This window comes from Bemisia tabaci, chromosome 7 (genome assembly GCF_918797505.1).
Source record: "Bemisia tabaci chromosome 7, PGI_BMITA_v3".
NCBI classification, from domain to species: Eukaryota; Metazoa; Arthropoda; class Insecta; order Hemiptera; family Aleyrodidae; genus Bemisia; species Bemisia tabaci.
In genome coordinates this window covers 4,550,213-4,836,573 of record NC_092799.1, presented here as the reverse complement: position 1 = coordinate 4,836,573, position 286,361 = coordinate 4,550,213, and the positions used below count along the sequence as shown (strand labels likewise).

Below are 286,361 nucleotides of genomic sequence, written 5' to 3'. Positions count from 1 at the left end.
TGTAAGCTTCCGCGATTTAGTTGAAAGAGAGGCGATTGAAAGCAACACCAGAAAAACGACTCATACTCTCATACCTGTAAGGATCCACTCGGAACATCGGCTCCTCCACACTTCCCATGGCTTCTTCTTGATTTTCGTTGGCCCTGTGGTTAAATCTTCGTCTCGCTCTCGAATTGATGAAATACTTCTAAATGAGCAAAGAGGATGACAGTTTTAACGGCTGGTAATTAAATAAATCAAAATTAATTGGGCGATCTGCAGTCCGGCCGAGATTGCGCGGAAAAATGCATGGCATGACCGCCATGTTGAATTTCAAACAGCTGGACGAATGTCGATTATCGTATCGCATGCGATTGTTCGAGTATCGCACTATCGATTCTTTACCATAGCTTCTTACGGGGACACAGCTATAGTCGATCGTTCAAGAAGTTTGGCCAGAAAACCGCCTCAACCACTGGACTCCGTTCTTCTCGAACCGGCTCAGGGTGGAGAAGGCCGCGGCTAGAATTCTTACGATCAGCGACCTTTCTCCTCATTTTACTTCTAAACTTTCAATCTTAGAGGAAAATGTCATAGGACCCGAAATAACGACCGTAAAATTTCCTATCGGTTCATTACACAAAATTTTCGAAAAAATAATTTTCGTGACCAAAAATAAGGGTTTTAAAAAGGGCGCAGGCAAAAATTCTTATGATCAGCGACCTTTCTCCTCATTTTACTTTTAAACTTTCAATCTTAGAGGAAAATGTCATAGGACCCGAAATAACGACCGTAAAATTTCCTATCGGTTCATTACACAAAATTTTCGAAAAAATAATTTTCGTGACCAAAAATAAGGGTTTTAAAAAGGGGCGCAGGCAAAAAATCTTATGATCAGCGACCTTTCTCCCTATTTTACTTTTAAACTTTCAGTCTTAGAGGAAAATGTCATAGGACCCGAAATAACGACCGTAAAATTTTCTATCGGTTCATTACACAAAATTTTCGAAAAAATAATTTTCGTGACCAAAAATAAGGGTTTTAAAAAGGGCCCAGGCAAAAATTCTTATGATCAGCGACCTTTCTCCTTCATTTTACTTTTAAACTTTCAATCTTAGAGGAAAATGTCATAGGACCCATAGTGACGACCGTAAAATTTCCTATCGGTCCATTATACGAAAATTTCGAAAAAGTAATTTCACGAAATCAATTCAAGAAATCACCCCTCATCGGCAGTGACACCGTTCTCGCACCGGCTCGGCTCACGATGGAGCGAAGCGTATTATAATTATTGGGGGTGTTCAAACGAATTCTTGCCGGAACTCTTTCGATATCGTCTCTTTTATTGAAACTGGCGGCAGTACCTGCAGTACCGACAGTGGCAATGATATCGACAACATCCGGCCTTATCGGATTTTTGAGAGCTCGCACTCAATGCATTGTTGCCCCGTGTGTCGGTTTATCAGATTGCCTGGCGCGGCGGCGCGGCGCATGAAATAGATGTACAAATGGCAACAGCTTATTTTCGCCAGCTCCGAAAACTCTGATCGCTATCGGCAAGAGCGCTCTTATCAGGGACGGACTGGCCGGGGTGGCGATGGGGCGATCGCCCCACTTTCATCGGCCAAAAGGGCCGTATTTCGCCGTTTCGAAGAAGCGCCCGAGGGCTTTTTCGGTTCGTCTTCGAGAAAGGGCCCCGAGACTCCTGAAGGACAGGACACTTTATTGCCGATTCGGAGAGCGCCCTGAAGGAGCTTTTTTATGCCGTATCTAAGGGCGTTGCATTTTGAGAGCCCTTTTTTTCTGATTCGAATAAGTCCAAAGGGGTCCTTTTTTGTCATTTCGGAAGAGCCCTGAAGGACTCATTTATTGCCGATTCGAAGAAGACTAGATGGAGCCTTTTTTTCCCGCTTCTAAGGACCTTAAAAGAGCCCCTTTATCTGATTCGAAGGAGTCCTTTTTTGCCGTTTCCAAGGGACCATTTTTTTGCCGATTTGAAGAGGCTTGATGCGGTTTTATACCGCCTCTAAGGACCTTCAAGGCCACCGGGCTCTTTATCGCCGATTCGACAAAAGGGTCCTTTTTGCCGGGGCCCTTTGGTACTGATTCAGAGAGGCCTCGAGGGCGCATTTCTATGCAATTTTGAACTTTGGAGGCCCCTAGTAGGGTACCTTTCCTACCTTCCTCAAGGGATTTCGTAGGGGCCTCCGGCGATTTTTCCCCCCTTTAGCGAAATCCATAATGGGGGCTGTCCGTATAATACGTAACGCAGTTTTTCCGATTTTTTTACCCCCATCCCCCCTCCGTAACGCATCGTAACGCAAGCTCGAACCATCCCCCCCCCTCAACAAAAATAAAAATAAATACGTAACACAAGCCTCGCCCCTCCCCCCTATTTTGGTCAGTTTTTGAAATTAACAAGGAAAAAAAGGTCTTACGGCAAAAAAGAGTAAAACCTTACCATGCACCCAAGTTACCTGTGAGCGAGTATTTTCGAAACTAAAACTTATTAAAACGCGGATTCGATCGCAAATTGGGCAAGAACCACTGACTTATTTGATGTTATTGTACGTAGAAAGAGATTTGACCAAATCTATTGATCACGAGATAATAATCAACTTGATCGCGGCAACCTCAACAGAGTTAAAAAGGCTGTTAATGGCGTAAAAGTGTGTTTCTATTTCCAGTTTAATTAACACAATAATTTTCAAAGTGTCAGATTTTTGTCAATTTTTTGTTTGTATTTTTATTTTCATTTTTATTTTTATTTCGATGGCTAAATTCTGTAAACACGTATCTCGGAATCCGCATCATTAACTCATGAACCCTGAGACTCATAAGGATACACGCAAAACATGAGCATCCTTACGAGTCTGAGGGTTCATGATGCGGATTCCGAGTTGCGTGTTTTCAGAATTTAACCATCGATTTATTCATTCATTACGCGTCATTTAACTAGTAAACGGCACTGATTTTTCTATGAGCAGAGCGAAGAAAGGATCCAATAAAACGTTCAAAAAAAATTAAGACAGTTGTCAATTTTGGCGGCTAAAAAGTACATTTAAAAAAAACAAACGAACAAAAAAATCCGAACTGTGTTTTTTCAGAATGTGTTCTTTTTAGACTGTCACTATTACTATTCTACTTGATTCTATGTATCTTCTGTATACTAATTTAGCTTTGGCACAATTTTTCGTTGGAAGAGGAAAATAAAAGTTGAATTCCAAGTATACAACGGATTCTCATTTTTTCATTCATTTAAGAAAATATACTAAGTTTTGCATTTCTGGTCTCTTTTTGGATAATGTTTCAAAAATAATATTAAAGAATAGGGTCTAAAATAGCGTAAAATTCATTCTAAAAGGGCCTAATTTTCAAAATTTTCCGGGGAGGGCCCCGGACCCCCCTTCTACTGGGGGGCCCCCCCAGATCCCCCTAGGGGCCCGCCCCATACTTAATTTAGGGCCAGTCCGCCCCTGGCTCTCGTAACTTTTTCTTAACGGAACTGTTTCGGTAGTATGAAGGGCCGTTTGTAACTAAAGATACGAATGTTGGCAAATATAAGAAATGGTGTAATATATGAAATATTCAAGATATATATGAAATTTTGAAATATATATACGAAATTGTCGCAATATTCAAGAAATGTGTCAATATTTAGGAAATCGACTCCAAAAAATGTGGCGAAAATTGTGCAATATATAAGAAATCGACTTCACAATATATATGGCGAAATTCGTGCGATATATGTACAGGGTAAGGGTACCTAATCCATAAGTCCTTTCCATCCCCTCTAAATTTTTACCTAATTGAGGCAAAGATTTGAAACTTGGGGGATGTTCTTAGGTTAAAGGGAGCTATACTTTCTGGCCCCCTATAAAGTTATCCGGGGAACCCATTGGGGGGAGAAGGGATGGAAACCAATTATTTTTTCACTTGAGAAGACCCTTTTTGTTGTACCTTGTTCGAAAGAGCATCAAAAAAGGAAACTTTTCGGGTAAACCAGCAAGTCAATATCTCAAAACCGTTTCAAAATGGCGTTCGGTTAAAATTCAAGATGGCCGAAAATTGACACCGATTGTTTGTCAATGGATTTGCGCGAAAATCGGCATCGACGGGTATTTTGTCAGGAGTAAAACGAATTTGAAGTTAGATTTCTAAAAAAAAAAAAAAAAATCGGCCTTTTTGGAATTTTTTTTTCTTTAGAAATCTAACTTCAAATTTGTTAATCTCATGCCAAAATAACCCTAACTCCCAAGTTTCTGAATTTTTGGCCATTTTGGAAATTTGTTGTTTTTTTAGAAAATCTAACTTCAAATTCATTCTTCTCCTATCAATATACCCGTGGATACCGATTTTCCCGCAAATCCATTGACAAACAATCGGTGTCAATTTTCGGCCATCTTGAATTTTAACCGAACGCCATTTTGAAACGGTTTGAGATATTGACGTCTGGTTCACCCGAAAAGTTTCCTTTTTTGATGCTCTTTCGAACAAGGTACAACAAAAGGGGTCTTCTCAATTGAAAAAATAATTGGTTTCCATCCCCCCTCCCCCCTAAGGATTCCCCGGAAAATTTTAGGGAGCCAGAAAGTAGCTCCCTTTGACCTAAGAACATCCCTCAAGTTTCAAATATTTGCCTCAATTAGGTAAAAATTTAGAGGGGATGGAAAGGACTTATGGATCACCCTGTGTATCGCACGAATTTCGCCATATATATTGTGAAGTCGATTTCTTATATATTGACACATTTCTTATATATTGCACGATTTTCGCCATTTTTTGGAGTCGATTTACTATATATTGACACATTTCTTATATATTGCGACAGTTTCGTATATATATTTCAAAATTTCAAATATATTTTGAATATTTCATATGTTACATCATTTCTTATGTATTGCCAACATTAGTATCTTTAGTTACAAACGGCCCTTCATATCGGTAGCTTTACCGACAACACCGACAACCGATTGAACAGCCCTAATTATGATAAGAATGCCCGGCCCGGTTATAGGTATAAGTTACTCAAAAATAAATTTTACTCGTTCTTGTGGGTATTTTGTGTTGAAACTCGGGATTCTTAGAGACTTTTGATCGTAGAATTCATTTTTGACCTTATACTTTTGTTGACACAACTAAAAAAAACATTGCTGAAAAAATTGGCTGAGAAGCAAAAGAATGGCTGTACGAATCATTGAAAATTTTCCCTCCGATACTTGAGCAGTTTGAGAGGCAGACCCATGTGTGCATAGAAGTAGCATGCAGAATTGCAGACCGTGAATTCAACAAATAACAAATATCTCATTCATTAGTAATGGCCATAATAGCTAGTATGTATAATACACAAAAATGGTGAACCAGGGCTCAGAATGAAACTCGGTCACTGCGCCTTTGAATGCTTTGTTTTGTCTACCTACTATCAATCCCTGGTCATGGCAGCATTCAATAACTTAAAATTTCAAAGGAAATGATCAAACATTAAAACGAAAGTTATACTCACACTTTACGATTAAGTTTCAGATCAGCTGCTATTTCTTGCGTCCATTGATCGATTCAAGCACATAGGAACAAAAACACATGACTAGACTCAGCGCTCCTTTTACATTATCAAACAAGCAAAGAAGCTTCCATCATTTAAAATTTGAAATTGTAACATTACTCAAGAGCAGGCAAACATGGCGATACTGCCATATTGTGTCGGCTATGTAACCGACACAGCGTTAGCGACACTTGAAAATGTGAGATAAAAAATGATACAAAAGATGAAACTTGGCAATTCTTGAGATATGAGGTGGAATAATTCACGTTCCTGAAAAGTTTTCTAAACTTGGGACTTCCTGTTATCTATACTATATCTCTATACTATAAGCTCCAAAGACCTCCTAATTTTGCGAAACTGGTAACGCTTAGTTCCAGCGTTCTACCGGGCCGATTTTCATGATTTTTGCGGCTATCGACAGGCAATTGTCTCTAGATGAGCCAACTCCTTTTCAAATTTTCAAAATATGGCCCAGGTTTTTTTATATTACGTGGTAAAGTTGCGAATTCTCCCATTTAAACAATGTAAATTTATACTTTTTGTCATAGTTCGTTTGAGCGTTCTACCGGGCCGATTTCCATGATTTTTGCGTAAATCGACAGGTAATAGGCCCTAGATGAGCCCGCTGTAATCAGATTTTGGAAAAAGGACCCAGGTTTTTTTAAAATCACGTTATAAAAGTGAGTGAGTTTACAGAATACTCCGGCACTGCTACCGCTATGCGCGGGAGGATGCGCTGCAGTGGTCGAGGAGGTTGCGCAGTAGCTGTGTAGCCTGCGCATCAGCTCTACACTTATTTATGTACACAAGCTTCGCACCGGGAGTTTCGTAGAGCGGTGGCCGAGTTGACTAAGACGTCTATTGCGTCTTCCCTGAAATCGGTGTGGGTTCGATCTCCGACTTATTATATCTTCATTATTACCTGACTATCAATGTTCATTGTTTTACTGCAATATTTCATCAAGCAGTCATTTCAAAACGCGTTCTTTAATTTTAAAGTAATTTTAAGTAAAGTTTAAATTAAAGTATAAGTACCTCAAATCGTAATTTTTTAGGGGAAAAATAAAACTAACACTGTTAGGAGGGTAAATATAGGGCCGCGGAGCGCCTGCAAGGGTTGGGCCGCGTAGCGGCCAGGGGGCGTACCCTTTAGTAGTTTAATAATATTAAATTAAGGATTTTGTGTAGTGTAAAATTAGTGCTACTGACCTAAAATTCACTGGTTTTCATAAAATTAAAGTTTTCAGTGTAGAAACAGCCGTCTTATGGTTGATTCGGTAATGGTTTGGTCAAGAAGACACTTCAGCGAACAATTTGATAAAAATACGTTGCCAAATGTGGCGACGCACTTTTTCTAATGTCTTTTCTCGCTTAAAAAAAAACATTCAGTTCAACATGACGACAATTTTCTTGAACATTAGAGTCTCTTTTCATTAAATCGTCACCTTCCAGGCAAAGTATCACAAGCGCCATGCGACGTTTAAAAATTTCCGCCGCCATTTTATTTCTTTACTGAGAAATTGTTGGTTGAATCTGTTTGGAAATTTCACTAAATTTTATCGGCAGCACAAAGAAAAAATTCAGTGAAATTTTCGGACAGCTTTGTTGAACAATTTCTCTGTAAAAAAATAAAAAGGCGGCGGAAATTTTTAAACGTCGCATAGCCCTTGTGATACTTTGCCTGACGAAATATTGCCAAAGAATCCATGATCAGCACTGACTTACCTACTAACGCAAATTGCTCTTTTGCTTCAAAATCGGGGTTGGCGACGCGTACCTAACCGACCGGACACTTTCGGCCTTTAAAGTCTTACATTATTATTACAATCATAATACTAATCATAGTGTTTAAGTAGCATGGATAAGTTCAGGGACATCATTCCTATTGATTTATCAACTTGGTTCTCGTTTGGCTTTAAGTCGTTGGTAAACCCACGGCGACACGACTACTCCTTTTATCGAGAAATCACCCTTAGGTGATAGCGTAATTTCGCAACACGCACCTGCGGGAAGAAATGGGAGAATGCAGAACTGAAGAGATGCGGCTCGCCCCGCGCGCCGCCCGCAGGAGCAGGGGGGGGGGGGGGAGCGGAGTACGAATCGGCATGGAAGAAATTCGCCGGTTTGCAGGCACCTGTAGAAACAGCTCATTGTCAGTCTGGACGGATGAGCGGCTCTCCTCTCCCGTTCTCTCCCTGCTCCCTTTTCTCTCGGCTACGTTTACACCGCGCGCGCGGTCCAAACCCCCGCTCAGCTCCCTCAGCTCTGCCCCCCGCGCCGCGCCGGTGCGTCACCACTCCTCTCTCTCTACCCCTTGCCCCTTCATCATTGCTTCGCCCCGCCCGTTCCCCTCTCGCTTTGGTAGCCGGTGCTGGTGCGGTCCCGCTCCCGCGTAAAGGATTTTCTCTCTCTCTCAGCCTCAGCGCCGTATGACGCTGTCGGAAGCCAAGCGTCCGTTAATTATTTGCTGTCTACTATTCTGTATGTATTGTTTCCCACATCCTTAGCCATAATTATCAATGGTTTCAAAATATTTGAGGGTTTTCGGCGAACACAGCGAACCTAAGTCTGGACGCCTCGCCACTGATACAATCAGTTGGATTTTTCATTTTAAAACTTGATACACATACAGTATTCTCATCGTAGAGAAGTCAATTTTCTTACTTTTGCTCGTTTGACCGAAATGTATCATTCGTGGAGTTCATGAGTCGATAGACACGTAGTATTAACTAATACTACGTGTTCTATCAATACTTTTGAATGAAGTGTTCGTTATATTTGTCCGCCCTTTTGCATCGGTTTAAGAGTTACCTTACCCACGAGTTTCCAAAACACTACTTCCTGGGATTGTGCTCCTCTCAGCCGACTCTCATATTGGGTCTAGTAGAATAGGGCTGAAAAAGAGTTGTCCTTGAATAATGAAAGGCATCTACGGGTGGAAAAGGGTAAGTAGAGATGGTATCAAAATGACTCAAAAGGTGGTGGGAGGGGATCAAAAAGTGCAGTTTTAAGGGAGTGAGATGGGCTGAAAAATCGCGTATTGATGTGAATCAATTAACATAAGTAAGGTCAAAAATGGGATTTTCGATGAACATACCATCAAGTAAGTATAGGTATCAACAATAAAACGTGAATTTTCAACCGGAACTATAGTCTGTCCCAGATAGGAGGAGCGCTGGAAAATCAGAATAATTTGCACTATGTAGAAGCAAGGTATCGTTCGTTCTATTGTGTCCGACTAATCACCGAGCAAACCCTGCACCGTACAGAGGGTTGGTTATGAGCTCCGCGGCGCGTCGGCGTCTTACGCCGGGAATCCGCTCCTGGGCCTCGGGGAAAACCATCGCGGAAAGATGCGAGGGGAGTATGCGTTGCCTCGAGGTGGCTTGTGGCCCTCTGTGCGACGCATTTGAGAGGCGACTAGATGACAGGTAACAAGGGTTGAGGTACCTCCAACCCGCCAAATGTGCTAATTACCTATTCTGATTTTCCAGCGCTCTTCCTATCTGGGACAGACTAAACTCTATCTTTGAATAACTTCTTTTCACTCCGATACTAAAAATTTGAAAATAACCTCCCCCCCTCCCCCCCGTGGCGTGCGGTGGGTTTAGTGACAGGGCGACCCTCGCGAACCTCAATTTACTCTATTTTTCGGTTGAAATCTGATGGAACGTCCTGAAAACAATTGTTTTACTTCATTCTCTCTTACTTATGATTTCCATTTGCCACTTATTTGAGGTATATCTAGTCGTTACTCCACAGCGTTTAGAATTTTTTGAGTTATTATACTTCTCAAAAAAACATCTCTCTGCGAATAAACATGCTTGAGAATTGTCTGATTCATCACCAAGTAGATCCATGTGAGCGGCATATTATTGAAATGGAGGACACAATTGCCTCGGAGGGAGCAATCGCAACCGCGACGGGAATACGGGAAGATGCAACAAGACAGCGGACAGCGCATCAGAGGCAAAAGCAGCGAAGCGCTCGAACTAGGAGCGTACCGCACTCCCCGCCCCGCACGCCTCGATTCCGCTGCATTCCGCCGCCGAGCAGTCTGGCGCCCAGATAAGTCGTCTGGCGCCTGGCGCTCCGCTCAGGCTCAGCCCTTCGCAAGCGATTCTTTAGGGCATGAGTTGACCCATGTTCGCTGCGCCATGCGCCACCTCCGTCCGCTCTGCCGCCGCTTTCGGCTTTCCTACTTATGTGGCTGCTGCATACGTAACTTTACCTATCTCTTTCTGTTTTTAATGCAATTTACTTTACTAATACATTTTGTACTTTTCCTCTTCCCTCTGAAATATTTGGGCAAGCGCAGTGCTTGCCTTGCTTATCCGGACCGCTTGTCACCCCCCCCCCCCATTATGTGTCATCATCGTTTGTGTCAACATATATATTGGCATAAGTTTGGTTATAAATGAATTTTTCGATCAATATACCATTAGTTTGCGAAGTTTCAACACGAAATGTCTACCAGGACGAGTGCAATTTATCGGTGAGTACCTTTCTTTGTACCCTCGAGATCATGTGTTATGTGTTTGTGTCAACAAATCAGCAAAAGTAAGGTCAAGAATGAATTCTACGATCTAAAGTCCTCCAGGAAACCGAGTTTCAACACGAAATGCCCACAAGAACGAGTAAAATTTATCTCTGAGTAACTTCTACTTTTACGTTTCTACGGAAAGTTAGTAAGAACGAGTGAAGTTGTGTATTTGCGTCATTTCCTCGAGAAAAGTAAGGTCAAAAATGAATTCTACGATCAAAATAACCTATGAACCCTTTCGTTTAGCACGAAATCCCTAAGAACGAGTGGAATAATAGGCGCAACAAGTTAGGAAGTAAGGCGATGACCGGGCCGGGGATTCTAATAGGATTTCGCTCCACCGTCATATGAGCCGGCAAAACGGGGGTCCAGGTGCCGAGGCGGATTGCTTGCAAAGTTTCGTGAATGATCGAATATAGCTACGTCCCCGTTAGAAGCTATGGTAATGAATCGATAATGCGATAATCGAGAAATCGCATTCGAAACGAGTATTTCGATATTTTCCTCTAAAGATTGAAAGTTTAAATGTAAAATGAGGAGAAAGGTCGCTGATAATAAGAATTTTTGCCTGCGCCCTTTTTAAAACCCTTATTTTTGATCACGAAAATTATTTTTTCGAAAATTTTGTGTAATGAACGGATAGGAAATTTGACGGTCGTTATTTCGGATCATATGACATTTTCCTCTAAGATTGAAAGTTCAAAAGTAAACTGAGGAGAAAGGTCGCTGATCATAAGAATTTTTGCCTGCGCCCTTTTTAAAACCCTTATTTTTGGTCACGAAAATTATTTTTTCGAAAATTTTGTGTAATGAACCGATAGAAAATTTTACGGCCGTTATTTCGGGTCCTATGACATTTTCCTCTAAGATTGAAAGTTTAAAAGTAAAATAGGAGAAAGGTCGCTGATCATAAGAATTTTTGCCTGCGCCCTTTTTAAAACCCTTATTTTGATCACGAAAATTATTTTTTCGAAAATTTTGTGTAATGAACCGATAGGAAATTTTACGGTCGTTATTTCGGGTCCTATGACATTTTCCTCTAAGATTGAAAGTTTAGAAGTAAAATGAGGAGAAAGGTCGCTGATCGTAAGAATTCTAGCCGCGGCCTTACTCCACCCTGAGCCGGTTCGAGAAGAACGGAGTCCAGTGGTTGAGGCGGTTTTCTGGCCAAACTTCTTGAACGATCGACTATAGCTGTGTCCCCGTAAGAAGCTATGGTAAAGAATCGATAGTGCGATACTCGAACAATCGCATGCGATACGATAATCGACATTCGTCCAGCTGTTTGAAATTCAACATGGCGGCCATGCCATGCATTTTTCCGCGCAATCTCGGCCGGACTGCAGATCGCTCAATTAATTTTGATTTATTTAATTACCAGCCGTTAAAACTGTCATCCTCTTTGCTCATTTAGAAGTATTTCATCAATTCGAGACGAAGATTTAACCACAGGGCCAACGAAAATCAAGAAGAAGCCATGGGAAGTGTGGAGAAACCGATGTTCCGAGTGGATCCTTACAGGTATGAGTGTATGAGTCGTTTTTCTGGTGTTGCTTTCAATCGCCTCTCTTTCAACTAAATCGCGGAAGCTCAAATAATTTTGATTTATTTAATTACTATGTACTGATTCCTTCATGAGAACGTAGTGAAGTTCCTATAACTTACGATGTTATAACAGAATTGTCATCAGACTCCTGTGACGGAACATATGTCTTTTTGTCTGTCGCTGGACTTGTCTTGGAGATTCTGCTGTGGACCAAGAGGCATCTCTTTATTTCCTCTTATCTTATCTAGTCAATCAATGAATGCAGACCGGTTCTTGAAACTCTGTTGGCACGCCAGAACAAGATAAGGAATGTGTGAGCTTTGCGCCTGAAAGACCTTGATCCCCTACGCCTGGGCATGCTGATAAGAATTTCAACAATCGATTCCTGTGTGTGAGACTGAAGCTAACTTTTAAGAAGGAACCTCTGAGCACAGTAAAGAGTGTTTTACAGGTTTCATTTCCCAATCCCCTGCAAATAGTAAGAACTGTCAATACTGTTGCCGCATCTGATGATCATCCTAGTTCGGACTCCACTGCCAGGTACCTCCCGCCTAAATTTCCTCCTCAAGAATTGTATCTTCCTCATTCCCTAAATGTCCTCTAACTCTCTTCTTCTTTCAGTTTCATGTCATTTAATCTCTGAAGGAAAAAGTCAGTTTGTCTGCATGTAGTCATGCTGTGATAATGAGGCCAATTTCTTCATTTGGGAGCTCACGTAGACCATCTCTTCTCTGCTAATCGATAGCTTATTCACTGCTTCACCCTCTAATTTCTCTTTCTTTATTCAATGGGCCAGTTGCGCTGGTGACAGAATCATGTTTTGATGCTTGGTTCTAGTAGATCAGCTCTAAATAAATAGATCTGTCCCAACAGCAACTCTCTACCTTGAATATTAACCGAGATATCTTTCCTTGAAAAACTCAATTTATGATGTCATCCACTGCGGTAGGTATCGCAAAACATGATACGTCCTACCACGGTTTATGATGTCATAAATCGAGTTTTTCAAGGCGAGATACCTCGGTTAATATTCAACATAGAAATTTGTGGTTTGGCCAGATCTCATCATTTTTAGTTGATCTGCAAAAATAAAGTATCATAACAGGATTCTGAGACCAGCACAACTGGCCCATTCTCCCACTCCTATGTTTTATTTCCATTGTTTCAAGTCTAAATTTTTTGGAATTGCCTGTTTACTCTGCTATCTAGAGGTGTCATCAGCTTAGTTGGCACTTGTTTACGTTTCTCTTGCGAGCAATTGTGCTGCAATTGTCCAACAGTAATAGGCCATTGACGGCAGCCCGATCGCGAGCTTAGTCAATCCTCGATTCCTGCTCGACGACTACATTATAATTGCTTGCAAATGATATATATTCAAGTGCCAACTTAGCTGATGACACCTCTACCTCAAGTTAGCAGTATTACTTCTGATAGTTTTTGACAAGTGTGTCCTACCTCTCGAAGGCATAAAGTTATTTGAACAATTTTATCTACTCTCCACCGTCAACCTTCTCTGGTTTTGAATCGTGCAACACTCAAGAATATTTATTTTCGGTTTACAGTGTACTCTCAGTTTTTAAGTAGTTAGAGTGGGTATGTTTTCAAAACCATTCATTTCTCTTAGTTCCATGTACAACAATGCTTGCTTGCCAAGTCACATTTTTATGTCTTTGATGGTTTTTTGCACAAAGGAGTCAACTTCTCAAAATGGTGGCAGATAAGGTTACATTAACATTAACTGATGCCTTATGCAATGTTGACGCCTTAGATGAGCTTACGCTACATAATCAACAACTGAGTATCAAAGCTCAGCCATGCTTTATCATTTATCAAGCTAACTTCGATACCAACTTCGAAGACCGAAATTCATCACTGACATAGCAGAGCACATTGAAGAAGCCACCGTTCATGCCAGTTTGGGAAGCTTCACATTCCTGCTGATTGACCGCCGTTAATCCGTTTAATTGAATGGATGATGAATGATATTCAATGATTTTTAGAAAAATCTTGTTTTTCCAAGATAATTTTGAGAAAAATGAGAGGAAATCCTAAGTTTTTAGCAGGGAATGAATAATATCGAGAACTACCGATAACATGCTTAAATCGGATGACCCTTTCACTCTTACCTAAATCATTACAGAACTACGGCAGGATCAGAAACATCGTATTCGAAAAGTTAGTTCCATGCAAGTGTTTTCAACTTAAAGCAGACACTTTGAAAATTGGTAGAGGCATCTATTTTAGAATAAAATCAGAAATTTATGTATTTCGTTGATGGAAGGTCATTTGAACCTTGATTTAAATTTAAAGATTTCAAACTATCCAAGGAATCCATCGCAGATTGACCTTTAAATGTAAATGTATTCATTTTTGAACCTTTATGGTATATGCACTGAAAACAGTCAATAGGTTTTTTCATTGAAATTTGGTTTTGGAACACTGGTTTTGGTCGTTTTAAAAATTCAGAGCTTTGCCATGTTGTGAATTTTAAGTTGTCAATCTACCAATCCTGTAAAATATCTATTTGTAATGTTCTAGAAGGAACTGTTGGAAGATGGCTTGAAACATGCGGTCATGCTGTACACGTAGCGATGTTGCTCTCGAGCCATCCCTCAACGGAAGTCCAATGAGCAGCCGAACTGGGTGGAAATCTATGAAAAGACTGCTGAAGTATTAGCTCCTGAAGTGAAAAAGCTGCTTAATTTCATGTATTTTCAGGTGAGCATTCTAATTTTGTTTGTTTTCGACATTCAGTAGGTAATTGAAGTGGTGTGTTTTAGGTGGAAACTTGCATCACGTTGTCTACCAATGTGTCTAAGAAGTGTAACTGATGTTGCCGGCCCAAAGAAACATGCAAGAAAAAAGGGATATTTGAATGCTTCCAACCACAATTTCCACTAATTGCCACAATGCTAGAACTTATAGTTTAGGTTACCCACCTGACACCTGTAGTCTTAAGTTACATAATTAAAAGACAAATAACTAAACGAAAGTATATCAATTGCACTGATAAAATGATTAAATTAATTATCTTTGTCTTTAAAATTAAACATATTTATTTAATTAACTAAAATTACTTCCCTCTGCTTTTTAGTTCCGTGCAAAAACTGGTGATGGTGCCCATATTGCACAACTGTGTGATCTTTTATTTATTTAGTATGAATTGGTACAATTGAAACAATGAAAATTGTTATAGTACATGCCAAATACCGGTCACCGTGCCTGAAATTACCTGGCGCATTTAGCAAGAAAGGGGTCTTGGCTGTGGACTTGTCAAAGGTCTTAGTCTTTTTGATTTTCATTCAGTTTTTCCGTCTATTGACTTCCATCTTATTTTTGCCAATATCCATCTGAAAATTTCATTTTTTCTAGGATTTATACCATAGGGTTAGATCTCAATTGATTATACAATGATAAATTCTCGCTTGCCAAATGTTAATTACTTTTTTGAACTATTGCCCTGAGGGAAGTTTCATGCTTTCAGAGAGGAAACTACTGTGTGAATCTTCTGAAAATTTTCATCTAGAAAATCATAAAATCATGAAGAATATTCAGTAGGAGTTTCAGCGAATTACATACATTTGCTTGATCATAATTGATGAAAAATTGGTGAAGATTCTGAAACACTGCAACTGAAGAGTGTCCTTTCTGTGCTTTGATTTTCTCAAAAATTGGAATTACTTAATAAATCCTGATAATGAATTTGAAATTCAGTCCATCATTCTCTTCATACTTTACTTTGATTACACAACACAACAAATTTCAGGGTTCATGCAAGCTTGAAAGTGCTTGAAAAGTGCTTGATTTTAAAAAAAAAATTCAAGGCCTTGAAAGTGCTTGATTTTTTGGAAAGTGCTTGAAAACGTGCTTGAATTTCTCAGATCCACTTTTCGGAGGTCAAATGAGAAAGCATTCGACTTTTCAGACGTACGCTGGAAAGTATTAAAACGTTTTGAAATTGAAACGAGAACTACTCTGCTGAGTTGCCTGCTCAGTCTTTCGTCGCTGCAAGGCAAGTGAACGAAAACGACAAGAGGGGACGTAGGCCTACGTGTGCCGTTGTGTCGGGGGCATGGCAACAGAGCGGAGTCAGTTTCGACGATACTCTTTGGAGGGGATGGAGAGGGGTAACCATGTATTAAAAACCATGTATATTGTGGTCTTTGGTATTTACCCCTTTCTTAAACAAAGACTTTCAACTCAAATTAATGAGCTTAATGATCTCTTCGTATTGTGTTTTGACGAAACATTCAATAAAAAACTGAAAAAAAACAAATGGATGTTCATGTCAGAATTTGGTCAAGCAAAAATTTCATTAAAACTTACTATTACAATTCAATATTTATGGGTCATGGCACAGCAGTAGATTTAGTTGACGGATTTTTAACAGCTATATTTCCCCTTAGTCTTGGAAAAGCTCTGCAGATCTCCATGGATGGGCCGACTGTTAATCGGAGTTTTTATGACAAGATCGAAGATAAGTTGTTCACAGACTTTAAAGCAAAATTACTGAACATTGGCTCGTGTGGCCTTCATGTGATGCACAATTCTTTTAAATGTGGAAGTGAAGCAAGCTGTTTTGAAATTCATTTCTTCCTCTCCTCTCTGTACTATTTATTTGAAAGCTCCCCTGCAAGAAGGGAGAATTTTGAACATGCAAGTGGCAAAGACGTTGTACAGTATCCCCTGAAATATGTACAACATAGGTGGCTCGAGAATATTCCATGCGCCGATAGAGCCCTTCAGCTTATTGATCCTCTGAAAGTCTATCTAAAAGGTGTTCAGCAAAAAAAATTTAATAAACCTGACTGTAAGTCTTGGTCAGTGGTTGAGTCACATTTAAAAGATCCATTGCTAATCGTTAAAATTCAAATATTTAGGTCAGTTGCCAATATACTTCACTTGTTTTTAGTAAACTACCAAACTGACAAACCAATGGTGTTCTTTTTATCAGAAGATCTCAGGAAAATCATTAAAAAGTTAATGGAACGATTTGTGAAGCCATCGGTTCTTGCAAAAGCCACCACCACTAAAGAACTCATCGAAATCGATTCTTGCAAGCTAACAATTGCCTCTCCCATTATAAAGTTTATCTAGGCTATGAAGCCTCAAAGCTGTTTAAAATCTCTGAAAGTGTCTGAAAAAAATAACTTTGATCTAATTACTGGCGCTATTAGATTTTACAAGAATGTCTTGTCAAAAATTTTAGAAAAATCTCCAATATCACATGCCTTAGTTCGAAATTTGTCCTGTTTGGATCCGAGAAGTATGATTCACCTAGATGCAGATTCTTCTCCTGTTAGTCGGTCAGCTGTTTGCAAGAAGAAAATGAGGTCTGTCTTAAATACATTGTGTGATTGTAAAATAGTCGTAGCTGGTAAAGTTGATATTATTCTTGATGAATTTGATTCATTTTATCAAAACGTTGTCTAAAGAAAGCTGTCACCTTTGCACACTATGAACTTTATAAAGAGAAGTCAAGAGTTGATGAGTTTTTATATTAACTTTATGGACAAGGATGAATACAAAAATTTATGGAAAGTTGTCGAAATAACTCTACTCTTAAGTCATGGACAAGCATCAGTGGAGAGAGGTTTTAGTGTAAATAAAAACCTAGAAGTAGAAAATTTAAAGGAGCAGTCCTACATAGCACAGCGTTATGTACCTACATGAGTTTACCGATGAAATGGAGAGCTTATCCAGTATGGTAATAACCAAAGAGTTAAGACAAAGTGTATCAGGTGCTCGCAGTAGATATGCTACCTATTTAGAGGAAGAAAAGAAAATCAAGGCTCTCACAGCTATTAAAAATGAAAAGTCAGAAAAAACAAAATCTCTACAAGAGAGAAAAAGACGCTTATGTGAAGATGTAAAGACCTTAGAAAAAGGTGCAGACGACCTGGCAGAACAAGCTGAAAAGAAGCAAGATCTCTCATTAATTGTTAAGTCCAATAGTTTCCGCCAAAGTGCCAAAAGAAAAAAAGAAGAGTTAGCAATCGTTGAAGGAGAAATTTCGAAACTCTCCAAACAGTTGTGAAAAAGAACCATAAGTCTCGGTTAAAATCTATAACTTTTTAAACTGCTTGTAAAAACATTTTTCTTCCATAGTTGGTTGTTGATATCTGTCTCGCTATTAGGAGTTTTTATGTCAAAGGTCCTGTGGAAAAATTTCTTGAATCTTGCGCAAAACTGCTTCCAAAAGGCTCTTGAAAGTGCTTGAAAAGTGCTTGAAAATTCAGAAAAATGTGCTTGAAAAGTGCTTGAATTTTTAGCACTGAGGCTGCATGAACCCTGAATTTCCGGTTCTGGTTTGTCCTTCGAACCAAACCAAGTTTTTTCGTTTCCTAGGTGCTACAGTAGTCTGAAAATGCCCATAGAAACTTCAGGAAAATTGTCTGGTGCTCAGGACGCCGCCATTTTGAATTTTTCAAATTTGAGAAAACCCACGATTAGATTTTTGCAAATATCCCCTCAACGGCTCATCCCACGAAAAAAACAAAAAACCAGCAGAAAGCATATGAAACCTCCTACCGAAATCACTCTCCCCTGTTTCATCTGGCTTACATTTTTTGTCATAAAATTAACGTTTTCTTCAAAAATTAGCTTAAAGAAGGCGCATTTTCGCTGATTTCATGAGAAACTTTGCTTTAAATCTCCAGTCACGATTATCTATGAAAAAAACTGTTACGCTCATTGAAAAGAGCGTAAAATTTACTGCTGGAAAACATATCAATAGTTCCTAATCTTGATTATATTCTGTGAAACAGCAGTTTATTAGCTCGGCCCTTAAATTGTGACCATCTACTTTCAAAACAAGAAAAAAAGAAGGAAAAAACCTAAAACCGAGGCTCAAACTGTGTAACAATGTGGTAAAATCGTTAGAGCGCACAAGTTTTGATTCTGATTGAAATTTTTTCAACTTTAGGGCTTTTGATCTCACTGACTAGTGTGATCTACTGATGATGTGTAAAAAAACCCAAAATTATTGATTTCTTGACGTTACCTCGCCTTAATATTCGAATCCAAACTGCCTGGGCTGAACACTCCCCCATCAGTTTAGTACTGATCCTCATTAGAGCCCAAAATTATTGGCTCTGATAGAAAATGTTAGAACTTTTTGGCACCCCCCCCCCCCCCCTCCATCCATATAGTGTGGGCCCAGCACTATTTTACCACATTGTTACACAGTTTGAGCCTCGGTTTTAGGTTTTTTCCTTCTTTTTCTCTTGTTTTGAAGGGAGATGGTCACAATTTAAGGGCCGAGCTAATAAACTGCTGTCTCACAGAATATAATCAAGATTAGGAACTATCGATATGTTTTCCAGCAGTAAATTTTACGCTTTTTTCAATGAGCGTTACAGTTTTTTTCTCAGATAATTGTGGTTGGAGATTTAAAGCAAAATTTCTCCTAAAATCAGCAAAAAAGCGCCTTCTTTAAGCTAATTTTTTAAGGAATCATTAATTTTATGACCAGAAAAGTAAGCCAGATAAAACAGGGGAGAGTGATTTCGGTAGGAAATTTTATGTTCTTTCTGCTGGTTTTTTTGTTTTTTCGTGGGATGAGCCGTTGAAGAGATATTTGCAAAAATCTAATCGTGGGTTTTCTCAAATTTGAAAACTTTAAAATGGCGGCGTTCTAAGCACCAGACAATTTCCCTGAAGTTTATATGGGCATTTTCGGACTACTGTAGCACCTAGGAAACAAAAAAAGTTGGTTTGGTTGGAAGGACAGAACCCATGTTGAATGATGTTATTCCTCAATTTATTTACCTCTATTAAACTGTACATGACATCTAGGAAAGTCTTACTTTTTACCTACTAAATCATGTTTTACGCTCAGTCCGCATTTCAGCAGCTGCTGTGGTCCCAATCATCAGTTGATTGTCAACGTTGATGGTGGCCAGGAGGGTAGTTACTCCAACGCATACTGAGCATGAAAAACGTAGGTGAAAAAGTTTTCTAAGTTTGGTGCACATTTTGATCACCTAACTTTTACTGTCAATGAATAAATCAATTTAGTGAGATCATTAATCTCTAACTCCAATTATTTCTTTCACAGCGAAAAGCTATTGAAAGATTTTGTGCAGAGGTAAAAAGGCTGTGCCATGCTGAAAAGAGGAAGGATTGCGTCGGAAGCCTACTTGCTCACCCTAGGAAAATTTATCAATATGTTTGCTGTGCTAGATAAGCTGAAAAACATGAAATCAAGTGTGAAAAATGATTATTCTACGCATCGCCGGTAAGTTTATGGCTGTAAAGTAATAAAAACATTTCTCCATTTTGAAGTTTTCTCCTGTGTACCTGAATGAAGATAATTTTTAAAAAATGTGTGTACAGAAGTAATATCGCAAAAGTCTCTACAAGAGCTGTTCAAAAATAAATATTGCAATCTTTTACATTTTAATTAGAGTTTATTAGGACTTGTGAAAGAAAAGAAGAGACGAAAGTCACATCAGTCTGAATGCATCAATCATCAGTTGGCCCATTGGTTAGCATGTAAATATCTGTTGAATGGTGCAATTTTTGGATGTGACATTAGTCTCTTCTTTTCTTTCCCCAGTTCTATGTCTTTCAGCCATCTGACATATCTTCAATTGTCAAGGAATTTTACCCTAATGAGTCAGGAAAATTCCTTTTCTAAACTCTGTGGCAACCCTGTGTCGCATTGTGGAGAGTTAAGTCCTTTGTTCTTGACATCAACCAGTTTTCTCCCTTCCCTCTGATTCATATCAAACCTCTGTTTTAGCTCAAAAGTATTATGACAAGTCTCTACACCATTGCTTCTTTTTTCAGTGTCACCCAGTTCTTGAAAGTTATGGCAGATTCACTCACCCTGCTGGAGTCGCAGAATTTATTCATGTTTCTCTCTACATAGAACAAAATTCGGGACACAGTGAAAGATAATTTGGAAAAAATAATCGGTTACGAAGAGCTTCTGTCCTATATTGTCAATCTGTGAGTGCACTTGTTCGAAACAAAAATGTAGCTTACACCTACCGACAAGCGCATGCTGGTTAAAGTGAGTATCATGTCATCCCATCTTCACGATTCGTTCGACCTTCAAAAGTGATTGGTTTTGACATTTTTTTCAAGTCCTTGAAAGTGCTTGAATTCTTCTCTACTGATAAGAGTCAGCAGTTAATCTTAAGAAATAAAGAAACATGTTTTGATGTTTCGTTGATTGTAAGAAAACATCTTGTTCACAAAAAAATGGCCATCTCTCTGAAACGAGAATCCAAAATTGCGGACTCAAGCTCTTATCATAGGGAAATTACTGTGTTTTGGAAAAAATTCGGGAAAAAAGTGAACTGTTGTTCCAGTCATGAGCCAGTTAAGACTCAGAAGATCTCAAAATTGAGATTTTAACACTACTCTCATAAGAGTGTTTTTTTAAAAATACTCGCTGCCATTAATACTCTTAGATTTTAAACTAAACTTTAAATTCAAGAAATATAACTGAAGTTCAGGCGATTCGTGAACCTTTAATAAGATTTTGTATTTTGGCCATGTGCCTCATTGTCAGTCCTTCTTCTGCGCTGTTCTTGACTTCATAGCAAGACAGCTCTAAGTTAATCAGTATTTTTTTCTCAGGTTTCACAATGATTTGAAATCTGCCAGATGTAAGTATTACCACTTATCTCTACGGTCACTAAATATTTTTTCATGCCCTTTTAAGACTATCGTAGGTGAAGAATCTTATGGTGCAAACCAGGTATGGAAAGCAATGTAACACCAGGGGATTGTAACATTAACTGTCCAAAGGGTAACAGTTGATCTAAGTATATGACCAGGGGCTTGATTCTGTGTTGCTCTCAGGCAATGTCATAGGCATGAGGTACGCACCCATTGCGCAGTTACACATCTTCTCTTTCCATGTGATGGTGAGAGATCGTCAGACTAGAATGTAATTAAAATGCTGCCTCCAATTTTGTTGATTAGAGGTGAGATTGTTTGGCGAAATATTGAGAATTTGTTTTTCACGACCCTCTGGGTGACACCCTCATAATGTTTTGGAATGCGACATGTGAGGCAAAACTTTTGTTGCCTATTTGTTATTAATTTTCTTCACGTCTAAAAATTTTCATCTTGAAGAGTTTTTAGTTTATACCCGAATTGGTGGGCAGTGGCTAACAGCAAGAGCAATTACTACTAGGTAATACTACAAGTCGGGAATGACAAAGAAAAACTCTTAAGATGAGTGAAGAAACTTAAAAATTTATTATCTTAATTTTTAAGCCTTCCTCACCCATCATTCGAATTTTTCATTGACTCCCTTTACCCCATTTCCAGCTATCGAGTCCACCATATGAGTAACTAAATTTCAATGTTAGTACCTCTTTGATACCTGTCTCTAAAATCTCTCACTCCTCTTGAGTGCTTGGAAATTGAGGAACTGACAAAAAGTGTTCTTCGATTCGTCTCTCCATGATGCATCATCTAAATGAAGGAGAAGTGATGATTTTAAATCTAAAGGGGTATCCTCTGGAACTTCAGTAACCAGTGAAAAACTGCAGCATCGAATAGTTGGCGTTGCTTAGATGACAGTAGAAGCTGCAGGATAATTAATGAGCCTCCTGCTTGGTGAATGATGATCATTTTTTTTCTGTCTCCAGCACCATTTGCAATAAATGTCTGCTTTGATTTCTAAAGGAACCTTGATTTGCTCCCTTTCTTCTCTTCTTAGATGAGAGAATACGCAGCACAATGTTCAGACACCTTTATGACGCAGTTCCATGTGAGGGTTACAAGTACTGTCTCATATTTTGTAGTTTTACTAACGGTTTTAATGTTTGTTTTTAGGTTGTCGGAAAATCGGAAGCTACATTTCGTTCGTGCGTTAGTTATTCGCTTGGTGTTTGTCTGTTTTGCTAACTTAATAAATTGGAAGATGCAAAGATCCAGTTGGACACGAATATTAAGTGTGAGTACTGTATTATATATTTTTCAGATGGTTTTTCATATTTTCTTGAGACGGAATTTCTCTAAGTTGTAGCTGAATAAAGTCAACAAGTGAGAATATGAAAATGATAGCATTTTGTGCAACTAAGACTTCTCACACACACACGGCTGCTGATGTGTCGGTTCTTATGACCCTTCAAAAGTTTTTTCCTTCATCATTTTTTTATTTTTTAGTCAATTTTCTGGAATGTTATTTCGGATGATGAAGTAAAAGTTCAGCGGTAAACGCCATTCACTACAATATCAAACTGCCGATCCAACAGTGGCTCAAACAAAAACATTAAGAAATCCAAAACATGTACTGTGCATGAAGTGTGAAGTTAACTTTTAATGTCGGTAGCACTATATATTAAAGTGTTGTTTACTCCCTTTATTATAATTGAATTGATGTTTGATTTTATCACCTGGGAACAAAGTCTTCTCATCTGAGGGGAAAAAGTCCTCCAGGCGAGGACATGTGGGGAGGTTCGTGTGATGGAAATGTGAAAATAATCAGAGCTAGATTATTTCTGAAAATGGAACAACTCTTACAAAGCACACAACACAACATGTGAATAACTTAAAGAACACCATAATTTCTCTGAAGGATGGAAAGCAACCATTGAAGGATGTACAGTCTGATATGATATTGCTTCCAAATCAGTCAATCACAGAAGGAACGATATTGATTGACGTATTAGGGTTCTAAGTGCGGTCACGAAAAAGTTTTTACTTTCTCGCGCCACCATCTCCATCCCTCTCCAACTGACGGAAGTCTCTAAATTTGTAATTCTAAATTTGAGATTTATTGGGATTTCAAATTAATTGATCCTCATTAGGAAATGATTTTTGAAATATGAAATTTTCCAACTTTTTCCTTGAAGAAGGAAGGAGGTTGGATTTAATGAATATCATCAATTAAGGTGAATCCAGGGTTCGATTAGGGATAATTCAAGATTAGAGATAGCGCCACCAGTCCCCACTGAGAATTTCACTTTCCTTCGACGATTACTGAAATAATATTTCTCGAATTACAAAAAGCAGATCCACAAGATATAGATTAGTTTTTGCTTGATTTTTTGAGCCAAAAATATTGGCTACTAGAATTACAAGCGCAGAGAAAGTACGGCTGAAACTTTCAGGTCAGAGGCGGTGGCCGAGCGCGCAACGGAATCTCTCAGGTTCTGTCTCTCTCTCTCCCATTGCCGATGGGAATTACTTTCCGCCGTAGTTAAGACTTTATTTATGGGAATTTTGAGAAGATTTTTCTACTGAGTGTTTCTCACGTATGTTGCCATATCCCCTGGATCTCCAATCTTGAATAAGTATCACGGTTTTTATTATTTTGGCAAATATATGCAGCTATTCGGAGCAGCGCGACGTGGTGGCCAAATCGTGAAGTTCCAAGCCTGGATTCACCTTAATGTTAAGCACTTTAAACAGATCTACCCTCAAATTACTGTAAATTGCAGGAAACCCAAATCGTTCAGAAAAGTAGGAGTAGTTTCGAATTTTTTGCCCATACAGTATCTGAAAATTAAGTTAATCATATCAGAGAAGTTTTGTGAAGTTTTCATTGGATTCTCTAAGCTATTTCGTCATTTTTCTCCTTTTTATTGTCGAAAACTCATCTAGATTAACTTTCAAACCTACACACCCACGGTCTATTCTTCAAATTTCCCAAACTGAGGTGAAGTGGAATCAGTATCTGCAGATATACTCATTTGTTCCTAGAACTTTTGCAAAGTTGGTTGATTCTATCAGCAACGATTTAGCCAGAGGAGAATAGTTAAAAGGGTACAAAATCGACGTTCAGTATCAAAAATAAGATAATGCCTTGTAATAAATTATGGAATTACCAAAGCACCTCGGCAATTTTTAGAGAATATTTCTCAACATTTGTGAATGCAAGGTGCGACACTAACATACAAGCCATGGCAGAGATACAATTTTTTTAATTTTTGCAAGTAGGAGAATTTGACTTCCTCCTGAAGTCTGTAACTATCTGTAGAGGCTGAAATTTTTCCAAAGCACCAGGGACAACAGTTAAGGTAAGATGGGGGAGGGGAGGAGACAAGATGTGATTTTAGGAACAACCTCTTTCTCCAGAATCAACCCCAGTGACTTTCTGTTCTATGTTTTATTTGTTCATTTGTTTTCATCTGTTATTTCTTGATTGTTTCCAGGTCAACCCAAGAATGGGCCGCCATGCCCATGCGATCACACTCATCAGATCTGCAATTGGTCAACGGAGCACCGCCCCGCCAAACTACGTTCTGTCCGCTGCTCTCCATGCTGGTAATATTTTCTATGTCGTTATCATGAAGAATAAGTTGTTTCTACACAGCTTTCTGTTAACATTGAGGAATTTTATTTAGTAGAAGGGCAGCAATCCTTTTCATGAAACTTCAGAGGGTGCAGCTTCTGCAACTTAGCAAAGTACAGTATGAGGAAGTGATCTAACAGATCCTGAATGTCCCCCTTTAGGGAATCGTAATGTAAAGGAATTCTTGCATGTGTCAGGAAGTTCTTATTTAAAGGCTTCCCCTTGTGTTAAATTTTGCGGAGAACAGGGTGGTGTAACTTGCTTTCTCTGAAATAAATTCATAAGCGCACAAAAGCTGTAAAGTTAAGGCTGTAATGGAGGTGATGTCTCATGTTACGATGAGAATCCACCTTTATATCTGGTCAAACTCTCCATGCATGCACAGAGAGGAAGCAATTACATTCGCAGGGTTGCCATTTTGTTCAAAGAGTCCAAGACTGGAGCCATGGCAACCCTGCTAATGTATTTGATCTCTATCTGTGCACGGAGTGTTAGAAAAGATATGGAGGTGGGCTCTCAATGTAGTGTGGGATATTCTCTTCATTACCGCCTGAACTTGAGAGAATTTTCCCACCACACAATGGAGGCTGCAACAGATTTCCCAGTTCAGCATGTTTCGAGTAAGGATATTTATTTAAATTGTAAGAAAATTATTCTCGACATGATAACAGCAGGAAACATGACGAAAACGGTTATTATTATGTGAAGCTCTCATACTCATCGATGGATCTTTTTATTTCATTTTTCCGTTTCTATGCCTTGAGGCATATTATTGGTTGGTTATTGGGATGGTGCATTAGCAATCTTTTGAACTATTGTCTAAAGCAGTATGTAGGAGAATGGAAAATCGGAGATTTAAAGAAAAACATTCAAAATTTATTTTCAAAATCGGTAATTGATAGCCTTACGAAAAAATCAATTTGCCCAAAAATTAATCAAAAACCTTGGTTTGATGAACTAAAATGGAATCGTAGTGAAATAAAAAACTTAATTAGACTTCGAATAGGACATGGAAACTTCCCAGTTCATTTAAAGAAATTAAATCTGAAAGACTCAGAATTATGCGAATGTAGACTATGGTGACCTAAACCACATATAATTTGAATGTCAAAATCTAATAAATCGAGATATGATGATTCAAAATCTAATTGAAAATAACTACTTTCCTCCATTCAACGTCCCATATATACTTCACACCCCAGATCCCAAGATATATTAAATCATTGCTAGTTTTTTAAGAGTCAATAATATAAATCTTTTTAAGAAAAAAAAAATAAAAAATTAAAAAAAAAAAAAAAAAAAAAAATACTTAAGCTATATCCGACTGTATTAGTTACTTTTTAGGAGTAAATACCACCTGGTTCGCTGCGGGTGGTGGTTGCTTTAGGAATGTTTTTAACTATTTACAGGAAGACTTTAACAATTTTTATTTCTTAGTCATATTCCTTAATAAAACCGTCCGATATCCACTTCCAAAGGCTAGTGGTCAATATCCTAATCTTCCAAAATCTTAAAATCCAAAAAAAAGAGAAAGAATATAAATCCTAAATCTTCCGTATGTTCACTTTGAATGTTTTCCATGACCCAGTATATCCCGGTATAGGAAGTCGCCTAGAAGGGTCTCTAGGCGTGAAAATGGTGATGGCTTCAACAAACAAATTACTCTATCTATAAAACATTTCCTTACCCCTACATTTCTTATAATATCAAGTATGAAATTTTGTGTATAGATGGCTGTAGGTTTCACGTAAGGAATATAAGTCAGTAAGCCAATAGAAGAAAAAGATAGCCTTCTGAACGATTATCTTATTCGGGGACAACTGCAGATTTGTATAATGCGTAGCGTTAAGGACATTTCCTGCCTGCGCCTGGGTTTTGCTACACAATTCTCATTTCCAAAGTTATAGGCCCGGGTAGACTGCACGCCAAATATTTCACTGAGCAGAGCCAATAGAAGGAAGCAGCAGTCCCTAAAACCCAATTCTTGGAAAAACACGAATTTATTTTCTTACACTTTTTCGATTATTATCACTCTGTTGAGAGGTGACACGGTTGTATTTTTTGGGACGCTCCATATATTTCCTTTAAAATTAAATGATGTCCAGTGAAATGTGAGGGGTATTTTGGTCCATTGTCGCCATTTTTGGCCAGTTTTTAGGAGATTCTTTCAAATTTTCTCATGTAAAACTTGAGTTAACCTACAAACAGCGTGCATTTTTTAAAAGATGTACTGTAATATTCTCCTCTGTTGCATAATTATCGAGAAAGAGTGACGAGAAAAAATTGTCAAAAACTGCAAAAAATTGAAAAGTTGAATGAGCCCTTTAACCGAACTTTACCACAATCCAGTTAAAATGAAGGTAGTAAATAATTTAACTTTTCCGCCCGTAATTAAAGAATATTTTTTTTCCCAGGAGGATCAGTCGAGCAAGCGATTCAAATCCTAGAATCGTACGCGGACATCATTTCTCCAAGGCAGGGTACGTATCTTTGTCATTATTCTCTTTTATTGTTGAGTGAAGATTAACACTAGAAACTATCCGTAGATGAAGTGTGGAAATGTCATCGTCCAACTATTGAACATGATCAACTGCCCCCTTAAACAGCATACAAGAAAACAGTTTCAGTTGCCTCTCAAAGAAATAACGGCTGTTGTGTACATGAAGTAGGATGTTTCTTATTTTTTTCCTTTTTGAAAATCAAGTGGATGACACCCCCTCCCCCTCCCTTCCATGTGATGCTTCAGTGATGTAAACCCAAAACAAATTTTGGGCAAATCAATGTAAGTGGTGCAGTAGATACCTTGCAATAACCAACAGGGAAATTTAAAAATTGAGAAATTGCATTCTTCCCCCATTGAAAAGTTGCTACAGCTTGGAAATTGTATCTAATTAATTAAATAACTTTTAAGGAATTTAAAGATGAAAAAACATATTTTATCCAATCACTTTCAAAACGGTACTCCCTCCCTGCTTTCTGAAGGCAAAACGATGAGTTTTCAGCGACGTACCATTTTCCCGAAGTTGAGGAATTGGTTTTCTTTTTCTCAATGACAACCACCCTATACTTCCTCCAATTTCTTGGTTTTGCCTAGTCAGCATATGGAACAAATTCTAGAAAGAAATCAGTCTCCAAGATGTGTTGGAGGAAAATAATTACAAAGAGGGTATATTGAATTAGTAAATTATTTATCTTCAAGTTTAAAACTGGGAATCCCTTTTTAGTCGTGCGGCGAAGCCGTATAGACTCTAGGTTTCGCCGGAGGCTAAAAAGTGTCCACACTTTTAGGCTAAGTCCAAGAGGAGAATTTTCGAGGAACCAAGTAACATATGAAGTATTGATATCGGTGCATTTTGGCCCAATGGAGATGTTACATGTGCGAGGCATTTGCAATTTGACTGTTGATTCTTGTATAAAAGTTCACGAGGAACACGATGGTGCCACTGGTTTTCTCTGAAATCATCTCCCAAGCTCAAAAAAAGCTCTCAAGTTGAGGCCAAAATGGAGGGGATATCCCACCCTACCCTGAAAGTCCACGTCTACATGAAGACAAACTCTCCATGCAAAGATAGGGAGCAAATACATTAGCAGGGTTGCCGTGTTTTCAGTTTTGGAGTCCCCAGATAAAATGGTAGCCCTTTCAATGTATTAGCTCCCTATCTTTGCATGGAGGGTTGGTCTTGATCTAGACTTGGACTCTCAGGGTAGGGTGGGATATTCCCTCCATTTTGGCCTCAACTTGAGTCCTTTTTTCTGAGCTTGGGAGATGATTTCAGAGAAAACCAGTGGCACCATCGTGTTGCTCGTGACCTTTTACACAAGATTCTACAGTCAAATCGCAAATTCCTCACACATGCAACATCTCCATTATGCCAAATGGAATTTCTGATCATTTAGCCATGGTTTGGTAGCGTTTAGCAATCAACTGTGACCATAATGTAAAGAACCCACACAGGTGCCTTTCGGCGGAATGTCGCCCTATGGCATTCTTTATCATCAAGTCACTGTTGAACATTTACTGTTAAGTAGCGTTTAGCAACCAAGTATAGCCAAAATTTCCAGAACTCATACCTCAGATGTTCAAAGAGTGTTAACATGTGTCGCCAAATGGAATTTCTGATCATTTAGCCATGGTTTGGTAGCGTTTAGCAATCAACTGTGACCATAATGTAAAGAACCCACACAGGTGCCTTTCGGCGGAATGTCGCCCTATGGCATTCTTTATCATCAAGTCACTGTTGAACATTTACTGTTAAGTAGCGTTTAGCAACCAAGTATAGCCAAAATTTCCAGAACTCATACCTCAGATGTTCAAAGAGTGTTAACATGTGTCGCCAAATGGAATTTCTGATCATTTAGCCATGGTTTGGTAGCGTTTAGCAATCAACTGTGACCATAATGTAAAGAACCCACACAGGTGCCTTTCGGCGGAATGTCGCCCTATGGCATTCTTTATCATCAAGTCACTGTTGAACATTTACTGTTAAGTAGCGTTAGCAACCAAGTATAGCCAAAATTTCCAGAACTCATACCTCAGATGTTCAAAGAGTGTTAACATGTGTCGCCAAATGGAATTTCTGATCATTTAGCCATGGTTTGGTAGCGTTTAGCAATCAACTGTGACCATAATGTAAAGAACCCACACAGGTGCCTTTCGGCGGAATGTCGCCCTATGGCATTCTTTATCATCGAGTCACAGTTTAATAGCGTAAATAAGCAACCAACGGTGGCCAAAATGTCAAGACTCCAAACTGGTGCTTTTTGGCTGAATTTCGCCCAATAGGATCTTTGATGATTTATCAGTAATGGTTGATGTTTATGTTGATTAATTATTACTGTCTGAAAGTGAATCCTGTGGGAGAATATTATAGGGTTGGTTCAAACAAGTTTTAGAATTTTTTTCCTTAGCGCTAATGGACCCTAAGGGACAACTTCAATTCATCGAACGTTTTCAATGTTCATAACCATTTTTTAACTGTCAGAACTCTCTAGACCACATTATATTCATGATGAATTTAAAGAATATCGCTGTCAAAAGTTGAGTTCTCCTTCAATTTAGCACTTTTTGTCATTACCTTAAAGACCATACGGAAAGTGCTAAATCTACGGAAAACTCAACTTTTCACAGCGATATTCTTCAAATTAATCATGAATATAATGTGGTCTAGTGAGTTCTGACTTTTAAAAATGGGTATGAACATTTAAGGCTTTATTTTCCTTGAATTTAAGTGATTTTTCAGGGTCTACGGTAAGAAAAAAAAGTCTAAAACACGTTAAAAGGTACTTGAACCTACCCTATAATGTTGAGCTATGACTTCAACTTTCATGAACCCTTACTTGTGCCTTTCAGCTTGATTTCGCTAAATGGAATTATTTATGATTGAAGTCGTGGTTGAGTTTACTATGCTGATAAAATATCATTGGAAACTTTAGGTTTCACCATCATAGTCTTCTAAAAATAACCATCAGCATTACTGCACCAACCAAAATCTAGCCAAAAAAAAAATAATTCGGCTGAAAAAGTGGGAGAAGTTGGGATGTGCAGTCTCAAAATAAAAATACCTAGCTGTGATTGGACATAGCTTTGCTTTCATTGAGACTTTCAAATTTTATGAATAAATAAAAAACAGTAAGCGTTTAGCAAAAACAGTTAGTTTTGTCCTTACCCGTAGACCATACAAAAAGAGCCAAATTGAAGGAGAACTTAGCTTTTGACAGCGATGCTCTTCAAATTTTTCATATACCTACACAATGTGTTCCAGTGAGTTTGGATGGTAAAAAATGGTCAGGAACATTAAAGCTTCATTTTCCATGAATGTAAGTTGTCGTTCAGGATAGATTCTGACGACTAGATCCTTACTAGAGTAAGGAAAGAAAGTCTAAAATTGTTAAAAGTCACAGAAAAACGCGAAAAAAGAACAAATTCGGAAAAGGAAGTCAAATTTACATAATAATTAAATTAACATAAAAATTTCGGAAAAAGGATTGGAAATTACGAACAAATGTATTTACGTAAGAACTGTATTATAAAGAAAGTTAATTTTAATTAAGAAAAATAATCTTGGTAAATCAATTTCTCACGTAAATTTGACTCAAAATTCATTTAAAAAACAGGGCTGAATTTACCTACTTGCCGCCCATGGGCCGGATTTACCTACTTGCTGCCTATGGGCCACCTGTATTTTGCCGCCCCCTTCTCATTCGTTTCGAAACATCAGTAAAAAACAACTTAATCGGCCCGAAACAGTAACGGAGAAACAACTTAAAACGGGACTAAGGCCGCAATAATAAAAAGAAACACATAAAATATAATAAGAAACCCGGGACATTTCGCAGGGATCACACCCGCATTTTCAACCGGCAAAACAAGAAAAATTAAAAGAAAGGACACTATGCCCCTCACTACTAGCAAAAGTTCGCACGGAACTTTGCGTGAAATTTAAGTTCCGTAAACCTATCTACATATGTGTGAACAAGGCCTTCCATTTGTAAGAAATGAAGGTAAAAATTATGCAAGAACAAACATAAATGTGGTTTAATAATTTTAACTTCCGCCGGCGCGCCGCGCTGACCGCACTGTGTTTGGCGCAATGCGTGAAGTATTCCTACAGTCTTGTAGGCGCATGCGTTTCACGCCGACCGCCGCACAGTGGATTGAGTCAATTAGAGGGGTCGGACATGAAATTTTTGACAAGAATTGCAAATGTTGATGTTTATTTCGTCACATTGTAAAGTTCAAGGGGTGATACTGGAAGAAAATATCACGAGAAAACCAGTGGAACAGCTTGCAGAACATTAGATTCTTGTATAAACGGAGTTATGAGCGTTTTAAGTTCCCAAATTTTTTCCGACCTCTCTCATTGACTCGATTCACCGTGCGCCGCGCTGAGGGCTTCTCCTTTTTATCTCAAGTCCTCATCATCACTGCTGCACCGCTCCATGCCAAATTGCGTGTTTAGTTTCTCTTTTAACTCGACTAATTAAAGGTGTCTCTTGTGTCACCGAAAGACGCTTTCTCGTTTGTAATTTTTTTTTTCTGAATCCGATTTTTTTTAAACCTACATTTTAAAAAAATGCAAAATTTGCCGCCCCCTGCGTTAAGAAATGAGAGATGCCTTACTCCATTACCCAATGCATCTGACGAGTTTTTCAATTCAAAAAGGAACGTATGACACTCCACAAATAAATCACGTTTGAAGCGCAAACCGGAAAAAACACGATTTGTCAAAAGTATTCATTAAGTATTGCACTTTCCACAGAAGCATATTGCACAAAAATGTCACTGTAACGACTTCCGGATATGGTTGCGACCAACTTAAGGCTCAAAATTTTGATTTGTTCGCTCCCTAAAAAAATGGTCCATCTCTGTAACTATGCTCACCAAAACTGACAGGGTCACAGGCTGTCGTGGTCCTGGAGAGAGCAGCACATTTTTCAGGGTTGAAATCCTTCCTCTTATTTAATTGTTTTTTAAATAAACTTAGGCTAGGACACTATCCCTAAATAACAAACAGACCAATTTGGCTCCAATGCCTCGAGCTCTGCACGTGTAAACTTGAGTTTTTTGTTTTTATTACTCTCGCTTTTTATTACTTTCGTCGGTCTGCCCAAGGCCGAAGGGGGCCCTCCCTCCCCCCTTCCTCCTCTTACAGTCACGCTCCGGCGTGGCCGCAGCCGTTGTGCCGCGTCATTTTTGTGGGAACATTGATCAGCGTTTCGAGCCTTAAGGCTCAGTTCGGGTGCGATATTCTATCGTCTACGCGCCCAACCCCCCCTCCCCCCTCCCCTCCCAAAGACGCTCCGCGCCACCAGACTATCGATATTTTAGACCAAAATATTGTATCGATATTTCAACGTTGATATATCGTCCGTATCCATACATTTATCTCCAGAAATATCGAATCGATTTTTCTTTCTTTCTTCTGCTGAGTTGTGTATTTTACACCTCGGAAAATCGGAAATTATGGTCAATTTTTCATAGTTCGAATTTCGGATTTCGCTGGCCAGGTTGTACAGACCTACGTCACAGGGTAAACAAACCTCAAGATGCAAATACCTCCTTTTTTTCTCTATGTAGGTATAGGACTTTTCGCGTGGCTGCTCGACGGTTTGTTAATCTGTGGAGGTTAAGCTACATTCACGCGTCGCAAGCAACCTGGCGCGTCTGCTTCTTGCTACTGCGAGCGCGCCTTCATTTCCTCCTGCACGCAACAAGGACAACCGCGATGATAAAGAATTCCATTCGGCGAAATCGAGCCGAGTGCAGGCACCACGAGTATATACATACAGGGTGTACCAAAAGTCCGTCCCACCCCTGCTAACTTTTGAACGAATTGAGCTAGGGTAATGAAACTTTGGGAATGTTCCTATCTCAAAGGAGACCATTATTTGGGGGGGGGGGTCAAAATTTTGGTCCCCCCTCAGGGGGGGGGCGGGGAGCCCCCCAACTTTTTTTTTTCAAATGGCAACCCCTATCTTGTGATACCTCATTCGAAAGAACATAAGAAACTAAGAATTTTGGCGCAAACCGCAGATCAATATCTTAATTTTTGACCGAGTTATGATAGGTCAAAGGTCAAATTTGACCTATTTTCAAAAAATCATAACTCCGGTTCAAATTATCGTAAGGAAAAAAATAAAACGGGAAAATTTACCAAATTGTGTCCGCTTTTAAGTAAAAATTGCAGAAATCACTTCGATTTAATTTTAAGGGGGGGCTCGGACCCCCATATACGTCAATTCAAAGGTCATTCAATTTTCCCGCGAAATAAGCCAATTTCCCTTAGATTTGCCTCCGCATTATCTCAGTAAGGTCAAAATCAGTTCAACATTACGTTGGCAAGTCCCCAAATTTCGGGAAAAGTTAAAAAAAAAAAAAAACGAAATTTAAACGATCAAATTTAATCACCTTAAATTTCGTTTTTTTTTTTTTTTAACTTTTCCCGAAATTCGGGGACTTGTCAACGTAATGTTGAACTGATTTTGACCTTACTGAGATAATGTGGAGGCAAATCTAGGGGAAATTGGCTTATTTCGCGGGAAAATTGAATGACCTTTGAATTGACGTATTTGGGGGTCCGAGCCCCCCCTTAAAATTAAATCGAAGTGATTTCTGCAATTTTTACTTAAAAGCGGACACAATTTGGTAAATTTTCCCGTTTTATTTTTTTCCTTACGATAATTTGAACCGGAGTTATGATTTTTTGAAAATAGGTCAAATTTGACCTTTGACCTATCATAACTCGGTCAAAAATTAAGATATTGATCTGCGGTTTGCGCCAAAATTCTTAGTTTCTTATGTTCTTTCGAATGAGGTATCACAAGATAGGGGTTGCCATTTGAAAAAAAAAAGTTGGGGGGCTCCCCGCCCCCCCCCTGAGGGGGGACCAAAATTTTGACCCCCCCAAATAATGGTCTCCTTTGAGATAGGAACATTCCCAAAGTTTCATTACCCTAGCTCAATTCGTTCAAAAGTTAGCAGGGGTGGGACGGACTTTTGGTACACCCTGTATGGGTTATTTTAGTGATGGAAGGGATTTTATTTAAAATTCCTATGAATCCTAGGTATAGTATTTACTTTAGTAAACAATTATCATTTATTCCATCACTTCTTCGGATTATTTATTTTTAATCAATCTATATTCATGTGAAGTGTAGCTCATCTGCATTTTTCTTTCCCTGGAACCTAAATGTATATTATGAGTTTGAATCCATCAGAAACTAAGTCAGTCAAAATCAAATTTAACTACATACGAAGTGAAAACGATTTGTATTTCGCAAATCAAAGTGATAGTTAAAGCAACCAAACTGTGTCAGAAATGTTCCCAAATTACTAGGTAAGGCTTTTATCAGCTCATCATCTGATCCAATAATTTTAATTGTGGCATTTCATTCGGCATGTCGCCGCACGACTTCTATGATACTCAAAGTCTCACATATATAATTTGAAAGGGGGGGTCTGGGGGGGCGGCGCCCCCTCAGCAGGTAGCTTTTGCTACTTGTTTTACTAAACTAATTGATACAATCACTTCTGATAATGGGTCAATGATTTATCATTCTTCTGAGGCAGAAAACCCACTGACTCAAAGAGGACAACCAGCGTTTCCTGGTGCCAAGTGCCAAAAGTGGGTTTTAAACTTTGAGACAGTAGCACTAGTAATGTTTTCTCTCCATTTATTGCTCAAGAAAGCAGAAGCAGCCTTAAATTACATAAATTAGCATCTGTTAAGGCCAGAACATACTTCCTATGTATCATTGACAAGATGTCACACTGCAAAGTTTCTATTAATCGCATCTTTTCACAGGATTATTACAGGAGAGTTTATAGATTGACAAGACTGAAAAGCAGTTCCACCTTCAGAACATCATAGATGTCAGTCATTAATGGCTAAGTGACTTCAGTATGGAGAAAAAAATCTGCACAAACTTCTGCCCCATCAGCACTTAAATTAAATTTTAGTTTTCTAGATGATGAATGAGGAAGTAACTGAAAGAAACTCATATTTCCAATCACATGGTGTATTTTGCAGTTTTTTTTTTTTTTTGGCACAAAGGGATGCGCTTCAGTGGAAAGGCAGTAACTAATAGAAAAGCATGAAGGGGGAAATGACATTGACACAACTTGAGACGGAATGCATAGTCACTCCTTCAAAATATTCTCCCTCAAGGAAGTACCCAATTTGTGGTTGACTTTGGGATCGCGATATTTCTGAGGATTTCTTAGAAAAGGAAGGTTGTAAAAAATGCTTGAACTGTACATCCTTCAATTCTGATGAAGAAGAGGATAATTCTGGGTTGTCATCATTAACAATCATCTGATAGTAATTAGTGTCCTAAACAAGTAAATAATTAGTTGAAAGGTTATGTTATTTAAAGCAGATAATTTTCCAGTTGCCTCCAACTTCGTAAAGAACATGAAAGTGTATTAGTTGTTCACTGCAGGAAAAATAGGCAGTATTGGGAAGTTATTTCTGGTCGTCCAAAGTGCTTTTATTGTTTCAAACTATTTATGAAAATTCATCTTTTGATCAACTATTGGATTCTCTCTTTCAGACATTCCAATGCGTGGGAGGAGGACAAGCTGGGGCCGTGGGCATGTAGGACCACCCACCGAAATAATTGCTCCACAACCTGCACAGCAACCTCCACTGCAGCCTCTACCACAACCTCCACTGCAACCAGCACCTGCATCGATTCCTCCACAGGAGCCATGATGTCTGGGTAAGACATCTTATTAATATTATTGTGGAAATTACTCACAGTATTAATATTTCCCATTCCTGAGGGGAAAGCTAGGGTTAGGAATTAAAATTTGCACCGTAGATAGCACATTTCTTATCACAAGGTTGGTTTAGACTTGGTCGGAACAGTGGAACTGTTGCAGGAACAAGTTGATGAAGAAAAATGTTACAACGGTGAATGAAACCTTCAATGTAAATGCTAAGTAAATATGAATGGTATGTGAATCCAAAGTAAATGCTAGAAAGAAAAAAGTTGGATACTTGAGGCTTCTGACGTTGAAAGATTTTCTTACAGTTAAAACATTTTTGTTCATCACCTCTTTCCTGCAACTATCAGGGTCAGTTCTCTGAGTCGGCCAAGGCTCATGGTCAAGAAGGTGAAATAGTAGAACAAACTTGAATGCAAAACCGCTTTACTTCTCCCAGAAGTTTAGGAGTGGTAATTTTAAAAAAATTAAAGAAGGGGCAGATTTTAAATAGAAGAGACTTCCAAAAGTAAGTATCTTTTAGCCGAAACTTCTACACTACTACATAAAATTAAAATCCGTAAGAAACCGCTTATTGGTCATAATGTCAGCTTTTTAACAAGCTATAGTATTTTAAATTTTGTTCAGTAGAATGGCAGAAAAGTTGTTTTTTTGTGAACCCACCTCACCACCAAACGGGTTTAAAATTCCATGTTGGTACATTGGCGCAGCAACTACCCGGTGTCAAAGTGCAATCACGATTTTGTAACATCAGACAGCAACAATTCTTAGCTAAAGGTTCCTTCTTTATAAGATCACCAAAGACGCAACACAATGTGGACATCAGCGTGAAATTTTGGACCCATGTGGTCTGGAGGTGAGTTCACAAAAACAACTTTTTTGACATTCTGCTGAACCAAATTTTAAAGGAAAAATAAAACCTCGCAAGAAAGGGGTCATCATGACCAATGAACAGTTTTTTTCAGACCTTTATTTCATGCAGTAGTAAAGAAGTTACGGCAAAAAGATACTTTTATTTGGAACGACCCTCGTACATAAGTGAAGTTGCAATGGTTACAGTTGAAAAAAAATTACAAGTGGAATAGGATGTGCACTTCATATTCCTATTTTCGTATGTTGGAATGTAGTAGGTCCAATTCATAGCAGTTCAAAAAACAAATTTCAGTTAAAGAGGCTGGCAATTTGTCAACGATTATGATGTACTTGAGGGGAGGTAAGGAAAGACTCAATACATCTAGACTATCCATAGCACAAAGGCTGCCATAACTTGGCTTAGAACCTCATTTTCTCTCCCTTTCTTGATATTTTCTGAAAACCAGACAATGATACATGTTTGAGGGGTATTTAAGAAAGACAGTTTAACGTCTACTTTTTTGATTGGTGGCATTTTCCATCGTGAATTGTCACGATAAGCAATCATAGTTGGCAACAGGGGAAGAACTTTGATAATTCAGGTGCCCTCCTCATCGTCGCCCCTAGGGAATGATGCACGTCTGTTTTCTAAAAGGCAAAAGAGAATGTCTTTAATTTATTCTCTCGTAAGAGGAACTGTAGGATCAACATTCCTATGTCAGAGAATTAACACTATTTAGCAGTTGCAAGGACAACATTTTAACTGTAAAACTACAAGGAGTTTTGCCAGACCATTACCTCAAGAGGAAAATTGACGTGAAGTTTCTTTATGTGAGTTCAATGAAGCAGGACATTTTGGGGTGTAAGCTCCTCCATCTTGTGGCATTTTTGTCGAGGAACCTTTGAGCATTTTCAGAGGGGGTTAAATATTAGTCTCCTTCAGGTGCTTTCAGAGGATTAAAAAAACACTCTGTTCTTTCAGGAAACTGAAAATAGGGTTATATTTGACCTTCAAAATAAATATGTATGGGAGGAACAAAAAAAATAAATGATGCAGTAGATTTGCAGCTGATAATTAAGTTCAATTGTTTGCACAGTCTCCTAAGTCATTGTTATTGGACTGTGTCCAATTGATCTTGTCCATTGTCTTTTGGAAGGAAAAATCACAAGAAAAATTGTAATTTTAAGCAGGCGTTGGTTCCAGAATTAGGTTTGGCAATTGAGACGAAGAATTTTTACTTCCAACAAATCCGTTATCTAAGTTTCCAAACTTATTATCAAAATTTATCAGTATTTTGGGAATCTCGCCCCTTTTTGTTTTTCATCCAATCAAATTTTATCTGAGAAAAGTTGTTCAAAGTAGCGGAAATTCAAAGTTTTTTTCAAAGTTGGTCCAGGAAGAGCTGAGTGCGTTTCGGCATTCCTTATTCATGAGTGTACACTCCCTACCAAATGAGGTTATGTTGTTAAACAGGATTACTGTTTTTAGGGGTTACTGTAATTCTTTTAGTAAAGGTTCCTTCTTTTAATTATACTATTGAAAATTCGTGTTGCAGGAGAAATAACAATCAGTTCCGAAGAGGAGCCGCCATCCGCAGACACATCGAGAACTGGTAAGTAAAAGTATTTACAACATCGGAACTTGGCAACCATAAAAATACAGATTTTATCACTATTTTATCAGATGAATAAAGGAAAGAAGGGCACAGTAATTAATTTCAAGGTGTATTTGTTTGGATCCAAATTGTTGATGGGTTGCAGAAACACAGAATTTTCAGAGGACAGTAGACGAATTGCAAGTCTCTGATAGCGTATCTTCTAGATGAACCAAGCTCAAATTGGTTGTATCAAAAAGAGAAAAAAGTCATCACAAGAAGGAATGTAATTTTCTAGGTGTATTTTTAGGGCTGATCTCGAAAATTACGTTGGGTTTTTTGGATCCTCACGGTATGCCTGGAAAAATAAAATTTTGCATGTACTCAAAAAAAAAATCGCAGTTTACCACAGGAAATTCAGTTGTTTGGGAACTGAGTAAATAATACAGGACAGGGGAAAGGAAAGAAGAGTCAATTATCACATCAACCTGAGTGGATCAGTTATCATTTTGTTACCATCTAAATTTATGTTGAATTGTGTGATTCTCGGATGTGACATATGTGTCTTCTTTTCTTTCCCCAATTGAAAGTAGGTGATTGTCAAATGCACCTTTTCAAAATCATTGCGAAAAGCCCACCTAGAATCAGTGACAAATTTTAGGCGATCCGAAGTGTCTGTCGACCAGTAGCCTGATTATTGATGCTCATGTCACCACAAAAAGACTTAAAAAATCGATCAGTTAAAAGATTATCATGTGTTACCTTGCTGACAAAGCCTGATAAAGCTTTAACAATCAGGCTGTAGTGTCTCATGGTTGCTTGAATGAATTCAGGGGAGAATTACATTTTTGCCGGTAAATGAAGAGCAAAGAGGAGACTTGGATATCGGAAGTGACAACAAATTTATTAAGGATATTTTTGGTAAACAGGCCAGTGCCATTAAGCTCATTTTCAGGAGTTCAAGATTTCTGAATCCTCGTAAGATGGCGTATCCAATAAAATGAATGTAGCTTTTACATGTTTCTGTACAATAGAAATGAACTAAAGATCATAGAGAGAGAATGGAATGCGAATTTTACAAAGTTTTCATGTTTATGAGGGAACATATAACCCTGATCCACTGTATAGTCGTTATCTCTACCCCTGCATCATCCATGCGTTGGCAACTAATGGACAAAGACTTCAGTACTCTAATTTTTCTGTTTAAAATGAGAAAGGCGACATGTTTTTAGTTACAAACCCACCCCTCTCAATTACCATTCATGTTGAAAAAAAAACTTAAAATAATAAGGAACATATCATCTCAGCAGCAGAAAGTCTCTTGCCAATAAAAGAACTTGTGCATGTTTTCAAACAAAAAAAAACAAAGAAAAAAAATATGTTAGAAACCCGCACAGGGTAGCCATCTGCTGTTTTCTATACCCCTTTTCAAAGGTTCAGCAAGTCACAAAGGAATTAGAGTTTAGGCGCAGTTTAAGTAATGGAGGAAGTACACGGTGTTCAATCTTCAATTAGGGATTTTCTCCGAAATAAAATTTTCGGTATACAATCTTTTACTTTCGAATACTCAATGCTGAGGTTCAAAATTAAACAAACTCTACTCATTAGGTGCTCGTTATGTTATCACAAGCCGGAAACATTGACTAGAAAAGCATGATGATAGATATATGTAGTTGTGTCTACAGTGAAATATAATCATTGACTGAAGTTTACGGTTTTTCAAATTTGTGATTTCGAAATCACACTTATGTACTGAACTGTACAAAATTCCCTGGTTAGTTAACTTGGACTTTTTTTTTTTCATTCACAGATGCAGTAGATTATACGGGATGCAGCTCTTGCGACAAGCCTGATAACTAGGTAGTAAATCATTCTTGGAAGTGAAGGGTTTTTCCTTAAGATTTTACTCCTCCTTCAGGTTAGCCATTCAAGATATCAGCTTTTTTACATACAGGGTTATCCAAAAGTCACTGACCACCCCTGTAACTTTTTTCCAAATTGAGATAGAAGTTTGAAACTTTGGGAATGTTCCTCGGTCTAAAGTAGCAACTTTTGGGTCCCCCCAAAATTTTGGGGGGCGGCCCCCCCTAAGGGGGGCGGGGGCCAACTTTTTTTTTTCAAATGGCAACCTCCCCTTTGTGATACCTCATTCGAAAGATAATAAAAAAAGAAAATTTTTGGCGCAAACCGTAGGTCAAAATGTTGATTTTTGACAAAATGGCGGCCGGTCAAAGTTCAAAATGGCGGAAATTTGGCATCTCCGTTTTTTATTGGCGGATTGCTCTGAAACTCAGAATCTTAGGGTTTTTTGGGACGAGAAAAACGATTCTGGCATCGGTTTTCCAGAAAAGTCAGTCCTTTTCAAAATGGCGGCCTAGAGCGAGAAGTGGATATTTAGGCTGCTTATCGTTGGATTTGTATGAAACTTGGTATCCGGGGTATTTCGGCACGAGAAGAACGAATCTTTCATTGGATATCTGAAATTCCGACGAATTTCAAAATGGCGGCGAAAAAGTGGCGAGAAATCAGTTTTACGGCTGTTTACCGATGTATTTGCATGAAATGCGATTTCGATTATTTAGTATTTCAAGAATTAATGAAAGATTTCTTTTTATCCAGCCAAAAAACACCAGGATATCGCATTTCATGCAAATCCATTGGTAAACAGCCGGAAAACTGATTTATCGCCACTTTTTAGCCGCCATTTTGAAATTCGTCGGAATTTCAGATATCCAATGAAAGATTCGTTCTTCTCGTGCCGAAATACTCCCGGATACCAAGTTTCATACAAATCCAACGATAAGCAGCCTAAATATTCACTTCTCGCTCTAGGCCGCCATTTTGACCGCCGCCATTTTGAAAAGGACTGACTTTTCTGGAAAACCGATGCCAGAATCGTTTTTCTCGTCCCAAAAAACCCTAAGATACTGAGTTTCAGACCAATCCGCCAATAAAAAACGGAGATGCCAAATTTCGGCCATTTTGAACCTTGACCGGCCGCCATTTTGTCAAAAATCAACATTTTGACCTGCGGTTTGCGCCAAAAATTTTCTTTTTTTATTATCTTTCGAATGAGGTATCACAAAGGGGGGGTTGCCATTTGAAACAAAAAGTTAGCCCCCACCCCCCTTAGGGGGGCCGCCCCCAAAATTTTGGGGGGACCAAAAAGTTGCTACTTTAGACCGAGGAACATTCCCAAAGTTTCAAACTTCTATCTCAATTTGGAAAAAAGTTTCAGGGGTGGTCAGTGACTTTTGGATAACCCTGTATTTTGTTTTTACCCATCTTTTCAAGTATGGTCTATGAGCACAAGATTTAAAAAGTTCCCCGAGAAAATCTGCTTAAAAAGTTTTTCAATAGTGCAATGACCCAGCCGTTTATTATTTTTGTTGTTTTAAATTTTCTGATACTGAGGACACTTTTCATATTCGTCAACTGAGATATGTTTCGAAATAATGCGGTGAGATGAAACGGATGCTATAGATACAAATTTTCGGAAGTGAGAACTTGTCAATTGGAAATGTGGAGCTTGTGGTGACATAACGGTTGCCAATGAGGATTAGGTACGAAACTTGTGTAAATTTAATTATGATGGTATTAACCTCCAGAAAATTTTGAAGAGAGATTTCATGCATGTTTTTTCCCCCTTCATATCCTTGAAATTGAGATAAGAGAAGCTTTAGAAGGGAAAATGGCAAATTATAATACGAAGACCTCGAATTACTAAAGGTTATAAGCCTTGGCCTGATATAATTAAGTCAAGTTTTCAAAACGTCAATGAAGTCCTAGATTATTTGCATTTCTCTAAGATGATGTTTTGAAGCCAAAGCTGAAGGAGGAATAAAACTAATGGAAGATTATTGAGTTTTTTCAAAGAGCGTACCGGTATGTCAGTTCATTGTCCAGTGGACTTGTGGATGCAGAAAACTTCATCCAACTAGAAATAGGCAGATGACAGTGAATGGCATAAGAGACACGTATGTTCTTTGTAGGAAGAGAAAAAAAAACTTTTGGTGAGGCAGCCATTGGTAAAATAGAATTACTTTTTTGGATCTCAAGGTATGTGGTCCTCTTGACCAGTGATGTTTTTAATCCTTGGCTTATCATGAGTTACACAAATTCCGATCGTTTCATGCAGAGGCCGCTCATGTTCATTCTTCCTGTCTTGAGTTTTTTTGAGTTGATAATACATTCGAGAGTTGAATTTAATGATGAATGTGGCATTATTACTTGTTTTACACTTTGATGGTGGTGTCAAATCTTGAAAATTATTATGAGCACAAGAAAACTAAAAGCTGAAAAATATACATTACAGACTTTCGCACGACATGACTCAATTATGAAATGATAAACGCCAGAAAAGATGAATTTTGAAACTTAGAATTATGGTTTACATAACTTGGCAACACCTTATAAGGGGCAGGGTTGCCACAGTCAGGGAATTTTATAAAGTCAGGGAAAACTGGGAAATGTCAGGGAAAATTTGTTGAATCTTCTTCATTTGCTTTCTATATTGGGTTTGATGTTTCAAACTACACATTTTTGTCAAATTATGTCTTCTCAGCCATTCGCCATATCCTCATTTGTCAGGGAATTTCACCAAAATGTATCAGGGAAATGCCGGGGAATTTCATTTTCTAAATTTTGTGGCAACCCTGTCTGATCGAATGACTATTACTTTAATAACCGTAACTTGCTCTGCTATTCCACTTACTTGACAGTTGATGATTATTTCTTTCCTCATGTTTTCAGATGCTTGAATCAGGCAGCCTAGAACACATGTCTTGAAAGAAAATGCCAACTATTTTCGTTCCTCAATGATTACTTTTAGACGGAATTGACGCTGCTCAAAATTGTTTTACTTCTCTCTTACTGCCTTTTTTAAACAATATATATTTTTTTTAAATTTAATGGTCATTTTGTTTACTTGCTAATTATAATATTCACTTATTAGTGTTTAAATACGTTAGTGAGTTGCTTGTGTAACACTGATTTTTGTTCCTTTTTTTGGAAACTTGAATGAATTACATGCGCTCATGTAAACAAGCTCGTTCTTAGACTAACAGTGCAAATATGGCAAATTTCACCTAAGCCTTTCTTTAGCACGTTCAACCCATATTTTGTACTTGTATCCCCTTGAAATATCATAACGTTAGTGAGTCAACAGAGTAATGCTGATTTTTATTCCTATTTTCGGAAACTTGAATAAATTTAATGCGCTCATGTAAACAAGCTCGTTCTTAGACTAACAGTCTAAATATGGTAAATTTCACCTGAGCCTTCCTTTAGCATGTTCAACCCATATTTTGTACTTGTATCCCCTTGAAATATCATTACGTTAGCAAGTCGACAGGGAATTACTGATTTTTTGTTTTGTTTTCAAGAACTTAAATAAATTTTCTTTTTTCTACTACCTTATGTCTATTTATCAACATCTCTTTTTTCATACACCATTTTTTCTCATGACTAATATTAGTGAGTGAAATATTTTTTCATGTGTGTTTTAAATTCTTCCAGTCATTTATTGACTAATAATAGTCGCATTTTGTTCCTGAAGGCCACAAATTTTTTATTTCTCCCTATTTTCTGAATCTGATCGTCTTGAGATGGCTTTATGGCGAAAGTCTCAAAACACTTTCCACTTTTGGAATGTTTCAAGAAGAGCTGATGGTGTTTCATTTTCATTTAAATTTTTTCCTTACAATGAAAATCAGTGAATTATTCATAATTTTACCAAATATTCTGCACATGATGCAGGATAACCAGCAAAAATTTCAAGAAATAATGTTCCTTAGCTTATCGTAAGTAATACAGGCAATGTGTCAAGAAATCATCAACGTTGCAAAAAGAGACATTCAATTTTCAACAACGACTAACATTGGTTGAAAAATAAGAGTGACCATGAGTGAGAAACTCATTAATTTTAAACCATGAACGTTTTGCAGGATTTAAAATAGATTACTAAAATCTTAACCTCTTTACAAAAGAGAGATGATGTTTCGTAGATTTTGAATCACTAAGGGGCTACGTCCCAGTAAATAATCACTGAAAGAAAAAAAAATCTTAAATTTGCCGCCAAGAAGTATTCTCTCTTGAATCAAGAATTCTGATCATAATCAGCTTATTACAAACTATATACATGCTTAATTCAATATTTTCATTCATGTATCAAGAAAAATTTAGCTTGAATAAAGATAAAAAAAATTCTTGGCGGCCAATTCAAGAATCATCATGCATCATACTGGATACGGCAACACTGCTCGTGATACCCCCCTTTGTTTTTCTCGAAATTTTCTGATGATGATTCTGGGTGTCCATACTCAATATAAAATCTTTCAAATTGGATGAACAAATGAAATTAATGAAACGACAGTCCTGCTCCAAATTTACGCGACTCGCGAATTATGGATGATGCAGCAATTCGGCAACATTGCAGAAAATTGCCCCCTTGGATTTTTTTGAATTTTCCAAAGATGATTCTTGGTGTGCATACTCAATATCTTATGTGTCTAAAGGGGATGCACAAATGAAACTTTGAAACCCTCAGAGCCTGCCCTGAAATTACGCGACTCACGAATTATGGATAATGCAGCAATTCGACAACATTCCTAGAGATTTCCCCCTCGGATGTTCTCAAAATTTTCCAAGGGTGAATCTAGGTGTGCATACTCAATGTCTTATGTGTCAAAGGGGATGAACAAATGAAATTTTGAAAACCTCAGAGCCTGCCCTGAATTTACGCGACTCGCGAATTATGGATGATGGAGCAATTCAGCAACATTGCATGAAATTTCCCCTTTGGATTTTCTCGAAATTTTCAGAGGATGGTCTTCGATGTCCATCCTCCATAAATATAATCCGTCAAATCGGATAAACAAATGAAATTGATGAAACGACAGAGCCTGCTCCGAATTTACGCGACTTGTCTCGTATTGACAATGGATGCGGCAACATTGTTTGAGGTTTCCCCCATGGATTTTATCGAAATTTTCCAAGGATGATTCTGGGTGTGCATATATACTCAATATCTTATGCGTCAAAGGGGATGCACAAATGAAAATTTGAAAACCTCAAAGCCTGCCCTGAATTTACGCGATTTGCGAATTAAGGATGATGGAGCAATTCGACAACATCGCTAGAGATTTCCCCCATGGATTTTCTCGAAATTTTCCAAGGATGAATCTAGGTGTGCATACTCAATATCTCATGTATCAAATGGGATGCACAAATGAAACTTTGAGAACCTCAGAGCCTGCCCTGAATTTACGCGATTCGCGAAATATGAATGATGCGCGCAGCAATGGGACAACATTCCTGGAGATTTTCCCCTTTGATATTCTCGAAATTTTCCAAGGATGATTCTGGGTGTGCATACTCAATATCTTATGCGTCAAAGGGGATGCACAAATGAAAATTTGAAAACCTCAGAGCCTGCCCTAAATTTACGCGATTTACGGATGATGGAGCAATTCAACAACATTGCAATTTATTTCCCCTTTGAATTTTCTCGAAATTTTCGGAGGATGGTCTTCGATATCTATCCTCAATAAATATAATCCGTCAAATCGGATGATTTGATTTTCTTTTTCTCATAAAAATAGAGGACTCCAAAATGGATTAATTAATTAATTTAATTAATTAACGGTAAACATTGATCTCGGAACAAATTCCGCTGGTTTATGAAGGTTCCGGATCTTTTCCGGATCTCTCCGAATACTACCTGTTCCGAGAACATCGGACATCAACTTTGTAGGTAACTCTGTCTCTGTCTGTAGCTCACTTCAGTCAAGTTACTGTTCCTGCAATGTGCCACATTTTCATGTTTGGAGGAAAACATATACGTTAGGAGTTAGTTAGCGAAACAACATATTTGGGAGCTGTAAGGCATCCAAGTGAATCGGATCCGTGTAAATGTTACGCTGCGTGATTATGATTTAATTAATATCCGTACAGTACTTGAGGAAGTTTAATTTCCGTTGTCTATGTGGAATAACTGAATCATCATCGTCGCCTATCAATTTTTCTTTATTGAATTGATTCATTTCTTGCTGAGTGCTCTTCACTTCCCACTTTCAAAATGGTTATCAAAGTGTACATTTCCGGAATTTCAGGAAATAAGGAGGTATGTTATGATTTATTTTTACACTCAAATTTCTATTTAGGTCCGTGTCGCTGACGATTTAGCAGCATCATTTTGATTAGCTTTTCGCCACTAAATTATTGGCTATTGTTGGAATGAAGGTCCTATGGCTCTAAAAGGCAGACAAATTGGTTGAAAATTTTTAACCAAGGTCCTAGTGCCCTTCTGAGTTGTAAACATGGGTCATTGAACATAATTTTAAAATAGCTTTTCAATAAAATGTGTCTTTGGTTGCCAATTAATTAAGCTCACAGTGTCATTAAGCATTCAGCTGCCCTGCATGACTGCTTTCCTCATTGTCAGATGCTTATTGTGGTTCATTTTGTTGCCACAGATCAGTGGGCGTTGACGAGACTGCTAAACTCGTCTAAAGTATACGTAGATGAACATCAGGTTGCGCAAAGTGACAATATATCATGAGTAACAATTTCTCAAGTCTCTAGGCGTGCATTCTAATAATTGAATAAATGCCCTCTGGTTTCTCCTCGATTCACTGAGCTTGTCACATTTGGTGGCATTCTTGTGGAAGGAGCCAGGTGACACCTGTCTAAAATTTGAATTATTTTGGCTAAAAGATGAGTGAACAATCTTTGATCACGATCTATAACAGTGCTTCCTTAGTTGAAAGCAGTATCTTCAGTTGGAGAAGGAAAATCCGAGCGGAGAACTTCTCCTAGTTCCCTTGTAAACAAGAGTTTTGACCATTCAGAAACCACCTTGTGCTCTTATAAAATTAAGTTTGTATGAGTTTATCTTCAATGGTAGGCTCCGAAAAAAGAACCATTTAACTTTCATTTAATATATACAGTGCGCTAACTTTTGCTGCACTCCATTAGTCGTCAGCTAACCTTTGTCATTGGTCTTCCAACAGATTTGATTTTTGTGAAGTCGGGGCTGCATTTTGAAAGAGGCTTTGGGAGCCAAAGCTCCAAGGTGCAAAATCTCTCGGGTAGCTCATAATGAGAGCAAAGTGGCTGATTTTGAATGTGATGCTTTTTTCCTCTTTTTTTTCTTGCTTTTCCATTAAAGTAAAATCAAATTAAATGGTAAAGTAAAGAAATAGTTGAAGAAATTATTGTTACTTTTGAAATCTAGGGGCAGAAAATATTTGTCACCTCCAAAATTGTAGGAGTTGTCATTGTTTCAAAAAGTCAACAAAAGTTTGCTTGATGCATAGGTGAATGTTACATTTTTTCCCTATTGACCTATATGCAATGAAGGCGTAGAAGCAACATTGGATGGAGCTAGTCACGAACTCCTCCACTCACATGCCAGTTACTGTGTTGTTATATTACTCACATTACTGATACATATGCACCCTGAATTCAATAGTAGCGTTTTCATTTCCAGGTGAAAAAAAGACAGCAGCGTGTTGTGATGATTTTAGAAAGCAAAAATATTGAGTATGAAGCAATAGATATTGCGGAGCCTGGCAAAGAAGCAGAAAAAGAATTCATGCAACAAAATAGCAAGGCCAAGGATTCTAAGTATGCTTTACCACCTCAAATATTTAATGAAGAAGAATATTGCGGGGTGAGTATTCTCTGTGTTAGATTATTTGCGTTGACTGTAAAGCTTGAGGAAAAATGTCAGTGCAGTTGAAATAATTCACATTGTCTGGAATAAATCTGCATGTGAATGTATGAGCCGCTTTTACGGCGCGCTAGGGCGCTCTGCGACGCCTATTCTCCACAGGAATCTGTCATGGTAGAGATCCTCCGGAAGCATAAATATACTTATCGCTAATCTAAAAAAATTTGTTGGAAATTGCAGAGAAAGAAAAAAAATGACTTCGTTCTCAAGAATTCATACTGAACAAAACATAACGAATATTAAAAGAAGTAAAATGACTAAAACTTCTTTTACCATCAATTTACTGAAACCCAACCAGCCAACTTAAGTAAACAAATGAAGTAAATTACATTCTTTCATTCTAAAAAATATATATAATTAAAATCACATTTAGCTTATGGCTCATAGCAAATTTAAACCGATAAAAAAGCATGTAGATATTTACTCGAGAATGACAATAAGTAACACAAGGGTTACAGTCCAGCCTCAATTTCAATTTCTGCAAACTAATTTTGAGCAAAGTTCCCATACTTTTCTCTGTCTCTTTGCTGATAGCACATTGCCTTATTTTACAGGATTATGAAGAATTTGATCTTGCCAATGAATTGGATGAACTAGAAAAATTTTTGAAAGTTCCTGCTGGTAGTATTCAAGCGAACGATACGTCGAAAAGTTCTTTCACGAATGGAAATGTCACATCAAGCCGAGAGGTGAGTTATTTTCTCTATTTTTACTACACTCAAGGAAGTCCAAAGCCCAGGAGTTTTGTTAGGACATAGGCCAAGTTGAGTATTGAAGAATTGTTTTCTTTATGCCGAACAGAGAGGTGCGACTCAACGAGAGATTTAAGATGAGAGGGAAGTGCTTATGGAGTCCAGGTGATTTGAAGCCACGCAGATATTTATTTCTATCAGCTTGAAAAGTGTCGCTTGATTGCAGCACAATATCAGTCTCACAATCAGTCGGGCAATTTTCAGCGCATGCTGTTGCTGCTCTCTTTTTTTTGTGCTCTATCCTTTTTCGTACCCCTATTAGTCAAATTACAGATTGAGAGCTACTTAGTTCTCAAAAATAAAAATAATAGATTCAAGAAAGTCAAGGGAAAAACGTAACATATTGAAAAATGAGATATTATTTTGTCCCTGAAACTAAAAAAAACGAGGTCGTGAAGGGTCTAAATTTTAAACAAACTCCATCATACTCCTTTGCTTTGAAAGGAGGAGGGGGTTCCCCGGTTCCCAGACCCCTTGTGCAGTAAAAGCTTGCTCTATCATTAACATCATTGCCGCACAAGTGTTCAAATGTGGTGAGACGGTAAAGATCCATTTATTTATAATAATATTTTTAATCAATTTATACTGCAAAATTAACATAAAGCTTTATATTTTACAGCAATCAACTGAGAAAGATACAGTGGAACGACACACAATTTCAAGGTAACTTTTACAACATTCATTTCATACTGTTCTTCATCTTTAGTTTTCATCTGTCCCTGAAATATTCATACTTTGTTGCTAATCACAGCACCCTTTTGGCACAGGCTTACCAATCATTTTTACTGGCATGGCAACCTCAATAAAAATGCCCACTATTTTACTTTTTCAATTGACTTCAATATTTTGTTGCTAGCTTAATACTTGATCACTCATTCGCAGGCCAAACAGCTAGCATTAAAATATCAATTGGCTCCTGAAAAGACATTACATTTCCACTTACAGGATGTTTCTGTTACATATCCTACTCAGTTAAGTCCTATAAAAATCATGCATAGGCGAGTATTCAGCCAATATCCTATAGCAACATTTTTGAGACTTTAAAAGATATTAAGATTTAAATTTTCTCATGTATTGAAAATGTGCAGCTTGAATAGAAATGCCTCTGGCAGAGCACAAAATATGAATTAGTGTTTTCCATTTTAAGTAGAACTGCAGAGAATCATAGTCACACTGCATAAAATTCCTTTGGAGCTGACCTTTGGTTGAATATCCTTTGAATATTCTACTTTCGAATATTCGTAGGATTTTTTGAGAGTCACAGGAAAGGCCTCATCAGTGTTAAATAACAATATACTCCCTGCTCAGTCATCATGAGCAGTCTTGCAGCGGACACGTTAAGATATTAAAACACACACAAAGACATGGTAATGGATCATTAATTATGATAGTCAGTCTGTTTTGTCCAGCAAGGTTCAGAAGCTAAGCAAAAACTCTCTTGTTTCTGGGATTGAGAAAGTTCCTGGGAAGTCTCAGCTAAAATCTCCTTGCCCAGGAAAATTTAACAGAAAAACACACGAATTGTAGGTACACACTGTAAAGAGTCTGAGTCACTAGGACTCCCTTCCTCTCACTTGCCTCTTTCACTTCACCGTTCAAGTGAAGATTTTGGAAAATTATAAATACAATTACTACCTTACGGTTCTCTTTTTTCTTAACTGCATCAACTGAACCAAAAGCTGAGAAATATGAAGTCAATTTCAATAATGAACGGTAGAAATTGCTCCCTCTGTAGATGCATGGCAGTAAATCCTTGGTCAAAACAGTTAGGTGATTTTCATCGGTTTTATATTTAAAAAAATACCTCAAAGAAGACGAGACATAATTATGTTTCCTAAAGTTTATAGACTTACAGATAATATATTCATGGTGAATGTTATTTTTTCCGTAGTGTCCATCTTCCAATTTCGATCCTCACACCTTTTTTCCAAATTTCTTTTATTGTCTTTAATGAATCGAAAAGAAGAATCATAATTGAATTCAGCAAGAGAGGTCGGAATTCTCCACTCCTGTTACATCGTTTATTATTATTATCATAGATTTGTGAAAGAAGTGAAACCACAAGATAAGACAGTTCTCCGTCCTTGCCGTTGGACACCGTACCAGTACGCGAGAATAGTTCGTAAAAAAGCATTTACGCTGTAATAATGATGCCCTTTCCTATTTGTATCCGAGTAAGCAAAATATGTTCTTTGCATTTTTTGAAGGCTGTTAAGTATGCAACGTTATTCCCTCAACTCAGCTCTTTTCCTTGTACATAGAAGATCCATCCGTTGTGTGTGTTCCTATCATCAATTTTTGTCCATCTTTGCCCTTTATTTTCAAAGGTATCATTTATGTGAACTATTTACCCATGTTTTCCCGGTTTCTAACAGGTCATGAATCTTTTAATTTGAATTTGTCCTCACCAAGTGAATTCCGCGTTTATTTTTCAAACAAAATAGTTATTGAGTCTCAATGTTTCAATCATCCCTCCGAGAATATTTTAAAACCATTTTTACATTTAGCATGCATAATTACTTTAAGTTAAGAGTTACATGCTGATGTTACAATAAAATTTATAAACAAGACGGAACTCCTGAAATGATATTTTTCCTCTTCAAATAAATTCCATTTTCCAAAGAAAGTATTTTCACTCTTTCCCTTCTATTTGTTATTGGCTAAATAAGTCTTATGACACAAGAGTGTCTACAGGACTGATAATCCCGAAAAAGCCTAGGAGCTTTTTAGTCAATGGCAGCGTAATGGAAGTGTTCGAAAAATTTGTAAAAACACTGAAGTTTTCTTGACTGTGTTCGTCAGAAAAAATATTTTAGAAAATTTTAAAGAAAGCTGTTTCAATTATCGTTCTTTTGCTTGAAATGCACCAATCAAAGCAATTAAAAGTAAATTTAGGTAATTTAAATTTAGAATGCACTTATTCTATTTATTTTACAGTAGATCATTGATCCAAACAAGTCAATAAATTCTTGTTTTTTTGACGTAGAAAAGTCTGGAACAGTCAAGGGAATCTTTCCACTAAAGTCTACGAACTTCCCGACTTAATTGCTCCAATCTTTTTCTATAGATAGACAAGGTAATCTAAAAATCATAATCAAGTGATACTGATTGAGTGAAGCAGAATAAAAATTACTTTTACATTTTCATCATTTATTTTTCTTTCTTGTAAAATTCACGGTGATATTTGAGATTTTTTTTTTGCTTGAATGCCTCCTTGAGTTGCAGTCCCAAAAATTCTCTCCTTCATTTCAGTTTTATCTCAAGCGCCTGGTTTTCCGTTTGAGCAAAAATTTCATAGCCTAATTTTTGGCCCCAATTAGTTGACTCCTCCTCAACTATTCAGTTTTGCTTGTCCATTTGTGATTTTGTAATATTATCCCAAATTTCTTCTAATTGAAACGTCGTTTTGTTAGTTTATCTGAAGACAGAATATCAGCAGAAAATCATGAGGAAACGGAGGAAGACGATGAAACCACAGAGGTGAAAATTTTAAAGACGTGTTTGAAATTATCTTTGGATTTTCAAACAAAACTAACCCAACGCGATTTTAACATTTTTTTCTGGCTTAGTGTGAAATTGTTATTTCTTTATCTAGGCTTTAGTGGCTCAATTCGAAAGGATCTCCTCAATTTAAGTTTGTTTTTGTCAAAACATTAACCTAATGTAGAGATTTTTATACAGTTAAGTCAGTTTTGAAATGAAGTCACTCATTGAAGAATAGCAAAAATCCAAGTAAATTTTATAATGATGCGGAATGGGCTATATCTCATTACAGAATAACCGTAAATCATCAGCAGGGCACTTTTACTCCGGTAGTTTTTTTTCTTTCAGTTAACGTTCCTTTAATGTTAACATGCCTCAGGGGTAATGCAAGCTCTCAGTCTTCTCATTTTTTAAACTGGCCCGCTCACTTTAGAGGCCCCCTTTTCCCCAAAATTTTCAGGTCTATGACCTTTTTTTCATCCTTCATTAAAAAGTTACCATGCTTTTGTGAAAAATGCTTACATGAGTTCAAAGCCTTCCCGTCTCTTACTTGTCTTCAGATACTTGCAACCCTGCATGTAAGAGGTAGTAACAGCCCATTCTGATCAGTTATTTTCTCTTCTCAAGGCATTAAACTCAGAGACAAATGGGTTGCACTCCTATATATAAGTCTGTATTGCAGATCTTTGGACCAAGAAGCTGCCTTTTCCCTAGTTCTACCTTGTGATCTATCTATAAGGACAATTATTTTTACAACAAATTAATGAATAATCGGGGTAATAAAATCGCCTTGTCTGTAAAATTAGCAATGTGATTGGCTATTCTCCACGACTAAATACTAACTTTCTAAAACCTGTTGGATTAAGGACAAAAGACAGAGACAGAGAGTAAAGAAAAATCATTGAACAGGCAATTTTGTTTTTTTAATGTCTTGTAACTATGAAGGCCCATGTGAGCCTTTTTCATCTACATATTTTGTTGCTTATTTCTCTCAGAAACAACTTTTTCACTGAGCCACTGGTGTATTTGACAAGCTTGCTAAATGTAACCATGTGTTTAAATTACCTCAAATTAATATCAGTTTAATGGCAGTGTATATTTTAACATCTCTAACACTTTCTTTGTTGGGACAATTTGACGAACTAATCTGCAGGCCCCGCTAGGGTGCGTCAAAAAAAATGAAAGTCTGAAATGTTCCGCTCCCCAGGCGGCAATCGATGACGTTTAGTAAAAAAACATGTTTGCCAAAATTTGGGCCAATTTCAATCATTTTAAATGGTGCCAAAGGTCAATTTTGTGATGAAATTATGATATTTTGGTTTAGACCTCGATTTCGTACAAAAAACTCGATTTTACGCTGAAATCGTGCGTTTACGAGAAAAATGTCAAAGAACTCGACTTGTAGAGGATGAAATTTTACACTAGGAGGACGTCTTTGTAACCGATAAAAATCAAATTGAACTAGAAAAACTCAACTCGGTATTTATTTTTTTGGTCCTCAGAATTTCCGAGGTCTTACTAAGTAGAGGTTTAAAAGACTCATTTTTCACGAAAATAAGTCGAAAGAGGGTATAAATGAACTGTAGGCAAGTGTTGAGGATGCAAATGTCATCAGAACTTCCTCAGTTTCAAAAAAAGTTCCAACTATTTTGCACAATCCTCCAAAAAGTGTACGACTCGAGAAGCAGGATCGTGCTATAAAAGTAGGGGGAAAGTGCGGTTTGACCGGGAAAAATTGCGTAACAAACTTTCCCTATGTAATCGTCATCAGTAGGTCCCCCTGAACAACTTCCTAAAAGTTAAAAATGACCCAACCCCGGAATATCCCTCAAAAAAGTTAAAATTGAAAATGGCGGCCGTAATAAGAGGGTCCGGGAAATCGGTATTTTAAAATGCTCATTCTGTCTCATCATGTGAGGTAGCATTTCCTATGTAATTTTGGTCGTAGATTTCATAAATGAATTCCGCAAGGCCCCTTCTGAGCTCACGTATCTCTTGGTAGTCGTATGTTTCCTTTAATTTCCTTTATTAAATACATTTATAACATCAAATTTAAGTTTCTTGGCCAGAAATGCATGAAAATAAAGACACTTCACTTTCCTTGTTCCTTCGGTGAATATTTAAAAAACTGCAACCTCCTGCCTTTCACATTTGGCCGCCATCTTTGATTAGGAACGCCCCCTTTGGCCGGAGGGCCTTGCGGAATTTATTTATGAAATCTACGACCAAAATTACATAGGAAATGCTACCTCACATGATGAGACAGAATGAGCATTTTAAAATACCGATTTCCCGGACCCTCTTATTACGGCCGCCATTTTCAATTTTAACTTTTTTGAGGGATATTCCGGGGTTGGGTCATTTTTAACTTTTAGGAAGTTGTTCAGGGGGACCTACTGATGACGATTACATAGGGAAAGTTTGTTACGCAATTTTTCCCGGTCAAACCGCACTTTCCCCCTACTTTTATAGCACGATCCTGCTTCTCGAGTCGTACACTTTTTGGAGGATTGTGCAAAATAGTTGGAACTTTTTTTGAAACTGAGGAAGTTCTGATGACATTTGCATCCTCAACACTTGCCTACAGTTCATTTATACCCTCTTTCGACTTATTTTCGTGAAAAATGAGTCTTTTAAACCTCTACTTAGTAAGACCTCGGAAATTCTGAGGACCAAAAAAATAAATACCGAGTTGAGTTTTTCTAGTTCAATTTGATTTTTATCGGTTACAAAGACGTCCTCCTAGTGTAAAATTTCATCCTCTACAAGTCGAGTTCTTTGACATTTTTCTCGTAAACGCACGATTTCAGCGTAAAATCGAGTTTTTTGTACGAAATCGAGGTCTAAACCAAAATATCATAATTTCATCATAAAATTGACCTTTGGCACCATTTAAAATGATTGAAATTGGCCCAAATTTTGGCAAACATGTTTTTTTACTAAACGTCATCGATTGCCGCCTGGGGAGCGGAACATTTCAGACTTTCATTTTTTTTGACGCACCCTAAGGCCCCGCGCTGACATCATAGCCCAATCATTGCCTATCAGATTAGTTTAACTTGCATGATGATCCAAAATAAGAATAATTGCTATTGTAATAATTTAACCACAGCATTTCTGTAATTATCTTATCGAAAACATTTGATGGAAAACTATCTATTATTCATTTAAATGACCTTTAATCAATGACGAACACTCCATTTCAACCATATATTTCAAAACTTCTTCGGATTGTGTCTCTCGCAGCTGTCACAGGGGTGCAACAGTTCCAATATGCAGACTGTTTCTTGTAATCCAACGTTTTTGTCTCCAGGCCAAATTTCAATTTTGTTCCATTGAAAATTGTCCGATTTCAAGACAAAATTTGCGATTAGCTGGAGTTGATTGCCAATCTGCAAGATCAAGCATTGTTTGCCCCCCTCTACCATTGGAGTTAATTAAAAAGCATTGAAATTTTATGTGTTCTAAAAGTCGCAATGAATGCTAATCAGGGAGAAATCCCAAATAACTCTTGCTTGATAACCGAATAATTTGCACTGTAAGATAACTTACCCTTCGATCCCCTCCTTCATGATAAAGAAATGATTTTTGTAAATCACTATGGAATCAGAATCTGTTTACAGCTCTACAAAAGTAGTCACATAGCTACCCTTGGAAATCTCCTTATCAATTATTGGTTGTTGCCACTAAGCTGACGCCGATGAATCCTCTATGTCTAATGATGTCCATCATTATTTATAATTGAACTCCTATCAGATCCAAATGAAGTCAGTGAATGTAGGCTTCCCATCACATTCTAACAGAGAAACTGCAGAAATGCGAACCTCACTCATTTTGTTTCAAAATCTTTGCTCCCATTTTATTTTTTCAGAACAGATTGAAGCTATCGCTTTAAATTTTTATTCATAATATTCTCCACACGAAGAATGAAAATCAAGGAAGTTTTTAAAAAATTATGTATGAGTATTTTTCCACCTACAAAGTATCGTATGACAGGAAATTTGCAATGTTGCATACTGAGATACGCACTCCTGCGTTTCACCAGCGTTATAGTATCCTTTTGTGTGAATTTGTCCGGCATATTTTGTGTCCTAATAGCCTGCTTCAGTAAAATAAATCCCAAAATAACTTGTGGGTTTTAGTGGTGTGAATTTTTTTTCATTGATTTGATCCATATTATTAATTTTTTATTATTTTTCCATGTGTTTTTTTTTCTTATCTCTCTATCCAAAAAAAGAAACAGGGTAATCCTCACAGAACTCCTTTTCACAGGTTTTTCAATGAATGTAGCCTAAAAATTTTGATCTGCAAATAACTTCCCAATGTTCTCCATTTGAATTACTGGGCAACGCCAGAGAATTTAATCACAGTCGAAGTACCTTCTTAATCAAATGATCATGATTTTTCCCCTCGGAAATTTACAATGATTGAAGTTAAGTACGGTAATATTGATGTTGAAGAGAAAGAAAACTTAGCAAAATTTTCAAATTTTACAGAATTCTCACATTTGATTGTAAGTCTTATCTCAAAAATGTGTCTGTTTTGTGTTTTCAGCGTAAAAGCCCAGTAAACCATTCAGAAAGCAAAGATACCGCAGATGTAGAGGCAGAAGAGGAAGAGATGGCCACTGATAAAGAAAAGAGTACCGCAGAAGAAGCGACAAATCACACCGCAGATAATTCAGACGAGAGTGAAGAGGAGGAAGAAGAGGAGGACGAGTGATTGCAACCTCTGAAATTTTTTCACCCTGCGTTCAGCAAAGTCACTTCAGAGAGTACTTATGCATTCAATGATTTCTTGCGTTTAGCCTTCTTTTAAAAAGAGGACAGCTCAATAATGAGATGTAGATTTTAACTAGTTCTGGGCAGGACATCGTATGCAATTATACTGTATAAAAAAGGCTATTCAGGTAGAAATGTATCTTACCTGCAAGAAGCAGAACCAGATATCGACGGCCAAAGGGCGAAACCTCAAAAGAAAGGCAATCCTTTGCTCTGTTTCAAAATTTCTGCTCCTATTTCATTTTCTCTAAGAGCAGCAAGCTAACTTTATAGCATGTACAGAATATTCTTCTAACAGTGAAGAAAATTCAAGGAAGTTTTCAAGAAATTACTTGGCCTAGTTTCCCGAAGAAAAAATGAAGTATGACAGGAAGTCTGCAATGTTCCAAATGGAAATGCGTGGTTTCGCACTTTAGCCTTTGATATAGGTACCTAACAGTTTCCCTTCCCCCACCCTATCATCTCCTTCCACAATGATCATGGTCAATTCAGTCCGTATCACTTCATTTTCTTGTTCAGCTCATGACAGCCCGCATTTAGTTTATTTTGTTTTGCTGTTTATATGTATGTGTTACTCACTTATATGTAAAAGCATTTCAAAAGTTTCCGTCCTCACAGAAATATTTAAACTTACAGGTCAATCTGAGATCAGTTTCCTTTAAACGATGGCCCCCATTTCTGCCGTGCTTTAGAAGACCGCCATATGAGCCTTTGAATGTTGTCTGATGTCCTTTAATGAAGCTTTTATCTTTAAGGAGCCTCGTGAATGTTTCAGCTTTGAATTTTTCAGTGAGTTTAATTCTCAATTTTATCCCAAGTACCTGAAAATTTCAAAGAAAAATATGCGTAACTTTCGTCAAAAATTAATATTTAATCGAGAAAAATGTGGCAACATCCGAATGTTTGCACAGCTTTTTTGGCAGATTTGCTCTGACTGATGTCAGTTTATTTATGGCCTCATTTCTGCTCCTAGTAAGGTTGCCTCTTCCTCCTGAAGCATGTCCCTTAATTTGAATCTTCACTTGTAAGTGTTGCCTTTGTGTTAAAAATTTGGATTCCTATCATTTCGTCACAAAGCTATTTAGAAATCATTGTTTGTATTTTTACAAATCATCATCTATCACACGTATCTTTATATATTTATATATTTTAATTCAATTCATATGTATCATAGGATAAACCTTCATTTAATTTTGAGTTGTTTTTGTTTCATGTGTTTCCATATTCATATGTGCGTTTTCCATTGTGAATGCCGACTTCAATAATTATTCGTCCTGTTTGGATTTGACTCCAGAAAACTAATCAGTGCCAAAGATTTTTGGTTTCTAAAAAAAGATGAAAGTCGAACATTTTTTGCAATATATTTGAAGGATGTTATTTTATTTTTTTAATTTATTTTTTTTTCTAATCATGTTAATTCTGTTGGTTCGGATTTTAAAAGAAAAGTATTAACTTTCTAGAAAAAAGTAATGCCATGTAAATAAACTTTAATTTTTATCAGTCTCTCAAGTACAAGAAAACTGGACGCAATTTAATAGTTGTCAAAAAAATTTTAGTCATGAAATTTACTCTTCTTTTTGAGAAATTTTCTTCCGATTTTTGAATCTCTTTGCTTTGTCAAATATGAGGATGGGTAGCTCAAACATACTAATGATTAGTCGCATATATTTAAGCACAATCTGAAGACTAGTGTCTGAAAATTCAAAGTTTCTACAATCATATTCCTACTGTAGTGTTTCTAATCTAATGCTATCATTTAACGCAACAATTTTTGTCTTTTTATGGTATGATATATCCCATTCCTCCTCTCTTTTATCTTTTTTAGGAATTTATTATTCCAAGTGTAGAAATGAAGCACAGTCGGACTTTATCTCACTCATTCCATGTTTCTTAGAAGCCAGAAAATTTGTGACAAATCGAGGATATTGTTTCCGCTTCCAAGAACTTCACTAGTTGCTTACTATATTCTAGTCCCACCATTCACTGGCCAGTTAAGAACCCCTATGATTATAATCAGTTAAGATGAGTGGGTCTGGGCATTCAAGTGCCCTGGAGCTATTATACATGTCCTAAAATCATCTCTCAGGGTGTCCACAAAGCTCAAAAATTGGAAATAGTCAGAAGATAATATTAACCAGAAATTTTTAGACAAAGACGCAATTGTAGGAATTGAGAACTTTTTTGGTAAAAAGACGTATGAAGCTTGGAATGCTTCTAAGATCGTGCAATTTTTTCTAGCGCTTGCAGCAGTTGAAATTCATTCACAGTTGACTTACCTCTTTACAATAGTGAGTATAAACTCAGAGCAGATTCAGAGAAAAATTCACAGCAGAATCGTCGGATGAGTTACTTACAACTATAGCATTGCGTTGCACGATCTTAGCAGTATTGAAAGTCTCAAACGCCCTTTTACGGAAAAATGCCTCAATTTTTGAGTATTTTTCTCTCTTGTGATTTTTATATCTCTGTCAAGTTTTTTGATCATCTTTTAATATTGACAAATGTCCACAAAAATTCCAACTTAGGAAATGAAAATTTTCTTATAAGCGCCCGTAGGTCATCAATGAGAAAAAGTCCGGAAATTGTTTTCCTGCAAGTCTGTACGCCCCCTGCTGGGATCTCAGGCTTTTGACTAGAATACCTCTAACTGCTCTGTGGCATAACAACCAATGTATTTCGAAGGGTGTGTTTTTACAGGCACTGAAAGGGGACAAACACCCAAAAAACAAGTTGGGCTTGATATAGTACGAATCAAACCATGAACTCAGGGGGAAATGCTTTGGTGATTTGCAGTTCAACTTAGCAGCTTTAGCAGTTTGAAACAGTCGGCAGAACTTAGCATCATCTTCTCAGATGAAACAAGAGTTCAACTTCAATTTGTCGTCTCCTGCAGGAAGGAACGTACCTTGCCTACGCTGTCTCAGTATTTCTAAGAGCATTTTGTTTTTCATGGGGGTTCACCACCCAAATTTGTTTGCAGATTTTAGTCTTTTTTCACCGGTGTAAGAAAAATCACTGTAAATTTCCAAAAAATTTATGCGACACTTCTTCTGAAAAATAATAAAGTTTCAGTCAGAAATACTGAATTAGCACAATTGAGGTACACTTCTTTGTGCGGGAGATAACAAATTTAGGGGTTTGTCCCTTTTAACTTTTTCCGACGTCCCTGCCACTAGATTTTATTTCCGACTGCACAGATTTTTATCTGATAGTTCTGATACAATAAACTAATCTCATATATTTTTTTTCTTTTTGCTTTAATAGCAATGTCTAGCCTAAGAAGATGTTCTTCTGATATCTTGTGCTTAATTTCCTATCGTCCTAATTATATATCCTTCTTTTGCCTTCCATGTTTAACCGCAACTGCAGTTGCACCTCCTATTTCTATCTCTTATTTTTATATGCTTTTTTCTCTCCTTCTTTCTAGTCGATGCTCAAATTGTAAGCTTACTTTTTTGTTGCTTTTTTTGGATAAATTTAATGGTAAATTTCTTTGGAAATTTGTCTCTGAGGGAATTGTATGTCTTCTCTGGAAACATAGTATAAACATATCTGATTCGAATTACTTGTCCAGGTATTTAACTCTATTTTTTGCCATACTTAATTAATGAAAAATTTCATGACTGAAATAATCGTGTGTCAGCTTGTCGTCTGCTAAATAACCTCCATGTTTTCCCTTATACACAAATAAACAGACCAAGTGTTTCCTCCCACTGTCAATCGAATTGCATTTTGACTTGCAGTCATTTTAACCATGGTAGAAGAGTGGGAGTTGAAAAGTTAGTAGCACAATTAGCATCAAGCTTGCCATGCAAGTCAAAATTTATGAATCTGAGAGTATCAGAAGCTCCAATAGATCACTAAACTAAATCAATCAAGTTTAAATTGAATTTATCTTCAAAAAATTCATTCATTAAAACTCGATTTCCCATGTCGCAAAACCCATACCTCTGTAAGTTTTAAAGATCATTATGTGCTAAGGCAAGTCTAACATTTTAGGTGGGGTTTGACCCTCAGCTATAAGTTTTAAAACAACACTGGAGACTCTCTAAACATCTGAAGACTTGATAATAACAGGCTAAGGGCCAAAATATAAAGAAAAGAAAAAATCAAAAATTGAGTTAGACGAGGCTTTTTGTTCCAAGCACCTTGGACAACATGCTGCATTACAGGTTTAGTTCCACCAACAATAGAGCACTGCGTATAACGTCTAAAAGGTAGCGTTAATCCTATGTTCCACAGTAGTTGTCAGAAATGAAAATGTGAATAACTTGAAATCAACTTTTTGGCACCCAGCGCTTCATTAATGTTAATAAGCCTCTATGTGTTGTTACCTACTTTATGCCAAGCAATTTTTTATTATCGTTCATTAGGAATCTCTTTCTGATAAAACAGTAGTACATGTTCTGAACTTAACCTTCTATTCCCTAACTAATAATTAGAATTGATTGCTTATTAATGCAAGCATTATAACAGCATACACTGGACATTTTCCCATCCCACCTCTTCTGTTTAAGTATTTTGTCTCCCTCGATGATTTTTATTTTATATCGAAAGCATGACTTAATAAGTTAATTTGAAATTTTATAGTCTGTTCATCAAGCCAGTAACAATTTTTATTATTTATTCTCTTTTTCTCTTTTTAAATGATTGGTATATGCGTCTATGTAAATTCAGAGACTGAAAAATTTTGCTGACATATTGTCCTTAGATTATTTTAAGATTCATATTACTTCAGTTTTGTGATTTGAAGGAAAATAATGTAAATAAAAACCACTCAAACTGTTTTGTAGTGAATTTTTATTTCTCCATTTTAGTGTTTAATGTATGTGACTGTTCGTGAAAAGAGGGACCTAGCGCTGAAAAACTAATTTTGTGTCAGAAATAGTTTGTAAACGCCGCCATTGTTTTGAGGAGCATTTTACAAATATTATTGCACAAAAAATTCTAATTAATTTCTTTATGTCAATCTACTATCAAAGAATGAAATTTGCAATTATAATAATCTTATCCAAACAACTTTTTTTCTATATGAATAGAAACTGTTTAAAGTTTCAGATATTGCCTTTAAGATGAAAGATGTTCTAGAACGCTGAATAGGGCACACTCAATATGGGTATACCCATCATATATGATGTAGAAAAGTTATTGAATAGTTTTCTAAAGAAATAAATTAGTACAGCAGGAAGTCTGCAACATCGCAAACAGAGTCGCATGGTTTTGTACTTTCACAATCGGTATTTGAATTTTATTCCAGTTAAAAAGGCATTACCTACAATGTCTGTATTTATACTGAAGGTAAAAAATCTCAGTTTTATTGAGGATGAGAAAAGAAGTTATTCAGTAAAATGTTACGAAAAAGGTAAAATACAAAACCTCAAGTAACAGGAGAAAATTTTCAGTAACAAATTTGATCTCTCGTTTTAGTCGAAAACAAATTTCCCATTTTTTCAATGTATACTTAGGCACTATAACAAGTAAAAACAACCTTCTCTTCTTTTCTTTTTTGCATTGAAGATAATTATCAACAGGAAACAACAAAAGCATGCACTTACCTTCAATGCAATATTTTTAAATTTATCCTTTCTCTTATTTCTCCAGACAGTAAGTACTAGTTACTTACCATGATTTTTGTTCAAAATTCTCAAGGTATATTTTGAAAGTTCTCAACTTTTTTCTGAGATTTATTCATTCTCACAAAAATTCTGTGAAATCTCATTCATTCTCATTCAGTGTTATGCTTTAAAATAAAACAACAGTGGTGTTTTTAAAATGTCGAAATCAGCGCATAAATTTTATACATAGTGACGGTGAAACTACAAGATCATGTATCCTGTTTGCGGTGTTTAAAAATCTCTGCTTCTATTTTATTTTCTTAAGGAGAACGAATCAATATCACTCCTTGAAATTTCCACTGAGTTAGTTTCGTATAGGGAAGAGAAATCGCAGAAGTTTTCGAGACTTGACGTTGTGTAATTTTCTATTTAAAAAATAAAGCATGACAGTCTGTCTGCAATGCAACGTCGCAAACATATATGGTCTGGTAGTCTCACCGTCAATAGGTCTTACTTTTAAGTACCATTGTCTCAGGAGTCGCTAATGAGAAGTTTGCTATTGTTCTCTATATCTCCCTGGGAACGACTATGCACTCGCTCATTGTTTTTAAAAAAATTGAGTAGTCCAAATTAATCAGATGAAAAATCAAACCAAAACTGTCACTCGGATCTAAGAGAAATTTCAAAGGAATTTTTTAATTTTCCCAGCTTTTTAAATTTTCCCGCTCGTCTACGCCCTTCCCTCTCCCTTTCGAAATTGAGTCGGTAGCGCCAACTTAATTGAAAGAAAAATAGTTCTTCTACTCAGAACCTAATTCTAATAATCATGAATACTTTTCATCAATCGGTTTAAAATGTTTAAATAAACATAATGAGCCGCCTTTTCAATTTTTTTGGTCTTAAATCTTAATGACCAAGATGTTATGCCTTTGAATGAAAGAGCAGACTATAGTTCGAGATTTTAGCGCTTGTGTGCGTGGTATCTCGTTATCAGTCACATGACTTGTGACAGGTGATCGTCGAAGTGTGTTTTGTTGTTGTGAAGTTTCAATTCGTCTTTAAAATGTCTGGGAAGGATAAACTCCCCGTTTTTCCTTCAAGAGGGTAAGTTTAATTCATCGAAATGATTTCTACAACTCACTCCATGCTTAACACTCTTTGCCCGAGGCACAGTTTTAATCTCGGGTGAAGCTGTTGTTATCAGCCCAACCCTTCTGAGGGCAAGTTTCAGATTAAGTTTTTTGTCATTAATACTTGAATTTGCCCCGAAGATCTTTCACCTCTGACTATTCAAAGTATGGAGGCTATATTTTTACGAATAACATAATTCTTGCGAAGAGGATTTTGGCTCTTTGAAGTTGAGACCAGGTTATGATCGAACATCCTGCAGTAGCTGTAGGGGCGTGAATCTATATTTCAAGTTCCCTCTCTTTCTCTCCCTTCTCTCTCAGTCGCTTCATTTTTTGTTTCTCAACTACTCTTTTCAGTGTGCATTTCAAATTCGCAACCAATAACAAGTAGTCACTTTAGGTGGTGACCTCCAGAAGGGAGTCTTCGTAATTGAGGTTAGGAAGCTCTGAATAGCAGCATTTTGACATTCCGCAGTGAACCTTCCCTTCAAATTGAAGCACATTATGATAGTCCCTTATGATATCCATTACACCTTGGACTAATATATGCCCCCGCAGAGTGACTCAACCTCTCAGATTTTAACGCAACACTAACATTATGTGCTGAAATGGAACATGGCCTGATTGCTTACCATAGCCATACGTATAGCTCAAGTAATGGCATATATTTAGTATCTCTGTGCTTTATCTCAAGCCATGTGTACCAGTATCGTTTGTTTCCGTGACTCATGCAACTTACAAAATATGAAAGTTAGAGATTGTGCTAAAAGAGCCAGAATTCCTATTTAATTGCAACATTATAAGACTGATAGTTAATTCTACGCCTATTGCTGCTCACCTGCCATTTTAATTAATTTCCAAAAGATTTGAAACTTCATCTATTTTATTAATTGTGATTCAGCCAATTACAACCTTCTTTACTGTTACAGATCCCAAACTTTAATGAAGAGTCGTCTGAAAGGAGCACAGAATGGCCACAGTTTACTCAAGAAAAAAGCGGACGCCCTGCAGATGCGATTCAGGATGATTCTAGGAAAAATTATTGAGGTATTTGTCGCCGCAATATCCTTTCAATTATTATACTGAGTGTATGTACAAGTGGTCAAGTTGGCAGAAAATTTGAACTCTAAATAACTGGTTACCATAGCTCCACCAGTTCCAGGATGGACAGCATTGTAAAATCTCCAGTATAACTCTGTGTAAAGCTGTATTTAAAATGTTCACATTTTTTAATGTCAAGAAAGCCTCTGAAAAATAGAAAAAACAGAAGTTACTTAATCTTAAGTTAAAACCTTGCACTTGGCTCATGGATTTTTAGCTATTCATGATTTTGAAATGAAAGCTCTGTCAGCAAATTATATAAGATAACGTTAGATAAGGTTTACTTTAAAAAAATTACAATTAAAAAACTATGCATAAGTTGACACGTCAAAGCTTCATTTAAGGGCCGATCTCATAACAAGACTTCCATCATAACGTGAATCCTGGTTTTCAGTGAAAAATAAAATTCTTTTCTTCAATAATTGATGTTTAATTCAATTTCTCATTCTTTAAAACCTCTCACATTGTTTCAGACGAAAACGCTTATGGGAGAGGTAATGAAAGAAGCTGCCTTCTCCTTAGCAGAAGCCAAATTCACGACTGGAGATTTTAATCAAGTTGTCCTTCAAAACGTCACAAAAGCCCAGATCAAAATCAGAACCAAAAAGGATAATGTCGCAGGTAATTAAATGACGAGTCTCATCGTTTTAATGTTTTCAATTACCACCCTTCAGTGTTGCATAAAAATCTAAGTTATTTGTCAAGTTGTCTCAGATATTTTGCAGCACCCTAAGCTGTAAGCTCTGGAACAAAAATTGTTCAAGAAATTGCTATAAGTAGTAACTAAGCACAGCGTTTAAATTTTTATGTACTTAAGAATGCAGGAATTTCTCATCGCTCCCATGTTTTATATCAGACTTACCATTAAAAAAACCCATTTTCCCCAAAATTTTCAAAGCTATGACATATTTATCTTCTTCATTCACAAATTGCTGTGATCCTCAAAAAACATGGGGTTTGCATGTTGATGTCAGCCAGCTTATGTCTCCTGAGCTTTCTTTTAACTCGCTTCACTGTCTTTCTAGGTGTGACCTTACCAGTATTCGAAAGTTATCAGGATGGATCAGACACCTACGAATTGGCCGGTCTTGCTCGAGGAGGTCAACAATTGGCAAAACTGAAGAAAAATTATCAGAGTGCTATTAAATTATTAGTTGAGCTAGCGTCATTACAAACGTCATTTGTCACTTTAGATGAAGTAATTAAGATTACCAACCGTCGTGTCAATGCTATTGAACACGGTAAGAATAGCCTCAATTTTAGATAACTGATAAGTCAATCATTTCATTATACAATTTTTAAGGTTTTCTTGAAACTAATCAGCAGAGTTGTAAAAGGTAACGGTGTTCTTATGAGCACTCTACATGAAATCACCTAAGATTGAGAAGTAATATTTATCTTTTTCCTGGGCCACGACCAAAATGTAACTCCATGCATTCAACTTGTGCCTCGTCTCACTATATTTTGTTTATCAGCCATGAATTTTTCGGATCTTATACTGTTATATGCACCAAATTATCTAACTGTAATACCGTCCTCAACTATTGCAGGAAGATCTTGTTTCAAAACGATTGTTGGATCTATGTTCAGATTGCTCTTTACCATCTTGTTTGACTGCATATCAATCCTGTGCGAACAACCAGTCAATTATCAGTCAAATTTTCAATGCTGATTTGATCTTGAAGCTTTGCCTTAAAAGTTTTGATTATGTATGTATGAAGTCTCAAGAATCCTAAAATGTGTGACTAAAATTACTGGAAGATATACTAATGCCCTTTTCAGAAAGGCATCAAGAGTCTTAATCAGTTTTTTAGAATACTGTCTCTTGTCTGTTAGCATATAATATTACATATTGCAAATTTAACGTTAATCTTGAAAGAGTTCATCCCTTAATCTATTGCTATTTTAAATTTTCTTTTCAGTTATAATTCCTCGAATCGAACGAACTTTGGCCTATATTATTTCCGAGCTTGACGAACTAGAAAGAGAAGAATTCTATCGGTAAGGCCAAATTTTATGTGTAATTTCTTTGGATTTAATGTGATCTTCTGAGCTGAATTTAAAAGTAAATAGTGGGTGTGGTGTCCAATGAAGAATACAACACTGTCAGTGTGATATTCAATTGCAAGTCTAAACATTATTAGTCTTCAAGGATTTTAAAAGTTTGATCAAACTCTCTTCCAAAACTGATCCCTTATATACCCTCATTGAATTTTGGAATCTAAATTTTTTTAAAAACTTGGTAGGTCCAGCAATAATTAGGGCAATTTTGATTCTGTCTGTCAGAAGTTATGACTGAGTCAGATATATATTACAAGGTCAGGAGTTCTTGAAAAGTCAAGCAATTTCGCCCAAGCTTGACAAGTCAGAGATAAGTCAGTGAATTTCGCTTGAGAGGCTTGAAATTCTTTCTGCAGTCCTAACATTCAATTATTTTAAATTTTAAGAGACTTCCTGCTCTAATATTTTTGTGAAAAGCATTTTCATGAAAACTCATGTCCAAAAAAATATTAACAAGTCCGGAACTTATATGTTCAAAAACACTGGCAAATCATGGGAAAGTTAGGGTATTTCGAAATTCAAGAATAGTTGTTACCCTGAGTGTGTCAGATACATAATAAGAGTAGAAAGATATTTTTAGTCGAGAGTTTTTTGACTAAAGAACATAATAGAATTACATAGAATATTCAGAATTTGCGGCGAAGCCAATTCAAGCATAGTGTTTCATATTTTTAATAGCGAGAAAGCCATTCTAAAGCGTCCGTCCCACTCACAAACTAGGCCCACAAACTGGCTCACTGGTTACCTGAACGAACACTGGGCCCAGCCTAGCGTCGACTCAGTGTTCTTCGAAGGTAACCAGTATTCCAGTTTGCGAGTCTAATTTGTGAGTGGAATGGATGTTTAATAGTGAAAATCTAAAAAGAATCTGGGAGTATTCAAGAAATTTCCAACAAGACTTTGACACAATCTAAGATTTAATCCTCCTGTCTTTCACTATTTCCGTATTAAGTGAATTGATTGTTTCTTGTTTTCACATTTTAGTCTGAAGAAAATTCAAGATAAAAAGCGCATTGCCCGTGCTAAACGTGAAGCTGCCCTCCCGAAAGCAAAGGATGTCGAAGTTGGCAACATGCTGGACGAAGGTGATGAGGATCTTTTGTTCTAGGCTGCTCAGGTATTTCCCGGCAGAAAACCAAAATCAAGTGCATTCTTGCGTTGTTACTTTTTATTTAACCTCCATGATGTTTTATTTTCTTGTTATTGTTGGTTCGTGCGAATATGATCAGGATTCCTTTTTGAAATGAGAAGCACTTGGTTTTTATGAGTGCATGAAGAATTAACCTCCTAATCTGATGATTGTGGGGCTTAGGTAGGTTTGTTTGGTTATGAACTGTTCATTAGAAGGTCAAAACAATTGAAAATTCTAGAGGTTCTCTTACAATATGCTATCCTGTTCATGGCAATATTACTCAACGGGGTAATTTTCTGATAACAGATTTTAGCCAGAGAGAAATTTTTTAAAATTTATTTGTACAAGTAATGCGTAAGTTAAGGAGCGCACTTTAATGTTGCAGGATGCTTTCCTAAAATTTTCCATACCAAAATTTGTATCTCTCTTATCTCAAGTGGCAGGCAGTTACACTTACAAAACAAGGATTTCTATTTGATCTTGTGGATCCTTTCAATCTGTGAGAGTGACAAAAACTCAATGGTCGAAAGTAACTAGCTTTGATTTGCCTCAAAACATCTCAAACTACAGATTTGTAAGACTAACTTTTTTAATAAAATTCCACTATCTTTGCGAGAACTCTTGAAATAAAATTAATGTTTGCCCTCGTTACACAGGATTTATGAGCACAAAAATGTAATTTTTATTTGATGGTTTTGCTTCGGCTCAGATTATGCAAGTATATTCCCACCCCTGTATTCTTTTTCCCAATAATCATTCTGCAAAGTGACTATTTTTATCATTGATATTGATATGGATGTAAAAGGAAAAAACAGTTTATGCGTCGGTAAAAATCAATAGATTCCAGACTGTTTGTTGCTCAAAAAACTGACGTCCATGATGATTGTTACAGTACCAATAACGCTTTCACCAGGCCGTTTGATAAGGAAAGCAAGGCTAAAGTGATGAACTGAGGGTAATTTTCAGCTTCAGTTCACATTCAATTAATAAGCAGCATTGAAAAGTAATGTGAGCACCTTTCTCTCATAAATACGATGTAACGCTGCTTATTGTTTTATTCACTGAAAGAAGATATCAGTGATGAAAACTAGCGAAGCACCAAAAGAAACTGCCATGACCTACCGTAAAACAGCCATGTCTTGATTTTCAATCGTTTATCAAAATCTTTTTTGTGAAAAACTATATCGGTGACCGAAATGTCCAACCTGCTGTGTAATTTAAACATCTTATAAAAACTTTCTTACAAAAGCGGGCTCTTTTACTTCTTAATTTAGCAATAACAATGTTATAATTGATATGGAATCACTTAGGAAAAAATGCCATTGGTGCTGGGAGCAACTCAACTGGTTTCCTCCCATGTCTATATCATTATCCTGTGATACGCAGAGGTTCACAAAATTTTACTCCCTCAAGTTTTCACAGAATTGAGAGGTAAAGTTTCCAAAGCAACAATGCAAAAAATAACCAAAATTCAGAGGAATTGTTAACGATTTTGATAATGCCTGGAATTTCAAAAGAAATGACTGTGGCTTTGCCAGCTTTCAAAGGGCTTCCAACTTTATCCAAGAGCACTGATTCCAAAATTTCTGCATCTGTAGTCAGATTTGGGCAATTTATTAACTTTTGCATTATGATTCTTAGAGTATAAAAGTTTATGATGCTGTACTGGATAGCTCTATCTTAGCTTCCAAAACAAATTTCGAAGTTACCCTCTAGTAGTTCTGAGAGCTGATTTCTCGTCTTTTATGAACATCTCTTGTGTTTGACTGCCGAATCAAAATAATCGCCAGCTACAAAATAACATTTCCATCATTTTTAAAGAAGGAGCGTAATTTAGACTTATTTTTCTCTGTCAGTTTCAAGCCACTAAGGAGTAAGTATACTTTATGTATTTTTTTTTTATTTTTTTTCAATTTGAATGTTTCAAGTAATCCTTATCGGTCGTAGTGTATATTTTTCCCCCCTCAAGCATGAACTCAGCAATTTATTCGCAACCATCATACTTGTATTTTAAACGTAGTATCAATTCCTCAATCGTTTGTTAATCGACTTCGGAAACGAGAAAGGATTACTTGTTTTGCCTCGCCCTGTCAATGGTCTGTTTACTCCTGTTTTCTATTCCCACTCGCAGAGAAATATTCTTTGCCAGATGTCCAAGTTTTAATTAATTAAGGAATTTAAAGTGATGATTAACTTATGAGTTCCTCAATGAGAAGGATTAAAATTTGTATCAAGCCCAAGTTTTTAAAGTTTCTCTTACTGACAGATTTTTATGAGTAGAGTTCCCTCTCGTAACATTGAAGGTGTCCTGAGTAAATGTGTAATTGTTTCTAGTATTAAAGTTCTTTAGCTGTAAGTTCAAGTATCAGTAGTTTTTTCCCCTTTTTTTTAAAGAGAAAAAAGGTAACTATTATAAAATTGTTACGAAGTGAAGAAATATGTCGTGCATTTAGTGAAGAGTAATTTGGGACAATCGTTAAGTTATTACCTATTCTTCCATGTTACTCATTTCAACTCAAACGTTTTAGTGCGTACATCTGTGTCCGCATGTTATCGTATACTTTTCTACAGCAAAATGCACAAACGTGATCAAGTGTAAAAAAAATTGTACAAAAAAGAATCATGTATTATCTTGTTGATCGATTTTGTCGAATATTTTATTCAAAATGTTTTAAAAGAAATAAAAATACTGATGTAAACATTCCAACCCCTAGGTTTTTTCTATTATCATTCGAGGAGATAAAATTTGTTGGGTACGTTTTTGGTCCAATCAGAATTTTTGTTTTATGTGAATATTACCAGTGCCGCTCATTTTCTACTCACTTATATTTAAAAGCTGTATAATGGTTCAAGAGTGGACTGCCTAACTCCTCTACTTACCACGAGATTACATATGACGTAGTGCTGCATTCTACTATTTCCTCAATATCATGACCAGGGAAATAAAAAATTCTCACTTTGGAAAATATACATTTATTTCAGCAACAATAGACTTCAACAACATAATCCACTGCGGGCATATTTTTATTAACATTATTATTTGGAAGTTTTTCAAACTCCGTAACAATTTAAGTAAAAAAGAATAACAAGTTGTCAGTTCAGTGACAGCATCTTAAATGAATCTAACATTGCCCATCTCCATTCTCAAACCTTATCAAAACGTAATATTTACTCGGCCCTTTTACCTAAAATGATCTCGTTTATTTTTATCTTCTCACAGTACTTTCCAATGATTAGAAAGTGAACTCAAGCACAGTAACTCTCTTTTTGGAAAAAAATGACTTTTGTTTGAAGCTGAAGTTATCTGCAAGAATAGATTCAATTAAGTAAACTCACCTCTTGAAATGGCTCAATCATCAGAGGAGAACAGAAAAAGGAGTGGTGAGTCACTTGAGCTTTTCATTTAATTTCACATTAAAGAACTAAGCCTTAAAAAATAACTTATTCCTCCAGCAAACAATTCAAGCGAGAATGAAAATTTACAGTTAAAAATCATTTCAAGGTTTGCCTTACATTATCTTTGAGAAATACCGGAACTTCCACAATGAGTCTGTTGCGCTAGTCACAGAATCGAGTTTTTATAATTTCAATTTATAAATCATACAGCAGAAAATAATAAGATTTGTCTAACCATCGAGTCTCACTGTCCAATATTGACAGAGACATTGTCCTTCAAAAAACACAGCATATGATGTCATGCACTGTGGTGGTGCACACCATGGTTTTTTAAATCTTGGTTTTGATGTCTATGTTGTAAGCGGAGCATCCAAGGAAAATGTGTGTATCACTAACTGATGAATTAAAAATGGACAAGATCATGGTTTGCACCACGTTTAGAGGATGATATCATGCACTGTTTTTCAGAGGGCAATAACACCATTGATACTGAACTTAAGAACTAGGCATTTGGATGGATCTTATTATTTTTTGCTATTCTATAAGCTTAAGTCACCAAAACCAGCGTAACCGAACAGTGTTGACAATCTGTGATTAGATTTTGGTGCTGTCTTCTTTTTCTGTTCCTCTCATTTATTCTAAGTTCTCAAACACGCAGATTACTCGGAAGAAGCAGTAATTCAGAAAATATTTTTATCAAATGTGAGTTGACCATAGAACCATCCAAGAGGAGATAAGGCATCCTATGACCCACAGTCAGCCTCTATGGTATAAAACTAGCAGTTAGCCTTTTTTAAAATTTTTAACCTCATTTTACTCCTATAGTCATAAAATTGAGAAAGATGCTCCTCCTGTTTGAAGGTAACTAAAACCCATGGTCGGCTCATCAAATTCATCTCCATTTTGCATCAAAACAGATTATTCTTAAAATTCACAACCAAAGTCAATCTTATATATCTAATTTACAATCATAAATTTAATTAATTCACAACAAATTTATTGGAAATCTAAAGCATCAGCTGCAAATAAAAAGGTGAGCCATGAAAAGACTGTAACAAAGCGTCATTTCTAGTATGAATTCCTCATTTTTTCACACTTGGTTTACTTTTTTTTTCAGTTTCACTGAGTAAGAACTGAGGGAATAAAAAATAATCAATAAAACTATTTTTCAAAGCAAGTTCACTTGAACCCAAATAAATAGGTAAAATTCTCTTAAGAAACGGCAATAAGAGATGCACTTCTCAACGTAGAAATGTACCATCGTTCAAATAAATTCCTGATAGAATGATTATTCACATTATTGTGCAGTTTCAACAGGAAGACCTCAAAAAATGGTGTCCTGCGCATAAAGGTAAGGATGTGTCCTTTTCAAGCCGAGAAAAGAAAAGCCCCCTAAAAAATTCCTCTATGATGAGTTGAACTACATTTTGCAATTAGGAGCTACAATTTCTAGCCCATCCGTAAAAACACTCATGTTCGTAGAGATACCAATGCATCATTTTTATACTAAGCCTGATATTGTAGTTTCAAATTGCCAAATGCAGTCCAGTTGTTTGACAATAGGTGAAGATGAAAATCAAATGGACTTTATTTTTCAATTAGGAACTACAAACATAAAATAATTTAGAAACGGCATTTGTGCCATAAGTTTCCCTATGCTGGTAGGTGCTTTTATGGATGAGTCTGAAATTGCAGCTCCTAATTGCAAAATGAGATCCAAATACTGTACGGTGTTCACACCTCTACCTTGATAAGCCAGGAATGAAGTTTTATTTTTGGACTAGCTTAAATAGGAAGCAGAAACTGTGTGTGTAGTTTTTGAAATTAAAAAATGAAATGATAAAATAGTGTATTTTCTTCGGAAAATACACCAATAAGATTAATTTATGACAAGAGCAAATTATCAATAGATAGTTACGCGAATAGTCATGAATGTTTTGAACATGAAACTTCACCTTCAATTCTGTAAAATTGAATGAATTCTGGCATTCGGCAATTATCAACGGTTTCTCCTGGTCATAAAAAAATGATATTTTTGTCATTTAACGTCTTTTCGTCTTTTTATTAATTTAAGTTAATATCTACATAAAGATATATTCACAGCATTAAATAAAATTTATCGCAAGAGACAAAACACACACGAGCCAGAAGCAGTTTGTAAAGATAAAGTATGAAAGGCATCTCAAAATTATCTTTTTATGGTACCTATGCAGATAGACTGTTAATATGACGATGACTGAAGTCGAAAAATGCATTTCTTTAATACATCGTTTAAAAATCTCTGATTATGCTTGCCCTCTTTAAGAAAGGACTCACAAAAAGATCTTGAGACTTTCTATGACCATTATTGAAGGAGCGAAGGAAAGATAAAAAATAAATTTTAGTTAGCTTTCTTCACTAAAAATAAGACGGGGGAGAGATTTTCAAGGTCGCAATGGGACTTCTTCGACTTAGTCATCAATGACACATTCCTTTTAAGGCCTTGTATCGTATTCAAAATGATTATCAAGATTCTGTTATTGTTAAGTAAAGGGTACACTTATTGCTGTAGATGGATGTTGGTCATCTAGGGAGTTTCCATCCTGCAGGGGTGATTGAAGAGTTGATTAATTTAAATACTTGACGACTATTTTGAAACTCTTGTGAGGCGGAGGTATGTTGAATAGCGGTTGTCCATTTTCTATCACTTCCGTTTCATACTGCAATTCCAAAACTGTCTCGAAACCGTTGCTTTCGGCGATTCTTTGAGAGTAAATCCCTGTCACGTCCATCTTCCAAATCTAAAAGCCATCAATAATTCCTATGAATTCAAAAGTTGGTAAATAATTTAATAAAACTGTTCCCTTTTCTCTCTCAACTTGTAGTGGTGAGTAGGGGCGTCCTATTGGTTGTAGGTGAGCTACTTAACATTTTTGAAAACTTGTTTGACATTCTGGTGCAGACAAATTGAAGAGATCACATTTTTAGAGTATTTATTCACTGGAACACTCACTTACATGATTTCTGTAAAGTCACTGCACCGCAGTAAGTTACACCAGTAATTCATGACTAAGATTACCTTTTTATTATCACATAAAATCACAAAGCCCAATTAAATAAAAAAAAAAAAAATTGTTCATAACATCACATATTAAGAACGCCTTTTTGGTATTAAAAAGTTGGACTGAAACTATCTGGCGGAACATGTTTCAAAGAACAAACAGCACATTTCCCTTTAGTGCTGGCATTGGAGCTAATCAGTGGCTGCTTAGCAGAAAAGTCTTTTATCCATCTCTCTTTTCTAACTTACTTTCTCTGAACAAAAAGTTTTGGGGTATTCAGATGACAAGAGGAATGCAGGGTGCGGGGGCACCAAAAGGAGACAATAATGACAACCCGTTCTCTTCGACCCATTTTACTCTGAGGATGTCTGTTAGGAAAGTGTGCTTTTGATCTTTCTTTGATATCAACTCATATTTTAATTGTGAAACTACCAAAGCATGAAACTTAATTATTATAAGTGGAAATTTTCGCTAATATTTTAAATTTCAGAAGAATACCGATCCGTATTCTTACGCATAATTTTCAGAGAATATTGTTGGAAGAATGAAGGAAAATCAAACAAAATTTTGAGCAAAAACGATGATTAGGCTTTTTCAAAAACAGTAAAATGTGACAAGAGCCTTGCGACATTGCAAACCGAGTTACAGGGTTTGGCTCTCACTAGCAGTTTAATTTTATACTTCATAGACTTGCACTTACCTTGCAGTTTTCTCTCCGCACTATTTCTTCGCTTTGGACCAGTAACCTCTTCCCAATACCGTAACCTCTAAGAGAGGCGTCAACCGATAATATTCGCCCTTCAAATATTTTATCAACATTATATCGAGTGAACAAGTCTATTTTTTCATTTGTTTTGTAAAGAAACGAGAATATTTTCTTAAACTTCTCGTCGTTTGATTTTTCTAGTTTTTCTTGAGCCTTTAGAATATCTCCAGGAACTATTATTCCATTTAACACAGCACCAACTACCTATAAGCAGTTAAGAAAACCAAACTAATTATTTATCTAATAGATTGTGTTTCATCCTTCAGAGATATATCAAGATTTTTATTTGAATTCTTTCCAAATGGACCAGATATCCAAAGATTATTGGAACTTTCAACCAGACAAAATTTTGTCATAAGGAGTCATCCTTTCTAATCTATTTTAAAAACAACATAATTAAGTTTCATTCGTTTCCCTCTGCAGAGAGATACTTATATGGATGAGTCGGAAACGGCATTATGGCATGGCTCCTAGTTTGCCAGCCTTGATCGCTGAGTATGATGTGAATCTTAATTTTCTAAATGACCATCTTTTCATGAGAACAAACCTAAAATGAGAAAATTATCTCAATGTCCATCAACTAAATTATCAAAGAAAACGTTTCAGCCTGTTTGATATATTGCCATAAAATTGCAATACATTTAAAGATAGTCAAAGTTATCACCAAGACTACTGCATATAATTTATGCCTCCAGAATAGAGATATAAAGCACAATACAATTTTTCTAAACGTCAATCTTTCTTCTTAAAAAATGTACCAATAAAGTATTTCCTTGTTCTTCTTTTTTTTAACTTTCCACTCGGGGAGGCATAAACTCATTTCAAATTGATTATTTTTGCTCTTTGCTGAGTAATCATTATCACCGCACTATAACTTAATAAAGAAAACTGATGGCTTAATTAAACATTAAAAACATCAAGTTAAATTATTTTCATCATAGAAGTTGGGAATGATTTGGAAAATAACAGGCATATGATTTAAAAGGACACTATGTAGACCATGTAATGTAACATATATATTTAGAGGAAATATTTTGTACCTGTTCTGTGTCAGATTTTAGAGCCATTATAGACAGATTTTCATGCAAAGTGTCCAGGATTGTTGCTTCTAAGTCTACGTTTGGGGAACTTAATTCTACAGCTTTGTTTAGAGGTTCTTCCAAGAAAAAGTTACTCCGCAGGTGAGTGATGATATCACCGTAACGGTTTTGAGGAATAGGATAAATCAGTCTTATTGCATCTGCTTTTGATGTGAGTTGTGACATTTCGTTGTGCGTTTAGTTGCGGTTCGTGAGCAGCCTTTGATAGGAACTGAAAATGAGGAAACAATAGATGTAACCCAAGAGGATAAAAACAGAGGCTGTTGTCATCTTCTCAGCTGGCAGCAAGCAAAACTAGACTGCTCCTTAAAAACATAGGTCATTTTTGGTTTCAGCACTATGAATTCATCGCGTATCAGCATTTGACTCAATGGCAAACCGACACAATTTGATTATGGTGTTAAAATTACTTCCCTCCACTTTTTTTGTGCCTGTCAAAGATTAAAACTTAATTTTAAATTTAACTTACCACAACTTTCCAATTCAGACTAAAAAAATGACATGAGGTACTGTGGATTTTTCAGTAATTACTTTAAAAAGGACAAAGTTAGGTATTGAGTTTTTCTTCAATCCTGAGTCTTCCTCATGAAGTTAACATTTAAAGATTAGAAGTAAAGACGACGAGAAAATACACAATCTGACTGAACAATAGCAATCTGTAAGCTGCGATTATTCAGTGAAAAAGCCCTACAATCACACAATGGTTATTTGCATAATGAACCTCGCCATTCCTCATAATTTTTTTTTTTTTGGAGGCCACGAGACTTGAAGATTAGGTGCAGAAACTAACTTAAAAATTGCTTTTATATTATCTAAATGATAGCAGAGCTCCCTCCGTACATTGCTTCCTACTGAAAACGCGGAATTTGAGACAAAAAGTCTGTGCAAACTCTTAAAAAGAGGCCTGGATACCATTACTTACTTAAGGTGAATTAGAATGGAAATGGTTCCATTTTTTTTTTTTTTTTTTTTTTTTTGAGGAACAAGGAATGCTGAAAAACCTCTGCATGTCTGATTAAAATGTTACTTCCTAGAATTCAATTTGGACCAGAAGCTGAGCAGAAATGTAAGAAAATGACATAATGGTCCATATTACAACTGCTGATCGTTTTCTATATCATCATACACATTTGATTCTCTTATTCACTCAGCTTGTTTCCACAAAATCCATATATCAAGAGGTGGAGGAAGTGATAATTTACGCTACAGCAAATAAAATCTTAAAGAATGATGAAAATCATAGTAACTTCAAAGGTAAAAATTGACTGAACAAAATTATATTTTGCTAATGTAATTTCACCTTTTAGTGACTAAAATGTAAGAAAAGGTTTCAAAGTTTTTGAAAAGTAATATGATTTTCCGCTACGACATAATGTCAAGTGTTGCTGGGTATAAATTTCAGCACTTTAGCTTGATTTTAAGGAGTATTTTCAAAAATCGAGAACCGCACTAATAGTTAGAGTACCTTTAAATCTATGACTCACCATGTGAAATGAAAAACTTTGAGAAGGAAGGAATAGTTAAAGATAAAAAAGATGAAACACTCATGACTGCCAAATAAAAACAAAAAATGATTGAAAAAACGAAGTAGACAAAAGGTCTTTGAGTTGGATATTGGGAAAATTCAGGGAGTCAAAACACTGATGCATGTCTATGCTACCCACCCTCAATTGAAATGTAAACAAGACTGACTGAACTTTGAAAGAGCTACTTTCCTCAAAAGCATATATGTGTGGTTTTATAAATTGAAGAAACGAAAGAAATCACAGCTCTTACCTGTGGTGTGTGTAAAAAGGAGGAGAGGGAATACTATTACTATCAAAAATGTGATGAGCAAAGGAGAAATGATATCAGAGAATGGAGTTTAGGGGAGGGAGGGGTGGTGACTGGGGTCCATTGGCATGGCAACACCACCCGCCACCCCCAGACACCAGTTGCTTCAGCTTGCATGACCCTATTTCTTAAGGCTGTTATGCTCAATATCATAATACCCTTCCACCATCTGATTAAGCCCTTTTGAAGGGAAGTGTCGAGTTTTCACCCCTTGCTCTGCTGTTGTGCTTGGCAGCCTATTTTGGTCTCTAAGCAAGACAGCATTTTACTTTCAACTGATGTCTGTTATCAATCATATTTTAGTCTCTTTTTACTGCAGAGAGAGAGAAACAAAGCTACTCAGAGCTCTTTCACTTAGGGTGTTAGGAACAATATTTCTGAGAGCAAATGAACCGAGTTTAGCAGAAAGGAATCAAGCCACATCAGCTATTGCCAAATTTAGCGGGGCAAGTTAATTTTTTACAAGAGAACGCTTGTGCGGGTTCCTTCGAAAATTTTTTAAGGAATTTACTTCGTACTATGCAGAGAACTCGCTGGAATTTGCACAAAAATTTGCACAACCGTTTGCATGTAAAAAATTAAATTGCCCAGTTAACTATGGCAATGGCTGATGTGGCTTGGGTCCTTTCTGCTTAACGCGGTGCAAATTATTTTAAGAATTCAAGACAAAGATAATGACATTAGAAGAATTCTTTTTACGTTAGTTATGGTCTGACTGATTGCTTTAACTGAAAAGTGTAAAATTTGTTTTTCATTTTCATATGTGATATTTACCATCAGAAAAAACTTATTGACCAGTCCTTGCAATCATGTTTTTGATTTTTCTATTGAATTTGCCTTGCATTGAAGTGGTTTTGGGAGAAAATTGAAAAATAAATACAGAGGAACCGATGAGTCACATTGGGAATTCTTTAAATTATGCAAGGTTTTAATTATTCTGGTAAGAGAAGAAATGCTTTTGTCAATCTTAATTGCATCAAAAAAACATTATGGCTAGAGGATGAAACTGAAGCTGGGATTTTTTGAACAGAGTTTTCACAATTTTCTCAATTGTCAATGCCTTGACTGTTTCCTGAATTCTTCTGATTTTCCACAACTCTAGAATTTCGGAATTTGGCATTCTGATTATAAGTAGTCATGCTTTTTTCAGTATGATAATTTAAAATATTTTTTTTTGAAAATAAGTTATTATTGGCTTGTAATTTAATTCGAGGTTTTGTTGCCAATGGAAGAGAAGTACACTTGTAATTGCTGAAATTTAAAATATTTATTTAAAAAAAAAAATTCTTACAACGAGAAAACGATAGGTCAGTATGCACCTAGAATATGACTTGCGGCCGGAAGTGTTTCTGCAGCTTGTTTGCTTTCACTCCAACTTGCATTCTATACTTCTGTTTGACGTAATGCATGTACTTAATATCCTTTGCTTTCCTGTAAAATAGCAAAAACATATGGCAATTAGAAACACCGAATGCACAAAAAACCATGGAAAACCAAATCTTTCATCCTGTATCATCCTTCATCCAAATTGAGGTGCTCTTATGGGCACTTTGGCAATGAAATTTCAAAAACAGATACCTCAAATACAGTGTTTTAAAATTAATACTATTATAATCTTACAGCAGGCCATTAAATGGATTGCATTTTGCGAAAATGAACTGATAGCATTCCAATAATGCTAGGATTGTGCAACCTAAGTGCATTCTTTGCAATAGAATCACTGCAATCATGCAAAACATTAAATTACAAAGGTAATTTTCATCTTGAATTTGTGGTTTATTGGGAGTAAGGATAAAACTTGTTTAGATGATCAGTTTATACTTGCAACTAAAAAAAGTTGCACAATCTTTGCGACATTAGAATGCCCTTAGTTCCTTTTTGCAAAATACATTCCAAATATTACTGGATACTTCACATGCTTTTCAGAGAAAATTCTTGACATGCTGGAAAAGTTACAAAATTTTGAGCAGTGAATAATAATGATTGGCCATTCCACTGCGAAGAAAAATGCGGTAGCAATTTGTGATGTCTCGAACAATTACTGGTTTTGTACTCAGTTTCACTAACAATTTGCTACAGCTCATTGATGGCTGGCTTTTTCATTAAAAACCTGATATTACATTTTCTCTTCTAGCATTAATAACGGAAAAAACTCATTCTTAATTCTTCATATTGAGCTTGTGTTCGACACACTAAAAAAATTATTGCCGTGAAGGTTCTTGTAATTCTGCTCTGGTGTTGAGATCAGAGATTGCTTCTTGACTTACTCGTGAATAATACTGCCAAAAACGCAAAAGCAAGAAGCAGAAAAGCTGAAACTTCTGCTCTGGTGTTCAGATCAGAGATTGCTTCTTGACTTACTCGTGAATAATACTGCCAAAAACGCAAAAGCAAGAAGCAGAAAAGCTGAAACTTCATTCCAAACTTTGTACTTTTCTTCCTAGAATACTGCTCTATTACAAGGAAGGCTAAGTGCCAGAAGACTTAATTTTTTTATTTTGAGTTGTTAACGATACACCAGAACTGATTTGAAAAAATGGAGGATAAATATCTGTTAGTTATCTTTTAAAATAATATTTTGTTATCAAATATTTGAAAGATATTAGGTGGAGTTACAGCATTTTCCAATTTGGACAGCAGAATAATGGCATTGGCTTATTAAACAGCCGTTTAAAATATTACGCTAGCCGAAGAGGAAGTTACCATTTAAATTAAATAAAGAAAAAAAGCTGAAATTATGGTAAGACTCTTACTTTGCAGCAACTTCTTTAGAGGTTCCATTCCAGCCAAGAGCACGATATTGGGCCATAATTTTTGCTAATTTGTTGTTTGACGATGTTGGTACGAGCGCCCGGTGCGGATTGTAATTTTGCCTGTCAGAAAAGAAAAGAAAAGAAAAGAAAAAAATTGGCCTCCGGCCAATTTATGCGCGGCGCTTCGCGCCGCGTACCGGCGCAACGCGCCGGCATTTGGGGGGCTTCGCCCCCCCCATCCGCTTAGCGGATTGGTGCGGGGACCGCACGGGACTTTCTCGCTCGAGCCGGCGCTTCGCGCCGGCATAGACACTTTTACTGGAATATTTAGAAAAATACTGCCAATTTTACAAAATCATAAAGTTTGATTGGAATTTTGATCACAGGATAATAGTTATGAAATTTTTATTCAAACCACTGAACTTTATTGTAAATGTCTTCGCGATATGTGATGAATTCATATATTCGGCCTCAACTTGTTGATTTTATGAGGCATCTTCAATTAAATATGTAATTGGTTAACAAAGTCTCCTGTCAAAGATGGCGATCCGTAAAAATCTTAGCTTTTCTACGATTCATTAGGATCCATTAGATTCATTGACATCATACTTCAGATACGATTTTATATTATAATCTCTCCTTAAGCACGGTCAAAAGCCATCAAATATCTACTTGAATGGGTAGAATGACTATTCGATGTTCAAATAGTCTTAAATCTAAACGGTTTTCGCTTAGCATCTCCCAAATTTTAAATTTGGCGGGCGAATCTACCTGCTGGAAGGTTCACCACACGCCCGCCAGGAGCGCCATCTCCTTACCGCGTATCCCTGTAATTCAAAGCGAAAACAATAGAGAGCGCTGAGAGCGCCATCTCCTTCAACCAAACCTCGGGTTCTAACAATTTATAACCTCCTTTATTAAGTAACAAGCATTAAATCAGTCATATTTGTGCCGTATTATTATATTATATTTGTGCTTAGTACCTCGTAAAAAGGAACCGCGAAAGATGGAATCTGCCGGGATTCTAAATTCATTAACAACAAACATATTAGTATTTAATAAAGATGTAAGTGTCAGTTCTTGCGTCAGCTTGATGACTAATAGTAACTATATGTATATTGTAAGTACTTACCTACCTAATTAGTTGTCTAATTTTGCTTGGTGTATACCTACGGAGTAATTTTGGAAATAGTATATGATGCATTATATAATGCATTTGAATTCCTAGGTTTCACCTGACTCAAAGCGTTTGCTGCTATTATCTAGAAGCGTTCCGACTCATTTATCAGAGAATTGAGCGTTTCCTATCGGCCCCTCTGCAATTATGAGATTAGTCCAAGAATCCTTTAGGAACTTAAATTAATGACTCAGATGGTGCTTTTGAGCCAACTTTCAAAGAATTAAAGGCATTTTTTCAAAATCTACAGTCCATGAGCTCTCCGTGTGACCGAAGTGCTCTCCTCGCTATATGACGCGTAACCCTTCAATTTTTAGTTTAGTCCAAAGACCTCATAGGAACTTACATTATTGAACCAGGTGGTGCTCTTATGCCAACTTTCGAAGAAATGAAAGGCATTTTTTTTTCAAATTTACAGTCTTTGAAAATGAGTTGTTTGTGTGATGTCGCAGAGCAAAGTGCCCTACTTTTGGGCCTCGTAATCCCTTGAATTTTGAGATTAGTCCAAAGATCTTGTAGGAACTTAAATTAATGACCCAGGTGATGTGCTTGATGCCCACTTTTAAAGAATTAAAGGCATTTTTCAAAATTTACGGTCCCTCAAAATGAGCTTTCCGTGTGATTTTGCTGAAAATGGACCTTTAACCCAATTTGACCCTAGCCCCCCCAAATTTTAGCGTACCCCAAAATCGTTGGACGTGCATAAGGAGACCATAAATATGGTGTTCTGTGAGAATTTTGAATGAAATCGAACAGATAGATTCTGAGATATCGCTGTAGACAGATTTGGGGGACGCCGGACGGACGGACACACATTTTTTCAAGTATGGTTATTTTGACTCCTTGGACCTTAAAACGTCTGGAAATGATGAAATTTCAACTTTTTTTTTTTTTTTTTCTTGGAGGATGACAATACTTCCTCTCTACCCTAGGGGAGCGAGAAAGTAAAAAGTGAGCAATTAGAATGTTAAATTATACACAACTGTAAATAAGGAGCAAGTCATAAGTAAACAATAAGGAAAAGAATAATCATCGAAAAAATTTCTAACTTAGAACTTTTTGACTCAACTGAGTTCAAGCTTTGTTCCGACCTTATGAAAGAAAAAGAAGAAAAAAGTAATTTTCTTCGGGAAGGAGGGAAGGGGGAGGATGGGGAAGGGAAAACTTAGTGGAAACTATTATAAGGATGTGTAGATCACATTAAAACTAGGTAGGAGAGCAAAAAGTTCTAAAGTTTTGCGTCACATCCAAAATCCTGATTTACTTCACCAAAAAAATAGCTGATTTCCAGATAAAATATGCAATTCACCCTAATTTTACAATGCTGTAGACCAGAAAAAAGAAAAAATAATTGGTGACATTGCATTAATTGAGGAAATTGCTTTGCAAATGCTGTAATCCGGATCTACACGTGAGATGTTTTTAACACCTATGAAACTACCACATGAGTATGTCTTTCTCATCTTTCCACAGTTAAATTTGAAGTTTGAGTCGAAAAATACTTTTTGTTCTGTCAGGATTTGACAACCAGTGTTTTCTTTTTCTTGGTCTCTATGATATTTGATTCTGTGACGTATGCCACACAAGGGGTCTTTGGGCATATGAAGCTGTTTTTCTTTGTTCTTTTGTAAAATTTACTTGTTGAAATAAAAAATATGTATACCTATATCATCTTCCCACAGTTAAATTTGAGGTCAGTGAATGATAAGTGCAATTTGTACAATTGATTAGATTTTTAGTGTATTTTCTGAAGAAAATACACTATTTTTTTTTTTAGTTATTTTCTTTTCTGTAAATTTACCTACTTACAAAAAAGTCTTGCATAAACTTACCTATCAATATTTCTCAATAGACTCACTTGCACTATTATGTGATTAGGTCTGTTACTTAAGGAAATAATTGTGGAAGCCAGTTTTCTGAAAAATATGGATAGGTAGTTAAAGGAACTCTTGTGCAGTCCTTTCTGGAAATTGTTCTTGCACCGACTGCAGTTTTAGTGAGATCGGATGCATTAATTTGAAAATAGGTGGAGTTCAAGTAGTGCTCACACAAGGAGTCTTTCCAGAGAGAAGAAAGATCCTAAAAAGATCTTACCGATAATATTTCATCAATGATCGATGTCCTATAGAAGCTCCTGACGGAAGAACAAGCTGGAATCCTGAATCATCTATTATGGGCACATTAACTTCAGAATCCATGCTGACATCTCCATCATTGTCTGGATAACTTGTGCTGTAGTCGTAGAAGTCTGTGTACTCGACTAATGCAGAACCTTCGTGCAACATTTTCGTATGGCCTTTATCGGACATGTGATTTCTGACAGCAATTATTGATGGATAAGCTTTTTCACACCATAGACAAATGTGCCAACGGCATAGTTTTTCTCCTAGATGTAGAAGCAATCCTTTAAGATCGACTAAATATTCAATATCAGGGATGAAGAATGAATGCTCTGAAGTCATGTGTTGAACGATTTCGGCCAGATCTTCATTGGTGTAAGGACAGAATAAACAGGAGTCGTTGGCTATTGGATTGTCTTCACTTATTTCATCATCATCAGAAAAATCAGAAACTTCTTCAATTTCTTCATCCGCCTCATCCTCTACTTCCATTTTGCTACTTGATTCACTTGTCTGATCTTTCTTCTTGAGAACAACTGAAACTGGAGTACCATTACCCTGATGAATTTCTGACCTGAACTCATTTTCTTGGTGTTTCTTGGAATTTTTATGGTTATCATAGGATTTGTCTGTGGTAAAACTTTTTTTACAAACCATGCAGTAGATTCCATCATTACTATTGGCATTTTCAGCGGTGGTTTTGAACTGAAGAACCCGAGTTTGAAACTCCTCCGCTGAAATAGGGGGCAGCCCTGCCACCTTCCGTTTTAAGTTGTAGCGATGCCAATCACACTTATAATGCTTCCTCTGGATTTCCGCATCGTTAAAAGCTACTCTACACGATATGCAAGTGAACTTATTTGGAGAAGTCATAGTTTTAATTTATCACAAATTGAACTTTGATTGAAAAAAACACTTTGCCAAGGAAACCACGTTGGTACGTTGCTTCCAACTTAATACGATAAATCTGAGATTAATCGGATGAAATATGATTTTCCCAACAATTTTTCATGCTTAAAATTTTATTAAAAAACTGAACCACGTTGTGTAACCACTCAGAATGTCTAAAGTTAGAACTTTGAAGTAATTGCAATATATCTTTCAAGTTATAACCTCAAAATAACAATAACAAAGAGTTGTTTTAGAAAGACATCACACCTCGCAAATCTCGGTTAGCCTGGAAGTAGGCAACAAGCATAACGTAAGTGCATTAAAAGTATAAAATGGCTCAAAAAATTGCAAAAATCATAAAATTTTATTACTTGAAAAAACGACGAGTCATTTTATCCCTGCCACAGTTTTGATACAGGAGATGATGCCTAACTAAACTTTTTCCATGTTCAAAGTTGCTTGCTGTGGTGAGGTAGCGCGATAAGTCGCTGTTGAACGTAGGCATTGCATTGCCATTAGATTAGGTGCCATTAGGCTGTCGCTGTGAAACACTTTTGTCCTGTGTGTTCTCTGGTTACGTGACTGTTTTCCGAGTGCATTTTCCGTTTTTCTCAATATTTTCCTCAGTCTTTCCCGAGTTTTCTTGTGTTTCCATCGATCGGAGTATCCGAGAGAGTCGTTTATCGGTCTCAAAGTAAGTAGCCTAGGAAAATTCTCGATTTGTTCCATACTTTCCCTGTGAAACCGTGTAACCTGAACTCATTACAGTCGTGACTCTTGTGTCTAATTCGCCTCTTGGTTTTTTCAGGATACTTGCGTGCGTTCATTCTGCGGAGCTCTCCCCGAGCAAAATTAGCGACTTTTCAAAACTGCATTCTCTTGCCTTTACCGGATTCGTCCCTTCGGGCGTTACCAGTTATATGACGGTTCTCAACTTCAAAGGTACCATCTTATTAATACATCATTTCAGCCCAACTCCTCACTGTTGAGCTATTTTTAAGTATCTTGACTCGCCGCCTGGCATACGTCCAATATGTTGAAACACCGCATACTGTTGTATGGACTAAGATCTCCTAATCTCTCCACATTTCTTTGCTCCTTTAGTTCTATCCTCCACATGCGTTAGTTATACCTGTTTCATGCAGCTTCGCTTTTTCAAATCGTCTTGAAAAAAAAAAATTTCTGTGAAATCCAGCTCTCAAGCAACCAAAGTTAATGACTATTCTCAGTCCAGGTATAGTTCCGGCTGCGCCTTTTAATAACCTACTTATATCAATACATACTGTGAATCCAATTGGGCTTTCGCTGGGTTGTGTTTTCCGTAACAAGCGACCCCATCACACACTTTCTCATTTTTTGGACAAACTATTGCTCTTGCTTAAAATCATGAGCCAGCTTGGCCCGAGTTTTTTTTTAAGTTTTCATCGCCAAGCCTCCAATGCTAGTTCTGGAATTTTAATTACTATCTAGTCTGTGGTTAACCTGAAAGATATAAACTACACATGGTTTTGGAACAAGGCAAGTAAAATAATGGAATTCTGACACAATTCTTTGTTTCTTACAAATCAATGACTCAAAACGGATACTTTGAGTCTCTTGTTTTTTTTCTATGGATCATCTTTTTTCTTGTGATGGGTCGTATGTCACCAAGTGCTGTAACATAGGGTTGCCCCTACTGAAGAACAGTATTCATACTAAATCGAAATTTTATTGAATTCCAATAGATGTAAGTCATTTGGGGCTCAATCAACTATGGGAATTTTAAAGGATTGTTGTTTTCAATGATTATCGTGAGTTCAGTATGTCTTTAATTCTGCAAGCTCTAACAGCAGTGTTCAAAACTCGTCATTGAGTTTCAGGAGCCATGCGACTCATCAAGCTAGATTTTTAGGGACCGAATTGACTGTTCGTCTAAATATCATGATGCACTCAATGAAAAGTTAGAAGCTTCAGATGTTTAGTTACAGAACAAGTAGCTGTAACTTGGAAGAAATTTTGAAAAATCACCACACAGAAAAAATTAAGATTTTTTGCCGGGGGAAGGGGGGGGGGAGAATTTTTAGGGGCCACGTTGGCGCAGAGCCTTCATTTTTTAGGCGCCATGACCGATTTCTTAGGCGCGTTGGTGCCTGTGAGTTTCGAACACTGTCTTAAGGCAAGTAACTTGCAGCTCTCCTATCCAAGTTGGTCATATTCTCTAGAATACTTTTTAAGCTAGTGGTCTACTGTCTTCACAGAGTCTAGAGCTGTGAAAGTATGCAGTGAACAAGCAGACTAATTAGACTACATTTTCCAATTAAGGACTACCATAATATTGAAAATTAGCAGGACTGTCAGGAAATGAGAACTATGGCGGATCCTAGCACTGATATAATCTGGTTTAGAGTATCGTATTTTGTAGTTGTAGTCGCCAAGAAACTAGAGTTTCTCAGCGCTCCTTAGAATTAAATAAAAAGTCTGGAGTAAAGCAGGTTTTAAAAAATTTCATAATTACAGAATGTAAAAAGTATGGGATCATCCGAACTCGAGTTTTTTTAAATTTGTCTCCCAGCGGAAATCTACTGAAAATGATATCTCATTTTTTCTAACAATTAAATTGATCAGAAACGCATCAAAACCTATCATGTTTGAACTAAGATAGAGAAGTTTCAATTATGATGATTCCTAAAAGACTCAATGTTTAGGACAAAGTTTAGAGACTATTTTCTTGTTGAAAATGTTTTTTCTCAACTTTGAAAATTTGTGACTGATCGAATTCAAAACAACTTCCACATATTTTTTCCCAAGGCGCACCTTGATGCGTTGCTATTAAACTCTGTGTCCGTCCAAATCAACCTTGCAGTAATTTGTAGCATTTTCATGCAGTGTGCCTTACTCTTCATTAACCAATTTTATCAGGGCGGTAGCATTCAATTTTCATCAACTCTCAGAATCTTAAAATCTGATAGTGAATTGGACCGCGTTAAGCAGAAAGGGACCAAGCTACATCAGCTATTGCCAAATTTAACTGAGAAATTTAATTTTTTACATGCAAATGGTTGTGCGGATTTTTATGCAAATTTCAGATAATTTTCTGCGTACTACGAAGTAAATTCCTGAAAATTTTCTAATAAATTCGCCTAAGTAAACGTTCTCTTGTAAAAAATTGAATTGCCCAGTTAAATTTGGCAGTAGCCGATGTTGCTTGGTTCCTTTCTACTCAACGTTGTCCAATTCCAATTGATGTTACGTAAGTCCACCGACGTGATTCATCAAATCTGCTCTACACGTCGTGACCCGCCGGCCAAAGTGGCCACAAGCGCCATGCGACGTTTCAAAATTTCCGCCGTCATTTAACTTTTTCACTGAGAAATTGATCAACGAAGCCGTCCAAAAATTTCACTGAATTTTCTTCGTACTGCCGACGAAATTCGGTGAAATTTTCAAACAAATTTTACCAACAATTTCTCTGTAAAAAAAATAAATTGGCGGCGGAAATTTTTAAACTTCGCATGGCGCTTGTGATACTTTGGCCGGAAGGTGACGACGTATGTTTTTTTCGAAAAAACGAAGCCTACGCATAGTTGACGCTTCTCCTCGCGTTTTTCTTTCGTTTTCTTCCTTTTGCGACAGCCACACCTATTGGCATCGCAGGGATTGGTGCTATTTTTTGCGTGCGTTAAGTCGCGAGGTCATTGACCCGAAGAGGCCCGCTTGACAGACCCGGATCACGGCAGGGCGTCGGGTGTGGGGGGGGGGGGGGGGGCTGCAGCCTCCGGGCATCAAATGTCACGCATTTTCGCAAATCGGATATAAGACCGGAAGTGATCGGCGGGTTAGACGGAACGCACTGCCGCGCCGTGTTGAGGAAAAAAGACGTATGAACATTCAGCAGGGTTGCCGCAGTCAGGGGAAATGACGAAAATGTCAGGGAAAATTCGTTAAATCACCTCTATTTGGACTACACTTTGCAATTAAGAGCTATAAATTTCGGCCCGGTTTAAAAACAACGTATGTGCCATTAGTTTTCCTATGCACATAAGTGTTTTTTCAGATAAGTTAGAATTTATAGCTCCAAATTGCAAAATGCAGTTCATTTGCTCTCTAGAATGGGTTAGAGGTTTCGAACAACAAATTCTGCCGGAAAACTATTTTCAATTATGCCTTCTTAACCGTCCGTCACATCTTCAACTGTCAGGGAATTTCGCCAAAATGTGTCAGGGGATTTTATTTTTTACATTCCGTGGCAACCCCGATTCAAATGTTGCCAAGTTTGCCCTGATAAAGTTTTTTTGGAGGAATTCCATGAATATTTTTTCTGAAATTTTCGGATCTAACTGTGAACAAAATTCACTTCAAAATTTGAGGAAAAATTCCCCCGAGTTTTCCGGGAAATCCCCTCTTTGTCACAGGAAATTTGGCTACGCATGAAAGCTCATACAACGTCCTTCCTGAGCATGATAGTACAGCCCTTGCAGCCCTTAGAGGGGGGGGGGGTTAGGAGGGAAGAAAGTATCATCACATCTGAAGGGATTGTCGGTGTCATCTCTCGCTTCCTCTCAATGTGTCCTTGCGGAATATATCGCGATGCTCGTATTTTTATCTCGTAGTTTTCGAGATGAGGTCGTCTTATTTTCACGCCGTGACAATAATTAATGAAAATGGTTAACTTGAGAATTTCGTCAAACTGGGCCTGTTTATTGAACATGAACACTTCGTTCCTCAGCCTGTGTCAGCGGAAGATAAGAAGGGTTATCCGGTGCGGTCATGATCCAAGAAAAAGAACAAACTGACCGAAAAGTCAAAGAAATATCTCGTTTCTGGAAAGCAGGGCTCCAGAAAGTTCTGACTCTCCCATTACAGAAACCCCTTCCCCCCCAAACTTTCTTAGCCAGGATGTCTTCGTCCGTCATACCGACATTGCGGCGATTCTGCGAAAAACAAGCTAATTTCACCGCGACTTCCGAAGAAACCCGCGATTATGACGCTCTTGCCGGTTGGCCCTCCCAATTTTCACAGCCTTCCCTTTTTTGCGGCAAGTGGCCGCGCGAATTAAAATGGCAGCGCCAACCCCAGAGTCGGATTTAGCGCTCAGGGGTCCAGGGTGCTTGTCATCAGGGGCCTCAAATTCTGAAACTTTGGGGCCCCACGCAACCCAAAGTTTCAGCTTTAGGGCCTCTCTAAATCCGTCTAGTCTTGAAAGACTCCTGCAGCCTGATGGTTGAAACTAACTGGCTATGTCGGCCGGAGAAGACAAGACATAGCCCTACCTGCGGGCTAATTATCGAAATTGGTAGACGGAGCAATAGACAAAGAAGACAGAAAGAATATTGACGGGTGATATTGGTGGAAGCGGGTGGTTGCAATGGACGAAGGACGTAGGTAATAGACTAACCAACGGCAACCCACGAGAGACCCGATAGTTAGTCCATCATTTACCCCCTCAGTCTAGAAGAACCACCCATTTCAACCAGTAGGATCCCTCCATATTCCGTATGTCTTCTTTGTCTGTAGCTTTGTCTATCAATTTTAACAATCAGCCCGCTGTCCGTACAGGACCCTCAAGAAAAACTTGTTAAAAAAATGCAAAACTCGTGAAATGTGCTCTTTTACTCCTTTTGTCTTCTTTGTCTATAGCTTTGTCTATAAATTTCTATAATCGGCCCGCTGCGCCGTGTAATGTATCGATTTTCGATTCTTGTCGTGCCGACATAAATTTCAACAATCGGGCTGTTGGAGGACGTAGGCCGAGTGCTACAGCATTCGTCTAATCTGGCCCTGGCCAACCCTGACTAAGCGACAAGGAACTACCTTTTCCAGCTCACCCGTGTAAGCAGCTATGTGTCACGGAAAGCTATGGGAACTCTTCGTGGTCTCTAAAGTGCGGGAGAAATGGTAGCAGTGGCGTGGCGTGCTTTGCGATATATCGATTGATCGGCCATTTAAATCTATTGAAAAAGATCGATTATGAAGGTGTTCGCAGCGAACACCTTGATAATCGATTCTTTACTACAACTTCAAATGGAGAAATATCGGTAATCGATCATTCACGCCACGCCACTGAATGGTAGTTGGTCTTTGCGTAATGGAGTCGATTCCATGGACGGACGAACTGACGAAGTGTGGGGTTGAGCGAATCGTGGCAGCGAGACAACCACGAGGCCAGGAGGGTCATTGCATCGCCCCACCGACCGCCACCGCCTTGCCCACCGCGCCGCGCCACGCCAGTCTGCGACTCGCGCAAAGAGCGTTGACCCAGTTCCCGTTGCACCGCAGCCCCATCCCCCGGCCCGGCCCCGACCCTCCCCGAGCCTAGACCTTTTACCGGTCGCGGGGGTGCGTAATCTGACCATTGTCGTAAGCCCAGTCTTCGTCTTCCATTCTAGGGAGGTCCCTGTGTCACGTGGGGTGGGATTCGTCGAGTTTTTCTGATCGTTTCGGAAAAATTTCCCCAGGAGGGGCGCCACCTCCAACAGGCTTGCCACAGTCAGGGAAAACCGGGAAATTTCAGGAAATGTTTAAGTCAGGAAAAATAACGAATACGTCAGGGAAAATTTGTTAATTCACCTTCATTTGCTTTCTAGAATGGGTTTGAGGTTTCGAACAACAAATTTTGTCTGAAAATTAGTTTCAATTAAGTATGCTCTTTTAATCATCCGTCAAGGAATTTCGCCAAAATGTGTCAGGGAAATCAGGGAAATGTCAAGGAATTTTCTTTTCTAAATTCTGTGGTAACCCTGCTCCAAGTGGGAAGGGACTTCAAATAGACTACATTTTGGAATTAGGAACTACAATTTCCGGCTCATCCGTTCAAACACTTATGCTCGTAGGGAAACTACTGGTACACAGGTTGTTTTTTAACCGTGTCAGAAATTTTAGTTCCTAATTGCAAAGTATAGTCCAGTTATCCTCAATATTGGGTCAGTTGCGCCAGTCACAGAATCGTGTTTTGATGTTTATTCTTGTAAGGGCGGTCCGGAAGTACTGAAAAAGTGCGGAATTTCCGCAAGAAGGTCCGGAATTTTTTAAATTTTGTCGCAATTTGAGCGAGAAACTCAAAATTATGAAATTTTTCGAATTTCGTCAAATAGAGGTACTAAAAAGTATTGAATTTTTCTGTTAAGGAAGTACTGAATTTCTCGGGAATGTACTGAAAAAATACTGTGAAAGTACTGACTTTTGGCCAGCCTGTTCTAGTAGACACCCCGCCCCAGGCTGACATCGATACCCCCAGACGAAAGCGTTCCTCCAGTTGGAGCATTTGGAAATGGCGCTATTCTTTTTCCGTCCCTCAAAATGACTGAAAATTGGAGCTTATGCGGCATTTCGGGTTTGAAAACGACGCGCTGATTATTCTTGGTCACGGCACGCTGATTTGAGCATAAGAGGCGTATCGCGATCTTTAGCACGTCGTCCTCTTCATCCGCGCATTCGCAATTCAGCCGTGGAACTTTCGACCGATTGTCAGCTTTGCTATGACCCCGATTCCCTCTGGACATGAAACGTACTTTTGTTCCGGATCGGGTAAAGTAGAACTCCGAGACGTTGAATTGCACACTACTTATACTTTTTTGACTCATCACTTTTTGAGGCGGATACTAGGAAAGACCCTTCGAAGGGTTGCCACAGTCGGGGAATACCGGGAAAAGTCAGGGAAAATTTGTTAAATCTCCTTTATTTGCGCTGTATAATGGGTTTGAGGTTTCGAACTACAAATTTTGCCTGAAAACTTTTTTCAATTATGTCTTCTTAACCATTTGCCATATCTTCAGTTGTCAGAGAATTTCACCAAAATGTGTCAGGGAAATCAGGGAAAAGTCATTTTCCAAATTCCTTGGGAAACCTGCCTTCACTGACTTCTATGCGACACACAGTGGATCGAGTCATTTAGAAATGGCGTGGTTAAAAATTTTAACTTCTACCGCCGCGCCGATCGCTCCGTGTTGGCGCAATGCGTGGAGTATTCATGCAGTCTTGTAGGCGCTATGTGTTTCACGCCGAAGCCGACTGCTGCTGACCGCAGTGTGTTTAACGCAATGCGTGAAGTATTCATGCAGTCTTGTAGGCGCTATGCGTTTCATGCCGACCGCCGCGCCGGTTCAGGTCAAATTGCGTGTTTAGATCTCTCTTAACTCGACTAATTAAAGGCGCTGTCTCTTGTATCACCAAAAGACGACAAAATTAGAACTTACTATACTTTCACTCTCAGGAAATGAGAGATTTTGTCGCCTTTTCTCGTTTGTAATTTACTTTCTGAATCCGATTTTTTTCTCTCTTTTTTGATACCTACATTCATAAAGATTGCAAAAGCCGCCCCCTACATTTTGCCGCCATGGGCCGCGGCCCATGTGGCCACCGCCCATGTGGCCACCCCCTTAATCCGGCCTTGATGCTGTTCGCTTCTTTTCCAGTGGCTTATTGTAGATACGCATTTTTCGACTTATGCCATCGACATATTGAGACAGCTTGCCTCACTAAGAACCGATTACTGAACATGTTTTTAAACGGAGGGAAATCAACATTACCAGATGACCGATTATTGAAATTGACAGACAAAGCTATGGATAAAAAACATAGAGGGAATGGGAGCGATCCTAAATTGGTGGCACACTGAAGAAAAAACATGGTAGATTTTACCATACTCTGTCACAGTGATACGAGTATCATAATAAACACCAGATACTTAGATACAGCATTTACCATGCTATGGTAAGTATCACCTGAGTTCTGATGAAGACTGCTTTAATTCTAGTTATTTTCATTAAATAGTATCTCTGTATAAAAAATCAAGTATACTTACAGTGGATGTTACCATACTTTCTTTGTCAGTGCAGTTGGTGGTTGCGATAGTTATTGATGAAGGAGTTGTAAGTAATGACTAACTAACGGTAACTTGAATTACATTTTGCAATAAGGAACCACTATCTCTGGCTCTTCCATAAAATCACGTATCTGCATAGGGAAATCAATGGCATATATGTTGTTCCTAAAATGAGCCAGAAATATTGATTCCTTATTGCTAAATGTAATCCACTTATGAGAGACCCTTTAGTTAGCCCATAGTCCACCATTTCCCCCTTTAATTGATGAAAACCACCCGTTTCAAAAAATTGGAGAAATCCATGCTCTCTTTGTTTTCTTTGTCTATCTTTATTTTGTCTATCAATTTTGATAATTAGTCCGCAGTCGCGGTGTTCTCCGCGTCGAACCTCGCGCCATCATCGAGGTTCGCTCACCGCGCGAGAAAAATCCATTTTTCCGTCGGACGTTTTCCATTCCTCCGTCTTGGAAAGGAGGCCCGCGGCTCGGTTCGACCGGCGCACAATGGGGCGAGCGTAATACAGAGGTCAGACATCGAATTTTTGACCAAAATTGCAAATATTTACGCTAGTTTTGTCGTAATTCATATTGTGTGGGGTGCTTCTCGAAGGAAATGTTGCGTAAATACCTGAACAACACCACTTGTAAAACATCTACGGTCCGTATTAACTCAAGACATGAGCTTTCGAAGTTTCCACATTTCGTCCGACTTCTCCCGATGAATCGCTCCACTGTGCGGCGCTATCTTGGAGTGCTCTGCTCTTATCGAACGCCTTATCAATTAATTATTATTCGAGCCGTCGCGGCAGCTAATCGTGCAGGCGAAAGCGTACCCAAGCAGGTCCGCTCGAATTATTTTTAAACGGACAGCTCAATTTTTAAAAACCGATTTATTGTCATTGTCATGTGATAACGCCTTACACCGTCAACTTAATTGTGCATTACCTCCCTCTCGCCCTGTGACAATGAGCTACCGTGCCCCCCCCCCCCCCCCCCCCCGGGGTGGTTACCGCCTTCCGTTTCCCGTCGCTACTCGTTAATCGTCGCAACGTTGCCACACCTCGTCGTCTCTCCCGCGAAATAACGTACACGGAAAAAATTAAATTGCTAAAAAAGTGACTGCAATACTTCAACGTAGATTTCACAACACGAAAATGCTACTTTAACCACCCCCGGGGTTAAATTATCTGACAATAGCGGTTAAAGTAGCATTTTTATGTTGTGAAATCCACGTCGAAATATTGCAGCCCCTTTTTTTTTAGCAATTAAATTGTTAAATCAGCAATTTAATTTTTTACGTGTGGCAACATTTAATGTTGCCAGATTCTTCCGCGCAAATTTCATCTTTACTAGGTGAATTTTGAGAAATCCTGACCGGAATTTTTCCCAATTAATTTAGACAAATTTTCAGCGAAAATCGTGCAGGTTTGATTCTCGTAAAAAATTGATTTTTTTTAGTCAATTTTGCAACCTCGGAATGGAGTTACGTTCCTTGATATTTCGCGTGAATATTTTTTTTTTCCACCGAGATTGCTCGGAGAGTTGGCAGCATTGACCACTCAAATTGCTGTTCATTCTTCTTCTTTTTTTCCTTTTTTAGTTTCAACTCTGAATTTCGTATTATCATTACTGATATCGATGGGAACATGTTCCTTCCCGCGAAGGGGGGGGGGGGGCGACTGCAGTGGGAACTGAGAAAAATAGAAGAGTGGAAACTCGAAAACTTGTAAGCGCCAAGAGGTGTTGCGTGGTGGTACTCGCTGTAAAATAACCTAAGTGCCCTCTCGTCTTGAACTATTCATTAAGAAACCTCCGAATAGTTTTTTTTTTTTGACGAGGACTGTTCTTCACAGGCTTTCGAATCATCGATAAACAAGAGAAACAGTCGGAAAATCTAATCAACATTCTGATTGCCAGATTTTTAATTTCTATTCTTCAATGCTATGATTTGCGTGAGAGGAACCCCAATTTTAAGACTCGGACAGCTGGAGAAAAGCCTCAAAAAGTGAAGGAATTGTTGGTTACTCACTTCTTTAGTTGGCAAAAGTATACAGGGTGTCCCAGACTATGCAGCCATGCCGGGCTCTTTTTTCGTTCTTTTTAGGCCAAACGAAGTCGCAGGCCGCAAGATCAGATAGGGAATCAAACCCAAGATATCCGAATTTCATGAGTCTCGAAGCTCCCCCAGCGGGCTGATTGTTGAATTCGATGGACGAAGCGATTGAAAAAGAAGACATACGGAGTTTAGAGCAATCCTATTGGTTGAAATGGGTGTTTCCTAGACCAAGGAAGGAAATTATGGACTAAACCTACATCGTCTCTCGTGGGTTGCCGTCAGTTAGTCTATTACCTACTTGCCTCGTCCATTGCAACCACCAGTAGGATCGCTCCCAGAGGCGGATCTAGCAATGTGGCAACTCCAGATTCCCTCCATTTAAACCGATGTTAAATAATCGACTCTTATCGGAGCACCTGGCCCCTCCAAGAATCGATGTATTTCCATAGGTTTAAAATGGAGAAAAACAATGTTGCCAATTTGCTGGATCCGTCAATGTCGCTCCTCACCCCTTTTGCCCTCTTTGTCTGTAGCACTGTCTATGAATTTCAACAAGGGGGTGGCCACATGGGCCGCGGCCCATGGCGGCAAATCTATAGGGGGTGGCAAATTTTGCAATTTTTTTTTAAATGTAGGTTAAAAAAATTGGATTCAGAAAAAAACAATTACAAACGAGAAAAGGCGACAAAATCTCTCATTTCCTGAGAGTATTGTAATTTCTAATTTTGTCGTCTTTCAGTGATACAAGAGACAGCACATTTAATTAGTCTAGTTAAGAGAGAAACCAAACACGCAATTTGGCCTGGAACGGCGCGACTTAGAGAGAGATGATGACGAGGACTTGAGATGAAAAGGAGAAGTCCTCGGCTCGGCGATCGGCATGTAACACATATTAGCGCCTACAAGACTGCACGAATACTTCACGCATTGCGGCAAACACAGTGCGACCAGCGTGAAACGCATAGCGCCTACAAGACTGCGTGAATACTTCACGCATTGCGTCAAACACAGTGCGGTCTGCGAGGCGCGGCGGTGCGGCGGCGGAAGTTAGAATTATTATCCACATTTATGTTTGTTCTTTCATAATTTTTTCGTTCATTTCTTATGAATGGAATGCCTTGTCCACACAGAGATAGGTTTACGAAACTTAACTTTCCCGCAAAGTTTCGTGAACTTTTGCTAGTAGTGGTGACAGGGCTTCCCCAAAAATGTGTTCAACACTAGTAAACGCGTCTTATGCTCCCCTCTCCCGCTGGCACGTTCATTTAATGGTTTTTATTGATGTTTCTAAACGAATGAGAAGGGGGCGGCAAGTAGATAAATCCGGCCCTGCTATCATCCCGCTGCATTCCGTGTCGGATCCTGATTATATAAATCGAGGTTTCCGTCAAAATCTTGGAATCATCTTTTCGAAGTAAAAAAGAATACACATTTTTTCAACTCTATTAACACTAATAACTCCGAAATCGACTCATCCCTGTCCGAAAAACTGATCCCCTAAGATGGGGGACAGAGCCCCGGAGACCCCATTGCTGAAAATAGTAGGTTGTTAAATTGATGTAGAAAATCGGGGAAATGGTTTTTTCATGGGTTTCAGACGTGTTCGATCGGAAAATTTTTGTTTTTATCGCCACAGTTTCGACACCGGTATAAGTATACCTCTATCGATTTCCCAAAATTAATGAATTTCCACACCGTCGTACCGAACACTCTGGAAGATTTGAAATCTGAAACAGATTTCCGAGAACTGCAAGATCAATTAGATTACATTTTGCAATAAGGACCACTATTTCTGGCCCATTGTAGAAACAACATACATGCTATTGGTTTCCCTACGCAAATATGTGCTTTTACGGGAGCGCCAGAGATAGTGGTTCCTTATCGCAAAAAGTAATCCAATTAATTTCGAATTAGGGGACTACGCCCCCTGACCGCCTCGCGGTCCAACCCCCTAAGTGCTTCGTGCTCAGGCGTGATACGTTAAGCGATACTCTTACGATTTTATATTATAGAGAATGATGATTGAGATCGAACCTATTTTTATTTGCATGCATATTGATGGATCGTAGGTCACGTTAACCAGAGAGGCCCACATCAGCCTAGACCGAGCCAGCAGACCCGTATTCTTGTCGCGGAACGCCCGTATAAAACAAAGACCGTCCAAGCTTCCGGTCTGGACGGACCGATCAGGGACTCCTCCGAGAAACCTATTCGCTGTTCTGAAAGCTCAAAATCTCCGCGGTCAGAAATTATGAGAGGCCAGCGAAAATCCCGCATTGCCTTGCTCTTGATTCTTTTTCGCTCGTTTTTCCTCCTTTAGCCGTTTATTGGAGTTTATTTTTATGCAACGAGAAACTAGCCACTTAAAGTAGACACTGAAGAGAGTTATGAATATCTTTCCTTGAAATATTCAGACTTCTTAGATGAAATTACGAACGAAATCCTGTGAAAAATCGGAGGTGAAAAATTCACGAGTTTTCCTGAAAATTCGTGATTTGTCGAAGGAAATTTGGCAAAACCTCATGGCGTTCTCGCTTAAAATGGAGATGTTGCATATGTGAGGGATTTTCGATTTGACCATCGATTCTTATTAAAAGTTCGCGAGAAACACGCGATGGTGCCACTGGTTTTCTCTGAAATAATCTCCCAAGCTCAAAAACAGCTCTCAAAGTGAGGCCAAAATGGAGGGGATATCCCACCCTACCCTGAGAGTCCACCTCTACATCAAAACAAACTCTCCATGCAAAGATAGGGAGCAAATTCATTAGCAGGGTTGCCGTGTTTTCAGTTTTGGAGTCCCCAAATAAAGTGGCAACCCTGCCAATGTATTTGCTCCCTATCTTTGCATGGAGAGTTTGTTTTGATGTAGAGGCGGACTCTCAGGGTAGGGTGGGATATCCCCGCCATTTTGGCCTCACTTTGAGAGCTTTTTTTGAGCTTGGGAGATGATTTCAGAGAAAACCAGTGGAACCATCGTGTTTCTCGCCAACTTTTACATAAGAATCAACGGTCAAATCGCAAATCCCTCACACATGCAACAACTCCATTAGCACGGTGTGCTTGCACTGGAGAGTCACCTCTCGATGCATCGGAATTTATCCCTGATCTGCTATCATCTCGGTCTGGAGTCGCAACGGCCGACCGCAGACTCGTCTCAAGTGTATGTTGATTTCTCCCTGTCATCGGTTACTCGCAAACCGTAGGCCATCCAGCGCCCCACAGTGGACCGAGTCAGTTAAAGAGGTCTCACATGGAATTTTTGACTCAAACTGCAAATTTTCATGTCCGATTCGTCGCATTTTCAATTTTAAGAAGTGCTACTGATAGAAAATTTTACGAGGAAACCATTGGAACCACCTGCGGAACCTTGAAATGTTTAAATGGAGTTATAAGCGTTTAAAGTTTCCAAATTTTGTCCGACCTCTCCTATTGACTCGATCGATCCACTGTGCGCCCCCAAGAACCGAGTAATCGAGTAAGTGCGGATTCCATCGATGATAAACAAGGACGAGGAATCGGGCTCTCGATTGCGAGTTTCCCATGACGCACTGTGGATCAAGTCAATGCTAGAGGTCGGACAAAATCTGGAAACTTTAAACGTTCATAACTCCGCTTACACAAAATGTTGAGGTTCTAAAAGTGGCTCCATTGGTTTCCTCGTGAAATATTCTACCAGAATCACTCTACAAAATTCAAATTGTGACGAAATAAACATCAAAATTTGCAGTCTTAGTCAAAAATTTCATGTCCGACCTCTCTAATTGATTCGATCCACTGTGTGACGGCCTTCGTCCACTCTCGCTTGAATTATTGAACCCCCGCGAGAGGCATCTGGGCCAATACTGCTGTGCTAAGGAAAAACGCCTTATAAACCTCTAGGCATTGCCAAAATTTTTCCATAAAAAATTCCATAAAATTTGAATTTTTGGGGAAAATTGTGTGTATATTTTTTCAAATTTTTCAAACATTTTGTTCGCAATTTATTCTAAAATACTGAAAATCCCAAAGAAAAATGTCCATAGCTTTCTTCAAAAATACACATTATATCCGATAAAATGTGGCAACTCTTGAATTTTCATACGCCGTTCTTCCTTAGCACGACAAAAGAGGAGCTGAACGAGCCCGGTCTAAAAAGTCTTCAAAGTTTTGTGAAAACTTTTTCTTACCGATTTTTCTGCAGAGTTTTTACCAAAAATTTTTCTAAAAGTTTTTACGAAAGATAAAGTATGGCCGATAAAGTTAACAGAAGTGACAAAAAAGTCTCCCTCCGAAGATGTCTATCGACAGGGTGGCGAGCGATGGGGAAAAATCAGGAAATTCCGTCAAGGGTCAGGGAATTTTTCCTGGAGCCGGGTGCCACGTAAAAATCGGTTCCGCGACGGAGGGCCAGCTAATAGCGATGTTGTGGTTGTGCCAACGTTTTGAGCACATTAATTAAGTACCCTACGTCCCTACACGGAGAAAAAAACCTCGTGCGTGGGACCCGAAGTTTAGGTCATATGGATCTCTGAAGTTTTCGGATTGAGCATCTGAACACTTTAGGTCTAGCTGTCGAGGTTCGGATCACACATCTGAAACTTCAGTTCTAACATCTGAAGTACTTCAGATGTGAGAACCGATGTTTCCGGATGTGAAAACCGAAGTACTTCAGATGTAAGAACTGAAGTTTCAGATGTGTGATCCAAACCTCAGCAGCTGGACCTAAAGAGTTCAGATGCTTAATCCGAAAACTTCAGAGATCCATATGACCTAAACTTCGGGTCCCACGCACGAAATTTTTTTCTCCGTGTATGTTCTGTGGCAACCTTGTTGTAAGGGAAATTCAGGAACTTTTCCTCCCATTCGAAAAATCCACGGCCGCGCCACCATTCTTGGAAGCCCACTCAAACGAAGCAAACAATCGCCGCTCCGATCGGCGAATTTATCAATCGCTCAACTCTATGAATCACGTGAACGACGTTAATTGCTGTCAAAACAACCAACGCCAACTTATCAAATCGATTTATCGTGTCGCAAAAAACGCACGAAGCCTTTTGGACCCAGCCCTCGCTCTCCGAGGTACATCTCCAAGGCACGCTATTATTTCCTTGAAAGACAACAAATTGAGACATTTTGCACTTTTTTTGATGATGTTACTCTAAGTGGCCAAATAAAAGCTTACTCATATTTTAAACTTTGGTTACTAGTTTGCGCAAGCATTCTAATGTTCTACGTATACACGTATTTAGCAAACTAACTGTTTTGAGTAACTGTGTAAAGAATCATCTCCAAATTTTCCTGTACGTGAGGAAAAACGTTCGCCATCCGGAGTGCAAAGGTTTTTGAGTTCAGTTAAGTTTCCGCGGAGATATCATGAAAAAACGCCGTTGCAAGCAAGCAGGGTGTCTAGCATCAGGAAAAACCGGAAAATATCAGGAATTTTGGCCGATCAGGAAAAAATCAGGAAAATCGGAAAAATCGGAAGAGAAGTCTTACTGATTTTTGCCTACCGTGCCAGAGTCGTCGCGCCGTCTTTGTTTCCGATGATTACTCAAAGAAAAATCAGGAAAATATCAAGAATTTTCAACATGAAAAAATCAGGAATTTTTTATAAGATATCAGGTAAATATCAGGATTTTTCAAAATCAAAAAATACTAGACACCCTGGTAAGATAACAGTTGCTGCTCTCTCCTCTCGGAGGAGAATCTCTGTATAGGCTTGACGCGGGGTTGCCAGTGGCGCGGCGTAAATTGCGATATATCGATTGTTGTGCCATTTAAACCCATGGAAAAGGATCGATAAACAGGGTGTTCGCAGCGAACACGTAAATAATCGATTCTTTACCATAGATTTAAATGGCATAAAAATCGATACATCGCAATTCACGCCACGCAGCTAGGGGTTGCTACCGCCCCTTGAAGTGCGAAAGCTCCGTTAAACCCTCGTCTTCGTGTTGACGTCAGTGGCGAGGCGTGAATGATCGATTGTCGATATTCCCCCATTCGAAGCCATGGTGAAGAATCGATTATTAAGGTGTTGGTTGCAAACACCCTGTTTATCGATCCTTGTGCATGGGTTTAAATAGCAAATCAATCGATTTATCGCAGAATTCCCAAGTGGACAATTCGATTCCCCGAGCTCCCTCGTCGTGAAGAGCCTTCGGTGACCGTCATCGCGCGACGGCTTCGTTCAAGTGGAAAAATCCATTATCGTTTTCGCTGCCTACCTTCGATTTTTTAAAGGTTGCGCCTCTTCAGGCCAGGCTCACCGGGTATCTAGAGTCCCTTTACGGAGAGAGCTGAGACAACGGGGCTCATGGAAGTCACAAACGGGAATAAAGAAAAATAAGTATTACGCGATTTCAAGCTCAACTAACTAGCGAACTCCTCTCTCTTGCTAAAAAATCAAAGCCAATGAATAATTTGTAGTAATCTAAATATGGACTCAAAGTTCATTTTTTTCACTGATTGTGAATGTTATGGAGGCGGAAAACTTTCTACCTTTTTTTCTCTCTGTCATAACTTAATGTAACTCGATTCCTTGCCGTTAAATTTAGTCAAAATGCTTCCTTTTTAAACCCGCCATCACCTCCCCCTCTCCAAGTTACGCACACATCCCCCTCTACCGGAACCCTATGCTACTCACCTTAATTAGCAATTGTCTAAGTACATGAAAAATACCTCAAAACGACAAGCTAGCGGGTCGAGCTATCAAAATTTCTGTCGAGTCAACAGCGCCTATCGGCGAGTTGTTTGCTCGCCCGACTCCAGATCAGCCATTCAACCGTGGTGCAGAATCGAACTTATCCGGCAAGCTTGAGTTTCTCGGGCTTTTTACTTCAAAAAAATCGACTCTAATTTTTTTTCTTTAAAGATGACGGTAGTGAAGTTTCACAATCGCCAAAGCTCTCTTTCATATGGATGGACAACTGACCGAATTTGTGGAAAAGAAAGTTTAAGGTTTTTTTACGACCAATTGAATCGTCGTATCTCAGGCGAAGGAACGTAGCGTTGTTCCAGGGTCGTGCAGCTTACTCAATGAATTCAATTTGCAGCAAGAATATGTCTGCAATGTCTGAATGTATGTTAGCAGATTTATCGCGTAATCAGAAGAAAAATCTGTAAAACCTTAAAAACGTTCAGTACGCCCGAAATGTTCAATAGTTCAATTTTTGGGCGAAAATTTCTCTACGTTGCAGCGTAGTTACTTGCTTTTGTCTTGAAAACGATAAAATTTAGCATAATTTCTAGATTTGCCTCGTAGTTCTCTCTCATACAATTATACATGAACTATTCACTGAAACGTCGAAACGTCTCAGTAGACTAGTATCTGTCGCGGACAACTAGGAATCGCCAGCAATTTGCGAACGGTTATCGTGTTTTTTCGATAAATCGAAGCATTGCGCTTTGGAACAATGAAGTTTTAATGGTAATGACCGTTAAAAGCACGAGCTCGACTTTGAGCGCCTTCATTTTTTGTGATACTCCACGCCTTGTCGCGGAGTTAGTTTATTTGCCTGTCGGATCCAAACTTAACTATGATCACGGATTTCACCACACTCTCCTGATCATCCTAAACCATCATGGTTTTCTAGGAGAAAAAGTGGCTATTCACTCACACTGAAGGGAAAACAATCAGCCCTCTAATATTTCTCCGGTTTTTTTTAATTATAACGTGCTTTTCTCTTTGTTCACAATTGGCTTGCAAACCACCGGCGATTGGTAATTGCTTGCGACATAATCCGCTTCCAAAACATTGATTTTACTGACAGAAGAATTTTTCATCCCTTGGGTTCAAACCAACGCCTTGAACAATTGAACATATTTATGTTAAAAGGAACTGCCTCTTTATGCACGTAGTTCCTTTTATACGTCCAATGGACCACTAAACAAGGTACGAATTTAAGCAATCTGATACATGTTTCTTAACCAGAATTTCATGTAGAACACGATTCGCGCCACGAATATTATTGAAACCAACTCCTAACGAAGATATTAACGTAATCATTTCACATTGGTTACGAGGAATTTGAACTGCCCGCTCACAAGAAACTCAAAGCTCTACGTGAGTCAAATCACGCGCTACAACGGTTTCAGCAAGCTTCTCAATCGAACAATGTGCATCTCCCACCATAAGTTTTTCAAACCATAAGCAATTTGCAATAGCTGAGCCAAAGCGTCAAGATTGAGGTTGCCAGATTTTTATATCGCAGAGACTGTCATGATAACGTTTAGCGCCCGATGTGAATCACGTAGAACATTGAGTTTTTATGAGCGGGTAGTTTGAACTCACGCATCAAGAATCATTAACTATCTTCGTAAGGAGTTGATATCGGTAATTTTCGTTATGTGCATCGTGTTTTACGTGAAATTTTGATTAAGAAACATGTATCAAAACGTTTAAATTTGTACCTTGTCCAGTGGTCCATTGAATCGAGAGAGTTCTTCTTAAGGGTGTGGAATAAAACGCTTTGACGAAGATGACCGCTAAAAAAATGAAACCCCCGAAGGGAAACGTGTCTCTCGTACACATGGACGTATTCCTGCCAAACGGAACTATGGGCATTAAGACATGAGCCCTAAGACCCATAAGGATACAAGCGTAACAGGGCTCACGTCATAATGCACATAGTTCCGTTTGATAGAAATACGTCCAGGTATTCTCGAGATGATGCTCATCACAAAGTTTTCTGAAGAGCTCTCGTGGCGTTTATGTGCAAGTGCATTCCGAATAATTCGGAATTCCTCGAGAAAAATCGAGGAAACCACGGAGAAACACTAAGTATACCGATGCTCCAAGAGCGAAACCTCGCATCTCCGTTTGCGGCGTTGCAAAATTTTTGCCAAACTCAATTTGTTCGTTAGAAAATACTTCAACGTAATTTTCATTTAACCTCGTAGATTTGTCTTCGCTGATAGCTGAATATTCTGTGTAAATCTTAAAGCTATGAAGTCTGTTAGTTTCCCCTCGAGAAATTAAGATAGGAGCAAAATTTTGAAATACGCGGTTTTGCTTCTTGGCCAACGATATACTGCCATGCTGAGTAAGACGCTGTATAGACCTTCAGACGTTGCAAAGTTTCCTTTGATAAAATGTTTATTTACGAGGAAAGTTATGAATATTTTTCCTTGAAATTCTCAGACTTTTTACATCAGATTATGAACGGAATCCTGTGAAAAATTGGAGGAGAAATATCCACTGATTTTCCTGAAAATTCGCGATTCGTAGACTCCACTGTGCGACAGCTCAGGACGGAGCAGTTAAGAACTTTCACAGGGAAAATTTATATTTTTCAAGCCTTCCTCGAGGACTCCCCACTTCGTATTTGTCTTTGAAAGTTCGGTCAAAGTTTCTTCCGGCAGTCCATGAAAATTCCTCAAAAGTCTTTGATTTTATTATCTAGAACTCCATGAAAAGTCCTTGATTATTTATAGGATCGGAAAGCTATCTTGAATCCTGCAAAACGTCGACAATGCTTCCACCTATCCTTATTTTCTCGCTCCCTTTGCGGGTATAGAGGAAGTAATTTTTTCCTTTTATGCCGTTAAAAGCTGTACAAAGATTAAACTTTGAACATCTTTGGGTCGTTCATAAAATACGTAACTCTAAATTCCGGATTTCTCGTCTTGTGACGGATGAGTTGTAAAGATGTAATATTCGGACCGCGTTAAGCAGAAAGGTACCAAGTCACATCAGTTATTGCCAAATTTAATTGGAAACTTACTTTTTCACATGAAAATGGTTATGCGGATTTTTGTGCAAATTTCAGTGAATTTTCTGCATAGTTCGAAGCGAATTCCTCAAAATTTTCTAAGGAATTTGCACAAACGTTCTCTTGTGCAAAATGAAATTGCCTGGTTGAATTTGGCGATAACGACGTATTTATGCTAAAAAGGAACTATGCGGAAGTGGAAAGATGGGGTATGCTCGTGCAAGCTGGATAAGAAACAATGTAAAAGTGGATATAGTGCCTTTTGAAAAAATGGGAAAACGGGATTTTCAGTTAAATCAAATGGAACTGAGCGCTAACTCGTAAGCCGTGAGCATGTGACAAGAGCGTTGTGCACAGGGCTCATGAGTTAAAGACCGTGTCGTTGATCGTAGTTGCCGCTGATGTCACTGGCGCTGTATGTTTCCCATTCATTCTTGTGGCCCGACCACTAACGAGCACACCCCATCTTTCCTCTTGCACATAGTTCCATCCAGCATAAATACGTCCAACTAATGTGGCTTGGTTCCTTTCTGATAAACGCGGTCCATTTTATGCAACCAATGAGGGAAAATACATGGAACGTCAAAGTCGAAATGGACGTATTCATGCGGAAAGGAACTATGCGCAAGTGGAAAGATGGGGTGTGCTCGTGCAAGCTGGATAAGAAAGAATGTGGTCTGTGGATGTAATAGTTCCTTTTTGAGAAAATATATTTCCCATTCATTCTTATTGCCCGACCACTACCGAGCACACCCCATCTTCCCACTTGCACACAGTTCCATTTAGCATGAATACGTGCAAACGAAGTAGAATCCCCGCTTACGTCATGAAGAGCTTTGAAAGATGTCGGCAACGGCACCACCCTCTTTCGCCCCGACGGCGCGTGAAAAGCCCCGCGGATGCGGCGGCGGAGGACGGAGCAATTAAGAGCTCGGGGAGGCGGCGGCGGGATTTACATAGGCGCTTTCCCGGGTCCCGCGACACGGCCGAGGTATTGATTCGCACGCTTCCTTCTGGGGAAACGCGGAAGCTCGGCCGCGGCTCGGGAAAGCCGAAAGCTCCGAGTGCGTCGGCTCGGGGCGCGGGCAATCAATCCTGGGCGCCCCTCCCGCCGTTGCGGGGACGCCCGCCAGGCGGCGCTGCGCTCCCGGCGGAAGAGCCCCCGCTCGGCATCGATCCGCGGCGACCCCAACGCGATCTGGCAGCCCCGCCGAGCAACCCTTTTGTCGGAGTATCGGGTCATCTCGGTGCTTTTCCAGACTCTTTTTTCCAGTCGCTCGCTGCTCGCCCCTCGCTCCGTCGTTCGGTCTCGTCGTCGCCTCCGTCTTGGTTAGGTGCCCAGTGTCGTGCGCCTTCCACCCCGTTTCGCTCCTTCCCCCTACTTCGAACCCGATCGCTTTTTCCAGTTCCGTGCTCCGAAGGTGTTCTAGGCATCTGACGTACCCAAAACATATGGTGCTTTTCGGCCCCGCAGGTAAGAACGACAACGCCTATGTTTCCACACGTCAGCCCCTGGGGACCGTCCATTCCGTCGCCCGGACCAGATGACTACCCCTGACGTATCCCTACGTCTTTCTATTATGTCCAAGTAGCATATGTGGCAAATGTACGATGGTCTGTGGTCTCTCGGGGGTTGATTCGCTTATCATCCCCCGTTCCTTCGCTCAGACTTGATGCCTTCTTCATGACCTTATTAAGTGCAACATATGTGGGAAATGGAGGATAGGTTGGCGACGATGGTCCTTCGAACCGGATGGCCCGAAAGACCATCCGGCCCGAAGAACCATCCGTAGGATTTATTCGATCGATCAAACGCGATGCCATCCAACGAGACGTATCTTCACGTCGTGACCTTATTATGTGCAGCGTAATAGATAGGCATACTTGGTTTTCCGTCCGTTCCATCGGCCTGACGTGATAACTTGACGTCTTAGCACGTCTTGACGTTATTTTTTGTCGATGATACGTCATAGATGGTTTTCCGGTCCAAGATAGGGAGCATCCCCTGGAAGACGAGCGATTCGATCGTTCATCCGTGACGCCTCCAAACGACGTAATCCCACGTCTTGACCTTGTTTTTACGTAGCATACGTTAGCCCATCCCCGATGTTATTTTTCAGCCAGGGAATTGGAGAAGGGAGAATCATGGGAATTATGGGAGAATATGGACGGCAGGGGCTGGGCGTACCTCATCATGCATTTACGACCGTTTGCCCAGCTGAGCGACGAAGTGTGTCATGACGTGACGTTCGGGACGGTGAAGACAGGCGCGTGGGGTTAGGGAAATGGATTCAAGCAATCCTTCGACGTCAGCTTTCCTCCTCTGTTCAGGGTTGCCAGCGACCGGGAAAACCGGGAAAAGTCAGGGAAAAAAAAATCAACCGGGAAAAGTCTGGGAAAGTCAGGGAATTTCGGTGTTGGTCAGGGATTTTTCTAATTTTTCGTGGAATTAGGCGCGGGCGGTCTCGGGCTCGCGTTGCGGGATCAACTGACTACTCACTTTAACAGACTGCGTCAGATCCATACTTAAAAGTCAGGGAAAAATATTGGAAAGTCAGGGAAAAGTCAGGGAATGGAAAAAAATAATTTGGCTGGCAACCATGTCTGTTTTCCACGTGTTTGTCACCAGAATAGCGATTACATCGCCCGCTTCTCAAGAAGTTGCAGCGAAAGAAGGTATTTTTTAGGGAATTCTTCAGGAATGCTTTAAAAATGGGCAAATTGCGCTTGTTACCGTGAAATGAAGTCTTTTGCCATAAAATCGGGAATTTGACCGTACTCAGATCTGGAATATAGCTGTGAGACAAAAACGCTAGATCATGGCTTTCTGAAACTCATTGCACCCCTGTCAGTTTCTTATTGCAAAGTGTATTTTAGTCCAGTTGGATCGGTTGCTGTTCGCCAGGCGTATGTTCATAAACTCATGAGCCTCAGCATCCTGGGTAAGCAACGGAAGCCAGGGTTCATGAGCTTTTAGACTTTCGCCCGTTTAACAGAAACCGATTCATGTTGTCCCTTCTTTAGTCCTGATGATAAGAATAAAAATTGCTATTCTTCTCCCGATGAAAAGTGTCATGGGTTTCCCGTGTGTAGCTCAATATCCGTCCCTCCTTATCAAATTTTCTTGAAATCGCTGCTTTATTCTCGCGGAGAGCCTCAATTGCTAAATTCAGAAATGCACTCGGAAGCCCTTTAGCACTTTGAATATGCACGAGTGCATCACCGCCGCATGAAAGCGGCTCAAATCAAACTTAAAATTCATCTTATTCCGTCTCCAAGTCGTCTTGCTAATTAGAGGTTTTATTGCGTGCATCGTCGTGCACCGCTTTTGTGCCCTCGGCATCGGGATTTATGTCTTCGGCAGTCGGAATTTTCTCACTGCACACCGATCTGGCCCAGTGGCGTGGCGTGCTTGCGATATATAGATTGAGCTGCCAATTAAAAGCATGGAAAAGGATCGATAATCAGGGTGTTCACGACGAACACCTTAATATTCGATTCTCCACCACAGTTTCTAATGGGGATATATCGGTAATCAATCGACCATGCATCCTGAAGAAACTCGGGAATCACCATGCTTCGACACCAAGTTTTTCGCAATGAGGCTCAGTTTGAAATGCATGAGTTGTATCATTAGTATGTAAGCTCTCTAACCGCGCGCTAAATTTATATTTTTGTCACACTTATTTCTCCCCTCACACTGTGGGACGACTTCCGCGATTTTTGTGGCGATTGACAAGTGATTTTCCCCAGATGAGCATCCCCCCTTTCGAGGGAAGACGCAGAAAATCGACAAAAATCAGTAGATGCAGTCCGCAGAGTTAAGAACATGATTCATTTCTCTTATTGAGTATTGAATGGATTGCATTTTGCAAAAAGAAACCAGGAGCATTGCAATGTTGCTAAAACTGTGCAACTTCTTTTGTCTTGGGAGAAAACCCTGATTCTGATTATCCATTAACAATTTTTATTTTACTCGCTAAAAACTGTAAATTTAAGACAAAAATTATCTTGTACATTTCATATATTTTTTCATGGTTTTAGTAATTTTATTGCAAAGGATGAAGTCGCACAATCTTAGCACCATTGCAATGCTTCTGGTTCCTTTTTGCAGAATGCAATCCGAATATATCGACGGTGCAAGTCGGCAATCGCATAACTCGGTTTGCGACGTCGCAGACTTCCTGTCATACGTTATTTTTCAATCGGAAAACTACTCAACCGCAATTTTTTAAAACTTCCGTGATTTTTCTTCTCTGTGCGAGAAAAATTCTGCATAAATTTCAAGGAATGATGTCAATTCGTTCTCTTTAAAAAAAATAACATAGAGGCGGAGATTTTTAGACACCGCAAACGAGTTGTGTGATTGCCGACTTACACCGTCGATATGCTTTGACCTCCTCCTCCCCCCCCCCCTCTTTGGGGGAAAACGCAGAAAATCGATGAAAATCAGTCGCAGTTTCGTTAATTCTCAGGGGCGGAAATCGTTTTTGCTTAAATGGACGGAGTTAAACAGAAAGGAACCAAGCCACATCGGGATCGAACGGAGAAAAAGAGGTTTAAAGTTTGGCTCCTGCATAAGACTCAATGTAAAAAATAAACTTCAAGTTCAATTTCTGCAAAATGTGCTCCAACGAAAACTTTGAATTTTTGGCGATAGATAGTAGAGCAGTGGTTGAGTTCAAAACCACTTATAACTCAATTTTTTCCAAAATGTGGGTTGGTTCCTTTCTGCTTAACTCAGTCCAAATCATTTGCGATAAGAACTGGGTGTCTTTTGGCACCTCAGAATCCGGATTCCCTTAAGTGATCACCTACTGTCGCTTCTGTGACGTAAGAGCGTATCTCAATTTTCACATGGGCCCTGTTTCAAATGCAAATCCACGCTTTCGGGAGCTCATGCAAAAATCGAGATACGCCCTCACATCAGAGGACGATGATATTCTCGAAGCTTTCTTGTACCCAATTGAATCCCTTTAGAGGTGTCCCTAGGAGATGTTAGCAGCAATTACGACAATTGCGAAAGTTTGGCTGGGTTTCAGCACATTTATAACTAGCTGACTACGAATATTTAGGTGCCAATGAGAAATATTCAGGCGCCTTTTGCGCATGGCGCTTGTCGGATTTGAGCACTGAAAGCAGTGGCGATTCGAAAAAATTGGCAACACATGTAATACTTCATTTAAATCCATTGAATTCATCGATTCTCGGTGAGACAGGCACAGGCTGCTTCACCGAGAATCGATTGTTTAATATACATTTAAATGGAGACTAAAGAGTGTTGCCAACTTGCAAAAATCGCCACCGACTGAAAGTCAGGGGGTTTTCCCTCGAGTCTGAAGACGGAAGTCAAATCAGGATGCCTTTCAATTTTCTTTTCAAAATGAAAAGTAACGCGTGATGTAGCTAGGTGGACTCAGGTTAAATCTAGAGTCCCTTTATACTGAGAGTTAAGACAATGTGAATCCATTTCTGATTGGTTCCCGTATTTTAGGCCTCAACAGTGTCACAAGCGGGAATAAAGATTACATTTTCACCGATTGCAAAGATTGTAATCTAGAATGGACCGGGGAATAACGGGTTTGGCAAGGAACAAACGGAATGAGAGAAAGAACGGAGAAAGGAATTTTAGAATGAGCCCATCAAAGATTACGAAAAATTATCAATTTGTGTAATCTTTATTCCCGTTTGTGATCCCATGAAGGGGGGTTGTCTTAACTCTCAGTATAGAGGGACTCTAGATAAATCTACCAGTTCGATCATTCGAGTGCATTCATAGGCGGATCCAGCGATTTGGCAACACCGGATTGCTTCCATTTAAACCAATGCTAAATACTCGATTCTTGTCAGAGCACGTGGCCCTTTCAAAAATCGATACATTTCCATAGGTTTAAATGGAGAAAAGACAATGTTGCCAATTTGCTGGATCCACCAATGAGTGCATCGACAGGAGTTGGCACGAAAGGAAAGAAAAACTAAAGTACTCGCTGTGAAGTAACGAGTCATTGCCGCTAAAAAATCGGCTGTTTCTCGACGACGGTCGCCTCAAGTCTGTGTAATTTTGATAAGATCTGCCTGTTCGCGAGTCGTTGAGGTCAAGTATCAATGTATTGCATTTTAATTACTTTCAGCAGTGCTCGCAGTAATGAGCAACGAATGGAAGCAACGTGAGGGCCCGGGAAAATTCATGATGAAGCATATCGGGTGTGAAAGAGGAGGAAAAGACCTCGCGGAGAAAAACGCATAATGTTGCATCTTGGCATTCTACGAGGAGCCTTGGAGAAAAAGTCGAAATCTGCCGAGATTTTTTACTTAACCTTACGTGCTTAAACCCCTGAAAGTCATTTCAGGGTGTCTTTAAGGCCGGATATAGTACTGATTTTTCAAGGCGGTCCGGAAGAAGTGAAAAAGTGCGGAAATTTTGCGAGAAAATCGGGAATTTTTTTTCATTTTGGTCATTGGGGCCATTGGTTTCCCTATGCAGAAAGGTGCTTTTATAGAAGAGCCAGAGATGGTGGTTCCTCATTGCAAAATGTAATCCAATTGGACCATTGGATAATATTCATCAAAAGCCTGAGTGTATCAAACGAATATGCGGTATGATTTGTCGATAACTCTTTGACGGAACATGGACTCTTGGACGTGGTTCACGCTCGCAAATCACTTCCGTTTTGTCGGAAATCGTGTGCGCTGGGAAAGCCAGCTCCGCAATGTTGAGCAGCGCAGTGCGCCGAGTGCGGTGCCGCCGCCGCCGCGCTGGCTGTCAGTGGCTGCATAACGGCAAGGAACTGATTCGGCGGTTATTACGTCACGGAACTGCAATCCACCGCGACGTTGCCTGGCGACCCGACATCTCGGCTCCAAACAAAACAAGGCGTCTCGCACCTCCTTTCCTGATTGGCTCCTCATAATACGGCCCGACAATCAGTCTCGAGGGACCAATCGATTTGTGGAGTAGCGTGGCGCGATCACGAAATCAGTCGGCTGCGCAACACATTGAGGAGGAGGGGGGGGCAGGGGGGCTTGCCTTCATCTCCTGGGGAGTGCCTCAATATTCCGCGAACTTTTTTCAACGTCAATATGGGACTTGGAAAAGTTAACGACGTAGACGCTCTTTACAGGAACGGGGTGGCCTGCGAGTAAAGGGTAACGAGGAAAATCGGAAAAATTTGTAAAAATCTAAGTCACTTAAAATCTGGAGACTTCATTAAAAGAGCGCTTTAAATAATGATCTGAAAGTCAGGGAGAATGTATTTTAAGTATAAGCACTGTCTTCCTTCCCCACAAAAGGCCAGTAAAATTTGTGGAAACCTGGGTCTCTGAAAGGCTGGAAATTTTATCAGGAGAGAGCTAAAATGACCTGAAAGTCAGGACCGGATTTTCCTACTTGCCGCCCATGGGCCGCCTGTATTTTGCTGCCTCCTTCTCATTCGTTTTGAAACATCAATAAAAACCATCAAGTGAACGTGCTAGCGGGGGAGGGGTACATAAGACGCGTTTACTCGTGTTGAACACATTTTCTGGGAAAGCCCTGTCAACACTACTAGCAAAAGGTCACGGAACCTTGCGCGAAAGTCAAGTTCCGTAAACCTATCTCTAATGGACAAGGCCTTCCATTCATAAGAAATGAACAAAAAAATTATGTAAGAACAAACACAAAGGTTTAATGATTTTAACTTCGGCCGCCGCGCCGCGCCGACCGCACCGTGTTTGGCGCAATGCGTGAAGTATTCACGCAGTCTTGTAGGCGCTATCCGTTTCACGCTGACCACAGTAACCGCACTGTGTTTGATGCAATGCGTGAAGTATTTGTGCAGTCTTGTAGGCGCTAATATGTGTTACATGCCGATTGCCGCGCCGAAGGCTTCTCGTTTTCATCTCAAGTCCTCGTCATCATTTCTCCCTAAGTCGCGCCGTTCCAGGCCAAATTGTGTGTTTGGTTTCTCTCTTAACTCGACTAATTAAAGGTGCTGTCTCTTGTATCACTGAAAGACGACAAAATTAGAAATTACTATTCTCTCAGGAAATAAGAGATTTTTTAGCCTTTTCTCATTTGCAATTCTTTTTTCTAAATCCGATTTTTTTTTATACCTACATTAAAAAAAATTGCAAAATTTGCCGCCCCCTAGAGTTGCCGCCATGGGCCGCGGCCCATGTGGCCACCCCCTTAGTCCGGCCCTGCTGAAAGTTAGGGAAAATTAAACTTTAAGTAAAAGCAGTGTCCTCTCTTCCCACAATAGGACAGCGTTCATACTTTTCTCTTGCACCAGGATGCCTTACTTTTTAAAAATAATCAACTTTTTTATGCTCTTGTAATACTGAGTTCCTGCCCTTAGAGCCTGGTCAATTTTTTCTCTAGTATTTTTAATTTTTCGTATCGGCTAATAATCGCATTCCCTAGGAATGGTTAATTTTCTAGGCTCTACTCCAGAATTTTACTCCAGTTTCGTTAAACCTGAATCTTAATATAAATCATGTGGAGCCTTCTAAGGAAAGGAACTGACTAAGGAAGAACTATGAGCACTACCAATCTGAAACAGTGGGCTGATTGTTGAAATTGATAGACAAAGCGATAGACAAAGAAGAAATAGGGAGTATGGAGCGATCCTATTGGTTGAAATGGGTGGTTGTTGAAGATCAAGGGAGAAAAAATCGACTCACTATTGAGTCTCTGGTGGGTTGCCGTTGGTTAGTCCATTACCTACTTCCTTTGTCCATTTGAACCACCCGTTTCCACCAGCAGGATCCCCCCATATCCTTTTTGTCTTATAGCTTGTCTATAGCTTTGTCTACCGATCCCAACCATCAGCTCGCAGTACGGTTTTTTCCATCGAAACACATCTTCCACCCACCATGCAGCCGTCGACGAAGCGAATGCAGCGCACGAATCAGCCGGTGGATTTTTTTCGTCGGGCGGTTATCAATAAAATATCCTGCATTATTCATACTTAATTACCCTTGAAGCGCGGCAACCGGGGGGGGGGGGGGGGCTACGGTGGCAATAATTAATCAGCACGTGAGCGCTTTCTTCGGCCTCGGGAAAATCGCCGAACGCAACTCAGCCCCGCCTAGCCACAACAACGCAAATCCAAGGGGAACCCCGTTGTAGATGTGCGGTTCTAGTGCCGAGCGAGCAGGAATGCCGGCGGAACAAAATCCGACTGGATCATGGCTTCATGCTCGGCCGATCGACGCACAGTTGAATGAGCCGTTCTGATTGGTCGGACGTACGTTTTTACTAAAACTGCACGATTTTATGTACATTTCGTTAAATCGTGTAAATCGTAGGGGGTGATTTTGGAAGGAAACTTCACGAGGAAGTCGATGAGAACCTTTGTGTAAACCCCTACGTTCTCAGGGTGTCCAGCATCAGTTCCGGATTTCATCAGGATTTGAGGAATAATCGGTCGTGAAATCAGGATTTTGAGAAAAGTCGGCTGTCCGATCGGATTTTTTTTGTGCTTTCGCATACGCTTATGCAGAAACTTTAATTTTTCCCCGCAAAAAATCAGGCTTTGGAAAAATTATGAAATCAGGATTTAGTAGTCAAAAATCAGGATATATCAGGATTTCATCAGGAATTCCCAAAATGAAAGAAAACAGACACCCTGGTTCTGTATTAGCACAATTGAGAGTTTGCAGGTGTTTAAATTTTGTAAATGCCACGTTTAAAATTAAATTACCGAAAAAGCTGAGCATGAGGATATCCTTGGTTTCTAAATTGAACGATGGAGAATTTGCAGGTGTCTGAACTTCGGTGACTTTCATGTTTTAGATGAAACTACCGAGAGAATTGAGCCCGAGGATTACCTTCGTTTCTGAATTGAATAATTACTAGAGGAGGTACGACAAAATGATACACTCTGCCAAAATACATGTGTTCAAATGGGAAATGCTGCTAGATTACGTCACAAGGCGGTTTATTTCCTCACTTATAAATCTATTTTTCTGCAATTTTCCATATTGGCTAAAAGTAACGAAAAATTCTGCGAACTCAGCCCGTTGAGCACTTTCAGATGAAGGAATGAAATATTTCGTGCAAACTCTTTATTATTCGAGAAAATGCGACAAAATAACCTACTGTGCCAAAATACGTAATTTTATAGAGTCGGGGAAAACCGGGAAATGTCAGGGAAAATAACGAAAATGTCAGGGAAAATTCGTTATATCACCTTTATTTGCTCTCTAGAATGGGTTTGAGATTTCAAACAACAAATCTTGCCTGAAAACTATTTTCATTCATGTCTTCTTAACCCTCTGTCATATCTTCATTTGTCCGGGACTTTCCCCAAATGTGTCAGGGAATTTCATTCTCTAAATTCTGTGACAACCCTGTACGAACTCAGCTCATTACGCACTCTTAGATGAAGCAATTAAATTTTTGTTTGCAAATTCTCCGTTATAAGCTTTTAATTTCCACATTTTTCTGGCCTCAGAGTGCGACTCAAGGTGGATCTAATCAATGGGAGAGGCCGAACCAAATTTGAAAACTTGAAGAGCTTATAACTCCTCCTTTACTAAAATTTGAGGTTTAACGGTGGTTCTATTGGTTTCTTCGTTAGATTTCTTCCCGAGGCACCCATTGAAATTTGAATTGTGATGAAATCAGTGGCGTGGTGTGCTTTGCGATCTATCGATTTTTCCCCATACGAAGTTGGGGTGAATAATCGATTATTAAGGTGTTCGCTGCGAACACCCTGTCTATCGATACTTTTCCATTGGTTTAAATGGCCGATCAATCGGTATATCGCAAAGCACGCCACGCCACTGGACGAAATAAACCTGAAAATGGACCACTAGACAAAGTACGAATTTCAGCACTCTGATACATGTTTCTTACCTAAAATTTCACGTAGAACACGATGCGCACAACGGAAATTAACGAAATGGACTCCTTACGGAGATATTTAATGATTCTTGATGCGTAAATTTAAACCACCCGCTCATGAAAACTCAATACTCTACGTGATTCACGTCGCGCTCTAAACGTTATCATGACAGTATCTGCGATTCAAAAATCTGGCAACCTCAATCTTGACGCTTCGGCTCAACTATAGCAAATTGCTAATAGTTTGAACAACATATGGTTGGAAATGAACATTGCTCGATTGAGAAGCTTGCTGAAACCGTTGTAGTGCGCGATTTGACTCTCGTAGAGCTTTGAGTTTCTTGTGAGCGGGCAGTTCAAATTCCTCGTAACCAATGTAAAATAAAAACGTTGATATCTTCGTTAGGAGTTAGTTTCAGTAATATTCGTTGCGCCCATCGTGTTCTACGTGAAATTCTGGTCAAGAAACATACATCAAATCGCTTAAATTCATACCTTGTCTAGTGGTCCATTTGGAGTTTTAGTCAAAATTTTCATGTGCGACCTCTCCAGTTAACTGGGTCCACTGTGCGGCGGTTGGACGGCGGAAACCGCGCAAGTCCAAGGCGGACCGCGCGTGGGAGCCGCGGTTCTAGCGTTGATTATCGAGCGTGTTGGCGCCTGCCCGGCTACGGCGATTCCCGCCCGTCGACCGCCCTGAAAATACGGACACGCGTCCGGAATTCGGTCGGTGGGTCCGCCAAACTCTGTCCGATGGCGAGTTGAACTCATAATTTTTGACCAAAGTCAGCTTTGGTCAAAAATTATTTTTTTTATATTATTCTGGCAATGTTTTTTAGGCTGATTTTGAGTGACGCCATGTTGCGGAAGTATTGTGAACCGGGGAAAGTCAGGTAAAACCTGGAAATGTCAGGAAAAATGACGAAAGTGCTAGGAAAAAAATTCGTGATTTACCTTTAAGGTGATTCGTCAAGCTGAAGTAACGTGGTCGAACTGGCATGCGATATATCGCATCTTTTAGGTCAAACATCTCGGCAGATTTTGAATTTTCAGCAAAAAAAGGACGATAGCCCCTGCGCATGAGCCTAAAGAATCATGCTGAACCCACAAATCGGCAAAATTCAGAGAAATGAAAGCAGGATAGTGTTTGGGAAAAAACTCGCATTCGATACAGAAATCGATAGCCGAATCGAATAAGGAGTTTTTTTTCCAAACACTATCCTGCTTTCATTTCTCTGAATTTCGCCGATTTGTGGGTTTAGCATGATTCTTTAGGCTCATGCGCAGGGGCTATCGTCCTTTTTTTTTGCTGAAAATTCAAAATCTGCCGAGATTTTTTACCTAAAAGATGCGATATATCGCATGCCAGTTCGACCACTTCTTTTGAGCTTGACGAATCACCTTAATAGCTCTCTAGAGTGGATTTGACGTCTAGAGCAACAAATCTTATCTGGAGACCTTTTCAAATTATGTCTTTTAGGCAAAATGGTATATCTTCAATTGTCCGGAAATACTGAAAAGTGTCAGGGAAATGTCAGGGAATTTAATTTCCTATATTCTGTGGCAGCCCTGAATTGGTAAACCGCGGGGAAAGTCATGGAAAGTAACACTGGTTCAACGCCTGGAGCTCCGATGGTATGAAACTTCCGTCGTACCTACACAGTTTATGAAATGAAGAACTGCTTAACACCAAATCTTAAAGACATCCGTGATTTATCCTCTCTATTCGAAGTAAATTCTGAAAATCTCGGAGGAGTAATGTTGATCTGTTCTTCTTCAAAAAAATAACTTAGGAACGGAGATTTTCAAACTCCGCAAATGAGAAACTTGGTTTGGAAGTTTCACCGTCGACTTTCAAAACGCAAGGAAAACATTTTTTGATCGTCATTCAAGTAGGAAATGATTCTGGAAAGATATTTGAAGACGTCTATAAATCGCCAGAGTGAAGTTGAGGCTCAATTTCCTCGCCTCATGGTTCCTTACAGCGCAGTCCAAATTGTCGACCGGAACTAACGGACGTCATGCTCGAGAAAAACACTAATTGCACCTGTGATCTATCGCCAAAGCCGTGGGCAGATCTCATGTTTCGCCCGCAAAATCGAGCGTATGCAACCTGGCCCACCGCGGAGTTAAAATAGTTGCATGTTTGGTTTGAACCCAACTTGGAATAATCTCCCACTGTACTGTTTTACACTCTGCGCATGATTCAAATGCATCTCAGTTGTTTTTCATCGCGGTTTTTTGTTCGTAATGTTTTTTCTGTTTTAACTGACTAGCCTAGAGGAAGCTCTACAGGATATTCTCGGTTGATTCTAATTTCAAAGGGGATAATTAAAAACGACGAAATGATTTCTAACAGTTTCGTATTACTTAATTCAACTTTTTTCATGGAGAGTGACTGGAATAATATTTCGATTCACGGAAGTTAAAAAGGCTTGGGAATGACGTACGATCCCCCTCATCCCCACCGAAATTTCAAAAATGAAGATTTTACCGTCTCTGCATATTGATTTCATTGCAGAATTCTTGAAAAATTTCATGGAATTGCACCAAATTGCAAGAAATTCTTGAAATTTCATTTTTTAAAGTTTCATGCGATTTTGCATCTTTGCATCCAAGTTTATTGTTGGTGAGTTGGTTTCAGAGTCTTTCCTCGGTTTGCTGTTCTGCCGTCCTAAGATAGAATGCCGTATGATCCTTCAGGCGTTGCCAAATCTTTCTCGACAAATCACGAATTTTCCGGAAAATATAACAATTTATTTTCCTCCGATTTCTCAGAAAATTGTGCTCGTAATTCAATCTGAAGTATATGAAAATTATTTCAATGAAAAATATTCCTAACTTTCTTCCAAAATAAATAGTTTCTGATAGGCAATTTGGCAACATTCGAATGCTCGTACGACGTTTTTTCTTAACCCGGCAGTGTTAGTCCATCGTATTCTCATCCCAAAATCGCCTAGCAACGGCGCAAAATTCTGCCGTGCTGTAGAAAAATGTCGGATGAACATTCGAGAGTTGCCAAATTTACTCCGATAACATGTTTTCTGAGAGGAAGTTATGCATATTTTTCTTTCAAAATTTTCCGATATTTTAGATACATGTGCGTACGTTGTTTCAATAATTGGAAGAGAAATATTCGCAACTTCCTCAGTAGTTTTTTACTTTATTGGAGGAAATTCAGCAACTCCTGAAGGTCCATACGCTGTTTTTTCTTAGCACGGCAGAATTTCTCCCCGCCTCTCTCACCTCGCTGAGCCGGGTTGTCAAGTTTAAGCCGTAATCGAAATAATAATTGTCGTCTATTGACAGCTGATGCTACGAGGCTTGTGTGAGGAATCGGCAAAGCACTCAGGTTTCGTCCTGCCCTTACAGGAATCCGAAGCCTTGCCTGTGGGTGATGAAACATCCCGCTCGCGTTTTGAAAATAAAGTTTTCTGAATCCGTTTTTGGTTTCGATCGTAACAGTGTGTCAACAGTCTCTTCTTTTTTTGTTGCAGAAACATTATCATTATCAAGAGGAAAGTTTCGGAGTTTAGACACGACAGTAGAGCCAATTCGTGGCTGTGTCTCTGAGTGTATGACTCCATTGAAGCACCAGTGGCCTATCAGTTATAGGTATGTGTAACCTTTAATTGTGTTGTTATTTTGATTTTCTGTTTCTTGTCAAAATTTTCCAAGTTTGTACCAGATAAATTTTGTCGAGACCATACTCAAGAAAGTCCTAATTTCTTGCGAGCAGGATTTTCTTTCTTTTTTTGCAGCATTTACCGTTATCTTCCTCTTTTTTTCTGAATTATTATCTCTCTCATGTCCACATTATCCATGCCCATTTCTGTGAAGTCTAACCTCCTCAAACAGCCTCTCAAAATCTCAAGGTAGCCTCTCCCCACTCGTCTTTTTTGACCAATGGCCATTCTTGTGAGGCTGATAATCCAAATTCAACCAATTACTGTTTTTGTAGATTGTTGTTATACTAATTTCGTCCAATGAAGGGAAAAAATTAAATTGCTGATTTTATAATTAAATTGCTAAAAAAAAGTGACTGCAATATTTCAACGTAGATTTCACAACACAAAAATGCTACTTTAACCACGGGGTGGTTAAAAGAGCATTTTTGTGTTGTGAAATCTACGTTGAAATATTGCAGTCCCTTTTTTAAGCGATTGAATTGTTAAATCAACAATTTAATTGTTTCTGTGTTGCTAAACTGGATAATCGAATATCTCGATATTTGCCACATTGCTGATCCCTTGAATCCTTTAGCTGTATAACTAATCAGCGTTATTTCTTGAAATTTCCCGCAATTTTTTTTTCTATGGTCGAAAAGGCAGTTTTAGTCAAAATACGAGTATCTGCATCGCAACGCTAAAATCCCTGATTCTGTGCAATAGCAAATTATTTTCAGATACATCTACGTTCTCTGTGAATATGTTTGAATGAAGCAAAATAATTTGCAGAAAATTTCAAAGGAAAAAAAGAAATTAGTATTTTTTTTAAAAAAAAGATAACATGTAGGAAGATCTGCAACATTGCAATCAAAGTTACTTATTTTTTCAATAAAGTCACAGATATCCCGTGAAAAGTTCAAGAAATGAAGTTGGCTTGATTTTCCTTGAAAAAATGAGAAGAACGAAAAATTTCAAAAACTCAAAACTCAGAATATCTTTTTTCGAGTCTGAGCATCTATCTTTTCAATGAAGCCCATCCCAACAGTTCATCGGAGACATGGCCCGATATTCCTTCGGGGAATAAATTGTCAGGGAATTTCATCAGGTCAAAGAATTTTTTGTAAAAGATGAGAAATTTAAAAAATCTAAAAGGTTGAAATACATCAGCAATGTCCACACAAGCAAACTCAGTCTTAGTTTTCTTTGGGGTTCTATGCCCTGAGCTAACACGCTGAATAGTGAATAAGAGAATGATTCTCAATATTATTCGAGTTTTCATTATTTGGAAGATCAAGACCTGTCGGAGAAAAGTTCACATGTTATTGACACAGGCAGTGAGGTTAATGCCAAAAATTGTTCTCTTTCAGTTCTATGTATTTTAAGCAAATTGTTGGTATGAAAATTCAAAGAGTTTTGAATATCTTGGTCAAGGAAAAGATAAAAAGTCAGGGAATTTTATTTTGCTGAGTCTGTAAATACTCTGTTGCAGTTATGGTGACCCCGCAAGCAAATGAACATGGTTAACTTATCTGACTTAAGATATACCTGATGATGATTTATTTTTCTTTTGCAGGATATCAAAATTTTCCAGTAATCGGCATCGCCATAGGAAATCACAACCATTTAGGGAGACGTGACTGTTTTTACTCCCGTCTCTGCCTTTTGATGAGAGAAAAAATTCACTCTACAAGTTAGATCGGCTAGCGTCATCATTGCTTCTGGACTGTCAACCTCCCACAACATCTCCCCTCATTCATCATTTGCGCGCCACGATAAGTTAAAGCAGCTCCATCATGGGTACCGTCAACGTCAATCGAAATGTGTCCGATGCCTTTTACCGTTACAAGATGCCGCGCCTCATGGCCAAGGTCGAGGGAAAGGGCAACGGCATCAAAACTGTCATTGTCAACATGGCTGATGTCGCTAAAGCTCTTGGTCGTCCAGCAACTTGTAAGTATTAAAGTCTTGAGTCTTAGTCTCTAACATTTGTTTTCCATCACCTTTAGACAAGCCAGCAAAAGAAGGAGGCGTTTTTTTTCTTCTTTGGTAGAATAATACTGCCAAAAATATGTATGAGCAGTTTTCAAACTATTTGGGACTCTCAGAATTGAGAGATGGAAGTCGTAAGTGTAGATTTGGAATGCTCTGTATGTACTGACTGACCCTGCTGATTTCTCACTTAATCCCAGATAAGGTGTCTTCATTTGGGGTATGTTAACCAGAGCTTGAGAAGAGAGGACTTAATTTGACGTTGAATCTGTTTTTATCGGGATTCATTTTAACTGATAATTTTACCTTGGTTTTCCCCGATGACATTGATTTTTTAGACTTGGACGATAGCTATTTCAATCTTTTTACGATCATCATCAGGTCACTACATTAAACCTTGGATGTGTGACATCTACAAAACGAACATTACATGGTAAGACTTGAATATTAAAAAACTTATTAAAAACATTTGTAGGATGCACCCGGCCCGCAAAAAATGTTTTTAATAAGTTTTTTAATATCAGTGTTTTACCATGTTATGTTCGTTTTACGGATATCGCACATCCAAGTTTTAGTGTAAAGACCTGATGATGATCGTGAAAAGATCAAAATAGCTATCGTCTAAGTCTAAAAAATCAACGCGATTGGGGAAAACCAAGGTAAAATTATTAAGAGAGAACTTATTCCTCTTTTTTGAATGTGGAAGGGATGAGAGCTTGGTTATTTTCTTATTGCTGAAGTTCTCAAGTAAGAAACAAGGAAAACCAAAGGTGCAGAGTGTTACTAGGGAATCAAGTCAAAGAACCCACTAAACACCCTAACTTACTTACCCAAACCGAATGGAGAACTGTACCAAATAATGGGCCATTATACTGCTGTGCCAAGGAAGAACGCTGTATGAACTTTCATGCGTTGCCATATTTCCTCCAATATGAAACGACTTTACCAGGAAAATTTTGGATATATTTTTTCAAATTTTTCAGACAAATCTGTTCGCATTGTGATCTATATCATCTAAAAAATTCAAGCGAAGATATGCATAAATTTCCTCAAAAATACATGTTTTATCCGAGGAAATTTGGCAACTCTTGAATGTTCATAAGGCGTTCTTCCTTAGCATGGCAGTGTACAAGGTCTGCAGCCTGGTTGTTGAAATTTTTTGTTTGTCGGGACGACATAGATGACATAGGTTGAAAGGCGAAGCGTGATTGGTCGGCTATGTCTTATCGCTGCTTTATCGTGCCTTTGTCAGGTGGATTGATCGACATACTGTCGGAAACTAAAGTGGTGCCGTTAGCTTGTCGAGAGGTCAACCCGACATAGGCACGACAAAGCAGCGATAAGACATAGCCGACCAATCACGCTTCGCCTTTTAACCTATGTCATCTATGTCGTCCCGACAAACAAACAATTTCAACAATCAGGCTGCTGAACCAGAAAAAAAAGGTGGCATGTTTTCTTTCCATGTAGAAAACGAATCACAAAACGAGTAATTTGAAAATCAACCCCCAAACAAGATATTTATAACTTAATTCAACACGTATCAAATGGAAGTTAGATAATACAAATGATTTCACTTTTATTTTTGCCATTTACTTAATCAATGTTCGTTGTAAACACTTGTATCTTACTCAGGAGTCAATTCCTTGACTTCCTGTCGTGTGATTCTTCTTCCTTGTGAAATTTTGAAGAGATAACATGTTGGGTAGTGCTTTATTTCATACCTTGCCTAGAAGCCCACAAAGCCACCATGTGAAAAAACGGAACAGATTTTGCTCTGTTCTAAGCCTTCAGGAAGAAACCTCACTACTCTCTTTTAGAGCTCTGATGGTACCTAATGATCAAATGCATCTATCATTGCAGTAGAATTTCTTTCAGAATACTAACTTTTTATTCCTCTTATTCATTTTTTAGATCCGACAAAGTACTTTGGCTGTGAGTTGGGAGCGCAAACGCAATTCGATTTCAAAAACGATCGATTCATTGTGAATGGTTCTCATGAGGCCTCCAAGCTTCAAGATTTGCTTGATGGATTCATTCGCAAGTTTGTTCTGTGTCCTGAATGCGATAACCCAGAAACGGACCTCAATGTCTCTACCAAACGCAATATCATCAATCAGTCTTGCAAAGCTTGTGGGTATCATGGTTTGATCGAGAGCAATCATAAGCTCATAACTTTCATCTTGAAGAATCCTCCAAGTAAGTATATGATTTCAGTCCGTTACTCCTTGTTTTGCCATGACAAAAATTTTTGCAGTAAATGTCCGATCTGTCGGAAACAAAAAAATAAGAAAATAGAGGTCAGTGAGCTTGTAGTAATAACCTCCACGTTTTTTAGTTGTCCATGGAGTCAAAGTAATTCAGGAATGATTTCATAGCTTAGAAACTTGAATTAATAATTTGAGATTATCAGATCTCAGTCTTGGTACCTTTTGCTTAAGACTAGATACTAATGCAAATTTCACCACGGATCCAAGGTGGAAGGATCATGGTAGGAGACAATAATAATGTTTGACAAAGCTTAGCTGCTAGATCTCTGAAACACGTCAAATGCATTCTCAACAGTTTTAGAAGACTACATCAGTGACCATAGTGTAAAACCATGTATCTCTGTTTGCAATGTTTTGACGTTACTGTCATACTTTATTTTATCTTCAGGTAACTGGTCAACGTAATTTCTTGAAAACTTCCTTGATTTTTCCTCCCTCCTAGCAAAATATTCTGTTTAAATCTCAAGCTATAAAGACTTCTTTTTCTCTCGGGAAGAACAATATAGCAGCGGATATTTGGAAACACTGCAATAAAATGGCTTGGTTTTACAATTTGGTCATCCATATCATTCCCATCCCTTGCTACCTCCATATGTAGCTACCTTGTGACTTTCACAACAAGTACATGGAGCTCATTGTTTCAAACTCTAAATAAATAAATTAAATACGAACTCGCAAAAGCCATTTGGCTCATTACAAGAACATTTTTTCAGTGAAAATTTTTATCTGTAATGGCTGAGTATATCTTTTTTAATTCATCGTTTGTGTTCCAGCGGTGAACCATGCTATCCAGGGTGCCTCTTTGACTGAAGGTAAGCGTCAAAAACGCCTCAAGAAGCAAAACGGTGACGTAACAAATGGTGACATGAATCGATCAAGCTCTCCAAAATCTGATGAAGAACCAGATATCATTGTGGAAGCTCCGGAGAAAAGAGTAAGTTCTCAAGTTTGGGTTTTCTAGATTTTTCGTAAGTGAAATTCAAGAACCTAGAGAGATGCCAGTACTCTTTTATTTCTGGATACTCTTTATGATAGCACCAGAGGGATGAGGGGTAAAAAAACTGACTAAATTTATGAATCGGGAGCATTCCTGTACCATTTGTTCTCACTTAGCATTTTACTGATTAGTTATTTGTTGTTTATATGTGTTAGAAACCAAGGTGTGTACATAATGCTTCAGGGCCCCAGAACAGCTGTGCCCCCCCCCCCCCCCCCAATCTCTCCATCTCTTCATCATCATTTGAGCTGATCATAGCTTGCATAGCTCAATTTCATCATTCTGTGATAGTGTACAGTTAAAATATCAGCCTGTGGTAAACTGAAACACAATAAGGTATCTGCATCAAAAGTGGTAACTCCAAAGAATCCAGAGGAAAACTGAAGGAAATCTTGAGTTTTAATCCAAAATGTTACCTTACTATTCAGGAATTATGAAGACTTATGAATTCTTCAGTTATTTGGCACCCCGATTTTGGCCTTTAAACAGACTGTTTAATTTTATTAACTCATGATAAGGGCAAGTTAAAGTTAGTCCATACTAACAACGTTAGCAAGATTAAGGTCAGAGTCTTTTTTTAAAAAGGACTGAATAAATCCAGATTTATCCTGGGAGGGTTTGAAGGTGTGAAATGTATCATTAAGTCTAAAACTCACTCAATTTTGTTTATGTTGTGCAGGCTGACGATGAAGATGATGCAGATTGGGTTGTTGATTGTAGCGAAGAAGCAGTAAGAGCGCGACTCCAAGATCTAACAGAAGGAGCAAAGGGGTTGACCATCACAGATGATTTGGAGAAAACCGAAGCGGAACGTATCGATATCTTCTACAATGCTGTCAAGAAGGGGCTCGAGGACAATAAGCTGGATGCTAAGGAACTTGTTTCACTAGCAGATCGTCTGGAAATCAAGAGCAAGGCGCCTGTTGTTCTTGCTGAGCTACTTTTCGACGACAAGATACATGTTCAGGTAATCAATGATGCTTTTTTTCTCAAAGGAATATGCTTATCAGAGACACAGAAAATATGCGCTAATGGTAAAACTACCTTAAAATTTTTTAAAAGTATCAGGAAAATCCAAAATGAAATTTTAGTAGACACTCTGCTCATAAATTAAAAAGAAAATTAACTTGCATTTTAAAATTCTTTTCAAAAAAATTTTACTTCCATACTACATACTACATACCACTTCTATACTATGCACTGCATTCTACTTACATAATATTCTAGTTTATGAAAAAGAGTTACAATGGCAATGAATACATCACTCCAGATTGAACAGTTCAGCCATCTGCTAGAAGCTTCTCAAACTGTTACCTGTATTGCTGAAGATGAGTTCTTGCTTGAAACCGGCATAAAATAAAAATTGTCTTGAAAAAAATATCAGTGTGTAAGTGAGTCGCAAATTATATTTTATCTATTTAATTCATCTACATCTCGTGCAGTCCGTGCATTACGTTTTTACATTCCTTGTCTTTGAAAGTAGAGTTGTAGATTATTGTTGGAGATGGAAATGACACGATGCTCCTCTACACTGAGAGAATTTTGAAAATATTTTTAGGTTGAAAGATTTGAAAAAATGTGTCGGTCTAAAACTGAAAATTTAGGGGATCAGAGAGCTTAAAGTGCATTAATAATAATGATATTAAATAATTTTCTGTCTGAGAAATGAAGTATGACTGGAAAACTCTTTCCTAAAAATAACTTTATAATCCTAGGAATTTTATGGCTCCAGGGCTGTAAAGTATTAAGGTGATTCGATGGACGCTATATTTTGTGTCAGAACGGCATGCGATATATCGCATCAATTCGTTCCATTTTTTCAGCTACTCGTCATTTTTCTCCAATTTTGAGATCGCAATTCTGTTGTCAGGAGACTAAAGCACTCACGTACCAATTTTAACAAAGAAATTCAACGTAATAAAGGCGTGGTTTTTTTAGAGAGAAAACATCGCATTCAATACTGTTATCGAATCTGCACTCGAATGCGATATTTTGTCTCTAAAAAAACCACGCCTTTATTACGTTGAATTTCTTTGTTAAAATTGGTAAGTGAGTGCTTCAGTCTCCTGACAATAGAGTTTCGATCTCAAAATCGGAGAAAAATGACGAGTAGCCGAAAAAATGGAACCAATTGATGTGATACATCGCATGCCGTTCTGAGCCAAAATATGGCGTCCATCGAATCACCTTAAGTCTTCAGACAGAGTCTACTTAAGTAAAAGGCCATACGCCACTAGAACGAGTCCCTGAATCATGAATGGTTCGATATTTTGTTACAATCTGACCCTTGTGAAATGTTCAAGTGAAGTCAATGAATTCTCCTTAATCTGTGGTTCTCTTTATTTCCAGATGAAGAAACATAGAGTTTTGTTGCTGCGTTTCACTCATGAAAATACAAAGGCTCAAAAGTATCTGCTGGGCGGTATTGAGCAAGTGATCGGCTTGAACAAAGACACTTTGTTGCCGAAGGTTTCTGCAATTTTGAAGGTAGGCTTTATTCAATCACAAATGAATACAGTTTTTGTAATAATTTCATGACCAAGACTTGCTTTGAATCGTCACTAACTGAAAGTAGGGATAGAAACAGTACTCTGAACAGAACATCCAAGGCAGACATTATTGTATCATCGTATTGAAATGACGTCAGTCTTAACTTTTGGAAACTGGTCCTAATTCAGGGTCTCTGGCAGTCTGGAAAACTTCTAAGTCAGGAAAATTATGGCGACCTGAAAAAGTTGAGAAGCTCATAGGAAAAGTCAGAACGTAGTAAAATGAAGAAATTATGGAAACCCTGTATTTCTATACAGCACTGGGTTCAAACCCCCAATTTAAACCACTTTGGCTGAATTCTCAAGGACTTGTCTCGAAACTTATTTTTTAGTTTATTATTATGTGTTTTTCTGTATGGAATTCAAACTTCAAATATTTGAAATTGACTGAGCCACTCTGAAAAGTCAGTTTCTGTAAAATGAATTCCCTTTTCCCATGGTTCATCACAAATTAGTAGTTCCATCAACCTGATAACAAAAAAAAAAGTTGTTTGTCCAACTCCTAGAAGTATTTACCTGAACCAATCAGTGTCTTTTTTATGAAGAAACTCAGTTCCCTCTCATCTCTTTCTTATTGTTAGAAGAAAAAATGTGCAGTTCAGTAAAAGTGAATTTTTTTTATCCTCATAGTAAGCTTCCAGAACATAAATACATAAGATCGGTGCAGCAAATTGTAACCCTCCATATTCTATGGAATCTGGAGGAGAAGTTAGAAAATACCCTCATCCGGCAATTTGAAAAACGACAAAAAATGCCTAAAAATATGAAATAACACCGACATTTTTTTACGAAGCTGGTGTTACTCAAGTTTTCCCCGATGTTTACAAGAGTGTTCCTTAACCCTGCTTTTTCCTGGTCTTTTCTCTTTTTTGCAACCATGAAATCGTCAGAGGAGGATATAGTAAAACTTGAAACGTAAGTGTGTTAAATTGTTCTTCAAAATAATTTTTAACTGATTAAGTTTCTTTTTGTTTTCTGGTAGCTGTTCTACGACAATGATATCCTGGAAGAGAAAGTGCTGCTTGAATGGGGATCCCACGTGAGTAAGAAGTTCGTCAGTAAGGAGCTGTCGCAGGAAATACACAATCAAGCTGAGCCGTTCTTGAAGTGGTTGAAGGAAGCGGAGGAGGAAGAATCAGACACTGATTCTGAAGATGATCTGGAGGTAAGGATGCTTTCAGTAACTAATATTTCTCAGTATTGACCAGTGTCAAACCAATATTTAACTATTGATCGGTTAGCTGCAAATGCACACATAATGTGTGTTATTTATTTTGAAAGTCAGAAAAACGGTTCCTTCTCGAAGTTTTTAGTGGAGCCACTACAGCCCTAGATCATCAAAACTTTCAGATTGTGTGGGATTGTTGTTTTAGTTTGTTTTGTTTCATCCTAGAAAGCTTGTACGTGAACTTGAGTAGAAACGAAGGACAGAGAGTTTCAAAACCCTAGCCCTCCAAATAATATGTATTATCTTATGTAACGTTTTTTCTTGACATATTTTTGTTAATTAATTTCATGTAGATAGATATAAGATATATGGTCCCTGCAGTAATTGCGATATTTCTCAAGGAATGGGAGGGAAGTTATTTTATAAATTTTTATATTTTCGTTTTATCTTCTCTATCTTTCAATGTTGCTAAATTTTCCCTCCCAAATTACATTTTTACAAGGAGAATGTTGGTCATTTCTAACTTTAAAGTTCATTAATTTTTCTTCTTATCTCATGCAAAAATCAGAAATATTTCGGAAAATTATCGCATAGGTATATTCTTGTAAAAAATTACATTGTTTGAGTCAGTTTTGCAAATTTGCAGTGGAGTTACATCGTTTTTCTTGGGAACGACGATAAGTGATCTTATTTGTTAAAAGGGGCAAGCAAATTTCCTCATCTCTTTGCAATGCTCAGAGAAAGAAAATCTGAAAATATTGTTGCAAGTTTGACCCTTAAATCTCAAAAACAGAAAGAGATCTTAGTCCTGAAGTTCTTTGGTTGCAGGAACATGTGGTTGAAGTGTTCGCAAAAAGTTGAGGGAAGTGTAAGTCCCGTTTCTCATATCTGGTCATGTATTAATTAAACTATTTCGTTCTTATTCTGACTCTGTTTCGTCTTTTTTTCTTTCAGATTGAATATAATGATAGAGCTAAAGCATCACCCTTGAAGGAGCAAGCCAAAACTGTGCTTAAACCAGCAGTCCACGAAAGCGATGATGAAAACGATGTTGACATTGACGCAATCTAGACATACGCAATCCAATCACCCTCATTTTATATATGTTTATATCTACGTATAATTTTTCCAGTTATTTTTATAATTTGATATGAGATCTTTCCACCTAATTATATTTTAGAATTCCCTCTCCCCCCCCCTTCCCACTGCGGTTTAGAGGATCCGTACGGCTTCCTTCCGGAAGTTCATCTAAGTATGCACAAAAAAAGCCTCTGAATTTTTTTAATCAATATTTTTTAAGTTGTCTTAAAAGTACCTAAGCAGATTTTGGCTTTAAAGTGAACAAACGGTCACTACTGTACTCTCTGGATGTGCAGCAATCGGTATTTTAACCTCTTCCGCTACAGGTTTCAATACACCACTAAATTAATGCAATCTTGAAGCTTGTTAATTAACTATTGTTAATTTTCAGCGCAATTTATTTTGTGCAACAAATCCGATGATGTTTTCTTAATCTCTTTTTTATACTTTATAATTTTTATTTAAGTACTCCTAGTGTCTGCAAAACGGTTTTCAGTTAGATTGTCGTAGTACTTTTTCTCTCTCTCTATATCCAGTTTTTTTTTTTATTCGGTGAAATGAATTGTGATTAAATAATCAAGATCGAAATGTCTAAGACTAGTAGAAGCAATGATTGATGTGTCAAATATTCCTGCAGGCTGCTGCATTGTTGTCAGAATATCTGAAGAGCATAAATGTTAACTCCACAGTGCGAAGTTTGATTTTCAATCAGCAGCAACAATGAGCAGTCCTGGCTATCATCTCCTTATTCCCGGAATAGCTTGATCCAGTAGATTATTTATGTTGTTTTTACTATTAATTCTTATCATGTATTTATTATTTACTGTTATTTTAATAAATATTGTAGGCATTAATAAATAAAGAACTTGCTCATTTGATGGACATGCACACTGACCCAGCCCAGTGAATGTCACTCGCAAGTAATCAAATGTGCTAAAAACGCAACTTTGTAAGTGAGGCCTCAAGCTGTTTGCGTTGAAATTAAATTGTGTAGAATTTTTTGGAAATTAATCTGTTCACTGTTGGTTGAAATTAATGTTCACAATCATCCAGAGGATTTTTTCAGTGTTACAAATTCTAGTGAATGTTTCATTTAATTTTTATCCCTTCCTACTTTGCTGGAAAATAAATTCAATGTTTTGCTTAGTTTCAAGTGGCTTTTTAATTATATCCGTTCCTTAATTTTATGGTTCAAATTTAAGTGAAAGTAGTTGTCAAAGTAATCTTGTTTGTAAAGAGTATGTATTTATTCATGCTTCGCTGAGATCTCGCATCCTTTTGTGGTTGTTGAAAGCAAGAACTTTAAAATGATTTTTTGTTAAAAATTCCTTATCACCACAGGAATTTTTGGATCAGTAATATTTATCCTTAGTGGTGCATTTAAACAGCATTGCTACCGTCAGGGAAAACTGTGAAATGTCAAGGAGGTGACAAAAGCGCCTAAGAAAAATTGCTACCCTAATTGCTTGTCTGGAATGTATGTTGACGTTTTGTACAACTGTTCAGTGGAAACTGTTTCAAATTATGTCCTCTTAACCATGTCGCATACTCTCAAATGTCAGGGAATTTCATTTTCCAGATTCTGTAGCAATCCTGTTTAAAAGAAGTTTGGTCAGGGTTCCCAGCGATCTGGAAAAGTCAGGGGGAAAAAAATGGCCTGGAAAACCTGGAAAAGTCAGGGAATATGCTCGAAAAGTCTTGAATTTTTTCAAGTACTGAAAAAAAAAATTAATAAATAAACAAATAAAAATAAAATAATTAAAATTGAAATTGCAACTCCTTTGTTGTATTTTGAATTTTCTGCCAACTCATCCTCTTTATCGGCATTCAGAACGAATCGGAACCACTCGGAAGTGTTCGGTGGCTCTCCCTACAGGGCAAGATTTCCATGAACCTTAGCCCTCTTAATTATTTAATTGGATTGTAAAAGTTTCAAGTATACTTATTAGAATATCTTACGCTTAGCTGAGAACTATGTCTGCATGCTAAGGTAGAGGTTATATTTTTGTAACTCTGCCTTCTTTTCCTCGACAATACGCTCATTTAAAAAAATATATATGTATGCATTTCTCAGTTTTTTTAAGAATAGTTCTTAAAAGTATGCAGAACGTAGACTGCAGGTTGGGTTATTTTTTAAAAGAATCTGTTCAGTGCTTCCCTCCTTAGCATAGCAGCAACACCGGGATGGGATTTATTTTTCAAAACCAATACTACTATGAGTAAATGAAACAAAATGAAAAATCATTTGCTTTCATGGATGCATGTATCATTTAAGAAGGCATTTATATTTCGCCATTTTTTTTTCCCAACATATTTTAACTTTTTTTGTAATTTCATTCGTGTTATGATACTATCCTAGCCTGGTTCTTATAAAAAAAAAAAGCTAAACCAGATCAAAAATTGTTGAAAACAGAGTTTTTACAAGAATCGGGAAATGTGCGAGCGCGCTGTCTCTTTTAAGGCAACTTATTTGAGTTTTTTCCGCGGAAAAAGGCCTGAAAGTCAGGGATTTTTTTCCCAAAATTGGCTGGGAACCCTGTTAGTCATATTGCTTGGTTACTCTCAGATATGAAAAAGCATCCCTACAGTGAGTGAAAGCAATTTCAGGAATTTCTTGAATGATAAGTTCTCAACGATTTGATATCAATGGTTTTATTTTTCGAAAATGACAGAAACCATCTTGCTGTGCCATGATCACATACTTTGTTTTCCTCTTCGTTACAGCAACGCACAGCTAACAGTCAGCATAGCCGAGCTTATGTGCCTTGCTGTGCAACCATTTCTTACAAGAAAGCCTCTGTTGGAGTACACAGTGGAAATGGCTGATAAAAGTAAATTACTACTTTGTTGGTGCGTTCATTTAAATTGATAATTAACATTAATCATGCTTCATACTATAATTAGTCATAAGCACCAGAGAGTATCTTGCAAAGCTAACAGAGAAAATCATTTAGGAAAATAAAATATAAACAAGGAAAAGCAAAAAACATAAAAAAAAATAAAAGCAACAGCTGAAGGTGCATGCATACATCTCGAACTTATTGTGTACAGACAAATCGATTTAAGAAATCAAGATTGCAAATACAGAGTGCTTGAATTATATCGATGATTGGAAAAGAGGGGCCGAGTAGGGTCAACCTAATAATTATAGAATCAACTTACATATTGGAGAAGCAAATCACAATTTTAAAAAAAGAAGGAAAAAACATAAATAAAATAGGGGGTCAAATGATGAAAGGAGGACAAAAATTGGGAAATAGGGAAGAAAAGATGGAGAAAACTTAAATATGTATCACATTTCTACTTCACTAACACCAAGACAACATGTCAGTGACTATTTTCAAAGGTTGTCATCTTGGTCCATACTGGTACCACAAGACAAGGGATCTGCTGGATTTTGATCAGTGGTGTTAGTTTCTTCATCACTACAAGTGGCACCATCATCATGATTGAGAAAAAAAACTTGATTGGAATATATGGATGAATTGAAGGAGGATAGAAAATGTTGATTGACAGAGAGGTCCTTGGCTCTCGATTGAAGTTCACTTAAGCGGGCTTCACATGACAATAAATGCATTTTCAAATCTATTTCCTTCCATATGACCAATTTACAATACTGGCAGGACAATTTTCCAGGCAGTTGACCATGCAATTTTAAATGGCACTTTAAATTTGAGCTTTGAGTGAACGGTTTAGTGCAAATAGGGCACTTGTACTTTTTTTCACCACTGTGAATTTCCATGTGACATTTCAGGTTGGACTGTTGAGCAAAAGACTTCTCACATAATGTGCACTTGAACTTTTTCTCACCTGTGTGCAAGGCTAAATGAGACTTGAGATTAGATTTTTGCGTGAAGGATTTATCACAGTATGCGCATGGGAAATTTCGAACGCGAACGCTGGAATGAATCTCCAAGTGAGTTTTGTAATTGGAGTGTTGAACGAAACCTTTGTTACAATAACTGCAGACATACTTTTTCTGCCCTGTATGGATGGCGATGTGCGTTTTAAGGTTAGAGCTCTGGGTGAAGCTCTTGTTGCAAAATTGACAGGTGTACTTGCGCTCACCTGTGTGGATTGCCATGTGTGTCTTCAAATTTGAATTCTGGTAAAATTTTTTACCACAAAAATCGCAGGCGTAATTTTTTTCCCCCGTGTGAATCACAGCATGACTTTTTAAATTATAACTTTGTGAAAATGTTTTGTTGCATACATGACAGGCATATTTTTTTGAGTCTCCAGCATGGCAGGTGGACTTCCTTACATCATTGAGGGATTCAAGAAAGGACAGTGGCTTAGCCATTATTAACTTAAATTTCGCTACAAATAGAAAAAATGAGCTCTGTTTTAAGACAAAGTATTTATGTAACTAGGGAAATTCGTTTGACTAAAACAAAAAGCACTTCCTGCATTGTAGAAATTACAGGCCTGAAAAGAAAAGAACATTTAAAATTTTAAATGTTTTGGATTACTATATTCAAAGGGCTACAAAATAAATATTTTGATTTGCCTCCACTGAGATTGCACTAAGGGTGGCAGATGATAAAATTGAGTTTGAAAAAAGGAACAGTTAATGATCCGCACAAACTGAGGATGATTGATTGAGTTCATACATCAAGGACAACTTCATCGCCAATGCCGGAATGCAATTGAACCCCATTCATTTTCCTGAAAAACCAAAACGATTCTATCATTAAATTCAATATATTTGGGAGGAAAAAATGAGAAGGCCTTGATTCCCAATACCTACCTCTGGTGTGCAAGTGCTGGTAACTCAACACAGCGTTGTTAAAGAAATTCAGCATTGAAATCTTTTTCTTCTCGTAAGTATGTCTGTTCTGTATTTCAGGCGACAGCGATCATGATCAACAAGGTTATTACAGAGGAAACATACTGATTGGAGCCTGGTCACATACACATAGCACTTTCGTTCTTTTTATCCACCAGCTAATACACTTAGTCCTTCACTTGTTGACTGCCGCTGTGTTTTAGGCACTTATTTGCCCCGGCACCACAGCCTTTTTTCAAAGTATCTTTAAAGAAGAAAACGAACGTTCAGTAGTGCATTCTCTTGCTGGGGCTAGGCTGTTCGTGAGCCATAAGCATACCTATGGATGTCTCTGATAGCAGCAGGCCTCACGGAAGCCTAGCAACGCGAGCGACCGCATTCCAGTCAAACCAACCGGCGTAGCCCTAGCAGAACCTTTCAAGGCCAGTTGATACAAGTGGCGCGGCAGCCAACATATTAATCTGTCCGCCAATCCAGAATATACACCCTAAAGCTGCCCTTAAATACTAATCCTTACGCTGGCTAATCCTCATTGCTGCTGTTGTGACTGAAATTGTGAAACAATGCAATTTATTTGACAGAATATAGAACTTGATTCTCTGGAGGACAGAAAAAAGGACACTCCCTGCGAGGAACAAAGTTTCAGTCAGCACCTCTTCTCTCTCATATCCTTGCGGACTTGACCTTACACAGCCCTCACTTAGTTTGGAAATGAGGGTATACAAGAGTATAATTGGAAGGAGTTACAACAGCACATGATATAAGCTCATCTTGACACTTTTGAGTGGCCGTCATGCAATTCTGCAAAAGTAAGTATCTACCGACAAAATTTCAGACTCATGACTACTCTGCGACCTCCTCTTCACTCTGGGATTTATAGATTTGCTAATAACGGATAGGACCGAATCCCAAACGAACCCTCTCCTCAGATTCTTGTATATTTGTCTCTGACGTGCTTAGGTACAGACCTAAGGTAATCGTGTTGACGAAGGTACTGTTTACCTGAAGATTCAACTGTAATCCTTGGAGAAATTGAAAGCTGGAGCTGAGGCTGAATAGAGCCACAGCTACAGAGGCAATTCACATAAAATAATTAATAATATGCAAAATGAAAAAAAAAAAAAAAAACTATTCCACACTATCCAAAATTGTAGATTTTCATTGATAAGTTGTGATAAGCGACTAAAAAACAACAAATGACGTCATTGTATTATTTTTGATGACTAAATCCAAAGATTATTTCATAGTGAAATAGTCAGGCCAGGCTCAGGTTATTATTTATGATGGCTATGTAATCTTTGGTTTTGAACAAAAAAAAAACAAACAAGACATCCAATGAAGGAAGTTTGCCAAATATGTGAGTGGCTAAATCTCTTTATTTTTCCGTTATTTCACTCCTAATTACATACTTTTCCCTATTTTCATTCAGTATGTAACGTATTCATCCTCCATTTCAAAGTTTTTCCCTTTTCTTGTTACAATTTGCTTCTGTTTTGAAGTCGCAGATACCTGCCTGTATACGATACCTTCACTTTTACTTTTGTACCAACGGATGGAGACAATTCTGATCTTATTCTCTGAAAATTCTATTCACAACTGAACCAGGTAATCCTGCCCTTCTTGTCGCTTTACTCAGCTTTCGTGGGTCAGCTATTTTAATGTCCACAAACCAGTTTGTATTCATATCGCTACATTTTAAGTAGGTCAATTTTAATTTTGCAAACAACTTCTGCGGCAAAACTTGGAAGAAATTATCGATTCCCATTCAAAACATTACCTCTACATAATGTTCTATTACTCTCTTTCTTTGCTTGTTTTTTGTGATCTTCACATGCTCCGTAATGATTTTTCCCGTGGCCATCTCAACCGCAATAGTCTTAGAGAACCATTCCTTAAAGTGAGTTCATCATGCCGGCTGCAAGTCTATTTTTCCAAACAAGCCCAGTTGTTTCCGCAATTCATAGGTGCATCATCAATTGACGTTTTGTGTTCCATCTTGCGCTTGATTAATCCCCTGTTCTGTATTTCAGGTAGAACTTAGAAGGCAATTCCCACGCAGCTACCAGCGTACTATGGCAGATGAGCCTTTTGATTTGCCAGTCTTTGCTGAAAAAAAGAATTTATGGTTGTCCTGATGTTTGACTCTTGAGGTATGAAAACTCCCACGCCTGTTTGACCTTAGCTAGGTCAAACTGTAATCCCAATTGATAATAACTTTCAGATTGGATCACTAACAGTTCATTGTCCCTAGGTCAACCCAGTTACCTATTAAGAGCTGCTAAGTATAAAATTATATCTATAATTCCATCCAATTCTTCCGCCAAGATTTCTTTTTGCTGGAAGTAATTCCTCCGATGAATTCTGACGATCCACTCAATGAGTTAAATTTACATTAGTTTTAAGCGCTTTTTAGTGATGAACTTTCTTATGTTCTGACCTGAGATATTAACAGAGAGGGCAGCATTCGTAAAATTCTTGGCTCAGAGGTCCCTTGACCAAAGTCATTCTGCGTCAGCACTATCGCAGGTGAGGGTCCAACAAATGCGTGAATTGGAACATGAGCAGACCATGGCCAGGCTCTGTTCACCAAGTGGCTAGTACTTGAGCACCCTTGACACTAGAGGCTGCAGTCCACTCATGCTAGCATTCTGATCTGAATTCAGTCCACCAAGTTGGCTTTCCAGGAGAGTAGTTTTTAGAGTAGAAACCAGTTTTACGATGGCCTTTTTACAAAACTGTCATCAACTCAGTACAACAATGCATTAAAATTGATTTAAAGTAAAATAACTCACTTAATCCAAATCGTACAAATTGATTAACATTTTAGCTATGTCTGTAAATATTGTGATCGTTTCTATTCATGAGGGGCTTGAGTTGATAATCAAAATAAAAAATAGGTCTTCAGAGCATATGGAAAAAAATTTGGTTTTAAAACTGAAAAAGAGTACCACTAACAAGAGCCTGACATGGATCGGTATAATGAAACCAATGGCAGAACTTATATCATCTCTACCAAAACCAAGGGTTTAAGTTTTATTACCTATTTTGCTGGAATATAAATCTTGTGAAGATAAAGTTTTATCGTTGTTTTTGAAGTGTTGAATGTTGCATCTGTAATTATTTAATGAAAAAATTGTAAAAAGCAACAAAATGTACCCAGATGCAGTTGTTCATACAACTGCTAAATTGATATCTACAGCTGGGTATGTTTTGTTATTTTTTACAGTTGTTTTATTAGATGAATGTCCACCTCTGCGGCACTGATTTTTCAATAAGTTGCAGTTAAAACTTCCAAACAATTGTGTGAAAAAAATAGAAACTCTTTGTCATTACTCTTTTGCACCATAATTGACTTACCATAACATATATTTTCAGGTTTCTAGAATCACTCCTGTAGCTTCGTGAAAGTTTTCAGTTACAATGGCGACACCTGCAGAAATCGAAGACTTCATGCATGGGCCCTTAGTCACGTGGGTAAGGCTTTCCTTTGTACTCACAATTTCTGTCGGAGCCTTCCAAGTACTACATAATTCTAGATAAGGGGTGAAGGCATTGATATTTCTTACCATTCTGAATTTATCTAGAATCATATTGAATTGTGCTGCAAATTAATTTTCTAAAGTTAATGAATTAAAGAAATGCAATCACTTCAAAAAATGCAGGAAGTGAAGACATTTTGTGAATTTTAAGTTAAGAAAAAAACTCACAATGGGCCTGTTGCAAACTTTTGCTATAGCAAATATATGAGTTGTTCGGTATAGATGATGTCTCAAAAATAATGATGAGCGCATCGGCAAACTCTGAAATGCACTCCTAACTTCACAATCTGTGTATAAAATTTGCATTTTTTTAAGCTTCCCGCTTCAAAAAGGATACTACGGCACAGGTGAACATTTCGTTATAGGAGTCATTCCATTCAATCGCTGCTCAACATGGCCAATGTTTCCGCGCAAGTTGAGGAGAGCACAAAGTCAATCAAAATGGATATCTATCAAAGCGAGAAAAATGTGAATGTAAACTTGCCGATTGTTATCAGGTGGTTAGAATTATCGTCCTGTCACATGTGTTTTGACGGATTGGCGTCAGCTATGTTGAATATTGCATAGTATTCTTGTGAGCAGGGGCTGGATGGAATGACTCCTCTAACGAAATGTTCACCTGTGCCGTGGTATCATTTTTAAGCGGGAAGCTCTAAAAAACGCAAATTGTGAAGTAGGGAGTGACTTTCAGACTTTGCCTCTACCCTAATCGTGATTTTTGAGACATTTTCTATGAGAAACAACTCTTATTTTTGCTCTAGCTAAAGTTTGCAACAGGCCTGTTGCCTAATGGATTTTTTCTGATTGGAAACCGTGCAAAATGGCATATAATGACTCAACTTAACCAGATAGATTTTTAGCACTAGTTACCATTATCATAATTTAGTCATAAATACCTACTGTTAATAGCATATTGATAGTGAAACTGCAAAAATGCGTATTTCGGTTTACGGCGTTGCAAACTTCCTGTCATACTTTATTTTCTACATGGAAAACTACTGAATGTCATTTCTTGAAAATTTCAGTAATTTTTCTTCTCTTTATAAAGAATATTCTGTAAAAACTGCAAGACATAACGTTGGTTCTATCACTTTATAAAAAATAAAATAGGGGCAGAGATTTCGAAACACTGCAACCAAGGTATGCTTTTTGCAATTTCTCTGTCAATATTGCACTCTAGTGCTGTTTGGAGGTGTGTACTCATGCATTTTTTTTTATTTTTCAGCTACGGTCATGTCTGGAAAACCCAGAAAAGTTGCATGATTATGAAGACCTTGTGGATGGACCATTAGTTCATGAAGTTTATCTTCTTATGTAAGTATAGATACCGAAGCTGTGAATCATAATTGCAAGTCTTTTCTTAAGATTTTTTTTTTTTTTTTTTTTTCCAAAACTTGTGTCACTAGAATTCATGTTTAGGATCAAGGTCAATATTCGTCACTTCTGAAACAAAGAAATGTATCTCCATGTGCTGTTTTAGTATTCCTCACGGCATTTTTTTTTTTTTTTTTTCTTCTTTTTTAGTATAGAATTGTCACATGAATTTGCCTGACATTTTCAGTGATTTTTCTTAAAATTTGTGATAAAAGACATGCAAACTTTTGAGAACATTCATGGGATGGTTCTCCCATGAAAAAATATAATTTTTGTATAATTACTGAAACTGCACTGACAAGATATGTTCCTTTGTGAAGGAAATGACATATTTTAAGCTGCTCCTTTCAACAACTTTGAACTGAAGTTTTTTTCTATTCTATTAAAGATTAAACAATGGCACCTAGTCGTGATAAAAATTTTGATTAAGCCTAAAAATTCAAAAGCCTAGGTCACAGAATCAAACTGAGCTATCAATCTGACAAGGTCAGAGTTCTGATTGGTTTTCGCATGCCAATTAGATATCAGTGTGCCATCAAATTCCTGCAACCTGCAGTAATTTGATGACATAGAGACCTCTAATTGGTATTCGCGAAACCAATCAGAACTCTGACCTTGTCAGATTGATAGCTCAGTTTGATTCTGTGACCTAGGCTTTTGAATTTCGAGGGTTTTTTTTTTTTTTTTTTTTTTTTTTTGGTTTTACAAGGAATCGTTAAAATTTGTGGTTTTCTTTGATGCAAATCCTAACTTAAATTTTTAGGGAAATGCAAGTTAATTCCTTTCTGCTGAACTTTAGTCCTCTTTGTTGTCTTTATAAAGTGTCTAATTTTCATCAGAAAACAATTTTTTGAATGAGGAGAGAATGCTTTATGACAGTAGGAGAAGATGAAATGAAAAAAGGTCAAGGACATTTCTCTCAAAGAGGAATTGATTTTCACTTTTGCCCTAGCCCCTATTTGTGGTCAAAGGAAAATCGGAGACCAAGAGAAAAAGCATAGTATGTCGCATGTCACATCATCAAACTTTAAAGTACAATTTTTTCAAGGAAATACTTCAATTGAAACTTTCATGAAACCTTTACTCGCAATGTTTTCCCTGTTTCAAACCTACCCATGAAACAGTAATAGCCGATTTACCTCGGCAAGGAAACTCATAAGCCTACACAGTTTTTGCGAAGTGTAATGTGACATATTGAGCCTCTCTCGTGCATTTCCTAATTTTCCTTTCTCCTACTCATAACATGATAGCATTATTCATTGACCCACCTCTTTGTTCTGAGATGAAATATGGCGTGAATAATAAATTTGTTCTCCTTCCACAGAGATCCAGAACCCTTGTATCACGGAGTTGTGCCAAGTGTGAGGAATGTTGCACAGAGGATAAAGAACATGAGTTTTATTGTCAAGAACATCAAAGCGCTGTACAAGGTAAATTTTTTTGTTCAACGGGTGTAAACAGTTAATGATGAGTCTGAGATTTCGAAAACATTGAGCCATAGATTTCCTTGAGTCAAGTATTCTTAACTTTCCACAAATTGGAGTCATGAAGATTTTCGGTGCTTATCACTTTTCCTATGAAAAAATAAAACATAATTGGTGACTTAAAACTTTGCAATCCGAGGTATGCATTTTTTGTCATCGATTTCTGTATCTGAAGTGGATACAAAACTTCTTTTTGATCTTATCCTGTTGCAAAATGGATCCCAGAATTCCACCTTTGAACTCTCATTCACAATTTTGGAGTTCACTACGTTTTACGACTACATTATGCAATTAGAAACTAAAATTTCTGCCTCATCTGTAAAACTCATGAGCATAAGAAAACTAATGGTAGGTATATATGTTGTCTCTAAACTAAACCAGAAATTGTAGTTTCGAATTGCAAAATGTAGTATAATCGATCAAAAGTGAAATTAAACAATGAATGAATCTAAGTTATGTATTGAACATTGCAGGAGGAGTTTGGTCAGATAGTTGTTGCTCTCCCTGATGTGATTCGACTAGGGCGTGAACCAGAGAGTAAAGGGGGGCTGGAGGACATGCAGCTTCTTCTTCTTCTTCTAATTGGTTGTGCTGTCCAGGGTCCAAACAAAGAAAAATTCATTGAAGCAATACAAACAATGCCTCCTGACACTCAGATGGGTCTTGTTGCATGTATTTCTAAAGTAAGTGAATCATTTCTGTGTCTCTTTTCACTGTGAATCCCTATGTGAAAGCCGGGATTAAGGTGATTCGTTCAGCTATTTGACGTCGTCTATCAAGCATGCGATTTATCTCATCGATTAGGTAAAGAATCTCGGATGGTTTTGAATTTTTAGCCAAAGAAAGGAGGATAGCCCCTGCGCTTGAGCCCTAAAAATCATTTTAAGTAAAATATTGGCAAAATTCAGAGAAATGAAAGCAGAATCCTGTGTAGAAAAAACCTCGCATTCAATACAGTTATCGATATCTGTATTGAATGCAAGGTTTTTTTTTCCAAACAGGATTCTGCTTTCATTTCTCTGAATTTTGCCAATGTTTTGGTTTAAAGTGAACCTTCAGAATCATGCTCAGGGGTTTTGTCCTTTACTCCTTTTCTAGGTTAAAATTAAAAATCTGGCGAGATTTTTGACCTAATCGATTGGATATATCACAAGCCAGTTTGACCACGTTTGAGAGCTTGATGAATCACCTTAAGGTGACTCTTTTTTTTTCTCACTGATTTCAAAAATACTATATACAACCAGTAGATCAGTTGCACACTTTTTTTAAATCCATTCTCTGAAAGTTCGGATTGAACTAAGCATCTAGGTATTTCTTAAGATTTTTTCAATCCATAACGGCAATAAAACACCATTTTGAAAATGCCGATAATGAGACCTGTTTGAAAGGATATTTTTGGCAGGCTCTGATGACATAGCCAGGCAGGGAAGACAGTGTTTGCCGATTGGCTGAATTCAACTTCAGTTATCGCTTTACAGTGTCATCTTGACTGTCGGCTTTCCATGCTTTTTCTCCCCCCAGAAATAATTCTTTGAACTTTTTGATTACAAACTTTTATGTACGGAAAACAATTTTACAACCCTGCAAAAATTCTGTAGCACTGCCCCACTTATCATTTTATTACACAATGCCCACCATTCATTCCACTGTACCAAATAGAATGGTCAACATGAAGAACCTCAGTGCCCATCAGCTTCACCGTTGTGTAAACAGCGCCTAAAAATCAAGCTTTTGGTTCCCAATAATAAGGGATGCCAGTCTAAAGTGGTGCCCAATAACTCAATTTCTCTGCTTTGTCGAATGTTCAGTCTTATGAAATTGGATTCCCTCTGATCATTAGCAGTAATTTTAGCTGTCTTTTCTCTTTCCATCTTGCCTCTGTAACAGAGCCTGTCCCATCTTTCTTCTTCATTTTTATTCACAGTCCATGGCGAATTCCGTCACATGAATAACATTAGTGAAATCTGATGTTTCAATGACAGCCAATTGACTCAGCGACGTTTTTAACTGCAATACCAAATAGTACGTTTTGTTGTATGTTATTGATGTATTTTTGTCGCTTTCAGTCTCTTATAATGTCGATGTCGTGATTTTTATGTACTTTTGGTAGCTGCAGAGTCAGCAGTCATCTTAGGCAGTCACCTCCAGTTCTGTGTTCATTGCCAAAATATTGACTTACAAATTATAAGTCGAATAATTTACAACATTTCTCCTCAGTTGCAATTTCTGCTATTTCTTTCAAACTTCTTGATTGCCGAGCCAACCACATGTGTAGCCCATTAGGCAACATTGGATACATATGATTACTACGCATGTTGTGCTTCAGCGATAAAATTATTCTCATATTGTGCTATCAGGTTACATGATTGCAGAACTGCATGTTTTTATACTCTTCTGACTGGCGTATAAAATACAACCATAAGCGTAGAAATGCAGCATTTTTTTCACCTAGAATTCTTATTGTTTTGAGAGTGTTATCGAAAAAAATGTGTTGGCCTTTTGAGATAAATTCGCAAAAATTGAGTGGCAATCACCAAATTAATACTTGAACATACGGGAATCAACCCCAAGTTAATATTAAAGTCTATCAGCACGCATTTTACCATTTTTGTGACATTGTTTTTTCATTTTTTGGTCGCATGTTACTCACTGTATTTCTTGTTGTGTGAACTGTACCAGTACTTTTCATTCATTAAAAAACAAAATAAATAAGTATAACAGGATATGCACTTCTTCTACGTAAACTGCAAAAGTTTCTACCGTATGAACGACCAAACTGAAAAGATAGAAAATCAATAAGAGGCAATTTTGAAAATTTTAAAATCTGATAATGCAGTGGCACAGAGAGTTGAATAGATTAGTTGAATTGAAATAATGATAATCGGGCATATTTATTTATCCGAAATCAGCCTAACTACTTCGGACATTGTCTAATTTTTTCTGATTTTTTATTTTTTGAACAGAAAATGAGCAACATTGACACTTGAAATTTTGGGAGAATATTTCTGTATAATTTAGGATAAATTCACAGAACGTTTAAAGACGTCAAATAATTTAGTTTTCTGTTCATCCAGACATCTGCAACCTCTGCACAAGCTAAAGCTGAATCTTTCCTCCAAGCCAAAGTAAAGGGAGGTTAATACTCTGTAGGTTCTCTCTCAACATTCATTTTCATGCTAGAATTGTAACTCCAGGCTTTAGGACTGGCATCTGTCTTTGCTAGTTCCAAATTGTAATTTTCTTGTTGAGAGGAAATGATGAAAAAGTTTTGCCATCTGCCTCACTCGTTTAGATTGACATATGATATGGTTCTAAGCATCCGTATTTGCTTTATCATCTTTTCAGGTCACTGAAACCCAAGAAATAGTAATATCCGACGAGGAGGTCCTGAAATCTGAAGGTCTTTTAATTTCCCATATTAAGAAGCTTGCCGATGATAGAGACAGGTATCTAACACTCTGGTCGGAGCATGACGAATCAAGGCATTCATCCTCGTTAGCTGCCAACTCATCCATGAGCAACGCTCTTGATTTGGCAGAGTGTAAAGCCCTCATGCGGAAGCAGCGACTAGAGCTCGATGAGAAAACAGAAAAAATGCTTGAACTCAAGGCGGATCTTGAAAAACATACTGCCACTATTGCCAAACTTAAAGCTAGGGTAAGTCACCTTCTTCCACAATATATTCAGGAGTAGATCCTGGGCTCAGAAAAGAAAACACTTACTCGTTGAACAATCCCATTTTTTCTCCTTTTTTTTTAATACTTCGAAATCCTTTAATTTGTTGCAACTAACAACTAAAAATAGGCTGAAAAAATATCGGACTTTACAAAAATAAGGCTGTGGATTTATCTGAACTGGTTTTTTTCTTTTCTTTTTCTTTTTTTGTGTTGTTCAGAATCAAAATACATAACACTTACTGTTTTTTGTCTTGTTTTTCAGAAGTGTCTAAGTGAGCTTAAATGGTCCAATCTTTAATGAGTAAATCTTTCTAAAGAAATCTACATGTCAGCTCCTCTAGCGAGTTGTAAGATGCATGTTCTCACATTACACTGACCTGGCATACCCCCAACTGGACTCAAAGCAGAATTGATGATTATAGAAATTAGAAGTCCTGAGCATTTTAAGAGTTGATTTTTAAACTTGGTAAATTGTAAAATGAAATATGAATGCTCTAGCTCAAAGTTGCTATCTTGTTTATGATAGTAAGAAGTTAGTTAATTTTTTCTCGCACTCTGAGCACAGTTAATACAAGTAAAGCAAAGCAAGAATTGAAAGGGAATAAGAAAAGTCAATTCAATTTGGTTGCGGAGTTGAAGAAACTAATTGACCACTTGACCCAGGTTGCGTGGCAAGTTGCACGAAAAATAGGAAGGTCAGCGCTTTAGAGTTTGAAATCGTGTTTTTCGCCTAGTTACTGTGGAAATTGTGTGCATTAACTAACAAATACACGATGTAAACACAAAACTACCATTTTGAAAATTTTGGGGAAAAGGGGTTTCAAGTTCTAAAGTGGAAGGGCTAGTAACTTTCTGCATTTGTGTTCTGGTATGCTGCTTTGGTTGCATTCTAACTGAATCGCTCGTTATGAATTTGTAATGATTTGAACCTTCTTTGTGTTTCAGGAACGAGAATTGACGCAGCAGGCAAGAGAGCTGAAAGCTTATCGAGACGAAGTGGATGCATTACGAGAAAAAGCAGAAAAATGTAATAGACTAGAAAATGATGTGACCAATTACAGAGACAAACTCATCGATTTACAATACTTGAAAGACAGAGTAGAAGGCACGCTTAAAGAAAATAGAATTTTAGAGGAGAAAATCGAGCTTCTAGAAGATCAATTAGATAAAGCGCGAAAAAAATGTGATAAAACGCTGGAGTTAGAAAGGACAAACATTAAAATGCATCAAAAAATCAATGAACTAGATTTGGTAAGTTAGTTTGTAAAAATTTTGATCAGCTTCCTAAGAAAAAATATTTTTAGGCTTTCCTCCCCTTCTGTGTTGTAGAATAGGCAAAAAATTGGAAGGAAGTGGAGTTGAGCGCTGGGGAAAGTAGTCAGAAAACTTGACTTTTTCAAATGTCAGGTTTCAGCTCAAATAGTAACAAAACGTATTCATGTCGCTGAAGATAAATTATTTATGCGCCATACGTGCACTTACAAAGAGCCAAGATTAAGTGCAATGCATCTATGATTTCAACAAATGAATTGTTGCATGTAACAACTCAGAATTATCCAGTGTAATTGATAAATCGTCACCTTCCGGGCAAAGTATCACAAGCGCCATGCGACGTTTCAAAAATTCCGCCGCCGTTTTATTTTTTTACAGAGAAATAGTTCAACGAAGCTGTCCGGAAATTTCACTGAATTTTCTTTGCGATGCCGATAAAATTCAGTGAAATTTTCAAACAGATTCAACCAACAATTTCTCTGTAATAAAATAAAATGGTGGCAGAAATTTTGAAGCGTCGCATGGCGCTTGTGATACTTTGCCCGGAAGGTGATGCAATGATGTCCTGATGGTCTAACTGCAAAAATGCACTTCTTGTTTTATGGCATCGCAGTCGTCCTGGCCTACTCTATTTTTTACATGGAAAACTACTTTCATTTACGGAACTAAGTCATTTATTGAAAACCTTAGTGATCTCTTCTCGATGTAAAAAAATACCCCTTTCAAGTCATGATATTGGTTCGGTCACTTTTAAAAAATAAAATAGGAGCTAGCTGAAGTTATGTGAACATGGAATTTTTTAATGATTCAATGTATGTTGTCTTTTGCAGGAATTAGAAGCGCAGGCGGAAAAGATTCATCAACTCCAAGACGAGAACGTGCAGTTAACTCTTCTCTACAAATCAAACTTAATTAATAGTTCCTCTAGTAATAATATGGACGATAGTGATATTTTTCCAGGTATATTCTTGGTTTCATTGATCAAAGTTTTCAGCATTGTTTATCAGAAATCAGTTGGGTGAATCGAAAAGTGAGAGAATTAATGGGAAGAATCAGGAAATTTGGCAGGTAGCGCGTTGACTCAGCAACTTCAGCAAGTGGGTTTGAGAGAGCATGATCAACGTTAAAGTGCCTTTTTCCTTAATCTGAGTCTTTAGAAATGAAAATTTCGTCCATAATCTAGTCAAGGTTAACGCACTTAATCAAAAGAAAAAAAATCTAAGTAGTGATTTGGACTGAAGGTCGGGAAAAGTCGGGATAATGTGGAACTTCGCAAATTTTAGGGCTGGGGGAAAGCAAAAAAAGTAAGAAAACTGGAAAATGAAGAAATAATGGAAATCCTGTGTTTTCAAAAGGGGGGAAAATTTGTAAATATGACCGTTTCTTTATTAATTTTTGCCCTCAGTTCTGTAATCAGTATAGTCATTGTAGTTATCTTTGTTTGAAATGAAAATTTTTAGTGTCCCAGCTTAATTTAAATCGTTTGGTATGAACCTATTTTATCAGTCAGTTTGCAAGCTCTTAAATTATTTCAGCCAATGCTTTGTCAGAATATTCATCTCTGTTTCTGTACGCTTTATGTTTAGGTACTTTAGACAACAGCTTATCAGAGCAGTTGACGAACACCGCTCAGACAAGAGCACTTGAGCTAGATCTGGAAAATAGGAGACTTCTCACTGAGATCGAATCCCTGCAAGAATCATTGAGAGGTCAAACCAATGAAAAAATCCTAGAATTAGAGAAAGAGAAGAAAAGATTATCTCTTCAGGTACTCCATTTTTATGTATTTATAAACTCTCATCATCAAGTGATAAATTTTGGAGGAATGTTGAAGTAAATGATCCTCACTTGCATGAAAGAAAGTTCACTTTTAGAATATCTGGGCAAACTCGGCAGTTTCCCGTTAAGCTAACAACTGTAGCAGATGCTATCGATGCAAGATTAGACCCATTTGTATTTAACCCAAGATAGTGGAGGCATTTTGGCTGCACCCTCACTACTGCGGGCAGTATTTTTTCAATTGCCCACCAATAGGTAAGGCTGGTTAAAATGCGCACGACAAGTGATCTATGATTTTATCCCAGCACAATCATACTATGGGATGGACAACTACCAGATAGCCACACTCTCCCTCAGAGCACTGCCTTGCAGATACAGCAAAGTAATTGGAGAAGCATGGTCGTTGATAGCCATGACAAATTGATCTTTAAGTGTCTTTAAAAACGCATCATCACTAGAGATTGAACTCAGGACTTCAGTGCTTGCAGTGTGTTATTTTAATCATTACACTTCCAAAGCTGGCCAGAATTGATAGATTTATCTCTTTAGGGTCGTATTTCAGCACTAGCGCAGACAGTTTAACAGTCATTCCTTAAACAGCTCCTTTCCTGAGGAGACCCCATATGCTTTACATTTTGATAAAGGAAGGTTCAAGGAGATCCTAAACGTAGCGTCATTAAAAGGTCAAGTTTTCCAAACCTTTGTTAAATTCAGCTGTATAACTTTGGAAATGGGTCTTTGCAAGGGATTACAATTATTATAAAATTATACTGCTACAAAAAATATAAAACTTGGAAGAAAATACACCACAAGTTTCAATTTTATTTCGATCTCTGATAAACTATGAAGAATGTACTCTTAAAATTTCAAGTTTTAGCGTTGAATCCATTTTAAAATAAAAAAAATCAGAGAAAATCAGGCAGCGTCTAATACTGTTAACCTGATTCTGGCTAATCCAACCAACTTGTCTAAAGAACTGGTGAAGGGTGAACTCATAGTTAACATTAAAACTATATGTCCTGAAACATCCTGAGATGCTTGTGTAATTTTAGCCTTCTTTTCTACCAATTTTTTTCAGTTTTTTGTGTCATATATGTCGGGCTACCATAGTCTCAAAGTTTGATTTATTACAAATATAATACATAAAATTAAACAAATATATTAAAAATATATATAAAATATGGAATATATATATTAAAAAAACCTCTTTATTCAATGATGAACATTTTTTTCCCCTCAGGTTGACAGTTTGGAATCATCAAAGAAAAAACTAGCGCAGACCAATTCTGAGTACGAAAAAAGTTTAAACGAATACAAACTTGAAATTAAAAAAACACACGAATCAAAAGAATTACTTCGAAACCAACTGCTTGTAAGTAATGAGTCCTCAATGTACTTTTCAAATTTTATAATGTTTCAATTTTTTCCTGACGTTTCCCCATTGAAGGGATGCTATAAAGTAGTCCTATTGGTATCCTGTGAAAATGGTCAAATGTAACTGGCAGTAGTGGAGTCCCTCTCTTCTTTCAACCCTGTCATACGGTCTACATAAAAGAAATAGACAATAAGCTCTAGGAAATGTAGGGTCTTGGATGGTATGAAAAGCATTGATAAAAATCCTTCTGTGATTTTCTCCCTTCTAAATAGAATTTGACTGCTCACAGAAAAAAGACATAAGCCAAATCGTCAGTTGAGAGATTTTTATTCAGTCAGATAGAAAGATAGGAATAGAAAGCTTGGTAAATCAAATAAATTTAATATGTTTAATCATAACATTTTTTGTAATCTCAGGAAAAATACATTTTCTACAGATAAATAAAGTTAAAAAATTTACACTTATTAAAATTATTTTTTCCCCAATAAATATTGAGTGAATAATTAAAGTTCTGGCAGAGACAAATTGGACACCTTTTGATTCCCATGAGGAAAATCAAAGCTAACTTTAAGATTGAATATTGAATACAGGAGAGAAACTTTCATAATACTATTGTTATCGTAATACTTAAGAATCTTATCGATAAGTTTCTTAACAGGTTTTTTTTTTAATACATTCCAAACAATTAGCTGCAAGCAGTTTACTTCATATTTAAACCGCATTTTTGTTATACTATTTTGGGCTTTGTTCCAAAGTTTGTCTGCTCTTTCAAATGAACTTGAACGACAAGATTCGGATCCTCATGATTGCTGCAATCAGTTGTCAAAGATTCGTTTCAAATGAGCTCATTTGTTTGAAAAATGTTTATTTTGTTAAATCTGTACTCATTATGTGAAATATTTACCTGTAATTGTAGGCTCGCAGCAAGGAAATAGATGACCTGAACAATGAGAGGCAAAAATTAGAACGAAAAATTGAAGAGCTGGAACAGAGCTTAGAGTTGGTGCGACAACAAGCTGACAGTATTACTGAGGTGCAAGAATTGAAACACAAGATCTCATCCTTGGAAAAGAACGTTCTCAAGCTGCGGGAAACGAATGAGGTATGCATGGGAGTCCTCCCTTCCTCCAGTCGGTTCTTTCTTACTTTGATTTAAGTGCGATCGAGTCCTTATCAAGGAAACTGATCACTGGTTTAACATGAACAATAGCAGTTTTTGCAAAAGCAATTTTTGGTCAATGAGCAGAGCATGTCAAGAGATACTGAGTTTCAAGAAGAACAGACGCGTTAATTTAAATTCTCCTTGCCTGAAAGTTTTAGATCCTTCAAAAGTAAAGTTTCAAGTATTCTAGACCAACATTTAGTGATTTCTGTACAAAATCGCAAAACTCCAGTACAAATAGCTGTAAATGAAATTTGAAAATGCAGAGTTATGCACCTCTCTGTCTGTTTTTATTATGGAGGTGATCATTTAGGTTTGCGCTAAAGTAAGCACTCCTGGAAACTTACTCTCGTGTTCCCTCTCTTTAGTTCCATATTTGGAATTGACGATGTAGCTGTGGTGTCACGCTCATATTTGCTCATTTATGCATTCAATATATTTCACTATATTTTCACATTCGTCTTTTTGTTGTAGTATTTTAACTATGACGAAGATATATACATACACAAAGATACTTCCAATAATATGTTTGAAATCCTGGTCTCAAACACCCAGAAACAATCTAGGATAAAAAAAGATTCGTAAAAAATCATCATTATGACACATCTAGGAAAAAGACATGTCTATTAAAAAATTCCATTGATTTACTTTTTTCCCCCTCAGCTAGTCTTTCTTTTTTCTTTCTTTTTTTTTCATTAATGCTCATTATTTACCGTTGAAACGAACCTTTAAAATTTTTTTTGAAAAACTCACGCTTTCGCTAATTGAAAATCTCGATTATTTCATTCAAATTTGAAACGAACTTTTTGTCCATGTAAGTAAAAATTTTTTCAAAAATTAATACAGCTTTTTCAATAGTACTTCCAATTAAAAAGGTTTCATGAAGAATGGAAAGTAATTTTTTCCCTCGTTTTAATCATAATTATTCTACAAATGATGATACATCTTTTCATAAAATTAACTCTTTTCTAGTTCAGAAACCTATCAAATAGTGATTTTAATGCATTAGTTTTATTCCCTCCCTTATTTCGTAATCAGGAACAGGCTGTGGAAATGGACAAACTAATTTCAGAAGCAGAAGTGAATTTACGGGAGAAAACCCAATTTAAGAAACAAGTAGAGGAACTTCAACAACAGCTTACAAGGTTTGTCTTTTTTTTCCTCCTATTTTTTTCTTCTCCATTTTTCTCTACCTATCATCGACAGGACCTCAGTAGTCGCTCAAGCTGTCTGTGAAACCTATATTTTTGGTACAATGTTTCTTTGCCCCTTTATTTTGAAAATCATCAAAGTTTATCAAAGGCTATCTCAATACACTGAGCCTAGTTTTTATGGTCTTCCAAAATTTATATGTTAAATAGGTTTCGTATTAATTTTTAGTTGAAGAATGCCTCAACATAATTAGACGTACAAATGAAAGTTAAGTAAATTTTTCCTGCAATTATGACCTATGGTTTTTTTTTTATATAGGTTACATGAAGTAGAGCAAGAGTACAGAGAACTGAAAAGCAAGTACAACATTGATAAGCAAACTCTAGCAACCCTACAACAAGACCTTGTGAATGAGAAGATGGATCGGCAGCGAATGGCTGAGAACACCGTAGATTCAAACGTAACGAATTTGAGCAACGCAAAATTAGAAGTCAGTATCAAGACATTACAAACGCAGATTACATCTTTGAAGGCAGAACATCTTGCTTTGCAGTTAGCCAATTCACAGCTTGCAGCAGAAAAGGAAGAGGTAGTGTTTTTCATTTATTTAATTTTTTTTAATTCTGTCTACATAAGTGGGTAAGATGTTTGTTATGAGTTCAAAAAAGACAGCAGATTTAAGGATTTCATGTTGTTTTCTCTCTTTATTCTATGATCAACAAGTTGCAAAGTACATATTTGGAGATTCTGTGTGCGGAAATTCCACTGTTTTTTTAGCAACTGTAGTCTAATTTAAAAAAATGCAGCTTAACATAGTGCTTATACTAGTGTCAGTTTAATTACCTCAAGAATTCACACTTTTTAATGTTATAAATAGATAAATCCTAGTAAAACTTGAATCTCCCTTTTTATCCACCCAGACAATTGGATGGCTTCCCGTAGAACCTCAGAGTACTTTTAAATAGCGCGGAAATCCCTCTCTAACAAGCCACTAAGCAATTTATATGTACTTTTCTTTGCAGATAAGTAAGGAATGCGAAAGATTGAAGGAAAACCATGAAAGGCTGTCGAAAGATCAGCTTAGTTTGCAAAAGCTTCACGAACAGTTAACAGCAGACAATGACGAGCTTTTAGAAGCACTCCAAACTGCGAAGAATTCTATCAACGATTATAGAACAGAAAACAGGAATCTCGAAGATGAAGTCGCAGCACTTAAGTGTACGCAGCAGATACTGGAAGCAGAAAAGGAAACTTTAGGCCTAGAATCAAAATCACTCACTAATTTAAGACACGAGCACTCGAATTTGAAAGAAGACTTCAGACATCTGTACGCAATCAACGAAAAGACGAAGGCAGACTATCAAAGGCTACAGGATAAGTTAACGCTTTATACAGCAGATAATGGAAAATTAAGATTGTCCTTGACTGAGTTGGAAGGGCAGGTAGCAAGTTTCAAAGACATCATAACATCTTTGGAGGTGGAGAAAACCAAGCTGAAAAACAAATGTGAAGTGCTGATACAAAGTAACGAGGGTCTCGAGGTAGACAAGAGGACTCTGATGGAGCACGTTTCTCTGATTCTCGGCCAGTATAATGACTTGTTGAACCATTCGTTAGAGGACAAGGAACATCATCATTCGGAGGAGAAGCAGTACGCAGACAAAGTCAATAACCTGCGGAGGCAAAAGGAGAAATTAGAAGAAAAGATTATGGAAAATTATAGGCAGATGAATAGTGTCTCTAGTAACAAAAATAGGTGAGTGTTTTTAATGAACCACTAGATCTAAAGCATCTCATTGTATCTCAGGGTTGCCATGGTCAGGGAATATTGGGAACCCCGGGAAATGTCAGAGAAAATGACGAAAGTGTCGGAGAAAAATTGTTAAGTCACCTTAATTTGCTTTCCAGAAAGGGTTTGACAATTCGAACAATAGATTTTGCTGGAAACTATTTCAAATTACATCTTTTAAATCATCTGGCATATCAATAATTGTCGGAGAATTTTACCAAAATGTGTCAGAGGAATCAGGGAAATGTCAGGGCATTTAATCTTCTAAATTCTGTGGCAGCCCTGATCTACAAAATTTCATACAGAACCTATTTAAGTGATGAAAAAACCCAAAATCAAATGAAACATGAGAAATGGACCTCCAGACAGGGTGCAATATGGAATCAGCCATTCTCAAAAAGACTTAAGCGCAACCTGTGAAAATCGCTTTAATTGGCCTGTTCTAAACATCAAAGCTCTATAATATTAAGGTTATTAATCAATCAATCACATTATCAATTAATATAAGTTTTAAAATGGGTTAATTAAGCAGTTTCTACCGTTTTTCTTGTATTCTCATTTCTGGTGCTTGAGTCTTTTGGAGAATGACAAATTCAATTACAACCATAGTATATGTTACCTAAATGACATTTTGCATAGAACTCGATGGACACATTAAAACTTTTGAAATTCAGCTCATAAGTTAAAAAATAATACAATTAGACCTTGATTTATCGGATTTCTCTGGGTTGACAAATTGATCTGGTAAATCGCAGAATTCATTAAATCTTGATCCAAAAATTGAGGTCTTACTGCACCTTGTATCAGAAGAGGAAGGACATTTGGTTGAACTGAACTCTAGTTATTTGCATAATGTGCCTTCTTTGCTGACTGCATTTTGTCTGGAAAAGGCACATATGTAAGGCATTTAGGTAGATTTTAAATACTAGAAACCAAAAAGAAAAAGGATGTAAGCATTCTTGAATTATTCAGATAGGTAAAAATATCTTATGAAAGTAAGTTCGAAGTCTATTTTGATGATGTGCTTCTTCCTTTTTTTGTACCTCCATCAGAAGTCTTCGGTATTTTTTGTCAGATACCTGATCAAATCATAACCAAAAACCTTTAATTTGTGCTCTATTCATTTTTTTTTTCTTTTTACCAGGAAAAGTTTTACGGGCTTAGTTCGAAGCATTAGAAAAGTTGGCTCCGACTTAATTAACAAGGTAATACAATTTTCATTCTGTTTTACAAATTATAGTATGTAGTATTATTAGGTGATTCAAAAAAATATACTGAATAAAATAAATATATAAAGAAAAATCGAAATTTCGCCTGCGAAAATCAAAATTTTTTACTGAATCTTGCTATAGATATTAACCACTCTGAAAGTTATAAAAACTAAGGGGAAATTAACAGATAGAAAATGCAGTCTCAAGGGGTTTCAGCCTTTGTGACAAAATTCATCGAATTGTAGACAAATTTTGTAATGCAAAGTAATTTTAAAGTAGTAAGGAAGAATCTTGGATAATTATTCTCAAAAATTCATCCTTAGGAATAGAGTGAATACATATATATTGTTTCAATTTTGTATAAATTATTTCATCGCAAGAAACTGATATGCTGTTGAATTGACTTATTTTTGCTGAAAATTATCAGCTTGTAATAGAACAAGTCATCAAATTTTTTTTATTTCGTTGCTTAGAGTCGGAAGTCTGCACATGATGATGGTGCTAAGCGAGGGACAGACTCGGATACAAGCCTGGAAGATGTCCGTTCACGGCAAGGTATGCAATATCTTCTCTTTAATTGTACGAATACTGAGTGGCCAAAAACCAGAGACAAATCTATATTATCTAGAGAGAGATAGGTATCTATATTATCTATATACCTAGAGAGAGAGAGTCTTGGTATTTTAGCAAAGGTGGAAGCTTTTACTTCCTGGACTGCATCATTTAAATGTCGACCTACTGTCTTTTTGTCTGTCGAGCAATTTGTTCTGCAAACAAGTCAATGTTTTCTTATTAATAGGGCTGTACGAATAGTGAATTTTCCGAACGAAGCGAATAGCGAATAATTTCGGCGACTATTCGCGAATAGCAAATAATTTAAGTCAATTATTCACAGCTACGAATAGTAAAACGAATAATTTGAAATGACTTTCTTAAGTGTGAAAATTCGCAAATATTACAAACGGTACTCTTGGAGCAACCAAGATATGCGGGCCAGTCGCAATTGCGCTCGCTGTTCGTAAATTCGGCAAAGTCGGTTAAGATCAGAGGAGATCCGCTGTTTGCGATGTCTCGGATGGAAGTGGAAGCCTTGCATAGCCTTACGCAGGTCCTCACAACGTTTCACGATTGCCACTCGGAAATTCGTTATTTTTGATGGCGCGAATATTTGAAAATTCGTTCCTCGTGACGGCGCGAATATTTGAAAATGTCAGTTCAAAAATTCACTATTCGCGACGGCGCGATTATTCGCAATTTGCGAATAGTACGCGAGGCAGACAAAGCGAATATTCGCGAATATTCGTGGCGCAAATAGTCGAAATTGCGAATATTCGCACAGCCCTACTTATTAATGTTAGTCAAGTAAACTTGTTGGCTACACTGCAGTACCCAAAGCATTCGCCAGCTAGGGATGTAGTAGTATAGTTGGCAGACTAGTTAAACATAGTGGGAATTCAAAATGCTATGTATTCTTATGGCGAAATCCCGTTTTTCTTTGTATAAGATCTCTTTGTGAGAGTGAAATTTAAAAATACTTATGGATGAAATAAGTTGAAAGCGTTTTGAAAAATGTGCTCTGAGATTTTCATCCGAAATCGTTTCTTTTTGATGGAATAATTAAGCTTAAAGTGAATCTCAAATGGTGGGAAAATCTACCGTCGTTATGACTGTACCATATTTATATTCTACCATCGATGATAATAGTGCATAGTGCTATATGTGGATGGACCACTGAACTAAAGAACTCTTCCAAGAGGTGGTTTAAGACGATACCAAATGTGGCAATTTTTTAAAATGACAGTTACCTTAGTGAATTTTGAAAATGTGGAGGATACTGTGTCTTGTTTTTTTTGTAGTAACGAAAATTATTTTTTTCTTTCGCAGGAGATACCCTTAGTTGCCTCGGCACGCCCGGTACGCGGCGAGCTGTTTATTACTCAGCTGATGAGAACAACTCAGGCTCAAATGTAAGTAATCAGAGTAAATTCGAGACGTTAAATAGGACTGTTGCATGACCTTGAAATTTTTGTACGAATGTCCGAATTATCCTGTACCAAACTTGGCAAGAAATGAATCTACCTACTGTCACAGTTTACGGGACGGGATGTACTGCCAAGTTTAAGAAAGATATGCGAAGTCTGCTTTTTTTTTTAAAAAAAAAACAAAGGAATTCAAATCTGTTGTACAAGACAAAACTTTTTTTATTGCTTGCATATTTCAAACATCATTAGTAACTTTAATCTACAACTTTAATCTCATGGATTGTAACAAAGAAACCAGTTACTAATTTGGCTGTCATCCTAAAGTATAGAATCTCTTCGTCCAGATCGGTACTCTCCAGAGGATTTCTAAAGTGTCCTAAAATTGTATTCCTCAATGAGCATGTTCAGTAATTCGTAATTCTTGCATTTTTGAAAACTAGAGAGTGCACATGGTTCACAGGAATTCTCCCTGATTTTTTTGACTAATATGAACCCACGAAATATGAGTTCAAAGTTCCGTATTTTGAGCTCCCATTTAAATGCGCGTTGCTCGGGTTATCCAACATGGCGTCCATTCTATCCGTCCGGCGATGCCCACACCTTTGACTTTGCGAGCCGGTGAGGTACCTTAGCTGTGTGTGGTAGTCCAAGAAGTAAACAAACAAACACCGGCTGAATCTATCCGACTCAAAGAGGAAATAAGAGCCTGCATTGAATAGGAAGAAAGCATGGTTGCCTGCTGCTGCCCTGAGCTTTCCACGCTTGCTTTTCGAAAGTAGTCGTTGGGTGTCTGATTGGCTGAAAAGCAAGCGCAGGAAGCTTACTAAAGCAAATTATAAAGGAGTAACCTTTTTCCAAATTTTATATTTTTCCAAAAATGGAGTCAGCTGCCTATTTTCTTTTAATATTTTGTTTTTCCATGTATATTTTAGGAGCCAGATGATAGCACAAAACCTAGTAAAAATGAGAATGATAATCAAAGAACAGATACACCTCAACAAGATCAAGGGTGAGTTCATTCAACTCTCTTATCCTTTTAGTCCTTCCCAGTTCGCTATTCAGAAGTTATTTTGATGTTAAAAATACCTTATTCAGGGTCATGAAACTTATCAAGTTTTGTTACATTTTTGCTTTAACTATATCGGCTGCCTCTCAGGTTTTACTGGGGTATCAATATCTAAATGTGAAAAAGTGTATTTCAAGTGCAATGCTTAAAATTCTTTGAATATGTTTCATTTCCTTCAAGGAAATCAAACCAAAATGCTTCCTTGCGATATTGTATGGTGTCTTTAGAATGAGTGACGAAAATTAACAGAGTTCAATCCAAACTTTTACCTAGTTTTCTTTTAAAAAACAAAAAATAACCAGAGACGCACAACGTTGCAACCTGAGGTGTGCGTTTTCCAACATTAGCATCTATATAATCCTAATGCGCCCTACTTACGAAAGGGGGTGTGAACAAATGTTGATAGATGTCTTTAAGGGTATATGACAAGAGGAGGTAGAAAATGTGACTCAAATTGTTAGTAACAGGATGGCAGAATAGTGCTGATAACTTTTCTGTGGAGAAGTCAAGGCAAAATAATTCCAAAAATGTTCATTAGTTTAAACATTTTGAATTCTATTGAGTAACAGTGCAAGATCAGAGGGGAAGAGTGTTCAGCTCAGGCAGTTGAATTTGAACACCTAACCTTGTCAGGAAAATAACAGTTGTAAGATTCAAATCTTATATGCTGTAGAAATAATCAGTCCTGCTCACTATATTTACAGCAAGACACAAATCAAAAGTATGAAACTCCTGCGTCAGCTCCCGTTTGCTGGGGTTTTTTCTTTCCTTTTTAAATACAAACCAGGTAATGATTTCATTTAACCATGATGATGAGAGTGCCTGTATGAGCAAGTTGTGCATCATACTGAATCGTGAACACTTGTCCTGTCCTTAAGGTTAATCTTCAGCTGTAGTTCCGAAAAAATCCACCACGTCGCGCTGCTAAAATCCGACTCCGAAATCAGTGATTATTTAAATATCACAATAGGTATCTTAAATTCTAAGACTCATAAGTTCTAGCAGCATACGTCTGGAATCCTTAGAAACAAACGCGAGCTTTGAAAGTCTAATAATAAAAGCTGTAAATTGATCCCAGTTTCTCTTACGGGATATCTGTAAGTGCGAGAGAGACAGCTCACGGTGGGAGAGAGATATCTGCCAACTGCTGAGAGCGATCAAGCGCGATTGGTTGCATCAAGGTCATCATGCTTAACCCTACTTTTTTCTGGGATCAAATTGCAGAACTTCAGAAATGACTTTTCACGTTGTTTTTAGGGTCAATAGGAAGAAGAATGTTATAGCTAGAACTTATTTATCTTCGATTTAAACAGAAATTCCTTCAACTTTGATAAAAGCTCAAGGACTCACGTGGTGCTGTACGGACTCTAAAACACAGCGGTGGCGCCCCCTGCGCGGAGAAATTTCTTACTTCACGCAGCTGTAGATACACCTTAAAATTAGCATCTTTGCAAGTTTTGTTGAGCATTGTTTTATTTTTTTTTTTTTTACTAATGATTGCTAAAATTGTTTGAGAATGAATTTTGCTACTTTTATACAAAGATTGTCAATGTCAAATAACAGGTCCATTTATATAACATTGATAACTGGAGGTTAATATTTCCGGGGGGTGTTCAGGTGTTAGCATTGAGGTACCTGATTCCTCCCAATAGGGCTGTTGCAAGGTCCTGGAATTGCTTCATAGGAAGGTGTAATGTATGTAAATTGTAGCAAGGAACATGTCTCTGAGCTTATTAAAGCTCGAAACAGCTTTTTTCACAAACAATAAGGAGCTTAAAGTTATGGTAATGAGAAGAACGTTTCTCGTTGGCTGTCACAGAAGATGATGACCCATGGCTTCAACCACTTTGAAGTGAGTCAATTTTCGAAAACTTTGGAAGTCGTTTTCCCACCTAAAATTAGATTAAATGAAAAAAGGTACGGTACGGGCTTCCTAATTTTTTATGTACCTTACGAAAATGAATATTAAAAAATGTGCAACAGCCCCAATTGAGGAGGAGGAGGGGTTAGAAGCTATGTCACTGTGCTTCACAAGGGAAAATGAGCGTTGAGTGTAGCTCAGTAGTACGTTTAGGTCCAAAATAATAAAGAATTTTGGTCTTCATTGTGCTGAAAAATTATGAAGACAGGAGAATACTGCCCTGCACCGTCAATTGCTCTGGATTACATTTTAGGAAGGTAAAAAGGGCAAGGGGACAGAAAAAGTGTGTTTTATAATTCCGGAATGTTATTTTGATTAAATCGCAGATCAGCTTTTGCTCTCACCTCTCTGTACTCTGATAAATGACTAATTTATGTTCTGTTTGACAGTTTGTTTGTGTACAATCACGTCTCTGTAATTAACCAGTCTCCATCGCACAGTCCGAATTTATCGCAGCAGAATTCGAAAAAGTCATCTCCGGCGGAAGATAAAAACTCGCCCTTGTGGTATGAATACGGATGCGTGTAAACCCCTCTAAATCAAAGTTAACAGCCAAAAATTTTGTATAATTTAATTTGCCTTGTTCTTTACTTTAAGATGATAAATGAGGCACTTTGAAGCAAATGGTCACTTGCAGAAGCATTTATCATTCCTCGTGATCAATTGAAAATTAAGTATCTCTGATTCCAGCGTTGTTTGTGAATTTGGTGCTGTTTCAAATACGCTTGAACTGTCAGTTTTAATTTTTTCCTCTCTGAAGTTTTCGTCTCCCCTCTGTTAGCTTTTTAATATTTTTCCCTGTCGATCTCCTGTCCTGTTAAGTAAGTAAATAGCACATTTGTTTCCGTCTGTTTTTCAGTACCTCATTTATCATCGATTTCCTGATCCAGCGGAATACCTGTTATTTGAAGCATTAATCAGTTTTCTAATTGTGGAACAAAAGTTAGTGACAGCAATTAGGTAAAATAATCTGGAATAGATGTTGATACTTCATTTCAATTTACCAGTGAAGAAAGGTCATTCTCCCTGTATCTTTTCCTTATGGAACTGCAAGAATGAATTGCTTGAACACAAAAAAAAACTGTTGTTCCTGTTTTGATACTGGATGCCAATACCGTTCTACTTACCTTATTTATTCCTTCGGAAGGTTGCAAAATTTTTATGCAAATCGTCAGAAATTTGACATTGAAAAATTGGTAGTTCCAGTATTAGGTATTCTGCTGTGATCTCTCTTGTTTGGTTGACGAAAATTCCTTCCTGCATTTTCTCTTTGTATGCCTTTTTTTACCATGTTTATTTATCCCTGTGAAGTTCATTGACTTTTTACCCTTTTTACATGTGCACTTATGTATATACGAGCATTTACCTCACGTTGTTTCAATCAATGCCTGAATTCACTCCCTTATTTTAGTGTTTTTATACTTGTCCCATACCTAATAAATGCTCCCCAATACCGCAACAGTACTTTTTCAAAATAACTCGTTTAAAATTAGATGCCTTTTTTTTCGAAGTATCATTTTTTCTATTTTAATACTTATTTACCTAGGCGTGTTGCGTTGTTATCGTCAAAAGTTTAGAGCTTAGTTTCGATTAGTCTGTAGTGATTGCCTATTGATGAGCTTCTGTCTTTTTGATTCCTACTGTGACTTTTTCATTTTTAAAAAGTGCAGGTTTCTCCTAGATATTTTTAATTATACTTAATCTTCAGTGTTACTTCACTGAAACTAGACTTTATTTAAGTCCTAACAAAGACTTGGAAGACAAACGCTTGGTCTCTATCTCCTGGTGTTCGGTTAGTGCAGTTAAGATTTTACATAATGAGCACTGCTCACTTCCTCTTTTCGTGTTTCTTAGCTTCCTTCACTTTTCCTTCATTAACTTTATCATTAACTAATTTTTTCTCTGAGAATCCTCAAGTATTGAATCAACGAATTTATGTATTCCTTTTTAAATTGGTACTTAACGCACAACTCACTCTTTCATTGTTTATTTTTTCAAGAATCATGTTATGAACTTTTTACTCTAAGTTTTTTTGTTGTATGCTTCTCCAAGATTTGAGGTTTTAAAATTAGATTTTAAGGTCAGGGGTTTCCTCATGTCTTACCACTTTTGGTTTGACTTCCGTTACAAGATGAATAACTGATTGAAATTTTTTTATACTTTGCTGTATTGTGCCTGTAAATTATTTTTTAAGATCTGCTTTAAATTTGCTTTAAGAACGTTTAGTACCATTTAGCCCTCTCAATAGGGCAATACCGCGGTAATTTACAATAACTGGCTACAACTGTTGCTGCATTATTCTGCTCTAAAGTCTTGTCATCATCAGAGGGAGCTGATATTGGACCGGTAGGGAGTAATTAATGGTGCTCTGAATATTTTGCTAAACTACCGCTCTAATTGTTGAGGTTTTAAACCAGAGATTAGTAACTGTACCGTCATTGTATGAATGGTTTAAGTAAACCAGGTTAAACAAGCATTCCCTCTCATACAATAAAATAACTGGAAACGTAGCCCACAAATTTTAGTTAAAATTAAAATGCTGAAAACTTCATTCATGTATACGTCAAATTTTGAAAGCGGATATGTTTCATCTATACAGGAAGAACATCATTAGGTAATGATCATGCCACAGCTGATGATTTCCGTCCTGCATTGGAAGAAATGCGTTTGATTGTATTTGACGAAGATGTGAGTGAAATAATTAGCATCTTAATTTTATAGCCCTTCTATGTTTTTAAACCTCCAACAGTAAACGTTTCATTCAACACAAAGCTTAGAAATTCACATCTGAGCTAAGAGCTAATGTTTACAACCAACACTAAGAAAACGCAGAATGTGAGGAACTGATTAAATTTGTCTGTCTCAATGGGTACAACTCGTAAGCCCCTGTATTTAAATTTCTTTTCCTCTTAAATTTTGGTCTAAAAACTAAACTCTGAAGATGCTAAAACTGTTCGGTGCTTAATGCTAAAAATACTCTTGTTAATAAATCACAGATTATTGAATGCAGACCATAAATACAGTCTTATGTTATTACTTTTTTTGGATGTTATGTGGAACCCTTTCTTGCAGGGAACAAATTAAATGTTGATTTAGCATTTATACTGTTAAAAAGATGTCTGACAAGTTTCAAATGCTGATTTTACATTACAAAAATGCTAACATAACATTTTAATTTGTTCGTTTTGCAGCAGGCGTAGTTAAGTTAGCATTTGTTAAAATGTAGAATCAGCATTTGAAACTTGTCGGACATTTTTTTAACAGTACATATGCTAAATCAACATTGAATTTTTTTCCGTGTATTCATAGTCTCGTAGATTCTGAAATTTTTATGTTATCTTTTGAATATTAATGAAGATGCATCTAATGTAAAAAGGTCAAAACATTGTTCATTTCTTTTGACTGTGTTAAAAAATACGAATGGCTTTCATAATATCATTTCTTTCAGACTGGCACGATTGATAGGTGCATTTGGTGTGTTTTTTTCGGAAAAGAAAGTATTTTAAGAACCTTTTTAAAATTGGATTTCAAAATCATTTAGAAATAACTTATTTATTGTTCCTAAATTTTCTGTTTCTCTTTAAGAATGTTTTGAAATGACTGTAATACTAAATATGCCAAATGTAAGTGTTTTGTGCAGTTTTTCATTTTCTTTTCAGTATCAATGACCATTCTTTATAGTATTCCAAAAATTGTTTCCTGGTCTCCAAAGCAACTGCGATTTTGTAAGTTTTACGTTTTTTATTAGTTTCAATAGTCAAATCTTTCTTTTTTGTGTACTTCCAGTGAAGAAATCTCTTCGTAATAACAATCAATAGGTATTGCTCACATTGAAGTATCATTTATCAGCTTTTTTTAAGATTAAGAAGATAACATGTTATCGCAAATATTGTTTCCGTCAACTTGTGAACTCTCTTCTTAGTTTTTCCAACAAAAATCAACCATTATATAGAATTCTTTCCTAGTTATCAACTGGATTTTTCATTCCTTACGCTTTTTTTTTCTTGCATAATGTCACAAAACAGATGTACAAATAATAACTTTGGTGACATGAGAAATGTTACTTGTAATTTTTACAAATAAACTCTTTCAAAAGAATAAAACAAATTAAAAACATACTCAATTTATTCAATACTTCCTAAAAATATTTTAAGTAAGTGAATACCTGAAAAATCGTGGCGTAGCAGGATGAGGAATTGACACAACTGCTATTTCACACCAGTTCTTGAACATTACAGCAGTAAATTACATAAATAATAGGTGCCTGGATGTTGAAAGTGATGACTTTTTTTTCTTTTCAATTTTGAAGAAAGAGAGGTAATCTTTTTCGAAATCTAGGGGTGGCAAAAAAAAAAGATGTCTTCCAAGCATAACAGTTTCATGACCATCGTCACAAGTTTTGGGACTTAAAAGTTTTCATACCCGAGAAAATACCTTTGAATTCTTTATTCATATTTGTTGTCGTGAAACAAGTTTCACTCTGGCATCATTTAAGCAGCAGTCTTATGAGAGTTAACTCTCATACAACCATCAAGCACTTAATTGGTCTTGCCGTCACGAATTCGCACTACCAGCGCGGCTAAAATGCGAGACAGAGCCTGTATTTTTCCGAACGTGTATGTGCAATAGGCGTCACTTTTACAAGCTGAAGAACACTCCTTTTCTGATTAATAAGTGCGAAACAGAGAGAAACGAAAAACAAGCGTAAAGACTAATCTAAGTTGAGCCTTATAATTATTATCATTCACGGCTGTGCTTTCGAGGGCTAATGGTCAAAAGAAAATCAAATGGTTTTGCTGCGAAGGAATTTGCACTGCATCCGCAGCCAAAATACAAGGAAGAGCCTGTAATTTTTCGAGTGTGTGTGCACCCCATTTGTCCTTAGACGAGCCGCAATTACTGATAAATGAGTGCGAGCGATATAGACATGAAAACACAATATGGACCAATCCTCGCTAGGTCTTACTCTCTGTGCTTTCGGGGGCTTATGGTTGAAAAGCAATCAAGTAGTTAGGCCGCGAAGGAATTCGCGAACCACCGAGACTGAAATATAAGAAGAGATTGGCTGTATTTTTGCGAGTGTGTGTGTTTGCCAGGTAGCCCTTTAACGAACCGAAGAATGCTGCATGTGATCAATGAGTGCGAGAGAGATAGACGACAAAAGAGTGTATGGACCAAGGTAAGTTTGGGAGCCTTGCTCAAGATCTTGGCCTCGCTCCTCTGCAGCGTTAGCGGCGCCGTGAGGGGGCTCTCCCCCCCCCCCCCCCCCCGTTTGAGTTATCTGGAAGCTTGAATCCAGTCTAAATTATAAAGAGGTCTGAACCTCCCCGTAAATGAAAGACTACAATGTCTTGGATGCGTGCGGGTCCGCAGAAATATTTTCAGCCGAAGAAGTAGTAATTTTAAATTATGGGCATTTCTAAAATAACCACCCTTTAGCTGAATTAGCAAAAAAGTTACAGAAGTGGTAGTCTGCTCACATGCGCACAGGAGTAACGTTGCCGGAAATTTGAATTGCGCGCTTTTAAATTTGAATAGCGCGCTTTCCTTTTGTAGATTTTTCCCGCCAAAGTCATCCAAGGTTGCCGGTTTTCAATCTATTGACTTTCACGACGAAAACCTTGTTGCGGCACGTGCTGTTATCGTAATTTTCAGTCAATTTCAGCGAATTTTCCGTTCTTAATCATTAACGATAATACCCTCCAAATGATTGCTCTGAACGATTCTTAGAATTGAATATCAAGTCGTCAAGTGTCATTCGTTAATTCCTATTTAGGTATGTATTTTTCTCCTATCATTGAGCACCATGCCTTCGACTCCCTCTCGCTGCCTCTTGTGTTCACTTTTGCTCTTATACCTAACTCCAGTTTAATCTGGACCATTCTACATTTCTGTATATTTTCTGTTCGAAGTTAAGTAAAGTGTCCACTCATTGTTTCAGCTGCTTTGTAATCACCACTCAATTCTCGGACATCCTTCTCAAGGACATCATGAATGCGCTCCTCAGTCGCTGATCAGGTACCTATCCCATGCCCATCATTCATCAGATATGTGAACTTGTTTGTCCTGAACGTAAATTTGACAGGTGCACCCGATTTTTGCACGAAATTTTTAGAGCACGTTCACGACAAAACAGGAATTGTTACAGGTCGCAACATTTTTCGTCATTGCATGTCATCCCCAAATTGGATCCTGAAATCTGAACCTGCGAGCCCGTGAGGTAACCTACTGTGGTTAAATTTGGCATTCATTTTACTTTTTCTTGTGAGGCAAAGGTTAACTAACGGTTATAGAAGGTAAGCATTACAAGCTGGGTAGTCTTTATGAAGTACGCAAAGTCATTCTCTAGAAATGTTTCAAAGGTCTGCCGAAGGTGCAATTATTTTGAAAAAGCCCCAAGCTTGTCAGTCTTAACAGAATTCTGTGAAATAAGAATTCAAGGCAAGGAAGTCTTAGCAAACCTTAGGTGTGTCCTTAAAGCAAATGAATCCGACACCATTTGGCTCTTTTGTTTACTCTTTGCTATAACTGGGGCCGATGGAAAAGATAGGATAAATGCCACATCAAAAAATGACTCCACCCTACAGAAATGTATGTGCTAACATAAGTCAATTGATGATGCTAGCAAGTTGATGTGACTTTTGTCTAATCTTTTCTTTCCCCACTTCTGAACGAAACCCAACGGTCCGATTGATCTCAGGCTGGATTGTTGTGCGTGATTGAAACATAGGTAAGAAATTTATTTACAGGCGTGCAGAATTTTCACGAACAAGCGTTCTTTTTGTTGCGGGTGAAGGGTGTCTACTGCAAAACCTGGTGCACACTGCAGGAGAAGCTGCCCTGATTTTTTTTTAAATGACTTCAATCACTGAAAAATCTGCTGTGGAAGCGTGCACTGACAAATTTTCTGCACCCCTGTTTATATGTAAACATTGGTCAACGGTCCTACAGTCACTGTATCATTCCATCAAAGTTTCACAACAAAGACCATTTGACATTGGTTAATTGCGTTTGCAAGCAGTTCCGAACAGTTTGGTTTAACAACATACCTATATGCTTTTCCTAAATTTCAACATGTCAGCTGAAAAGAATTATTTTTGTAACTTGTTGAGATCATGGTTCAAATCGGACCATATTAGTATCAGTATGTTGTCAACATGGTATCAGAGAGAGACCACCATCAAACCAGTATGTTTCTGTGAGATGCTTGATGGAGAGAATGGGGGCCTATAACTACCGGGTGGTCCAGACCACCTCTCCTCTATCTCTGTCCGGAGAACCACTGAAAATGGAGTCTTGAGGGCCAGGCCCGCCACAAGGGTAGGGATATTGGGTCCATCGTACCGGGGCCCAGGCCTTGGGCCCGGTATCCTCACCCATGCGGCGGGCCTGGCCCTCATAACTCGATTTTCAGTGGTTCTCTGGATGAAGATAGTGGGACGGGTAGTCTGGATCACCCAGTATGTTGCATCATCACTCCAAAATCATTATGTGCCAACACTCTTGGGAATTTTTCCATAGGTTTAAAGGAAATATTGTCACTAATTCTGACTGTATAAAAGTTGTGAGGCATATCGAGGTAAGGGTCAGGTTAATCTTGAGAGGAGTTCGACCTGCATGACAAAAAAAAGGGTCTTCAGCAATGCTGTCAAAAATTGGCAGATTTCTGCAATGTGCTAATGGCTCAAATCCAAGCTTGTCCACTTTACCAAGAGACAGTTTTCGTTGTGTTTTTTTTTTTGGTCCAACTTAATTGTTGATTCTCCTACCCTTTTAAAGCAGAGATCTTGGATTTGATCCATGAACAATTCTAAACATTTAAAATTTAAATATTTCTTGACATTTTAAACTTTACGCATCCAGATTTTAAATTTGTTAATTGTCATTACAGCAGATTTGAATCTACTGAAAAGGTTACCAAGAAGGAAGAGATTTGACAATAAATACATAAGATCCCCTACTCAGGCAAATGAGAAGGACTGAACACAAATAACCAGCTTTGGAAAATTCTGGACATTTCTTCTGAATAAAGTAGGTAAGTTCTCGACCTTAGAAATGATACTTTAATTGATGTGGCACCTACCAACAGTAGAACTTCCACACCATGTACTTCAGTTTATAACTTTGCAGACATCCTGTCATACTTTATTTTTTAAGTCGAAAATAATCAGTCAGTTTTTCAAAACTTAGGTGATTTTTCCTCTCCATGCCAAAAAAATTCTGTGAAAACTTCAAGGAATGATGTTGATTTGTTCTCCTTTATGAACATAAAATGAGAGTTGAGATTTTAAAACACCACAAACGATGTGTGTAGTTTGGGAGCTCCACCGTTGATGAACTATTTTTTCAATTTCTCATTATTAAAGCCATGTTTCCACTCTTGCTTTTCAAAAAATATTCTAATGATGTAGATGAAAAAATTGATACAAAATGAGGAATTATAATTCTACTAGATGAAAAAATTGATACCAAATGAGGAAACAGAAAGCTCTGAGTATGCACATCTCAGTGCTGATTTGATTTTTTCTCAAGCATGATAGTTCTCTAGAAAAAAAATAGGTAAACTTGCTTTGAAATCCACCCTTGTAACACAAAAATGAAATCAGAAAGACATGAATCCAGAGGGGGGAAAAAAGGTGGCCTGAGTAATCATTCGTGGGAAGAAGACCAAATTACAGGGTGATCCGTGATGATCGATTGTCTGCTGATAGACAATCTTTATTGGGGACAGGGTATAGCAGTGAATGAGAGAAATTGAAGTTGGCATTAAAATTAGACCGAGTGAAAAAATATACAGAAGAGATTTTTCATCACTCAGAAAAGATTTTCAGCAGCCTCACTGGATATAAAAAATAGCAGGAGCAAGAGGAAAATTTCAAATTTGTATCAACTTGTGTGGAATTAAATGATCTTTTCATGGTTTCAAAATATGAACTCGACAGTCTTCTAATCTCCATGTTTTTTTCTCTTTTTGTTTTAGAATCGAAATAAAGGAAAATTAAAAAATATTTTTTTAGACTTTCACTTCTAAGGAGCACTCAGGTGAGCATTGAATTTTTGACACTTGAATATTTTTGTAAAATGCAGGATCAAACCGATAAAAAAGGAGGTGCCTGCGAGGAATTTTCTGCGGAAGACGTCTCATCAGAAGAGGACTCATCATATGAGGACTCATTTGATGATGATTGTTTTGAAGATTCATCTGATGAAGACATGTCAGATGAGGATTTACAACAGGAATTACGCGACCTGGGAAGCAGTTCAAGAGCCGATTTGCTTGCCAAGGCAACGGAGAGCAAAATACAGCTCATCAAATCGCGAATACAAGCAGGGGAAGATTTAAACACAAAAATGGAGGGAGGTATAACCTTGATCTTTTGTGCAATTGCCATGAAAAATATTCCTCTTATAGAAGAAATGGTCAGCCATGGTGCAGACTTGAATATAAGAGCTGATGATGGATCGACTCCTATGTCTGTTGCCATTCAGAGCCGCCGGTTCGACATGGTCAGTCGCTTACTAGACCTAGGTGCTGACATCCAATTGAGGATTTCCGACCTTCACCCTGAAGATACTTACCTTCATCGTGCAGCTTCATGCGGATGTGTAGACATGATCATATTATTCATCGAAAAAGGTATTGATGTTAATGTGCGAAATGGTTATGAAGAGACACCGTTACATTCAGCTGTTAGATTCGGTGAGGCAGAAGCTGTAAGTGCGCTTTTGGTCAATGGTGCAGATGTCAATGCTGGGGCATGCAGTGTATTCAAAGAGTTGCCTCCTGATGAGAGAAAGCTCGGGTCAAACGTCACACCAATATTTCTGGCTGCCATGTTTAACGAGCCTTCAATTGTCAAAATTTTGATAGAAGCTGGTGCAGATGTAAACGCAACTACAAGCAAGATGTATACCTCATTACATCCAGCAGCCCAAGAAGGGTATTTGGACATAGTTCGAATGCTTTTGGAAAGAAAAATCGACGTCAATGTGAGATCCGAAGTAGACCGCACAGCTTTAAGTCTGGCAGCAAGAAGCGGCCATGTGGAGATCGTCAAAGCCCTCATGGATGTAGAAGATATTGATCTCAATCCAGAAAGCTTCTTTGGTGATACACCTCTAGTTTCTGCAGCAATTTTTGGACACATGGAAATTGCCAAACTTCTCATCGCTAAAGGTGTTTCTATTAATGCTTCTGGGCCGGAGTTGCATTGTTCACCTTTGAAGTCAGCCATCATCCATGGTAGAAAAGAAATGGCTGAATGGTTAGTCTCAAATGGTGCAAAGTGTCAAAATTCAGATCTCCCGCTATTAACTCTTGATTTTCAGATTCCACTTGTCTTGCACCTTGCTGCAAGAAATGGATGGGCAAGAGTTGTGGAAAGCCTCATCTTAGATAGTTTGATAGATGTGAACGAACTAACGGATGATGGTGAAACTGCGCTACTTCTGGCCACCTCTTCTGGTCATCTTGAGGTTGTAATGATTCTCCTGAAAAATGGTGCTGATCCAAACATGGCAGATAAAAAGGGTCAAACACCAATTTGGACGGCAGCCAACCGAGGAGATGATAAAATGATTGAACAGCTCATGATGCATGGTGCCAATGTGAATGTAGTCTACGGAAAAAAGAAGGAAACACCATTGTTCTCTATGGTTCGTATGAACAACATTCCAATGGCAATCCTTATCCTAAAAGGGGTCGTCAATATCAATTTGCAAAACAGCAAGACTCTTGCAGCACTTCACATTGCCGCTGGAAAAGGTTACTGCGAAATGACAGAGCTGCTTTTGAAGTACAGTGCCGATGTCAATGTTAAAACCAAAGAAGGATACACTCCACTTTTTCTGGCCGTTGAGCTAAAGCATCCAGACACAGCCCAGATTCTACTAAAACATGGTGCTAATGTAAATCTAGCCAGCTGCTCTGGTGTCATGCCAATTCATAGTGCTGCTTGTGAATTGAATAGGGACATGGTGAAATTATTGCTACAATATGGAGCTTACTACAACAAGGAAGCAAAAGCCTTGAACTGCTGTGGGACACCATTAAGATTTGCACATGAGGGTAAAGATACTGAACTAATGGCAGTGTATGAGCTAATTAAGAAACTGTTGAACGCATCTTCAAAAATGGATGTTGAAGGAATCAAGTCCTGCCTTGAAGCTGGTGCCATCGTGAATGCAAAGAATGCAGAAGGAATGACAGCTTTACATTACGCTGTCAGTTGCAGTAATATAGACGCAACCAACTTGTTACTGGAATACAATGCAGATGTTGAGTTAGAGACCAATAAAGGGAATCGGCCTTTGGACATTGCTGTGGCCAAAAACAACCAGGAACTTGTCGGTATTCTTCTAAGGCATTCTGAAAAACTCGACTTCCGCAAACGCAACCGTATAGTAAATGCAAAGACCCTGGAAGGTATGACAGCCCTGCATATTGCTGCTGAGAAGAATTGTTTGCATATTGTCCAGCTCTTGCTTGGAAATGGAGCAGTTTACAACGTCAAAAACAATGCTGGGATGACACCTCTTTCTCTTACTAAAAACGAAGTTATCCAAAAAATTTTCCTGTTAGTTGAAAAGTTTTTTGAAGCAGTAGAAAGTGGTGTTGATCACTTAACAGATGCTAGTCAAATGTTAGAAGGGAACGAATCCATTCTGAATGCAAGAGATTGCAGGGGCGGAGGTACACTACTCTATTGGTCATCTGCCAAAGGCCTTACAGCTATTGCAGAGTTTCTTTTAGATCGAGGGGTGGATTGTTCGTTAGTGACAAACAAAGGCACATTGCCATTACATATTGCCGTGTCCAAGGGCCACACAAAAATAGTGAGAGCCATTTTGAACAAAGTGGCAAGTAATGATCCGAAAAAAGCAGCAGAGCTTGTTAATACCGCCACATCTGCTGGCACAGCACCTTTGCATTTGGTGTCGAACACAGAAATTGCTTGTTGTCTTCTTCAACATGGAGCCGTGTATACAGTGCAAAACAAAGAAAATAAATCAACATTAGAACTCACTCAAGATGAAAATGTACAGAAGTTACTCCAAACTACTCACCAGCTATTTCAAGACACAATTAAAAGTGATCTTGCAGTGATGAGTGTGCTAGATAGCCTAAGTCTAGATGAACTCAAAGCTGTCGCTGGTGTGTGCAATGAAAAAGGTCAAACTCTTTTGCAGCACTTTGTTGTAAATGATCATGCAGAATTAGCGAGCAATATTCAGGAAAAAATAGATAAGTTTCATTAAATCTCAAGATTTTTACCAGGCTAATTTTATTGGGAGTTGGGCATTCCTCAAGATTTTTGTGATTTTACTCTATTTTCAAGACTCGTCTGTTCAAGACTCAAGTACATATAAATATTGTCCTTGTTTTATCACTCACTTCCCTCCTCCCCCCCCCCTTTTTTTGTGTAATTCACATAATTGTCACCGAATTTTTTATGTCTTCGTTTATGGCTTGGTTATTGGAACCTTAGTATATACTTTCTTCTTTGAAACACCTCAAATTTCCGTTTCCCAAAGCTGTAAATTGTTTTGTCTCGAAAAAACTTTAATATTTCATTTGCTCATTTTTCCAATGCCTTATTTTTTGCAATTGACTGTATGCGGAAGAAGTTTTGTGAAATGTATACTTTAATTGGTCAGAAAGATGTGAAGAATTATAAGTAAAAAATTCTTCCACAAACAGTCCATGCTCATTTTTTTTTTAACGATAGGTGCTGCCCTCTTAAAGTGGATTCTTTGATTTTTTCAGTGAGTCTATTATCTCAATTAAATCAGAATTTAATACATTTGCTCCTTTAAACTGACCTGATTTCGGAGTTGAATAGCAGAAAAATTTTAAATTAGGGCTGCAAGTAGACGCTAAAACTTTGGTGTGATCAAATTTCTACACCCTGTTCTCTCCTCCTACCCTCCAAAGTCATTTTAATATTTAAGACAAGTCAATGTTCTTCTTTAATATTTGTGTACAATAGTTTATATTCTAAGAAATTTTTTCTACAGTATTTTCTTTTTCTATAGTTAAGCACCATGCTAGAATGTATAACTGTTTTTACAGACAGACTCATTACTAAATTTTTTTTTTTAGTTAGAGGTGAAATAGAGTGGCAAGAAATGTGCCGTTTCAATTAGAACCTCCAAATTTTCATTTGAATATCTCTGAAATATGCAGCTTCATTGTATTGCATGCGGCTTGAGAATCATTTCTAAGGATAGTTTCCATCAAGATTTTGGATTTTTTAAAAGAAGAATTAGAATACAATAATTTGATCCATTCTAAAATAATAATGAAGTTAAATCATCATATTAATGTCCAAATTAAGATTTATAGTTCTTGCCTCTCAGAGCAGAAGTTGCCTACATGTTTCGTCTCATCATGTGACTGTAATATATCTCTAAGTGCTTACTTGTACTCACTGCGATACTCTTATTGCCAGTAAAATTCAGTGTACATTAGTTAACTTTGCAGCACTATTTCCAGTCTGAGCTTAGCGCTCAGATTAAGGTATCCTTTCATTCCTTTTCTTACTTTCAACTTCTAAGAATTTTCATCTTTGTCTGTTAAATTTTCTCTACCAGTCAGAGATTCTATGTATCATTGTTACTTCTCATTTTTAAAAAGTCTCAGTATTTTTTTAAGACTATTCTCATGTAAATTTTAGTATCATAAATTTTGAATTCTGAATTTTTTTTGACGCCCAATTCGAATTTTTGAATTTTTTCTTACCATATTTTACTTAAGTTTTTTTTTTATCTGGACCACTGTTAGGTCAAGTGTCTTATTTGTAACTGTTGTCCACTCATTATATTTCGTATTTCTTTACCATATCCTTTTTTTCTCATTTTTATCTTTAGCAGTATCATTAGGAATCCTATTTTTTCATTTAAATGAAATTTTTTCCTGTCTCTTTCGCACTGCTGTGTAGGTTGCTTCACTGCAAGACACCTGTATCCTAAATTTCGTTTTCCCTCTTAAAATTGTTTCTGAAACATACTTTTTTCTTTGAACTCCCATTTTATTTGGACCAAAGAATTCAATATTGGCTAAATTTTGTTATTTTTTGATGTGATGTTTTTTATGACCTTATGAGCACAATGAGCTTACAAATCCTTTTTATGTGCTAATTAGGGGGCTGAAAAGTTAATTTTTCAGAATTTTTACTTGTTGATGTTTCCAGAGATACCTATGGCATTGTTGCTGAGTTGAATCCGTAAAGTCTGTGTCACAAAGTCAATGACATGATGACAGACCTTGCTTCACGGTCATGCAGAGGAGTATAGTTTGTCAGTCTATTTTATCTTCTGGACTGGCGAGCAAAGATGGGCTTTCCTTGATCATCCATTTGATGGTGAATTTTTTCTGAAAGTAAAAATTCTTGAAAACTTACTTTCTAGCCCTATTTTTATAAAAATTGTCACCTAGAAAGATGATCTTTAACGGTTATTGTGATCAGAACATCATGAAGAACATCATATGAAATAACAGCGACATGTAACTATCTCCATAGTTCTTGGCTTGCAATGTAGGGTGTAGAGTCCTGTAGTGGATTTTGCATAATCTTTTCTTATCAATAGAGGAAACTCAAAGGAATACTTTCATTTTAAGGAGGAAAAGAATTAGACAGGTTTAATTCAATTTCTTTTAGACTAGTAATAGAAAATAGTCGCCTAGAAGGCTTCTATTTAACTGTATGAGAGTGTCTCGATGCTTATTTAAAATCAGACCTTTTCCACTGAAAAATGGCAAATTTAGGTAGTTAAGGTCAGCAACCTGATTTTTACGTTGAGCTTAGTAAACACTTCCATCAAGGACATTTTTAAATTTTAAATTTTGGAAACTTTACTTACTGAATGAAAATTTGTTTTGCACAAACGGTTTCCCTGGATAATAGAGGTCCAAAGTTTCAGTTAACCTCTTAGATGTTGCTCAAATTAGTGTTTTAGAATGCTGAGTCCGAAAATGGCCATGGTTTGTCTCCAACAGGCACCAATTTCTCAGAAAATTGAATTTTCCTTGGGAAAGCCTGTTTTCAGGAAAATCTTAATTTTCTAGTAAGTAGGTGGATGTAGAGAAAAAACTGAGATCATTTTCGGACTTGGTGCTAAAAATTATACACGAACCAACCATCATATCACCAAAATAAAATTTTTTTGCAGACTTGTAACCTGTGTAATTTTTTAAAGTGAGATATGGTGCAGGAAACGTGTTTCATTAAAAAGAGAAATCCTAAAGTACTCTATGTAGTTTCCTGCTTCCAAATTAGGAGGATGTGAATTTTTTATAAAGTCCATGTGAAAATCACCTGAGAGGCCCTGGATGCCCATCCATTAGTTGTTCTCTACCAAGCTTTAACGACACTTAGCTTTCTTCATCAAGTTGCTGTGAATTTAAGTATGTGCTGGTAAGTAGAGACAGTAGTTGGCAGCTGCATGCCATTAAAAGAAAGAAGAATAAATCAGTGAAAAATGATATTACGTCACAGAAACATACATGCCAAGGCCGTACAATTAAAGAACTGAAAATCGCAACAGTTTTAAATACAATGAGCTGGATGCTCATCAAAGGGAAAAAGTCTTCAAAAAACTCATCAACGCTGTAGTAAACCTTACCCCCAAATAGGTGTTTATATGCATGTTAAAAAGTTTTTTTTTTTTTATGTGGCTGTATGAAAGTCTTGAAAAACTACCATATTTACATTGTTTTCACTATAGTAGACAACAAATAAGAGAATTTTCAAGGTTTTTTTTTTATTTTCAGATAAGAAATTAGATCACCATGAGCCCTGGACGATCAAGAAACAAAATTCCATCCAGTCAATCAGCTGAAGGTCGGGCATTGCTGAGACGCAAAATATTGTCACTCATTCGATCGGGTGGTGATTTGAATCAGGTGGTTTCACGGGAAGGAGACACTCCACTCCTTTGCGCAGTCTTGTGGGGAGATCTTGGTCTCGTTGAAGAATTAGTCAAAAGTGGAGCGGACATAAACAAAAGAGCAACTGACATTGAAACTTCTCCACTGGCTTTAAGCGTAAGTCGGAAAGAATTAGCGATATTTAATTGCTTACTTCATCATGGTGCTGATATTCAAACAAAAGCCGTCAATGGAGCCTCAGTGCTTCATCTGGCAATCCAAAATAATTTTCTAGATGTGATTGAACTAATCCTTGACAGAGGAGTTGACGTCAATGTACAGAATGATCAGGAAGAGACACCTTTGCATTATGCAGCTATGTTCTCAATCGCAAAAATTGCAAGGTTACTCTTGGCGAAAGGTGCCATTATCAATGCCAAAGGACACATGGATTATGGTTTGTATGATGGCAAATCGTCTCAGATCACGAAAAATGTTACCCCGTTGTATTATGCCGCAACTTTTGATAACACCGAGGTTGCCAACGTCTTAATTAAAGCCGGCGCAGATGTGAATGCTTGCACAAGTCATGGATGGACGCCTCTAATATCAGCTGCGCAAGGTGGATATTCGGAAATGGTTCGAATGCTTCTCCGTGCCAACGCCGATGTAAATGCCAAAACTATAGAGGGTCAGCAGGCGGCGATTCATCTTGCAGCCAAAGAAGGTAAAAGGGAGACAGTCGAAACTCTCTTGAGCGTGGAAGGGATTGAAACCAACTCAGCCTCTGCCCTAGGGTTCACTCCACTGTCTCTTGCAATTCACTACAATCGTCCAGAAATTGCGGAACTTCTGATAAGCAAAGGCAAAGCTCCTGTTGATAATCAGACTGGTCCACATCATTCCTGGATGACAACTCTCCAATTAGCCTATGAGCTAGGAAATGAGGATACTGCAGAGTTATTGATAAGAAATGGTGCAGATCTCACAGGGAAAGGCTGTTGTGCTGAGTATTTCAAGCCCTTACATGAAGCTGTTGAGAGAGGTTGGACCCGCGTCGTGGAGTGCCTTGCCTCCAAAGTCGATGTGGACGAAATTTCTGACATTAGGACTTGTTTGACGGAAGGAATTTACCAGGGTAATAAGCATATCGTTGAAATTCTTTTGAAGAACGGTGCCAATCCTGATCTAGAAGACAACGATTTTGATACGCCTCTTGACAAGGCTATAGCATCAGAACAAGAAGACATTTTTGAGTTACTTGTTAAGTATGGTGCTCACGTCATTTCCGGAGACAAGTACAGCAAAAAATATCAGAAAAAATTTCTGCTCCATGCAGTCTCAAACAATCGCATTGAAGTAGTGATTTCACTCTTGCGGCTAGGAGTCAATGTAAATTGTAAAAATCGTGCTGGTGAAACGCCTCTGTACATTGCTGTTGAGTCAAAATTCCAATTACTCGTCGCAAAACTGTTGGAGTTCGGTGCTGATGTGAATGCCCCTAATAAAAGTGGTGTTCTACCGATTCAAGTCGCAGTTCAGGCCGGAGACAGGAACATGGTGAAAATTTTGCTCAGCCATGGAGCCTACTGTAATGTAAGCTCAGAAGCTGCAAAAGGCAGTGTTTTTGGAATGACAGCAACTGATACAACTGTTATTGAAACATTAGAATTGTGTAACAAACTAATAAACTCTGTAGCTAAAAATAACTATCAGCAAACCGAAGAGTGCATCCAAGCAGGGGTTATTTTAAATGCTAGAGATGCGGATGGCGCTACTGCCCTTTTAAAGGCAGTTCAGAGTAAAAGCATGGATACTGTCAACTTATTGTTGAAACACAATGCTGATGTTGAATTGGGAACAAAATCAGGCAACCCTTTGCTCATCGCTGTAGCCAGTGGCGACGAGAAACTAACGCACGTTCTCCTGGAGTACATCAAGAAACAAAACTTCATCAAGCAGAATTTCATACTGAATGCCACAACATCCGATGGTGTAACAGCTTTACATGAGGTAGCACTGAAAAATAATTTGCAAATTGTAAAACTTTTACTTGAAAACGGAGCTGTATATAACCTGGAGAACAAAGCAGGCCAGACACCTCTGCTTGCAACAGAAGATGAAAATATTGAGAATTTATTTGAGGCTGCTAAAAACCTCTTCAATCTAGTGAAATCTTACCCGGATTCAGTAGCGGAAGTTGAACAAATTTTGAGAGCGCATAAATCTGTATTGAATGCCCGAGACTCCTTTGGTGGTGGCACCCCGCTTTACTGGTCAATTTCAAAAGGCCTCACACAGATCGCCTTGTTTCTTTTGAACCAAGGAGCTGATTATTGTCTTGTAACAAACAAAGGTACGTCTCCATTACATATTGCAGCCTCTAAGGGAAACACTCGAGTAGTCAAAGCCATTGTGGCAAAAGCAGCCAGTGTAAGCAAAGAAAAAGCAGTAGATATTGTCAACTCTCTCACAGTAAATGGTTCTGCTCCCTTGCATGTTGCTGTGAACAAAGAAATTGTCTCGTGTCTCCTGCAGTTTGGAGCCAAGTATGATATCCGTAATAGAGAAAGTCGTACGGCTCTTGACTTAATAGACAACGCAGAGGCGAAAAAATTACTCTTGACGACTCAACTACTTTTTGAGAAACTTACTGATGGTGACTCCAGTGTACTGAACTTACTTGACCGTTTGAAAGTGGACGAGTTTAAAGCAGTTGCTGGTGCGCAAAATAAGTCAGGGCAGTCTTTACTCAAAGTAATGCAAGCGAAAGGCAGCACTAAAGTCGCTCAAACTTTCTTACTGAAGTTTAGAATGGTCTAGGAAAAAACGTTGAAATTTTGAATTTGCATCAAATTTTGTTTGATTTAAAACTGAATTTTGGAATGATATTTTTTTTTTATTCTTTACCTGTGATTTTGCTTTGTCTGATAAATGTTTTATTTTTTAAATCTTATGAATATAAATTTGAGAGCAGAGAAATGAATCCTAAGATTTAGAGAGCTTATCGAGATGACAATGTATTTACTCAGCTATTTCCTGAAATTAAGATTAAGTCATAAGCAACCCGTAAGGGCACAAATCTTCCATTTTATGAAACTGGAGTTTCTTTCTTGTATTCTCTGGTTGCATTTTTTTTTTATATTGAAGTGAAAATTTTTTATTTTGTACATTCCTTTTTGTTGCTGCTTTATGTACTTAATATTTGTTTACTTGATCTCATAAATGTAAGCTTAAATATTAGTTTAGTTGGTGGATCAAAAGATCTAATTATGATGACTCAAGATTTGTTAATTCAATTCTTGAAAGTAAAATTTATATACTCTTAGCTTTTAGGTATGCTATAAGTTATAAAAGTTTTTCTTTTGTTTTTTACCTATATTCTTCGTTATGTTTGTGGAGGAAAGTAATTTTTAATTTCATGTTCCTAATTTTGTTATTATTTTCCAAAGAATTCTATGATTTCTTTCTGCAACCATCTATTTTATTTTTATTCTTTATTATTAAATTTCACGAATGAAAGCCTCAATATTGAGATATTCAAATCTCAAGAATAAAGAATCTTAACATATTGATTCTTTGTTTGTTCAAGGAATTCCTTAAAATGAGAGAATTTCTACATGTATTCAACCAGTTATCCAAGTTATTATTTTGTTCCTCATTACTATTATATTTAAGCCTGTAACAACAGTTCTTTTTGTAAGTTTTAAGGAATTTTGTCTGTAACCACCAGGAAGCTTCCTTTGTTTTTTTCTGTAATTTCATGGACTATTTTGTTTAGAATTGTCACTACTGAGTGGCCCAAATAGAATAGCAAAAACTTTAGCGATTGATTCTTTAGACCAAAATAAGATTATCTATCGTTTCCTTTGACTTTTTATCATTTGAGCCTTTTAAAGGAAGGTTATATTGATAAGGAAGGCCTCTCTAAACTCGCCCCTTCCCATCATGCTTTCAGTTTTCACTTTTTTGTCTCTAGAAAAGTGATAAAGAGGGTAAGAATATGTCCTGTCCAACCAAATTATCAACCAAAATTCACATAAATTCGGTTGATAACTTTCGCTAAAATTTAAAAAAAAAAAATCAATTTTTTCGGAGGGCTACTATTCAAAAATATCAATTTTTTTTAAAGAATTTCAAGAGGCCACACTCCTTCCTCTTTCCTCTAATGGTTCAAACAAAGGAAATGTCATTGAGCAATATAATTTTATTGCAGTCTGAAAAATCGTTCCTTTAAGTTTCCGCCATTTGATTCAGGACATCCCGTATTATTATTTTCTATTGGATTTTTTGAAGGATTCAGTATATTCAGTGATTTTCTTCTTTTTTCAAATTATCTTAAAGCCAAGGATGAGCAATTTTTCAGACCCAGGGTATGGAATAGTTCCCTGGTTTTTGTATTTTTTGTGTCCTCAGATTAGGTAATATCAGGGGAAGTTTAACATTGAAATAATTTAAAGTCTATTAAGAAAGAACGTATCAAATAACGTTTTTTTGGCTTGCCTGATTGAGTAGCTAATTACAGACATGAAACAGAAATCTACCAACAAATCCCTTTGAAAGGATATTTAGAAGCAGTAAAGATGAGTTTCAATTAATTTTATCACTTTCTCAAAAAGGAGGAGGCAGTCTTACTGCCAGTAAAATTTGAAATGAAAATCACAAAATAAGAAATAATTTTATTATTTTGACCAGAGACTGATCCATTTTATAATGTAGTGCCTACTCTTATACCATTTATTTTCAATGTATAAGAAAGTAAATAAAATTTTATTTTTGTTGTAACATTGGTTTACTCACTTACTTGACATTCTCTTTGAAAGTTTTTTAGTCTCTAACATCTATTATTGTTGGCCACTTCAAGTAAATTGATCTCCATTATAGGGCATCGTGTGTAAAAATGGTTCTCATGCCGAAACTACCTATGTTTTAAGAAAATTGCATTTGGAGTTTTCAAAAAGAAATCGGTATTTTGTGACCAATTTTATTTGTGATCAAGACTCGTATCCTTAAAAGAAAAAGGCTTGTTATTGTGAAATTTTGCTTTAAGTGCAATTTTGAAAGAGTCTAAATGCATGCAAGGTTGGCTAAGGGCCCTTTATACAAAGAATGGTGGTGTGAGCCAATCTTCCAAAAATAAAACTGTAGGAGTAAAGTTTTTAGAAACCTGCTCTTGAGATAAGTATGTGTTTAGTTTCCTTATCATTGATATTTCATAAAAAAACCGATCAAACGAGGAGTATATATTGAAAATTGGTTGTGTAGAAACCATTTTCGTCCAATTCTGCCAACAGAGCCCTCTTCTGTTAAATGGCAATTTGGTAAAACAGAAGCAAGTACTAAGCCGAGTGACAAAAATTAATTTACTTGAACATGAGACTGTGAAATTCCAGTCCAATTAGATAATATATTCATCCCATGTTACTTACATATTTTTTAGAATAGCTGTTGACTATGAAAATAGTGTTTCGGTACGCAAACTGATTCATTGCAAAAACCTCTTTATATTTCTCTATCTCTCTTACAAGCAGGAAATGAGCAAAAAACTGCTACCATATTTAGTCTGTGGACTTAGCTACATTCTGAGCTCCTCAGTTTCAATTTTATAATCCTTTTGAAAGGATGTCATGCAAAGGAGATGTTTATTACATTGTAACAAAGTTTGCCTCTTGGTTTACTCATCCTTGAGGGTTTTGATAATCAGCTCTCAACTGGGAACAAAAGTTACAAGTATTTCAAATCAACTGACCGTAGCTAGATCATGTTGTTGCAATACACCGACGTATCTTCCACATAAATAAGCTGACCTCTTCTGTTAAATGGCAATTTGGCAAAACAAAAGCATGTACCTAGCCGAGTGGCAAATATTAATTTACTTGAACATGAGACTGTGAAATTCCAGTACAATTAGATAATCTTCTCATACCCTGTTACTTACATATTTTTGAGAAAAGCTGAAATATTAGATAGGAAATCAAACTTATAACGCTGAGTCCGATGTGATTTTTCTTTGCCTCAAGATAAGCTATCAATTATTCAGCTTTGTATACCCATGTTTAAGTGAATCGTATGCGTTCTTGCAAACTGGGTAGTCATTGATCGTGGACCCAGAAAATGGTAATTTTTGTCAGGAAATAATCATGTTTCATTGACACATCATTTTCCCCCTTTTTCTATTTGCTATTTTGAATGCTGCATGAGGATCAATACTAGTCATCGTTGAAAATTATCCAGGTAAGTGGACTCACTCAGGAGGGGGTTAAATCTTTATCTTTCCTCCCTCTTCTCCCAGGAATGTTCAATATTTTCGTTAGCTTAATGTTTCGGATGACCCTGTTGAGTGAGATTGAAAACCAGCCGGTGGAGGGAGAGGAGGTGTTAGAGACGGGAGGGAGGGGTATCCGGAAGCGCTCTATAAAATCAAGAGCGTGAATTTAAATTACGCGCGACCAATTAGTTCTTACCATAAACCGCTAGAGAGCAGAGTTGTCTGTTTACTTTTTTTAGCCTTTCTATTGGTCAATGGCCGGGAAGATCGTTTTCCGGCTTTCGAACTGGAAAAGAAATCTTTTACTTTCCGCTGCACGTGTTTTCCTTGTTTTCCTTTCGGGAAATTCATCAAAGTGACCAAGATATTGTGAAATTTGCAAACTGCACTCATTTTACGCTAGATTGTCAGCTATTTCATCTTCTTTTCCCAACTGAAGTTCTTTGGAAAGACTCTAAGTACTCCTGGATCCCTCCAATTTTCAAATCTTTCATCCATATTTTGGTACGTATCCTTCCCTCATTCTCTAGAAATTAGCTGCATGAGGACAATGCACTTGCTTTAATTAAATGCTGCCAGGTTCTATCACCTGGGTCATATTTGCCATAATTGCTTGATCTATAGAAGAAGCCGGGTACCAACTGGGACCTAGTGCTTAGTCCTATTTCTCCCACACCTGTATGAAGACCCTTCAGAGAAATGGGCGCAGCAAGATTAGGAGATATAATGGTACGAACCTTGATGGATTGACAAGCCAAAGTAATAGCTTCAAATGCATACATCCCATCAATAGAACATCCGCATCCTGGTTAGGGGTCATTCCATACCTAATCAGGCCTTGGTTTTGACCTGATTTGCTCGGAATGTTCAGAATTTTGATACTAGCCCTCTACATTAGAAAACTGTCACCTGTTAACTTCAGACAACAAAGTGCCAGGAATTGCCTGAGGCAGATAAGTTGAAAGGTTTTTCAATTTTTACCACTGTGCGTTGTTGACGGATCTTTGTAGGCACTTATGCGCCGCAGTTTCATTTTACATTTGATTGCTATCATAGTTGATGACAACACAGCCGTCTGCAAATGTCAAGTGAACAACTGCCAACTTAAATAATACAAGCTTCAAATACTCCATCATCCTACGTAGGATTGTGTCCATAAACTAAGAGGCTCATGTCTAATTGATTGAATTATTTTTCACTATCAGAATCATGCTATGAATGCTATTATTCTCGAACAAAACAAGTCTCTTCACCATCAGGTATATCTCACATTACTTCACGTTTTATTGTATGAATTGTGTGTGTTTTTCATTGAATCATTTGGGGGTATTTTTGTGCACTGTTTTGCTACTAGAACTACTATTTATGTAGAGTTCTCGGACTTACGAAGCTGAGGAAAGATATTGACTCTCCTCACTTTCACAATGAACCTGAAGGCAAGAATGAAGGTGGCAAAGGATTTCATGTGGAGCAAAAATATATATGACGCCAATTTATTTTCTTCTCCACCCTTGAAAATTAAACCCTTGTGACATAGAGAAAAAAAAGGAGGTGTTTGCATTTCGGGCATCTTGGAATTTTTTGATGACTTGATGACGTAGGTGGGTACAGCGACGTCCCCTTCACGCTAAACGTCGCTGTACCCACCTACATCATCAAGTCATCAAAAAATTCCAAGATGCCCGAAATGCAAACACCTCCTTTTTTTTCTCTATGCCCTTGTGAAGGTCTTTCAGTGATTATTTAGATATGTAAACCTCCTCTTCCCTTTCAATGTCAATTATTACAATCAGCCATTTTTGGAACTGGTTACCAAATTTTCAGAAACATTATAGCATCTTAAGATGTAAAAGAGACCCAAGCTCTCCATTGCTGCAGACGTGTCACTTCGAATGAATATTTAAATTGCATTTTGCAAAATTGAATCAAGAGCATTCCAATGTCGCTAAGACTGTGCAAATTTTTTACCCTGCAAATATAAACTGCTCATCTAGACAAGTTTTATCTTTACTCCCAATAAACTATGAATGCTAAACGAAAATTATCTTTGTAAATTTAAATTTTTGCATGATTTCAGTCATTTTATTGCAAAGAATGTATATATAAGTTGCACAATCCTAGCAACATTAAAATGCTCTATGGTTCCTTTTTGCAAAATGTAATCCATTCAAAGAAAATTATGAAAAATAGATTTAAAATGGATCGCGTTTTGCAAAAAGGGACCAACGCAATTACAGTGTTTTCAAAACCGAGCAAATTCTTCTGTTCCTTTAAAAATACTCAATATATGTACAGTATTCAAATTTACACAATTATTTTCCTTTAAAGTAAACCATTTTTTGGTGGGAAGAAAAAACCATTTGCTTTTCTGGGAGATTTTTTAGAAAATTATGAAGAAGCAACATTGCTACACTATAATCACGCTGGTTCCTTTTTGCTAAGTGCGATCCAAGTATTTTCTAGTTCACTAGGATTGGACCACTTTAATTTACTTTACATTAAGTTAGTTTTTTCTGTGTTTTAGTGATCCACAGAAACTACTAAAATCAACACGACTGAAAGGAAAAACTCTCCTCACTACAATGTTGGGAGAATTAGACCAAGAATTAAAAAATAAAGCTGCTGGCATTAAACAGCTCTCCCGCAGGAAGGCTGCAGAAGTCAGGAAGATCATGAGAAAACAAATACTGAGAAAAATTAAATCAGGCTGTGATCTAAGCCAGGAATTCCCTGGCTGCGAGGGAGCAACTCCAATTCACTTTGCGGCTATGTGGAAGGACCTTCCTCTGATTCAAGCAATAGTCCAGTCAGGAGTGGACATAAACTTAAGATCACACAATGAAGAAGTAACCCCATTAGAAGTGTCAATGGCCCTTGATGACTTAAGTTTTACGAATAGTTTGTTGAACATGGGTGCAGACATTAATTCCAGGAATTCGCGAGGGGACTCAGTCCTGCATGCTGCAGCTGAAGGTGGAACCGCTCGCATGGCTTCGTTTTTAATTAGCAAAGGACTTGATGTTAATGTACAGAACTTTCAAGGAGAAACACCCTTGCACTTAGCAGCTAAATTTAATAACGCTAGTGTTGCAAAAGTACTGTTAGCAAAGGGCGCAAATGTCAATGCTGGTGCACATGTCATTTCAGATTACAGTGAGTTTGGCATGAAGAGGTCAGAAACTAAGGTTGATATTGGATCAAATATTACACCATTGTACTGGGCCGCATCCTGTAGAGCTGATGATGTTGCCAAGATTCTTATCGAAGCAGGTGCAGACGTTAATGCGCAATCTAGCTTAAAATATACACCATTGCATAATGCAGCACAAAGTGGGTCTATGCCAACACTGCAAATGCTTCTGAAGGCCAATGCAAATGTTAATGTTAAGAGCACTGAAACAGGGCGGACACCGCTGCATCTTGCAGCGCAAAATGGCGAAACTAAGGCTGTTGAAGCTCTTCTAAACATCGAAGGAATTGAAATCAACCCAGTTGCAAATGGAGGAGATACTCCCCTTATGCTAGCAATTTTAAAGAACCATTTGGATATTGTCAAGCTTCTCATTGGAAAAGGCACTCACATTGATGATCTCGGTGGTCACCCGTACTTCCATACTCCACTTCAAGAAGCTTTTCTTCACGATAAGGGGAATATTGCAGAGTGGTTGATTAAAAATGGTGCTGATGTCAAAGCCAAAGGTTGTTGTGCTGCCTCTTTCAAGCCCTTGCATGAAGCAGTCGAAAACGAGTGGGTCGGCGTAGTAGAGTGCCTGGCTCCAAAAATGAATGTGAATTCAAGATCATCTAGTGGTGGAACTCCCTTACTCAAGGCAGTCCTCCAGGGCCATCGCCGTATTGTAGAAATCTTGCTACAAAATGGAGCAAATCCTAATAAAACAGACGATAAGAATCGAACTCCGCTTTTCGTTGCAGCCGTCGGAAATCAGGACAAAATTATTGAGCTCCTCGTAGAGCATGGTGGTCATGTAAATACAGTTTGTGGGGATGGCAAAAAGACTCCTTTATTCTATGCAACTTCCACAAATAATATGTCTCTAGCCTTGTTACTCTTGCGTCTTGGAGCTGATGCAAATGTACAAAACTCCAAAGGTTTGACACCACTACACAGTGCTGTAGGGAGAGAAAATTACGAAATGGTGAAATTGCTCTTGAGATACAATGCGGATCCCAACATCAGAGAAAGTGAAAAAGGTAATACACCATTTTATGTCGCCGTTAAATCTAAATGTCTAGATTTAGTAGAGTTATTGTTGGATTACGGTGCTGATGCGAACGCTGCCAATAAAAATGGTATCTTGCCCATACATGTGGCGGCCCATGCTTTAGATAAGGACTTGGTGAAAATTTTGCTTAGTCATGGAGCTTATTACAATGCAGAATCGAAGGGCAGCAGTACTCCCTTAAAGTTTGCTATGGTAGCGAAAGATGCAAAACTGATAACAATGTTGGAGTTAAACAACAAACTGTTCAGTGCGATAGCCAGGAACGACTCATACCAAATAGAGTGTTGTGTTCAGGCAGGTGCCATCTTAAATGCTAGGAATATAGACGGTGTGACTGCTCTCTACATGGCTGTGCACAGTGGTAATAGTAATATCGTCAACTTAATGTTGAAACACAAAGCAAATGTAGAATTAGGAACCAACAAAGGCAATCCTTTGCTCATTGCTGTAGCTAGTGGCAATGAGGACCTTATTCATATGCTTTTGAAACATGTGAACAAACTTGAACCAATCAAAAGCAATAGAATCATAAACGCCACAACATCACAAGGATCATCAGCGGTGCAAATAGCAACAGAACTCAATAATATGCAAGTCGTCCAACTTTTATTGCAAAACGGAGCCATTTTCAACATCCAAGATAAAAATAACAAGACGCCCTTATCCTCAGCAAAAGATAAGAGCATTGAAGATTTATTTAAGTCTCTTGAAAGTCTTTTTGAAATAGTGAAAAACTGCTCGGACTCAGTGGAAGAAATTTCAAGAATTTTGAAAAAAAATAAGTCTGTTTTGAACGCTAGAGATGTTTCTGGAGGTGGTACGTTATTATACTGGTCAATTTCAAAAGACCTTGCAGCGATTGCTAAGTTTCTTTTGAAACAAGGTGCTGACTACTGTTTAGTAACAAACAAAGGGACATCTCCATTACACATAGCTGCCTCCAAGGGAAACCTGGAAGTGGTCAAAGCCATCGTTGCCAACGCAATTGGTTTAAGTCCTGGAGCAGCGAGAGGTATTGTCAATGCAGTCACAGTAAATGGTACAGCACCTTTACATGTCGCTTCAAACAAAAGAATTGTCTCCTGTCTTTTGCAGACTGGAGCCATTTACAACATCCTCAACAGGGAAAATAAAACAGCACTAGAAATAACGCAAGATGAAGACACAAAGAAATTACTCCTAACGACTCATCAAATTTTCGTAAGTATGAAAACTGGCGACTTTCAAGTCATGAACATTCTCAATGGCCTCAAACCGGATGATTTGAATGCTGTTATTGGTGCAAGAAACGCTGAAAGTCAAACTCTGCTGCAAGTGGCAGAGGCCAATGGGCACAAAAAAATTGCTAGAAGACTAGAACAAAAAATTAAGGGTCTTAAGGCTTGAAAATGCGTCAAGAATTGGATATTTATTCAGTTTCTAGGCATCAAGTTCAGCCAGCACCTCTTATTTTATTATTTATATCCTATGTATGTTCTGTGAACGTATAATTCTGTTTGAAATAATAGTACATAGTTCCAGCAAAAGCTTTCAATTCATTGAAATACTTTATAAAGTAATCTATCTTATGGTCGGACTGTGGCCCCTCTATCATTCAACATCATATTAAATAGGCTTCAAAACAAGGCAAACTTCAAGGTTTAATGATTTCTTAAAAAATGCCTTGAACCTGCACATGTTGATTTCTGGAGTCACTCGGACCTAGAAGAAAAAAGAAAAAATCAAAAAAAAAAAAATCAAGACTTTGCAATAGAAAAGTACTCTTGTTTCATTCAACATTCAACTCTCTTGTTGAAAACGATAATTTTTCAGTAGGTATCCAAATGTTAATTCTGCGTATTTTGCTTTTGAATTTTCGTATCGATTTTCTAAACTCGCAACTGCAAGCTATTTACTTTAGACCTATTTCCTGTAGTATACAAATATGTTTTTATCATCCCGACCGGGCCGTGAGATAAATCACCGTGAATCTTATCTTGCAAAAATACTAGGTAATAAGCAGAATATTTGGTGATGCGAGTTATTGTATTTTCTTGTCAGATTTTATTTTTATGAAATGGACGAATGAATTATGCTCACAAGAAAGGACTGATTCAGAATTTTTATGAACTGTGTACGATTTTTTTCAACCCTATTTAGAAAACTCAAAAAATGATAAACTGTTGTATTTTAAAGATTTTTTTTATTATGATTATTATTATTCATAATATTTTTTATTATGATTATTATTATTCATAATATTTTTTATTATGATTATTATTATTCATAATATTTTTTATTATTTATTATCATCATTTAAGTATTTATTTTATTGAAAATTTTAAATGCAGCGTTGTCAGAATCTCTTCCTCCATAAAGAATTGTGATGTGACTGCAATGAAAATTGTTGTTTGTTGATATACCATCAGGTCTTGACTCAAGCTTCTCATATTTCCTTTCAAAGCCATACATTTTCCAAAGTTAGTTGAACATTTTTACTAAAAGTCGTGGTGAATTTTTAAAGAACGCCAAAAGATCTGCTGTTTTGTTCTTACATTGAAATTTAATGAAAGAATCAATGCAGCGGATCTTCCATCACACTTGAAATGTCAGCCAATTTATTTGGTGTGATCTCCAGGAACTATTTCTTTTGTTTTGTTAATATTCCGTTAACAGGCGTAACTTTCAGGGCATCTTCAGTTGTTACCGGACCATGTAAATAAGAACTCAAACAGAGGTGCTTAGGATACTTAAATATGCTAATAATAACGTGATATTGTTCAAATTATTTTTTGGAATTTGAAATGAAAAATATTTTTTTGATAGGCTGGTTCTGATGGCATTTTAACCAATCATGCTCCAATTTTAAAACTGAATTGTAAGGAAGTAAGAAACATAAGCTTATCCGTAGAAAATCGACCCCTCTGCAACTTTCATTTTGAACCACTTTAATGATACAGTGTAGCTTTATTGAATTGTAATCTGTGTAGTTTAAGAATTTTTACAGAGGGCCAATAGATGGATGGACATATAGTTTGAAATCTCCAATTTTTTGATTGGTCGAAGAGTTTTAAGATTTTGATGTCTTTAAAGATGCCCAAGTGGGTCATCTAAGAAGTGCATGCGTCTTCCAATATCCAAAATCAATCTCTCGGCTGAAATAAGATTTCTTTAGTGGGCCTTTTCCTTATAGGAATTAATGTCTTGTTCCTTTTGCAGTATTTTTCACAGCATCTAACCAGTAACTTTCTCAGAGTTCCCTTGAGTTCCCTTGTGTGTAACTTGTCACATATTCATTTTTTTTTCTTTGTCTCAAAAAGAGGTATTTTTTTACTATAAGAATACTCTAAACTCTTTCTCATGTTTCGTTTTAGTATACAGGAGTAGCTCTCTTTTCATAACTTTAATGCCCTGTTATTTTGAATGCCATGGAAACCTTTTGGTGTATTTTTTTGTATTATGTCGTGAATGCAGTTTTAATGAATGTTTTTTTCTCGACATGACATCATCGTCTTTTTCAATGATTTGTGTAATTTTTTTCTTTTCTTGCATGTTTTTATTCTTGATTTTTGTTTCGTTTGCTCTCAAGTATATCAATTCCATTTTCACCCATTAAGTTGTTTTTTTTTATTTTCTTCCTTTGCCTATCCGTCTCTAAGTGCAATCGCAAAGCGGCACAAATCTCATGTGAGGCTACGAAAAGATTCAACTTTAATAAAGAGTCTTAAATTTTCTCACAACCTAATTTTTTTTAAAAAAAACTATTGATATTTCTTGACGTGAGGTAGGTATTAGAGAATATTTTTAAAGGAGCAAAACAAATTTACACAAAATTCTTTACAACATTTTCGATTGACTATCCTTTCAAAGCAAGTTTGTCAGATTTTGCAATTAAATTAGAATATTTACATGGATTTAAATGAAGATAAATGCTACTTTTTCAGCACTACCTGACAGAATAGTTTCCATGAGTTGAATGTGATCAGAAATGTGCAATGACAGAAACCAAGTTATGTGTTTTTGCAGTTTCACCTCACCTGTTACGTAGGCGTTGAAAATTGAATGAATATTTTTACTGAAATATTTTTCTCTGCTTTGTTTTCCTGCAAATATTAAAATGAGAATTATTGACATCGCCCTTGAAATCTTATGTTACAGTTCATCACGTACCTGAAATTTCACGGGAAAATTTCATTAAATTCCACCGTAAAATTTCAAATCCTTATTTTTCTTGAAATTTTCTTTCTTAGGACAAAGCGTAACAATTGCCACCCTGACACACATATGGACAATTAGTGCACAAAGAGGTTAAAGAAATACCTCCTTCCATACATTTTGACAAGTATGATGGAAAGAATTCGGTAGTGACGCTGAAGTGCTGAAGATACTCATATTATCTTGATCAAAGTGATTCAAAATTTCTGCTCCCTCTGTAGTACATAATTTTTCCTTGAGAGTATTTAATGAATTTGGTCCGAAATGTTCAGAGACTATCCTCTCAAAGATAAAGAAAAATCCCAAGTTTTATGCACCAACTATAAAGTATCCTCTTCAACAATAAATAAAAAGTTGTCCAAACCGAGATATCGATGACCAAATGAGAAAAATTAGTATTCCAATTGTAACATTTGAATATCTCCGATCACCTAATAGTTGTAATCACCTGAAAGGAAAATTAATGACAATTCTTTTTGCAAAACTTGCATTTTTGTGTGATTTTGCAGAGAATGGAAAAAATTCACAGATTATTTCAGTAGAAATTACAGGTTAATTTTCCTCTCAAGGTCTACGAAACGCATTTTTTATTCAGTCATCGATATTTTGGCTCATGGTCTCACCATTCATAGGTACTCCATGTGTCTACTACCAGAAGGATAATAATGTACATAAATTAGCTCTGTGCGAAATTGATGGATCAAATCTGAATCAATGATAAGCTTTTATAGAACATTGCCCGCGACTTGCTCAAATGAAACACCTCCTCAGCACGATTGATCAAAAAATCGGTCCTCGTGGGCAGGGGGGGAGGTTAGACGCTCGACCGTCGCAGGCCCGGCATTTTAAATTTAGCGCTTTCAATATACGTATGACTGCTCTCTAGCGGTTGGGAGGGTAAACTTTATCACCAATTTGTTTGTTTTGAATCTCTGCTCAAGTGCTCCAAGAAAAGTAAGTAGCCGACCATTCAACGAAGAAAGTTTTTAGCCGGCACATGTAGTATTAGGTGTCAATTCTTTCCCTCGAATTTGAAAATTTCAAATTCTTGATTACATATTACATCTTCCCGTCAGATCTGTGCATTATATCTTGGTGCTCTTCAGGTACGAATATCTTCTTCGAAGAGACTGATCTGCTATACTGTTGCACTTTTTACTACTTATTTCAATCCATTATTGATAAGCCATCATTTTTCCCTCCAACATCATTATCAACCGGGAATTTTGGATTTTTACCATACACTTTCATTTAATTTAATAAGGTTTTACTCGATGAAACAACCTTAAAACCATGTGTCAAATGCGCACTGTGCTTAAAGTGAAAGTGAATCTACAATGGAGGTAAACATCAAGGTATCCAACAGATTTTGCCTAATTTAGTACCTCGGGGTTTCGCTTAAGTTTTCGGCCAGACACGGGCTCATCACCTAAAGAGTTACGGGTTAACTGTTCCTCTCACAAATATAAACCTTACCGTAGAGATGTAAGCATGCGAAGTAAAATATTAGTAAATTTGAACGATAAAGTCTCTCATTCAGACAACTCCAGGTTTTATGAGAGAGTAATAATCAGCTGAAATATGCATCCATGCATGACAAATTGATTTTTCTTTCAATCTTGAAGTACCTAATGTCAGTAATTTTGCAAAGTATGAAAAACGATTGATACCTAGGTATCTTGATGTTTGTTCACTTCTGCTATAGGTTCACCTCAGTCTCAGGTAACTACAACTGAGGCATAGAGGAAAAAAGGAGGTGTTTGCATCTTGAGGTTTGTTTACCCTGTGACGTAGGTCGGTACAACCTGGCCAGAGAAATCCGGAATTCGAAGTATGAAAAACGAACCATAATGTCCCATTTTTTTTGCTTAAATCAACTCATGATATAATTTCAAGCACTTTTTATGGCAAGACTTTTTTCCATAAATTACACCATTTCTGAGAAAATTGATGATAAAAGTCGCTGTACTGACCTACATCATCAAAAAAATCCAAGATGCCCGAAATGCAAACACCTCCTTTTTTTCTCTATGCAACTGAGGTCAGATTGTACCAACTGCTAATTTCAAAGATATTTACACATCTTTTTTTCTTTGACTCAATCAGAATCAAGGGCAACCATGAAACTTGGCGATATCTTTCCAAACTTCGAGGCTGAAACCACCGATGGTCCTATCACATTTCACGAGTGGCTGGGTGATTCGTAAGTTGCTTTCATTATATAGGTTGAATATCGATTGTTTCCCTTGGGGAACTGGAGAAGAAGAATGGGTGCAATGTTATGCAATCAATGTGGAGGACTGATGGAGATTTGCCCTTTGTCTCAAAAATGAACCATCTGAATGTATTTTGTAGAAATCAGGGAAATGGACTGTAAATGTTATGACACTCGATGAGCTGAAATTGCTCTGCCTGCGAGTCTAAAAGGCCTGAAAGTTATCAAAAGTTTACAAAAGTTTACCGAGTAAGCTTTTTTTCTTGCTCTAAATTTGGTCTTGATTTTTACTAAAAATCTGCAGAACTTTTTTAGCAGAGCATAAGGGAAGGGAAAGACTTCAAAAAAGCAAGAAATTCATGTCGTATTGTAATCAAATGATCCTTTGAGGTTCTTTTTATGGGCATTCTAAAATAATAAAATCTTTGATGTTTGAATGAACTTAGTTTTCTGAAAGAAAAAAATCCTCAGAAATCATTCTTTTTCTTTTTAGATGGGGCATTCTTTTTTCACACCCGGCAGACTTTACTCCTGTCTGCACAACTGAGCTGGCTAGAGCCGCCACCTTGCATCCAGAATTTGCCAAAAGGAAGGTCAAGCTAATCGCGTTATCGTGTGATGCTGTATCCACTCACAAGTCCTGGATAAAGGTAAGTTAGCCTCTTTTCTTGCAGGTCGGCTAACAGTTTCAAAATGCAGGCCGTATGCCGCATTCTGCTGTTTTTGCCTCCCAACAAAATTCCAAAGCCTCAAGGCAAAATGTCCGATTTGCTTCATTCTTTTTAAAGTGACGAGCAAAGGAAGAAAAAGACCATTTCATAAAAGGGACTAAAAATTGTAATTTCCAAGTCAGAAGCGCAAAGCCATTGCATTATAATAAGTTTTCGAAAACTTAAAAATTGATTTTTGGCACATTAACTCAATGAAATTCCTTCTCCTGAAAGAATTTTCGGCCTAACTTGAGCAAATATCGCTCTCCTGGAAAGGGTGCCAAGGTACCTTCTGCTGTACATGGAGGCAATTTACTAAAGGATTTTCTAGTTTCACGGTTGGATTACAATATCTGACATAAAATCAATCTTAAAATTGCTATTTAAACTAATTCCCCTTTTTACTTTGGGTATCAGGACATCAAGGCTTATGGTAACCTACCACATGAAGGAAACTTTCCGTTCCCGATCATTGACGACGTCTCTCGCAAATTGGCAGTGGATCTTAACATGCTGGACCCTGATGAGAAGAGCAAAGATGGCCTACCGTTGACCTGCAGAGCTGTTTTTGTCATTGATCCTCGAAAGAAATTGAGAGCTAGTATACTATATCCTGCATCCTCCGGTCGAAACTTTGAGTAAGCTCTACCATTTTGTTTTTGCGGATTTTGATGGAAAGTACCATCTGCCAAGACAGTTTATGTCCTCTTTATTCTAATAAAATCATTTTTAAGACGCTTGATGGATGGGGTGAGGATGGGGAGTAAGATGGTCGATGGGCAGGTGTGAGGAAGGGGAGTTCAAAGGTCATAGTTTTAATAGAGTGGGGTTTTACTCTTAGAGGCCTTTGTTTAGTCATGGACAGCTATATGTGGCCCTGTCAAGGTCGACTTCCAAAAAAAGAATCAAAAGTCAAGATTAAGGAGAAAGTCATTGAATATTGTTTAGCGGGACATTTTTCTTTGAAACATCATTGTGTTATTCAATTCAAATTATTTGTTCATTAATCGTCAACGGGCAATTTCGACGATCTCCCTGGCCGCAAAGCAGCTTTTGGGGACGCGCAGCGCCCTGGGGGATGGGCCGCGTTGCGGCCAGGGGGCAGAGCCCCCTAGTGGTTGATTAAAAATGGAAAGATGTATTAGACTTAAAACACTGATCCTTATCTGAATCGTATTTAGCAAAAAGGAACCAGCGTGATTACAGTGTTTTTAAAATGGTGCAAATTCTTTTCTTTTAAAAATACTAAATATATGTACAGTATTAAAATTAACACAATTATTTCCCTTTAAAATTAACAATTTTTTGATGGGATGCAAAAACTATTTGCTATTTTGTGATATGTTTTAGATAATTATGAAGAGGCAACATTTTAACAACACTGTAATTGCGCTGGTTCCTTTTTGCTAAATGCGATCCATCTAATACTTGAGTATTTTTTCAAATATTTTGCTACCACCCTAATTAGGATTCGCTCAACCTTCGCAACAATCTGCAGACTGCAAGAACGGTCATTTTCCGTATCTCTAAAAAATTCTTTATTTTACGCACATTGTCAAATCTCAAATCTGCTCTCATTTCTTGCAGATTTCCTTAACCTTATTGTAGTAAATAACCTTTAAAACACAGTTTCAACTTTTACGTGGAAGGAAATTTAAATTAATGAATAGTTGTTTTTGTTTAATTACCAATTATGTTTCGTTTTTTTACAGCGAGATTCTGAGGCTAGTTGACTCCTTGCAATTAACGGACCGCCATCAGGTAGCGACTCCAGCTGATTGGAAGGTGAGTTGAATATGCTCTACAGCTTCAGTTCAGGAAATAAGTTTTTTCTATACTTTTAATGAACTTTTTTTTTTTTGGTCCTGAACAGAAAATTCTATCGCTAATGTTTTGATTGAAAATGCTCTCTAGTGTTTGAAAGTTTATGTTACAAGCAACTTAATTCACTTTTGTGCTACTGGAAGGAGTAAAGTTGTGCTCTAATTTAATAATTATGAGCTGTGCCTTGGCAGAATAAATTTTTGTTCGCTTCAACTTTCAACTCTTCTTCTTTCTTTGAATGGGGCACAAATCCTTTTCATCCAGACACTATTGTATCAGGCATGTGTAGAAGGAATAAGATGGATAAAAATTTATAAAAGTCAGTCATTTTTTTCCACTTCTGAAAAATGTATTCTGCGGCCTAAGTCACGTTGTAAATCCGGCTACTTTTCTAAAAACTTATCTTCAGAGGCCAGAACGGTTAATATTGTTTTAATTTTTTCCTTAAAAATGTTGCTTTTACTTGTATGAAATTTCTGGGGATCAATAGTGATGATGAAAAATACATCAGGTAAAAATTTCGAGTGATTCTGATCGTTAGTTTTTCTGCAGAAAATCAAAAAGTTTGAGACGTTTAACAAACGGCGCTTGTGATGCTGTGGCTGGAAGGTGACAAAATAGATCTCAAGGCATAATTTTTGCCAAAATTTAAAGTGTAGCCATTGATCTAGCAAAGTTTCTTCGATATATCTACATTTTTGTTTGCCTTGGGTGCAGATCCACCATAATCATATTGATTTTGTTATTTCAGAATGGATTCAAGTGTGTTATTCAACCAACAGTCAGTGATGAAGATGCGAAAAATGTCTATAATTATGATTTTGACACCTACCCCTTACCATCCAACAAAGGATATCTGAGAATGGTAAGACAACCTGAATAGGTAGGCAGGAGTTAAAATAAAAATATTCACTTAATTTTTTTCTTTCTTGTTATTTGCAATGCAGTCATGTGTAAGGTCACCGCTACAGTACAGAAATCATATGATTTCTTAGGACTTTTGAACCAACTTATAAATTAAAATAAAACAACGAATTTGAATTTTCATGGAAGGAAAATTTTTAAATCATGTCAAAAGTTATCGATTTAAATCCTTGAATTTTCCTTAAAGCGTATTTTCGTTGTTGATTGGCTGAACATGAGCGCTGAATGGTGGCTAGCATAATCGTGCGGGGAAAGATTCGAGGTAAGGATTTTGAAATTGATGCTTGTTGGATGCCATCTTCTGCATCAGGTTATTTCTCAATCCTACGTGTTTTAGAATTTACTTTTAGCTCCAATGTTTGCCAGAACTCCATCTTCTATCCGTTTGGTGAGTCCTGATTTGGTCCTTAAAAATTATGATCGCATTAAAGAAAGATACAAAATCTTATGATCTACCCATTTGGCTTGACCGATCCACAACAAAAATACGCTTTTAATGATCTATGCCATTTTTGTAAAACTGAGTACCTAGTTGGAACAATTTTGCTTTTAAATGATAATGATCATTCAGATTTAAATTATTGATATTTTATTTTTGCAACACTTACGACCTTGATGTTGAAGTAAGTTTTCGTATCCTAAATCCTTTATTTTCTTACTCTAGCTTACTTTTCAATTCTTTTTTCTACCATAAAAATTTTAAAAAGTAGGGTATGACAGGAACTTTAGAGAACGATTCTTTAGACCGAAATAAAACTATTTTGTTCTATGACCAATTTGTGATTGAGCCATTTTAAGGAGGACTATATTTTTAGAGGAACTTTTTTGAAAAAACTTGAAGGTGTCATATCACTTACTTAAAATGATTTCAAAGAAAAAATTTTAAGGGACAAAAAACAAGCCCTCTTTACATCTGAAGAATCGCTCTTTCAAGTCTCTTTCACTCGACTCAGGCACTCAGCATAGAGTAGTAACATGTCATGTACTCCGTTTTTCATGGTGCCATTCACATAACTTTATTATCAATAAGCATTTGTTATTTTTTTTTTTTCACTTTCCTATATCTATTTTTTATTTTTTGCGTTTTGTAAATTTATGCACTATGTGCTGGAATTTCTGTTATAAAATTTTACAGTACAAAAATTTGATGTTGAGGTGTAATTTTAAGTTATTGGAGGCATTTATTTTCGTGCATTTACTTGTTAATATTTTTCAATTCTACTTCTGAAACTCAATAAAATGTTTTTTAAAGTTTACGTCCTTTTGTTTAAATGTACACAATTTACATTTAATTTTTAGGAGCAACTGCAATAAACAGCATTTGAACCTAGACAGTCGATAAAGTTCAACGAAAATAGTACAAGAAAACTTGGAAAATGTTTAAATTGAGAGATTCATTGTTGAGTAAGGCCTGAAAGAACTCCTTTGAAGAGTCTATTATGAAAAGGAAAAGAATGTTGACAGCTTTTGACTTAGATAAGTTGCACTTTATTAAAACTCTGATTCGTTCAACAAATTACAACACATCGCACACGAAGACTCGCTGATAGGATCACTAGAAAACAAACTGCATTCACTTAAACTAAACGTATCTATAAATGAACTCTGGTCTTGAGAGCTGTTTTGTGCTGCTGCTGTCATGCCTGAGGTTTCTGGTAGGAAAATCTCAAGAACATCTCTGGTGTAGGCTGGCGTAACTTTTTCCGGCATCAAAGAGGATATCACTTCTTCTGCCCCTAGGGCGGTGAATCCTGAAGTGGAGGGTGCAGCACACCCCAAATCAGAGTGTTTTTCCAAGTTGGGAAGTATTTTTTCACCACTTTCAGGCAAAGGGAAGGTAGAGTCCCCAAGGGTCAAGTTACTTGCAGTTGGTGTAAAATCCCCGAAAGTATTTGCTGGATCCTCACTCGATGTGTTATCGAGAACCAGGTACGAGTTAGTAACGGTCAAGAAGCTATCTGCTGGGGCCGAATTGATGTTATTATTGTTATTGTCGCTCTCAAAGTTGAAATTGGTAATGTTTTGGCTAGGATTCCCCAGATTAGTTGTCTCATCGCAGTCTTGGCAGTTATTGTGAAGAGCATTACAGAGACACGGCTCACATTTGCAGATATTCGCGTCTGCAGTGATTTTCTTTAGCGTGAGTTTGTTGTCAGTTGACAAGGTTTTTGGCTCTGGTGAGGGTAACTTCCAGTCTACATCTACAACTTCAGGGTTAATTACGATGTTCGGTAATGGAGCTACGTCCACCCATGAATTCTGCGGTAAACTGACAGGAGCGAACGACTCCACAATTTTTGGTACTCCGAAACTTCCGGAATTGCCGCTCAGAGTCTCACTGACATCGCTCAACATAGCACTGAAACTTTGAATACTGTTGTCGGTTTTCAGAGGGTCGGCTGTGAAGTCAAAGTTGGCCGGAGGAACTGATGAGGAGCTGGATGGGTTGAAGCTGCAGTTGACATAAACTGTGTTTTGAGGTGCGGGAGGGAACATTCCTCCGCTGATTTCGGTTTTAGCTTCATCTTTGTTTGACCCTGAAAAATGACTGTTGATGTTTTCGGAAAATGTGTTCGCAAGAGCCGAGAAGAAAGAAAAGTCTGTACTTTCACTCTCTTTCTGCTTTACATCTTGAACTGTTGATGTCTGCAGAGCGTGATGACTAATTTCATTAACATTCTGAACTTCAATACTCTTTGAATCCGAATTGTTTCCTGAAAATATGAAGAGGGTTTAAGTAAATAGAACTGCAGTTTCCTAATGCTTTTTTCACTTAATGTTCAGCTGCCATTGAACATGGTTCAATGATATTATGTTAAAACAAATTAAAAAATCTCAAAGAATTCTGAGAGCTACCAATTGGAGGTATCTTGACCTATTAGGCAGGTCACAAGAGAAAATTTACGATACATTTTTTGCAGTCAGTATTTGACAGGTGTAAAACCAGTGATATTGACTGTGAAAAAAAAACCTGGGACACTCAGTTTAAAAGTTTTAATGAGGTCACAGATGTTATTTGACCTTTCTGAGGTCTTTATGACGGTGCAAATAAAAGGCCAATCATTCCAGCAATAGAAAATAAAAATGTTATAGGACATGAAGTTCACAGTCTTTCAAGCTCAAGATAATTTGCTTCAACAAAGACTTAGAAATAGAATTCAAATACTCCTATTTCCCAGAATTTTTCATTGTGTTACAAATTCTGTATGAAACAAAAAAAATCAAACTGATGAATCCTGTTGATAATCCTCGGTAAAAAGTATAACAGCAGCCTGATAGTTGAAATTTCGTGTTTGTCGGGTAAACATAGATGACATAGGTTAAAAGGTGGAGCATGATTGGTCGGCTATATCTTATCGCTGCTTTATTGTGCCTTTGTCAGGTGGAATGGACAACACACTGTCTGAAACTTAAGAGGTGCCGTCAGCTTGTCGTGAATTCCACCCGATATAGGCACAACAAAGCAGGTATAAGACATAGTCAACCAATCATGTTCCACCTTTTAACCTATGTCATCTATGTCTACCCAACAAACACAAAATTTCAACAATCAGGCTGCAGGCATCCTCTTAATTTTTACTTCCAGCAAACAGCAATTGGATGGATTTTACGGAGATCGGCCTGATTATATCAGATGTTGCCTGATTTTCTCTGATGTGACATTTTTTTGATAGAAAACTAACAATCATTGAAACTTGAAATTTTGTGAGTATATTCTTTCAGGGAAATTCATAGAGAGTTTAAAGGCGTCAAGTAGTTCAATGCTCTGTTTAAAAAAAGAAAATACAAGAGAAAATTAGGAATTGTGAAATGCAGTTACGCCGAATCCCTTTAAATCCACCCAATGAGCTATTGCACAGTGTCAAGAATTTGCAATTTAAGTATAAACTCCTATGTAAAATTTTGCGAGAAACACTGTGGTGCCACTAGTTTTCTCTGAAATCTACTCCAAAGCTTAAAAAAAGTTCTTAAAGTTGAGGCAGTAATGGAGGGGATATTCCATGCTACCCTGAGAGTCCACCTCTGTATCAAGACAAAATCTCTACGCAAAGATAGAGGTGGACTTACATAGAGATGGATGGAGGTGTTTTAATACAGAGGTGGACTCTCACTAGGTTTGGAGTTGGGATTGAGTTTTTACGGAGTAAATACGCAAGACAAAGCTGCCTCTGACAACCCATCATAAAAGCAACTTATTAAAGGGCAAACAATGACTCAGGTCTGATCAGTCGATGATGCCTTTCTATTTCAACATAATTTTCTTGAAACCTTTTTGGAAGGATAAATAATTACCTAACTTTTCCTCTCAGAGCTAGGTTCAATTAATATAATGCTTACCTTCTGATGGTTGCAAGTCCTTTGGATTATTGGCAGAGTTAGGAGCTAACGATGTTGTGCTGCTTTTCTTGCTTGTATCTGTGATGGCCGGAATATTTCCTGAATTTTCATCTTTTTCATCAGTTTTCTAATATGAAGCAGAAAAAAATTCAATCTTAGAGCATAATTAATTAAAAAGTAGTAATAATAAAAGTAGTAATAATAGTTTGAAGCTTTAGATGATTGATGATTTCCATCTTCAATAAGGTTATACATTGTGATGTCCTCTTAGGTGAAATTAAAAATTGCAGAGACAAATAGAGACCGAGCACGTTGGATTTTCAGTGAGGCACATCTAATTCTCGGGGGTCCACCGGAACAACAGTCATGTATTTTTTTATTTCGCCTAATGTTGACTGATGCTGGCCTGCTGTTAGCATTATGACGGGTTGTTTCCATTCTTCCTAATCAATTGCAACGCGGAAAATTTTCCAATTTTTCCTTTGAAACTCTTCCAAATTGTCATAAAATGACTTATTACTAGGTAAAAAATTAATTCACCTCTTTTACTCAACATTTGTGATACTTTCGGTGGTTTCACTTTATGTAGTGAGAAGCAGATTCCTCGAGACTCTGAGCCTGGTCCTGGTTCAACTTCGTAATGGATAATTTTAGTTATCGAACTTTCTTTTGACTTTAAATGGTGTACAATTTTTTCTAGACAGTATTAATACCTTATGATCAAATTCTCAATCTATTAACCTCCATATCATGCCGCAGGATAGAGATATCTTAGCTATCGGAGATCTGTCCAGAACCTGATCACAGCTGCACTGCCAGTCTTACAGATACACTGTAATGAAATTTGATGAAAAAAATGTACTGTCTATGTCATAAGCTGCTCATTATGATAAGTATTAATCGTGGATCAAATGTTTGATGTCTCCAACATCCTATCTCTAAGCCTGATGTACTGCGTTGAAAGCGAAGTGTTATGGCTGCGAAGCGTTGATATTTGTTGTTGAGGAGGCGTGTAAATGAAACGGTTGGATGAGCCTGTAAGCAGTGCAAATTCTTTTGTGTGTGAAAAATAACTGAATGTCCAGAATTCTAAACATCTGACCGTATCTCAAGTACCCGAAGGAAATGTTGGTCAGGTCAGAGTTTGTGAATCCTTGACAGCAGTTAATGAAATTCTCCTACGTACTTAACAACTTCGCTCATCAAAGTTAGTTCGGTAAGTAAGAGACCGCTCAGATCCATCATATTATGCTTGTAAGTATTAGTCCATAACTCCATAGTGTGAAAAATCCTTGGAGGGTGAAGTGCTCATCATCTGATGGAGTTCGTGAGATTTGTTTATGAACTTTTCTTCCAGATTTTTCTCTCAATTTTACCAGAATTGTCTCTTCCACCACCATAACAAAGTATTTCAACCTTGCATTAAATGAGGAATGATGTACACGCTATCAACTTTGCCTTAGAATTCCTAAAATTGGGAGTCAAGAAACAAATAAAGTAGCTTCACCGTTAACATTAGCTAGCTTAGTTGGCAGTAAAACTCTCATTAATTCGGTGAAAATAAAAGTAAATGTTTTTCTTCGCTCATTTCGATGAGAAAACACATTGAATCATATAAATTGTGATACTGGATGCAACTAATACTACTTCCTGTAAAATTGGAAAAATGTATAACTCCAATAAAGGAAAGAGGATCTCACCAGGGTGCTCTCTTACAACTTATAGATCAAAATTCGTGATATTTCGAATTTTAAAGGTTCTTTCATCATTCAGAAATAAAGAAACTAAGTTTAGTTTGAACAGGCATCTTTCAAGAGAGAAATGTGACATCTTATTTACAGTTTTTAACTTTTTCATAATGCTTCGAATCTACCTCTTGACGAGAACAGGCGAAGATTCGAACCGTGCACTACTTATTGTTGGTTTACATTTCTCACTTACCAAACTTTAATGAGCAAAGTTGTTAAGTGCGTAGTCGAATTTCATTAACTGCTGCTAAGGATTCACAAACTCTGACCTGACCAACATTTCCTTCGGGTACTTGAGATACGGTCAGATGTTTAGAATTCTGGACATTCAGTTATTTTTCACACACAAAAGAATTTGTACTGCTTACAGGCTTATCCAACCGTTTCATATACACGGCTCCTCAAAAGACACATATCGACACTTCGCAGTCATAATGCTCCGCATTCAATGCATTACATCAGGCTTCGGGATAGGATTTTGGAAACAGAATTATTTACAGAGAATTATCTTGAAAAAATTATACACCATTTACAGTCAAAGAACATTTCGATAACTAAAATAATTATCCATAAGGAAGTTGAACAATCTAAGGACCAGGCTGTCTCGAGGAATCTGTTTCTCACTGCATTAAGTGAAACCACCGAAAGTATCACAAATGTTGAGTAGAAGGGGTGAATTAATTATTTACTTGGTAAAAAGTCATTTTATGACAATTTCGAAGAGTTTCAAAGGAAAAATTGGAAAATGTTCCGCTTTGCAAGTGGTAAGGAAGAATGTAAACAAATCGCCATATTGACAAAAGCCCACCAGATGCGACTAGCACCAGTCAACATTAGGCGAAATCAGAAAAATGATGACTGTTGTTTTGTTGAATCCGCGAGAATTAGATGTGCCTCACTAAAAACACATTGGTGGAATAGGGCATGCTCGGTCTTTATTTGTCTCTGAAAAATTGTCAAAATTAAGCGCTGAATTTAGATCATCAATTTTCAAAGCTGTGTTACACAGCTTATGTTCCATGGAAATAGAAACCACAAAAAGGAACAATTACAGTTGAAACTGTATAATTGTTCACACAGAGGAAAAAAATCAAGGTCTTCAGGATGATGGTTCAAGGTCATTTCATTTAAAAAATAAAGGATGACAGAAAGTCTATATGCTGAGATTTAAGTTACGATAGTTTCACCATCGAAATATATAATACGGATTACGCATGTTCAAAGAGGCCAGTCAAAAATTTAACACTGAACATTAGTCGAGCAAGCCAATGGTTCTGATAAATTTGGGATCTTAGTATCTTAATTTATGGGGAGATGAAACTTACATGACTCTTCTTTAGATGGTTTTCTAGGCTGTATTTTGATCGATAGGAACGCTGACAGCTGTCGACTGCACAAGTGTACGGTTTATCAGAGACATGAGTAAATTTATGAGTTTTTAAATGATGACTAGCAGTAAATGATTTTCCACAACCTTCTTCAACACACCTGAAAATAAATTCACAGCCACATTTAGGTTCCCTAAATTTTGCTGAAAAAGTTCCAATACCAGGAGCTGAAAATTATAAATATGGAAATGTATCGCTATAGACTTCAAGAGAAGAAGAACTACTGCTTTTTCTACCATTCACAGGATCAAAATGAAAAAAAAAAAATAAAAATAATAATTAACATTTCCTTCAGATAGACTTTCCAACATTTTTAGTGACAAATAGCGAATATGCTCCAAAAAGAGAAGAAATTGAGAACTGATTTCTAAGTTCTTAATTTTCCTTTAATTCTGGATAGTGATTTTAAATGGACCACTAAAAAAGGTGTGAATTTAAGCACTATAATCATTCCCTTGACTTTAGTTGTTATGAAAACTCTCAAGGTCTAGGAAAAAATCATAAACTTTTCCAGGAAAATTCTATATGATTCTCTATTTTCCTCGACATTTTCGGAGTAAATTTTTTTGCTTGTTTCTCAGATTTTTAACTGTACAATGTATAAAGTAATTCAGCTAACCACTGCAAAAGAGACGTAGTCAGACACTGCTAAACTTGTTACTTTCCTTCGGAAAAATTAAGAATTTTCAAATCCATTGAAATGTTGATTATTGTATTATCAGGGCTTTTGGATTATCCATTAAAGTGTTTAACCAAAAATTGATGGGCGCTTGAAAATTATTTATGACTCAAAGTAAATATAGAAAAAATTCTCAGATTGTGACTGTTTCATAGGTGTTGAGTCAGGTCAAAATGCTAACCCTTGTACGGTTACGGAGTAAATTGAATGTAATTTTCTTCAATTTACCTGTAAGGTCTTTCCTGTGTGTGCACCCGTAAATGTTTTTTGAGATCACAAAATGTCGTAAAATGTTTGTCGCAGCCATTCAGGGTGCAATTGAAGGTTTCACCGTTATGAATTCTTTGATGAGCCCTGAGCCTGAAACATGACAATTGATACAAGAAATTCAAATTAAAAAATGATTTTACACAGGGCAAACATGATTTTTACTGTTTATTAGATTTTATGGGAATTGATTTTAAAAAGGCATCTTATGAAGAAAGACTGAAATGACCTACAACAACTACAGCAAATTTTTCAAGTTCAGCAGAGTTTAAGAATATTAACTGCAGACAAAAATAAGGGGAAAGAACCTGAGTTAATGTGAGTTGATATTTTTTATGAAGATTTTATCGCACCATTAGTTTTGAAGTAGCTAAAAACTGAATCAGTGAGAACGAAAACACACCAACTCGAAAATGCTCAATTTTCATTATAGACGGTCAATTTTCATCAAGGTCATTGAGTTAGCTCATCTATTCCAACTTGGACCTTTAAAGTGTCCTTAAGTATTTGTTTTTTGGCACCAAAAATCTTTTTCTTAGACTAACTTCTTCACCTACAGTGCAGTTTAGTGCAAGTCTTAATTATTCTATTTTTTCAAGTTGGTGTGTTTTTGTTCTCACTGATTCAACTATCCAGGGAGGCAGAAGGTTCTTTGGAGCAAAAATAAATTGCGATCTATGCCTTAACGTCTCCTCATTCTTAAAAGCGTTCCCCACTCCTGAAAAATATTAAAAGTTGAGGAGATTTTACAACGAACAATTGATGAAGATGATGAGATTATTTTTAACAATTCAGTATGAAGAAGCTTTAAGGATCACAATGACTGAAAACATCCTGCGAGGAATAGGAATAATGAATTTCAAAATCTGGCACGGTTAGGCTTAGAAAAGCATTTTCACTGAAAAATTTCCTCGTGCACCTGTAGATTTCCTCATACCAATTACGTATACACCAATGATATCTGCTATTGTCCTTTTTTGCCCCATGATTTTACTGTTGTCAATGTTTCCTAAAAGCATGAAGGAAAATGGAAATTTATAGAATCCTCCTCCCAATAGAGGAAGGCACAACGCAAAACAGAGTGCGTTGATAGCGTATTGATAAAATTCATTTCAACAGTTCTATTGAAAAAAGCGCTATATGGTTACATACCTGTAGAGAGTGTTGAAAGATCTCTCACAGCCGTCATGTTCACATCCAAATGGTTTATCCTTGGTATGAACTCGAATGTGGACCTTCAAGCTGTAGGAGGTTAAGAATGCCTTACCACAAGATGACTCGGTACATTTGAATCTGTACTCACCTGTAAATTTAAAACGAAATTGAAAAATATTGTTACAGTACTTTGGGAGAAACTAAAAAAAGTTTAGGCAATTAAAAGGGTTTTCAGCCTTTTCATATGTTCTCCGTGAGTTTTGAAAAGGGAGCGTCTGGAAAATTTGGATTTACTGACAATGAGTTTCCTGAGGTGCTATTTTCTCCCGACAGACAGGTTCTGTCAGTAAGTTGTGCTGAAGAACATATTTTTCTTTTTTTTTTGGGGGGGGGGGAGGGAGGGAGGGGTTCCATTTGCAGATAACTTTAAGAAGGGGCCATCTACTTGGAGATGGGCCCTTCTCCAGATTAATCGGCAGTATTGATCGACTAAAATTATTGTCACAATATATTTTCCTCTATCTCCCTGAAAGTTTCTAGGCTGCTTTGATTTGCATTTCATCCCTGGTCAGACTGGGAACTGAACAGTATTTTCAACAGGCAAAATCAACTAAGACTATTGTAGTATTGTTGCCTTTTTTCGTTAAACTTGTTGTCACATAACAGTGCGTTCTCTACTGCCATAATAAAAACTTGCCATTTGATCTGCGCACAATCTTCGGAGGCCAAAAAATGTATTTAAAATACTTTTTTAGGCCGTTTCAAAATAGATTTCACTCCAGCATGCAATGTGTCTACTCCTCAGCAACCATAATCCGCAGTGAGTTTTGGAATTAGAGTGACACTCAGAGCATTGAACCCCAAACCAGACTTGGGAACCTCTTGTTTTTGTAGTGAGTGAACAACGTTGATCTTTTTCCAGATTTCAAATTTCCAGATTTTTCAAATTTCTAGTATTTTCTAAAACCTCTCTAACTTTCCCCCCATTTTCCTGATCTAATGAAATTTCTGGACTATTTCAGGCCTGAAGGCACCCTGTAGAACTAAAAGTCACTCATGAAAGTCTACCGGTTTGCTGAATTTTCGACTGACTGTCAACGCTCAATTATTTTCAAAGTTTTTGATGATTTAATATGCTGGGAACTTGTCTGAGTGTCTGACCCCAGTATAATTTTTGAAGACAAGCAAGAAAATTTTTGTTGGATTAAAGAAAGTATCAAAATGATTTAACTATTACAGTCAGGAAGTTCTCAAAAAGAATGAATGAGATGAATTAAAAATAAGGCCTTCTAAATTTAAAATGCCCTTTTCTTCCTCCGTACAAAAAGTTGAAGGAAGAAGTTAGTGCTTCAAAAATATTTATTTCACTAACACCTCCTACAGCAGCCTTTCCAAGTGAAATAATGTTGGAATCAAGCAGAGCTACAGAGCAAAATAGAAACGACAGGATTCAAGCAAAAAAGCAAACTAGCTACAATATTCTTGCGGAGAAAGCACACAAATGACGCTAAAGGGAACTTAATGTGTGACAAGACAGAACATACAGTTTCAAAAGAAAATTTTTCTCTCTTCAGATGACTAAATACTTTAAAAGAATTTTCTATTAATAATACGCTGTTCATAAAATTACATTAACTTTGATGGATTTTTGAGATTAATATTTACAATTGCCTTTACTTTACTTTTCTTTTAATCGTCTGCGGTCTGGCATGCTATGGGCTACACTACCTCACATGGGTAAAAAACAACTATGAGATCAAAAGTTAAAACCCCAGCACCAAGAACCGTAATATTTGCAAGGCTAATTCAGCTTTGATTCTGCAATTGAACTTTCCCAGTATTTCCACTGTTTCTCTAAGTTTCTTTAAATTTCGAGTTTCTTTCCCATTAATAAACCATGGGGAAAAAAAGAATTTTATTCACATCGGTGCATAGTCAGTGCCTATGTAACTTTGAAAATGAAGGCAGTATCAATGATACGACCCTTGATAACTGTAGTTAAGGGCCAAAGAACAATAACTAAATTTTTACTGATTTGAAAATCAGGGGAAAACCATGCGACAGCTTCATTTCTTGCAGTATCTTTAGCGAATTCAATTCAATTCATTATATCTTCAGCCTGGTGTTATGTATCATAAGAAGTTTTTCTACAAGTATAAATCCTACCTCAGTATCGCAAACTGCAAAAACTTGTATCTGAATTTACGACGCTGCAGATTTTCTTTAATAGTTTATTTTCTGAATGGAAAATTTTCTTGAAAACTTCCAGAATTTTTTTTTCACTGCGTGAGAAGTATTCTATGATACTTTCAGGCAAAAACGTTGGTTACTCCTCCTCTGATAAAATAAAATGGAAGCAAAGATTTTGAAACACAAGAGATAAGTGGGTGCTCTTGCAGTTTCACCATAGGTATGTTGATAATGCAAAAAACTCGATTTTTTCAAAATTGTCGATCATGTTTCTTTTGTTCTTAACTCCCAATAAGAACTTAGCATTTGGACTCATTTTATTTCTTAAACTCATTTGATTACATATCACTTTTTCTTCAAAAAGAGAATAGGTGCTATTTTTGCAGTGGAGAACACTAAAATTGTTTCCGGAGGTACAGAGGTAAGTAATAAATACGACATGCACATTACAGAGGGGTTTGTTTCTAACCTTGGCGTTATTTGTATGTACTAAGCATTACTTTTTTTTAAAAAAGAAATACGGAGATAAGATTTTGATACACTGATTTTAATATTGCATTAAAGTTTAGTGTAGGGCCTCCTACAACAATGAAAAACCCTCATCAACTAAGGGGCTCAAAAATAGGAAGTGTAATTATTTTGACAACATTTTGCAATAAGGAGCTACTATTTCTGACTTATTCGTAAAAGCACCTTCCTGCATATGGGATTCAAGGGCACATGCATTGTTTCTAATATGAGCGGGAAATATTGGTTCCTCATTGCAAAGTTTGGTTCATTTTATCGTGCCACATTCCAGAATTACATGCAATCTACTTCAGGCATTGAACAACGGAGATGTAAATACCTAAGGATGGAAAATGCCATGCTCAGATCCAGTCTAAATCTTCCGGTTCCTGCCGATTAATCAAAAAAAGAAGAAAAATTGCACGTTATTACCTTGTTATTTGCGTTTCACACTAAGCAGTCGTAGATACCAGCAATATTTGCACATGATACACAGCAAATGACACTTGGCAAATGGACAAATTTTTAAGATTTGAAAATGAACGATTGTATCCAAGCCACAGTTGGAGTTAGTTTGATGCCAAAAAAGATATCTAAAATTCGAAAGTTTATTCACTCAAAAACTCTTGCGTTACAACTGTGGCTCTTGTTCACATAATTAAAAGTTCAACATTGCGTTGTTACTTAGAAAAAGATTTTTATTTGGAATCTCTAGTACTTGAGACAATTTTCTGAGAGCTATGATGTTAGTATGCTTTGATTTTTCAACAGAGTAACATCTCGTTTTAAAGAGGAATGTCAAGAATTTGGTGGAGGTCCAGAAAAAAAAAAAAAACGGGGGTTAACAATAAGGGGGTCTTTTTATCAAAATTAATTTAAACATTACATGTATTTATTGCCTTGCTCTCTCTCTCCTTAAGTCTTTCAGATAAAAAGGCCTGTGATCTTCAGCTATACGAAGATAATGAAAGTGAGAAAAACAAAATTATATGGGAAAAAACATTTTCTATGTCTTTGACTAGGTAACTATGGGAAAATAAACCCTGGATTTGAAAAATGAAGCAAACGGTGTCTTTCCTTTAAAGAGTTTCTATTAGCGAAACTTGCCAATGATAAACCCAAAAATGAACAAAAGCAGAGTTTTGATGTTTGAAGTTTTCAGTTTAAAAAATGGAATGTGGAAATGTTCCGAGCTTAACATTGTCAGATTAAAATGCTACGCTCTGTATAGGATAAAAAATGATAAGTTCAACCGCACGAAACTATTCTCCAGGATGCTATGGTGTGATTTGTGTTAAAAATTCAAATTCTGAGATTTTGTAAGGCTAGAAAAATATCGCATCTCTAAAAGACTTGCTTCAATGCAACTAAGGGTGCACTGGGGATCCTGTTCCTGTGGACCATCTTCTTGTAGAGGTCCTTCTAGAGACTATACACTTGAATGTTGACAGCTTTATCGAGATAAAACGAGATCTTACCAACTGTTCCTTCAAGTGCAAAAAGCAGCAATCGTATAATAACTGAGCACGTGATATTTCATGAGCTATATTATTGCAAATTTTGAACACAGATTTCTCCAACTACAAAGACATTAAAACTGATAAACCGACTCATATCTATTTTGCATTTTTATCATCGCATAAAAGAACTCAGGTGGGGGAGGAGATAGAGCTATTAGGTGTTCTACTTATCATCATTATGTTTCTGATTATTTTTGAGCAGAATATCAATAATGTTTGCCATCAGTTTTGTAAACTGACTATGCCTGGAAGGAACATGAGAACTCTGAATCTTGATGAATTGCAGTATGCTCAGACTGCCAAAATATATATTGTCACCAATTCCATAGTAAGGATTAATGGGGGCTAGGAGGACAAGGTGCATAAGTGCAGTTTTTGAAAAAATTGAGATGTAAATGATTTCAACTTCAACTGGTCTTAAAATACATAGGTATGTTCTGTAAAAAATTGACTACCAAATTCCAATTTTTAAGTATCAAAAAGTGAGTTTGAACTTTCTTTCCATCAAAAGGCTCCATATAATTTTGAACCTTTAACATGAAACTATTTCTCAAAAAAAAGGAAGAAAAAAGAAAACTGCCATTATGCGACTTGTTCTCCAAGCCCTTCAAATATCTCTAGCATGTTTGAAAAATGAATGTTATTTCCCAAGTTTTTTCACCCTTTTTTGCTATTCTTCCATCTATGGTGGCTCCCAAAATATGTCTTTATACCTATGAAACCCTCCATGGCTTCTCATGAGCAACTATTCCACGGGGAAAAGTCTAGGCAGCCCCCTGAATAAATCTCACCAAGGAGACGGAGAGGCAAGTGTGCATAAGCCAGCCCTGGTAAAACCATTACACACTGTGTGCATTCATATTGCTGAGACCCAAGGGGCTTATTCTCACTTGATAGTGGCTAATTGTTTATTTTTTTCCCCATTACAAAGTTCTACAGATCAGTTTTAATGTCTTTATGATGGCTAAACAGTCATTCAAGCAATTTTTAGTTTCTTGGTGTTAATGTGGAAAAATGTTCAAGACAATTTGAGGATAGCTCTTAAAAATAAATTATTGACATGTAAAAAATGGTTCTATTTAAGATAGTTCACCTTTATGGGTTTTCATATGCGTTCGAAGGTTGCCGACAGTGCTATACGATCTTGGACAGCCATCATACTCACAGCGAAAACGCTTAATCTCCCGTTCCTTGGTTTGGGGATCCATAGTTTCAATCGTGATGGTGGCATGCGAAGGATGTTCTGGCATTGATGTGTTGAATCCTGGCCGTATGTGCACAGTAATTTCATCGTGCTTAATGGTGTGATGAATATACCTGAAAATAGAAAATTGACAGGATGATGATTCTTCTTTGATTAGCTCAAACAGAGGAAGAGATTCGAATATCAAATGAGAGGAATGGTAAAAAGAGTCAGTGAAAAAAAAATGTACACCCCAGTTAAATGGTTCCAATGTAGATCGACATGTATCACGACATGTATCGTATTCACGCTAAGGTGGTGAAGTGCATCAGGGTGTTTCTTACGACTGAAATTTTTGTTTTTGAGGAGTCCTTAATTGATTTATGATTTATGAATTGAAGTCCACGATAAAAGAATTCAGGTATGCACTCGTAGAGTGCAATAGAAGATCAGCTATCTTCAGAATAGCGTTGAAGGTAAATACAAAAATCAAGATGCCTAATTGTCTGTTGCATCCTAGCATAAACTTATTTGGCATGGACTCTTACAACCTACTCAAACTTAACACAGAAATTGGACATTAGGTTATACTATGATATCAACGTTGGAACCATCAAAGTTGAATTACCTAAGATTGACGCAGCTACTGTGACAGTTAAATGGCAAAAAACTCAAATAAAACTGGGAAAGAGGATGGGGTTGCGCTCATTCGATCTAAGGTTAGGCTGCTAATGTACATCCAAGAACTAAAATTTCCTGAAACTTTCGATATGCAATGGAGGAAGCACACCTTCTGCACTCAGACTGTCCTCGCCTAAAGTAGCCTCCAGATACTAGACTCCTCTATCTCCTGCGGCTGAGGAGTAAAGTTTTCAGGACATTGATACTTCCATTGCCGTACAATGCTGGTTAGCGATTCTCAAAGCTGAACTGTGTTACAATGAACAAAGAGCTTTAAAACTGAACTACAAAAACGGATAAAATACACACTCTGCGGTGATAAAGACAGGATGCTTAATGCGTAAATGCTGACCAAAAGCAGCGGTCGCTGGGTCGGCCGCAAGCCCGCAAGCAAGATAACCATTCTTAGGTTATGTTGAGTGAGATTTGATTGATAAGACGGAGTAATAAAAGGAATAGAAATTAGAGAGAAGGCACGGACATAACTGCTAACATACCCAGCATTCTTGTCATTCGCATCTATATCAGCGACATAGGTTGTTGTTGCCTCTAGAGGATTGACGCTCGATATCCGATTTTGATAAACGGGAACACCATCGCCGTATCCTAAATCAATAAATTGCAAATCTGAATCAATCACGTTGAAATTTAAGTCCTCTAAAACTTTGTTCCTGATATCGAAACGATGACTGTCCATCGTGAATTGGATTTACACAGCAAATTCAAACAAAACGCTATCAATTTCAATACTATCGATCAGTGATAAGGGATACCTCTTCATGATCAAATAATCACCAACACACTATCACACACACACACACTCTGAAACACGTAGAAGAAATTTGAGAGGTGCAATCTTGTCATTTTGTCATTGATAAAAATAAGACCTGTTCACACTGACGTATATGTTGATGTTATTGAGCAGAAAAGAAAGCACCAATTTTCTTGATTTTTGCCCACATTAACTGCTCGAAATTTTCTTAAGTATTTCAGCTTATAGTATCACAGTAAGCCGGCAAAATCACTGATCGCCATTAAAGTTGGAAACCGTAGAAGAGCGAACTTTGACATTTGATATCACTGTAAACATACCTTTGAAAACTTAATTTCAAAGTTGCCAGCTTTCGAACATCGTCTAAAATTTACTATAGCAAAAATTAAATATCCAAATCAAACTGGCAACTTTTCTCCATGTGGCATCAATGTTTTGCGGGTAGCCTATCTTTTCGGAACTTGTTTAATTTTTAGGTTAGGCTCAAAAAATCAACGCCAACGTGCTTATTTCCGAGCATATTTTGTTATTTTCAGTTTTTAACGAAATTTTATCAACTTAATTAAATTCATAGTGTTGATTAGTTATCAATGATGAGTAAAAGCTACGGTTACGACGATTTTGAACATCCCAGAAATCTGAAAATTCATTATGTGCAGATCGAAGGATTGGTAAGAGCACCTCGTATTATCAGTCCTACTCATTTTGGTACTTTTCTAAGATTGTTTCCCTCTCATTTCTACGTTTCCGCTTTTAGTTTGGGCTCCACTTTACTCTTTTAATTACTCTAAGCCAATTCCCAATTGGTTACAGTGGAACGTAAGCCCCAAGTGACCTGATGGAAACCCAGTATTTCGGCTGAGACACAATACTTAACAGTAGCTACATTGTATGAGCCCTTTCAAAGTGCATCTCTTGATATGACTTGGGAAATGCAGACTCATGACGCATCGTGGAAGACTTGGCTTTGCATCCATTCTTTCTCAATTTTGGTCTCATTCGGATCCAAACAAAGTGCTTTCGCACAAACCCTGATTTTAAGCAGAACCTATGGTGTGAGTCCGTACCAAAGTGCCGTTCAGAAGGTGCCAATTCTTTAATTCGTATTTCAATCAAGGTTTTGCCTTCATATGTCATTTTCTATGCACATTGTGACAAATGATATGTCTCATAATGTGGATTGTAGGTATAGAACCTGGTTTCAGGTGAATACCGGTGTCGCAACAGTGTTCAATGAAGGTTTTTTGCGTGCACCTCTCAATTTGAATCGCAAACATGCATTCAACCTTAAATCAAATGCTCCTAATAACGTATTCAGTTAAATCAACCAATCTAGTGCTGAGTTTCTCTTGAGTTTAGAGTACAAAGCATAACTTTGGTGAAAGATCATAGTATTGACAGCTTTTGAGCCTGGATTTCTACGATCATTCAACACCAGCCCATGAAACTTGGTTATGAAAAGAGCAGAGATTTAGAGGGAGGATTAGTTTCAATTGCTCATCATTGTTATTGCTGACTCTTAAAGCCAAGCGAAATGTTAACTTTGACAGATACCGTAAATTTCTCTATCAACTGACTGAGAAAATTGATTGTTGAATGCGTGAATTTTAATATATTTCTGTAATTATTCTGCTAGGCTCTGATGAGAATCATCAAGCACTGCCATGAAGAGGGTGATGGCACAATTGAAGTTGCCCAAGGAGCTTTGCTCGGAATGGTTGTTGACAATGCATTAGAAATCACTAACTGCTTTGCCTTCCCAAAGAACTACGACGATGATGAAGGTATGGTCACTTATCCATTGCTTACAGCGGCTCTGTTTTACTATTACTCCTCAACAGATTTTTATTTTTAGCGGTCCGATACTGATTATTATCAAATAGCTCTTCATGTCCTACTTAACTTTATCACTATACCAAAATAAGAAAATGCCTTTCAATTGTTGTCCGCTCCGCATCTATCATTAAATGTTATAATAAATGTCGCAAACACTACGGCAGCTGACTACGGATTCCATCGAAGATGTCTAATCCTCTTTTGCTGAAACTGTGTTCAAGATTTGATAATAATGATTGCGTTCCACATACTCACCTGCACTGATATTTCCAAGTAGTAACGGACCGTCTTTGTCGATTGTGTAAACAAAATATTCACTTGAACTAGCACTTTTAAGAAGAAGTTCTACTTTGTCACTAATATGAAATCACTGTCTTCACTGTTTGATCAACTAGAGTACCAGTTGGATATGATGCGGAACTTGAAATTGGTGAATGTAGATCACTACCACGTTGGATGGTATCAAAGTTCAGAAATCGGGAGTTTCTTGAGTCTGTCACTCCTGGAATCCCAGTTCCACTACCAGACTTCCATCGAAGAGTCCGTCGTCCTAATCTATGGTGAGTGTTCTTTTCAATAAATGGAACCACAAATATTTTAACGTTTGCTTATTTCTTTATTAATATGCAAGCAAGCACATTGACCTTGCATAATCTTATCTAAAGCAAACAAGTCGGTGTCATTTCAGAAAGGTTCACTTTTTGGAAGTGTAGTCACAGGGGTGCCAGTCTTTTTGATAAGTGGATAAAATTAGTGCTATTTGAAAGAAATTATGATATCAATCTCTTTCGGTTGTTTACTCGCCAGTTCAGTTAGTGTAATGGATGTGCAATAGTTTCTTTTTTAAATGCATACTTTTTCTCTTCTTTCTCTGAAACACAAAATTGGAGGTAGACACAGATTCTCTCTTTGGATAGTACTTTATAATGCGACTTGTGATTTTGCTTTGACTAGTTATTACAAATAGAAGGAAATAATTGTAAGCCCATTATTTAGATGATTTTATTAAGAAACCTTTTAACTTCATTACACTTTGCCTAGTTTTCTTTCAAATTTAATTTTATTCTTTTAACTGATAGCTGATTGTCATACTATTCTCTTTGAAGTTTGCCATAAATTTTTCCCAGATTATGAAGAATTAACCTGAAAATTATCATGTCACAACGTCGCTCTTTGTCGGAAAAGAATTAATGAGAGGAAATTAGGCAATGTATAATAATGTCACGCTTAATCCAAAGCTGTCCATTGTATCCTCCCAAGTAGTACAAAGTGAATGTATGAATTTGAAGCCTTTTATTTACTCTGACACAATTACGAATTGAAAAAAGGAATGAATTTGAATTTATCTTTACTCCCTCACTAGTCCTCGAGCAGTATGCTCTTTGAGACTGTGTTACTGATTTAATCATCACCAAACTCATTTCAAGTTTTGGTCAGAAATAAAAATAATGCAGCAAAACAACGTAAAAACATTTAAAATTATTTGGTTGGGACATTTTTCTTTTGCAAATTGTAGTAACTAATTTAGCTGAATTTCTTGAGTGTGTGTTTGTGCTCTTTTGTGCGTAACTACTTATCATAATCAATTTATTTCTTAAGTAGAATGATAAATTGCCAACATTTGATTATAAGATTAGCAAATTGATCCATAGTTTTTAAAATGTTTGACTGATTGACTCATAGTTTAACATCAGGATTTTTTTTGTGTGGCATAAGCAGTAGAACTTGTGAGATTCCATCATTCTGTATTCAGTTATCTCAAGATAAGTGAACGTGAGGATATTTGATGACAGTGTGAATCTGGCTTTGGTAAATGTTACTGTTCGATCAGAAAACCATCCGATTTAGTAGAAGCTGATACTATGATAAGTGGTTAAAGTGATTCATATTGGGATTCAATCGTGCAAAATTAGCACGCGAGTATTGCAAGCATCAATGAGGTCAAAAATTATGGGAAACTGAAGTTTCAGCCAAAAAACAGTATTAGTTTCTTTGCATGAGTCTTAAAAATCACTAGCAACAGAAAGATCGTAGAATTTGAAGAAATGAAATTAGGATTTTGCTACAGAAAAAGTGGCTCATCATACAGCAATTGATTTCTGTACGTAACAGCTTCAATCTTGTGAGATTCTTATTCTAGGGTGGTCTTTTTCTCTCAGATAGTAAAAAATGGTGATCCATGATATGGATCCATCTAGTGTACGTATTTCAATGCCTTATGAGTATCATTCAGTAATCTTACTCCCTTCTTGTTTCCAGATAATGCAAAAACCGATAGAGGGTTTTTGAGTCTGAAAGCTTACCGAATGACTCCGCAAGCAATTGAATTATACAAGCAAGGAGAATTCACTACAGAAGCCATCAAAACCCACAAAGTTGGTTACGAGAACCTTCTTGTTGAAATCCCCCTCAGGATACGAAATTCCACCCTTACAAACATACTTCTATCTGACCTTGGTGTCTTAATTCCTCCCCAAGAAGGACACAAGTTTCTTGATCTAGGAACTGCGTAAGTGTACATTTTCCTGGTCCTTGTAATCAGTTGAACTGAGTTAAACGCCTGGATCAATTTTTATGACCACTGCCTTTTTTTCTATTTGTCTTTCATTGCTCTTAAAATCTCTAACACAATGCACATCAACTCAAAATGCATGATTCAAAATTCACTCTCATTTTGAACGACCCTTGAAAATTGTAACCTGTTAATTGCTCATGATCAGTTGAGATTAGAGATTTTTCCCTCAACGAAAGAGCTGTTTTTGAGTAAGTGAATGGACCCAGGTACGATCTCTCTTGATCTGGCTCAACAGCATATTTTAATTTATCAAGTTCGATTGTTTGGTTTGCATTGTTTTCTGGGGACAGTCTTTTAGGACTGTTCTCTGCATCTGTACAATCAGTAGAAATACACCAGAAAGACTGATAGCGAAATAATCAGATCTGGAAAACTAGAAGCAACTTTTTCTCTGTTGATTATTTAAAAACTGATCAGTGATTGTTATTTTTACAGCAATGTTGTAGAGAATCAGCTACGTAGTCTAATGGATTGTGTGGATGACTTGAACCAAGAAACAATGAAGTTCAACAGACATCAACAAGCAGTCGCCCGGCAAATGCAAGAGAAGAACAAATATCTTCAGAAAGTGGTGAGTGCAGGACCTTTTTTTCAATTTTAAGTATCAGAAACCGGACTTTGAGCGGGTGCAGGCATAGCTTACTTCTTCTAGATAAAAATTAAATAGTCAGAAAAATTTATTTAAAAGTCTGAATGATGTTTGCTGCAAGTCAATTCTACAGTGTAAAAAGTTATGCCCATGAGAAAAGAAGTATAGTCTTTTCCAAGACATATCTGGAAACTTTCTATCATATCATAAGAAAGTACAGTGGAATAGGTTGCTGGCACCCTTTTTTTTAAAAATTAATTTCCTATAAGTACGGAGTGAACCAAGCTTTTACGAATTTTTCAGATTTTTTTTAACTCTAAATTGCAAAAAGCCCCATTTATGAAGCTTTAATTATGTAGCAAGGCAGCGTAAATGGCATTTATGAATTTGCTGAACCAAGCTTCAGGCATCGTCTTGCCATGTCAACTCTACTGTTGGCCTTTCGATCAGCTTTTCATCCCTTATAAATGATTTTTTGAACTATTTGGTTTTTTCCTGAAACTGCATGTGAAAGAAACTTTACTAAAATTTCTTGTCACTGCTTGTCATAGTTTAGGGTACAAAATGTTAACAAAAATTCTCTGAAAACCAACTCAACTCCAAAAGAAAATCTAACTTAAAGCTGTTTGCACACACAAGTTTGTAGTGAACAAAAGTATTAAACATTTTTTGCCGAAAGATTTTCAAGTTTGCAGTAAAATTTGTTTTTTTGACCAATTACCAGTTTTGCATGCGGAAGCTTATTTGAATTTACATTGCTGTTTGCTTTGCTGTTCTTGTAGACTGCAGAAAATGCTGTCCGAGCTGCGAAGGGTGAACCACCGCTTCCTGAAGAAGATCTCAACAAACTATTCAAACCTTTACCTACTCCACCCAGACTTTTACCAATGACTTTGGCAGGCAAGGTCGAAGCGTACTCTAAGAACCTCACCGAGTTCTCTATGCAATCATTGGCGAAACTGTATTTAATGGAGGCTTTGCACACAAAGAAAACATAAACAGACAAGACCATTATTTTACTGTCAAAACCGAAGGCCACGTTTTTGAACATCTAGTAATCGATTAATGTCATTTTGCTTACTTCCCCCTACACCATGGGATCCAAGAAATCATGTACTGGTATTTATTTAAGCGTTGCTTTTGTAAAAAGTGTTTTTTGTATTAAATTTAAATCAGTTTTGATACATAACTTTTTAGTTATTTATCACCTTATTCACTTTTGCTAAAGGTACAGCAGGCTCTGAAAGTCCTGACTGCAGAAGTCAAGATACACTGCGGCAACTTTAGGCTTTATTTCTGTAAGGAATGAAATTGTTTCAATAGTTTTCAAGTTTTTCAATCAAACAAACATTATTAAACTTCTTCAATTCTTCATTCATAATACCTAATATTTGTAGGTCCCTTCTTTGGAAAAAAAACCAATGATAAACTCAAAAGCTAGTCTTAATTTTTTATTTAACATATAAAAATATAACAGATGCATACTCAAATCACAAAATGTATTTCACTCCTCCTTTTGAGGAAGTTCATGCTGTTCAAACCAAACTTTTTGATACGTATGGTCCATCAAGTTCATAGCCCATTTTTCGATAATAATTCCTTGTGCCCACGCCTGCAAAAGAAAGAAAAATAAGTCAATGAAGACTCTCACCTGTTTTAAGTAAAACACAAAGCGAACAGAAGGAAAGAGATTACAGAAAGAAAGGTATTTTCTTTAAGGAAAAAAAATTTGCCACAAAGAAACATAGAGTAAAGAAATGACATGTTGTAAATGTTTCCTTCAAAATGTTTCATATAACTCGCCAACCTCTCTCTGTTTATCATAAAGAAATCCTGAAATAGTCTCTTCTTACCTGAAATAACAGCAATCTTCGTTGAGCCATGCTCTTCCCTTGCTATCCTCTCTGCTTCTTCCATCAACAACATTCCAAAACCTTGATGCTGAAATTTGGTTGGGTCTCGTGCTTTGACAGGTACCACACTACCATACACGTGAAGTTCGCGCACTATCGAAACGCTTCCTTTTAGCTCGGGCCTGCCAACATCAATACACATCTGAGTTACAACTGCTAATTAGTAGTACTGATGAATACAAAATTTACCATAAAAGATTTGATAACCTATTTGAGACTGAAGTGTGTAACTAATTGCAGCTGAAAAATGCCATTGACTGCTAGGTTGCACAGTATAAAATACAAAGCAGTGGAAAAAATGCTGTATAATTTATTTTGACTGGAGAGAAATTTACAAAAGTTTTAGATTAATAAAGCTTTCTCTCATTAAATAGGGCTCAAAAAAAATATGAGCTTATTATCCTTCTCCCAGAGAAAAATTACTCTCTATAGTTTTCCTTCTTTTTTTCAAACGAATGAAAATAAAAAGTAAGTGATCTTGTTGAGCAAATCTTTCAGTCATTAGAGCTTGGTTGGAATATTGAATTTTTTGCTGAGCGTAGAACTGAGAAAGAAATATTCCTCAAGATCATAAACCAAAACAATTTTGTGAGACGGTTGACCAGTTCTGGGAGTTTTCTGATTTTCATTCTATTACACAGAGTGAAGAAAAATTAGTTACGGAGCTGCATCATTTATGATTATTTACATTCTAAATTGGAAAAACACAAAGAAGAAATCGCATGGACAGTTTGTTTTCCATTACAGATAATCTGAAAACAATCATGTGATGTTTTTCAGTGCAAGTTTAACTGCCTGTAAAAATGATTGTTTGGAAGTGGAAAAGTACCAAAAAAAAGCATTCTACAGACTATTGTACCTAAATGTGTCTTGAGAACATTTCCTCAAACGAAGTAAACCGACAAGAATATCTTGTTCCGGATCCTCATACGACAAAAATGTTTCCCATCCTCCATTTGCAACATAGTCTCTTCGGATGATTTCAACCTAAAAAAAAAAGAAAGAAAAAAAAACAATGAGAAATACATAATTTATCAAAGCCCACAGGTTTTAAATGGGAAGAGTAGAGCTGGAGGGTAAATTTATACCTCAGCTTTTTTTCTTCTTTTTTTTTCTCTCTTTTTGCAGTAAATATACTTGATTCTTCTAACTAATTGGTTTTCAATAATTAATGCCATACTTCAACAATCCAAAATAGTTTGGCGATAGAATTTGACCAGAATTCTTAGAGAAAGCAGAACTTTTCAGAGAAACCTCGCAAAACAGATAGATGACACATGTAGAATTAAACTAAGAGAAGTTAAAAAAGAAGAGTCAGTAAGTTATAAATAAGAATTTATCTGTTTATAGGATACTGAGTCCAAAAACGAATTCGATAAAAATATAAGTTAACATCAATATTACTAGAGTGAAGAAGGAAAAATCACAATTATTGTTAAAGGCATACCTCATAAGGTTTCACTTTGTGGTGAATTTCTTGAATGCCTACTTCTCGTGTTCGGACGTCTCTGCAAGTGATTCCTAAATCGTTCATTCTTGCCAATGCTAATTCACGTAAATTACCATGTTCAACTCCAGAACTGGAAACCAAGATCAGACCGAGGGTTGACAGTTAAATAAAAATTGCAATTCAATAGTAAACAAAAAATGATATGGAATTGAAAAAAGCAGAGTATTCAAAGAAAAATAAGAAAAATAATTACGTCCTTCTCCACTGAGGTGAAGTTTTCCAATTGTGCTAAAGCACTATCTTGATGCAAGTTTTTATAGTAATGTCGCTTCAAGCAGATGTGTCTTTCGAAAGTTTTTAGCACTTCATAATAGTTTAAGTTATCAACAGTTAATTCTTTGGGCACATGATGTTGATAAATTATTCTGCAAGCTGAGGTTGATTTTTCCACTAGCAAAACACTTCTAAAAATAGGTGAGAGTACCATACCCCTTGACAAAAAAAGTTTAGAATGATATTACAGAACGAGTGTCACAGCAGTAATTTTTGTATGAATTTCTCTCTTTCTTACGAGAAAATTTATTCTTAAAAATCAACGTTTATATTTGAAACAGGCAACACTTGAGAAGCAGACTTACCTTACTAAAGGCATGGGAATATCTCTTTGAACTCTGTACACTCTTGTCCATGGAGGGACCAACGCTAATATTCGTGCTATTAAATCGACAAGAGTATTGGGAGGATAGCTCTTGTACCTCCCCGTTTTCCAGAGTTCATACAAGCCTGTACCTCGAATGACAAGGGTGGGATATATTTTCAAACCGTCAGCACGAAATGCTGGGTTCTCGAAAAATTCCTTGAAGAAAACAAAGAAAATTACACAATTTCAGAGGATAAATCATCGAAGAATTACAAAAATATGGAGACTCAGGCAATCTTGTTGTAATACTGAGACAACAGATTACATGTGGTGAAGGTGATTCAGACTAACATTGCATTTTGCGTTTCATGCACACAAATAGAACAAAATAAAAACACTATTAAAATTCATCCTAATACTTCATTATCAAGGGAAATTCTAGATGCAACTTTCTAAAATTTTATAGATACCTAACTATGAGCAGCACTATCAGGCTAAAAATGATATCATAATATACCTTCAACTGATAATCAGATAAACCTGATACCTTTTACTGATTAGGTATTAAAATCATTTTCAGATTAGTTTATATGGCTTAGAGCCTTTTACAAGTAAACAAAGATTTAAGATAGATAAAGAAGGCCCCTGAACAACAATTAAAAACTTACAATAAATTGCTCAATATCACGTTCTTCACCCATGTTTGGCAGGTCAGGCATCATATGAGCAACCACTTTAAAACCAGCATCTTTGGCAAGATTGAAACTTTCACAGACAGCTTTCACAGTGTGGCCTCTGTTTGTGTCTCTTGCAATGTCTTCAAAGACAGATTGAACTCCAATTTCAAGTCTAGTGCAGCCATACCGCAACATGTCTGAAAGATGCCGCTTCAGGCAGTAATCGGGCCTCGTTTCTATTGTGATTCCAATGCACTTGACTTTGCTCCTCTCAGAGTATCTGCAGAATTAATTAATTAATGATAACAAATCTGATTGTAGCGGTCTTGTGATTATCTAGAGAAAACCACTGGGACAAAAATTACTTGGGTCAAGAATCACTTAGTCAACGAGTGCAATCAAGCATCGTCCAGGTCAACAATTTTATAGTCAACAATGATTTTCCAGTCCGTGACTGTCCCGTCACTGAATATCTATCTTTTATTTTATTTAGTAAAAATTGGTACAAATAAACACACATTTTCCTTATGGTACAAGTCAGTTAAGGTTAAGTTAAGGTTGGTTTAAGTTATGGTTAATAGGTATTTGTGTTGAAGTTAACTGTTTCAGTTCATCCATCTTGTCATAGTTTATCCAGTCATCATTTATCTAGTTGATGATCATGCCAAAGATTATTAGATTGAAAGATTATTTAGTTGAAAATATCTAAATCATAATCCAGTTAATGATTATATAAAATTAAAAATATTGTTCCGAAAGATAATTAAGGCTGTTGGCAGATTTCTGGATACATATATGAACTTTTTTTTAAATATTCAGAGATAAATTTTCTGAGGCTGGAGAAATAAGTTAGTTGAAATTTTTAAAATTCGAAACCAATTTAAAGGCTAAAATAAAAATATCTTCGACAATATCTCCTAAATAGACAAATGGTGAGCAAATCAACGTTGAAAGGCATATATTATGATAATGCGTCTATGCTGCACATGTACTAGCATTTTTTGAGAGCCAAATAAAAGAGAAAGGTTTCTGGAGACAAATGTTTTCATGACTATTTTCCTAAGTTTTTTCCCCTATATTATTCTGAATTTTGACACTTGGCAAAATCACCAACACTCTGTTGAAACAATTTGTGCATCAAATCGTAATCTATTTGAGGTTTCTGGAGAGGAGAAAAATTAAATAATTTGAAGTAATTACTTCACAGCCTCGTCTACGTTGCTGCTGCTGTGACCAGATAGGGCGTCATGAAGGTTTCGAATGAAGTAGTCTCGGTAATCTTCAGGCAAACTCATGAAAGTACCTCCCATCACAATAAATTCGACTTTATCCACACTGTGACCTAGCTGTTGCAGCTGAAAATACAAATGGAGATAAATAATATATAACAAAAAAATTACAAAATGAGAGATGTGTCCTAGATTTATACGTACTTATATATTGCAGGAAAATGGCCAAATCAGGCATGTTATCAAATACCTCGGCAAATAGTTATATTAAGGTATGTAATTTACGAGGTTTTGTATGTTTTTGACCTAGAGTTCTAGAGTTTACAGTGTTTTGAAAGAGAGAATTCATCAAATGTACAAACTTATCCAGTATTTTGCTCTGCAAATGTTCCTGTTTAAATTATTATTTTAAATAAGGACACTTTGAGAAGGCTGTGTTTTATGACATGATGGCAATTTCGAAATAGATGCTTGTTTGAGGATTGGAAATGATCTATTTACCATTATATAATGCACATTTTTGCACAGAATTCTTATCTGCAAGAGCGGAGGATTATTTTATTATAAAATTAGCAAAACAATCAGAATTTCAATATAAGTGAAAATATTTGGCAGTTTGAAAGTTGGTAATTTACCTGTTCAACACGGTGTCTAGTTTGCAAGTATGGATCATAACGTGCACGAATTGCTCTCATGGAAGTCGGTTCATAGCCCGTGTACGACTGGGTAGAGTATTCAAAGTCTGAATCCGGACCTCCAGGACAGTACACACAGATGTTCCCTGTCATATTAATGTGAGGGCAACGATGTGGTTTACACATGACGGCAACGACAGCAATCTGAAAAGCATAAAGTATAACCTCAGAACAAGATTAAGAGTCATACAATCAGCAAATCTATCGTCCTATGGAAAAACGCTGTATGAGCTATTCATTGATGCCAAATTTTGTCCAGGAAAACACGAATTTTCAGACATTTCAGAGGACCTTATATGTGTATTTATCAAATAGCAATGTACGAATGTTTGAACAATGTTTTTTCTTAGCACTGCAGAAATTTTCACAAATCAATATTCTGTCGTGCTAAGGAAAAATGCCTTATGTACATTCCTGAGTTGCCAAATTTTCTCCGATAAAATGTTCGTTTTTAAGGAAAGTTACAAATATTTTTCCTTGAAATTTTCACACTTTTGATCAAATTACAAACAAAATTATCTAAGGAATTGGATCAAAAATATTTACAAATTTGTCTGAAAATTCGTGATATGTAAAAGAAAATTTGGCAACGCCTGAAGGCTCATACAGCATTCTTCCTTAGCATGGCAGTATTATACACCTTTTTTTTTTTTAAAAAAAAAATCAGATGCTGCCAACTTTGTAAATGCAATAACTAACAGAAGTATAAGGCAGAAATCTGTTGATCATTTCTTTGCAGTCAATATTTTACAAAAACTCAGTTGAATTCATCTTCTTCGGTGAGATCCTAAATTTGGTCTATGATACAAACTGCTGCCCAGCTGCTGAAAACTAAAAATCAAGAATTTTTCTGGTAAAAGTTTTGTTTCTAGTTCAAATTTAAATCATCAAGTTTAAAGCCAACTTTTAAGATGAAAATAAAATACACCTTGGTCAAGCGTAGAATGCAAAAAGTTCCAAGGACTGACCAGTTCTTTGGATTTCCGTTGGTTTTTTTTCCAGGAGATAAACCTATACTTTTGAGGCTCCGGTAACAGTCTTTAAAATTTTATTTCTTTCCTTCAGAGATTACTTCTGCGAGAAATTAATTTTTCCTCAGTTTCTAAGATTTTCCTAAGATTTAACATAGATACCTCATCCACAAGTAGCTAAACAAGGCATTTTCTGCACCTTTGGTTAAACAAAGAATGTCAACGCTATTCCCATGATTTTCAACAATTTTGCATTACTTAATAGAGAAGAAGTCTTGTGAGTTGAACTTACCCCACTGGCTGTTCGGATCGGTTTAGCTTTCAATTTTGGGTACAAGATTTTTTTGGACTCCGAAGGCACTGCTGCAATAATATCAACCAATCTTGGTGATGTGTGTAAGCCATACTTTGAAGATATACGGGTCTTCAGCCGGTTCAGATTGATATCCTTACCCTCACGATGGGCCTCTAGTAGTTCTTGGATTATCTCAGAGATGGTGACAACTGTGCGTTGTTGATGACTCAACTTGGCTAGTTCTAAAACAATAATAAATTCAACAACATTCGGTGATGATGATAGAGTGGAAAAAGAACTTTAAAAATGTGACTAGAATAGTGTTACAGGATAGTAGAATAATGCTGGGTCCACACTATTCTGCAGGGGAATCGAAGCCAGAAAAAAATGAAAAATTAGAATTTGAGTTTTAAAATTACTTAACTCTGCTGCATTTTAACGCAAGACTGAGGGAGGGAACCAGTGAGGCTGAGAACAGCCTGCACCCCTGAGTAAAGTGGAGCATCTGAACAAAATAACTGGGCTCAGCTGACAAACAGAGTCAAAAATCCAGTGAGCATCATTACAGCTTTATGTTGACAAAGTAATTAAAATCCGATTCTACTCAGTTATTGAAATTCTGCTTTTTATGTTCTACTTAATTCATAGGACTGATTTCATGCCTAGAACTTGCGCCAGGAAAGTAAGTTAGAGCTCGCGTATTGTATGTTGAGACAAATGTCAAAGTATCATTTATGTCACCATTCACCAGTGGTGCCACCTGATTACATGTATTAACCTGTTGAGTAGTGTGAATTCAGAGCTAAACGGAGATCGACGCGAACTTTAGCAGTTGCAACTTGTGTCCGATAAGTTGACAGTTGATTACTTTCCATTTGCAAGCAACTGTATCGCGCCATTCAATAGCAATCAAGGGTTGACTGTGGGGTGACACTACATCCGTGTGCAGATACTTTGATCGATCTACAGAGCATGACAGTCAGAGGTGAACAACAGCAAACTTATCTAACTCGAGCTCTTTTTACTTCACAGCTATCAAGCGCAGTAAATCTTCACATACATGTATGGCAACAGTGGAGCCCTTGATCAATTCTCGATCATTACAATCATACGATCATATGGTGCCAGTGCAGATTCTTGCAAACAGAGAGTAAGCAACTGCATGCGATGCGAGCTCTGAGAGACAGGCCCTTCAGTGTTGTGCTATCAAGGCTTCCTATTCACGAAGTTTGAAATCAATTATGTCAATTAGTTGTCACAAGAAACGATTATGGTTCTTACTCCTGGCTTTAAAATGAATGATAATATATTTAAGAGCAGTTGTGGACCCAAAGTCAAAATGCGATTGAAGCATGCTTACCTGGTCGATTGACTTTTCCCATGATGCAGGGAACACCTGTGCTGAAGGGTTGAATATCCAAGCGCGTTGCTGATTACACGCCTTTAAAGGTTTAAAAAACGAAAAGGTGTTTGCGGAGAGGTACACAGCATTTCAAGCACAAACCTGGGAATGAAGTGGGAAAAGACACGTGAATTGCGCGAGTTGTGATGAGGAGCAGGAGGTAAACAAACTATCAAAACACGAAGTTTTTGCATGGATGTAACGATGAAACTTTTTCACTAAAGCAGACATAAAAATAGTTTCGGACTTATAATACTCTATTAAGCATTTTATGATTTTTTTTTAATGATTTTGAAAATTTAAATCAAATTAATTTTATAAGTAGATGGTTTAATGTGAATACGACAGATTATGCGAATTTTTACGAATGGAATAAAAATTTAAAAGTTAACATTTTAGGGTCATTTTAGTTTTAAGCTCAACAAACTTGCAATTTTTAAAGGTTATGTTTTCCTCTGCTTCAGACTGAACCTCTTCTTATCAGTTATCACCAAGTTATCACTCATTTTATGCTTGGAAGAGTTTCATCATACTGTATCTTTGAATTAATGATTTTTTCTCACAAATTTTCTGAGTGTTGTGCAACGTACGAATTTTGTTCCGTTCATCGTGCTTTCGGGAAATTTTTTCCAATGGCTACAGTTAACATTACACAGCATTATCCTGGAGCTGCAGATAGAAATAAGGAGCCAATTTTGGGAGTCTTAAAAAAATTCTTGACCCAAGATAGTGAGGGAAATAAGCAGTGTTTGGAAGTATCCTCAGGATGTGGATTCCACGTATCATACTTTTCAAAACATTTCCCCTTCGTGACATTCCAGCCTACAGAATTTGAAACTTATCAACTTCCAATCATCTCATCTTTTATTGCTGATTGCCCAAATGTCCTGCCGCCAAAATATTTGGATGCATCTCAAGATCACTCTACATGGGCCGATGGAACTATCAAACCTGGAAGCCTTGATTATGTTATCAATATCAACATGATGCACATATCTCCGTATCCAGCAACTATTGGTGAGTAGGTTTTGAAGTTAAACTTCATTGGAGTTCATGTTCCCTCAGCTTTCATTCCTATTTAGGAAAAATATATTTTTAACTGTGCATTGTCCATTCATTTATAGTAGAATATATGAATAACTAGCAATTTTGGATGGATACGCCAAGCTGCAATGCTGTGGAAAGTTCAGGAACACCGAAAGGGTTAACTGCGTCAACCGTATTTTTATGGATTGAGAGAGAGAACTTGAACTTGAACTTGAATAACTTGCTCCAAGGACTCTGCTCCTGCTAATGCTAAATCTTGCTATAACAACTGGATGTACCACAGTCTATTAATTTGGCACAGAGACTCTGCAAAACTCCTGGTTATCCTGAAGTAGTTGTCATGTGACATCATATTTCAGGGTTTCTCTTTGGCCCCTCTGAAAGTTCACAGATACATTTTTATGGAAATACCTATTATGTTACAAAATTATTCATTACCTTCCCATTTCTTCTTTGAAATATATATTTCCTAAATTTTCTGTAACTTTAAGTTAAAAAAAAAAAATCCCTTAACAATTACCTTTACTTCATGCCATTTCCTTTTAGACCATTTTCAAATTCTAATTTTGGTTTTCCCTCTGATTTCTTTTTTTAACAGGGTTATTCAAAGGCTGTGGTGCTGTTTTGAAGCCGGGTGGACTTCTCATCACGTACGGTCCTTACGCTGACAATGGTATTTTAACTCCTGAGAGCAACGTTCGTTTCAATGCAATGTTGAAACGTGAAAGTCCAGATTGGGGTATAAGGGACATCTCTCTGCAACTCATTCCCCTCGCATCTACTCATGGATTACAGCTCATTCACAAAGAAGATTTACCAGCAAATAATAAGTGTCTAGTTTGGAAGAAGTCCTAGAAATATGCCATTGCGGAAGAACTGCTTGTGGTATTTTGAAATTTCCATTAATTTTAATTTTTATTCCTAGGCAGCAGAATTTTCTATCAAATGTCAGATACTTTATTTTTGTTGAATTTAATGTAAGAAGCTTGAAAGGAAAAGAAATCATTCTTGCACAGTTTTGAGAATGAAGCATTACTTAATCATTTTTTTCCCTTTTAAAAAAAATTGTATTGTAAATTCAAGAATTTTTAACATTGCTATTTCAGCATTTTGTTCGTTAATCACTAAACATGAAAATATATTGTTGTAGATGAATTATATTTTCAGTATGTAACATTGTGATATTTATCTCCCATTCAGTTAGGTATAGTCTGTATATTTTTTTTTTTTTTTAAAAAAAAAAGTTACTTTTGATGTACAACATTTGTTTGCATTTGTTCTAATAATCAAACGTAGGATAATTTAGTAAAGGAAATTTTTCCCTGATTAGGTTTATCCCACAATATCTCAATAATTTAAATCAATTTTTGAATCAAGCTTTCTGTTGTGAAAAGTTTGACTTTAATTTGTCACTACTACAAAAAAAATATGGGACATGCCCCCCTTCCCCCACCGCTCATTGCAGCAGTTAGCTTCTTTTTAGAGTATCTCATATTTACACTGAACGCGAAAATATATGGTGCAGCCAACCCAAATTGTTTATTGGTAGGATTTAGCTACGTACATAGCATACTGACGTATATTTTTTTGTTTATGCAATTTCCTTTCTCCAGCTTAGTACCTACGTAAGTTATTTCGTCATTGCGCTCAATTGAATCGTAAATGTTATTTCAAACCTCCCTTCATTGGCGCTACTTGTTACAGCGGCACAGGTTGGGTCACTCACAAAACTTGTCTTCACTCCTACATCCTTTTTCGTATTCTCTTTATGCCGTTCATGCGACGTTTCTTATTTATATCTGAGACTTTATAATGCCCTTAAGCTTGATAAAGTATGTGATTAACTACAGTTTTCTTGAGTTTAGCAGCAATATTTATTGTTTAGCCTAAATCAAAATTAAGTTCAATTCAGTGAAGTTTCAAGTGAAAGTTTAGTGGCAGCCTGGTTTAAGTTTTTAACCTAACCTAACCTTGATTCTGCCATGGCCGTGACCATGACATAAACACAAATATTTCGTTCAATTTTTCTTTAGTGACCTCCTCATCTAGACCCAGACGCAGGTTATTTTTTCCGATTTTAGTGTCGCTGGAAGTTTTGAGTGACGCGCTACATTACGATGACATTCTTACGGACGTAGTCTGCTCTGCAATAAGTGCAGCCCCCACCCACAGTATTATCTTATCAGTCCACTTAACTCAACTTTTCGGGCACTCATATCATTGAAGCAGAAGTGTAGGAATCAAATTTGAAATGTTTAAGAAATGACAGTGACTCGTATTTTTAGTGATTTTCAAACATCAGTGATTATTATTTTATGATGCACTAAATCTATGTAGCCATTACGATGACCCTTTTCTCTCCGCTGAATTTCAAGCCTTCAAGTGTCAAACACCTTTATCAGTTGTCCTCTATAGTTCCTGCTCCTTCTTTATTTTCCTATTGTTTAGAAAATGTTTTAAGGACAAACTCTGATTCATTTCTGAGATGCTTTTGTGCGGGGCCGATAGCAGTGTACGACTCGAAAGTGAATGAGAAAGAAATTGAATATAATGAGCAACAGAAAAAAGTGGCGACATCATTACAAAGAGTGTATGAAGAAATTCAAAGTTACTCACCTCCCAAGAAGGGCTTCTTCTCAAAGATTTTCAAGGAGAAAAGCAGAGCTCCGCAAGGGGTCTACTTGTATGGCGCAGTAGGAGGAGGAAAAACTATGTTGATGGATCTATTCTACTCTTGTGTCAAGGTATTAAAGCCTCATTCAATCTTTTCCATCCTACAGTCAGTGCCAAAATTACTAAATTGCTGTTTGGTGCTAGCAAAAATTTGCCCCCTCTGGATATGCTTATTGATTTTGAACTGTTCTTTATATCTAGTTCAACAAAAGCAGTTTGTAGGAGGCAAATTTTCCTGGGGAGTATACTTTTAAAAAATCTAAATAAATTCTGTTAAAAGTAATGAGTTGGCAGTTCTTAACTTCCAACTGTTTGCGCTGCAGCCCACATGGCGGCGGCAGCAACAGTAGTCAATCCTCAATTGCTATTGGACGACAGCTGTGCAGTCGCTTGCGGATGGAAAGTATAAATTGCCAACTTATATAATTGGAACTTTTAATTGATAAAATTTGTCCTAAACAAAGGTCAAATCAAAATTATGCGAGGGGAGAGGAAGCATTGCTCCTCTAGTTTCTCCAAATGATACCGCCAGATAAAGAGCCTTTAAAAGGACTAGGGGAAAAGCAAGGTTTCACAATGATCTCTATTAATAACCGTAATTTGTAACCAATTAATTTCATGTACGTATCATTATTTAATTAATGCTACTGTCTTATTATTTGCATTGTTTCAGATGGAGAAGAAAAAAAGAATACACTTCAACGCTTTCATGGTGGATGTTCACAAACGTATTCATGAAGTCAAGAAAACGGTGGTCAAAGATCCCAGGGAAACCAAGCCAAAACCATTTGATCCAATCCGTCCAGTAGCTCTATCTATTAGTAAAGATGTTTGGTTGATTTGCTTTGATGAATTTCAGGTATACATTCAATTACCTAGTATCTATTATTTTTCTGTGTTATCAATTTAAAAGGGCACCTCTGTGGCAGCCACCAAATTAATTCACCATACCCATTGAGATGTAGATGACACTAAAGATTAATTAGCCTCTGGTACAGAAAATGTGTACTTCAAAATAATGAAACAACTGGACCATGTTAAGCAGAAAGGAACTAAGCCACATCAGCCATTGTCTTTAATTGGGAAATTTATTTTTTTACATGAAAATGGTTGTTCGTATTTTTTTGTGCAAATTTCTGTAAATTTTCTGCATGATACGAATCAAATTCCTTAAAAATTTCAAGAAAATCTGCACCAACGTTCTCTTGTAAAAAATGAAATTGCTCAGTTAAATTTGGCAACAACTGATGTGCCTCAGTTCCTTTGTATTAAACGGGGTTCAATTAGTTCGAGGCTTTCAGTTTAAAAACTTTAATGTTGAGAAGAAGCTGTCTAAGTTTTAATCTATTCCGTTCTTTGCATAGAATCATCTTATTCTAATACAATCATATGTCTTTCTTTGGCAAAAAAATTAACTGAATTACTGGAAACTCATTTTTGAGATACTAGTAAGTTTTCGGCCAAAAACTCAATTTTGATTTTCAGCCGAACTTCACGAAAATCATTCACCTTAAAATTGCGCCCCCCCTCCCCCCCCCCCTAAAGAAAAATAATTTTTTTGATTCAAAATCACAATATTGGTTCATGTTCTTAATCAAACCGAGTGTTCTCTATAGATTTTGCTTGAAATTCGAGTCCTGACATTCAAATTTAACTTTTTTACATTTTATAGGTGACAGACATTGGTGATGCTATGATTCTGAAACGGTTGTTCACAGAGCTGTTTGATAATGGGGTTGTGATGATTGCCACCAGCAATAGACCACCAGACGATTTGTATAAAAATGGTCTTCAACGCTCAAATTTTGTTCCTTTCATCCAAGTACTTAAAGATCATTGTGAAGTGGTCAGTTTAGACTCAGGTGTTGATTACCGTAGACGAACTTTGGCAGGCGCTGGCAAGCATTATTTTGTGTAAGTTAGCTGTATGAAAGTATTTAATTCTCCTGATTTATGCTAATGAAGAGTGTGAGGCCTTTAATTTTGCAACTTCGTAAACTGCCTGTAGAGTCATAACATTCATTTTTAAAAAGTTTTTTTTTTTTTATTTGGTATTTATTCTCCTTCCAAAAGAAATTATAGTAAGTTAAAATGCTGTCTACAGTTCTATCATGGAAGTAATCACCCAGTGCCTTAAGGTCACGGCAGAGACCTATGACACGGAATTGACATATCCATCAATTTACCGGATCTCTGGCAGAAATTTTGGGCACGCGCAAAAGTAGTTCCTCTTGGCCTAGGAACAGTCCCTAAATTTAGAATCCCCAGCATTTTTTGTTCATAAGTTATGAGGAGGAGCCCAGACTCTTGGATAAGCCGCCATTTTGTTAAAAATCGAGATATCGACAATCAGTTTTCGCCAAAAATGTTGTTTTTAAGCCCTTTCGAATGATGGATCACAAGATAGGGGTTCCCATTTGAAAAAAAAAATGTTAGGATCCGCGCTCCTCAGGGGGGCCGCCCCCCCCCAAATTTTGGTTACGCCAAAAAGTAGTTCCCTTTGACCTGAGAACATTCCCCAAATTTCAAATCTCTAGCATATTTTGTTCAAAAGTTATAAGGGGGGGGGGGGGGTCCCGGACTTTTGGATAACCTAGTATAACTGGCTGTTACTTCACTTTCATTATGTTTTCTCTTTTTTACAGCAAAAATCAAGATGACGCAGAGAAAGCAGTAGAAAACATTTTCAAACAGTTAGTAGCCAACGAGAATGATATCATTCGACCAAAAACTTTAACGATATTGGGTCGTGATGTTGTTTTTCAGAAAGTCTGTGGTCAGATTTTAAATTCAACGTTTGCAGAACTCTGTGATAGAGTAAGTAGCATTTTTTTAGATCTGTGCTTTTCTTGCTTAATTTCTTAGGGGGGTGGTTTGCATTAATTTTCGAAAATCTTGAACTGTGTGGGTACTCAAGTTATTCTTGTAATTTGTTGCATTGCATGCTTTGATAAAAACCAAACTGTGTGCCACTATTAGTATGTCGCGTTTCTTTTTTTTTTGCCCTCTTTATGGAGATTATTCTTAATGTTACATTTATACTTTTTTCAGCCGCTGGGGTCAAGCGATTACTGTATGTTAGCTCAAATTTTCCATACTGTGATTATAAATGATGTGCCTCAGCTGACGTTGAAAAACAAATCCTTAGTTAGGAGGTTTATCATGTTAATGGATACGCTCTATGACAATAGGGTAAGTATTATTTTTTTCAAAATGATAGCAGTACTCACGGTTTGCCTAGTCCTGGTGGAGCCTTAAGGTCTGGATGTTTTGCAACTCATCCTATCAAAATTTTTATCAAGACTCTCTGAACTACACTTGCGTCGTAAAGTTTTCTTTTTTTGTCAGAAAGAAAGAAACTAGCCAATTTTAGTGTCTAAGACTGTCTGCAGTTCGGTAACAGTAGCACCGATACCTGGTCAACAGGTTTGTATGCAGGTTGCATTGCAAAACTGCCATACCAAGAAAGAACATTGTATCAGCCTTCAGACGTTGCCGTGCACTGGCTTTGATGAAAATTCATTAAGTCTTTCTCCAGATTTTTCAGAGAAGTTTTTCAGTAATTTGACTAAAACATCGAAAATTTTGATTAAAAATTTGCATAACTTCCTTCAAAATTAACATTTTCTGAAAGGAAATTTGGCAACATTCGAGTGCCCTAAAAGCGTTTTTCCTTAGCACAGCAGAAAAGAATGAGATGCAAGTTCCTGAGAACAGACTGTGTGGTTTGCCAGTCTGCTTTTTTCCTTCAAAATGTAATTGACTTTGTAAAATAAAGTTAATCTTCAATTTTTCTTTCGTTGCGTTTTAACCAGGGAATCTGAAAGTTCCTAGTAGAATTTCCAGCAATTGACACGGAAACAGTAAAGATTTAAAATACCAACCAACATCATCAAACGAAATCTGGCATTTTACTTGTCATCTACTCTTCCTCTATTGTCTGAGGTCCATCTGGGAAAAATATCTTTGTAGTGTTAGATTGCAACATGTTGATTTTGAAAATGAAGGGTTCTGAGTGTCAGAAGATGGGAAACATTTTGATTTGCCAATTTTCGGTTCTCCAAAACATATCTTAAGTTCTCTTTCATTACAGGTGCGTGTTGTGATTACTGCTGATGTACCTTTGGATCAATTGTTCCTAATGAAAAAATCTGATGGTATTGGTGACCATGACCGAGTTCTTATGGATGATCTAAATATTTCATCAGAATCCGTAAGTTACCCCACATGATTCTCCTCAGAAAGTTAACGCAAAAGTTGCCCTCTCTTGACTTTGTTGGCCAATCAATGAAGCATCATATTTCACTTTAAAATTTGAGCTTCGGTAATAGAGGTCAAATTTTCATCTGTGTCTGCCAGACTGTGTTAGGAACCTTACCATCCTTTCAGTTTTAAGTGTGTATTTAGCAGTTTTTAATTCATTTTAAAATTCTCACAAATTTTTTCCATCATCTACCTCTATGAATCTCTGTTTACCATTTTATTTCTTCTCTTTTTTTCTAGGAAAATGCCGTAGCCAGTATTTTTACCGGTGATGAAGAAATGTTTGCTTTTGACCGCACAGTGTCAAGACTGATAGAAATGCAGAGTGAAGAATATTGGAATCAATGGGACAAGCAGCGCTGAGAACTAACATCTCTTGTTAATCATGTAATTTGCCCTCCAAAAAATATTTATGATATTAAGTTCAGGGGCTTCTCTAAATTTCTGTACATTTCTTCAGAGGTCTCTGAATAATGAACACACCCATCGTGATAGCATGAATTATGTTACTTAATTAGAAGTTTAATTATGATTTTATTTAACAATCAGCCCTGTTATTCATTCAAATTTTATTTTATTATATTTGTTGTTACTTATGTGGGTTTTACCTTTATTTTTCTAATTTTGCCCTATACTACTTTGGTGTATAGAAATCTCTTACCAAAAGAAAGACGTCCCGACTCTCCTACCCAATGACGGTAACTACACAAATAAAGAAAGAAAAAAACTAAAACGGTTAACCAGCTGTGTATGGGTTTTTCGAAAGTCTATACGATGCTATTTAGCCAGAAACAAAACTGGAGAAATTTAAAAGAGAAACATAGATTTACAAATCAATTTATTTTTCCTTAAGCATTTTTAAAAATCCCCAGGTTGAAATTAACATCTACAATGAAAAAATACAAAAAAAAAGAAACTTCACAACAATAATACTGTCGAAGCTTAATACAACAAGGAAAATTGAAGGATTAATCCTTCAATTTAAAACTCAATTTTTACATTTCTTGCAGTTTTGAAAAAACATCCTTAAAAACTCGAATGGTGCTAGTTACCAGGTTCAGGACCTGGTTTGATTTCTGGGGAGGGGTTTTGTTAGTAATAATTCTTTTCGAAGCTAGCTTCCTCTTCTTAAAAAGTACATTGATTATACATCACAGCTACCAATGATAGTAGAGACTGATTGGTTAGGGCAGAATTCTACCGTGCTGAAGAAAAACGCAGTGGGAACATTCGAATAATGCCAAATTTCTCCCATTATTTTGGAGAAAAGTTAAGCATATTTTTCTTCGACATTTTCAGATATTCTGAATTAAGTTGCAAACAAAATTTTCTGGGAAATTTGAAGAAAAATATTTACAACTTTCTTAATAAATTCGTATTTTATTAGAGGACATTTGGTAAAGCCTGGAGGTTTATGCAGCGATTTTTCTTAGCATGGCAGCATCGAACCATAGGTAAAATTGTAAGAGATGAAAATCAAGCCTTCAAAGGTTGAGGTCAAACCAAAAATTCCGAACAACAATCATCCCTTTAAAAATTCAAAATGATCGTTGATCAGAGACAAAACCATAGATAATATAGAAAAACTTATCTTACTGCTTAGAACTAAATGTATCACAGGTTTGTACATACATTAAAAATACATTTTTTTTTAAAGGTAACGCACCTTGAGTTGGAGCAAATCCTTATACTTATATTTTAGCATACCTAAAGATGCAGCGAGGAACTATTTGAAAAAAATAGTTAACAAGACTCATTTCCTCAATTTTTAAATCAACAATTACAGATCTGGACATTTTCCTCAAAAAATCTAATGAGCAAAAAATGACCATAAAGAAAAAAAGAGGTGGTTGCATTTTTCGATTTTGTCCATGACGTCGGAGGATACAGACCATTTTCTCCAAAATTTTATGGTTAAGGAGAAAAGCCATGTTTCTAAAAATGTTTAAAATTGTATTTTGTATTGAGTTAAGCCAAAACAATAGATGTAACTGTTCGATTTTCATACTTCGGATTTTTTATTTCATGGGATTATTGACGCCATACTGTACTCATCTATGTCATGGTTTAGACAAATCAGATCGTATTAACTCCATTCTTCCTCTATTGAATAAAAACTCACCAGCATCAAGAGACAAAAAACTGCGCAGTAGGTGAAGAAGTTGGTCCAAGAAAAAGCTTTTTAGGGCCTAAGGACAATTACTTTGGGACACTGTGAGGGCCAAAATTGACATGGAGCTTTGTTGACATGGATGCAATGTTTATGGGAAAGATGGGAATGTTTAAGTTTACGAGTTGGTGTGTTTTCACATTTAAAGATTCAATTACTGTTGTGACAACTAGAGTCCCTTTATACCCAGAGTTAAGACAACTCGATTATCAGCTGACTGGCAGCCGGCCTTGGCTGGCCATGGAGGCCGAAACGAGTGCATCCAAACGAACGATATTGAGGGATAAGGATCAGGAATCCTGCGATGTCTGTCACACAAAAACAACAACATCAATAAATTGATCAATTAAAAAGAAAATGAGATTGGTTTGTGAATAATTTCTTAATCTATTTTCATTTTGGACCGATGGAAATAACAATTTACTCTTGATAAACCACAATTAGGTAATATTTTCATTATTCTTGTTCACATTTGAGGTACCGCCATCTTGGTGCACTCGTTTCGGCCTCCATGAGCGAGAACCAATCAGAATTGGATTTTTTTTTAGGCCACTTTCAGCCCAACCCTGGCCCAACCAAAAGTGAGTTGTCTTAACTCTGGGTATAAAGGGACTCTAGTGACAACGGCAGAGTGAGAGTTTCTAAACTTTATGATTTGGACCAAAAATGATCATTTTGTTCTTTTAACGGAAGTTGAAACCTAAAATACTAGGTACAGAACACTCAAAGAAATGTTGACACAATACCCTATCCTGGAGATGACAGTAAAGTTTCTAATAAGAAAATTGTTTGACAGGCGTTAACAATTTTCCAAATTTTGAATGGACCGAACTTTTTTCTTCAGTTTAGTTCCTATCCTCGCAACCCTCTATGGCATGGATTAATTTTGGATCTTGAATTCCGTGGGATACAAATCTATGTTGTAGCTTTTGTAAGAACATAGAGTTCCAAATTTTTTTCTCAAAATTACGAGGGTCATCCAAAAAGTAAGTTCACCCCTTTCATATCTCCGAAACTAAAAGGGATAAATCAAATCGGTAAAAAAGGACTTCTTGCTTATATCCTCAGCTCTCCATAGGTACCAAGATTTTTAAATTTGGACCACTGGTTGCCGAGATATTCGATTTTTACGTGAACAACTCCCGGCCAGTTCCGTCCACCAAACGACGCGCTGATATGAGATGCACCGCGCGCTGTCGCGTCGCTTTTGTCTTCTGGGACTCTCAAGGAGTACTTCTCGTCCATTATTTGGAGAAAGGGTGTACAATCAATGCACCACGGTATTGTGGAATATTGAATTCGTTGCGATTGGCAATGAGAAACAAGCGACCGGGTCTCTTGTCTCGTGGTCCCCTATTCCTTCACGATAATGCCAGACCTCACACGGCGAAAGAGACCCAAAATTTGTTGGACAAATTTGCGTGGGAGGTGTCACCTCATCCTCCATACTCTCCAGCCCTTGCCCCGAGTGACTATCATATTTTTCCGCAAATCAAGAAGCACCTAGGTGGCCAGCGCTTCGAGAACGATCAGCAGGTGATGGAAGCAGTCAATGGCTGGTTCAAGAGTCAACCAAAAGTGTTCTTTGAGAACGGCATTAAGAAGCTTCAGAAACGCTATGAAAAATGCATCTAAAGGAACGGAAATTACGTCGAAAAATAAGGTAAGATTGTTTTAAAGCCAATCTTAGAATATTTGAGTTGGTTATTCCTACGTAGATGTGTGGGGAACACAGTCAATTCAGGTAGCGTGACGGGAATCGCAGCGCATCGTTTGGTGGACGGAACTGGCCGGGAGTTGTTCACGTAAAAATCAAATATCTCGGCAACCAGTGGTCCAAATTTAAAAATCTTGGTACCTATGGAGAGCTGAGGATATAAGTAGGAAGTCCTTTTTTACCGATTTGATTTATCCATTTTAGTTTCGGAGATATGAAAGGGGTGAACTTACTTTTTGGATGACCCTCGTACAAAATTTCACTGATGAAAAGTTGACAAATCACACTGTAGAAGAAAGACTTAATTCTCATAGAACAAAAATCGCATTGTTACGAATAAGTAACACTATGCCATAGCGAGTCAAAGCGAATGTTTCAACCGATCATTTATCAATTTTTTAAATGTTGAAGGCTCTTTTCTTCTGACTGGTTACATTCTGAGACTTACAACACCTACATGGGACTGCACTTGCAGAGACTTACAGCTCTCCTGAACTAGTAGAGATTTCTTTGTTAAAGTTTGCGCAGAGAGATTTCACTGAGAGTCGCTTGAAGAGCTGCTGCTACTATCTGTAGACATCACTTCCACGTCTTCATTGTCTTTACTGTGATTCCTTGACTCCATAACAGCAATTTGTTGACCAGCAATAGCAGCATGCATTTCCCCGCTAGGCTGCCATGAAAACTGGTTTTGTTGTGATGCCGGAGGCTCTGAAAGAGTGAATTTTGGACTTGATGAAGTAATCCATGCATAAAAGTGGAGCATGACAGTCAACATAAGTTAGTGAAATTGGTAAATTCTCAAGATTGATGGACTCAGGTCAGCTTACTGGCAGGAAAATCTTTTGAATATTGTTATCTTGATTAAAAATTATCAATGGCCCAAAACAGCATTAATAAAAAAAGAAAAAAGAAGAATAAGAATTTGAAATTTGATGGATAAAAGTGAAGAAAGTGCATCTCCAATTCTCCGTACATTGCAATGTTTTAAAACTCCAAGTATGTTTTATTTTTTCACAGAATATAAACATCTGCTTGAAATTTTTCAAAGTTTCGAGCAGATGAAGAAAATATGCATACCCAGGGTTCATTATCTTTCAAAAAATAAACGAGATAAGATGAAATTTTCGATGTCAAAATTGTGAATCGGCTTGTGCAAAAATCATTAAGTCTATTTTTTTATCTTTTGGAACTTTGGTATTCAAGACTTATTGTTAGTCTAAAGAATCAGGCTTTGGGGTTTGGTGGTGGATATACAGGGTTTTTAAGTTAAAGTTTGGACACTATTTAATCTACGATAAAAAGGCTTGCACAGTATTTTAAACTTTTCTCAAAACAGAAAAAATCGAAACTAGCTGGTTTGCAAAAGCTGATTCAATTAGAGACATTTAAGCGGTTTTTTACTAAACCATGAATTGGTATGTATAATTCATAAAAATTACCTGCTTGGTGACCTGATCGATGAATATCTCCCAGGTTTCCTTGTTGAAGCATCTGACTATTGATTGGAAGATCACTCAGGCGTCCTAAGAATCCCATTCGCATTTCTATATCTGTGTGAGTAGAAAAGTAAATAATTCTTTAATTCGTACCTCTAGGTGTGGTTGACTTACATAAATTGTGCATATCTTGTTAGGTAATTGTTTAATTTAATAAGCAATGGTAAGAGGAAGTCATGTAATCAAAGATGTATGATAGTTAAATCTTACAGATTTGCAAAACAAAATTCAATCTTTCAAAACGTCAAATCTCTACAATGAAAAATAACTTTAGCTCTATAAGATTAAATAATCAAAATACACTAAGTCAGTTGTACTGCAGTTAAAGTTCTAATTTCACAGTTTAAACTTATGGATTGGAAAATATAATAGGGTCTTTTCAGTTGATAACTTACGATATTAAAAAATGATAATCAAGCTGTAACCTTTCAAAAAAGAGGGTTTGAATAAAATTGAAACACGGCCACCTCATCTCCTGAACTATGAATCCATGTTAGAGTAAGATCCCTTTTTACCCCCCCCCCTTCCCTTCCCTTTTTATCCCTGTCTGACTGAGGGAAAAAATGCTGAAGGGCTTGAAAATGCTTATTAAAAGGGGAGGGGGGGTTAAAAAATCTGACAACAATGATGAAGTTCTACATTTCTTTAGCAAATTATTCATGTCACACATTTGAGAGTAAAAATTGATGCAATCATAATTCAATGAAAAATGCCTTTCCTGAAATGCTGGTAATCAGAATTGCAGAAGGTTTTGTGTGAAGCAGAAATCACTCAAAACATCTTCGTATTTAACAGGTTGAAAGAACAGTACTTAAGCGAGATTCAAAAATAGAAAAAGAGATGGGACAATACAAATTAATAAACAGTGAGAGAGTAGTACCTGTTGGGTAAGGTCTCCGAGGATCACCAGGTTGCCAGGTCAAGGGAGCACAAACAGCATTGGAAGCACTGATTCGATGAGCATATTTGATAAGTTCTTCAGATGCGACTGGTCGATTACTCGCTCGATGAATGGATTGTAGCTTCTGCTTTGCTTGATACAAAGCTGTTGCCTAGAGATGAAGGTACACATGATTGATTGATACATTATAATTTTATGAACATCATCATTTAGATCCTAAATCTTAAAAAAAAATATGTTTTGCACAAAAATGACAGCACAGATCTCATCAAATGACAAGGAAAATAAAAATTGTCTCACTTGAGTTCCAAAAGACAAATTTGTACTTTGAGTTGTCTAAAGTTAAAACTGTTAGGTCTTTTAGTCTTTTGGAGAAGACGGTTTCACATGCTCATTGAGCTTGCCTTCGGCACGTGACTCCCAAATAATTTCGTTTTTCAAAGAGACAAAAATGGGCTAGATCTTTACACAGCCACATGGAAAGTCAGGATAAATAATGAAGGCTATGCAAATATCATGACATGTAACTTGTACCAATCAGAGGCCTGAGCACTTACAAGGATTTGTTCCGCTTCCTTGAGTAGTCTCTGCAGCTGTTGAATGTAATCATCCTGCTTGTCTACAACTGCCTGCAGCAATTCTGTTCTGTTGTTTATTTGCGCTTGTTCCTCTGCTAATTTTAGAGTTTCTTTCAATTCCTTGTCTTTGGCAACCAGAAGTTCGGTGAGAAGGATATGTTCGGGTCCATTTAATTTCTGCTGTTTCATAGAGTCAGTTTTCTCAATCAGCTCCCTGGAAGATAGGATAATGGGTTAAAAAGTTGGTGACTTTGAGAAAAGATATGAGTATTTGCGGGGCCCCAGAGATAAGTAAAAACTATGCCTTCCTCTGTTTCCTTAAAACAGGGTTCACGCATCGTATGTTCAGTCAAACGTCAAAGTATTGTATTTATGTCGCAACTCATCAGTGTTGCCATCTGACTGTAGGTATGTATTAACTTATTGCGTGGTGCTAATTCAGAGCTAAATAATGAGAGTTTGATATTTGTCTCAACATATAAACGCAAGCTCTATGATATTAATTGATGACTACAACCAATTGTGACAGAATACCACTTATACCTAAAATATTTCTTATTTCCTGGGGTTCATAGAAAAGATACTCCCAGTATATAGTGTTTTGTGGTATACTTATTGTGTTGACTTGTTTTCACAAGATTCAAGCTGTACATTTTGACTAGGTACCCTGAGTCCACTCATGGATCGCTCAATATTATTCTTGATAATTTACTAACAGTAAGTCTTGACCATCAATAATAGCTGCATAGTTTCTCGACTTTCTACAGCATGGGTACTGCTGGAATGACTATCTTCATTAAATTGTTAGTCAACGACAAATTCCCAAAAGTTTGGCGCAACAGCATGAGATCTCAGATGCTCTACAATATTCAGCTGTAGAAACTTCTGACAGACACAACGATTAGAAATTAAGGAGTACCGCATTGAAGTAAGTAATATGTATGAAGGTATGTAATAATTTCATGAAGGTGATTTATTTCATACTCACTTTGCTACTGCCTCGATATCGTCGATGAGTAGAAGAAGCTTATCTCTCGTGCTTAAATTGGAAGCCATCGCATCAAAGGTTTGGAATGTTAAGAGTAGTGAAATTTTCAAACGTACTCTTTGGTGATGAGATATTACAGTTTAAAATCAAAGGAGGGTTTCATTGGCAAAATAATTACTAAATAAAAAGAAATTCAAAGGAATATTGAGGAACCGGAGGAGCTCAAGAAAATTGAAGAAACTCAAAATGTAAACACAGCACAGCGACATGAGCGTGCTCTATCAGATCATGGTCAATGCACTGAGGAGGACTGCCAACCTGCCGCACCTCTACGCCACTAGGAGCGCAAGAGTGCCTCATGCCGTGTTGCCTTATCGCCTCCCGTTTAAGGCGTGTTCCGACCACTAATGATCGGGGAGGAGAGAGAGGGAGAAAGTTGGGGATTGGGAAGGGGGGGATGGTACTTCCTACATTATTTTCTTTATTTACTTCAGCAAGCGTGTATTCTGTTTGTTTTAAATTTTTTATTTTTAAATATTTGACATTTGTACCTACATTCAAAAAGGACCGGGGGCCCCCCGAAAAAGCCACACTATTTTAATAATGGGGAGACAGATCCTGCTGATTAATGGAAATAATTAAAAACGAAATAGACAGATCAATCTTCAAAAAAATTGGAAGGAGACCCTCTTACAATATGCGGAACAAGAAATTAAGGTCCTTTTTCCCGGACCTATTTCCAAAAAGGGCCCAGCGAGCTCAAAAACAGTGACTCTGCAATACGTTAATTGGACTGCATTTTGCAATTTGGAACCATAAATTCTGGCTCATCTGAAAAAACACTTATGTGCATAGGGGAACTAATGGCACATACGTTGTTTTTAAACCGGGCCAGAATTTATAGTTCCAAATTGCAAAATGCAGTCCAATTGAGCCAAGAGATCCTGAGTTACAAATGCGATTTAAAAAAAAATTCAACACACCAAACTCCATGAAAATTGGCGTGAAACACTCTCAAGATATATGAAACGAGAAATGATGGTCCTCTTTCCCGGACCTATTTCCAAAAAGATCCCACCGACCTCTAAAAGGGCGATTCAGCAATACATTAAATGAGCCAAGAGATACGGGGTTATAAAAGCAGCATAGAAAATGATATATACTTTAGTATGTGCTGTCAAAAAATTATAGACCAGCTAATCATCTTTCAAAATCGGGGGTTTTGGGGGGAGGCACCTTTAAACATTTTCAATATTTTATGGAGAAACGCACTTAATGCTAACTTTCCACCCATATTCTGGCGTGTTCGTATTCTCGAAGTGTTTTTCCACTGAAATAAAGGGACTCAAGTTTTTTAAGGATCCTTGGATTCTAGTTATTGATCCTTGGAGGTCAGAGTACAAAGAAGCAGTTTTTATTCGTTTGAGAAAAATGAGTCTGAATTTCTAAATTTCATGGCACCAAGAGGTCGAAATGAATTTTGACCATAAGTTATGCAGCTTAAAAATGATGCTTTGATTTTCAACTGTAAAAAGTGTCACACTGCGACTAGCTTCAGTAAAGCATCCAATACGACTATCTTTAAACCTTTTTTTTTTCTTTGGGTTTAGTTAATTTTTTTTTTTTTTTTCAAAATCTGAACTTGCGCCTTGCTCTCCAAAGATCTCACATTTCAAAGAAAACAGATTGAAAATTGTTTTCTTCTTCTCCTTTTCTTGTTTTAATCAAATAGTTAAGACCTTTGAAAGTTAGAAGCTTACAGAAGGCAAAAGAGGGCTTGCAGTAAAACTAAAAACTTCACATACTATAGTTGTACGAAGATGCATTTATTATTAGGAGTACCAAGAAGAACGTATGATTTAATTAACCGCCAGAAACAGTATAAGAAGGCAGATTGCATTTTACGCAGCGAAAATTATAAATATGCAGGTACAAAAATAAAAAAATAAAAATTATTCCTCTCAGATTTAGAAAAAAAGATTGAACACAATAAGGAACTATAAATAAAATGCACTATACGAAGTTACTGTTACTGTATAATTGAGTTTCAGTTGTAGATTAAGACAGAGATTTATAGTTCGAATAAAAATTTTAGTTTATCATTAAATACCTTTAAAAACAAATTTATAATACGCCCTTCCACAGGCTATCTCTTCAAATAATGCCTTCAGACAGGAAGGAGAAATAAGAAAAATAACATCAACTATTTTGAATGAATCGATCACAGGTACATTCGCCACCTTCCAGCCAAAGTATCACAAACGCCATACGACATTTAAAAATTTCTGCCTCCATTTTATTTTTTAACGGAGAAATTAAATTGTTGGTTGAATCTGTTTTAAAATTTCACTGAATTTAAACGGTAGCACCAAGCGAAATTTTCGGACAGCTTCGTTCAACAATTTCTCTGTAGGAAAATAAAATGGCAGCAGAAATTTTTACAAGTTGGATGGCACTTGTGATACTTCCGCTGGAAGGTGACAAAATAAAACATTACAGGTATGAAAAGATCTAAAAGTATCCATCAAAAAAGCGCTAACAGTTTTATAATACGCTTTTCTTCGGGCAGTCACTTCAAATAATACCTTCCGATAGAAAGGAGAAATAAATGACCACCCATTTTGAATGAATTGATCACCGGTAACACATAGTTATGATTATTGAAACAACACAGAGAGGGTTAATATATGGATCACATTTAGCAAAAAATAACCAGCGCTGTTACAGTGTTTTAAAAACCGTGCAACTTCCCTTCTCTCTTAAAAATACTAAATGGAAGTACAGTATTAATATTTACACAATTATTTTCCCTTAAAATTAACAATTTTTCCGCCGGAAGCCAAGGCAGTTTATTAAAATGTACACAATTATTTTCCCTTAAAATTAACAATTTGTTCCATTGGAAGCCAAAGCTATTTGCTGTTCTGGGAGGTTGCTTAAATATTTACGAGGAAGCAACATTTTTACAACACTGTAATTGCGCTGGTTCCTATTTGCAAAATGTGATCCATATAAGAAGATAAAACTCTCAAAAAAATAATAAAAACTCCAACAAAAGCATCATTTGTAATCAACCAAAATTGGATTAAAAGACATAAAACTAATTAAAGTTATTTTCATGATTATTATCCTTTGTTCACTGCACTTATAAAAAATCAGAGGTAAGAAAGGATCGAGAAGCATCCATCAAAAAAGCCCTTAATTCCTCATAGGAGCATCGCATCAACATACAAACATGACTGCGTGTTTCCAAAAATGCGCTGTTATTGATTTTCAGAGCTAGGAACAATTTCATAGGACACCCTTTTTGAATAAATTGATCACAGGTAACACATAGTTATAATTATACAAACGATAGAGAGAGGTGAACATTTTAAAATTTTTATCACAGTTGACTTGTGACGTTCTACTCACAAAGTTTCTAACAGAGTAAGGATTAATAAAGAAAATAGAAACTCTCAGATAAATGAAAAAAATCCAACGAAAGCATCATTTGTAATCGACAAATAGGAATTATAAAATATGATACTGATCATAGTTCTTTTAATGATTATTAATGTTTGTTTACTGTGCTGATGAAAAATCAGAGGTAAGAAAGGATCAAAAAGCATCCATCAGAAAAGCCCTTAATACCTCATAGGAGCATCAGATCTACATACAAACAGGTACATATAAAACATTACAGTTAACAAAGGATCAAGAACCATCCTTAACAAATTTGGTACAATATCTTTTAAGTTAAAATATTAATAGGTCAGATGCATTGGTCACAGAATCGTGTTTTGATGCTAGATTCTTGTAGATTAGCTAAAATTAATAAGATCAGTCTAAACCACAACTTTCTACGTTCAATATTAACCGAGATATCGCCCTTTGAAAAGTCGGGTCTTTGACGTCATTCACACTGCGGAAGTGAAACCCTTGGTTTCTTTCACCTCGCTTTCATCAGAGTTTCATGTTTAGTAACCAGTACAAATGTGCGTCACACTGAGTGATGAAAGCAAGGTGGAAGAAACCAAGGGTGTCAACAACGCGGTGGATGACATCAAAAACTCGGCTTTTCAAATGGCGATATGTCGGTCAGTATTGATCGTAGAAAATTGCTGTTTGGACACATCTTATTATTGCTAGCTGATCTACATGAATCAAGCACCAACACAAGTTTGTGACCAGCGCAACTGACCCATTGGATGCATCAAATCGATTTATTAGGAACTCAATAAATTACTGGATTCTGGCTCATCCACATCTTTTTCATCCGTTTCCGGAAGGGTGTCAATAACATTTTTTCCATACAGCATTTCCTCGTACTCAGGTGCATATGCCTCTGGTATTATTTTTTTTTTTTTTGTACTAATTTCATGAGGTCTTTACGTTTCGATATACTAATAGGTAACCTTTCACTGTAGGCCTGTTTTGGCTGAAAAGGAATACTACCAAGTTTCGACTCAATGAGAAAAGATTCACTTGTAGGGTTTTTGTAATCGTAATAAACAGAAATGGGTTGCTTTTTTGTGAAAACGACGGAGCTTACCTTTGAAATAGGTGTTTAAATTTTGTTTTCTATTTTTTATCAAAGTCATTTTATGAGATTTTTCCGTTTCAGCCCAGTCTTGAAAATCAACAAAGGTCACTAATGTTGTATGGTATGGAAGTTTAGATTTACGACTGAGTGATATTGTAGTGAGCTATTGAGAGGGGGCATAAATTACTTTCTTTGTAACAAAATTTTCAATCGTGGCATGAATATACTATTTACAGGCATATATGTGTGGCCTACCATAAGAAAATTCAGACAAATTCTTTTTAAAAACTTAGCTTTCAACAAAAAATGGTGAATCATAAAAATTAAGTACTGATTCTTGTTTTGGCCAGTGCAATTATCTCAGTACATTATGAGATTTTCTATGCCCCTAACATCGAGATCTGTTAAATATCGTAACAAGGCTGAACAAGTTTCATTTGCCCCCTTTTTACCTTCGGTCTCATTCCAAAGGAAGCAAAAACTGTCTTGAGTTTTACACTCATACACTGTAAAATTGTAAACAGAAACTTTCTTTGAAAATCCCAGTAGCATGTTATCCCCATGGGGAGTGCTGAGGACTTTCTGGAGATCAAAGGATATATCGACGGTGTAAGTCGGCAAACACATAACTCGTTTGCGGTGTCTGAAAATCTCCGCCTCTATGTTATTTTTTTAAAAGAGAACAAATTCACATGATTCCTTGAAGTTTTTGCAGAATTTTCTTCGCACAGAGAAGAAAAATCAAGGCAGTTTTAAAGAATTGCCGTTGAGTAGTTTTCCATTCAAAAAATAGAGTATGACAGTAAGTCTGCGACGTCGCAAACCGAGTTACGTGATTGCCGACTTTCACCATCGATATGTACACAGTGACCTTACTCCACTAGAATCATCATGACAAGAAATATTCTGGTCTCTTCCGAAAATTTCGGCGCATCTGGAGAATTCTGATTGATGTTGTCTATATGTAGCCATTTCTGCTCTTTTAATATTTTCCTCACCTAAATCCGACACACTAGTACATTTTTCACACTCGTCTTTTTAGGGTACATGAAATCCTAAATTTAATTGACTAAAAACGTAGCAGTAAACTCTACCTGCAATAGGTATTCTATCATTTTTGATACAATTCAATTTATACAACCTATACCAATTGGTAATGTTTCCAATGGCAGATAGAGCTTTTTAACGTTTTTCCTACAGTAATATGATGGCACTGCCGAAATACTGTCAATGAATTGTTTGGCATACCTAATCCGATCAGTTTCAGCTTTGTTGGGAGGTGTATGTTTACCTCTAGCATTGGTTTTGGCGCGATTGCCGGTGGAACTTGTGTTCAGAGCAAGGCAGAAGGCCATTGGGCTGATATCTAAGGTGGCACATAAAAATTTAAGACAAACAATTTGTTCAATGCCATTAATGTTTAATTTATATTCTGTATTAAAGAAGCGGCTTGACTCACCACCCTTCTTTCTATGCCTTTTCACAGGGACCTGCTTCATACAACTTAACGACCAATTCCTCTTTTATAGTCTTTGAGACCATGATATTCAACAAAAATTATTTTCCTATCTTTTTCAAGAATGATTTTACAATTTTTATGACAGGAGGTATTATCACAGCATGGATTTGGCTTCATTGATTTATTGGACCCTGCATCTGCGGCCATTTCCTTCATTTGTCTTTTATTAATATGTTTTTTTTTCCAGTTTAGGAGAGTCAATTTGAACAGAATTTTGGGACGATAGAGGAGAAGTTTGTAAAATAGAAGAACTAGGTTTGGTAGGCTCAACAACAGGGTCTTGAAAAATCGAGTCTTGTAGAGTCAGACTAGAAGAAGTATGTTTGGTAAGATCAACAACTGGATCTTAAAGAATTGAGTCTTGTAGAGGCAGAGCAGAAGAACTAGTTTTGTTAAGTTCAACAACTGGATCTTGAAAAGGTGGAGCTTGCGGAAAATTTTGAAGCGAAGAAGAATCAGAGGTATCTACATGAACATAGGTGTAGTTATCATCAGGTACATGATCCATAACATTGAAGTCAAAGCTGATTGGCACTCCACTAGCCAACAATGCTTCCCAATTTATTTGGGAATTCAAATTTTCTTTGCCCATCTGGAACATGCAGAAATAGAAATAGTTAGAATTGCTGAGAAACTTTTGAATTGAAACTGAATAAAAGCTGAATTCTGAAATGTACTGCTTTAATTGCAGAATCAATCAAATCATTGGGGCCTATCACATTGATTTTTTCCAGCCTGTACTGATACAGGGACAAGATGCACTTGCCAATCGTTCAAAGCTAGAGGGAGTACGTCGTAGATGGCTACAAGCCTCGATCAATAGGATGCGTTGAGAGCTCTGGGGGGTACAAATTTCTGGAACGGTATTACCACACCATTTTGGATCTTTTGGTGTTACTCTCCTTTTTGCTGGCCCTTGCAGAGATCCCTATAGTTAGATAAAAAAAGTACTTTCCTGTTATAATTTCGTAAAACTAGGCTAATGATTAAATAAAAAAATTGTAATTGAAAAATTCTCCTTTAACCCAGCAATATTTTCTTTTTAAGTAAACATGTACACTTCAAAATACTGTCTCTATGATTGCTTTGAGGGCTGTAATTGAATCAGTGAGGATGAAAAAATGCCAACTTAGAAAAATGTCAATGTTCAGGGGACTCATTAAACTGCACAGTAGCGCATCCATGCGTATTTACAGTGCATCCATTGCAATTTAGCGTTTTGAGTGTCTTTCCATACACCTTTTTTGGCACTAAAAGCTTTATTACACTGACCATTTCACATACTGTGCAGTTTTTGGCGTCTCCTGAACATTTTAATTTTTTCCAGTTTTTCATTCTCACTGCTTTAAATAGAAGTGTTCTATCCCTGTCAGTGTATTACTGTCCTTTTTGGACAGTGCAGATTGCAAGTTCTTGCATTGACTCTTCGTTGGATGGACTGGGTGGTGGTGGAAGTCGAAAATAGGAAGTGCTTCATACAAACATCAGTCAGTATCTAATGTACTCAAACACACTGTGGCTTGGCTTTTTAAGACTCAATAAATGATTGCCATATTCAAAACTGTAGTCAGATGCAAACTAAGTGTAAATGACGAAAAAATTAAGGTTTTTAGCTTGCCATGAGAGAGGAGAATCATTCTTCTCCTTTGAAATATTCAATCTATTAGGAATGACATCGCACTTTAATACATATTTCGACTCTACCTGTATACACATCAAATAAACCCTAACTTCACTTTCTAGGTTCTGCAGGCCACTGGAAACTTGGTAAAGATTATAAAATATAGGTACAAGACCAAGAACTCGCCTCTTTTCAACTGGATGTTCTGGGTCAGTATTTGAACAGTCCTCGGACAATTGGCTGAGTTAAAGGCAGATCAGTCTTCAAAAAATAGAAACCGCAGTAAGCAAGTTAGGGATGCTATAGCCGCCAACACTTGTAAGCACTATGTAGAGGAATTACCACCTTGAACATGACCAAGAACTGCTTGTGTTAGATTTCGCGTTGTAGAGAAAATCCAATGAAACCTCCTGAAAAGTAAAACAATGAAAATTTCACGCTGGAAGAATACAGTACAGTAGTAAAAGTTATGGTTAATAAGTTGCCTACCACAATGTTTTAGGTACATAGGGATGGTGAAACTGCAAAAAGCGTAAATCAGTTGTACCTATTGCTTCAAAAATTTCTGCTCCTATTTTATTTCTTTAAGAAGGTACCGAACCAACATTAAGGTTTAAAATTCTCAAAGAAAATCCTTCGAAAAGAGCAAAAGATCACTGAAGTTTTAAAAAAAATGACTGAATAACTGTAAATATTAGCTAGACCACGAGTTCAGAACCTCAAGTTTCCTGACTTTTCTAAACCAGCATTGATTCCTTGACTTTTGAAGGTTTTGCAGCTCATCAGAAACCCTTTAAAGATTACAGAATACATATACAAGACCAATTATTCACCACTTTCTGACTAGATGTTTAGTGCCAGTACTTTCACAGTCCTCTAACGACAGGTTCAGTAAGGTTGGATCCTCCTCCAAAAACTAGAAAACACAATAAGGTAGTTGGGCATGGTATAACCGCCAATATTTAGCTTTATGTACAGGGATTAGCACATTGAACAAAAACGCTTGTGTTCTACTTTGAGTGGTAGGGGAAACCCACTATAATGATGCCGGCTGAAAACCAAAACAATATGAATTTCAAGTCGGATAAATACAGCAGATTACTGCTGTGGTAAAGAGGAACGCCTTATGAGCATTTATGTGTTGTCTGATCTATCTTAATAAAAGCGATACTTTTAAGAGAAATTCGTGAACATACTCCTTCCAATTTTTAGAGAAGATGATTCGCAATTTTTGAAAAAATTATTAGTTGGATACAAAATTTTGAGGGAAAAAAATTCCTTTATTACCTCAAAAATTACTTCTTGATTGGGAGAGATTTGGTAAAGTGTGAATGTTCATACAGCGTCTATCCTTAACACAGCAGAGTAGGTTGTTACTTTTAACACATTCCTTGCTACAGTGTTTTGGTTGCGTGTCAAAAGTAAAAATGCAGTTGCGGTGTTTTAAAATCTCTGCCCCTATTATACATTTTGAAAGGAGACGAAACCAACACTGGCTTGAACTTCTCCCAGAATATTCTTTTCATAGAGCAGAAAAATGTAATTCAGTTTTACGAATGAGCTGTGTACATAATAGATGGACTTAAAGATCAAAATCTTTAGTTCCTTGACTGTCTAGGCTCCCCATAAAGTCTCTGACTTTCCGTGTTCCACAGACCACCAGAAACCCTGTTATAATAGTTCATAGAAACATGTACAAGTTCAATAACTCACCTCTTTACAACTCGACGTTTTGGAACAGCATTTCATGAGTCCTCTGATGACAAACTAAAGTTTAGCTTGGAGGCTCCTCCAAAAAGTGGACGACATAGAAAAAAACTTAGGCATGGTACAACTGCAGACACAGGTAGGTCGGCATATTCAGACAGCCTTCCAAGAAAAGGTTTTCTGGAAAAGAAAAAAAAGAAAAAAATAAAACTGTAAAAAAAATTATGCATATTTGGCTCACATTTTTATCACTTATTATATATGTTAGCGTTAAAGTATGTAATCCGTTAATGTATACATTAACTAGTTAAAGTAAACATTAACTGAAACGGCCAGTTAAAGTGTAGAATTTTTGTGGGTTGCACACTTTAACTAGTTATTCTATAGAATAAAGGGCGGCTCACAGGTAAAGTGTGAAAGTCACAATTGAATCAAGTCAAAGTATCAAAACAAAAACAAACGGCTATTCATGATGCACGAACTGAATGTCCGTTATAAAAATATTACTCAAGCCCAAGTTAAGATTTTTTAGACTTTAGTGAAACTTGTCAGGTAAAGGAGAATGTCATGAAAAGGGGCATTGTTGTAAAACCTATAATTTTTCCCCACATAAATAGTCGCTGTCAACTAGATTTGATTGATTTGCAGTCGCAGCCCGATGGTGAATTCAAGTTTATTTTAAATTATCAAGACTATCTTTCGAAATTCGTCAGTTTGCGAGCTTTAAAGACAAAAACAGCAGATGAGGTTGCGTACAACTTGCTATACATTTTCACGATTTTTGGAGCCCCAGCAGTATCACAGTCGGACAACGGCCGGGAAATTTGCAATTCAGTGATAGAGTGTCTGAGGGAAATGTGGGCTGAATTAAAAATTGTGCACGGTAAACCGAGACATAGTCAGGGTCAAGGGAGTGTAGAGAGGGCAAATCAAGACGTCGAGAATATGGTCTTTGCATGGTGTAAAGACAACGGAACAACGAAATGGAGTCAAGGTCTGAGATTTGTCCAATTTCAAAAAAACAGGGCCTTCCATTCGGGTATCAAAAGGAGCCCTTCTGAGGCGATGTTTGGATGTCCTCCGAAAGTGGGGCTCAAAGATTCCTCCCTTTTTATACTTTAACCGACACGTCCCAGTTAATCTATGCATTAACTAGTTATTCTATGAAATAACTAGTTAATGTGTGTAATAAAAATTTAATTACACACTTTAACTGGCTGCTTCAGTTAATGTATACTTTAACTAGTTAATGTATACATTAACTGAATTACATACTTTAATGCTAACATATATAGATGCAACATGCGGCTGGACAACTTTCCAAAAAAAACCTTTCAATCACTTTTCATTTATCCCCACACATTAGTACTAATATTTTTTGGACGACCTACATTTCAGAATTTCTGTACTGCATGGAAATTTAACGCATTTGTAACAGTGGTACTTTTCGCCAAATATGACTATGAAAGTGAGCTGTCAGGCACCAGCATCTGATCTGGCCCCAAAGAACTAAAACTAGAAAACTTATGTACTTCAAAGACACTTTACAAAGCTTTCAAATCATAATTTGTAGACAAAAAGAACCATTATTGTTCATATTTGAACATTGTGATGAATATCTTTGTAACACCAATAATGAATTGTCAGGAGGTTATTGAAAACATACAGCCCCAAGGTGTTAAGAAAGTAAACTTTTTATTAGAGCCGAAGCTTCTCGACCTTTGTGATCATTATCAAGGCTAAGGAAGTTACACTGTATCGAGCAATAAGAAACTACAAAGTAAAATGAAGAATAGGATGCATAGTGGCAGGTGAAAAATCTAAAAAAAATTGTTTCAAAGATTTGTTGTTCTAGATTTTTTACAGTCTCCACGCATCCTATTCTTCATTTGCATTTCGACGGTGAAACTACCAAACCACGTATCTCGGTATGCGACGTCGCAGACTTCCTGTCATACTTTATTTTTTAAATAAAAAACTACTTAACGTCCAGTCTTGAAAATTTCTGTGATTTTTCTCTTCGTGCGTAGAAAGTTCTGTGAAAATTTCAAGGAATGATATTGATTTGGTCTACTTCAAAAAAATAAAATGTGAGCGTAGATTTTTAAACACCGCAAACGAGGTACGTGGTTTGGCAGTTTCACCTTCGATTTGCAATTTCTTATTGCTTGATGTAGTGTAACTTCCTTAGCCTTGATGATGATCACAAATATCAAAAAGCTTTGGCTCTAATAAAAAGTTTACTTTCATAACACCTTGGCATCACATGTTTTGCATAATCTCCTGATGATTTAATTACTGTTCAGTCTAATATTCACCTGTCGCTTGCTAGCATTTGATGCTGGTAAAAATTCAGTGCACTGTCAGGGCTTGGTCTTTAACATTGTTATCAACAAGATTGCAGGCAAAAAAGCCTTAGTAAAAGAGTAAAAGAAATTAAGCAGAATACATACATTATATTCGGGTTTGAAAAATCCTTCCTTCTCCCACCAGTTATGCCAAGCTGCTTCAACATACTGAGGGCTGTAGGCGTCTGGCATAGGTCCTGATAAGTCCTTCTTTTCACCATCAGCTGTATTTCCAGAATAGACAGCTGCATCTTTCTTAACTTCCTTCTTCTTTTCTTTTTTCTGTAAAAATTAACAAGTTAGGGTTTTTTGTCAAGGGACAGGCGTCGGGGACGCTGTTAAGACCAATGAAATTAGCCCTTGTGAGGAGAGAGAATAACAAGAAGAAAAAAAAAAAAAAAAGATGAAAAAAGAGATGGGTATCTCTACAATTTGCGATAATAAATATTTATAGGCAAAATAACAATTTAGGAAAAATCCGACCATAAATAAGGGGATAATAAATAAATAAAGTGGAGAAAATTGAGAAAGAGACCGTCAAGTAGAACTTAAGACTTGAATCGAAAGAGTACCATGCTCTTTGTCTGGGGAAGTAAGCATTCTTCTGAGATATGTCATTCCATCCTTAGATTCTAAAGAAGTCTTAGAATCTACTTTTGGACACTTGCTATGGCTCAATTAAAATGAGCTCTACCCTCTACCTATGTTTAAAAGGTCACCAATAGCTCTTAGCAAGTCTCAATGGAACTATCAAAACTACAATCAAATTGTATGCAGAGATAGTAGACAAATAACTGTGAGCCTATGGCAAATTTTGTGGTTAACGTAACCCCACTGGATCCAACTTACAAGTTCTAGGTGCAAAGCTCATTTACGAGTAAACAACATCTATAAACTCTCACAAAATTGTAAATTAAAAATCGAGGCTCAATGATTTAGTGGAAAGGGATCTCATAACTGCTTCATTTTTCTGACTATTTTGGCTTTTTCCTGACTCCAGAATTTTGCAATTCCCTGATTTTTGGACAAAACTACCACTTAGATTTTTTTCCTTAGAATTACGCTGACTGCTGTTAAATTTTGCATTAAATTTTCACTTAGATTTAAATTATAGAAAAAGGTACTTGAAAGTTGTCCCTGCTCTCTAAAAATAGTGCCGGCTGCAGTTGCTGAGCTGATGCGCTACTTGCCGAAGTCTTGGACTTCTCAGGTTTTCTTGAACGCCGAAAACCCTGGAGATTCATTAAAAAATGTGTAATAAAAGAAGTATTTGGATGAAGTTTGACAATTTCCTGTGGATTTATCAGAAGATCAATGTTTTGTGAGACTTTAAACATTTTGAAATAAAATTACATTTTGGATTTTCCTGATTTTTTACCTGAATGAATCGATGATTGTCTAATTATAAAAACCAACATATGTAATGAACTGAATAAAATGTTTCACTTTTCCATGAGCTAAACTGCAAATAGTTGAAGAATGCTTGACACACTCGGAATTTTCTGATTCATGACCGATTTTCGTAATATTTCCTGATATTTTTACTAACAGTGGCTGCTCTGAAATAGAAGACACATTTACTATTAATAATACAAGTTGGTATTGGAGGAAAAACAATAGTTTATACCTGAATTCATCCATTTTCCAGACTGCTTCTCCTTCAGGTGTGAAAATATCTCTCCATTTATTAACCACTTTTGGTTCGCAAGGAGGTGGGGAGGACAAGTTTATCTGATTGCTTTGCTAGTTTATCCTCTTTCTTGTCTAGTTTCATATCAATATTTTTATCTGAAAAATAAAAAAACAAGGCAAATTGATTAGGATCGGAAGTTCCATTGATAGAAAATTTTACTTATCGATCGAAAGAAGATTCAACTGATTGATCAAAAGAGGAGTTGAATGGTCTATAGACAAATGATTTGCCTTGTCAATGGAGAGACTTCTAGTCAATGAAACAGATGATCCAACTTATTGATTGACAGAGAATTTGATTGGTTGCTCAACAAACAATGTGACTGGTTAATCCAACGGGTCAATGAATAGACAGTTTGACTGATAGAATGATAAAGAATTCGATCAGTTAATTGACAGGAAAGGACACTACAAAATTGTTTCCACTCTCTTGAGTGGCACTAGCTGAAGTTACTGAGCAGATGCGCTATTCACAATATTCCGATACTTTTAAGGAGTTCCTTAAATTCCTGCCTTTCCTGGATGACTGTATATTCTCTGACTTTCCAGATTTTCTAGACTTTAGAAAACTAAGCAAGGGCTAAAAAGAGAGAAAAATAGGGGTCATCACTCCCGCCAAAATTTGCCTTGTTTGTTGCGATTCACAGAAAAGGTATTTTTAGCACCCTCACTCCCGCCCGGCAAGGGAGCAATGTGTACGTTGCCGCAACGTTGCAAGGCAACATTTTTGATGATATTGCTTTGTAAAGGTAAAGCAGCAACGTTTAAGCAATGTTTCAGCAATGTTGCCTGACATTATATTTTAGACAATATTTTCAAAACGTTTTTAGAAATGTTTCTGGAACATTATTAAAAAACGTTTCAATAAATATTTCTTAGATATATTGTGACAACGTTGTTAAACATTATTAGTCAGGGAGAAACACGATTTGACCCGGAACAAATTGCTGAACAAACTTTTCCTATGTAAACGTCATCAGTAGGTCCTCCTGAACAACATACCAAAAGTTTACCACGGTCCGACCCCGGAACACCCCCCAAAATGCCTAAATTTCAAAATGGCGGCCATAATAAGGCCTCTGGATTTCGGTTTTTTAAAATGCGCATATAGTGTCATGTGAGGTATCAATCCCTGTGTAATTTTGGTCTTAGAACTCAGATGTGAGGTCAAGCAGATGCTGTGCTGCAAATCGGAGGGGACACTTTTCCACCGTTTCAGGTGTTCTCCTTTCTGTTGTTTCTCAACAGATGATTTTCTCCAATCAATATAAGGGAATGCGCCCTCATACAATGTCGCAAAAATATGTATATGTATATACAAAAATAAACAAAAATTAATTGATAGATAATTCAAAAAATAAAAAAATTAACAATAAAAATATACAAATGAAGATAAAATTAAAAAAAATAAAAAAATAATTTAAAAATAAAAAATAAAATAAAAAAATAAATATAATAATTAGAAAATAATTTAATACAAAATAAAAATACCAAATAATTATAATAATAAAAAATAATTATAATATAATTAAATAAATAATTAAAATAATAATAATTTTATTTATATAAAATGAATATATTTATTCAATTCTTTTTTAATTTTTTTTTCATACTCCTTTTTTTTAAAAACTTGATCTTCCTAATATTATGTTCAGTATCCTTCGTTGTAGAATTATGCACAGAAATGCAAGAATATCATTGCTTTCTATCATTGAACCAGATCTAGGGATGTTTATTAATGCTAAATAACCAACACTATCACGCGAGCGTCCGTAGCTGAGTGGCAGCGACACACGGGCGATCACTGAAGTTCAGCAACGTCGGGCGTAGTTAGTACTTCGATGGGAGCCCGCTTGGGAACCCGGGCGGAGCGCGGCTACTATCGGACTTAGAGTGAATTTCGGGTGCCTAAGAAACGCTTCTCTGCGGTCCACATTGACTTCTGGGAGTAAAAATGCAGAGTACTCCTAAAATAAATCACCGAAATTTTTTCACCGTATTTTTGCAACATTCCCATTATGTTGCTAAAACGTATTTTTGCAACATTCCCATTATGTTGCTAAAACACATTGCAGACACATTGCCAATTACGTTCATGCAAGCTGACAAAATTACACGTTGTGGCAACGTTACCACAACGTTGCCCGAATACGTAAATGGCGAAAATGCAACGTTTTGGCAACGTTGCCACAACGTAATTTTGCCGGGCGGGACTTTATGTAACCCTGAAGACAGAGGCTAGAATTTGTGATACACCTTGAAATTTTCTTTGTTAGAGATCTTAAGTCATGGGAGTTTCAAGAAGTATTTCCAAATTTTGGTAAAAGGATTACATGTCCTACAATCTCACACTCACCAATATTGAGAAAAGGAAGGAGTTGAAATTCTTCAACATTAAACGTTCTCTTTTTCTTCTTCTTAGCTTTTTCTTTTTGCTTAGCACCTTCTTCGCCAGTTCCAACATCACAATCTTCATTGTCTTCATCATTGTTATTTTTTTTCTGGCTGGAAAGAATAAATATGAGGTTACCAAGTATCCTCGACAAATGTAACAAAAAAAGACTAGGAATTTACTAAATTCTCAGAGAAAACTGTGTTTTTAATTTAACCCTTTCGATAGAACCATCGCATCAACCTATCCACCTGTTTGTGCATTGCGCTCTCTCTTTAACACGTTGACTGCCACGCCGGTCGTATCGACCGGCCTCGAAGGGTTCTGCCGGTCGTTCCGACCGGGACCCGCTCGCTCGCATTACTAGGCTACTGTGAGGCCAGCGACCGGCGGAGCCGTGTATACGCTTATGGCTCACGACCGGCATGGCCCCAGCAAGAGAATGCACCACTGAATTTTTTTTTTTTTTGTTTTTTTTTTTTTTTGGGGGGGGGGATTTTTATTTTTTTCATTTTCATGAATCTTTTTCTTTATCATCTTTATTGATTAATACAATAAAATTACAATAGTGTTGTTTTCTTTGCTTAATATTAGTTACAAACCTTAGAATTTGTACGCATTTTGAAAAATAAATTAAAAAAGGGGAATAACAATTGGGAGGGGGGGGGGATTTTTTCTCTTTCAACTTTAATTTTCTTTTTCGCTATTTTTTTTGTTTTAATAAATTAGAATATAATTACAATCGTTGGTTTTTTACCTCAATATTAATTTTAGACCTTTAAATTTTGGCTTAACTTGAAAAATAAATTTTAAAAAAAGGAGGAACAATTTTTTAGGAAGGGGGGGAGGTAGGGGTCAAAAGGTAAAATACAGGGTGTTCGAAAAGTCCCCTCCCCCCCTCCTAACTTTTGACCTAATTGAGGTAGAGATTTGAAACTTGGAGGGTGTTCCTAGATCAAAGGGAGCTACTTTTTGAACCCCCCCCCAAAAAAAAAAATTTGGGGGGCCCCCCTTGGGGAGGGGGGGGGTTACGGACCCTAACTTTTTTTTTCAAATGGGAAGACCCCCTTTGTGATACCTCGTTCGAAAGAACATAAAAAAAGAAATTTTTTCGCGCAAACCCGAAGTCATTATCTCAAACCGTTTCAAAATGGCGGCCGGTCAAAGTTTAAAATGGCGGCCGGTCAAAGTTCAAAATGGCCGAAAATTTAACAAACTCGATTTTTTGCCAATGGATTCACCTGAAATTCGGTATCTGGGGGTATTTTGGCACGAGAAAAACGAATTTGACGTTAGATTTTTAAAAAAACCCTAATTTTTCAAAATGGCCGCCGATTAAAGTTCAAAATGGTCAACAATTGGCAACCTCGACTTTTTGCCGATGGATTCGCCTGAAACTCGGTGTTAGGGGGTATCTGGGTTTGTCTCCTACCCAGTTTTACCAGTCCTTACCAGTAATTCCATGCCGTTCAAGGTTGTAGGTTGACTGCGCGCGAGTCACGCAACGTTGCTGATTCTCAAGGAACACACGACCGGCCGGACGACCGGCGTGGCCTCCGGTGCATTATTTTTCACCGGAGGCCATACCGGTCGTAACGACCGGCGGCTTCAGGCTGAAAGCTGAAAGAATATTACGAAGGTCTATGAAGTTTAGGTTTGATATAGTCAATTCTAAAAAAAATACCAAAAAGAAAAGGCTATGGCGCCGGGGGAAATAAGTACCTAAAACACCGTGGCAGTCAACGTGTTAATGGAACAATTTAATGGAATCCATGAACCCTCAAGAGTTGGTGCCAAGTTTCAGACTTCTTGCATAATTTTCTATTAAGATATGAATAAGAAAACATGTTATACCTAAAAAAAAGCGGACGTCAGAATTCGCTGTTCACCTTAACCAAGCTCATTGGTCTCCTTGATGATAGTGTAAATAAGCACATTAAAGTACCTAGTAGTAAACATAAATAAGACTGTTGCATATGGGTATCTGTAGGATGGCACCCTCTCCCATTTTTTCCCTACTTTAGAAGATCAATAATATAATTTGACTCTTGTGTCCAATTTGAAAGTTAGCAAACACTTAGTTCCTTAGAAAAATCATTAAAAGACTCAAGAGTTATCATACGTTGATTCATTTAAAGCTCTTTCCCTTTTTTACATTAAATAAGTAGTTAATTTTATGTCTTAGAATAGTTTTACGTAAGAACAGGAGATGTGGTCATTTTTTTAAAATCACTGCATCTCAATTGAGGGCTTTGGATGACAAGTGGGCTAAGAGCAATTTTTGCTATTTCAAGGGTAGGTTTTGAAAAGTTCAAAGTAGGATGGAGCCTAGTTGCGGAGAGAAAGTTCAAACTCAGTTTTTGATGGTTAAAAATTGGATTTTGGTAGTGGCTTTTTCACAGAATATATTCTAGGACTAGTTTTAGTTTAAATCATTAATATCTAAAAATTTTCAAAAGCTGCACTTATCCTCCTTGTCTCCCAAGCCCTTCCATTGAATCTGCTTTAAATTTAAATTCCTAGAGCTCATTTTTTAGAAAAAGATTTGCTCTTTTGTCTAAAATGATGTCCTTGATGAAACCCTCTTTGCTGTACAGACGCAAATGTGCACAGCTTTGACAACTTTGAACGTCATTTTCTCAAAACTTAAAAACTTGACATCCGCTATCTATGCATATATGGCTTTATGTACTGTCTGTTGGTGAAGATATGAACTACAATTGCATCATATTTTTGACAGATGGCGGACACATCTATGAATGAGAGAGGGCCATAAAGCGCCTCAGACTGCCATGTTTTGCCAATATGATTTTCCTAACTTGGTTTGTGGGATGTACATGGCGAATTTTCATCTAGCGCCTATTGAAGGAGTGAAGACCCTGAAAAAATACTCTGATCACTTACTTCATATTAGCAGATAAAGCAAGCCGTATGTTCATAGCTCTTGCCAAAATTGAGTCGACATTCTTGGCAAAGATAATCGATGAATTCTGAATCACCATCGCAGCTTCAGCAAAATTCATTTCTTTTACCGCTGAGGAGTTATTGTAGAGATTTCTAACATTCCTCATGTATGCCTCCAGGTACTGAAAAATGTACTTGACAGGTAAGAAAAATAAGTAAGTATATATCATTTTTTCTCAGCTTTGTCATACCTAAATACATTTTGCTTCTTTTGCAGGCTTTTAAGGTGCACCTCATACGTGCCTTGATAAGCTTTTCCCTTATTCTGTAAAGCTTTTTTTTATCAAATTGTGGAAGACTGCAATAAATTTAAATATTCAGTCACCAACACACCAACCACATTCTTATGGAACCATGTGGTAGAAAATGTAACACTGAACCACTCTTCTGAGGTGTCTTCAAAAATTAACATGTAAAATTGTGCAGCCAGGTTGCGAATTCAAGAGATGGTGAGTTCCAGAAAAAATAAGTCACCATGAAGGCTTTTTTCTGAAATCTGACACCGAATTTTAACTTGATACCTTGTAAAATTTCTTTGCTTTAGTTTAGCAAACATAATAAGGCAAAAATCTGGAAAACAAGACGGACATCAATTCTGCATGAATGAAAGCTGGCACTTTTTTTCAACCTCCTCTGAATAATGAGCAGGAAGTTTGACAACAATGCATTAGAAGAATGTAAATCTTATCATTCAGAGCTTAGGTATCAACTTCCAGTTTAAATTTGAGTAGTACAAATGGTTGGACTGACTAAGATATGATTATGATTTCCACTGGTGCAAAATTAGTTTTGAAATTATTTCCTTCATTTTAAATTAAATCCCAATATTCCTTTGCAGAGCATTCATTCACAAGGTTTGATTTTTTTCTTTTTTTGAAAAATGTACCAGTCAAATGGAAAATTTAATCTTGAAAATCAGGGTGAATATTTTAATTTTAGCTATTTAACATCTTTTGATGGTTTCAGGAATTTTCGTCCAATTTTTTTGTCCTAGCGAATTTTTGTTCAATGAATTTCGTCCAGTACCACTTAGTCCAATAAGTTTGGTCCTACATTTTTTGGTCCAATCCATAAAATGGCCCTGCTTTTTAGGTCCAGTAGTTCTTTTTGTCCTTTATACAAAGTTTTTCTTTTTGACCAATGAAATTGTACGATAGGAATGGGTTATGAGGTATTAGTGACAAGTGAGACGAACATTAATATATGATTTCATGCAACAATGGTGATTAGGAAGGAGGAAAGGGCCTTCTCATATTTGTCTTAAAAATTCAATAAATTCAAAATTGCAAGTTTTATTATAACTCTTTGTATTTTTTGTCTGTATTTTGTTTTGAAAATTCCAAGTTCAATATGTAACAGACTCATTTGAAGTACAAACACAATTGCACAAAATGACTCCGGTCATAATTAAATCCACCAAAAGAAAATCAATTCTCAGTCATGAGGGATTTTTATAACATCATCACTCTTACAACAAAGGTATGCGCAATATAAGTCAGACGGTGAAATCCTAACATATCTAAGGGCTCTCGCGCACCATCTAAAATTGCATTCCAACCCCCAAAGTCCTGAAGATGAAGACCCCTGAGACACAAGGTATTTTCCTCTTGTCTAACATGTACCTCAGTTATAAATTGGACGAAAATAAAATCCAATCATTGGACACGTAATTATAGGGCAAAGTAATATAGAGGACTAAAAAAAGGAGGACCAATTTTCTTTTGGACCGAACTAACTATTGGACCATAATGTAAAATGGACCGAAAAAAACTGGACAAAGTTTCTTATGACCCTTTTAATGATGAAATGTAATTAATATGTTGGAATATGGTGGTGAAAAGTTGTTGTATAAGAACTATGGCAATGACCTAAGAGCAAAACCAGGTATCTCTGTTCGCACGTTGCAGACTTCCTGACATACTATGTGTTTTCTTCCGAAAATTCCTCATCATAACTTCTGGAAGGTTTCCTTAATTTTTCTTCACTCTTGCAATTAGCAGAATACTCCACACAAGTTTCATTAAGTCATAAATTTGGCTTGCCCCGCTTCAAAAAAAAAAAAAAGAGGGAGAAAAAAAATAGGAGCAGAAATTTTGAAACACTGCGATGGAGATACATGATTTCTCACTTTAGTGTGCAGCTTCGACATAACTTTGTTCACACTTTTAACTAAATTCATTTTTCCATAAAAACACAATGTTCTCATATCAAAGTTCTACTAAGTTGATTGCAGAATGTTGGTGAAAACCGATGGACTAAAAAGTTAAGGGACATCTTCCCTTTATATACGATGCATCACTGTGCATAATTTTAGTCATTATTACATTATTTCTTGAGCCTGCAACATTTTAGGAGAGATCTTTGACAGGTTTTGAACTAAAATATAAGGAGAAGAACAGAAAAAATATGAGCTATTTTACCTAAAAAAGTATTCCCGTTCTCATTGATTAACAAAATGATTTTACTTGATGAAAAATATTTAAAACTCATACCTGAGACAAATCTATGGAGGCCAGTTTGGATAAATTGGTTGCTTTGAAGAGCACCTCATGCTCAGAGATATCCAGTGGCTCTGGTGCCATTTTGATATGTTTTTACATACATATCAAGCCGATACCTCAGCACACTAGAGCGCTCTGCGACTCCAAATCGCCAAACTTTGATATGTTTTTAAATCTGTAAAAAGGAGGCATCTACATTAGGAAGAAGGCAAAAAAATTCTTTGAGCTTCTTTTTTTCAAGTACCTGCAATATGATGAGCAGGTTTTTAATTGTTGCAAAAGCAACCTTCCAAAAATAATACCACTCACTAAGAGACTAATCGATTTTTTGCTGACTACTTTTACTTGTGTAAACAGTCTATAGCAGATCATTAGCCAGTCGTACAGTGCGGAGGGTGATACAGTAAGATTACCGCTGAAGTTGTTACCTCAAACAGGAGTTTAACTCCTCTCAAATAAAGTTTACAAAGATACAAAGTATATGGCAAAATGCTTTAGTTCTTGTTGAATTAATTTTAGGTCTCTACATACCCACTCTGATCAATTGAAAACGGAGAGTACACTGTAAACCAAGGATAAAGATTCTTGAGTGTTGCACGATTCAATACCAGAGGGGGTTGACAATGGAGAGTAGATGAAATTGGTCAAATAACTTTCAGCCTTGAAGAGGTAGGAAAAACTTGTGTAAAACTATCAGAAGTAATACTGCTAACTTGAGGTAGAGGTGTCATCAGCTAAGTTGGCACTTGAATACATAACATACACAAGCAACTACAGTTTAGTCGTCCTACAGTAATCAAGGATTGACTAAGCTCACGATCAGGCTGCCATCAATCCCCTATAGTGACGCTATTAGTGGCACGTCACAAAAAAGCGATGAATACATCGATTTATTCGCATTAAGTAGTAGCATTAAAGAAGGTTACGCCAATGTTATTGTATGGATCCAAATCGATATAATGGAGAATCCCTATAATGATGTCACAACTAATATCGTCTATTGCTTGCAAGTGGAATGTAAACAAGTGCCAACTTAGCTGACGACACCTCTAGATAGCAGAGTAAACAAGTAATTGCGAAAAATTTAGACTTGAAACAATGGAAATATAACATAGGAGTGGAAGAATGGGCTAGTCCTGCTGGTCTCAGAATCGTGTTATGATACTTCATTCTTGCAGATCAACTAAAAATGATAAGATCTGGCCAAACAGCAAATTTCTACGTTGAATATTAACCAACGTATCTCCCCTATAAAAACTGGACTTATGATGTTATCCACCATGGTAGGACGTATCATGTTACGCACTACCACAGTGGATGACGTCATAAATCAAGTTTGTCAAGGTGAGATATCTCCGTTAATATTCAAGGTATAGAGTTGCTGTTGAGACAGATCTTTGTATTTACAGCTGATCTACTAGAACCAAGCATCAAAACCTGATTCTGTTACCAGTGCAACTGGCCCATTGAATAAAGAAAGAGAAATGATCAGGTGAAACAGAGGCTAAGCTATCGGTTCACAGGGAAGAGAAGAGATTGTCTAGGTGAGCTTTCAAAATTATGAATTTGGCCTCATTATCACAGCAAGACTACATGCAGACAAACTAACTCTTTCCTTTAGGGATTAGACGACATGAAAGTGAAAGAAGGAGAGAGTTACAGGACATTTGGGGAATGAGGAAGTTACGATTCTTGAGGAGGAAATTTAGGCCGGAAACACCTGGCAATGGAGTCCGAACTAGGATGGTCATTTGGTGTAGCAACAGTGTTCACAGTTCTTGCTATTTGCAGGGGATTGGGAAACAAAACCTGTAAAACACTCTTCACTGTGCTCAGAAGTTCCTTCTTTAGAGTTAGCTTCAGTCTCACACAGGAATCGATCGTTGAAACTCATTTCGGCATGCCCAGGCCAAGGGGATCAAGGTCTTCCAAGCGCAAAGCTCACACATTCCTCATCTTGTCCTGGCGTACCAACAGAGTTTCAAGAACCGGTCTGCATTCATTGATTGACTAGATAAGGTAAGAGGAGATAAAAGATACATCTTGGTCCATAGTGGAGTCTCCAAGACAAGTCCCAGCAACAGACAAAAAGACATGTTCCATCACAGGAGTCAAGTTATGGGAACAACACTACGTTCTCATGTAGGAATCAATAGTGTAAGTTTCCTCGATTTGGTTGAAAGAGAGGCGATTGAAAGCAATACCAGAAAAAAGACTCATACACTCATACCTGTATAGATCCACTCAGAACTTCGGTTTCACCGCACTTCCCACGGATTCTTCTTGATTTTTGTTGGCCCTAGGGTTAAATCTTCGTCTCGAATTGATGAAATACTTCTAAGTGAGCAAAGAAGATGACAGTTTCGACGGCTAATAATTAAATAAATTATATTAATTGAGCGATCCAAAATTCGGGCACCGGCCGTGGTTGCGCGGGAACATCATCAGATTCAGGGGAAAGTGCATGCATGGCCGCCATGTTGAATCCTACAGCTGGGCGAATATCGAATATCGTATCGATGCGATTGTTCGAATATCGCACTATCGATTCTTCACCATAGCTTCTAACGGGGACGTGGTGATATTCGATCATTCACAAAAGCTGCCAAGAAATAGACGCTATTAGTGCCACGTCACAGTCGGTATCGATTGTATCGAACTGGATCCAAACAATCAAACATAACCTCATCTTGACACCTCCCTCCCAGAATTTCACTGTCAAAAGCCAAGAAACTGGAGTGGCATAGGAGTGGCCTAAATCATGGTGGCCCTCGTGGGTATTTTCACCTTTCTGAAACTGCTTTATCCCGTCAACTTAACAATGCGGGAACGTTCCGCGATTAAAAGAGCTGTCTCTAACACAACTTTTTTCTCAAACTGAGCGAATTATCTCTGAAATTCTTTAGTTTCATATTGAATAGTAAGGTTATGTTTGATTGTTTGGATCCAGTTCGATACAATCGATACCGACTGTGACGTGGCACTAATAGAGTCTATCCGCCTCTCAGCAGTCTCAGCCACTGACTTCGTTTTCGCACCGGCTCGGCTCGACATCAGGAATGAATGCCCCCGGTCATCGCCTTACCTACTTGTTGCGGCTATTCCACTCGTAATTCCTGGGGATTTTGTGCTAAACCAAAGTATTCCTGGGTTATTTTGATCGTAGAATTCATTTCTGACCTTACTTATTTCAATAAAATGACGCAAATACACAATTTTACGCGTTCTTTCAAACTTTCCGGAGAAACATAAAAATTTGTAACTTACTCAAAGATAAATTTTACTCGTTCTTGTGGGCATTTCGTGTTAAAACTCGGCGTCTGTGTTGACTTTTGATCGGAGATTTCATTCTTGACCTTACTTTTGTTGATTTGTTGACACAAATACATGATCTCGGCGGTAAAAAGAAAAGGTACTCACCATAGGCGGTTCTAGACCTTCATGTTTGGGGGTGCCCAGAGGTGGAAAATGTCGGAGACCGGCCCCAAAGGGGACGGTCGCTCAGGGGAGGCCTAATTTCCGGCCCTCAAGTTTTATCCCATTCCTACCCTCCTTTCTCTTTTTCTCTCCTTTCTTTCTACTTAAATACTTATAAATTCAACGTAGAAAATTTTTAGCAAAACTTTTCACCAAAACTGCATTCTTACCATAAAAAAAAACAGTATAATCTTTGTAAAACACGGCTATCAATATTAATTCTGTTTAAAACATTTTCAATTAATTGCTGGGATTTTTTTCAGTGTGAGCGAATACAGAATCTTTAAAAGCAGTAATTTGGTCTTTTTTAGATCAATTTTCAGATTTAAAAAATTCATGAAATAAAAATATTGCCAATTTTTTACGCTTCATAATACGATTTTTTCTTGACGTGTTTACTTGCCCAAAAGCCTCTTTCACGGTTCCAGTAACCGTACTTAATTTTTGCTTGGGGGTGCCCGGCACCCACTGGCACCCCCGTAGAACCGCCTATGGTACTCACCCTAGATTGTACTCGTCCTATGGTAGACATTTCGTGTTGAAACTTCGCAAACTAATGGTATTTTGATCGAAAAATGAATTTATGACCAAACTCATCCTAAAATATATGATGACACAAACGATGATGACATATCAAGGGGGGGGGGGGGGGGGGGGCGTCAGTGGCGTGCGGTCCGGATACCCAGTTAGCAAGATTGAGCTCCGTCATTTGGATCCATTAGCCCGTACAGGAGCTCGCTCCAATACTCGCGTTATCCACAAAATGTAGCAGTAGATTGAAGATGGCATTGCTAAGCGCGCTCCTTACAGTCTCCGTCCACAGTCTCTAGCGGCAGATTGGAGACTGAGTTGATAAGCGCGCTTCTGACGGTGTTCATCCACCGTCTCTAGCGGTTGAACGAAAATGAGTCGGGTACGAGTCCAGGCGAGCGCATCTAGCCGCGTGTGTAGTGCGTTTGGAGTTGCGGAGAAATGCAGGAGTCTGGATGCGCGCGCCGCGCGTCCTTCAACAGGCAAGTTGTTGTGATTTGAGTCGTGAGCGCTTATGGAATTGATTGTAAAGTCCACTTGTTAAAGTAAGTATTTTCCCCATGTTTTTATTGCGTTTTCATTTTCTTTACCGGTGTTTAATTCTGCCGCTCGTACAAGAAACAAAGCCGAAGTATTTATCTCTTAGATAGTTATTTCGCTGAGGGACGAAAGTTAGTTTTCCTTTTAAGCAAGCTTATAAGCAAGGCAAGCACTTGCCCAAATACTTCAGAAGAGAGAGGAAAATTACACTTATTACATGTTTTAAATTTTAGCAAATATTATTGATCAAATGTATCAGTAGGTAAATTGCATTAAGAACAGAAAGAGAGAGAGACAGAAATACGTACATAGCAGCCACAAAAGTAGGAAAGCGGCAGAGCGGACGGTGTGGTGGCGGCGCGCCAGCGCGCTGCGCGGCCTGAACACGGCACTGGGCCATCTCACGCATGCTCTGCTCAGTGCTCACCTTCAGAACAACAGAATGATGCTACGGACAATAACAGCTTGCTGAGAAAATTGGCTTAGAAGCAAAAGAAGGCTGTACGAAACATGGAAAATTTTCCCTCCAAAACATGAGCAGTTTGAGAGCCAGACCCTGTGTGCCTATATGTAACGTACAAATATCTAATTCATTAGCAATAGCCATTGTATTAATAGCTAGTATAATACGCAAAAATGCGGTGAACCAGCGCTCAGAATGAAACTCGGTCGTTGCGACTTGAATGCTTTGTTTTGCTTACCTACTATCAATCCCTGGTGATGGCAGCATTCAAACTTAAAATTTTAAAGGAAACGATCAAAAATTAAAACGAAAGTACTCACACTTTACGATTAAGTTTCCTATCAGCTATTTCGTGCGTCCATTATTAAACATTTTATTGATCGACTTATATCATTGGATTCTCCTCAAGATGCTGATCAAAAGTTATAATTGCGCCAACTTTCTACGATGCACCGTTTTCGCAAAAAAGCTAAGTGAAGATTCAATTATTTGGCGATAAAAAGCCAGAAAGATTCCTCATTTCAGTACTCGAGTGAACAAATCAGGGGAACTCCCGCACCGACCGGCAGTCTTATCTCGGATTCCGCACGCCGTTTTCCTCGACCATCCAAATCAGTTCCTCTCTCTCTACCGCTCTATTCACCTCTTCCCCATGTCTCTGAATCGTTGATCAGTGATCGACATCCAACGTTGCCTGGTTTCACTAATAATTTTTAGTTTCATTTTCGTTTACATTAATTCAGCGGTTGTGATAGAGCTTTTTGAAGGATTCGAAGGAGGAGAGGCCTTCAATTCTTCGAGGCACCGATACTGATCTAGGAAGCAACATATCGTGACAGCGTATTATTCCATTTTAGCTATGCATGTAAGTAGTTCACTTTAGCACAAATACATTCATTAATGATGGTTTTAAAAAAATAAATTGGCAACACCGCCAATTTCGTGAGGAGCATATGAACAGGAAAACGAGCGTCAAACGGATGCATCGAGAGTGGGAGGAGGGGGACAGCCCTAGAGTCGGCAGGTACAGATAAGAAGACGGACACGCGCTAGGTACGTTTTTTCCTTATTTGCATCGGGCCTGTTCTCAAATGCTTTGTTCTTTTTTTATTCATAGTCGCCGAATAATTGAATCTTCACTTAGCTTTTTTGCGAAAACGGTGCATCGTAGAAAGTTGGCGCAATTATAACTTTTGATCAGCATTTTGAGGAGAATCCAATGATATAAGTCAGAAGGCAATTCCTCGTGGTGCAGCTTCCCATAAGAGGTGTGCGGGGTCCTTTGAAATAGCGACGGTGTAAGTCGGCAAACACATAACTCGTTTGCGGTGTCTGAAAATCTCTGCCTCTTTGTTATTTTTTTAAAGGAGAACAAATTGACATCATTCCTTGAAGTTTTTTGCAGAAATACTTTTGCCGCACGTACGAGGCTAGACCTCTTGGCAAGATGTAGTTTTCCGTTGAAAAAATAAAGTAAGACCGGAAGTGTGCTACGTCGCAAACCGAGTTATGTGATTGCCGACTTACACCGTCAATATATAAAAAGCGACACTTCACCGAGATTTCAACAACGAGATTTTCCGATTGTTTACAAAAAAAAAAGAACTGTCGGAGCGATTTCCCTCACACTTGGTAAGAATAAAGCTAAGAACCACTTTTACAAGTCTGATAAGTCAAATTTCGAAAATAACGCCGCTGAAGCCCAAAAGAGAGAAAAGTTGTTTCTCCCTATACTAATGCATGGGAGATAGGAGGTTCTTCCTCGCGCCGCGCCGCTCAGCGCTGGGGCTGGGGAGCCGTTGAGTTTCGCCTTGCCGGCAGGCTACGAGCTCAACTTACCCCCACTCCTTATATTTCCGACTCACATTCCTGTATCTCTCTCCCTCCCCTCCTTCGACAGACGCTCTGCCCCCCGCGCCGCGCACCGCATCGGGCAGCTCCCCCGCCCGTCCCCCTCTCGCTCAAATCCAGGTCCGGTTTCCGCTATGCGGTTTCCGGTAGCCAGTACGTGTGAACCCCGTGCGTGCCGCAGGATTTTCTCTTTCCGCATGCCGCAGGATTTTCTCTTTCCGCATGCCGCTGTCGGAAGCCAAACGCCCGTTAATTATTTGCTGTCGACTATTCTGTATGTATTGTTTCCCACATCCTTAACCATAACTTATTAATTGTTCCAAAATATTGTAGGGTTTTCGGCGAACACTGCGAACCTATGAACGCCACGCCACTGAAACGATCAGTTGGAATTTCAATCTAAAACTTGATAAACTTACAGTATTTCCATCGTAGAAGTCAATTTTGGCCTTGCTCGTTTGACCGAAATGCATCATTCGTGGAGTTTATGAGTTGTTGGTTGGGGTTGGAAAAAAGCTGTTTTCATTCTAGCTCACACAAATGGACATATTGATGGAGAGTACCTACATAAAGTATTACTACATGTTCTATCAATACTTTTTAATGAAAGTGTTAGTTATACATATGTGTCCGCCCTTTTGCATTGGTTTAAGAGTGTTATAATGTTGACATGGCTTATTACACCATGTCGCGTCGAAGGGTTAAGTTGCGGTTTTAGACGGACTGAAACATCTAAGAACCCTTGACGTGGCGGAAGATTTAACTGAGTTGTGGGAGAGCAAGATTGTGGGAGAGCAAGAATTGAACGAAAGATATTGGAGGGCCGAAAGATTGTATTATAGAATTTGGAAAAAGATTACAGAGAGTCACACTTAGAATAAATTATGCCTACGGAGAGAGAATGGCATACGTAGTACTACGGGTCAAGATGGTAAAGGACCAAGAGAAATGGGCAGCTCAAGCTTTTATAGACTTGCTGACGTCACAGGTGGTGAGACAACAAGTCTACACGCTATTGGCTGGCTATAATCAGTGGAGCTATCAGTTGCAAGTTCAGTAATAAAAGTAATGGGCGATTAAAGGTGATGGCTGGGAGATAGGACTGAAAAAGAGGAAAGTGTACGAAATCCAGCCATCCCTAATGATTGAACTGAATATGAATAGAAAATTAAGAGTTTAAGAAATGAACAAGTTACTGGTATTTCGATACCTGTGACATCCCCCTGGTGAGAGAAAATTGCGACCTCGCAATTTAAAAATGAAAAAAAAGTAAAGAAAAGCGGGCCTGAAGGGCAGAAATGGGGTGTCAACAAAAAAAAAGAATGTAAGTTACAAAAAAATTAGGAAAAAAAGAACGAAAAAGAGAAGGGAAGACTTGCAACGAATAACTACAGAGATTATAGACTTAATCAACACAGATGGTAAAAAAATATTACAAAAGTTAACAAAGATGGTATAAAAAAACTGTAAAAAAGAGTAGAAAAAGACGATAAAAATAAGTAAAACTGTTAACAAATGTAAAAAAAAGAAAATAGGAACGTGTTGAGTAAAAAGTGTGACAGTGTGACTAAATGGAGAGAAATTTTTGACAAGTTTGAAAAAGTTAAAGAAAATTTTAAAGTTAATAAAAGAGAGATGGTGCAACTGCGTAACAGGTTGACAGAAAGGAATGTCAATTAAGCAATTGTCTTTAGTGATCGAAAGGTGCAAAAGAGTAAGTGATAAGATGCATGAGTTACGTGATAGATTTAGGTATGTAGGTCAAGTGCAGCCACGCAAAGAAAAGAAATTACAGAGATTTCAAAGATTGACAAGATTAAGTGGCAGACTAGCGGAAATTAAATTCGAGATTGATGAGAGATTAACAATTAAGCGCAGAGCATACGGTGCAACAAAATTATTAATGAAAAATTATCAAAATGTAGAAATCGCTGTAGCTCTAAGAAAAGAAACGCATATTGAAAGCGTTTGAGCACAAACGAAAAATGAAAGAGTTACAAATTGATAAAAATTGAGAATGATAAAACGAAAATTGTCTTTATAATTACTGTCTGTCATGAATGTCGTTAATTTTAAGTGATATTGTTTGTCTTTTCAGATAAATGAGATCGAACGAGCAACAGTCAAAATCAATAAGAGAAGATTGTTTACACTAGAGTACAAGATAGGAAAGATTTAGAAGAGATAGTAGAGGTAGTAGTCTTCACTTTAGATTGAGATGAGGCTATGGAGCGAGCGCCTTTTTTAAGAGATTTTGACTATGGAAAGTCAAAAGGAGCCGTTTTGAATGCGGCGGTAGCAAGATTTTACTGGCTGGAACCAGAAGGAACACTAGGAGAGAGAGAGAGAGGCATGTTTGAATCAAATTACGAAAAAGTGCTCGAAAAAAAAGAAAAATTTTGACAAAAAAAGAAAATGTATTATTTCATGAATGTAGACAAGAAAACCAACTGACAGTCTCAGAGAGTACCAATGCAAATTAATTGCTAGAGGAGAGGAGGAGTCCGTCAGAAAGCAAACAGATCCACAAAACATGAAGAAAAGAAAGTATTAATAAAAGAATTTAAAAAGAATATTCGATAATTGCAGTCTACTGGAGCTCAGGGTGAGGAAACTTGGCATTCCGAGATGCTTTTCAAGTATCAGAAGAACTACCAAATAGGAAGCAAAAATCAAATAAGGTGACGGTAAAAATTACAGAAAAAGAAATTAAACGAGCAAAAAAAAATTCAAGAAAAGGCAGTAAAAAGATTCAAACATTTTCACTTCGATAATCAGAGGTCTGCTGGTCTAGAGAGCTATACATGACTACGAAGTTAAAAACCGATAATCTAGCCTGCTATTCGAGGAGCTGATGCTGACTAAAGGTTGAGTGGGTCTGCTGTTCTGAGGAGCTAATACCCGAGGTGTGTATCCTTTTTAAGGGAAAAACACAGAAGTACATGGAAGTACTGGATGCGATACGGGATCGCGACTAGTGACCTGAAAAACGTACGTTTTACAAAGTGACATTTGCTACGTGTCACTTGACTCGAGATTTTGAGTAGTCGGAGTGGAATCCAACTGAAGGAGGAACATCTCAAGTGAAGAATACTATGAATCTAGTTAAACAATGCAGAGTTACGAAAAAAAAAAGAAAGGAAATGAGGTTGTGTTGATAAGACTCAGGAGACTTTTGGAAGTTAAATACGATTAAGCAAAAATAGAGCGAAAAAAATTAAAAATGGGGATAGAAAAGGTTGACTGTTGAGAATGGCAAGAAAAACAAGAGCAGGGTGGGCTCAATTGAAATTTCCTGACATAGACAAAAGACAACGGGAAAGAATTATCACAGTTGCGTATCTCGCGCTACGGAACTGAAATAAGACTTTTAAATGAATAAATTTAGAAAAATGAAAAGCAAAGATAAATAAATAGCAAATTGAAAAATAAGGGAGACGAAATTTAAATTTAAAGAACGGAAAGAAAAAACTAACGTAAAATATTTCTATGACAAAGTTGTAATCGCTTTCCACAGCCCAAAGAGGTGTCAATCGCTCTAGGCGTTAGAGACAGTGAAGGACGTGTATTCGCAAGAACAAACAAAATCAAACGAAATATCAGAAAATTAAAAAGAAAAATTTCGAAAAGTTAAAAAAAGAAAAATAGGGTCTGGGAGTCTTATCAAGCACAAAAAAAAATTTAGAAAAAGCAGGTCAAATCAAGAGAATGGAGGTCGTACATAAGAAAAATTTAAAAGAATGCTGGACAAACCTTGAGCGGAGAACTCACATGAGGGCACACTCAGAAGGTGTCTTTTGGGGCTGAAACTAAATTAGTACAAGAGAAAAGCAAGAAAAAGTGAAAATTTGATCGAAAAAAAATTACTAGTTTGAAAGAAAATAGATAACTATTGCAAAATTACTAAAGAAAAATTTACTTTGAAAAATTTAGAAAAAATCTGATTGATTGATTGCAAAAATTTATAGAAATGAAAAACTAAAGTTACACTCAAAAAGAAAAGGTAGAAAATACTGTGTCGGCATGAAGTAAAAATAACTAAGATTAAAAAGAGACTAGAAATGCCGAGAAAGAACAAACAGTATTAGAGTGTATAAATTGAAATTTTGAAAAAGTACGACTAGAAAAGAGAAATGACCTGAAAAAAAAGAAAAATTAGACATGACAGTAAATAAAAAGAAAAAGATAGGGTGGTGGGAGGGGGCGAAAGAAAAATAAGTACACTTGACCAACCTTAATCACTAAATAACACTTAATCACTAAACACAATAATCCAGGTGGGCGGAAAGTCTTTTAAGCACAGTTCAGAAGCACACATGATGAAAAAGTCCAAGAAAAAGGTGGGTGGAAGACATCAGAAAGGCAGCGGAGTCGTCAGGCCAGAGAGAGATTGATTGCCAGATACCAGATCATGGGACGTCTTTTTTTTCACTTTGCTAAATAGCACGAGGAGAAAGGGTAACCCCGTAAAAACTGCTCATCTTTTCTGGACTGAAAAGGTACTTCGAACTGAGATGCAGTTGCACGTTGGTGAGAGAGAAATCCGAACCATACCTCCTGCGTAAATTGAGAAGGCTGGTTTCGGCACCATGTTATAATGTTGACATGGCTTATTACACCATGTCGCGTCGAAGGGTTAAGTTGCGGTTTTAGACGGACTGAAACATCTAAGAACCCTTGACGTGACGGAAGATTTAACTGAGTTGTGGGAGAGCAAGATTGTGGGAGAGCAAGAATTGAACGAAAATATGAAAGGGCCGAAAGATTTGTATTATTGAATTTGGAAAAAGATTACAGAGAGTCACACTTAGATTTATGCCTACGGAGAGAGAATGGCATGTCGTAGTACTACGGGTCAAGATGGTAAAGGACCAAGAGAAATGGGCAGCTCAAGCTTTTATAGACTTGCTGACGTCACAGGTGGTGAGACAACAAGTCTACACGCTATTGGCTGGCTATAATCAGTGGAGCTATCAGTTGCAAGTTCAGTAATAAAAGTAATGGGCGATTTAAGGTGATGGCTGGGAGATAGGACTGAAAAAGAGGAAAGTGTATGAAATCCAGCCATCCCTAATGATTGAACTGAATATGAATAGAAAATTAAGAGTTTAAGAAATGAACAAGTTACTGGTATTTCGATACCTGTGACAAAGAGTTACCTTACCCACGAGTCTCCAAAGCACTACTTCCTGGGATTGTGCTCTTCTCAGCCGACTCTCATATTGGGTCTAGTAGTAGAAAAAGGCTGAAAAAGAGTTGTCCTTGAATAATAAAAGGCATCTAAGGGTGGAAAAGGGTAAGTATGTAGAGATGGTATCAAAATCAGGGGCGGACTGGTAGTCGAAAAGTTAGGAGGCGACCTAAATGTGGGGGCCCCTCTTGTTGTTCGGGGGCCCCTCTAAGAAGGTCCGGGGGCCCTCCCCCAGAAAATTTTGAAAATTTCACACTTCTTAAACGCAATTTTAAGCATTATTGAAGTTAAATTCTACAGTTCTTGAACTTCAAAATAATCCATTCTCAGGATTCTTCGGGGGCCCCTCCATCACATAGCTCTTGGCGACCTTTCATGTCTCTTAGAGACAAATTTTCAAGGATTTTGGGGCCTTTTAGTGACTGAAAAGGATAGGAAAATTACAACATTACGGGGGAAAAAACGATGACTCGAAAAAAAATTCGCCGCGGGGGCCCCTCGGACCTCGGGACCTCCGCGGCAAATTGTTAGGAGGCGATCGCCTCCCCGCCCCCATGGCCATGCCCCTGATCAAAATGACTCGAAAAGTGGTGGGAGGGGAAAAGTGCAGTTATAAGGGAGTGAGATGGGGCTGAAAAATCGCGTATTGATGTGAACCATAAGTTAGGTCAAAAATGGGATTTTCGATGAACATACCATACCATCAAGTATCAAAAATTCAACGTGCATTTTCAACCGGAACTAGTGAAATCTCTCTTTGAAGAACTTCTTTTCACTCTGATACTAAAAGTTTAGAAATATAACCCCCCCCCCCCCCCCCCCGTGCAAGCTCTAGCGATCTAGGGGGTGGTGGTGGTAGTTTAAAGTAGCCTATAGCCCCCTTCGCCTCAAGAGAGCCTTAGAAAATTGTTAAAATTTAGATCCTCGCAAACCTCAATTTACTCTATTTTTAGGATGAAATCTGATGGAAAATCTTGAAAAACAATGGTTTCATTTCATTCTCTCTTATTTATGATCATTTGCCACTTATTTGAGCCATATCCAGTCGTTACTTCTACAGCGTTTAGAATTTTTTGAGTTACTTATTTAAATTTCTCAAAAAAACATCTCTCTGCGTTTAAAACATGCTTGGGAAATGTCTTATTCATCACCAATTAGATCCAAGTGAGCGACATATTATTGAAATGGAGGAAACTTGCTCCGAAGGGAGCAAGCGCAACCACAACGGGAAGAGAGAACAGGACGGCGCGGCGCGGCGCGGCGCGGGCGCATCGGAGTCAAAATCAGCGAAGCCCTCGAACTGGGAACGTACCGGGGGGCAGATAAAACGCAAACCAGGTAAAACGCAAACCCCGAAAAAAACCGGCATCTGTTGGGTGTTGACAGGATAAATTGCTAACTCGGTGTTGTCGTCCATCTGTCAAACTGGTGGCTAGTCAAATCGAGTTTATGTTCCATGTTTTCGGAACGGGTAGTCTTCAGAAAGATCCGGAAACAGCATAAAATACCGAAACAGTAAATGGGTGGGGTAGGGATGGGGAGGGGGAGGGGAGGGGGGAGGGGAGGGGAGGGGGAGGGGAGGGGGAGGGGAGGGGAGGGGGAGGGGAGGGGGAGGGGGAGGGGAGGGGGGAGGGAGGGGGTGGGGGAGGGGGGTGGGGGGTTGAGGAGAGGGCCAATCTTAAATTATCCGTAGAGTTCAGTAATGTTGCATTTCTCTTAATTCGTCTTTTTCTTCGGATATCCATAGAACGTTCTATGAATAACCGTGTGCCATCTGGGCCCAATCAAATGCGTTTTTCAAGAAATGATCGATCCCCATTATTGCCTCATCTCCACATATTTATTGATGTGCAAGCAAGACCAATCCACACAGGTCAGTCATTCCGGTGGACGAGTTTTGGTACTCTACTGCGCAGTGACGTACTATTGAGTGCTTGCAATGTATTTCTTATGGGTGCACTCAATAGTACGTCACAATGAGTGCTGCGAGTTAGGGCCGGGCGGGGGAGTGGATTTCAAAAAAGCTGCGCAATGACTGACCTGTGTGGATTGGTCTTGTGTGCAAGTGATGGCACACTCCGGTAACAAGGTTCTGTCTGTGACAAAATCATTTTTGTCTTGAGAGTCTCCTACATGTATATACATGAGGCCTTGTCTCCACGGGACGTTTTCATGGGATTTATCCCAAGTTCGAATCGCAGGAATGAAACTTCTGGGATTTTTCCCAGTTACCGTCTCCACGGGACGGGGCTCATACAGTCCTGCGACTAGTTTGCGCGGGAAGATAAATTAGTTAAAGTCGAGTATTTAACCGGGATTAAAATAATAAATGCACTGAATTGACAATTAGACCCATTATTTTAACTAAACAAACATTAACAATGTAGTAATGAATAAAATATCGCACAATTCGTTTTCACTTCTTCTTCTTCTCTCAGTGGGTCCGAGGAGTACAAGTACCATACTTGGTACTGGGAAAAATATTGGTTAACTCAATATTTTTCCCAACTTCGTAAGTGGGATTTTTCCCTGGGACAAATCTCGCGAAACGGCTCGTGGAGACAAGGCCTTAGTGATCAAATGTCCAACTAATCAGAGAAATGGCTCGCGTAGCGAGTGACCGGGGGTCCAGGGGGCGCAGCCCCTTGGATAGCCGCCACGGCAATCCCTATTTTTGAAAATTAGTGTCGAAACGGATGATTGGATGGACTCTCCCCCTCTTGCATCCATCCACCCTTCCCCATCATTCATTAGCCATTCCCATTCCCACACCCCTCCGCATCAATCTTCGTTCTCTTGCCTCCTCCCCGCCCTTCCTCTCCGCATCCCTTTATAATCTCTGTCCAACTTGTGACCTCCAAGGACCTCTGCTCGCCCCCTTTGTGCTACTCCTCTTACTCATCTTTAAACGTTTTCCAGCTATTCAAATTTTGGAGAACTCCAAATTGGTAGTTTCAAGTGCGAGAATGATTCCGCAACGAATTCCGCTATTCTATGCTGTTTCCGGATCTTTCTGAAGACTACCCGTTCCGAAAACATGGAACATAAACTCGATTTGACTAGCCACCAGTTTGACAGATGGACGACAACGCCGAGTTAGCAATTTATCCTGTCACCATCCAACAGTTGCCGGTTTTTTTCGGGGTTTGCGTTTTACCTGGTTTGCGTTTTATACTAACTCAACGTACCGCTCTCCCCGCCGTGATTCCGCCGCCGAGCAGTCTCCAGTCTAGCAACCGATTCTCCAGGGCATGAGTTGGCCCGTGCCGTGTTCAGGCCGCGCAGCGCTCTGGCGCGGCCACAGAATATATAGGCTTCACCAACAGAAGGCTCACTCCCAGCGTATCTCGGTCGAAGAAGAAGAACACACCCAGAAAGTAATGTTTACATTGAGAACCTAACCTAAATCTGCTGACTTTGTCCTCCCTCGTGCGTGCTGGACTGCTGGGAGAATGAGCATGAGGATTTTTGAAAATGACGAACGAACAGTTTAATTATTAACGCTAAACTTTTCTTTTGTTGTATGATTTTGATAATTTCTAATTTCAAGTTGCTGTTATGTTTTTTTCATCTGTTGTCTTGGTGGTTAAGTTGGTTATCCTAAAATGTGAAGTGATGTAGTTCGTTTTTGGGCCAGTATCTCTTGCGACGAGGAGAAGCCCTAAAGGTATGTGTTACCTAAATTTGATTACCATGTTATTAATTTTTCTCAAACTTGGTTCCTGAAAAACCTTACGCTATTGTCAGTGGATGAATACACTCCCAAATGGGTTTTTTAACCTTAAGATGATTCGTCAAGCTCAAGTGACGTCCTAGAACTGGCATGTGTTATATTGCATCGATCAGGTTAAAAATCTCGGCAGATTTGGAATTTTTAGCACAAAAACGGACGTAAGCCTCTGCACGTTAGCCTGAAGAATCATTCTAAACCCAAAAATCGACAAAATTCAGAGAAATGAAAGCAGGATAGAGTTTGGAAAAAAACATTGCATTTGACACAGTAATCGGTAGCTGAATTGAATGCGAGGTTTTTTTTCCGAACACTATTCTGCCTTCATTCTCTGAATTTTGCCAATTTTTAGGTTTAGCATGATTCATTAGGCTAATGTGCAGGGGTTTTCATCCTTTTTTTGGCTAAAAATTCCAAATCTGCCGAGACTTTTGACCTAATCAATGAGATATCGCATGCCAGTCCGACCACGCCACTTGAGCTTGACGAATCACCTTAATGATCCATTACTTAACCAGCTACTGTTACACAACTAATTTATCTGATGAAATGATGCTCCTGGCAATGATGGTTTTGTGCATTGCTGATAGGTAAGTAGCTGTGCTGCTTCATTTTAAAGCCAATCCCCTTCAATCTTTTGGATCTACAATATTTTAAGGTGACCCTTCCAATAGACTGACATATTGAAGGTCAATCTTTCCCAAAGTTTGTCAGTATTTGTGGCTAGTAATCTTTTCAACAAGGAAATAATATGAATGAAATGCATTAATGAAGCATCCAGCCCTCATCTGACTGATAAAGATTCTGGCAATTTAACCTGGGAAATGTCAATCACTCTCAACCTTTCCAGATGTAATCGACTCTCTCTAGTGAATTAAGGGTTAATTATGAAGGGACCAGTGTATCACCGCATGGCTTGCACAAGCCCTGTAGGTACTTATTTTCTCTGGTGGTTGAAAGTCACCACTGATGCCTCAAAGTTGTTCCTTATCAGTCTTTATGATCGCATCCTACTATGCAACTGTGATTAATAATGTGGATGAAACTTTAAGTTCAGAATAGGAATCATGTCAAAAGAGATACTAATTTGTACCTAATTAATGTTTTCAGATGGCTACAAAGAGGCAGGCAGCACTAAGTCAACTTGCCAGAATGTAAAGTAATATCCCTATCTACTAGCAGCTCTCTAGGAAAGTGAAGTCTTACGGTAAGTGTATCACAGTTTGTATGCAACATTTTCTGCAGTACACAACAAAAAAATAGAATATTTTGGTCCTTGATCTTGGCAGATAAATTCAACTAAGTACAAGCAACTTCAATGAAACTTGTACTTACATTTAAGAAGCATTCTGTCACATTTAAGCAGTCATTCTGCCTACTTTAAACGTTAATTATTGGGAGCTTGGTGGATTTGTAATCTCACGTGGAAAGCCCTGGACACACAATTGCATCCAAGGCTTGTCCTTCAGATAAATACTTCTACATTTTGTGACACTGTTTTACATGGACTCAGTGCCCAACACTGTAAGTATCCTACCGGTCAAAAAATTTGTAAATTTTTCAGCCTAAATAGCAGGTTGTAAAACCTGTAAATAGCCACTTTAATAGCTACCTGTATGAAATCCCTCTACTCAGCTCTTCCAGCAGATTTGCACCAGGGTTACTATCCTACCTCCCATCCTAGAATGACCCTGTAAAGTTATTAAATTCAGCATTTGTACTTATCTATGCAGTATTTCATTAAAGTCAATCTTTCAATTTTTCTTCTTTCAGGCGTAGCCAACGATGTTAACTGCAAAGCAACGAAGGGCCTGCGCCAAGTGTGGACATAGCAGCAGTAAATCATCCCGGTCTTTCCATCGAATTCCTAAACCAGGAGGAGCCAATACGGAAAAGTAAGCTTTCTCCTGTCATTTAGTAAATATTAGTTGTACAAATTGCTTGCGAACCAGCAGACATTGAGGTTGTTGCTTCTTTTAAAAATGTGATACCTTTTTTTTCAAACAAGGCTGCTATTAGCATTGGAGAATTAGCAACAATGCAAAGCAAGAATTGATATTCATCAGCTGATGTAGTTTCGTCTTGCATATAAGCTGTCTCCTCTGCCTTTTTTGTTCTCTAAATTAAATCGCTTCGGACCTGAACTTTCATCACTTATTTCTTTTAAATAAAGGGAGCAATTGATTTTAAATCTTTTCCTTAAGGTAATTAATCAAGTGGCTGATTTGTTAACTAGATCTGTGTCGGTTTGCAAATCCAAGGAACTCATTGTGAGACTGGGACTCAGACTTTAGCAAGATTCAAATCTGGAGTTCCAGACAAAATTCTAGTCAAACTTTGTAGAGAGAATTCTAGTATAAAAATTGCTTTGTACAGTTTGTTTTAAAATGAGGTCTGGTGAGGTTTTTCTCATCTGTAGCTAAAAATGTTGGACCTGCATGTTTTCCCAGGTAGCATCTTTTCACAATGGAATTAATTTCTGGGGAGGCGAAATATGGCAATGCCGTGAGAGGAAAAATTAATACGCCTTATATCAGCTGATTTTCTTCATAACTGCTGCGCCCGAATCATAAAAATATGCACTGCTACAGAATTGTTTCCTTTTCAATTCTAATTTTTGAGAGGGCGTGATGGAGAAATTGCAACAGTGCGAAGCACAAATTAATATTCATCAGCTGATGTAGTTTCGTCTTGTATAACCTGTCCTTTCTGCCTCCCTTGTTCTCTAGAATGAATAGCTTGTGCCCCAAACTTTCATACCTTATTCCTTATTTCAAACTTATTTCTTTTCTTGAACTGGGTCATGTTCAAAAGGGACCCCACAGCATTTAAAACCCGTAGTAAGTAAATTAACATACATTATTGCAAAATTCCCTTTACTTCTGACAATATTACAAGTAGCCTCCACAAACTTCTCCTTTCATGCTAGATAGAACCCAGATCTCTAATTTTGATCATAAGTTTTCAGTTTTTACACCTTTCATATCGTTACTAATCCTTGTGTACTTTCCTTTGTTGCAGATGCCGTCAGTGGGCAAGTTGGCTTTACCCACAAAGTAACTGGGAGTCTGAATCTGATCTACTGGCCCTGTACAAAAAGTCGAGAGTTGTTTGCTCAAGTCATTTTACCGAAGCAGACTTTTCGGACAATGTGCGACGAACACTGCGTAGAGCTGCTGTACCTCATGTCACATCCACGGATAAATCTGCCACTTCACTGATTGCAACCATTGAGCCACCGAGTTCTATTGATGCTGCAAGCTGTGGATCTTCACAGCAGAATGGAGAGATCGGCATAGAACTAGGGCCATCCTCTGAATCCATCCTTGGTTATGAAACCCATACTTCTACGCTACCGCAAGATACCATCATCAGCAACATACCATTTCTCCGCTTAGTAAAATGACGTAACATTTGAAATTTAGTTTTGATAAGGAGAATGCTGATTCTTGTTACCTACTTGTGTTCAGAATTCAGTCAAATGTTTGTACATTTTTTTCCATTCAGAATTAAATTACTTTCCATTAAAAGCAATGCCTTTGGAGTATCATTTATTTACGCCACTCTCCTAAGTACTTCTTTTTCCAAAACATCAACTTTACTCCTTCAATTCTAAACGGCAAGTATGTACTTAGAAATATCAGATCCTGAGGAGAATTCAATAATAGTACCTACCTGTCTCTAAGGTTTCGAAGGTTTCAGATAGATCTACCTGATCTAATAGAGGGAAAATTGAGAGTAAGCTAATTTTTGGCGGAGTATTCTAACTCTCCTTATGCCATCAAGCACCGTTTGCTTCTAAAATCAGGTGACTACCGATACTCTTGAAACGTTGATGGGTGAAATGCACAAATTTAACAATTTCAGGGCTTTTTTAGTTTCCTTTGGTACCTTCTACTTTGATTTTGGTAAAATGAGCATCAGTGTTCATTCAAATTTGTTATGAATAGTCATGAAGATTAAACATAGTGCTTTGTAACAACGTCCAAGTAACAATTTTCGAGTTAAAAAGATAATTGAAGATAGGAAATATGAAAGAATTTGAAATCTGGTACACATGCTTTAAATTTATTAAGTCATCATTTCATCTGATCATTTCACAATCAGCCCACATTAATGAACACACGTTGAATCTTTTTCATGGATTAATTTTAATGAGAGTAAAATCAATTGATTCATTAAAATTATTATCGTTGCGTATAATTAAACTCGACAAAACCCGATTCGATTTCCCATTTGAGAAGCGTCAATTCAAATAAACCGCCGTTCACTTTATTGTAATTGTTGGCAATCTTGCACTCATTTGACAACAATGCAGACAGCCGGAAAGTACAAACAGTGATACATTGGAGTTTACGGGAGTGAACCTTCTGTTGGTGAAGCCTATATATTCTGTGGCGCGGCGCCTGGTGCCACCACACCGTCCGCTTTGCCGCTTTCCTACTTTCGTGGCTGCTATGTACGTATTTCTGTCTCTCTCTCTTTCTGTTCTTAATGCAATTTACCTACTGATACATTTGATCAATAATATTTGCTAAAATTTAAAACATGTAATAAGTGTAATTTTCCTCTCTTTTCTGAAGTATTTGGGCAAGTGCTTGCCTTGCTTATCCGGACCGCACGCCACTGACGCCCCCCCCCCCCCCCCCCTTGATATGTCATCATCGTTTGTGTCATCATATATTTTAGGATGAGTTTGGTCATAAATTCATTTTTCGATCAAAATACCATTAGTTTGCGAAGTTTCAACACGAAATGTCTACCAGGACGAGTACAATCTAGGGTGAGTACCTTTTCTTTTTACCGCCGAGATCATGTATTTGTGTCAACAAATCAACAAAAGTAAGGTCAAAAATGAAATCTCCGATCAAAAGTCAACACAGACGCCGAGTTTCAACACGAAATGCCCACAAGAACGAGTAAAATTATCTTTGAGTAAGTTACAAATTTTTATGTTTCTCCGGAAAGTTTGAAAGAACGCGTAAAATTGTGTATTTGCGTCATTTTATTGAAAAAAGTAAGGTCGGAAATGAATTCTACGATCAAAGTAACCCAGGAATACTGTGGTTTAGCACAAAATCCCCAGGAATTACGAGTGGAATAGCCGCAACAAGTAGGTAAGGCGATGACCGGGGGCATTCATTCCTGATGTCGAGCCGAGCCGGTGCGAAAACGAAGTCAGTGGCTGAGACTGCTCAGAGGCGGATTTCTTGCCAGCTTTTGTGAATGATCGAATATCACCACGTCCCCGTTAGAAGCTATGGTGAAGAATCGATAGTGCGATATTCGAATAATCGCATCGATACGATATTCGATATTCGCCCAGCTGTAGGATTCAACATGGCGGCCATGCATGCATGCACTTTCCCCTGAATCTGATGTTCCCGCGCAACCACGGCCGGTGCCCGAATTTTGGATCGCTCAATTAATATTAATTTATTTAATTATTAGCCGTCGAAACTGTCATCTTCTTTGCTCACTTAGAAGTATTTCATCAATTCGAGACGAAGATTTAACCCTAGGGCCAACAAAAATCAAGAAGAATCCGTGGGAAGTGCGGTGAAACCGAAGTTCTGAGTGGATCTATACAGGTATGAGTGTATGAGTCTTTTTTCTGGTATTGCTTTCAATCGCCTCTCTTTCAACCAAATCGAGGAAACTTACACTATTGATTCCTACATGAGAACGTAGTGTTGTTCCCATAACTTGACTCCTGTGATGGAACATGTCTTTTTGTCTGTTGCGGGACTTGTCTTGGAGACTCCACTATGGACCAAGATGTATCTTTTTATCTCCTCTTACCTTATCTAGTCAATCAATGAATGCAGACCGGTTCTTGAAACTCTGTTGGTACGCCAGGACAAGATGAGGAATGTGTGAGCTTTGCGCTTGGAAGACCTTGATCCCCTTGGCCTGGGCATGCCGATAAGAGTTTCAACGATCGATTCCTGTGTGAGACTGAAGCTAACTCTAAAGAAGGAACTTCTGAGCACAGTGAAGAGTGTTTTACAGGTTTTGTTTCCCAATCCCCTGCAAATAGCAAGAACTGTGAACACTGTTGCTACACCAAATGACCATCCTAGTTCGGACTCCATTGCCAGGTGTTTCCGGCCTAAATTTCCTCCTCAAGAATCGTAACTTCCTCATTCCCCAAATGTCCTGTAACTCTCTCCTTCTTTCATTTTAATGTCGTCTAATCCCTAAAGGAAAGAGTTAGTTTGTCTGCATGTAGTCTTGCTGTGATAATGAGGCCAAATTCATAATTTTGAAAGCTCACCTAGACAATCTCTTCTCTTCCCTGTGAACCGATAGCTTAGCCTCTGTTTCACCTGATCATTTCTCTTTCTTTATTCAATGGGCCAGTTGCGCTGGTAACAGAATCAGGTTTTGATGCTTGGTTCTAGTAGATCAGCTGTAAATACAAAGATCTGTCTCAACAGCAACTCTATACCTTGAATATTAACGGAGATATCTCACCTTGACAAACTTGATTTATGACGTCATC

At 37.3% G+C, this 286,361-nt stretch overlaps 18 protein-coding genes and 1 pseudogene across 30 annotated transcripts; 11 read left to right on the top strand and 8 right to left on the bottom strand.

The window, feature by feature from the left end:
• LOC109032318 (V-type proton ATPase subunit H-like) overlaps positions 1–292 on the bottom strand; it is a 21,286-nt pseudogene extending 20,994 nt beyond the window's left edge.
• An 11,066-nt stretch (positions 293–11,358) lies between these two features.
• LOC109035857 (uncharacterized) lies at positions 11,359–43,961 on the top strand. Of its 7 annotated transcripts, none has more exons than XR_011900226.1 (11): positions 11,362–11,585; positions 14,149–14,328; positions 19,670–19,849; positions 20,404–20,629; positions 22,411–22,531; positions 24,735–24,846; positions 27,289–27,354; positions 35,927–36,094; positions 38,510–38,566; positions 40,359–40,408; positions 43,301–43,961. XR_011900226.1 is itself a non-coding variant. In XM_072302427.1 (9 exons), the coding sequence occupies exons 5-8, from the start codon at positions 22,499–22,501 to the stop codon at positions 36,085–36,087; spliced, it is 372 nt and encodes a 123-aa protein (XP_072158528.1). In that variant the 5' UTR covers positions 11,361–11,585; positions 14,149–14,328; positions 19,670–19,849; positions 20,404–20,629; positions 22,411–22,498; the 3' UTR covers positions 36,088–36,094; positions 38,510–38,567. The 7 variants fall into 7 exon arrangements, 2 of the variants coding, with proteins under 2 accessions (XP_072158529.1, XP_072158528.1); XR_011900227.1 differs by having other exon boundaries at positions 40,359–40,466; XR_011900230.1 differs by lacking the exon at positions 27,289–27,354 and having other exon boundaries at positions 11,359–11,585.
• Positions 43,962–46,379: 2,418 nt separating this feature from the next.
• Positions 46,380–62,084, top strand: Sh3beta (SH3 domain binding glutamate rich protein Sh3beta). The gene is made up of 6 exons (XM_019049361.2): positions 46,380–46,670; positions 48,039–48,221; positions 48,836–48,970; positions 49,653–49,696; positions 52,447–52,513; positions 57,071–62,084. The coding sequence occupies exons 1-6, from the start codon at positions 46,626–46,628 to the stop codon at positions 57,236–57,238; spliced, it is 642 nt and encodes a 213-aa protein (XP_018904906.2). The 5' UTR covers positions 46,380–46,625; the 3' UTR covers positions 57,239–62,084.
• A 1,705-nt stretch (positions 62,085–63,789) lies between these two features.
• LOC109035660 (V-type proton ATPase subunit D 1) lies at positions 63,790–70,983 on the top strand. The gene is made up of 6 exons (XM_019049369.2): positions 63,790–63,956; positions 64,912–65,029; positions 65,557–65,704; positions 66,109–66,324; positions 67,006–67,084; positions 68,129–70,983. Exons 1-6 carry the CDS (start codon positions 63,916–63,918, stop codon positions 68,250–68,252), a joined length of 726 nt encoding a protein of 241 aa, XP_018904914.1. The 5' UTR covers positions 63,790–63,915; the 3' UTR covers positions 68,253–70,983.
• A 143-nt stretch (positions 70,984–71,126) lies between these two features.
• On the bottom strand, positions 71,127–79,841 carry LOC109035661 (arylalkylamine N-acetyltransferase 1). 2 transcript variants are annotated; one of them, XM_019049370.2, is made up of 4 exons: positions 79,704–79,841; positions 76,520–76,790; positions 75,414–75,683; positions 71,127–74,452 (listed from the first exon to the last, which is right to left on the bottom strand). In XM_019049370.2, the coding sequence occupies exons 2-4, from the start codon at positions 76,742–76,744 to the stop codon at positions 74,279–74,281; spliced, it is 669 nt and encodes a 222-aa protein (XP_018904915.1). In that variant the 5' UTR covers positions 76,745–76,790; positions 79,704–79,841; the 3' UTR covers positions 71,127–74,278. The 2 variants fall into 2 exon arrangements, with proteins under 2 accessions (XP_018904915.1, XP_018904916.1); XM_019049371.2 differs by lacking the exon at positions 79,704–79,841 and adding an exon at positions 78,356–79,506.
• On the bottom strand, positions 79,661–85,658 carry LOC109035659 (cytoplasmic 60S subunit biogenesis factor ZNF622). Its single transcript, XM_019049368.2, has 3 exons — positions 84,437–85,658; positions 81,166–81,285; positions 79,661–79,843 (listed from the first exon to the last, which is right to left on the bottom strand). Exons 1-3 carry the CDS (start codon positions 85,333–85,335, stop codon positions 79,732–79,734), a joined length of 1,131 nt encoding a protein of 376 aa, XP_018904913.1. The 5' UTR covers positions 85,336–85,658; the 3' UTR covers positions 79,661–79,731.
• Positions 85,659–85,840: 182 nt separating this feature from the next.
• Positions 85,841–131,595, top strand: eIF5 (eukaryotic translation initiation factor 5). 2 transcript variants are annotated; one of them, XM_019049365.2, is made up of 10 exons: positions 85,841–86,047; positions 86,162–86,295; positions 120,226–120,343; positions 121,970–122,346; positions 124,300–124,584; positions 125,429–125,589; positions 126,332–126,619; positions 128,002–128,139; positions 129,184–129,366; positions 130,324–131,595. In XM_019049365.2, the coding sequence occupies exons 4-10, from the start codon at positions 122,190–122,192 to the stop codon at positions 130,438–130,440; spliced, it is 1,329 nt and encodes a 442-aa protein (XP_018904910.1). In that variant the 5' UTR covers positions 85,841–86,047; positions 86,162–86,295; positions 120,226–120,343; positions 121,970–122,189; the 3' UTR covers positions 130,441–131,595. The 2 variants fall into 2 exon arrangements, with proteins under 2 accessions (XP_018904910.1, XP_018904911.1); XM_019049366.2 differs by lacking the exons at positions 85,841–86,047; positions 86,162–86,295 and adding an exon at positions 107,188–107,374.
• Positions 131,596–133,085: 1,490 nt separating this feature from the next.
• Positions 133,086–136,428, bottom strand: LOC109035679 (uncharacterized). 2 transcript variants are annotated; one of them, XM_072302348.1, is made up of 2 exons: positions 136,207–136,428; positions 133,086–135,117 (listed from the first exon to the last, which is right to left on the bottom strand). In XM_072302348.1, exon 2 carries the CDS (start codon positions 134,750–134,752, stop codon positions 133,790–133,792), a length of 963 nt encoding a protein of 320 aa, XP_072158449.1. In that variant the 5' UTR covers positions 134,753–135,117; positions 136,207–136,428; the 3' UTR covers positions 133,086–133,789. The 2 variants fall into 2 exon arrangements, with proteins under 2 accessions (XP_072158449.1, XP_018904935.1); XM_019049390.2 differs by having other exon boundaries at positions 136,241–136,428.
• A 58-nt stretch (positions 136,429–136,486) lies between these two features.
• LOC109035673 (uncharacterized) lies at positions 136,487–164,139 on the top strand. 2 transcript variants are annotated; one of them, XM_019049384.2, is made up of 20 exons: positions 136,487–136,595; positions 137,269–137,388; positions 138,614–138,712; positions 140,003–140,091; positions 141,476–141,581; positions 142,109–142,318; positions 144,981–145,292; positions 146,258–146,563; positions 147,415–147,544; positions 148,171–148,352; positions 149,604–149,735; positions 150,655–150,840; positions 151,939–152,045; positions 152,371–152,641; positions 153,075–153,808; positions 154,986–155,046; positions 155,526–155,607; positions 156,937–157,019; positions 157,967–158,043; positions 160,411–164,139. In XM_019049384.2, exons 3-20 carry the CDS (start codon positions 138,659–138,661, stop codon positions 160,547–160,549), a joined length of 3,261 nt encoding a protein of 1,086 aa, XP_018904929.2. In that variant the 5' UTR covers positions 136,487–136,595; positions 137,269–137,388; positions 138,614–138,658; the 3' UTR covers positions 160,550–164,139. The 2 variants fall into 2 exon arrangements, with proteins under 2 accessions (XP_018904929.2, XP_018904928.2); XM_019049383.2 differs by having other exon boundaries at positions 136,546–136,843.
• A 1,470-nt stretch (positions 164,140–165,609) lies between these two features.
• Positions 165,610–189,996, top strand: LOC109035644 (uncharacterized). The gene is made up of 6 exons (XM_072302498.1): positions 165,610–165,797; positions 165,963–166,039; positions 167,913–168,056; positions 169,002–169,063; positions 175,794–178,711; positions 184,682–189,996. Exons 5-6 carry the CDS (start codon positions 175,812–175,814, stop codon positions 187,785–187,787), a joined length of 6,006 nt encoding a protein of 2,001 aa, XP_072158599.1. The 5' UTR covers positions 165,610–165,797; positions 165,963–166,039; positions 167,913–168,056; positions 169,002–169,063; positions 175,794–175,811; the 3' UTR covers positions 187,788–189,996.
• Prx6a (Peroxiredoxin 6a) lies at positions 182,454–197,524 on the top strand. Of its 3 annotated transcripts, none has more exons than XM_019049354.2 (6): positions 182,454–182,661; positions 192,702–192,798; positions 193,304–193,460; positions 193,938–194,158; positions 195,233–195,305; positions 196,096–197,524. In XM_019049354.2, exons 2-6 carry the CDS (start codon positions 192,716–192,718, stop codon positions 196,225–196,227), a joined length of 666 nt encoding a protein of 221 aa, XP_018904899.1. In that variant the 5' UTR covers positions 182,454–182,661; positions 192,702–192,715; the 3' UTR covers positions 196,228–197,524. The 3 variants fall into 3 exon arrangements, with proteins under 3 accessions (XP_018904899.1, XP_018904900.1, XP_018904898.1); XM_019049355.2 differs by lacking the exon at positions 182,454–182,661 and adding an exon at positions 191,510–191,549; XM_019049353.2 differs by lacking the exon at positions 182,454–182,661 and adding an exon at positions 191,556–191,701.
• A 209-nt stretch (positions 197,525–197,733) lies between these two features.
• LOC109035647 (uncharacterized) lies at positions 197,734–212,938 on the bottom strand. The gene is made up of 7 exons (XM_019049349.2): positions 212,422–212,938; positions 211,154–211,377; positions 205,841–205,991; positions 204,650–204,781; positions 203,680–203,842; positions 200,607–200,733; positions 197,734–198,982 (listed from the first exon to the last, which is right to left on the bottom strand). Exons 1-7 carry the CDS (start codon positions 212,619–212,621, stop codon positions 197,760–197,762), a joined length of 2,220 nt encoding a protein of 739 aa, XP_018904894.2. The 5' UTR covers positions 212,622–212,938; the 3' UTR covers positions 197,734–197,759.
• A 179-nt stretch (positions 212,939–213,117) lies between these two features.
• On the top strand, positions 213,118–218,885 carry eIF3h (eukaryotic translation initiation factor 3 subunit h). Its single transcript, XM_019049351.2, has 6 exons — positions 213,118–213,367; positions 214,333–214,480; positions 214,928–215,092; positions 216,792–217,041; positions 217,543–217,678; positions 218,479–218,885. Exons 1-6 carry the CDS (start codon positions 213,287–213,289, stop codon positions 218,692–218,694), a joined length of 996 nt encoding a protein of 331 aa, XP_018904896.1. The 5' UTR covers positions 213,118–213,286; the 3' UTR covers positions 218,695–218,885.
• Positions 218,886–219,134: 249 nt separating this feature from the next.
• Positions 219,135–227,135, bottom strand: Elp3 (elongator complex protein 3). Its single transcript, XM_019049350.2, has 10 exons — positions 226,927–227,135; positions 225,564–225,808; positions 224,241–224,444; positions 223,577–223,731; positions 222,368–222,656; positions 221,698–221,915; positions 221,057–221,189; positions 220,469–220,596; positions 219,550–219,731; positions 219,135–219,308 (listed from the first exon to the last, which is right to left on the bottom strand). The coding sequence occupies exons 1-10, from the start codon at positions 226,946–226,948 to the stop codon at positions 219,232–219,234; spliced, it is 1,653 nt and encodes a 550-aa protein (XP_018904895.1). The 5' UTR covers positions 226,949–227,135; the 3' UTR covers positions 219,135–219,231.
• Positions 227,136–227,442: 307 nt separating this feature from the next.
• Positions 227,443–229,034, top strand: LOC109032708 (methyltransferase-like 26). Its single transcript, XM_019044974.2, has 2 exons — positions 227,443–227,985; positions 228,614–229,034. The coding sequence occupies exons 1-2, from the start codon at positions 227,478–227,480 to the stop codon at positions 228,868–228,870; spliced, it is 765 nt and encodes a 254-aa protein (XP_018900519.2). The 5' UTR covers positions 227,443–227,477; the 3' UTR covers positions 228,871–229,034.
• Positions 229,035–229,352: 318 nt separating this feature from the next.
• On the top strand, positions 229,353–235,547 carry LOC109031532 (putative ATPase N2B). The gene is made up of 7 exons (XM_019043095.2): positions 229,353–230,759; positions 231,362–231,547; positions 232,361–232,602; positions 233,334–233,505; positions 233,740–233,880; positions 234,782–234,901; positions 235,192–235,547. Exons 1-7 carry the CDS (start codon positions 230,361–230,363, stop codon positions 235,312–235,314), a joined length of 1,383 nt encoding a protein of 460 aa, XP_018898640.2. The 5' UTR covers positions 229,353–230,360; the 3' UTR covers positions 235,315–235,547.
• A 225-nt stretch (positions 235,548–235,772) lies between these two features.
• MED4 (mediator complex subunit 4) lies at positions 235,773–243,091 on the bottom strand. The gene is made up of 5 exons (XM_019043179.2): positions 242,805–243,091; positions 241,796–242,030; positions 241,218–241,389; positions 240,281–240,391; positions 235,773–239,549 (listed from the first exon to the last, which is right to left on the bottom strand). Exons 1-5 carry the CDS (start codon positions 242,870–242,872, stop codon positions 239,374–239,376), a joined length of 762 nt encoding a protein of 253 aa, XP_018898724.1. The 5' UTR covers positions 242,873–243,091; the 3' UTR covers positions 235,773–239,373.
• Positions 243,092–256,151: 13,060 nt separating this feature from the next.
• LOC109037986 (uncharacterized) lies at positions 256,152–266,007 on the bottom strand. The gene is made up of 5 exons (XM_072302425.1): positions 264,605–266,007; positions 264,065–264,248; positions 261,513–261,694; positions 258,573–258,721; positions 256,152–256,312 (listed from the first exon to the last, which is right to left on the bottom strand). The coding sequence occupies exons 2-5, from the start codon at positions 264,152–264,154 to the stop codon at positions 256,212–256,214; spliced, it is 522 nt and encodes a 173-aa protein (XP_072158526.1). The 5' UTR covers positions 264,155–264,248; positions 264,605–266,007; the 3' UTR covers positions 256,152–256,211.
• A 13,444-nt stretch (positions 266,008–279,451) lies between these two features.
• Positions 279,452–283,390, top strand: LOC140225030 (uncharacterized). Its single transcript, XM_072302426.1, has 4 exons — positions 279,452–279,793; positions 280,967–281,063; positions 281,630–281,751; positions 282,878–283,390. The coding sequence occupies exons 3-4, from the start codon at positions 281,642–281,644 to the stop codon at positions 283,260–283,262; spliced, it is 495 nt and encodes a 164-aa protein (XP_072158527.1). The 5' UTR covers positions 279,452–279,793; positions 280,967–281,063; positions 281,630–281,641; the 3' UTR covers positions 283,263–283,390.
• The last annotated feature ends 2,971 nt before the right edge of the window (positions 283,391–286,361 follow it).

Coding starts and splice junctions, on each gene's coding strand:
- LOC109035857 (XM_072302427.1), top strand. CDS start 22,499: ATGCAAAGATCCAGTTGGACACGAATATTAAGT. Junction 24,847..27,288: donor GTCCGCTGCTCTCCATGCTG/GTAATATTTTCT, acceptor TTTTTTTCCCAG/GAGGATCAGTCGAGCAAGCG. Junction 27,355..35,926: donor CATCATTTCTCCAAGGCAGG/GTACGTATCTTT, acceptor TCTCTCTTTCAG/ACATTCCAATGCGTGGGAGG.
- Sh3beta (XM_019049361.2), top strand. CDS start 46,626: ATGGTTATCAAAGTGTACATTTCCGGAATTTCAGGAAATAAGGAG. Junction 46,671..48,038: donor GAATTTCAGGAAATAAGGAG/GTATGTTATGAT, acceptor TTTCATTTCCAG/GTGAAAAAAAGACAGCAGCG. Junction 48,971..49,652: donor ATGTCACATCAAGCCGAGAG/GTGAGTTATTTT, acceptor TATATTTTACAG/CAATCAACTGAGAAAGATAC.
- LOC109035660 (XM_019049369.2), top strand. CDS start 63,916: ATGTCTGGGAAGGATAAACTCCCCGTTTTTCCTTCAAGAGG. Junction 63,957..64,911: donor CCCGTTTTTCCTTCAAGAGG/GTAAGTTTAATT, acceptor TTACTGTTACAG/ATCCCAAACTTTAATGAAGA. Junction 65,705..66,108: donor CAAAAAGGATAATGTCGCAG/GTAATTAAATGA, acceptor CTGTCTTTCTAG/GTGTGACCTTACCAGTATTC.
- LOC109035661 (XM_019049370.2), bottom strand. CDS start 76,744: ATGTCACAACTCACATCAAAAGCAGATGCAATAAGACTGATTTATCCT. Junction 75,684..76,519: donor TAAAATCTGACACAGAACAG/GTACAAAATATT, acceptor AACTGCTTATAG/GTAGTTGGTGCTGTGTTAAA. Junction 74,453..75,413: donor TGCGGAGAGAAAACTGCAAG/GTAAGTGCAAGT, acceptor GATGGCTTTTAG/ATTTGGAAGATGGACGTGAC.
- LOC109035659 (XM_019049368.2), bottom strand. CDS start 85,335: ATGACTTCTCCAAATAAGTTCACTTGCATATCGTGTAGAGTAGCTTTT. Junction 81,286..84,436: donor TCATTGATGAAATATTATCG/GTAAGATCTTTT, acceptor CTTTTCTGACAG/GCAAAATTACAATCCGCACC. Junction 79,844..81,165: donor TCTAAAGAAGTTGCTGCAAA/GTAAGAGTCTTA, acceptor GCTATTTTACAG/GAAAGCAAAGGATATTAAGT.
- eIF5 (XM_019049365.2), top strand. CDS start 122,190: ATGGGTACCGTCAACGTCAATCGAAATGTGTCCGATGCCTTTTACCGT. Junction 122,347..124,299: donor TCTTGGTCGTCCAGCAACTT/GTAAGTATTAAA, acceptor TTCATTTTTTAG/ATCCGACAAAGTACTTTGGC. Junction 126,620..128,001: donor ACGACAAGATACATGTTCAG/GTAATCAATGAT, acceptor CTTTATTTCCAG/ATGAAGAAACATAGAGTTTT.
- LOC109035679 (XM_072302348.1), bottom strand. CDS start 134,752: ATGGCTAAGCCACTGTCCTTTCTTGAATCCCTCAATGATGTAAGGAAG.
- LOC109035673 (XM_019049384.2), top strand. CDS start 138,659: ATGGCGACACCTGCAGAAATCGAAGACTTCATGCATGGGCCCTTAGTC. Junction 138,713..140,002: donor ATGGGCCCTTAGTCACGTGG/GTAAGGCTTTCC, acceptor TTTATTTTTCAG/CTACGGTCATGTCTGGAAAA. Junction 150,841..151,938: donor AGCTGCGGGAAACGAATGAG/GTATGCATGGGA, acceptor TTTCGTAATCAG/GAACAGGCTGTGGAAATGGA.
- LOC109035644 (XM_072302498.1), top strand. CDS start 175,812: ATGAGCCCTGGACGATCAAGAAACAAAATTCCATCCAGTCAATCAGCT. Junction 178,712..184,681: donor CTGAAGTTTAGAATGGTCTA/GGAAAAAACGTT, acceptor TCTGTGTTTTAG/TGATCCACAGAAACTACTAA.
- Prx6a (XM_019049354.2), top strand. CDS start 192,716: ATGAAACTTGGCGATATCTTTCCAAACTTCGAGGCTGAAACCACCGAT. Junction 192,799..193,303: donor CACGAGTGGCTGGGTGATTC/GTAAGTTGCTTT, acceptor TTTTCTTTTTAG/ATGGGGCATTCTTTTTTCAC. Junction 193,461..193,937: donor CTCACAAGTCCTGGATAAAG/GTAAGTTAGCCT, acceptor TTTGGGTATCAG/GACATCAAGGCTTATGGTAA.
- LOC109035647 (XM_019049349.2), bottom strand. CDS start 212,621: ATGGACAGTCATCGTTTCGATATCAGGAACAAAGTTTTAGAGGACTTA. Junction 204,782..205,840: donor TCTTTCAACACTCTCTACAG/GTATGTAACCAT, acceptor GTCATGTTTCAG/GCTCAGGGCTCATCAAAGAA. Junction 200,734..203,679: donor ACCATCTAAAGAAGAGTCAT/GTAAGTTTCATC, acceptor GCTTCATATTAG/AAAACTGATGAAAAAGATGA.
- eIF3h (XM_019049351.2), top strand. CDS start 213,287: ATGATGAGTAAAAGCTACGGTTACGACGATTTTGAACATCCCAGAAAT. Junction 214,481..214,927: donor GAACTACGACGATGATGAAG/GTATGGTCACTT, acceptor TTGATCAACTAG/AGTACCAGTTGGATATGATG. Junction 215,093..216,791: donor GTCCGTCGTCCTAATCTATG/GTGAGTGTTCTT, acceptor TCTTGTTTCCAG/ATAATGCAAAAACCGATAGA.
- Elp3 (XM_019049350.2), bottom strand. CDS start 226,948: ATGGGAAAAGTCAATCGACCAG. Junction 224,445..225,563: donor CGATCCGAACAGCCAGTGGG/GTAAGTTCAACT, acceptor TATGCTTTTCAG/ATTGCTGTCGTTGCCGTCAT. Junction 220,597..221,056: donor ACAAAGTGAAACCTTATGAG/GTATGCCTTTAA, acceptor TTTTTTTTTTAG/GTTGAAATCATCCGAAGAGA.
- LOC109032708 (XM_019044974.2), top strand. CDS start 227,478: ATGCTTGGAAGAGTTTCATCATACTGTATCTTTGAATTAATGATTTTT. Junction 227,986..228,613: donor TCCGTATCCAGCAACTATTG/GTGAGTAGGTTT, acceptor TTTTTTTAACAG/GGTTATTCAAAGGCTGTGGT.
- LOC109031532 (XM_019043095.2), top strand. CDS start 230,361: ATGACCCTTTTCTCTCCGCTGAATTTCAAGCCTTCAAGTGTCAAACAC. Junction 230,760..231,361: donor TATTCTACTCTTGTGTCAAG/GTATTAAAGCCT, acceptor GCATTGTTTCAG/ATGGAGAAGAAAAAAAGAAT. Junction 233,881..234,781: donor ATACGCTCTATGACAATAGG/GTAAGTATTATT, acceptor CTTTCATTACAG/GTGCGTGTTGTGATTACTGC.
- MED4 (XM_019043179.2), bottom strand. CDS start 242,872: ATGGCTTCCAATTTAAGCACGAGAGATAAGCTTCTTCTACTCATCGAC. Junction 240,392..241,217: donor TCGGAGACCTTACCCAACAG/GTACTACTCTCT, acceptor CTACTCACACAG/ATATAGAAATGCGAATGGGA. Junction 239,550..240,280: donor TCGATCAGGTCACCAAGCAG/GTAATTTTTATG, acceptor TCACTCTTTCAG/AGCCTCCGGCATCACAACAA.
- LOC109037986 (XM_072302425.1), bottom strand. CDS start 264,154: ATGGCACCAGAGCCACTGGATATCTCTGAGCATGAGGTGCTCTTCAAA. Junction 261,695..264,064: donor CCTCCATAGATTTGTCTCAG/GTATGAGTTTTA, acceptor TACATTTTTCAG/TACCTGGAGGCATACATGAG. Junction 256,313..258,572: donor CCTTCCTTTTCTCAATATTG/GTGAGTGTGAGA, acceptor TTTATTTTTCAG/ATAAAAATATTGATATGAAA.
- LOC140225030 (XM_072302426.1), top strand. CDS start 281,642: ATGTTAACTGCAAAGCAACGAAGGGCCTGCGCCAAGTGTGGACATAGC. Junction 281,752..282,877: donor GGAGGAGCCAATACGGAAAA/GTAAGCTTTCTC, acceptor CCTTTGTTGCAG/ATGCCGTCAGTGGGCAAGTT.